This window comes from Pelobates fuscus, chromosome 5 (genome assembly GCF_036172605.1).
Source record: "Pelobates fuscus isolate aPelFus1 chromosome 5, aPelFus1.pri, whole genome shotgun sequence".
In the NCBI taxonomy this organism is placed as follows: Eukaryota; Metazoa; Chordata; class Amphibia; order Anura; family Pelobatidae; genus Pelobates; species Pelobates fuscus.
Window position 1 is genome coordinate 146,102,412 of NC_086321.1, and position 243,793 is coordinate 146,346,204.

At 42.4% G+C, this 243,793-nt stretch overlaps 1 protein-coding gene across 4 annotated transcripts; it reads right to left on the reverse strand.

The window, feature by feature from the left end:
* Positions 1-7,208: 7,208 nt before the first annotated feature.
* TANGO2 (transport and golgi organization 2 homolog) lies at positions 7,209-242,596 on the reverse strand. 4 transcript variants are annotated; one of them, XM_063454422.1, is made up of 9 exons: positions 242,533-242,596; positions 174,737-174,856; positions 136,438-136,526; positions 135,325-135,444; positions 133,352-133,466; positions 32,222-32,292; positions 18,613-18,766; positions 9,595-9,699; positions 7,209-8,868 (listed from the first exon to the last, which is right to left on the reverse strand). In XM_063454422.1, the coding sequence occupies exons 2-9, from the start codon at positions 174,790-174,792 to the stop codon at positions 8,724-8,726; spliced, it is 855 nt and encodes a 284-aa protein (XP_063310492.1). In that variant the 5' UTR covers positions 174,793-174,856; positions 242,533-242,596; the 3' UTR covers positions 7,209-8,723. The 4 variants fall into 4 exon arrangements, with proteins under 4 accessions (XP_063310492.1, XP_063310494.1, XP_063310491.1 ...); XM_063454424.1 differs by lacking the exon at positions 242,533-242,596 and adding an exon at positions 237,672-237,745; XM_063454421.1 differs by lacking the exon at positions 242,533-242,596 and adding an exon at positions 229,045-229,143.
* Positions 242,597-243,793: the final 1,197 nt, after the last annotated feature.

Here is a 243,793-nt window from a genome sequence, read left to right on the forward strand (position 1 = left end):
AAAAAATTCTTAGTGGTTCATTCACTAAACCGTGAGTTGTCAGAAGCCAACTGTAGATTTTTCATTTATTTTTTGGTAAAAAAATTTGCTACATTTTGCAAACTGGATTCAGATATATCGGAATTCACTGTTTAACAAAACATTTAAGACAATGCTTCTATAACAAAAAAATAATAAAGTGAAATAAGCCTCAAAAGCAGGTATATGTTTTGCTGAAGTGGCAAGGAATCGCAGGTGTGTGGCAAGTGATATACCGTATATACACGAGTATAAGCAGAGTTTTTCCAACACATTTTTTGTGCTGAAAAACCCCAACTCGGCTTATACTCGAGTCACTGTCTGTATTATGGCAATTTACATTGCCATAATACAGACTGGGGGCGGTGTGCGGTTACTTACCTCTCCTGCAGCTCCTGTCAGCTCTCTCCTCCTCAGCACCTCTGTTAGCTCCCAGTGTAAGTCTCGCGAGAGCCGCGGGGTCATAGTGCGGCTCTCGCGAGACTTACAGTGTGAGCTGACAGAAGAGCTGCACGGACCGGCGCGGAGGAGGAGGGAGCTGACAGGAGCTGCAGGAGAGGTAAGTGCTCTCTGCCAGCCCCCCGCCCCCCACTGAACTGCCAATGCCACTGGACCACCAGGGAAGGAGAGCACCCCTCCCTGCCATGTATCAAGCAGGGAGGGGGACGAAAAATAAATAAATAATAATAAAAAAATAATAATAAAAATAAATAAATAATAATATAACAACAAAAAAAGTAAAATAATAATAATACAATTTTTTAAAAATGCCCACCCCCCACCAAGGCTCTGCATCACACTCTGCATCACACACACACACACACACACACACACACACACTGCATTCATACACACACACACACTGCACTCATACACACACTGCAGTCATACACACTGCACTCATACACACACTGTACTCATATCCACACACACACTGCATTCATTATATACACACACTGTAAATAAATATTCAATTAATATAATTCTTTTAGGATCTAATTTTATTTAGAAATTTACCAGTAGCTGCTGCATTTCCCACCCTAGTCTTATACTCGAGTCAATAAGTTTTCCCAGTTTTTTTGGGGTAAAATTAGGGGCCTCGGCTTATATTCGGGTCGGCTTATACTCAAGTATATACGGTAAATTAAAAACATTCCCGTAGAGGGAGTCGAGTTTGTTATCCTGCTGGCCAATACCCAGGGCTGGCATACACATAGCACTGTTGTACATGAAGAAAATGTTCGCACCGCACACTGCAATCACAACATACTTACTGGGAATTTGATTTATGCTGTACCCAGAAAATAAAATCAGGGTCGAAAAAAGTTGAGACTGCTGGATAAATGCAGGACAGTTGGAGGCAAGGTAGTATATTATTATTTAGTAAGATCCAACATATTCCACAGTGTTAGATAACGTGTAAAAACAACATAGTAAATTTAATTTCCAAACTGTGTTCCACGGCACCCTGGGGCACCGCGACAGGCACACAGGGGAGCCGCAATATATTTTTCCGGTGCTATGATGATAGTACCGGGAACCGTGCCATCCTCTCCCCGGCCGGCTCTGTAGGACCGGAGGGTAGATAGGAGAACACTGTACTGCTGGCACATGGCAGGGGAGGAGAGGGAGGGAGAGAGGACCCGTCAGAGCTCTAACTTGCAGCTCCGCCGGGTTCTCAACTCGCGAGCTCGGAGTGTTGTCGCGGTCACCATGGTAGTGGTCCGAATCTCGCGAGAGTGAACTCTAGCAGCTCCCGAGGCTGCTAGAGTTCACTCTCACCACTGGAGCCACCATGACTTCCTTACTGGACCACAGGGATTGCAGGAAATGTCCTCCCTCCCAGGCAAAGGTAAGAAGGGAGGGGGGATATGAAAATTACTATCTTTAATTAAAAAATTATATTTATAGATTTATGAATTTTCCCACCCACACCACACAATAACTCCCCCCCCCCCCCCCCATACACACACACTGCCCGATACACATAATTACCTCAATACTCACAATTACCCCTTGTGACAAACTGAACCTCGTCACGGGTGCTTGGAGGAGCCTGCTGGGAGTGCCCCTTTCATAGGGAATTGCATAAAAAGTCAATGTGGCTACCATTGAAATTAGTTCACTTACCCTCAACAAAGAGTCTTGTCTCTTGTTGTAGGGCACTGCTATACAGGCTATAATCCCTGCTCCTGGGATTGTTCTTTGGATTGCTATACAAGCTATAACCACAAGCTCTTGTAAGAGCTTCACCCCTATACTCTCTTGGAGGAGAGGCCTTCCCACTGGGAGCTGGATCCAGGAGTTTGGTCCAGGGTGGGAAGGGACGGTGAGACCCCCAGCCAAGCTGAGGCGGCTAACGGACTACTTTGCTTACGGTGTCCGGTGTGATGCTTATGGTCCTCAGCTTTAGCTAGGAAGCATAGATTGACGGAGGCACCCGGTCGGGGTGCCAGGTGGTCCTTCACATTTGGTGGCAGGGGTGGGATGGCTTCCTAGTGCAAGGAGAAGCATCCTGGAGACACTGGTAACATGTGGATTATATTGAGGGCAATGCTAGTGTAGCGGAGTAGTAGTATTATCCACGGTATCTCCGCTGGCAGACAGAATAAAGCAGGTACAAAGCAGGTAAAATCCAGGTAGCGTAGTTACAATCCCTTTCTCTCAAGAACTAGACAACACATAGCTTGGAGGTCAACTTGGAGGTTTTAATCACAGGTCACAGTATTTATGTGGTTACAAATGTAAGTGGTTTCCCAAGTCACATTACAGGGTTTGTCCAGTAGGGGACTACATGGGGGACTGAGTTTACAGACAGAATACCCAACATACACTGCTGTACCAAGGAGATAATTACCCCAGAATGCATTGCTAATGGGATTATCTCTTGGTACAGAGAAATACAGTTTTTACATTGAAATCCATAACTGCCCTAATATTCCTGCTAGGCAGCTACTAAACCCCTTATTACATAGCTGGGACCTGAGCGCACGATTAAGGGCACTTGCGCTCAGATCCCAGCACAAATAACCGAACGCCGTTCATTTAACCGTATCAGGACCACTTGGGTTAAAACGGTTGCATTAACTGAGGGAACGAGATTCCCGAAAGAAGAAAACTCCCTAACGGCTTGGAAGTCCAGCGGGGCTTGTGTTGCCAAGTAGCCGAATCTATTTCCAGGCACTCGACCAAAAATCCCGCTGGCGCTCCGAGAACAAAGATGGCCGCCGCCACGTGTTCGGTACACGAACGGCGGCCACCCGCAACAGACATTAATTAGCATGGATACATTGTTGCAAAGTACCTAATTGAAGACACACGACCTGCTAGGGTGGTCTCCTATTCGGTACTTTGCTTGTTCCACAAACAGTGCATAACCAAGCTGAACACTAGCGGTATTCGTGTGCTGTAACACACGAATGCTTCATACATTGATCTTTTATTCAGTGAAATAAACAATATGGGCAATAGCATAAAATATACAGTTACACTCAGTAAGTGGCTAGATTTGCCACAGCTTGCATTCGTGCAGCGCCCCTAGAAGCAGAGGTGCCCACAGACTTGGAGCAGGCAAGCATGGCATCCTCTGACTCTTGTTTAGAGTTGCTGTTCGAGGTGCGGCAGCGACTGGCCTGGTATGGCTCTAATATGTCAATGGAGACCTTCCAGGCGATCTGGAACCAGGTGACCGCCGAGAGACAAGCCCAGAGGGACCACGAGTTCCTGATGGCTAAAACAAAGTCTCCAGCGAAAGGAGGTTTGCAGCAGCCCTTCGGTAGAGGTGGTGCAACTGATCTGGGAAGAGGCGCCCACCAATTTATTTGATTTTACATCAGAGGATGTTAGCCTCTCTCCCCAGCGGCAGCCAGAGTTGCCCGAAGTAGGGGACCTCATAGACTGGTCCTGTGAGGAGCTCCAACTGGCAGGTGGAAATGGGACCGAAGTCTTTTCACTGGCCCTACAGGGATGCTGGGCAGCCGGCCCAGATTTGGTCGCATGGACCAAAACCGCAAATAGATTTCAGGAGGACTTAGCCGCAAATGCCCTGGAACTATTTTCGTCATGAAGACTTCACGGTTCCCGGTCTGTCGCCAGCGGCACTTAGCCGCGATTCTATGGAACCGTTTTAGGCATGGGACCATGCGAGCGGTCGGTAAAAATATGACTTCCAGGAAATTTCTGAACCCCTGAACTGATCTGGGTGATTTTTGGATATGTTGGTCACTCAGATCACAGCAATCAGGGGATGTAACTTTTGTGGGGATTTTATGTGTTTAAGGTATTTTTGGGGTTTGTAAGAATGTTTATATTTTTTTGTGTTTGGAGATAATTGAGTTTAGTATAGTGCTTGACTCCATTATCTCCTAAGTAAAGGGGAAAGCTTATTGTAGTGTATATGTGAGTATCATGCATTATTGTAGTGTATATGGGAGTATCATGCATTGTAACACTGGTATTATTGGTCTGTGACTTTGTAACGCAGTTCCCCACAAGGTCCATGTGGGAGTGCCCCTTGCATGGGGATTGTCATAAAAGGGCAATGTGGCACCATTAAAATCAGTTCCTCTTCACCCTCAACATAGAGCCTTGTCTCATGTGTGGAGGGGACAGCTATATTCACTCTGGGGATTGCTATAGTCATTTTACTCCCCTGGGTTCTCATCACTAGCTCTTATAAGAGCTGCTCCTGCTATACTCTCTGGAGTAGGAGAGGTTAACCCACTGGAATCTGGATCCTGGTCTTGGGTCCAGGGTGGGGGGAAGATCGCGAGACCCCCAACCAAGCTGCGGCAGTTTGTATGGTCTATGGTGCGGATGGTGTCTAGTGCAATTATCATGCTTGGAGTCCACGGTGAGCACTAGAGCATCGATTGGCGGAGGCACCCTGTCGGTCCGTTCTGCCCGTGACCTTCTCCTGTCCGCTACTCGCAGCCATATGGCCAACTCATGCTTGCAGGACTTCTCGTGGGCTGCTCCCTTCCTATGGAATAGTCTGCCTACTGCCATCAGACTCTCCCCTAATCTTCAATCGTTTAAGAAGTGCCTTAAAACCCATCTCTTTAGGAAAACTTATGGCCTCCCAGAGTAACCTCTACCTCACATACCTGTCTCTTGCTTTCTCCTATAGGGCAGCACTTTACTCTCTCCTCCAGCTCTGCTTCACTCCCACCTTATTTGATTGATATTTCCTGTCCTAATGTGTTTTATACCCCACCTCCTATAGACTGTAAGCTTGTTTGAGCAGGGTCCTCTTCAACCTATCGTTCCTGTAAGTTTTCATGTAATTATCCTATTAATAGTCAAATCCCCCTCTCATAATATTGTAAAGCGCTACAAAATCTGTTGGCGCTATATAAATGGCAATAATAATAATAACAATAAACCATAAAACAGGGTTTGATCTAAAAGTGCACTATTTTTTTACAAATCAAATCTCATGCAAGGTATGAATACCTGCTTACTGCAAATTAGAATTAATAACATGTTGTACTAATACGGAAACACACTTAACTGCATATCTTTAACAATCTCCAGATCCCATCAGGTATGATTTAGGACAGCTTTATAGAAAGCAAGTAATAAAGACATCAGGGTGGCTGAGGGATTTGATTTCCTGGCAATAATTTTCTTTTCAAGAACACTAGCCTCCAGTAAAAGGAATATGGAACATAGCTATCACTACACATTTCTTTCTTGTTCATGGATATTGCTCTTCTTTTCCAACTTTGCTTCAGAATTTCAGTATAAAAAAAATCAACCATACCTTACCATCATGTCAACAAGGCAGCCACTTTGGACTAATTCCCATTTGCAGAAATACACTATCCTGTAATAAGTATAACATGCTGGCATACCAAAGTTCAGATACATATACCACATAGGGAATGGCAATGTTCAATACTAAAGTACAATGGCCAAATGCTGTATTATGTATCCAGAACATGTAGACTTCTTGTCTCGATTCAAAGTAAAAAATTACTAAAGTCTTAAAATAAATATTCACTTAAAGTCCCTTATTAGTAGAAAATCACCATTATCTGCCGTTTCTAAAGTGGAATTTGCACACAAAAAAAACACCAAAAAACAGGTAATGTAGATCTATCAGATAATCCTAGTACTCCTATCGCTTAGAACCAGGACTTTTATTCACTCACCAGAGTGCTTCTCATTTAAATGCAGACTTGTACATTGGGCGCTGTGACTATGAAAAATTATTGGGTTATTTATATGATATGCATTTCCATGCTACAACCTCAAGGTATAATTGTGCTGTATTTGCCTGTCATGTATATGTATATTAGCATTGCTATGAATATATCAATCACATTTCCTTATTACTGCTATCGGAATAACGCTGAAGGGATGCACAGATTATGGAAATTTTGCTTCACTTTTTTTTTTTTTTTACATTAGTTTCCTGCTTCTTCAGGTGAAGGGAATGAGTTTTCCCCCTTTACCAGATGGAAGACTTGCAATGAGTTCTCTGTTAGCTTAGTCTGAAGGCTTTGCATTACGTATCCTAAATATACCTGTTCTAGCAGTCACACTCATTGCAGATGCCAACACCTGTTATAGTCAATGCTACCAGCAATAAACGCACAGATCCTGCTGGGTACATGTAATCAGAAATGGAATGAAATACATTTTAAAAAAGAACCAATTTCAACACACAGTATGAAAAGACAGGTCTTGCTGAGCAGAGTGATCTGGTCCATAAAATAAATCCATTTATATTTTTCGTAAACTAATGTTTAAAGCATATTTGATATTTGTATCTATGGGCCTTAGTAAGCCAACAGGCAAATATATCCAGGAGGTTTCTAAATAACTGGGATCCTAAGATTCTCTCAGTACATTAAATATTTATCAATCACAACCATGTAGTTCTGAAATCAGTTTGAAAACGGTGTAACTCCTGAAGTTATTCTAAGGATTTACATAAGTAAATCCAGTGCAACTCATACCTTCTTCATACTGCCCTCTGCCGACCCCTGTATCAAGTTTCCATTATTGTTCGAAACCGATTTGCACTGGTTCCATTTGTAATTGAAAAATTGTAGAGGATTGCGTGTGCCTTTTATTTAATTATTTTGAATACACATTACATTTATTAGAGAAACAAATGCAAGAGAACCTATTATATAAGGCTGGTATACAGAATTATGCAGTGAACATAGTTAAAAGAACTAATTAAAAAATATTTTATTTTTATTTTTTATGAATTCAAGTGAAAGTTATTTTCATGAAACCTTTATAATATCATGAAAAATCATTGCTACCCAAACAGCCTGGGCTGCTCAAAGACAGGGACTACAGTCATGCTACTACAGAGGAAATTACTTTTTTGTTGTTGTCTAAATGAGCAGTCATGCAAGTATATGTTGATCAATCTCTTATAAATAATTTTTTGCTTCGATTATCAAAAAGAAAATGAGGGGAAAAAATAAATGAAAAAGGGGGGTCAAATATTGCAAACTGAAAGACTATTTATAGATGCACTGCTTGTAATATGCAAAGCCATTAGGGTAAAACTTCTGAATCAAAGGATATAGATATTTCTAATTAGAAAGCCATTTTTTTTTTTTTTTACATTTAGCAAATTAACCTCATAGTTTACATTGTTAAGTGAATTTGTGTTCTGCGTGATGTAATTTAGCACCTTTTATACTTTGTGTGTAATGATCACGGAATGAAGTGTGAAGCACGTGTATTCGTCAATGTCACATCAATTTTAAACATTACACTTTTGTTATTTTTTTGTGACAGTTTATTCAGATCCAGCCAGGATAGATATTTTGTAGCTGGGTCATACGATTTTAGTTTTGTTTTACATTAAAATGTAGAAACCACACAACAGATATTTGCAAGAATAAAATAATAATTAAATACCAAACAAAGAAATATTGTAAACATAGTATATTTGAGAGAAAATATGCTATGGGCCTTCTTGAGTAGGAGTGAACAGAACAACTTACATCAGTAACTATCATATTTGGAAATACATGTTCTGCACATAAGGACAGATTTTAAGAATGTAAAAAGGAGTGTTGTTTATATGACAAGGGTTGTGTTGATTTCTATTGCTCAACTAGGCAAAACGTTGCTGTGGAAACAAAAGTTACATCCTTGTGTTACGCCATTTCCAGCCCTGAGATTCTATAGAAAGAGAAGCTATTCGATTCAAAATTGAATAGAAATCCACAAAGCTCAAGTTTCATCAACAGCAAAAATAAAAAAATAAATGCTAGAAATTAAAGATTCCGTGCCCAATGTATTTAGTTGATCCTTACATTAACCTAGAGACAAACTTACCTCTGAGCATATATTTTAATAATTGCTATGTAAACTCACAGAGGGACTGAAATGTTCAGATAACCCTTAAATATGGCGCTTGCTGTTTTAGCTACCAAAACAAGATACTGATGCTTTGTGCTACATACTCTATTACATGTTTAAGAAGTTAGAATGAGTTTTAAACTCCATGTTTGTCTGTTACTGTGCTTTCTATTTAGTGCTGAATATATTTAATACAAAAAATTAAAAAGAATTTGATCATGTGCTTTGTTTTCTTTATCCGTTACTAACATTTTTGGTTCTCTATTGTTTGTGCTGGTTGAAAAGCTACATCCAACATTGCAGTCCATCTTAATTTTGCTACTCAGGTGCCAATCGTTCTGTGGAGCTCAATGCATTTGGTATGCCTGCTATAGGCTTGCTGCTGGTGGGTGGTCATCAGGCAGCTTAAACTGGTAAGTACTTGTTTTCCACTGAGTGATGTCGCAGTTTAACATGGTGCGTTCTGTGAATGTTACATGTCCATCACAATCAATCAGAACAATGGTGTTGGTCCTAAGGTAAATAATAAACAGACAAATATCCAGTTGTCAGAAAATAAAATGTAAAAAAACAACTAATCATTATTTGCCTGACAATGATTAACCTAAGAAACAAATGAACCTGTTGTCAGGTATGCTATGAATGCATTGTGCTGGCAAATCAAGAGATACATGGGTTACCGGTAATTGTATTTTAAGTCTGTAAACCTTGTTAAATTTGACACCATCTGGCTCCATGTGCAAATTGTACACTTTAATGATTTAAAGAATGTTCATATGGTAAATGACTTACAGTAAAAAGCACTAAAACATGCACAATTTTTGTTTGTGTGACATAATGTCACCAGTTGTTATAGCCATATTTGTATGTTCCAGGCATTGGCCCATTGGGCACGAATATGGTGATGTCATAAGTGAGGGACAGAGACAACACATTAAAAACCCTCCTTATGTTGATCTATACATGAGATTGATATACTCCTAGCACAATGCAGAGATATAGATTTTTACATTCATCCTATAAACATTGTTTAGACAATTATGTCGAATAACCCAAGGACAAAGAGAGTGGTGTTATGACAAAAACAAATGCATATAGTTTGGGTTTTTCCTCCTTGTAACGTGGAAAGGATGATGATCTGCAGAATTAATGTGGATTGCTTTAATAACTCAATCAGTTCACTTGCATTCTATTTATCTTATCTTTATTACTGGGTACAGCTACATATTTACATCTTACCTTGTTCCATATCCTGGGCAGCGCACACACACAGCAGAGTAGCCATTAAGGATTGGTCGAACAAATTCCTTTCCTTGTTCTTCAATAGCTGGGTCTGGTAACTGCCTGCAACACAGACTCCACATTAGTAAGATCAGACAATCATTAATAGTGCAGACCAGTTCTATCAGGCACCAGATATTTCCTACATATGAAATCTCTTAGAATAGTAGAGCTTTTGAATCTTCGTTATTATCACACAGTTGTTGCAGTATCCCTAGTAAACTAGATAGTAGCCTTTATTATAGAACAATAGTAATAGACCAGAGCATGGGCGTCCACAGTAATTTTTCCAAGGGGGGAGGGAGAGCTTAATTGTAATGACATCCATGCTTGGCCCCTTTTTGACAGTGTCATGAAGGGGAGGAGCATAGTCATTATCACATAAAACCAGGGTGAATAGCGTTTTCACAACTATGGTGTCAGGAATACATGTTTGTATTCCTGACACTAGTGTTCCTTTAAGCAAATTAAAGGAACATTCTGGTCACCATAACAACTTCATCTAAATGAAAATGCTATGATGCCAAGAGGCCCCTGGGTGCTCTCTTTCCTTTAAGGGGTTAAACCACTCTCAAATGGTTTAACCCCAAAGGCTTCCTCTAGCTCCAGATCTCCAGGTCGCTCAGTGGTATTCAGCTTCTGAAACGGAGTGTCAGCAAGTGCAGATTGACGTCAGGCATGGGTGCCGCTGATTGGCTAGAGTGGTCAGCTGACGCTCTAAGCCAATCGCTAGTTCCCGATTCATAAATCTTTTTAAGTTTTTATGAATGGGGAGCTACTGACTGGCTTAGCGTGCCAGCTGACCGTTGTAGCCAATCAGCGGCACCCCCACCTAGCGGCCCTCTGTGTTTTCTGACACTCAGTAAATAAAAGTGAACACATTAACACTGATATGTTTTTTACCTGGGGAGATGAGAAGGTCCAAAGTTTCCCTGCCAGGCCCAGGTACCAAAGCCTTATGATGTGGTGTCCAGAATGAAGTGGAGGGATCACTGCTCCAATCGACATAGTCTTCTTTTTACTCTGACACGGTCTTCTCTCCTCCTTGGCTCCTTCTGCTCCTTTACCTTTCTGCTACTTTCTGCTTATTTTGCGCCCTTCTGCTCTCTCTCTTTCTGACCCTTCCTGCTCCTTGCAGACCCCTCCTCCTGCCCCTTGCAGACCCCTCCCGCCCCTTGCAGACCCCTCCCGCCCCTTGCAGACCCCTCCCGCCCCTTGCAGACCCCTCCCGCCCCTTGCAGACCCCTCCCGCCCCTTGCAGACCCCTCCCGCCCCTTGCTGACCCTTCCTGCTCCTTGCTGACCCTTCCTGCTCCTTGCTGACCCCTCCTGCTCCTTGCTGACCCCTCCTGCACCTTGCTGACCCTTGCAGACGCCTCCTGCCCCTTGCAGACCCCTCCTGCCCCTTGCAGACCCCTCCTGCCCCTTGCTGACCCCTCCTGCCCCATGCTGACCCTTGCAGACGCCTCCTTCCCCTTGCAGACCCCTCCTGCCCCTTGCAGACCCCTCCTGCCCCTTGCAGCCCCCTCCTGCCCCTTGCAGACCCTTTCTGCCCCTTCCTGCTCCTTGCAGACCCTTTCTGCTCCTTGCTGACCCTTTCTGCTCCTTGCTGACCCTTTCTGCCTCTTCCTGCTCCTTGCTGACCCTTCCTGCTCCTTGCAGACCCTTCCTGCTCCTTGCAGACCCTTCCTGCTCCTTGCAGACCCTTCCTGCTCCTTGCTGACCCTTCCTACTCCTCGCTGACCCCTCCTGCTCCTTGGTGACCCTTCCTACTCCTCGCTGACCCCTCCTGCTCCTTGGTGACCCCTCCTGCTCATTGGTGACCCCTCCTGCTCCTTGCTAACCCCTCCTGTCCCTTGCTGACCCCTCCTGCTCCTTTCTGACCCCTCCTGCTCCTTGCTGACCCCTCCTGCTCCTTGCTGACCCCTCCTGCTCCTTGCTGACCCCTCCTGCCCCTTGCTGCTCTTTCCTGCTTCTTGCTGACCCTTCCTGCTCTTTGCAGACCCCTCCTGCCCCTTGCATACTCTTCCTACTCCTTGCTGACCCCTCCTGCTCCTTGCTACCCCTTCTTACTCCTTGCTGACCCCTCCTGCTCCTTGCTACCCCTTCCTGCTCCTTGCTACCCCTTCCTGCTCCTTGCTGACCCCCCCTGCTCCTTGCTGACCCCTCCTGCTCCTTGCTGACCCCTCCTGCTCCTTGCTGACCCCTCCTGCTCCTTGCTGACCCCTCCTGCTCCTTGCTGACCCCTCCTGCTCCTTGCTGACCCCTCCTGCTCCTTGCTGACCCCTCCTACTCATTGCTGCCCCTTCCTGCTCCTTGCTGCCCCTTCCTGCTCATTTCTGCTCCTTCTATTTCACCCTTCTGCTCCTTGCAAACCTTTCCTACCCCTTCCGCTCTTCCTATTCCTAGTTGATCCCTCCTGCCCTTGCAGAACCTTTCTGCTCATTTCTGCTCCTTCTACTTTACCTTCCTGTAGGCTGCCCCCCCATCCCTCACTTACCTGATCTGTAGGTTGCTCCCCCCCCCATCCCTCACTTACCTGCTCTGTAGGTTGCCCCCCCATGCTTGCTGGCTGCACTCTGTGCTGCTCCTCTGCGGATGCAGACAGGAGAAAGAAGCAGGGATAAGCTGTAGCTTACTTTCCCTGCCTTTCTCCATTCACAGCGCCTACTGGCCGGCGGCGATATTGCAGTTTATCACACAAATGAAAAAATAGCAGCACAAGCTGAAAAATCCAGCCTCCCCTGCGGACACCCATGGACCAGAGTAATGACAAACTAAACATTTGCGTTTTTCTAGTACAGCAGCACTTCCACATGAATTACTGGATATGCCATAGTACAACGAAAAAGATGAGTGAACCAAATGGGACTGGTCCACCCATAGAATGGACAGGTCAGACTGACGTCTGCCTTCCAATTAAGCAGGCAGTCCATGCAGGGAACATTAAACAGGCCAGCCCACCAAGGGCGGTCCATGCACTGAGCACTGTTCCTGATACCCTGAGCATAACATGAACAAGTCTAATAATAAACTCACTCTATGCATGTTGGGGACAGTTCCTTGGTGTCCTACTTTTGAAGAAAGTTAGGACAGAACCTGAAAATCTGAATGTCCTGATTCACACAGCCTATTTTCACACTGTGACAAACTCCCCTTGTTAAGGAAGTTTGACATGAGTTTTTTTTGGAGGGGCCTGCTTGCCCGCCTCCTGCCCTGTGACTATGGCCACTGGATGTATTGCCCTTTAAAAACACTATTTGGGCATACTGGATCTGAAAAGGCTGTTTCTGCCCCTTTAAACTCTACTGGAAAGGTTTTGCACTTTCGAAAAGGCACTTCGGAAACAGCCGAAGTGCCAAAGTGGCCGTCATTCGACATACGAACACGTGGCAGCGGCCATTTTGTTTAGTCGAACGCCGTTCAGCGGTGTTTGGTAGTCAAGTTCATGGAACTCAAATCGGACACTCGACGGCACGAACACCACTGAACTTTACCTTCTCTGAACTGCAACTCTTCGACTAGAGTCGAACACCGTTCGACAATTCAAACGGCACTTTAACATTGACATTTGCACGAACGGTTGCCGTTCGTCTATTTGAATTTCATTTAATATGGGAAATAGACCGGCCGCACAGCCCAATTCTCTGGAACTGCTTTGGGCATGAAAATGTGCGTGCGGTCGGTCAAATATGACTTCCATGGAACTTTTGAACCCCTGATCTGATCTGGGTGATTTTTGGATATGTTGTTCACCCACATCAGGGCTATCTAGGGACATTTATGGGGATATGTTGTATTTTGGGGTTTGTATAAATGTATGTTTTTTCTGCCTATGGATAATTAAGTTATTCCATTAGCTAGCTTAATTATATCATAGGCAGAGGGGAGGGCTTACTGACTGTATGTGGGAGTGTTTCGATGTTAATTATTGTTTCTATTGGTTTTTGTAACTTTGTGTCCTGTGCTCCACAAGGTCCACGTGGGCAGTAACCTTGTGGGGAAAAACTGTATAAAAGAAGCAGCTGTATCATTAAACCCTCAGTTCTACTTCACCCTCAATTTAGAGTCCTGTCTTTTATTGGGGGAATCTGCTACAAGGAATTGCTATGCTCTTCATACTCCCTTGCTATAATCATTAAGCTCTTATAAGAGCTTGTTCCTGTTCCTGTCCTGCTTCGCTCTCTGGGGAAAGGGAGGTTCACCCACTGGAACGTGGAGTCTTGTCGTAGATCCAGGGTGGGCAGGAGACGGCGAGAAACCTACCAATCTCAGCCAATCAAATGGTTTACTATAGGAAAGAAATGGATTGGCTGAGATCATCTATTCTGATCAGGGCCAGTGCAAGGATTTTTGGCTACACAGGCGAAGATGCATTTGGTTGCCGACCCCCTTTAACCCCTTAAGGACCAAACTTCTGGAATAAAAGGGAATCATGACATGTCACACATGTCATGTGTCCTTAAGGGGTTAAAAAAAGCATCTTCACCTGTGTGTCTTGTAGCCCTCCCTTTTGAATTTCTTACTCTCTTTAGTGTATTTTATCCCCCCTTTACTATGTCTTCAATGCGCCTTTACCTGTGTATCTCTTACAACCCCCCCTTGTGTATCTCTTACTTTCCTGAGCCACTATGTGTCTCTTTCTCCCACCCCATTCCCTTTGTGTGTCTCTTTCTTTCCCCCAGCCCTTTTGTGTGTCTCTCTCTTTCCCCCAAGCCCCATTCTGTGTCTCTCTCCCCTCAGCCAGTTTTGTGTGTCTTATTCCTCCCTTGTCACATAGACATAGATATATAGCAACACACAACCATACAGGCACACATTTACAGAGATATGCCGGCACACAATCAAACAAACACAGTCATACAGTCTACACAAACAGGTACAATGTCATACAAATACAGACACACACAGAGACATTCTGTAGAGGGGGGCAGGGGCCGTGGTGGGGGCACATGTGCTGTAGAGGGGTGTATGTGGGCAATAGGGGAGCACAAGAGCATTGGTGGGGGGGCACAGGGGCATTGGTGGGGGGGAGGCAGGAACTGTGGTGGGGGCACAGGGGCTGTGGGGGGGGGGCACAGGGGCTGTGGTGGAGGGCAGGGGCTTTGGTGGGAGAAAGAGGCTAAGAGAGGGGGCACATTGACATTGGTGGGGGCGGCACATGTGTTGTGGTGGGGGGCACAGTGGCTGAGAGAAGCGACAGGTGCTGTGGTGGGGGGCACAAGGCCTGAAAGAGGGGGAAAGGGGCTGAAGTAGGGGTTGCATGAACTGTGGTGGGGGAGACGGGGGCTGTGGTGGGGGGGCACAAGCTGTTGAGGGGGCAGTGGTTGTAGTGTGGGCAAAAAAAATGAATAAAACAAAACAAGTGTATTCCTTACCTTGGGCCAGGAGCTGGACGCAGCACACAGCAGCCTGGGAAGTCGGCCAGCCTCTTCTGATGATGTCAGGAGAAGGGGGCGTGACTTCCACTGCTCTTCTCCCAGACTCCTCAGCGGTCTGGGAGGAGAGCAGTGGAAGCCACGCCCCCTCCTCCTCACATCAGGAGAGGCCGGCCGACTTTCCTGGCTGCAGGGAGATAGGTAGGTTGAAAAATTCGAGCCAGAAGCAGGGGATTCGGATTTTTGCCATCCCCCCCCCCGCCTCTTGCGCTCTAAGGCGTCCACCTGTGCCGCCTAATGGATGCGTCGGCCCTGATTCTGATGATGTCAGTCAAGGAAACGGATCAAGGAAGGGGCCAGCGCCGGCACACCAGCACGGTGCTGGAATAAAGGTACGTTTTTATTCTTTTTAAAGTAAATCGTGTTTTTAACGTGTATTCCGGACCCTATAGTCAGTGGCGGATCTACAGGGGTCACAGCTACATCACATCAGGGGGCCCGGCCACCGTGCGGACACCCTGCGACCGCGGTGCCGGCCGGGGCCACGAGTTCAAAGGCCCATCCTGTTACTGCCACCCTATGGCAATGTACTTCCAGGGGGCCTGGTCAGCGCTGCGGCGCTTTAACAGCATGACCGTTCCCGCTGTGATGACATCAGCGCTGGGAGGAACTACCCCGGTCACTTCCTCCCAGCAACCACTGGGAGCCGCGTGGGAGGAGGAAGGAGAGGAGGGAGTCAGAGTGGAAACTCTGACTCCCATCAGCCTGAGCCACCACTGGACCAAAGGAAAGTCACCCTTCTGCATCTAAAAGGTAGGAAACAGGAGGGTGATTGAAACATTTTTTATTTGTGTCTTTATGTAAGTGTGTGTGTGTTTGTATGTATATGTGTCTGTATGAATGTTTTTCTGTATGTGTGTGTGTGTATGTCTGCATGTGTCTGTGTGGGGGGGGGACATATGGGGGGGAGGTGGCGGGGGGTAGATGTATGGGGGGGGCTTCAGGACAATTATTTAGTTACGCCTCTGCCTATAGTGTTGCTTTAACTTAAAAAGTTCTTATCTCATGCTTGTTAATTTCCTAGAAAATCAGTCTACTGTGTAAGATTAAAGTTCTCATAGGAAGTAACAAATGTTGCTCGCACCTTCAGAGAAGCACCACTAGAGTATTTGCGTTGTGAATCATTACAACATCCACATTCACTTACAGCCACCCCTTCCCTCCATAACTTTGCAGTTCCTCTTCTTCCTTCCATTCCACTTTCAGTCACTCATTCCCTCCATATCACTTTCAGCCCCCTTTTCCCTTCACACTACTTACAGAACCATTTCCCTCCATATGACTCATAGCAACAACCCTCGCTGCATATCAAATGCAGTCACCACCACTTTCCCCACTATCACTTTCAGCTACTACCGCTTGAACCCTCCCATACCACTTGTGAGGATGCCTACTCATGTTTTTTTGCCTTCAAAAATGTATAAAAAGCCAACAAATACCGCAGTGCTGTACACCCTTCATGTGACTGATGCTTTAAGCTCGCTACTTAACAACAAACACATTTAATAAATCAAAATTTGAAATAGCTGAGTGGTTATAAAACATTAACGACAGTGAATGCTATTTTCCAGGGGGTATGGATGAGTTCTTTGTACATGGTCACTAGAGGGAGCTCATAGTCCATGAAAAAACAAACAACAGAGCCACACCATCAAGCATTTTCATCTTTACCATAAAAACGCAAATAATATAATGATTTCTTTTAAAATAAAATGCCTACATCCTCTGCAGCTCTATACATAGGTAACAAACGCCAGATCAAATAAAGGACACCTTTCCACAGAGCAAAATGCCACTGTTACAATGTGTTTTGGCATATGTACATGTCATATGAATTAAAGAGTCCCTCTAACCACCATAACAACATTGCGTCACTTAAGTATGGGGTTCAGATACTATGTGCCTCTGTGCAAATTGGGTTATAACTTATGCAATTTGTAAAAGTCACTGCAGCTAGAAGTCAGTCAAGCTGTGTTCACTTATTCATTTACTATGTCAATATGTTCAATGTGTGCATGTGTGTGTTGACGATGGAACGGAATATTGAAGGCCAAAATAGATCAGTTATTTTATCTGAAACATTGCAATCCCTTTTTAGGTTGAGAGAAAACACTAAAGCATTTTACAATGCATGGTGTTAGAAGTATACGGGAAAGGCTTTCCAATTCTGGTAATCATCTTTGCTGTTTTTTCTAAGCAAAAGTTCTCAGAAGTGTCACCTGTGAATTGTTATTCTGTCATTCTATTATGATTTAGTGATCTGTATAGCCTTGTTTATGTTTTTATGTCTACTGACAAGTATGGCTACATCCGCTGCAACTGATGCTTTCTGATTCATGTGCCAAGCTTTTGTGTGATTTGATGACTGCTATGTATTATGGTATTGAAAATGTCCGTAAATAAAAATGTTAAAAAATATCAAATGTGTAATGAATGGCAAATTAAAGGACAGGACCCTAAAATCATAATGTCCTGATTCACACAGCCTATTTTCACACATCCTGAAAATAAGTGGGCACTTGGAACTCATCTTATGTTCAGTGTCAGGCAGTATCAATTAAAGGGACACTATAGTCACCAGAACAACTACAGCTTATTGTAGTTGTTCTGGTGAGTATAATTATTGCCTTCATGCATTTTCATGCAAACACTGTCTTTTCAGAGAAAAGGCAGTGTTTACATTGCCCCTAGGGACACCTCCAAGTGGCCACTCCTCAGATGGCTGCTAGAGGTGCTTCCTGGCTCAGTGCAGCACAGCATGGGGACGCTGAATTTTCCTCATAGAGATGCATTGATTCAATGCATCTCTATGAGCAAATGCGGATTGGCCAAAGGGGAGTTTGGCCCCACCCCCTTGCTGATTTTAGCCAATCCAATGTTTTCCCCATGGGAAAGCATTGGATTGGCTAAAAATCAGCCATTTTGATGATGTCACCAAGGGGGCAAGGCCAACGCGGCAGACCCGCACTGCGCTCTAAATAAGATGAGTTTGAATAATTCATTTTAACGGAGGTAAGGGGAGGCAAGCTACCTAAATGGTGGGTTTAGCACTATAGGGTCAGGAATACATGCTTGTGTTCCTGACCCTATAGTGTTCCTTTAATAGAAATGTAACAATAATTAAATCAAAAGATTCCTTCACATGTACTATGAACATATTCAAGTGTGCCATTTTATATACGAGCTGGAAATGAGGATCAGTCACAAATTAAAATTGATAATAGTAATTAAAGGGGAAGGAGGGTGGTCATCTCCTGCCTGAATTGTCTAAAAAAAAAAAACATCAACTGAATAAGCACTGGAAAAAATCAGTCCTTTCTAAAGGGATAATTTTGACACAATGATTTCTGAAATACAAATAGTGACAATGATTTTTTAACGACAATAGTGATCTATTCATTAAACTTTGTTCATAAACTATTTAGCAGTATGCATTTTTGTCACTTCAACTTTAAGAACAGATTGGATTGCCTTAAACCAAGGAACAGAAATGCTGTATTAGCACTGTGAAAGAAAAATGTAGGTCATTTTGTTCTTACGGATCTTCATTATTCATCACTTTAATGAGTTCTTGCACTAGATCCTCTCTAGCAATGTCCTGGCTCTTTTTGATGATGTCAGCAAATAATGATTTTCCGTGCTGTAGTTTCTTCCATGGTGTATCCAACAGGCTGCAGCTCAGGCCATACACACCTGTGGGGCGGAAGTAAGAATATATTAAATATCAAAGAGGGTAGAAAGAACCTCCCTGGTGTTAGCAAAGTATTAATCACTAATCAATGGTTTGTTTGCTATTGTGTCATATTTAAATGATTTCCTTTTAAAAAAGATTATTTTACAGAAAGAGCTAAAACAAAACAAGAAAAATGGACCAGTGTTACAGCTGCAGTGTATGTGTATTACAAAACCAGGATTGAAAGACTGATTTTCCAGAAAGGGCAACTCTGCGATAAAGCCTTCTGATATTGAAAAAAAAATAAAAAAAATCACAAAACTAATATAATAAAGCTATTTGCCAAGTTAATTGATGTGCCACTGGAAGGTTTACGGGATCTCTTATTGAGGCATAAAAGAAGACTGAAGCTTGTTGGCTGAAATAAAGAGAAGAATGACATCTGGAAGGAAAATTGGTAATAAACAATTTCCTCTATCTTTTGTCAGATACATTGCATTGCAAGCTGATGTCACTGGTAAAATTCAAAAGGGGAAAATGACCCTCAAAACTAAAAAGATACTCTTAAAAAACTTAAACTGAATTTACAGTTTAAATGTACATGCCTATAATTAGTCAGCCTTGACAAAAATATGGTTGTGGTAAAATGTGACTTGGTTAAATAAAGGTTTCTGTGCAAGGAATGGGTATTCAACGATAAAAATGCTGATGCTGTTCCAAGTACTATATTTAATTCAGCAGAGTAGGCAGAACAGCTTTTTAAATAACATTGTCTTACGTCAAATTTTCATAATGTTTCTAAAAATGGTATAACCCTATTTAAAGCGTCTTCGTGCATTGTTCCTGTTGCCATTAGCCCTGCAATGTACAACATTACAATTTTAGACAAAATGCAATGTTTACATTGCAGGACTAAGACAGCCTCTAGTGGCAGTTCGAAGCTTCCAAGATCTTACTGAACTCAAATACATTTGTTTTGTGAATTTTGCAAAAATATTTTACTGTAGATTTATGCCATATTTGTTGTTTTTGCGGGGTTATAGGAATAACACTTTACAAATCCCAACACACACATGCAGTACCATAACCTATATTTAGATCCTTCATACATATAAAAATATATTTATTTATACACACACTGATGAGCCACAACATTAAAACCACTGACCGCTGGGAAGAATAACATTGATTATATAATTACAATATCACCTGTCAAGGAATGAGATAAATTAGGCAGCAAGTTAACAGTAAGTTTGTTGTGTGAATGTAAATGTACTAAACCCAGATCTTGAAAATTGTCTAGATACACACAAATTGAAAGGTGAATACAAATAATGAATACTAACAAATAACTATTTTCTCTTTCTTATACACAAAATTGAGTACAATTTAAAACGTGCAAGGCATTTGTTACACATCCCTGTCATTTGCTCCTGACACTATATGATGCCATACCAATTTCACATGTAAATACAAAAAGCCTCACTTTCAAAACGTTAACAGCAGGGTACAATTCTATCTGCTTGAGTGAGGCATATAACCTGTGCAACTCTATGTAAAGAACAGATTATGACCCGGTACCCTAGAGGTGTCTTTCATATTGTATTATGTATTCAAATTTAAATACAATAGCACAAATGTGTACGATAAATTCCCTTTAGCAATATCTATTTTGTACCGTGCATTATGACATAAGGAAATTATCTTGCTGCATTAAGTCGTAGATGTTTACATGTCAATTTAAAGTGGTTAATAAACACACGCACACACACACAAAATTTGCAATTGGAATAAAATGTTTAGTCATATTAGTGCAAGATGAGAACAACAGTAGAATATGTGGGTAAGAGACAGGTGGAAAGAAACAAGACAAAGACGTTAGAAAGAAAACCCATAAGTGAAGAAAATAATGGATAGGAATTTTGGGTTGAGAGAGGGGGAAAAGGATGCCATTGAAGGGCTAAGAACACAAAGTGGGGAAATGAAAGGTGAGTATAATAGAAAGGGAAGAATACATTGACAGAATTAGTGCGAGGCAGAATGTTGTTAAAGGGAAACTGTAGCATCAGGAAAACAAACTGGTTTTCCTGGATCTATAGCTTACCCCTTTGTCAAGGCACCGCCATCCTCATGGTGCAGAAGGGGTTAAAAGCCCCTTCTGTCACTTACCTGATTCCAGCACCGAGGGACATCCACCTTCTCTCCTCCCCCCGCCTGCTGACGTTAATGTGCATGTGCTGCAATGGCAGCACTCACATTAGGATTACCCCATAGGAAAACATTATTCAATGGGTGACGTCCTCATGCATAGCGTGAGGATTTGCACATGCATAGCGTGAGGATGTCCACATGCATAGCGTGAGGATGTCCACATGCATAGCGTGAGGATGTCCACATGCATAGCGTGAGGATGTCCACATGCATAGCGTGAGGATGTCCACCGTCAGTTAGCCGACCAAAAGTTGCCGAACAGCCCAGAAGTCTCTGTAGTGGCTGTCTGATAGACAGCCACTATAGGTGGAATTCACCCTAGGGCCTAGCAGGTAATTATTGCAGTTTATCAAAAAATGCAATAATTACCTGCTCAGGGTTAAGGGACCTTGGGCAATACACCCAGATCGCTTCAATGAGCTAAAGTGGTCTGGGTGCCTATTGTGTCCCTTTAAGGAAGGTGGTGAATATTAACTGGTGAAGAGACACGGTTAAAAAGCTAATTGAGAAGGAACAATAAAGACAAATACAGAAAAAAAAAATGTTAGCTGTTTTGAGATGGTTAAAAAAAAGTTAACAAAGATGAGTTGAAAAGCTCTACATCTAGAACAGGAGAATTTTCTTTCCCCCATCTTGGGAGTTTTTGTAAGCCTGCCAATTTACCGGAACTCATGATTTAGTGAACTGATCACAGGACCTTTAAGAACCAGCTTGTAGTGATGGCATTGTGTGAAATTTACCATTAACCCCTTAAGGAACAAACTTCTGGAATAAAAGGGAATCATGACATGTCACGCATGTCATTTGTCCTTAAGGGGTTAAGGTGTTAAACACTTACAGTATGGCAGAACTGCAGGAAGCCTAGCGACCTCAATTTGGAAAGATAAACAATCACAATAATATATATATAGAAATCAAAAGTAGGAAAAGCACTCCAAGGACTTCTTTCAATGTTGAAAAATAAATAACTTACCGGTAACTTTATTCGGCAACTGCCATGAAAAATCAATGTTTCAGTCCTGTGTCAGGACTTTCGTCAGGATCCTGACGAAAGTCCTGACACAGGACTGAAACGTTGATTTTTCATGGCAGTTGCCGAATAAAGTTAAGTTATTTATTTTTCAACATTGAAAGAAGTCCTTGGAGTGCTTTTCCTACTTTTGATTTCTATTAATTCTGCTGACAAGCACCGGGCCTTATCCATATAATTTTACAGGAGTGCAAGCATTGGACAGTATTATATATATATATATATATATATATATATATACACACACACACACACACACACATATATATATATATATATATATACACACACATATATATATATACACACACACACGTTAATCTTAACAACACTAGAACGCTATAAACATAGCTGCTAGATTAGATTTTTGTAGCAGCATTGTTTCATAATTGCAGGTATTACGGTAAGTATCACCTCTGCTTTTCATCAAATTGAATATAAAAAAAACATAATTTTACATAAACCAGGCATTAATTAGAGAGAGATAGGGATTTAAGTTCATTATCACTAAGTAATTTGTATTCAATATTCAAATCCCATTTTGATACTCCAAATAAAAACGTGTGTACTCATTACTTCTGAGTCCAAGAGGCCTTAAATGTCTTTAAACAGGAAACTGTTAATGGCCTCTCTAAAGCAAAGAAGGGGATACACCATTACATGATAATTTAATGACAATAACCAGGGAGATCATTACAGTCTAATGAGGATGCCAATTACTGAAGGCATGAAAGTTAAAGGGTTCAGTAGATCAACAGCCTGGCTTTCTATACATGCAGAGCTAAAGAAAGATAACTAGAAAGAATTTCACCAGTTGTCCAAACTAAAAGAAAGACTGAAAAAAAATGGTATTGGTGCCACTGATTTAAAGGAACATGGACTTCACTGCTGTCCTAATAAATTGTGGTATGTTTAGATTTCATAAACAGTTTGTCTTCTTCAGTCTTCTGTCATCTTAAGCTTTAAAGGGCACCAGTCATGCCCCAAATAACTTATGCCCATTAGATTGCTAGCACAATTTACAGATTAGGATAAAACCTGTTTAAAAATAGTTTTTTTTCCCCAGATATCAGTCAATGTCTTGGCATGCTGAAAAGACCTCTCACAGGAGGTCCCTATGTTCTCCATCCACAGCAACTGCAGCGCATGAGCTGCGGTTGCTATGGAAACTCTCTAGCTGGCGCTTCTACGCGGATATGCTGGCAACGAATATATGCTTTGGTGATTTAAATGCATAAGGATGTATGTATAGTGACCGTTAAATAGGCTTATCAGATTCGACAGGTAAAAGCTGCTGGTAAATTTTTTTTTTTTCCATTTGCTCACTGTGAGCACTAGATCCTTACATTAGTACAAGGGAGGCATTAAAACTCCTACACGCTGGTGAGGGCATATCCGTTAAAAAGCAAGTAGCATGTGGCTGAACTCTGTGATAATAAACTAGAGAAGTGAGGCTTTGTCATGGTTCTGATCAGGTCAGACAAGAGACTTATGCCGGGGTTGACTTTAGGTTCTTTATTGGAATACTTAGGCATGGTTTTGACTTGTAATAATAAGTGAAGCAAGACCTAAAGGAAATAAAGACAAAAGGGATCAAGCAGTACCTATAAACAAGATTACAGGTAAGTAGTAAGGAGGGTTATAGAATAAAGGGTTTAGACAATAATCCCCGGACAGGTTAAAGAGAAGTAGATAGAAGCAGAACCTATAAACTGAATTATAGGTAGAAATAAGGGAATTGTGAGAAGGAGAACCTTTAAACTGAATTATAGGTAAGTAACAGGATATAAAGAAATAGATAGAAGAACTTATAAACGGAATTATAGGTTAAGATGAAGAAGGAGAACCTATAAGCAGGGTTATAGGTTAGGAGGAAGAATGAGAAGCTATATCAGAATTATAGGTTAGGAGGAAGAAGGAGAACCTATAAGCGGAATTATAAGTATAAGGAAATAACAGTATTAAGAGTTTAGGCAATATGCCCCAAGTTGGTTATCAAGTAAAAGGTAAATTAAGAGGTTAAAATAGACGTTTAGTTATGCAGATCTTCTCGTTGGAGGCAGTAATTCAGATATCTACTGATGCTGGGAGCCGGAATGACGTCATATTCCAGCTCCCACGGCATCAGTAAACAGTGCGCGAGGGAGCAGAGTAGGGAGATCACTGCTCCCTCGCTGCCTCAGATGGCAAGCCGCCCGCCGGGAGTGTGGGAGGGAGTCTCTATTAGCTGTCCAGCAGGTCCACTCTAGCAGGTCAACTCTTGCGCACCCCCCCCCCTCCCCGCTCCTGGTGGATCTGAAAACCACCCTCCAAGCAGACATAGCCACAATCCACAGATGCCTACAGTGTCAGGATTATTGTTGATCCAGGACGCAGAAATAGTATCACACCTATCACTAAAGAGAACGTCAAACCGGACCTTAAAATGGACGGACTTAATGTGTCCGAGAATAGTCAAAATACTTGCAGAGGTCAGGGACACAGAATGAGACACAATGATTAGGAAAAGCCAAAAGTCAATGATACCAGAAATCAGGGAAGTCAAAACGGAGCCAAAGTCAAAAAACAAAAAAACACGCTCAGGAACACACTCCCAGATAACCATCAAAAGGAAACCAGGACAGGGCACTGATCAAAAGGCAATTTGGGTTTAAATAACCCTCTTGAAGCTGTAATGTGGCCTCTGACCCCAAAACGTGCGTGCAGGCACATAAGCGCCATCATTAATGTGAGCAAAGGCTATATCCTTATAAAATTGGAACTGCAGCATCTCCAGGAAAGCCGCACATGCTGGGGAGCGGGACGGAAGGAGGTCGGGTAGCGGTTTGTATTTAGTATTTATTATTTCTGTAAGCGTGACTGCTGTGTTTCTGTGCAGCCACGCCGACAGAATCTAGTGGAACCGCTACCTGCAGGGCCTGTCAAGCCGCATCGGAGTGCTGGAGGAAGCCTCCCACACAGGCACACAGTGCATGGACACACTGCAACAAGAGGTCCGAGACTTGCAAAGGCAGAACCAAACGTATGAACGCCGCTTTGCGGCACAAGAAGATATCAGACGCCAGAATAATATAAAAATTAGAGGGATCTTGGAGGAATTTCCCTATACCAATTTGAGAACATGTCACTAGCTTTTTATCAGGATTTCTCAAACAGTACCCTGGCCTGTCAGAGGTCCCTCAAACGTTTTACCTCACTCTTGCAGCAAAGAAATATACGCTACTGCTGGCGTCTGTCTCGCATATTCCTGGTTGTGCATGGAGACTCCACACACTTGCTCCAAGACCTTAAAGATGCAACAGCGTTGCTACGTGACCTGGGTCTACCACAGGACAGTCTGAGCGGTAAAGACCCCACCACCGCTCCAAGATCTCCACACGCATCTGGCGGCAATCACCCCATTCAACCCGCATGAAGCCCTCGACGGACTCGTATGCGGCAGCTACGACCTGAGGACAGTCCCACACTCAGCCTCACCTTAAAGGCATATGTTTAGTCTTTTCTCGTATTATTTTATAATTTATGTTTTCTTACCGTACAGCTCTTATTTTGCGATAACCACCCCTGATGATATAGCACAGCAGACAACACACATATTTAATGCCCTTCCCCAGCCCCCACCCTGCGTCAGGGCACAACCGCCTAGTTCAAAACACTTCATAGACAAGGGAGGTGGCACAAGCTCTGTCATTCACCCATAGCTGACACTATGCCTGGAAGTGTTAAGTGTGATATGCTGTTCAAATAATCACTACGTCAGTCCCATAATAGATGCCTGACCACACACGACTCCTGTATGTACACACATAAGTCAGCCTCATCTATTTAGCCTACTAGCTTTGAATCCACTGATCTGACATAACCATCTTAAACTTTTACCATAAAATTGTGCTTGATTTTTTTTAAAAGCATTATTTGCATGCAGTGCTGCCATTCGAGAAGTATCTCAAAGAGATACTATGTGACACTCACTAGAGGCGTGTTTTTTTTAAATGTAAGCATTGCGGTTTCTCTGAGACAGACAAAAAAGGGCAGCTATGGTACCAAAACCAATGCATTAGGATATATTGGTTTTCGGTGCTTTGGACATCACTTTAGAAGAGTCAATCAAGTTAGTTTTTTTGCAGTGATTAATTTGTATTCTCAAAAAATGGTCATATTAGAAATGTGAAAACAATTCTAGCTGAACACATTTTACAGCTTACATTTCAAAGACACAGTTTTTCCATTACAGTTTGGTCCCATTGCAAAGCTTAAAGAAACACTATAGTCACCATAACAACTACAGCTTATTGCATTTGTTCTGGTGAGTAGAATTATTACCTTCAGACTTTTTGCTGTAAACACTGTCTTTCAAAAGAATATGCAGTGCTTATATTACAGCCTAGTGATAACTCCACTGGCCACTTCTTAGATATCTGCTACATTGGGCAGTGCTGCAGAGTAAGCAGCACTGCCATTAAGTGTCTACTCCCTATGCATGCAGACACTGAACTTTCCTCATAGAGATGCATTGTTTTGATTCATCTCTATGAGGAGATGCTGATTGGCCAGGGCCATGTATGACTTGTGCTGGCTCTGCCTCTGATCTGCCTCCCTGACAGTCTCAGCCAATCCTATCGGGAAACATTGTGATTGGCTCAGACCACCACTTCTGATGATGTCAGCAGACAGAGGCAGTTCAGGGGCAGAGCCAGCAGCTTCAGACTTGAATACAAGTTAAGATTATACTATATTTAGGGAGGCAGGGGGGCCAAGGGAGGCTAGATGGAAGTTTTAACACTAGAAAGTCAGGAATACGTGTTTGTGTTCCTGACCCTATAGTGTTCCTTTAAAATTCCAGAATACAAGATTTTGATATAAACCGTTTTAAAGCAATGATGTCCTTTTTTATGACCTGCAACAGTAAAATGGAAGTACATCTTATGAAAAAGAAATACTCCCACATGAAAGACAAACAAGAAATAATTTTCTCAGTACACATTTGTTAGGCATACAATTTAAAGTAAGAGATGCCTTGGCACTTAAAGGATTTTAAAGCCAAATCGCATTAAAGTTTGTGATCAGGGCTCTGCAAAGCCTTCTCTCAAGTCACCAACTGTATATACACACCTTGGGTCCTGCAAAGAAGGGAGGAAGGGACGGGTATGTTGTGTGTTGCTCAGTCTGCACACCTGAGAAAGTAGAAATCACTCCTTTGATGTTACAGCCTTAACAATGTAGTTCTTATGTGGCATGGAGTCCTTGGGTGCTGCCTTTCCGTATTTTAATGGTTTAACACTTAAGTTCTGCCCAGTGGCGTACATACCAGGGTCGCAGGGGTCGCGGCTGCGACCGGGCCCGGCCCACCAGGGGGCCCGGCCGCCCCTGCGACCCGGTATGTACTCACTGGGCCAGCCTCTTCTCCCGGGGGGCCCAGGAGCCGGCCACCTCCGGGGCCCCCGAGGCTGGCCCTGCTTACACCCGGCGGGCAGTCAGGCTGGCCGGTGCGCGAGGGAGCACTCTCCCCTGAGTGCTTTCTCTTCAGCTCCCTCGCGCACCGCAATGATAGGAGGGAGCTGAAGAGGAAGCACTCAGGGGAGAGTGCTCCCTCGCGCACCGGCCGCCTAGGAGCCCAGCAGCACCACTGGACCCCAGGGAATCCCCTCAGCACTCCAAAAGGTAGGGAGGCTGGGGGGATTAAATTTAAAAAAAAACATGTGTAAGTGTGTGTGAGTGTTAGTGTGTGTGAGTGAGTGTGAGTGTTTGTGTGTGTGTGAGTGTTTGTTAGTGTGTGTGAGAGTGTTAGTGTGTGTGTGTGTGTGTTAGTGTGAGTGTTAGTGTGAGTGTAAGTGTGTGAGTGTGTGAGTGTTAGTGTGTGTGAGAGTGTTAGAGTGTGTGTGTGTGTGAGTGTTAGTGTGTGTGAGAGTGTTAGTGTGTGTCTGTTACTGAGTGTGTTTGTGTGTGTGTGTTAGTGAGTCTGTTTGATGTCTGTTAGTGAGTGTGTGTTTGTCAGTGAGAGTGTATTTTTTGTAAGTGAGTGTGTATGTCTGCCGCTGAGTGTGTCTCTGTCAGTAAATGTGTGTCCGTTAGTTAGTGTGTATGCATTTGTTCGTGAGAGTGTGTGTGTGTGTCTTCAGCACTTACCTTTCTCCAGCGCCGGACTCCCATGGCGCTGGGGATCCCTCCGCCTCTCAGCTCCGAATGCGCATGCACGGCAAGAGCCGCGCACGCATTCAAACCGCCCATAGGAAAACATTACTCAATGCTTTCCTATGGACGTTCAGTGTCTTAAAATGGCTGGATTAACCCTCAGTGAAACATAACAGTTTCTCTGAAACTGCTATGCTTTCAGCTGCAGGGTTAAAACTAGAGGGACCTGACACCCAGACCACTTCATTGAGCTGATGTGATCTGGGTGTCTGTAGTGGTCCTTTAAGTGTGTGAGCATCTGCATGCACTGGCGTACATACCGCGGTCGCAGCCCTGCGACCAGGTGCCCGGCGCCATGTGTTGCTGCCCCCACCCGCGCAGAGTAAGCGCGAGGGGGGGGGAGAGGGGGGGCCCACGGATCAATTTTCGCACCGGGGCCCCATGGGTCATGTGTACGCCACTGGTTCTGCCCCTGTATGCCTATCACGTCGCCTCCTCTGTTCTCCTTGACCTCTCACCTAATAAGTTACAATTAGCCGAGTGTTCGAGAAGAACATAGAAGAGGCGGCATTTTATTTATTTATTTATAAAATATTTTACCAGGAAGGATACATTTAGATTTCTCTCGTTTTCAAGTATGTCCTGGGTCCACAAAACATTGCATTGTTACAATAGGATACAATATTAAAAAAATACAATATACAAACTATATATACACACACACATATATAAATGTAATACATAACAGGTAATAAATATATTCAACCATGACATTGAGGTACCGTATATACTCGAGTATAAGCCGACCCGAATATAAGCCGAGGCCCCTAATTTTACCCAAAAAAACTGGGAAAACTTATTGACTCGAGTATAAGACTAGGGTGAGAAATGCAGCAGCTACTGGTAAATTTCTAAATAAAATTAGATCCTAAAAAAATATATTAATTTAATATTTATTTACAGTGTGTGTATAATGAATGCAGTGTGTGTGTATGAATGCAGTGTGAGTGTATGAATACAGTGTGAGTGTATGAATGCAGCGTGAGTGTATGAGTGCAGCGTGAGTGTATGAGTGCAGCGTGAGTGTATGAGTGCAGCGTGAGTGTATGAGTGCAGCGTGAGTGTATGAGTGCAGCGTGTGTGTATGAGTGCAGCGTGTGTATGAGTGCAGCGTGTGTATGAGTGCAGTGTGTGTATATGAATGCAGTATGAGTGCAGTGTGTGTGTATGAGTGCAGTGTATGAGTGCAGTGCAGTGTATGAGTGCTGTGTGTGTGTGTGTGCAGTGTATGAGTGCTGTGTGTGTGTGTGCAGTGTGTGTGTGTGCAGTGTGTGTGTATGAGTGCAGTGTGTGTGTGTGTGTGTGTGTGTATGAATGCAGTGTGTGTGTGTATGAATGCAGTGTGTGTGTATGTGTGTGTGTGTTGCAGAGCCTTGGTGGGGGGTGGGCAATTTTTTATTTTAATTTTTTTTATTATTTTATTTTTTTTTAATTATTATTTATTTAATTTAATTATTATTATTGTATTATTTATTATTTAATTATTATAATTTTTTTATTATCCCTAATTATTATTTTTTTGTCCCCCCTCCCTGCTTGATATATGGCAGGGAGGGGGGCTCCTTCCCTGGTGGTCCAGCATTGGCAGTTCAGTGGGGGGGGAGATGGGGGCTGGAACTTACCTGTCCTGCAGCTCCTGTCAGCTTTCTCCTCCTCCGCGCCGTCCGTGCAGCTCCCTCTGTCAGCTCCTAGTGTAAGTCTCGCGAGAGCCGCGGCTGGGAGCACACTGGGAGCTGACCGAGGTGCTGAACGGACGGCGCGGAGGAGGAGAGAGCTGACAGGAGCTGCAGGAAAGGTAAGTACAGCTCTGCCAGCCCCCACAGCCCCAGTCTGTATTATGGCAATGCAAATTGCCATAATACAGACTATTGACTCGAGTATAAGCCGAGTTGGGGTTTTTTAGCACAAAAAATGTGCTAAAAAACTCGGCTTATACTCGAGTATATACGGTATATTGCCATAGATTGCTTAAAATATTTAGATTGACTGTAGATTTGACTGTGACCCTGAGGTTATTCCATAATTGCGGTGCCCTATAGGAAAATGAGGATCAAGCCACTTTATTTTTGTATTGCGGTTTGCTAAATATCGTGTTAGTACTGGATCGGAGGTTATAGGAGGTGGGAACAGCTGGGAAGAGCATTCTACTCTGGTACGGTGGGAGCTTACCAGAAATGCTCTTATGCACAAGACTGGAAAGATGAAGAGTGCGTCGGGATTCCAACGATAGCCAGTTGAACTCTTTTAACATGTCACAGTGGTGGGTAAAGTAATTACATTCTAGTACAAAGCAGCAGAATGAATTATACAATATATTAAGTTTATTACGGTCCTTCACCCACTCCTGCACTTCGGTGGACTAGCCATTGTAGAACTGCTCCAGCAGGAACAGAACTTTAAAGTTAAACAACTACAAAACTATTTAACAATAATAGGTAAATTGGACCCATGGGGCATTGAGATTAAATTGTTATTGGACTGGAGAAACAAATTAAGACCTTAGATTCCAGGCAGATCTTACTTTGAAATTTCACAAAAACATTTACATGTGTATGTTTGAATATAGATGTTTAGATAGATATAAAGCTTATACACACATACAATTCTGCGTATTGCTGAAAAAACCTAGGGATTTGTAAATCTGGCACGTAGCAGCTGTTCAATGTAATGCTTTCCTTTCTGTCTGCACTTTTCATACCAGTGTCACTGCTGCTAGCATTCCCATGAAACAGTTACCGTACAGGGCCAAAATGCTATCACTAGATCTGCATGCAAGCTGCAAAGTGCAATGACTACTGAGCCATACAACACTCTGTGAGTGACACGGCCATCAGGGAATGTAAACTAAAGACCAGTCGCTTGTATTGGAGAGAACCACCTGCCTCAACATAGATATATCTCACTATTTCACAAAACATATTCCTGGCATCCCAGTACACAGATAAACAATATCTACATACAGTGAACAAACAAGATGGATACAAATATTTGTCAGGCATTTGCACATGCCGACAACCAAAACACTGTATAAATAATTTAACTTATTATCTGGAAAAGCATTCACAGACGAGTCGAGAACAAGATTCACATTGTGAAATGCTTCATGATGTATTGTTTAGAAAAAAAAATTAAAAAACAAAAACAAAAAAAACACCTTTTCACAGTATTGATTATGGAATAACAGGTTTTAAATTCTGTGCATGCTCTTTAGCATCAGTTCGGCGAGATTTCTGGGCCCTTTTGTGACTACTCGTGGTTTTTTTTTTTTTAAGTGTACAACTTTCAAATTGCACACTCTCAATGTGACTTACTAAACTGTGAATTGTCACACATTACAAGCAAATTTCACATTTTAGACCTAAACAAAAAAAAACAACCAAAAAAAACCAACCTGACTTGCTGAATATTAAAGTAATTTTTTTATTTTTTTTATAATAGTCGAAATTGACTCCTCTCCCCAAAAAACTTTTTAAAAAGGTTTTATATACTGTATATAACCTGTAATCTTTTTTCAATCTACCGGTACTTTATGATGTAAATTATGTTAAACATTGTATAGAAGCACATAGACATACAGAGTGTCTTTCTATGGAAGAGTAAGCATATATCTGTCTGTGTGTTGATGTAGATTGTGTATGAGGTTTTTTCTGAGTGCCTGTGTACCTATTTGCCTGAGTGTGCGTTAATAACAGTGTAAGTGTGGGCAGTAGTCTGTGTAATAGTGTATGTAACTTTTTGGGTGTAGTGGTGTATGTGTGTGTGTGTGTGTGTCAGTGTGTTACCTGCAATGCCCTCTATGCTGGAGATTGCTGTGTTAAGTCTCATGATGTGGGATTGTGCAGCGATCAGGCTCCCTAAGACTTATCTTACTTTAAACTACGGTGCTCCTATCAGGCATGCACCTGTAGGAAAGTGCCTACTCTGCCAAATGAGAAATTGAGCCCTGCCTTGGATCAGTAGGATGTTTACAACCAACACAGTCCTTCTGCATACCTTGAAAAAAATAAACATATAAATTATAGTAAAAACAAAATCCACCCACCTGGCTTCAACCGGACAGGTTCTTGTTCTCCTTTTGATCCATAATAGCAAATCACATCACCTCTTGTGTTGCTGAAAATATCAAACGAGAATAGATTTAATTAATCTGACTATGCTACAAAAATAAGAAAACATTCATGTATTAAACTAGGGTTGCCCAAAAGGTAGATTCCCCAGATGTTGTAAAACTACAACTCCCATGGTGCTTTGCATTCCTTTACAATGCTTTAGACCGACAAAGCATCATGGAAGTTGTACTTTTAAAACCTCACCCATGTAGTAAACAGTTCAGTTATAATATATCATGCTTTTTAAATTGACATATAATATTTGCAAGTATATGTCCAACTAGAAAGGATGCTTGTCTGGATCTCATCATAACAAACAATGTTGATCTTTTAACCAACATTCAAGTAGGGGCATTTGGGAAATATGGTACATTTTGAAATAAACTCAAAAAAGCAAAAGCAAATGGGGTATACTAAAACATTTAATTAAAAAAAGCCAATTTCAATAAGATTAGGGCAGCTCTACAACATATTGACTGGCATGAACTCCTTAGTGATAAAAACACTGAGGATAAATGGAAACTATTCAAACAAATATTAGAAAGGTAAATTTCTCAGTATGTACCATTGGGTAATAAATATAAAAGAAACAAATTAAAACCAATGTGGCTTAGTAGAGAAGTAAAACAAGAGATTAAAATTAAGAAAAGGGCAGGGCCAGATCGCCGAGCTGGACGGTCGCAAGTAAGACCAGCTCCTGAAACTTAATACCAAACAAGCCATGAAACTATGATTTTTGACATAAAAACCCGACCGGCAGCGGTGGCCCTCACCGGGTAGAGAGAACTGGACCCAGGGTGAGGCTGGCCCAATGGGCTTCAGTCCCTTGGAGGAAGATTCCTCACTGGCACAATCGAGGCCTATTCCGGCGGTGAGTGGAGCAGACGGCCGCTGCTCTGCTATTCTGCCTATCAGTGCTCAACCAAGAGCCAGACCCGCGAGGAACTGGCTCCGTCACCCCCCTGTCCCCCTTTGGACTGGGGGGTGATCCCGGCCCTCACCATCAAGCCTCGACCACCGCAAAGCACCTAAGGCTACCCGCAACCCAGGCATTACAATCAAGATGGCGGAGGCCATGTGTGCTGGCGCCGAGACCAGAGCCACCACAGGCTACTCACCCGCACCGGCAGTAACAGGGCTGATTGTGGGCACCGGCAGCACAGACCACTACTGCAGCTACCCACACGCATGCACCCTCGACCCCCGTCAAGCTACTCACCTCATAAAACTGAGACTGGGCCGAGGCTGTATGCAGAGAGACAGGACCGCGATAGGCAACGGAGAGGGAGGCACAGCAGGCAAGCATAATCCAAATGGAACAGACCACAAGATCATGAACCACGCCACGCCACTCTCCCGACGCACTGAGATCCAGAGGGACCTGGCCGGGAGCCGCACGCCACTCCGGGTCTGCCGTACAGCGCCTACCAATCGAACCCAGACGAAGTCACACCATACATGGGCAGCAGACCCGCAGCGGGAACACGCTGAGCCAACAGAAGGCAGAGACCACTCAGAGACATATGAGGACACTTTGAAAGCAAGTCTCTCTGTCACACAGAATTAGCTTTAAAAATCTTAAACGAACGTGCTGTGGGGGGATGAGGGGTGAAATTTAGCATCCATCAGCTGAAGCTAATACTCAGATAAATGTATGTGTATGTTGCCTACCCATTTAAACGTAACATAATAGTATGTATGCATATTTAGCCTAGCATGCCCATCATTAATGATAATCTACAGATGCCTCATAGCTTGTTAACTACATGTCAGAGCAAGTTTATTACTTCATATAATCTCCTGAAGTCTTATAGTCTGTTAAACTCATGCTCTAGCATGACCACTACTAACTATGAAAGTCCCATAGCTTGTTAATCTCATATTATATATATAAAATTGTGCGGTCCAATCTGACGCAATTTGAAATGCTATAATTATGCTTGCAACGGCTGTTGTGGCCCTGCATGTTTGCTGTTACTCCGAGCACAAATAAAATAAAGAACAAAAAAAAAAAATTAAGAAAAGGGCATTTAAAGCATTATATCAGACAAATCAGAGGCATCCTATTTAAGATATAAGGAAGCCAATAACACTTGCAAAAAGGCAATTAAAGTGGCTAAACTAGAAAATAAGAAATTGATAGCTAAAGAATGCAAAACCAACCCCAAAATCTTTTTCAAGTACATCAATTCTAAAAAAAACTGAAAATGAACACTGGAAACAGAGTTGGGTTTATTAGCTAATGAAGGAAAAAGCAGAAATTTTAAATAACTATTTTCTTCAGTATATATTAATGAGGATCCTATGGCAAGAGATATGCAAACGATTGCTGCAAAAAACTTGCAAATAACTTGTGATTGGATAACTCGAGACAAGGTGCTACAGCTATTAAAGAAAATTAATGTAAATAAAGCTCTGGGGCCTGACGGTATTCACCCACAAGTACTTAAGGAGCTAAGTGGGGAAACAAGTGAACCGCTGTATTTAATTTTTCAAGATTCTTTTGTTTCAGGTGTTGTCCCGGAGGATTGGAGGAAGGCAGATGTTGTTCCTATATTTAAAAAGGGTTCAAAATCGGGGGCGGGGCCTGACTGTCATGGAGGGAAGACGTGCCTGACTGAAGCTCTCTAAAAATTTCTGAAAACACGATTCTAAAGGCACTCTTAAACTACTAAAAACTACAGATAATGGCCCCACACGACTTACTGGCAATCAGCCCCCACGGTAAACCGGTAATGCGGAACGTGGGTGGACGACAGACGGCAGGCAGAACCTGCGAAGGCATGAGGCCTGGATCGCACTGGATGGGAGCGGCGGCCGAGCTCCCAGCCTGGAGCAGCCCGGGACTGACTGCTGCAAGTGGGTTCCCAGCATCCCCCCCTTTGGGACCTGTGAGGGAGATCACGGTCCACCCCTGGGAGTCCTCCCAGATAGGGCAGCAGAGAAAGGGAAATCGGGCGGAGAGCCGAGAGACCCGCCCAAGATGGCAGAGACCATGCGGCTTGACGGCTGCCACGCAACATGGCAGGGCTCCTTGATCAGCCTGGAGCAAATCCTCACAGACTTCTGGCGCAGAATGGAGCTCAAACTTCGGCAGAGGACACCGATGAGGCCTGCCTCAAGCTGCACACCCTGTCGCCCACCGCCTGACCCACAGCAAAGACCTACAGCCCTGCAACAACCCAGAAAAACGGGAAGGCGAGGGAGAACCAAACCGCCATCTTACCGGCACAGAACGGCAACACTGAAAATGCCGCCGAAACCAAGCGCACCCTCCACCCTGAGAGCAGCCAAAGACCCACCTCAACAACTCCGATCACGTCCAGAGATCCGTCGCACCGAAACGCTACCACCAGCAAGCGGGCCTACCACACCGCATCGAGCACAGCAACTGCCAAAGAGCGCCCCATCCACCCGACCGAAAACACTGTATACCGGCAACATCAGCACAGACCTGCGTAAAGACAGGTGGCCGAGGAAAACGACGGCGCCCACACCACCCCACCCTGCTCGACCCCTGATCGGGGCAATTGCCGACAATCGAAAACATTCCCACACTGGGCATCGGCTGAAATGCCTTTCACCCTGCCCCACAGCTGACTGACCTTGAACCGCTCCGTGTGCGCACACTCCTCGGCTGTCACAGCTGCTACCGGAATACCCTGATACCTTGTCGGATTGGTAACCCATGCACCACTGAACTCGCCTGTATATGGCAAGGGGAAACTCTTACCACTGTTATAATGTATTAGCTGGTACACGATCAATGTGACCTATGTTTTAGTTTAACTCTCATTGATTGACAACTGCACATAGTTTAAAAACTTGACTGACCACCTGCTAGTTAGCCATGCTCCTTTTCTCGCTATTTTTAGCATACCAGTGATACTTATATGCTACACTAGTAAATTGAGCCAATCGGTACAATATAGTGGTTAACCCACGAACCCCACTCACTAAGCACGCACCACTCAGCCTACAGTGAACAGCTAAGTTAAACCTCTGTATGCTAGCTGTCCTATTAGTCCACTCATTCTAGTGCCTGTGAAGCCTTAAGTATTAGCTCGCAAATGTAACCCATACTGCTGAATATGTTAGACAGGGCTGGAGTAGTAAAGCATGGCTAGTCAGTACACTCTGTCTGCCCGTCCTCATGTTAGTCTACTCACTCTAGGGCCTGTTAAGTATTAGCTTGCGACGACAACTCATATCGATGTATATGATAGAGCCTGAGTGGTGAAGCATGACTAAATAATGTTAACCTGTGAAAGCTTATGCCAATCTATTTTTTCTTACCCTACAAAGTATGTCTATAACCGTTATATCTCATAAAAAATGTGCTGTTTATCCATGCCACAAAGTTTGACACTGAAAAGCCTGTACTCGCTATTGTGGCGCTACAGGTCCCTATGTTATGTTACTATATGCACATGAAAAATAAAGAATTAAAAAAAAAAAAAAAAAGGGTTCAAAATCCTTGCCTGGAAATCATAGACCTGTGAGCTTAACTTCTGTAACTGGGAAAATATTTGAAGGGCTATTAAGGGATAATATTCAGGAATTCATTGGGAAGAACTTTGTTATTAGCAATAATCAGCATAGTTTTATGAAACATAGGTCATGTCAAACTAACCTAATTGCATTCTATGAAGAAGTAAGTAGAAGTATAGATCAGGGTGTTGCAGTGGATGTGATCTACTTGGATTTTTCCAAGGCATTTGATACGGTTCCTCACAATAGGTTAGTCTTGAAACTAAAAGAAATTGGTCTAGATGAATATTCTTGTTCTTGGGTAGAACATTGGCTTAAGGATAGAGTACAACGAGTTGTAATTAATGGTAAATTTTCAGGCTGGACAAAAGTGGTAAGTGGTGTTCCTCAGGGTTCTGTTTTGGGATCACTTCTATTTAACATATTTATAAATGATCTTGAAATAGGCATTGAAAGCCATGTATCAGTGTTTGCAGATGACACAAAACTTTGTAAAGTAATAAAATGTGAGCAGGATATTGCTTTGCTGCAGAGAGATTTGGATAGATTGGGGGACTGGGCACTAAAATGGCAGATGAAATTTAATGTAGAGAAATGCAAAGTTATGCACTTTGGGGTTAAGAATGCACAAGCAACTTACACACTAAATGATAGTGAATTAGGGATAACCACACACGAGAAGGATTTGGGAATTGTTATAGACAACAAATTAGGCAGCAATATGCAATGTCAATCTGTAGTTGCTAAGGCCAGTATGGCTTTGTCATGTATAGAGGCATAAATTCTCGGGATGAAAATATAATTTTGCCTCTTTATAAATCGCTGGTAAGACCACACCTTGAATATGCTGTGCAATTTTGGGCGCCTGTTCTAAAGAAAGATATCATGGCATTAGAAAAAGTCCAGAGACGAGCTACAAAATTGATAAAACGTATGGAGCATTTTAGTTATGAAGAAAGGTTTAAAAAAATGTAATCTGTTTAGTTTGGAAAAACGGCGCCTGAGAGGGGATATGATAACTTTATACACATATATTCAGGGCCAGTACAAACCTTTATCTAGAAATCTATTCATAAACAGGGCTATACATAGGACACAAGGTCACACATTTAGGCTGGAATAAAGGAGATTTCATCTGAGGCAAATAAAAGTGTTTTTTTTTTACAGTAAGAGCAATAAGGATATGGAATTCTCTGCCTGAAGAGGTGGTTTTGACAGAGTCACTACAGATGTTTAAACTGCAATTAGATAAATACTTACAAAAACATTACATACAGGGATATAATTTCTAATTAGTGGGGTAATAGCTGCTTGATCCAAGGAGACATCTGACTGCTATTTTGGGGTCAAGAAGGAATTTTTTCCTAGTTTGTGGCAAAATTGGAAGCGCTTCAGACTAGGTTTATTGCCTTCTTTTGGATCAACAGCAACAACATATGTGAGGAAGGCTGAACTTGATGGATGCAAGTCTCTTTTCAGCTATGTAACTATGTCCATATTCATATTCAAGCTTTGCCTGCACAGCCCTTCAACCTTGTGGTGTTATATATGACGGGAGGAGAGCAGAAACTAAAAGGGTGAATGAGCGGTCTGGATTGTCAAGGGTGCATGGCCAACATGTGCAGATTTATATACATTTTTTTTTTTTTTTTTAAACAAAAATAAACAAGCTAACCAATGCTTCATATTTAAAATATATAGAGAAAACAGGCTAGGTATGTGCATTTGGTGAGTAGAGTAGAGAAGAGAGAAAGGGGATATGCATAATACAGGCTAGATAGCGCACATTTTAATTGAAATGGTCAGTCTGGGGAAGCTCTTCTAGACAGATCAGGTTCTATTAGTAAAGGTTGTCTAGACTAGCGATTAACCAAAACAATAGATCTAAATAATAGACAATGCAATAAGTAAAGACCATTGGGTCCTATATGAAGGGTAAGGGAGGTGGTGGTAAGGAACTACCCCCAAGGTAGATGTCTTGCGTTATGGTGAAGTGTTCCTGGCCTCATGATGTGTTCATCCAATTCCAGCTTCAGGTAAGGCACACTGTCCTGTACCACAGGCTGCGGTCTAAATCTTTCCAGCCCTCAATCTAGCACTCTTCCTGGCCGTTCCTCGCGTCGTGGTCCCAGTTGAGCAGGGTAAGCACTATGCCACTATGCCGCTCCTGCGGGCTTGCTTCCGATAGTGAGGATGGTACCGTGTCGCAAGGGGTCTCCTAGTGTATTTGGAGGAAGGAGCAGCATCGGTCAACTGCCCAGGCTTTTTTCTCTGTGTTGTGCCTCTCTCCTGCAGTGAACACACCACTGTAGTAGAAGATGCAGAGATAAGTCAGCAGATGGTTGCTTGGTTGTGAGGCTTTGCATTCTGCTGGAGAGCTTAGCCCAAAAGGCGTCAAAGATTTTGTCCAGCCTCGACATGTCAGAGTTGCGGGCTCGGTGGACACGCGTTAGCCGCCATCTTGAGGCAGTGCCACTCTCACAGCTTACTTTTGAGTCTGTTTCTACAGGACCCAAGGCTAATGAAAGTGCCGGGTATCCCTTACCGGCAAGGAGGATGGGGGAGAGTTTGAAGAGGTAACGTCAGGATTAGGATGCAGCAGCAGACCCAGGGATCGTCCGCTTCCCCGGTGCCCCCTGTGAGTAGGCCACTTGTAGGCCGCACATCTGTCCTCTTCTAACGCTGCCGATCTTGGTAGAATGTTCGGGGAAAATCAGTCACCACGCTGTTCTCCCGTCTCTGGGGTACTTCAGCTGGGTAATATCAAAGCTTAAATCAGTAATTTAGAGCCGTTATAGAGCTTTTAATAGAGGAGCTCTAACAGTAGTAACAGTTAACAGTAGTAATACACTAACGCATTTCACCTATATACAAAGTTTTTTTCAAAGTCTTTGTATACAGGTGAAATGCGTTAGTGTGTTACTATGTTTGTTTTTGTTTTTTCCATTTGTAAAATAATTTTTTTTATATTTAACTTTTGGACCTTGACTTAGCATCTTTTATTGGAGAAGCTGTTTCTCACATTCCCGGGTGGGGGACAAACCACCTATGCTGTTAAGGATTAAGCAATTCCTATCTGCTCATCCATTCTGAGTATATCTCCTTTTTCATTTTATTTGTTTTATTTAAACAGATAGCACTATTTTTGTTCTTTTATATTCTCCACACATCACTGGAGCATCATCCTGGATACATCCTGTGGGTTATTGGCATAAAGACACGATACCTAAGGGGAGCAGAACCAACTATATATCCATAGACGAGGATTATACCGTCCATATGCTGTGATCTGGAGCTGATCTATAGCTCCAGAAAAGTGTTATACTACACTATATTTTTATCTCTGTCCCATTCTGTTTTCTTTTATATCTGCATCTTCATTAGACTCCACACAAGGATAAAAGCGCTGCTTCCATACACTCCCCATCCTAGTGGGACCCCTCTGCCCATTAGAGTAAAGGCCAGGGGACTCCCAGTGCCAGGAATGCCACCACAACCACTTACACATCTATGGGGCTCCCAGTGCCCAGACTGCTACCACAAAAACACACATCACTGTAGGGCTCCCAGTGCCAGGATTGTCAGCACAACCACTTAATCATCTATAGGGCTCCCATTGCCTGGACGGGCACCACAACCACGTACCAGACATGTGCAATTCGGACATGCGGATGCTTATGAAGTTCCGAAGTGCCGAACCGAATGCCATTGGTCAGAATTGTCGAAGCAAACACATTTTGTTACTTACCCGAATTTCAGAATCACATTTTTTGTCCATGCACATCCCTACCAATTATTCAGATTTATATTTTAGCCAATGAGGCTATAACCAATATCACCAGTATCCGGGAATTTGATCCGGATACTGTGTGGGAATGGGCTCAGAGAGCTTTATGTTTATTGGGGAATTCCAATGTGGCTATCTCTACTGAGAGACACAAGGCAGCACTGTATAAATTTAATGCTAAACTAGAAGATTTTAGTTCAAGAGAATTTTGACCTGAAGCCAACGGCTTATTATTTGGAGACCATTTCATGATGGGTCTCTATAAACAGGTCTTGGTATTTACTACCTTAAATAAAGCCTAATCCTCATTATGCAGGGACTTTTGCTCTCAACCATAGTGTTTTTCTGGGCGAGCAAGTCACTACAGAGACCGAACCACCAGCACAGCTGCCTTCACAGGCTACAGGCCTCGTCCCACAGATTTCTGGAATTCGGGAACCACCCAACCTTATCACCGCCAGTTATTTACCGATGGAGGATCCATCCAGGGATGTGGATCTGCTTCCCTAAGCGGATGCACTGCTCTAGGTAATAAACCTTCCTTTTTTCAATGTACCTATTGCAGGCCAATTAACCCATTTTTTTTCCCAACAGTGAGAATTACTTTCATAGGATCAATGGATCCTACACACAGTCAAAGGTTTCAAAATTGACTCTCACCTTCCATTTGCAGGATACACCTCCAACACCGCAGTTTTGCAAAAGATTTTTTTTTTTTTTTGTCGTGCAAATGAGATAACAACACGCATGAGGTACCCCAAAGGCAATCCTCCCGCTTTTATATAAACATTTAAAAACAAAATGGGGTATGGTAATGCATGCACAGATTTTTTTTGAAATTCAGTGTGTATAATGATGTAGCTTGTTACTGCCAGATGCCTGTCTCCAGTAGTCTCAGTAGTAGGGGTAAATATCTAAGGCATGTATGGCCGTGTGTAAGCAAAAATAAGAGAGAGAGAGAGAGAGAGAGAGAGGTAATATGTCTCTAAAGCGGATTAGACGCTATAAGAGCGCAGCTCCACATAGATAAGTGGGTGTTAGTGGATACTAGCATGGAGCTGGGGGGGGGGGGGGTGGGGGGTGGGGGGGGGTGTTCTTTGGTGAGCCTGTGTTCCCAGGTTAATCCCGGTCGTGGCACACATAGGATTGCAAGATGGGACTGAAGGTTACTGTCCTTCCCTGCTAGCGTCGTGTATAATGTGTGGCCTTTGGGTGTTGTCAGAGGAAAGGGAGATTCAGTAAATAACGTATAACATATAACTTGTGTTGTGCTAACTGTGCATCTGTTAGATGCTGGCCCCGTGAAGCCCTTTGGTCTTATTAGGTGAGAAGGTAGGATTTAAATGAAAATAAATACAGGAGATAGTCTCCAGAGTCAAGTATTTGCCCGGCCGGGTAGACTCCTATTCGCCGGGATGAACGGGACAGCGTTAGCTGGATCCCAGGTTGTCGGTGCAGATGATGCGGCATGATTCATTCCCAGTGTGGCCAGTGTTGCCTCTATCTCTGATGCCTCCATCACTCTAATCTCTGTGTTCTGATGCTGGATGAGTAGCGCTCGTGTTGGGCCCCAGCGGTATTTGATTCCCTTTGACGCTAAGATGGATGTGAGGGGACGTAGAGTTTTTCGCCACTGTAGGGTCTGGCGGGAGAGGTCCGAGTAGAAGGTGATGTCCATCTCCTCGAACCGAAATGGGGGTTTGCCTCGCACTGCACCCATAACGGCTGCCTTGTCCTGGCCATTTTGAAATTTGACCAGTACGTCGCTGGTGTTGGAGGCTGTGGCTGAGGGAGGCTTGGGGAGCCGAAACATCCCATCTAATGTAATGCCCTTGGCTTGTTTAGGGGAGAGAAGGGCTGTGAAGAGCCTGCGCAGGCAGTGTGGTAGTTCTGCCTGGGTGATGTTGTCCAGGAGACCCCTGATTTTCAGGTGTTTCCACCTTCTTCTATCCTCCATAGCTGCTAGCTGGTGGCTTAGAGTGTTGTGAGCTGTGGTGAGGGTGCTGACCTGGGTCTGTAGCTCCAGTATGTGGGCTGCATGTGTTACAGTGGTCTGTTCGACTGCATTTAGGCGCCCATTGAATCCCTTAAGGTCCTCTCTAACCTGTGTTATTTCAGACGACAGGCTTTGACGGAGGTCCGCCAGGAGGCCGGTAAGTATTTCTGTAGTGAGCAGTGCTGACCCTTTGGCTGCTGCCTGGGCAGGTTTTGGAGGCTGTATTCCCTGCTCCCCCAGTGTGTGAAGGGAGTAGTCGTCAGAGTCTTCGGAGAAATCATCTAGGTCCGCCGCCATGTCAGCTCGTCCTGCTCCCTGCCGCCCTCTCAGGAGATCGCCGATATCGGCGCAGAATCTGGGCCTCTCCGGCCGGGGTTTCTTAGTCTTCCTCCAAATCGTGTGTGGTACCGTCTGGTGCTTATTGGGGGGTATGCACCCCGTATTTCAGCCTGTTTCAGACGCTTTTTTGCTCCGTTTACTTGGAGCTCCGGGAGATTGCGACCGTTGCTGTTAGGCGCTAGCTCCGCCCCTCAAGATTTTTTTAATTGCTCCCTAGTATTGCGAATGGACAACGTCTCAGCAGTACGTTATGTAAATCGAACAACAAAAGTGAACAAATGAGTGGAAAGAGTGATACAAGAAAATGTGCAGGCAAGCCTCTGTCTAAAGGTCACTCCTAAACTTTTATAAACATAGAGAACAAGCTGTAAAGATAAAATCAATACCAGATAACAGGGCGCCACAATCACTATAATTGCCAGCTTCTATGGAGTATTCTCACAAATAGATGGAGAGAATAAAAAACAATTAGTAAGAATATTGTCCAATTTATTGAAATATACAATTTAAAAATTAAAAACAGTAAAAACAGTACTAATTAAGCAATGGCACAAGGCGTAAATGTGCAACAATTGCAACCATAAGCCTAAATAGGCGGAAAAACCCATATGGATAGCAGCTAACTTCTAACATAGCACAAAAACTCGTTATACAGAGAAAAGTGTAAGTGCTAAAGTGCAAATAGAGTCAAGTAAGGGAAAGTATAAGGTGCTTGATATGCCGCTTGAATGGCAGCTGTCACCCACTATTCCTTTACAGCACGAAGTCCATAGCACAGTTATAAGGTACAAAATGCAAAATAGTTCAGAAGTGATTTTCAAAGCTCTTGTAGTCACGATAGTCATAACTCCTTTGTGGAGGGTCCAGACTTGGTTCCCCACTCTTCTGGAATTATCAGTGAATTATCCACTCCTATTACCTCGATCCCCCAACATCCTCAAGAGCCCAGTCGGGGACTGTCATCCTCTCGCTGTTCAAGAACTACAGCTTGTAGCTTGGACCGTTTCAGGGGATCTTGGAATGTCACAGGACTTTCGGAAAGTTTCCTATGAGATTCATGGGCCCCAGGAACTAGACGTGCCGATCTCTCTTCATGGCAGACATGGGTCAGCTGGTGTCTGGAAATGGATATTGATCCCTTTTTAGCACCTCTTACAGCTATTCTAAACGTCCTATCTACCCTCTTTTACCAGGACAAATCCTATAGATCTATTAATGTGTTTCGATCTGCAATTTCTGCAGCTCACAACATCCCTTAGTTTGTAGACTTCTACGGGGCATTCGCTTGGCCAGACCTCCTAACCCCAGATATGCTAATTTCTTGGAGGTCACCCAGGTTTTTTACTTCTTGGAATCTTGGCCTTCTAATGAGGCTTTGTGTTTGCGCACACTCTCTGCTAAGTTGCCATTACTCCTGTGTCTAGTATCCTTCCGCAGGGTCTCTGACATTCGAGCATTTGATTACCTGACGGAGAGTTAGATTTACTATCACCAGACATACGAAGAAAAATTCTTCTTCAGTTTTCTTACCCATATTTTTCAGGCAGACCGTCCCTCTGCGTTGTTTTTGTGTTCGACATTATATTGGTACCATGGTTGCTTTGCACACTCCCTCAGGCCTTCTTCTCTCTTATGTCCGACCGCACAAACCTTTCTCCTCTCCCACAATTGCCTGTTGGATTAGATGGTTACTTACCAAAGCATGGATTGATCCTTCTTTTGGGGCTCACTCAGTCAGCAGCATCCTCTGCCTTTCGAGCATGCAGTTCTCTTTTAGACATTTTATCCTCTGAGGATTGGTCCAGGGAACCCACTTTTTGTAACTTCGATTTTAAACCTATGCCACATGCTGCTTCTTCTATCGTAGATGAGCGTTAAAACAGCAAATATGAACCCTGTCTTGCTATAAAATTAGGGATTATTCTAGCTTTAGTGAAAGTAATCCAAGCACTTTTTTAAGAACTAAAAAAAAAAAAGGTTACAGAAAGAGACCCAGTTCAGTGACTAGCATAGTGTTCACAGGTGTAACTCCATCTCTACCTCCAGGTCTAAGATAATATGTTACAGGAGTAGATCAAGCTCAGAGGCTGAATATAAAGATAGGGAAAGGGGAGATGTGAAAAATGCCTAATACGGCATGAATAGAATGAAATAAAAACCTGGTCACCTTAGTTTGAGTCCCATGTATGGAACGTGCACCACTACATGTACTATCCATCATTCCTTTATGAGAAATACAAGAGACCAGTGTAGGTAGGGATTGTTTGTTTGTTTATTACAGACATACACACACGTATGCTAAAGTCATATTCAGGGTCATTTGTAGCAGAATGAACAATAGGTTTGGGATGCTCTGCAAATTTGGCCTGATTGAATCAGGTAGCCTAAGTCTCAGCACTTTCACTTCCAGCAAAGATGTATTTCAGTTGACAGGCTGAGTATAAGTAATAAACCACAAATACTACCAACCCTAAGGCTTAAAAGAGACACAAAAGAACAGGATTACACGTCTATATTCAAAGTGAGAGTATCTTTGGATTGCAAGCAGCTGCTATCAGGCTTATTTTAGGATTTACACACTTCATTTTAGCCACATTGCCGAAAGGTAAACAAGTTCGGCAACATTTTCCATGTTGTCAGAATTGCACACAAAAACTACACATTTTTAGACAATAGTTCCTTCTAGCTAAAAATGTGCAACAATGCTTTCTGTGACTTCATTCACTGTATGCTGGAAACAACATTGAATTTTTTAACATTTATTTCAGTATTTGTATTTGTTTTGTCTAGTTTACTCTTTTACTCTCTTGCGTGCAATGAGAGAGCACCACATCATTCTGGTATAAGGATTCTAGTATTAAAAGTTTTGCACAGTACTAACAAATATATGCCTTTACATTTTCATAAACTAACATATCGGAGCTTGGATAATTACTGTAAGGTAGCATTGGCATATGCATTACATTGAATAAAAATGTTTAGTCTCTTGAACAAAACTGATATTTGACACATTTATAAATATACATACAAGATGTTGATATTGCTGGCAGGCACCTTAACCCCTTCAGGACCAGACTGTTTTGGCCATGTTGTACATTAAGCACCAGGGCTGTTTGAACACTTTTGTGTTTAGCTGTAATTTTCCTCTCTCTTATTTACTGTTCCCATACAAATTATATATTGGGGTTTTTTTTCAGGAAAAGAAGGGCTTTCTTTACATACCATTATTTGTATCATGTCATAAAATTTAATTAAAAACAAATAATAAAATACTAGAGCAATTTAAATCAAGTCCAAGAGAAATGGGAGTATTTAATAGTTGCACCCAGAAGATAGTAAGGTAGCGAATGTTGTGCCCATTCACAAGAAAGGTAGTAGGGAGGAGTCGGGCAACTATGGGCCAGTAAGCCTTACTTCAGTAGTGGGGAAAGCAATGGAAACCACGTTAAAGGAAAGGATTGTTGAACATCTAAAAACACATGGATTTCAAGATCAGAGCCAACATGGGTTTACTTACTTCAGGGAGATCATGCCAAACTAATCTTATTGATTTTTTGGTTAGGTAACTAAAATAAAAGATCTGGGTGGTGCAATAGACATTGCTTACCTAAATTTCATTAAGGCTTTTGACACTGTTGCACATAGAAGGCTTATCAATAAACTGCAATCTTTAAGTTTGGATTCCAATATTGTTGAATGGGTAAGGCAGTGGCTGAGTGACAGGCAACAGAGGGTTGTAGTCAATGGAGTATATGCGAAGTATGGTCTTGTCACCAGTGGGGTACCTCAGGGATCTGTACCTGGACCCATTGCTGCTGGGGGGGTGGGTGGTGCTGTGGGGTAGGGGTGGTGCTGGGGGGGGGGGAGGTAGGGGTGGTGCTGGGGGGGTAAGGGTACTTCTGGGGGGGGGGGGGGGTAGGGGTGCTGTGTGTCAGTATCCCCCCCCCTCCCTCCTTCTTACCTTTAATGAAGTGGGGGGGGGGGGACACAGCCATCCCTGGTGGTCCGGTGGTGGAAGGCAGTGCTTCCGTGTCGGGAGGCAGGGGGAGGGATCTGTGATGCTGATCCCCTGTCCTCCCGCGCGATGCTGTGTGGAGCATTGCCATGGTAACGCTCGGCAACGCTCCACACAGCATCGCGCGGGTGGACAGGGGATCAGAATCACAGATCCCTCCCCTGCCTCCCGACACGGAAGCAGAGTAGGCGCCTGCTGTTTCGGGCAGGCAGGTGCCTACTCTGCAGTGATGGCGGACCTGTGGCCGCGTGCCCACAGAGAGGGCACGGCGTGCCACCTGTGGCACGCGTGCCATAGGTTCACAATCACTGTGCTAAGATATGTAAAAGGGTTGATGTTCCAGGAGGGATAAGCCAAATGGCAAATGATTTAGGTAAACTAGAACAATGGTCAGAGTTGTGGCAACTGACATTTAGTGTGGATAAGTGCAAGATAATGCATCTTGGGCGTAAAAACCCAAGGGCAGAGTACAGAATATTTGATAGAGTCCTAACCTCAATATCTGAGGAAAGGGATTTAGGAGTAATTATTTCAGAGGACTTAAAGGTAAGCAGACAATGTAATAGAGCAGCAGGAAATTCTAGCAGAATGCTTGGTTTTATAGGGATAGGTATTAGCAGTAGAAAGAGGGAAGTGCTCATGCCATTGTACAGAACACTGGTGAGACCTCACTTGGAGTACTGTACGCAGTACTGGAGACCGTATCTCCAGAAGTATATTGATACTTTAGAGCAGGGGTCCTCAAACTTTTTAAACAGGGGGCCAGTTCACTGTCCCTCAGACACTGTTCGGGGCCAGACTATAGTTGAAAAAAATGTGAAAAAATTCCTATACATACTGAAACAGACACATAGACATATACAGACACAAACACGCATAAGGACATACATACACACAAACACACATACGTACGTACATAGACAGACACATACTGACATACATACTGAAATACATACAGACAGATATACACATACTGACATACATACATGCTGAAATACATACATACAGATACACACACACATACACATGTACTGACACATACATACTGAAATACATACACATAGACAGACATACATACAAACATACATATGTATTAAGGCAATTTGCCTGGATTTGTGGTAGGGGCTGGTTTGCTACCTCTAGCCTACTTAAGGCACTCCCCTTACCTTGCTCCTTACCATTCGAGGTCAGAGTTGAATGAGGATCCACTTCCGGGTTCTCTCAGAGCCATCTTGGTTTTCTTATCCACAAGTTTTTCTGCAGCAAGCTGTGTCCAGGAATCCTCTTGCAGGCCTTTTCCGTCCATCCAGCTACTTACCCGGGTCTTCGTCGTAGATCGCGTCCCAGGGACTCCTAAACCGTAAGTCAGACCTACCTGTCACGCCAGGATCGGTTCCCACGGCGCACGGTACAGCACGGGTCCTCGCTTTAAGGTTTTCTCTGCACAGTCGCATTTCAAAGCCTTTTTCGCGGCTTAATTTCTTACAAATTGTTTCGGCTAAATTATGCGTACTAGAGAAGCGATCAATTCGCACAAACTGTTTTTTCTTGCTTCATTTAAACGATTGTCATTTCGGTTTGTGTTTTCTGGTCGGCACTTATTCATAGTATATTCTATGCACGATTGCTGTTCGCATTAAAATGCATACGGTTAAGCTATTCATGCTAACTTCTGTTTCCCTTCATACTAAGATTCGGTTATTCTGCTATATATTCACATAGATGTTTTTCGTAAGTTACATTTCATCATTTCATGTATTTACATTTGGTTAAAAAGTTGCTTGGTTAAATAGACAGACCATTTTCATGCTATTTTTAAGGTATCACTTATTACATCAAGGGTATGAAACCAGCTAACATTACTGTATAGACCATTGGACTCCCACGCTTACTGGAGATTTTTTACTTTTTTTTTTATCCATTTCATTACAATTAAAATCAGCCTACGTTACAGGCCTCATTTCTTTGTTGTTAACCATGACACATAAGGATTTAATTCCTTTTCATGCATACTCGGGTTGAATCACACGTACTGATCCAACCAATCATACGTTTCCTGCACAGTAATATACATCTATATATTACTTACATTTTATGTTCCCCTTACTCACCATTATTATATAACACATATGTTGTTGGTACATAGGCCACGGCCTCCCTCAGATATCTTATTAAAGCCATGCCAACATTTCTGAGTAACACATATCTATTGCATAGTATCAACATTTTATTTGCATTCATATGCAAGCAAACCTTAAAACATTGCTGCTACAGGCTATAAGTCTGTTTTCTTTCCAACAATCCACACCCATCATACTACTTCTTTTACCCATTTCAGGCTGTCAAGCTTATATATATTTGCTCCACACGGGTTTTTCCTGTGAATTTGCCATACTACCAGGTACGTACACCTGCTCATATGGTATTTCTACCATACATTTCATTTCATCCCCCTAGGTTAGAGTGCTGGCAATAGGATCACAGGCATCCCAATAGGCATTTACCCCTTCTTGGCAATCGCCATCAGTTAGTGGTCCCGCGAGGCCAACACCCCGCCTCAAACGTTTCAGAGGCAAACACCCATCAGGCCACACGTTAGCTAGCCGCCTCGCATGTTGCATAGAGAGGGCCTCACCTGCCACTCCCTTCCCCTGTTTTCTGTCTTACAGTCACCGAGAGGCCTAAAACTCCTGCCACTACGACGAGTGGCCTCAATAACCCCTCGCGCCAACACATAGATAGAGCCTCTCAAGCGCTTGGCAATTAGCAGGGCCTCATCTGTCACCAAACAAGTATAATGTTTTCGCCATCCGGCCTAGCTAGCCTGCCAGTACAATTTGGTAGTTTCCTATACTAATTAATTGTTTTGTTTATAGTATGTCTCAGGAAGGGGTAGAGGATTTCTCCCTGCCTAGCACCCCGGCTAGAGCTGTCACTCCCACACAAGGAGGAGAGCTAGCCAGTCCAGCATCGATCAGATCCTGGACGATCCCACGTATAACCACGGAATTGAGGAGACGACAAATCCCCTACCCTGCTACAGCAAGGAAAGCAGAACTTTTCAAACTGCTACGCACATCTACAAATAACATGGATGCCGGGGAAGGACCTAGTCAGTCCAACCCAGGAGATATACATGCCACGTTATCCTCACTCATGGCGTCCATGAGCAAGGTCAACTCCAGGCTGGAGAAACTTGAGTCGGTCACCACGGCCCTTACTCTAGCAGGGCTTCACAAGCACCAGCTGACTTGCCATTAGTTGCTCCAGCCATCACTCTGGATGACCAGGAAGTTAGCCCGGCTCATATGATACTTGAGCATATAAAAAGGTATGCTTATGATGATGTATCTGTTGTTGTCAGGTCTAGGGATGCCCGCCTAAACAGGAAACTGACTATCCCTGAATTTGTACTAGCTTTTGGTATTTACAGGGATGTCATCTGTGCGGTCTATCCCAACAGAAGAGAGGAGTTTGATCTCTATATGCACCAGCTGGTAGACCTGGGCAACAAATATGGTGGTTCAGCCTTCTATGACTACCATAGGTCTTTTTCTGCAAAAGTGTCTGGAGCCTTCTCCCAGTACGGAACACGATCCAACTGGGGAAGGATTGATACCGTCATTTTTTGCAGACACTTTGCAGGTCTAAGAACACCGGCTTGTGCATACTGCTCCTCCACAGCCCATACTACAAACTTTTGTCCCAACACGGCGGACGAACATGCCTCCACGCAAGGAGCTAGTTCCTCTGGGGTTCCAGAGAAGTTGTCACGGGGACAAACTGGGACGCCCAATCAAGTTTCTGGGCAAGTCCCAGATATGTAATAATTTTAATGTTGGGTCTTGTAATTACAGTGGATGTAGACTATTGCATGTCTGTTCAAAATGTTTTAGGGCACATGCAAAGATCATGTGTCCAAATAAAATGTATTCCAAGCCTTACCTAACGTTCATTAATATGCCAGTATTCACTGCATTTATGTCTCAGCACCCATCTAGACACCTAATAGGACACACAGTATAGAGAGAGCAAGATAAAGATAATATAGTGAACTTTCTAGGACATTGCCCCAAACTCAGTTGTCCAAAAGATTACATGGAAAAAGCTGCTAAATACAAATAAAAACCTTCCCAAGTTTTAAAACATCCTATAGAACAAAAATTAAAACAAATCATGTATCAGCGCATAGTGAATTTACCCCTATTTTTAACATAGGGTTCAACACAGAAAATATCTATTAATAATGAGTTTTCATTCCAGTCTTATTAGAGGGCACTTTTAAAAGTCCGCAGGGATAAGTTGCTGTAACAGTAGTTTGTCAAATCTGTGTCTTTGTACGTATCCAAACCTTAAAATAGAAAAGATACTGACATAGCGTAAAAATGTAACAACTTTATTTCCCATATAAAAAGACCCCTATAGGAGAAACTCTTACAATAAAATGTTGTGAAGCTTATCTCTAAGTTTCACAGTAAAAGCAAGGTTCAAACAGAGTGTCAATGGAAGGATTTGAATGTTACCGCTCCGTGGAACTGCTTATTCAGAACCAGTCCTGTGCACAAAGATCGGTCCTCTCAGATACTGCTGTAATCGTTGCAAAATTCAAAAGTACCTCCAAAAAACACGATCTACGCGTTTCGCTCGTTAGATTGAGCTTTTTCAAGATCTTGAGCCTACCACTACAAACTCGTTTTCCTCGCACTATAGTGCCCTGAGGGTGCCCCCACCCTCATGCCCCCCCCCTCCCCGCCAGGCTGAAGTTGGAGGAAGGGGTTAAACACTCTCCTCCTCCTTTGGACGTCATCGGCTGAATGCACATGCGCAGCAAGAGCCGCGCACGCGTTCAGTCAGTTCATAGGAAAGCATTCTTAATGCTTTCTTATGGATGTTGGTGTCATCTCACTGTGAAAATCACAGTGAGAAGCGCGGAAGCGCCTATAGCTGCTGTCAATGAGACAGCCACTAGAGGCTGGATTAACCCATATGTAAACATAGCAGTTTCTCTGAAACTGCTATGTTTATAGCAGGCAGGGTTAAACCTAGATGGACCTGGAACCCAGACCACTTCATTGAGCTGAAGTGGTCTGGGTGCCTATAGTGGTCCTTTAAAGGATCTTAACATGTATAGCTTGGAGGAAAGACGAGATAGGGGGATATGATAGAAACATTTAAATACATACCGTATATACTCGAGTATAAGCCGAGTTTTTCAGCACATTTTTTGTGCTGAAAAACCCCAACTCGGCTTATACTCGAGTCACTGTCTGTATTATGGCAATTTGCATTGCCATAATACAGACCGGGGGAGAGGGGGGCTGGCAGAGCTGTACTTACCTGTCCTGCAGCTCCTGTCAGCTCTCTCCTCCTCCGCGCCGTCCGTTCAGCACCTCGGTCAGCTCCCAGTGTAAGTCTTGCGAGAGCCGCGGCTCTCGCGAGACTTACACTGTGAGCTGACAGAGGGAGCTGCACAGACCGCGCAGAGGAGGAGAGAGCTGACAGGAGCTGCAGGACAGGTAAGTACAGCTCTGCCAGCCCCCCTCTCCCCCCCACTGAACTGCCAATGAACCTGGACCACCAGGGAAGGAGCCCCCCTCCCTGCTATGTATCAAGCAGGGAGGGGGGACGAAAAAAAATATAATAAATATAATATAATAATAATAAAAAATAATAATAATCCAATTAAATAATAAATAATAATAATAAAAATATATAATAATATTAAAAAAATAAAAATAACATAATTAATAAAAGAATTAATAATATTAAAAAATGCCCACCCCCACCAACACATACACAAACACACACTGCATCACACACACTCACACTTCATTCATATACACACACTGCACTCACACACACACACTGCACTCACACACACACACACACACACTCACACACACACACACACACACACACACTGCACTCACACACACACACATACACTGCACTCACACACACACACACACACTGCACTCACACACACACACACACTGCACTCACACACACACACTGCACTCACACACACACACTGCACTCATTATATACACACACTGGAAATAAATATTCAATTAATATATACGCACACACACTGCACTCTAACGCACTCACACTGCACTCATACGCACACACTGCATTCATACACTGCACTCATACGCACACACTGCATTCATACGCACACACTGCATTCATACGCACACACTGCATTCATACGCACACACTGCATTCATACGCACACACTGCATTCATACGCACACACTGCATTCATACGCACACACTGCATTCATTATATAAACACACTGTAAATAAATATTCAATTAATATAATTTTTTTAGGATCTAATTTTATTTAGAAATTTACCAGTAGCTGCTGCATTTCCCACCCTAGTCTTATACTCGAGTCAATACGTTTTCCCAGTTTTTTGGGGTAAAATTAGGGGCCTCGGCTTATATTCGGGTCGGCTTATACTCGAGTATATCCGGTAAAAGGAATCAACACAGTAATGGAGAAGACTATATTTAAAAGAAGAAAAACTACCACAACAAGAGGACAGTCTTAAATCAGAGGGACAACGGTTTAAAAATAATATCAGGAAGTATTACTTTACTGAGAGGGTTGTAATTGTATTGAATAGCCATCCAGCTCAAGTGGTAGAGGTTAACACAGTCAAGGAGTTTAAGCATGTGTGGGATAGGCAAAAGGCTGTCCTAGCTATAAGAGAAGGACAGGGGCTAATGAAAGTATTTAGAAAATTGGGCAGACTAGATGGGCAAATGGTTCTTTTCTGCCGTCACATTCTATGTTTCTATGAAAAATTTAAAAATACAAAAACATGTTTTTTTACTTTTACTCATCTACAAAAGCTAATGAAACTGTGAAATAGATTCAAAATGTTGTCCTGAGTTTAAAAACAGCCAGTGTTTACATTCTTTTTTTGCAAGTTATAGAGCTATAAGTACAAGTAGGACATTGCTGTTTCAGATTTATCAATAGTGACATTGTAACATTGTTATCTGTGATAAATCTTTGAATTACACCCCACATGTACATATTTTTTTTTAAAGTAGGCAACCCAAGGTATTCATCTAAGGACACTTTCTATGCAGCCATTTTACCACCAATCTTTGCCAAACTTTGCATAGAAAATTTCTTTGTGTGATTTTTTTCACATACATTGCAAATTCAAAGATCCTGTTATGTGTTGCTGCCAAACACACTAATATGTGTCCAGCAGCATCTCCTGAGTACAGTGATACCACCCATGCATAGACTTGTCGGGTTGTTTGGGGACTAGAAGGCCACATTTGGCAGGTGTATTTCACCCCCATCAAGCCATATATTTTTTTTTTAAAGTAGACAACCCAGGGTATTTCAAATGGTTGTATTTTAACACTTTTCATGCACCAATACTACTACCAGCCTTTATCAAACTTTTGGGTAGTAATTTTTTGTGTGTTTTTTTCCACACACATTGTACTTTAGGCATGAATTAACATATCCTGTTAGGTGTCACTGCCGAAAAACAGCAACATCTCCCGAGTACAGTGATACCACCCATGCACAGGCTTGTCGGTTTGTTTGGGGGCTAAAAGGCCACATTTGGCAGGTGCGCATATCCGTTTTCAAACTTGGAATTTTGTCAACCTGTGCCCATGGTCTATTTGGGACATTTTTGAAGCTGGCCAATGTATTTTATCCCCATCAAACCATATATTTTTGAAAAGTAGACATCCCAGGATATTTCAAATGGTGGTATTTTAACACTTTTCATGAACTAAATTTACCACCAGCTTTTGTCAAGCTTTTGAGTAGTAATAATGTTTGTGTTTTTTTTTTTCCACACACATTGTACTTTAGGCATGCAGTTAATAATACCATCATGAAAGTATATATTTTTTATAAAGTTGACATGCCAGGGTATTGTATATGGAGTGTTTTAACATCCTTCCTCCAACCATTGTGCTAAGAAAAGTTCAGAGAAAGTACATGGTGGTAATTTTTTTATTCTGTTTTTTATGCACACATTGCTTTTAGATTTTGGCAAATCTAAATGTCACTGCCAGAAAACTTTTTACCTTTTTAAAGAACTAATGTGCAGGTATCAAATGCACCTTTAGCAGCAATCTCTAAACTAACTCCTGCAAAAAGAATCTAACTGGAGATTTGGGGGAAGGAAACTGACTATTTTCCGCTTTCAAAAGACACAAAGTAAAAAAAACAAGGAACAAGCATTACAAAAAAAGGTATATTCTGTGTGGTAGAGCTTAAAACACGTTCCAATACACAGTCCAGGTCTTGAAGGGCAATCGGGACAGTAAAGGGAGTGTCTGCCCTTTTCCCTTTTTTCTAATAGACTCAGCAACGTTTCTGGAGAATTACTTTTTTTTCCAGTTGGTGGTATTTTAAAAATAAAATGTGTAGCACCAATTCTGGACTCCTCTAGCAGGGTTGTTGGAACTTGACCATCTTCATAAATGATTGTAGAAATCAGCTTGAGCTGAAATTGGAGAAAGGCGTTTTTTTCTGGATTCGTTTATTTTAAAAAGTAAAAATTAATTGTGCGTTGCGACTTGCATTAGATATATAGTCACCATTTTTTTTTTTTTATATTCTTTATTTTTGCAGTGCTTATAATGGTTACAGGCTTACATATGGTACCCCAACGGCATTCCATACGTTGATTTCTAAACATTAGTTACAGTGGGTAGTAGATAGACAAAGCACTTTTTTTATTTTTTTGATATTACATATTAAACAGGCTTAAGCGTAGATTGAGATTGCGATTAAGAAAGAAACATGCTAGAGCTTCAATAGTTAAGACAGTACGCTTGGTATCAATATGCTAGATTCAGGTAACTTAAAACTAAATAAACATCGACCATAAGGCTCTAGTAATGTGTTTGCAAGTCATAAACATGAGTAAAATAGTGAGCGAGTGTAGTAGCATACGCGATGTGTGTGTCAAGGGGAATACTCATTTTTTCAGAGTGCTAAACAGAAGAATACAGTCGCTTACTCTAAGGCTATTGTAAATAATCTTTAGGTTTGAGAGGCATATGAGTGATATGTTAGAGGCTAGGATACGTTTTAAGGTTGTATACTTTCAACAGCACAAGGGCACACACTGGAGTGTAGGTGTCTTGCAGCCCTTTCGACTGTGTATGTCAAATTCAGCCCACCCCAACACGGCAGGGGAGAGGCGAGAGTCCCATTGTCCCCAGTGAGATTCCTCCCCTGCTCCAGAGCTTGGAACCTGCCTCGTTGGTTCGGTGAAGCCCGATGGAGTGGCTGGCCCAGTCGCTTACTTTGTTATGCGTCTGTATCTGTAGTTTCCTGGCGGCGACTCTTGGTCTAGTGTGTCTCTGATTCTGCCCTAGTGGGATAGACTGATGAGCCCTGTAGGCCCGTCGCGTGAGTCTGGCTTGGCGCTTTGCGTTTCTCCGCTTGTGCTTTGGAGGTCGTCTGTATGATGACTTGGGGGCTTTCGTCGTGGATTGGTGGTGTTTGCTGGGGCCTGTAGCCCTCAACGGCCCTGGAGCTGGGTGCGCTGTGATGCGGGCGGGTTTCCCGTTCTGCGTGCGACTTTTGGAAGGCCCTTTCCCTAGTCGGGGTTGGGCTCTCCCGCTTCCCGCACTAGGCCCACGCCTCGTAGTCATGAGTCATTGGCGTCCGCCATTGTTGGGCGTCGAGCGGGAGGCAGCGTTTCCCAGCAGTGTGGTGAGTGCGGGTATACAGGATAGCCTCTGATGGGACCGGGATAACCCCCACCGGTCCACGGGAGGGGGGTGGGGGGGGGAAGGAATGCCACTGATCCAAACCCCTTCTCAGGGCTCAAGGGGCACGGCCGCTTCCCCTCATCCCCATTCCAGGTAGGCCGCAGCAAGGGTCCCAGGTTCTCAGGAAGATTATCGCTCCGGAGCTGTGTCTGTTAGCTGCCCTGGGTCCCCCTGACCTTAATCACTCATGTGGGTTCTTTTGTTGGCTAGGTTCGCCGGGTTACAACGCTTACATTTGCGATAAAGTCTGGAGCCCCGGCATTACACGCCTGGCTCGCTTGAAGGTCAGACTCCGCCCCCTCTATAGTCACCTTTTTATACCAGGCTTTTGTCTTTCTTAAGATAAGATATGGCTGCATCAGCTGATCAGCTAAATCAACATGTGCCTCTTATAAGCCCTGATGCAAACAGGTTTGGTCTGTACTCTGCCTCGGACAGGGACGTCTGACATTGTTTCGTCGTGGATGGTGGTTAGCATGTTAACATTCTTCCTGTCCTTAAATTTTATTGCAAGCACTTCAGCTTTGCGCAGAACTTTGCATTTACCTTTTTTTAATTTGGCCTTTTTTTAATTTGGCATTTTTCTCATAGTGCCGCAGGTCAGTGTGTGCAAACCATAAAGAGTTTGAAACAAGTGGACACTGCTATAAAAATTGTCCACATAAAGGTGGTAACATTTATTGAACAAGGGGATCAGTAGGTCCCAAACTATTTTCCCACTTGTCCCCAGAAAGTCAGGACAGCCAGGAGGGTCCAATTGACCAACTTTCCCCACATATACATGAAAGGCAAATGTATAGCCACTTTCGCACTCGCAAAGTTTGCAGAATTTTATGCCATATCTAGAGTACTTTGAGGGGATGTACTGTTTGAATTTCGCATCCATCGCGCAGAGCGTCCATAGGAAAGCATTGAGAAATGCTTTCCAGTGGACACTTTGAATGCGCGCGCGGCAAGTGAATCCGCGCATGCGCATTTAGCTCCACTGACGTCGGATGGGGGAGCTGACGTCGGACGGGGAGGAGAGGACACCAGCGCCGAGGGAGCCCGGCGCTGGATTAAGGTAAGCTGCTGTGTCTGATAATTGTAATGGGTGTATTGGCTATGTGTGATATATGTATGCATACATTGGATGCATGTATCAGATGTGTGTGATGAGTATTTAATGCGCATAAAAATATGTATGTAGGCCCATGTGTGAAAGCAGGTGTGTATTTTTGCAAATTCACATGCACACAGTTATACAAATACACTGTCAGATACAGCCACATGCACACAGTCCCAGGCACATAGTCACACAGGTAGTCAGTCACACACAAAGACAGTTACATGCAGACACACATAGACAGTTCAGGTGGAATGGGCGTTCTGCAGTATAATCCCTGCTAGTAGGATATCAGGAAATTCTGATCCACTGGTGCTGTCCAATTCTCAGGAGAAGGGAGAAAAATATATAACAGATAGTGCTCTCTGAAGATAAGATGTGGTATATACAAAACAAAATAAATATACTCACAGTATACAGTGCAGATGACACTGCACTTGAGATATGGCGTGGGTGGTATAATCCCCACCTTAGGATATATAAAATGCCAGGAAAGGATAATATAAAATTGGAGTGATAAAAATATATATTATAAAAATATGAATGGCACAAAGATAAAGCCAAACGTAATTTATTATTAAAAGTATACAATAAAATCCATTAACGCGTTTCACCTCAAGGGTTTTATCAAAATGGAATAACATTTAAAACCTGGCAAGAATAAAATATATATAGGTGCACTGTTACTTTAAAAACGGCGCCAAACATAGCATCAATTAACATTAGCCAATCACAGTTAGGCATAATACATATGAAGGATACAGCTTATAATACTATTAAGAATAGGTATATTCTAAAAGTTTGGTGTGTGCCAGACATAATAGGCAGAAGAAAAATGGAAAACTAAGCTATATAGCTTGTATAATATTAGATTGTATTTACACTCTAGTGTGTGGGGTTGTGGGAGATGTAGTCCGCTGGCCATGTGTCAGTTCAGATCCAATGAGCATCCTGGGCGGGGCTTGCGCGCGTCACATGGTCCGCATCACATAAAGACAGTGTGATGCAGGAGTCATGTGATCGCCGCTGAGGAGCTTGGGAGATGTAGTTAGAGAACCCGAAATGGGTTTTTAAATAGAAATAGCTAGCTTAGGAATATGTAATGTCGGCAAGAGGATGCATGGCAACAGATAGCCAAATTTAAAATTAATACAAGGGTAACATATAAAAATTAACTTGGTATTAACAGGCATAAATGATATATATATAGAAAAAGCTAGCTTAGGTATATATAATATCAGCAGACAAATTAGTATGCATGTAAAAATGCTGGATAGCAATAAATAGCCATATATAAAGTTAGTAAAAGAATAACATATAAGAATTAACTGGGTATTAACAGGCATAAACAGTATATATGGTGATAATCTTATTAGTATTAGATATGTGTACTATAGCAGCATAGGTGGTATTCATCACATTAGTGCAAGGTGAACTAGCAGCATAATGTTCCATTATAGGAAATAAGATAAATATAAAATGTCTTAGAGGGCAACACTTGCTTAAAACCATATGTAGAAGCATATATATATACACAGACAAGTAGAAACTGAATAATAAAATGAAAATAAAAATATCGATAAGAATATCTATTCTGCTTGGTGGTCATATTGGGGGTATCCCAGACCATAATGCCGTAGGTGACAACTATGACTAGGATAGTCCCCAAATGACCACAATAGAAGAATTAAACCACATATTTATTAAAAGATTTTTAAACCATTTTAAAATTATAAAAAGTTAAATAAATCAAAGTCTGCATTTAAACCTTTGGGGGCTAGGGTCTGTAGGTTGAATACCCATTCCATCTCGTTTCTGCCTAAGATATTTTTAAGATTTCCCCCTCTCCAGGGAATTTTACATTTTTTTATACCCATGCAATTAAGAAGTTTGGGGTCCCGATTATGTATTTCAAAATGTTTTGATACGGAATGATTAGCATATCCATTTTTTTATATTGCGACAGTGTTCTGCTAATCTTGTTTTCAGGCATCTGGTTGTCATACCAACGTATTGGAGGCCACATGGGCACTCCAATAGGTAAATAACATTAGTGGTATGACATGTAATAAAGTCTCTAATAGTATAACTCTTATTAGTTGTATTTGATTTAAAACTAGTGATTTTGGACTGGGTAGTGGGATTAGTACTTTTACATACGACACAGTGTTTGCACTTATAAAAACCCGTCATCCCGTTTAAAAAAGTAGATTGTGTTTCTTTTACTTCTCTGGTGTAATTATTGGTTAAAATTGATCTAAAATTTGGTGCACCTCTAAAAACAATTTTGGGCTGTATTGGTAATATTTCTTTAAGGAGGTCATCTTGTTTTAAAAGATGCCAGTGTCTCTTAATCGTTTTTTTGATAAAGCCGCTTTTATTGTTAAAATTAAAAATTATGGGAAGAGTAGGGGCTTTAGAGGAGTCTTTTTCTTTATAGGTTAAGAGATTTTCTCTAGGTTTACTTTTTACTGTTGTTATAATGTTCTCCAGTTTTGTGGGTGAGTAGTTCTTCTCAATGAATTGATTTTTTAAAAGCAGTGATTGTTCGTTAAAATCATTGATAAGAGAGCAATTCCTTCGCATTCTTAAAAATTGGCTTTTAGGGGCGCTCTCAAGCCATGGTTTATAGTGACAGCTCGACTGGTCGATCGCTGTGTTGGTACATACCTTTTTAAAAAATGTTTTTGTATGTACCACCCCTTGTTTAATAAAAATGCTTAGGTCTAAAAAATTGATTAAATCTCTACTATATTCGTGTGTTAAAACAATCCCTCTATTATTTGAGTTGAGGTGTGAAATAAAAGCATTGAGTGAGTCCTCAGAACCTCTCCATATAAAAAACAAGTCATCAATGTATCTAAAATAGGTGACCAGGTTCTGCTCCCACCTATGCTGCCCCCAAATGGCACTGGATTCCCAGTCGGCCATGAAGAGGTTGGCATAGCTGGGAGCGAACCTGGTCCCCATCGCTGTGCCTCTCTTCTGAAGGTAAAATGAGAAAAAACCAGAAATAGTTATTGTTTAAAATAATATCAATGCCTTCTATAATAAAATCAATTTGAGTATCTGGAACTCTTTTTTCGTTAGAGAGCATGGATCTAACGGCATTACAACCTAATTCATGCGGGATTATAGTGTATAGGGAGGTAACGTCACATGTCACAAGTAAAAAGTCTTGTTCCCAGTAAAATCCATTAAAAAAATTAAGTAGTGTCATAGAGTCCTTCAGATAAGACTTCATAAGTTTCACAGTCGGTTGTAGTAGAGTGTCGATGTACTGAGATAAGTTACATAAGGGGGATCTTATCCCTGACACTATGGGTCTACCTGGGGGGTTTGGGGCATCTTTATGTATCTTAGGCAGAAAGTAAATTACGGGAATTCGGGGATTTCTGATGGATATATAGTCAAACTCTTTTTTGTTTAGAATATTTTTATCTAGCCCCTTTTGTAAGAAGGTATTAAGTTTTTGTTGTATACAGGGCGTTGGGTCTTCAGATAATTTCTTATATACATCAGTGTCATTTAGTTGCCTATAGGCTTCTTGTATATACATGGCACTTGATTGAATGACCAGACCCCCACCTTTATCTGCAGGTTTAATAACAATGTCTAAATCTTCTTGTAGTTCTTTCATTGCTGCTATCTCTACTTTATTTAAATTTTGGGTATCGTATTTGCTATATTTGATTTTTTCAAAATCTCTTAATACGGATTTTTCAAACATTATAAGAGGAGCTGACTTAAAATTGTAGGGATAAAAAGTAGATTGTGGTTTAAGATCTGTGCTGATAACTGTAGGTTGGTCTGTAGGCAGTGAGAGGGGAGGAGAAGCGGGATTAGTGGTAATATTTTGTGACTTATAGAATCTTTTTAATGTGGCTTTGCGTGTGAATTTATTTACGTCTAAAAATGCCTGAAATGGCTTAAAAGAATTGGTCGGGGCATATTTTAGCCCTTTGCTTAAAACAGAGATTTGTGCTGCACTTAAAAATTTTTGTGATAGATTAAAAATACCAGTATCTGACTCTTTGGGGATAGTTATTGTCTTTCTACTCTCTCTAGTCTCTCTTTTTTGTTGTCTTCTGCCACTTCGTTTGCCTCTGGACTTAGGGGTCTTTTTTTGGTCCTTGTTGGGTATGGTGTGTTGGTGAAGGTGTGTGGATGTGTTTGAATCTCTAAAAAATGATCGTCATTGTCTATTTCAGAATCAATGGATAACAGTTGGTACCTATTGGTATGTACAATAGGGGTCTCAGAGTGATTTTTGTAGTAGTGGTTAGGTTTGTGGGTTTGATGTGAGTGATTGTGGGCATCTGGGCTACGTGCATGGTAGTAGTTGTGACGAGAGGCATAGTGAGTAGAGGTATTGTTAGTAACTCTACGTGGTTGGTAGGGTGCTGGTTGGTGGTATGAGGGTGCAGGTGCATAGCCAGAGTTATAATTTCTATAGTAAGGTCTTGGCTTATTAGGAGAAAAATGTGTAGGTTTGTGTGACACAGAGTGGTGATTTTTAGGGGCATATGGGGACGTGTGTCGTGTGTTGGATGTAGTTGGTCTTTTGTACTGGTATGGTTCTGTCCTCATATTTGAGGAGGGGTTATCTGACGTATATCTTTTCTTTAGGTGATAAGTCCTAACTTGTCTGTTGGCATAATCTTGTTTGTCCCTTATGTATTTTTTGACTTTGATATGTTTAGTATCAATTTCTATTTTTTCAATTTTACTTTGAATTAAAACTGAATTTTGTTGATATACATTGCTCTCTGTGAAGGGCAAGAGTTTTTCTTTGAGATCATTAATTTCCCTATCTAGGTTGGACAATTTTTTGCTCTTTTTTTTAATTAGGGTGTCCATGAGGCCAAATGTGCACGTTTCCAGTTTGCTATTCCATTCCTCCATAAATTCTAGATCATCTTGATCTGAGGTAGGTAGTTTCATAAGTCTTAGGCCTCGGGGTGTGATATGTTCGTCAATATATTTTTTAAACGTAGCAATCTCCCATTTGAGTTTAATTTCTACTGTAAGAGCTCTTTCTAGTTTGATAAAAAGTTCTTGTCTCCCACAACCCCACACACTAGAGTGTAAATACAATCTAATATTATACAAGCTATATAGCTTCGTTTTCCATTTTTCTTCTGCCTATTATGTCTGGCACACACCAAACTTTTAGAATATACCTATTCTTAATAGTATTATAAGCTGTATCCTTCATATGTATTATGCCTAACTGTGATTGGCTAATGTTAATTGATGCTATGTTTGGCGCCGTTTTTAAAGTAACAGTGCACCTATATATATTTTATTCTTGCCAGGTTTTAAATGTTATTCCATTTTGATAAAACCCTTGAGGTGAAACGCGTTAATGGATTTTATTGTATACTTTTAATAATAAATTACGTTTGGCTTTATCTTTGTGCCATTCATATTTTTATTATATATATTTTTATCACTCCAATTTTATATTATCCTTTCCTGGCATTTTATATATCCTAAGGTGGGGATTATACCACCCACGCCATATCTCAAGTGCAGTGTCATCTGCACTGTATACTGTGAGTATATTTATTTTGTTTTGTATATACCACATCTTATCTTCAGAGAGCACTATCTGTTATATATTTTTCTCCCTTCTCCTGAGAATTGGACAGCACCAGTGGATCAGAATTTCCTGATATCCTACTAGCAGGGATTATACTGCAGAACGCCCATTCCACCTGAGCTGGTTATAGCTCATATAAATGTGAGTTTATTACATCTTTATTCTTCATTTTCCACGTACCCCACAATCTGCACCATTGGTCCTTTTCCCTTTTATATTTTACATATCACGGGAGGATCCAAAGCATCATAAGAAGAGAGAACACCAGCGCAACATAGACATTTATCCTCCTTTTTATATTGACTTTTATATATATTTATATATATCCTATTTATATTTTTATTGGGACTTATTTTATTGTATCTCTTGGCGCAGCCTTTTCTCCCCTTTTTTCCTGTACATCCTTATCCCAGAGGGTTAGAGGGTGACCCTCTGTAAGGTTGCTGCCTCCTTTGTATATTATTAGCGCTAACCTACTCTACACTTTTTCTTACACATAGACAGTTACATGCAGACAGACACACACACAGTTACAGGCAGACAGTTATATACACACACATTTACAGGCAGACAGTTACACACACACAGTAAAAGGCAGAGAGTCACACACAATTATAGGCAGTCTCACTCTCTATCTCACACACACACACACAGTTACAGACAGAAACACACCCAGACAGTAACAGACAGTTACATACACACATACACAGTTACAGTTTCTCACACAGTTACAGACAGTTTATCTTTCTCTCTCTCTCACACAGCGTTAAAGACAGTCACACACAGTTACAGACAGTTTCTCACACACCCCGTTACAGTCACATACAGTTTCACACACACACATACAGAGTTACAGTAACACACACACAGAGAGTTACAGTCTCTGACACACAGAGTTACAGTCTCTCACACACACACACACACACACACACAGTTACCGGATTCCTTCCCACTTCCCCCACAAGTTTTCACAAGTTCCCAGGCAGGGGGTTCTGGCTGCATGTAGCTCCGCCCCCTGGCTTATCCGATAGCCCTAGCTGGAGGATAATTAAATCCCCCCCCCATAGGTGCTGCGTGGGCAGGTACATATAGCACTCCTGCATTATAGGAGCACTTCCTCACACAGGAAGTGTGTGAGCTCTGTCAGCCACATGGTGCCGCCTGCTGTCATGGCGCCCAGTGCGACCGCACAGCTCGCACACCCCTAAGGCCGGCCCTGCTGATAAGAGTATGATTGCCAACAGCAATTACACTCCTATCACTGCAAGGCAGCCAGCCAGCCCAATAAATTACTTTAATTATTCTCTGTATTTCCTCCCCGCCTTCATTTAACCTCACAGAAATGGGAGATATGAGGTCACAACGCTTCATTGGCTGACAGCTACAGTTTCCAAATGCAGAAGACAACGTGTGGTGACTGGGAGAGATTAGTAAGTTATATGTAAATTACAAGTCTAATACCGATTACTGGTCAAATGCTCTAATGATCGGCAGAACTGATAATCGGTCTATCCCTACTTTCATATAAAAAAAGGGGTCTCAAAGTCAACTTGTACAATGGGGCCACAGATTTGTACTCCATGACAAGCAAGCACGTGCATAGACCCATACCCACAGATATACACTATTCCATAAACACACACATCTCTACATACACATGTGAAATACACTGTGCCGTCCCTCCACGTACCTATAGAGTGGTTGAGTTTTTGGTGGAGGCGGTTTCCTTGCACCTGTCAGTGACAACACTTAATTTCAGGGCCTGTGACTGCATAATGGCAGGACATTAGTACTTAGGCTTGCCAGAGCACACAGCCTACCAGCTTCCCCAAATATGACCCCAAGACAAAAGTATTTAGGGGGTTTGAAATGATCTTTGGCAGGCATTTTGAGTCCTGATAGTTAAGTTTCACATTGCTGTTCTATTTCCCTTTATAAGTGTTAAACATTGAGAAAAAAAATAATCCTGTTTACATTTAGGGTCATTGGGATAGTTTGACTATTAGCTAAAGGCATGAAGCCAGCTAGAGCTGTGCTTGGGAAATAGCTAGTTGGAATATTTTTCTGCTGTGACAAGATCTGGCATGAGAGAGAGATTTCAGATGGCTGCTACTGAGCGTAGCCTTCAAAACACTCAAGCCTTTCTTATTATGTGAAAGAAAAAAAGCCAACTGACTTTATGAGATGGATGCAAACCCATTAGCAGAAATATAATGTGCTGAACATTAGCTACTTGGCAGAAAATTTCCCACTCTGAGTGCACCATCATCTGAAACAAGTCCAGGGTCTATTAAAATATCTTTCCCCTTATTTTAGCACAGTGTCCCGCTCTATATTCAGCATCAACATACAGAATTTCTAACTTAACAGCAATACCAATAGCACTATTATTAGAAGCTCAACTCGTGTAATAGAAAGAAAAATGTGACCCTTTACAAAACTATACAGCACATTCACCTGTCAGTTTTAAGAATACTAACGAAGTCATTCAGTGAGAATTCAAAGTGAATTTCAAATTCAAGGTAAAATTAGCCAAAATTGAAACATTCTCTAGCTCAGCAATGCCAGAGTTCGTCCACTTTGGCCCTACATTTGGCACTTTCAATTCTCACTCTAGTGAATAACCCTGACTATGAAGAAAATTAAATGGGTATTTCACCACGCTAACAATTCAATTTTGATATATAGTCTTCCTGGTTTTAAAAACACCACAAAGGAAAAATCTAATGGTTTTTTAAATAATAAAAAAAAAAAAGGTAAAGTATATATATATATATATATATATATATATATATATATATATATATAAAAGCAGACAAAGACACAATCAATATGTAAATAGTTTGGATGCTACAAATGAGAACAGCGGCAGCCATCACTACACTAACAAGGTTTCCACTAGATGTTTGGAAAAATTCTCCAACTCGGCAGTAGTCATATCTTGGCTATTTGAGCTATCTTCCACAATGCCCTTCCTATTGTTTTATTTTATTTTATTTTTTTATACCCCACCTCCTCTAGACTGCAAGTACATTTGAGCAGGGTCGTCATAAACCTGTTGTTTTGTAACATTTTGTAACTGTCATTTTATTGTAAACCGCTATGGAACAAGTTGGCACTATATAAATGCCAAAAATAATAAGATAAAATTACACATCTTGTAGCTAGGTTTTTAGTTCACTATTTAGTGAATAGATAGGTGAAGTCAGAACTATGTTTGTCAATCAAGTTCTTCCACACTGACAGCGACAAACCACTTCTTTATCTTTATCTGTACACGAGGCAAATGTGATTCTGTTCTATCATTCTATTTTGACATAATTTACAAAGGTTTTCACTAAACTAACTAGAATTTAATGTAAATTTCAAATTTTAAGCCTTATTGAGCTAAACTGAAAACAGAATTGATTTAGAAAATGTTTCTGGTTTGGCTGTTTTGGAATTCATTTTAAATGTCCCAGCAATACTCACTTTCGTAAATAACCCTAACAGTGTTTGCCATATATTTGCGAAAATGTTATGTTCAGAAATCCTTAGACGGAGTGGTTATATACTGTAGGCCACATGGATATGCACATTAATATAACATATTATGACTTGTAGGGAAAGTTCTGTTTACTATATTGGAATTTATATTTCACTTCTATGTCATTCAGCAAAGAACAAATGGCTCCATATCAAACGAGGCAAAACCATCGAGTGCAGTACAGGTCCATAGAGATTGCAAAAAAACAACAACATTGTTCACGCTACAGAACAATGCTTAGCTTTTGCACGGCAGGCTCTGCAAGAGCCTGAATTCAGTCTGGATGTCAATCAGATTGAATGCTGCCGGACAGCTGAAATCTGGACACGGGTTGCTAAAATCCAGTACAGAATGCTTCAAAATGATTTTTAAAAATACAAACTATTTGCCCTCTCGCAGCCCTAGCAGTCATTTGCATTCACTTGCAAAAGGCAATAATTTGCTGCAGATTCGCCTGGACCGAATGAATCTGGCTTTAGTATATATGAGCATTGTCATTCCGGCTGACCATTTTCATTGAAAGTTTAGTGAATAACCCTGTCTGTATTTTTCTGCGCAAAACATTTTTTGATCATAAAGTGTTTTTATTAACTTCCATTTGGAAGCTTCTAAAAAAGTCAAAATAAGGCTATTGATAGAGTTTTTTGACAATGCAGAATCACATGTTCGAAGGCTTTAGCCTAGGATATGTCTCCTTTTACTTTCTAGGATTGGCAAATGTGTTTGCATTTGTCTTTGTTACTATTTGTGATAGCTTGTCTTAGGCCATTACATAATATCACTACATTTCTTTATTGTTTAATAAATAGTGTGGTGTCTGTAGAGTTCCTTTTTGTCATGTCAAAGCATGAGTTGGCATTCGATATATGTTATGAGTTGTTTTTGTACATGTTGGGATAACATTTATTGTAGGCTTTATCTAATACCAGGCCTTAGGACAACCTAATTTAAGAAAATATGGAGTGGGCAATAAACTGCCAGACCAAACCCCCCACCCAGGGATTTGGCCACTTAGAAATAACTAGTTTGAGATATATAGTGAGGATGTTGGACTATTCAGGACAGGTTTTTTTTATTTTTTCAACAACTACTTGGAGACCTGTAACATCTGAATCTCCCACACGAATTATGTATAAGGGGTAAATATAAGTAAGGATTTCTTGTTTTCTCATTTTTTATGGACTGTTTTGCAATTTGTTAACTGTATTTCTGTATGTCATTTATTTTGCACACAGCACTGTGAATCTTTTATTGTCAGATTAAATGTTTTCTTAACCCCTTAAAACCAGAGGGCGTACTATTACGCCCTATTCTAAGCGGCTCTAAACGCTGCAGGGCGTAATAGTACGCCTTCCGTTTTTTTTTTTACGCGGTTGGGGAGACTCACCTAGGATCCCAGGGACTCCCCCGCGGCGGATACTGCCTCCTCCGGCCCCCTCCCCGGCCATGTGAGAGTGAGGTCCTTGCGAGGACCTCACAATCACATGGCTGGGTTAGCTGGCTGCTGCATTGCCAGCAGGGGGACTGCCTGTAATGACAGTCCCCCTGCTGGCTGGAAATCAAATAAATGTAAATTAAAATCAGTGTAAAAAAAATAATATACTTAGATCATATATATATATATATGATATATATATGATTTAAGTATATATATATATATATACATACACACACACATACAATGTCTAGGTGTATTTTACCATATATATATAAATACGTTAAAAAAGAAAATTAAAAAAATAATTAAAAATAATTAAAAAATATATAGATGCGTGTTATTTCGTTCTAACTGTAGTGATATTAATATATATATATTTATATCAAAATATACGAACGAAATAATATATATATCTATATACATAAATATATACATATATTGTCAGGATTCTACCCGTGACCTCCAGACTGCCAGACGGGGTCGCCCCTTTATTGCCCGAAGAGGGATTTGAACCTTTGTACTCTGTAATTCTGAACCTGCTCTCTTACCTTTGAGCCATTTCAGGACTTTGCATAACTCCCGTTTATTCTTGAATTGCCTGCAGCACTAGGGGGCTGGACTTCACCTGGCTCAGACCTGTCAGTAACTCTCCAGCTGAATCTGATACCTAATTAACAAGGTATAAGACACTGCCCCTCCCTAAGGGCAGTGTCAGTTCAATGACTCTGGTTAGAGTATTGCTTGTGGCGAAACCAACTTCGCCACTGTGAACTGGAGAAGCCTGGTTGCTAGCCTCCTGCCCTGTGACTATGGCCCCTGGACATATTGTACTGGAAAAACTATATTTGGGCATGTAATAATTTATATTGCTGCTACTGGCCCTTTAAAATCAGCGATGGACATATTGGGACTTTTGGGACTAATGTCCCTTTAAGACTTTGTAACATATCACAGTAATACTGTCTTAAATATTATGTAGGTATTTATGTGTTCAGTTAAACTGGGGATATGTAGAAATGTGTGTTTTATGTGTTAAATGTATCAGTATGTAATTTTATGTCTTTTACTGTCTTTTTGCAACCATGCGGTTAATGGAGTCTGACTCTAGCCCTGGATAATTAGATTCCTTCTCCAATTATCTCCAGGGCAGAAGGGAGGAAGCCGGGATGCATTGTGGGGGATGTTTTACTTCTGTTTGAGCCAGATTGTGCCATGCTGCAAGCCAGGGCCCAAAAGATACTTTTAGTAACTTTTGAACCCCTGGTCTGATTCATGCAATTTTTGAGTATGTTGTTCCCCCGAATGGATTGATTGTGAATATGTATTTTTATGCGAATATGATGTATGGTTTTGAAGTTACAGATATTGTGTAAAAGTTATGTTTTAAACTGTATAATAAGTGGATTATCTCTCAGGCTAAGGGGAGGGGATGTGTGGGTTGTACCATATCTCGGATTGGTTATTTTATGCCTCCCCCTGGGTGTGGCCTGTATGTGGATTATTGTAATAAAAGCCAGGCTGGAGGAGCCAGTCCGGAGTTCCTGCTTAACCCTCAAAATGAAGTGTCGTCTCGTTATTGGGGGGAATTGGATTGTAAGCTGACTGCCAAGAGTGTAAGCGGATTGTATGCTTTTCTTGTTCAGCTGTTCCAGTTCGGAGTGTTATTTCGTATCCAGATCGGGAGTTTGGTGTTCTGCAGTAGCTGTGCCTGTCTCTAGAAAAGGGGATTATCGCCTAAACTGGGTTTTATCCTCTTGTAAGTGAAACGGTCCGTTACAATTGGTGGCAAGCGGCGGGATCGTTCCTACAACCAGAGGGACAGCTACAGACAACACCATTCCTGGATTACAAAGTGAGGGCAACGCCAGTACTCGTACAGCGCCCCTATCTACAAAGGAAACCAACTTCAGCAGAGCAAGCATGGCGCCCAGCTACACTCAGGAGGCATTTGACAAAGAGTATGCCTCACGGATGGCTTTCGTTACATTTGTCCCCTCTGAGAAATTCATGCAGTGGGTAAGGAGCCAGGTCGACGAGTACCTGCGGTTCATGGCAGATCCAGCCAAGGGTATCGGTCGCCCTATCCGGCGACAGAGTGCGTTTCGGGGACTCAAAGGTGTACCCCAGGGAGCTGATGGTGTCGTCCATCCTCCCCAGCGGCCGTGTGTGTCCCAGGGAGCCGAAGGTGCAGTCCTTCCTCCCCAGCGGCAGGCTGAGTTACAGGGGGCAGAGGTAGTTGTTCCTGCCCCCCAGCAGCAAAGTGATATGCCAAGAAGGCAGTGTGAAGTGAAGGGAGAGGAGAGCAGCGTCCTCCCTCCCCAGCGGCAGTGTGTACCCCAGGGAGCTGATGGTGTCGTCCATCCTCCCCAGCGGCCGTGTGTGTCCCAGGGAGTCGAAGGTGCAGTCCTTCCTCCCCAGCGGCAGGCTGAGTTACAGGGGGCAGAGGTTGTTGTTCCTGCCCCCCAGCAGCAAAGTGATATGCCAAGAAGGCAGTGTGAAGTGAAGGGAGAGGAGAGCAGCGTCCTCCCTCCCCAGCGGCAGTGTGTGCCCCAGGGAGCTGATGGTGTCGTCCATCCTCCCCAGCGGCAGTGTCTGTCCCAGGGAGCAGAAGGTGCAGTCCTTCCTCCCCAGCGGCAGTGTGTGTCCCAGGGAGCAGAAGGTGTCGTCCTTCCTCCCCAGCGGCAGTGTGTACCCCAGGGAGCTGAAGGTGCCGTCCTTCCTCCCCAGCGGCAGTGTGTGTCCCAGGGAGCAGAAGGTGCCGTCCTTCCTCCCCAGCGGCAGTGTGTACCCCAGGGAGCGGATGGTGTCGTCCATCCTCCCCAGCGGCAGTGTGTCCTGCAGGGAGCAGAGACAGTCAGTCTCGCACCCCAGCAGCCGGACAAGAGAATGAAAGGGGAGACAGCTGGTCCCCCTTTCCACCAGCAGAGAGAGTGGCAGGGAGAGGAGCCTGCTAACCCCCCTCCCCAGCGGCAGTTTACCGTCCAGAGAGAGGAGCTTGTTACACCCTCTCTCCAGCGGCAGCCTAACCCACCAAGGGGAGATGTTAAGCCCCACATCTGTGCAGATGGGACCGTAGTCTCTGCACTTACAGCACCAGGGGTAGGGACGGTCGGTCCTGTCCCCCAGCCACAGAGCAATATATCTAAAGGGGAGACAGTCGGTCTCCAGCAACCAGGCTCCCACCAGACTACTCCCGTGGTAGTGCTGGCAACAGGACAGAGTACCACTGGTCTCTGCCCCCTCAGCAACCCACCAAGGCAGCCTATCAGTCCCCCACACAGCCGTGGTGAGGCGCCTGAACTTGGACAAAATTCTCCCTCACCCAGGTGTGGTGACTGTTTATTGTGGGTAGGCTGCCCTGCTGTTTCTGTTTTGTGGGTGGGTTGCTGGACTAACCAGGGCACTGACCGGCAGGAGGTCAGGTACCCTGTTAGTCTAATTGGTAAAGGGGAGAATTGTGGCGAAACCAACTTCGCCACTGTGAACTGGAGAAGCCTGGTTGCTAGCCTCCTGCCCTGTGACTATGGCCCCTGGACATATTGTACTGGAAAAACTATATTTGGGCATGTAATAATTTATATTGCTGCTACTGGCCCTTTAAAATCAGCGATGGACATATTGGGACTTTTGGGACTAATGTCCCTTTAAGACTTTGTAACATATCACAGTAATACTGTCTTAAATATTATGTAGGTATTTATGTGTTCAGTTAAACTGGGGATATGTAGAAATGTGTGTTTTATGTGTTAAATGTATCAGTATGTAATTTTATGTCTTTTACTGTCTTTTTGCAACCATGTGGTTAATGGAGTCTGACTCTAGTCCTAGATAATTGGATTACTTCTCCAATTATCTCCAGGGCAGAAGGGAGGAAGCCGGGATGCATTGTGGGGGATGTTTTACTTCTGTTTGAGCCAGATTGTGCCATGCTGCAAGCCAGGGCCCAAAAGATACTTTTAGTAACTTTTGAACCCCTGGTCTGATTCATGCAATTTTTGAGTATGTTGTTCCCCCGAATGGATTGATTGTGAATATGTATTTTTATGCGAATATGATGTATGGTTTTGAAGTTACAGATATTGTGTAAAAGTTATGTTTTAAACTGTATAATAAGTGGATTATCTCTCAGGCTAAGGGGAGGGGATGTGTGGGTTGTACCATATCTCGGATTGGTTATTTTATGCCTCCCCCTGGGTGTGGCCTGTATGTGGATTATTGTAATAAAAGCCAGGCTGGAGGAGCCAGTCCGGAGTTCCTGCTTAACCCTCAAAATGAAGTGTCGTCTCGTTATTGGGGGGAATTGGATTGTAAGCTGACTGCCAAGAGTGTAAGCGGATTGTATGCTTTTCTTGTTCAGCTGTTCCAGTTCGGAGTGTTATTTCGTATCCAGATCGGGAGTTTGGTGTTCTGCAGTAGCTGTGCCTGTCTCTAGAAAAGGGGATTATCGCCTAAACTGGGTTTTATCCTCTTGTAAGTGAAACGGTCCGTTACATTGCTATTCCATGTTCCAGTATTCTCCTGACCTTGGATTGCTACTCGTTTGTACCCTGACCTCTGCTCGCTACTCGTATCTCCTGACTTCTGGCATCCTCTGACCATTGGCTTACCCACGACTATTATCCTGGATATTCCTTTTCTGTACTGCGACTTCAAGCATTAACCTGCACAGCCCCCGTGCACAGATTCACAGGCCAGGTGAGTTCTTCCTTGACCACCTTGGCCTGTGTCTAATTGCAAGGGTGAGCATATCTCTGCATATTGGACTCCCAGCAAGGTAAGACTGACATACACACATATATATATATATATATATATATATATATATACATACACACATATATTAATTCTACATATATATTTATGTAATATTTTGACATAATTAGGTATTTTACTTAATTACAATTAGCGGGACCTGCCTGACAACCCATGCCGAAAGTATAGGGAATTTAATTTGCTAGCACTATATATATATATTTTTTTTATTCTTTATTTTTCTTGTGCATAGATTGACATTAACCCCTTAAGGACCGCTGACGGTTCAGGACCGTCAGCGGTAAAACGTGCGTTTGGACCGCTGACGGTCCTGAACCGTCATAACGGTCTTGGGCAACTTACCTGATCGCCGTCGGTCCCACGGCGGCGATCAGCTCTCCTCCCGGTCCAGGGAGACTGCCTGTCTGCCCGGGCAGTCCCCCCTCGGCAAATCAGGACCCCACGGCCATGTGATCACTCGATCACATGACCGCAATAGGTGTCTGTGTATCTGCCTGCAGGGGGACTGTCTGTGCTGACAGGCAGTCTCCCTGCAAGTGAAAAATCAAAAATAAAGTTAAAAAAAAAAACAATCAGTGTAAAAAAAAATATATAATATGTATATATATATATATATATATGATATATATATATATATACACATGTATTATATCTATATATACACCTATATATAATATATGTACATATATCATATATATAATGTCATACTAAGTGTATTTTTATATTTATATATACGTATAAATATAAAAATACTTATATTTAAATTACACACGAATATATATAATAACTATATATATGGTATATATATTATTATAAAATACAAATAATATGTTAATAAAAATAAATAACAAAAAATAAAAATAATTTTTAATAATTAAAAAAAAATATATATATATGCAATTTTATTCTAACAGTATTTTGATATTGATATATATTTATATCAAAATACACTTAGAATGTAATGATATATATATATATATATATCTATGTATAAATAAAAATAATACGAAATATACATAATTACATAAATAATTTCATAAATATACACGTAGACGTCAAATATATCAATATGTATATATATTAAAATTATAAGTGCATATTTATGTAATATTTTTACCTAATTAAGTAATTTTAATGATTGCAATTCGAGGGACCTGCCTGCCAACCCAGGCCGAAAGTCCAGATAATTTAATTTGCTAGCACTGTGTTTAACCCTGTAACTTTCTATGACACCCTAAATCCTGTACATGGAGGTACTGTTTTACTCGGGAGACTTCGCTGAACACAAATATTAGTGTTTCAAAACAGTAAAACATATCACAGCGATGATATTGTCAGTGAAAGTGAAGTTTTTTGCATTTTTCACACACAAACAGCTCTTTCACTGAGGATATTATTGCTGTGATATATTTTACTGTTCTGATACACTAATATTTGTGTTCAGCGAAGTCTCCTGAGTATAACAGTACCCCACATGTAGATGTTTTATAGTGTTTGTGAAAGTTACAGGGTCAAATATAAGGCTTGATTTTACTTTTTTTTTTTTATTGAAATTTGTCAGATTGGTTAGGTTGCCTTTGAGAGCGTATGGTAGCCAAGGAATGAGAATTAGCCCCATGATGGCATACCATTTGCAAAAGAAGACAACCCAAGGTATTGCAAATGGGGTATGTTCAGCCTATTTTAGTAGCCACCTAGTCACAAACACTGGCCAAAGTTAGCGTTTTTTGCATTTTTAACACACAAACAAATATAAATGCTTACTTTGGCCAGTGTTTGTGACTAGGTGGCTACTAAAAAAGACTGGACATACCCCATTTTGAATACCCTGGGTTGTCTACTTTAAAAAAATATGTACATGTTAGGTGTGTTTCGGGCATTTATGACAGATAACGGTGTTACAATGTCACTATTAAAACATTTAAAATATATATATATTGAAACAGCAATTTCCTACTTGTATTTATAGGCCTATAACTTGCAAAAAAAAGCAATAAAGCATGTAAACACTGGGTGTTTTTAAACTCGGGACAAAATTTTGAATCTATTTAGCAGTTTTTTTCATTAGCTTTTGTAGATTAGTAAAAGATTTTTCAAGTAAAAGTCCAAAAACATGGTTTTTTTTTTTAATTTTTCCCCATATTTTCTTATTTTTTTTAATACAATATATGACATAATACAAATAATGGTATGTAAAGAAAGCCCTTCTCGTCGTGAGAAAAACAATATATAACTTGTATGGGAACCGTAAATGAGAGAGCGGAAAATTACAGCTAAACACAAACACCACAAAAGTGCTCTGGTCCTTAACGTACAAACATCGCAAAAACAGGCCGGTCCTTAAGGGGTTAAGCGTGAAGAGTCACAATAGCATCAACAAGCTTGACCATAACATTACAGATTGTGACAGATTAGCTGGCACTTTTTTTTTTTTTTTTACATGAAAATATCAAACGAGTAGGCATCAAATAAACACACATTGTTTAAGAGTAATAAACAAGCAGAGTCAAGTTATGTCAGATAGTAGGATGACAGTTAACACATTTTAGACATATTGAGTAGGCTGACAATAACGCTGTCAAGGAAGAGGTCTCGTAACATGCTAAACTATAATTATTAATACTGTAGCTTAATATGAGCACAATTTTATAAATGTTTGCAATAGCTTGACTTTCCAGATTAGACTAATAGCAAAACTAAACTAGTGTGACATATATGCGTAAAACAGTTGTACGTTAAACTAAGGAGAGCATATGTTGGTGAACTCACGTGTGACATGTTCACTATTGTAGTATGTAAAAACTTGGTATAGCATTGCTAGCAGGTGCTATCTCAACGAGTGTTGCGTTAATTTAGCGTTTAACCAGGATGAGTAACATTAGTATAATCACGTTTATCTAGGCGTGCTAGATTTTGTCTGTTTCAGAGCGGTAAAGCTTGAATAAATTGCGGAACATAGCTTTCCAAGACTGCATGGACGTGTTGGTGTGGCTGGAGACCAGGCCGCAGTGCAGCAGTGAGAGTCAGCCGACTCCTGTAGGCGGCACTGGCAGTGCTGCCGTGGGCTCCTTTGGCCGCCCATCCCCCGCCAGTCCACCTTAGGTCAAGTCCAGCCTACCTGCGTGGCGTTCTGCGGCACTGTGGGCATTCAGAGTCTGGATCAGTCCATTAGACCCCCCCACACAAGAATCCATGCTCCAACCGTCTCCTGCACCTCCCCAGCAGCGCACACGCTTTCGTGATGCCTTTGGACCCACTTGTCCCACTGAGCACCGGCCACATACTTGGGACTGGGGCACACTCCCCACGGCGACCGGTATACCGGAAGGGTTGGTGCATTCCGTCCCACAGGACTCACGGTGTCGGGGACTGGTTTCCTCTAGGCCACCCCTTAACCCAAAGGCAGGGCCCATGACTTCTCCAGGAGGCCGGATGCCCAGGAGTTCTCCCGCAGGACGCCGCCTTACGGATCCCCAGGGCATTGTAAGGGTGGTTCCTCGCAGTACGGCAGATTCCCCTCCATACAAGTGTCCATGTCTGCTAGCAGGTTGTTCTTCAGGCAGCCTTTGGCAGTTCAGGTGACTGAAAATCTGCTGCCTCCTTAATCATGCTTGCTGGTGTCCCTGGGAGGTAGGCCCGTGGTGAATGCTGGGCCAGTAATGTACGCGGTGGATATCCCCCTGCTCAATAGTAAGCTTCTGACTCCATCTCCATCTGCTCAGGTCTTCTGGCGGGCTGTTCTCCAGACAGAATGTGCCAGTGTAGGCGAACGGGTCTGTTCCAGCACGGGGCTCCCGTCGTCCAGAGGGCCGTCGCCATGCGGCCGGGATAGCCCCCGCAGGCCAAAGGGGGGAGAGCGGGGCCGCACCGCCGGTAAGCACTGTTCGTGCAGTCTCAGTCTCTCGCTGTGGGCTTCCACAATAGAGTAACCCCACTTCATCGGTCCCTCTCTCATGCTGCTTGCATCAAGGCTCCCAGCCGCGTGTAGGCCGGGGATGTCGGCATCCCCCTTCCCAGATTGTCTTTGGTGGCCCGCGGGTATCCCACGGAAGCTGGGGTAATGCTCTCCACCATGACTGTGAGTATGTCGGCTTTGGGGCGCTCTGCACCCGCTTTTTTGGCCACTTTAAAGTGCTCGGGTCTGGAGCTGAATCTCGTGGCTGCCTGTCAGCCCGGCGGCCCAGCCCGGCCCCCGCTAGCACTATATTTAACCCGATTACTTTCAAAGACACCATAAAACCTGTACATGGGACATGGGGGGTACTGTTTTACTCGGGAGACTTTGCTGAACACAAATATTAGTGTTTCAAAACAGTAAAATGTAGCTTTGGGGGGGGGCGTGGCTAAGCGATTGAACTGAATGGACGCACGGTCTCAGAGCTCCGAGACACAGCGAGATATCTTCAAACTTTACCCGCAGAATAGCCGAACCGAGACCACAGGAGAGGCAGGCGGTAGACCCACACTACAATATGGGCCGAAAAACTAAGAAGATAAAGCCCGACAGACCCCGATTAAGCCACGACATTGGCATGCTCCTAAGGCAGGCTCAAAAGGCCGGCGGGCCCAAAATGGCCGACATTCCTACTCAGACCTGTCTGCAGGACTGTCCCTTGAGGATGACGAGGACGAAATGCCGACTAGATCGGCACCGGCAGTTAAACCGGTCAGCCCAGACAAGGAGCCGGTAACGACAGCGGTGCTGAAAAGCCTGCTGACGGAATTACAACACAATATCCTGGCGGACGTGGCAAACCTCCGTGCAGAACTCCAGGGCCTGACAGGCCGGATCAGAGCCGTAGAAGCATCCGCAGAGGAGCATACACAACAAATTGCCTCCATGCAGCAAACGATACGGGGGCTTCTGAAACAGAACACAGCATTCGATAACAGACTGGCGATACTGGAAGATATGCGGCGCAAAAATAATTTAAAAATCAGAGGCATCCCAGAGGCTATACCTACAGAGGAGCTACCACATATGGTGAGGCGTCTTATGGTAGCAATACTATCTCCACGACAGGCCAAAGCCATGACTATAGAGGACTGTTTCCGCATACCAAAAGCACCGAAAGCTCCAGCAGCAGCTCCGAGGGATTTGATAGTCCGCTTCCGCAATGGCAGGGACAAGGAGGCTATGCTGATGGCCCTCAAGGACCGGGACTCTTATAATTTTGAAGGAACGCACCTCGCCTTCTATCCAGACCTCTCGGGAGGGACACTGGCGTGGTGAAGATCCCTCAGACCAGTTACCTCCATCCTCAGGCAGAAGAGCATCCAGTACAAGTGGCGGCTGTCTCGAACACTATTAATAATGCACGGAGAAACCCAGCACACAGTCCACGACCTCACTGAGGCTCAGGCTCTACTGCACACAATGGGACTTACTATGGACTCAATGCCACCAGATGGATCCCTAAGGCCCAACCATGCACCTCAACGCTGGGACCCAGCGAAAGTGAAGGCATTCGTACCACGGAAGACCCCTCCGGCCGGAGCCGCAACGGTCACCACTTGAACCACTGAACTCTTGCCTCTATTGCGGAGTGCTCACCTCTCGAAGCAGCTCTAAGCTACCCTAGGCTATTATAAGTTATGTTTTATGTTTTACAAGTTTTTGAGCTCTTACACACGTTAGGCCTCACCCTGAACACAGAAACATAAACACACCCTAGTAAAGCGACCCTCTGACCGCACACCAACCCCCCTATACCCGACTGACTCGCACTAACGAATGACAAAAAGCAGCCCCTTAACCATGCGCCAACCTCTGGGCCCCTACGACAGCCCAAGCAAGACCAGCAAACTCTAGCAGTTGACACTTAGCAGACTAGTACCTGGAAGGTACCATATCTTTAGTGCACACCCACATCTGTGGCTCTGAGAATTGAGCTTAGTTATCCCGACATCACCCTCACAAACAGAGTTCGCGGGTGGCATAATTCTCCACAACTGCCACATAATATCTACAGCATACCCGACCCATTAGTCACCCAATATGACCGTTACTATATTGCATATACCTTGCTTGACATAACGATGTTTCACTTATCCTTTTAAACTAAAAATTGTGCAGAATTACTGTAAGCCACACTGAAACTGTATATTCATGTTTTGCACTGGACTGCTGTTGTGGCACCAAGGGCTCATTTGTGATTAACCGCACAGCAAAAATAAAGAATTGGAAAAAAACAAACAAACAGTAAAATGTATTACAACGATGATATCGCCAGTCAAAGTGACTTTTTTGCATTTTTCACACACAAACAGCACTTACACGGACGATATTATTGCTGTGATACTTTTTACTGTTTTGAAACACAAATATTTGTGTTCGGTGAAGTCTCCCGAGTACAACAGTACCCCTCATGTACAGGTTTTATGGTGTTTTCAAAAGTTACAGCGTCAAATATAAGGCTTGTGTTTCATTTTTTTCACATTAAACTTCGGCAGATTGGTTACGTTGCCTTTAAGACCCTATGGTAGCCCAAGAATGAAAATTACCCCTATGATTGCATACCATTTGCAATAGTAGACAACCCAAGGTATTGCAAATGGGGTATGTCCAGTCTTTTTTAGTAGCCACTTAGTCACAAACACTGGCCAAAATTGGCGTTTTAGGATTTTTCAAACACAAACAAATACTAACGCTAACTTTGGCCAGTGTTTGTGACCAAATGGCTACTAAAAAAGACTGGACATACCCCCATTTGCAATACCTTGGGTTGCCTACTATTGCAAATGGTATGCCATTATGGGTGTAAATTTCATTCCTGGGCTACTATATAGTCTCAAAGGCAACGTAACCAATCTGGCGTATTTCAATCTCAAATGTAACGTGCTATATTTGACCCCGTAACTTCCCAAAACACCATAAAACCTGTACATAGGGGGTACTGTTTTACACGTGAGACTTTGCTGAATACAAATATGTGTATTGTATTGCAGTAAAAGCAAACCGTATTATGACATTGACAGTTAAAATGTCATGTAGAACTAAAAAAATAACATTTCTTATTTTTTCCCATTTTGTTCATATTAAATTATGTTTCATAGCTAAATATTTGATGTTACATGAAAGCCCCGTTTCCCCTGAATAAAATTATATATAATAAGGGTGGGTGCATTTAATATGAAAGCGGTGAATTACGGTTGGACAGACATGTAGCGCAAATGCCAGGTTTTGTTTATGTTTTGTTTTGTTCACAACGTGTACATTTGGCTCCGTCCATAAGGGGTTAATCAGCTTGTGTCTTTGTTCTCTATGTGCTCACTCTTCTGAGGAAAGCTCAGGTAAACACGTTAGCAAAAGGGTTAATTATGTCTGATCAGTAAAGTAAGGTTGTGATACTATAACTCTACTGTGTGTAGGGTAACCTAAGACGCCTGGATAGAAAATCTTGGTGGTGGCAGTAAATTGTGTACTAGTGTGTTAGCGTAGAAGGGACTAGCAACAGGTAACCAGGGGTCTGGTGTCATTAACCCTTTCACTTCCACACTCTCCCAACTCTTCGTCTGACAATAGCCCACGTTCGTGACACTTTTTTATGTGCAAATACAAGAGATGTACCAATGGTAGTAACAGACCTTTATTAGAGGGAAAACAACCTTGTATTTTTTTAAGTGTCATATAGTTTGATAATGCATTGAAAAATAATACAAACAACTGAAATTTAAAAAGTTACTTGCCTTTATAGTTTCTTTAGATGCAGTGTTTAACCTAGAATAAACGGTTATCCCATACCTATCTAAGCATCATGAGTTTATCCCTCTGGAACAGTTCTACTAATAACTTGGGATACGTTTATGTTTACTGATTGGCAGAACTGCATTCTGCACTTGAACAGTTAGTGGGTTATTTTTATATGAAGTTGCTCCAAAATCAAAGTTCATTATTGTATAAGTTAATGAGCTCAAATTTTTAAGCTATAGGGATAAAGTTATTGTACCATAACTACTTCAGCAAGCTAAGGTAGTTTGGGTGCTTAAATTCACCCATTAAAAATAAGAAAAAAAATATATGTTATATATGTTATGAATAATAAAATAAAAATAAACTAACATGGTGGAACTTTGTAGCTAGTAACATTTTATCTACTTACTATTCCAGCCAAATTGCCAGCAAGGTGTATAAATATAATTTTATTTTTAGACTAGGGCTCCATAGTCATTAAAATTATATTTGCATAAATTTACTTAAGAAACATTCATAGCATGTTATTTTTTAATCTATCTGAATTATAGAATGATATTTAATTGTAGGAGTGTTCCCATAAGAATTGTTCACATATTTTAAACCCTCTGTGATACTCACTGTAAATAAAAAAATTTTGAGCGTATGTGATGACAGACATCAGAATCTGTGATTTACATTTACGCAGTGAAAATTCTACTGTGCAGAAAATAGAATGTTCTTTGAGGTTAATGAGCTAAGTGCCCTTTGTGTCCAAAGGAAGCAAAATTTAGCTAGAAGTCTTTCATTTTTTTTTTTTTTATAAAAAACAAAAAAACAAACAAACTGATTGCTGAACAGATATAAAATCAGTCTGCAAAAGACAGTATTCTTCTATGTCTGTCAGGGTGCAAAAATAATTTCTGGTGAGCATGCAAATTTAAAGAGTGCAGCTTATATATCTCTCATTGTCACCATGGTAACATAAATAATAACTAAAGTATGTAAGCTGGCTGGTTGTATATGGATCTACACTACAAAGCAATGCCTAATGTGGCTCTGTGGAAAAGAGGGAACACATACATTTCAGCATAAGGGAAGATCCAAACATGCAGAACTTGGATCAGACCTAATAATGTAAAGGAAGAACAGACATATTACCAGTCCATAGGGTTGGCCAGACTTAACACAATAAAATTAGACAGGAAGCCAGAAAAAGAGAGGCAACAAGAGGAATCCATTATATTAGCCAAAGTCCGGGAAACCGAGGAACACAGGTTGGTAAGGCAAACCAAGGTAAAGGATTACAAAGGTACACAAAGTCAATAAACTAAAATGTATGTTTCTGGGTGTGCCCCCAATTCTCATTTTTTTTCTGTGTAGATTTGGAATCCAGAGCAGATTCCTATTGGGCTGAGCACCCCACTCATCTCCTATGGGTGCCCCTTTGGAGTTGACCAAAGGAAAGCTTAAAATGAGGAGTCTCTTGCCATATTTACTGCAAGCAAATATGGCAAGTTGGCATGAAAATCGTCCATGTTAAAATTAATGTAGGACCCACCAACATTGAGGTACTGTGATGTAGTGTTGGGCTTAACACAATATGGCATTATGGTGGAACTGAATCCCCATATTTATTTGCTAAGATAGGTGATTTTAAGTAGCCTTGTTAAATGCAAAACTGTATATTTGTTTGTATGTGCGTTGTTCCTTTAACTGTATTTTGTAAATGTTTTGGACAGCATTACTGCTTAGAAATGAATGTTCTGGGTGTTCCCCCCGTTCCTAGTAAGGGGTCTAAATACTAAAGAACACTAACAATAAAGTACATGCTATCGGACTTCAATGAGAAACCACAACAGGACAAAATACTGTTTTGTGGAGAGGTTATAAATAGAACTGAAAACAACCCAGTTTGCCAGCATCGTAATTGTGACGCCATAAGGTGCATGTGCAGCTTTGCAAATATGATGTGTAGGTACGTGTATCAAAACGGACGCAAGTGTCTGAGGCGCAATATGACATGAATGGGCAGTGTTCAGCATTCAAAATAGTATTAGGAAAATTGAGCAGACTAGATGGGCCGAATGGCTCTTATCTGCCGTCACATTCTATGTTTCTATGTTTCTATAAAATTACACAGTCTGGGAAGACGTGGATCATTGACGGAGGGGAGGAACTGGCTAACGTGACAATGATTCAAGCAGTCTTTTCTGATTTTCAGCCAGGAGTATTCTGAATTGTGCTCCTTGTAGCATGTTTTTAAAAAGGTTCAGACTAATTATCATAACGTATATTACTTATATTCTTCTTAATAAAGCATTTCACAAGCAACACTGTCATGAAACAGATTAAATGATTTATATGTCACTTAAAGTAATGGCATTCAAATAACGACTGCTCCATCTTCATTTGACGGGTTTGTCGTTATGAGAATATGGAAATAGTGTTCATTAAAGAGAATACATGTATTTATGTATGTATTTATAAAATATTTTACCAGGAAAGATACATTGAGATTTCTCTTGTTTTCAAGTATGTCCTGGGTCCACAAATCATTGAATTGATACATTAGGGTACAATAAAATACCAAAACAATATTAATACACAATATATACAAAATTTAGCAAAGAACAGGTAGGAAATATATAATCAACCATGACATGTGCATTCTGTTTTGAGGTATGTAGAGAGGGATCTCTTAAAGGACTTTAAGCTTGGGGAAGATTTTAAAGTGTGCGGGAGGTTGTTCCACAATTGCGGTGCTCTGTAGGAGAAGGAGAATCGGACTGCTATCTTTTTGTATTGAGGTAGACTAAATAAAGTACATGATGGAACCAGCGCTTATGAAATATAATAATAAAAAATCAAAATGACAATACCTCTGTTATCAATTAGTATAGCTGCTAAACATTCGAATAATTCCTTTCAATACATGTACAAAGTAACAACAAATTAAGAATGTAGCGCTTATGTGTCAAAAAATTATTCATCTTTTGGAGTTGTTAAGAGCAGAATTTCACTGTCAAATCAACAGGTAGTAGCCTATAAAGAATAATCATACATAGTGTAGGTCACACTTTATACAACAATATGTATTTATATAATAATGTGCGCACTCACAAACAGAGAGCTATAAACCCAGCTCTGGTGTGGATAATTTCTGGGTCCGTACAGGCGACCCACCCCTATTTGTGATGTAATTTGGAGGTCTGTAAAACAGTAAAAATACACCCAATTGCGCAGTATTGTTTGAAAATATTTCTAGACATATAATGCACCTATCCCAAGTGGGTACTCACAAGTGTGGAGTCAGGATATACTGACTCACTTTTGCAGCGTTGTGCAGATTTGGGACTGCACTCCCTGTTGGATATAACGATGCTGGGAACCAGGATCAGTAAAAACAAATTAATTTAATAATACAATATGATACATAAAATAAAATAGCTTCAATGAGCTGAAAAAAGTCGGGACGCGTTTCACCACTACAAGCGTGGCTTCTTCAAACCGGGTATAATTGATTAATCATTTCTTTTGAACATTGTGAACTTTGATAAGACAATGTCAACATCTTTGGCCATTCCTGGTCAGTGAAGGAGAGCTGCAGAGCATCCTACCAAAAGGACAAGATGTGTCCATGGGGAGGTCAATTGGTAAAGGGTGTACTTTGTCTATTATTCACACTGCAGCAGGAATCAACCCACCCACAACCACTCGCTCCAATGCTAGCCCATTAAGAATTGGGGTTATGCCATTCCACTACGCGAGCCAAATACTTTTTAAGCACTGCCTGATACTTTTCGAAAAACAGGAGGTCTAAGCTTTCATATCATCATAGAACTGGGTCAAAATTGAAAGGAAATTAAGCTGGTAGAGGTTCCTCAGATCTTGAGGGGGCCAGAACCCCTAAATACTTGATTTGCTCATGACACTACCAGAATTGGAATTGTGTACAGAGGTGTGACACCTCTTGAGTAGACACAGAAAGATTCAGTGCTTCTGATTTATCAAGATTGAGCTTGATGCGTGCAATTTGAAATTGCCAGTGAGTCAGTGAGTCCCCTGCTAATGCTCTGCCTAGCTGTCAAAACAGTGTATTAAGCCTGTACCCATTTGCCGAAATTCTCACCAAATCCCATCCCTGGAAGGGTCAGGTGTATGAGTAACCAGCCTATTTGTATGAAACACTTTCCAGTTTAACTGCTTTTTTTCATTACAACATAAACATTTTACCATAAGAGCACAAGAAAAATTAAAAAATAAACAATCCTAGGGAAAGGTTTGAACATAAGTTGTACTTCTCTAATATGCCATTTCCTTAATGCAGCAGGAAATTTCTTTCAACTGTGCCTCCTGTACTGCAGAATCTTAAAAGAAAAGCACTTTAAAAATAATATTTGATGGTAGCAAGTTCCTAGCAATCATATGTGCGTGCTCTGACCACTTTCACTCATCAGATTAGTGCAATAAGTAATCTTAAATGACTCCAATTGCAGGGTATGAAACTTAACATGATTTTTCATATTCAATATTTTTTTGTGTTAAAGGTTTAGTATAGTTCTGGTAAAGCAAATGAATAATGCAAAAATGTAACCTTGCAGAAAGGAACTAAATAACATACCTGGCTATAACTTGGATTTATTCAAACATTATACTTTCTATACAGCATTGACCTCCCAGTACATGGAGTTCTCTGTGATTAAAGTTCAATTTTTTTATATTCTGAGATCTTGGGAACATATTATTTTGCAGAGATGTCCGGCCAGGTATAAGGTACATAGCAACTGCTAGGATTCCATATAAGGCTTGTTATACTGGCCGCTACATCTGATTGAAGTCTTAGAGCACTTCACTGAAAACACTAGCATTCTGTAAGATTTTCAACCGACAGCACATTTAAATAGTGGAAATTAGAACCAGTAGGTATTTTAAATAAAGAGGTACAGGGAATACATACTGGTAAACTGTAATAAACGAAATCAACAATATTTAGACACTAAGCTTTTTAGGGAATACGGAACACCCCAAGCCCTCAGTTATATAGAAAATTGAATTAGATAGTCTCTAAATATAATATCACAACTCTCAACAGTTAAATGCTCAACGAGGCACACCTCATTTTTATGGGTGTGAGGAGGTGGTGGTGGTGGGGGGCAGTGTGGCACAGGGTGAGGTTATTCCAAAAATTCTCTTTTTTTTTTCTAAATTCTATATTTTTGAAATGCAGCATTACTAACACAAGTTAAACAATTACATTTGAGGTATAACATAATAAGTAAGAACAGGCTTTAAATCTGAGCCCAGAGTATGATGAGAAGCTGCACATTGTTTTTTATAGTGAAAATAAGAGAACAGCTAGAGCCTTAACTAGAGGGTTAACCCTGCAAGGCGCTCAGGTGAGTAGTGTGATAGGAAAGGATATTGATATGTAAGGTAAGTCTCAGAAGAAAAAAAAAAAAAAGTATACACAGTAGCTTATAATAACTTGCAAAAGGTTACAGATCAGGAATTGATCAGGGCCTCCTCCGAAAGGCTGATACACCCAACACCCTGTATGGGTTGGACACAGTTCTGTAATATATAGGCACTCTTTGTGACCCCGAGCCCTGTTGGGTCCAGTCGCTTGGTACTATCTGGGTTCTCCACCGCACCTCCGACATTTGGTGAGATCCCGGTATGGATGGCAAATACTCCCTCTCCTGTGTCGATCGATGCTGAGGCAAAGGATGGAGCTTGCGTCTCTGCCATTTTGGGGCCTTCAACGCATGGGCTGAGGATGTGAAGGAGGCGATGGTACTCTGGGTGAATAGGTAATCGCTTGAAGTGAGTGCATCCTCTGTTCCAGCTTTCGACAGAAATCTTCGAAGATGAGTCAGTCTGGCTGAAATATCAAGATGGTCTGTGCCTAAACTGTGGGAACACACGGTGTCTGCCATGATGGGTGAGTCACCGCTTGTTTCTACTCCTGCAGCTCTGACCCATGTAGAATTGATTGAATCCCAGAGGTGGACTGCGATAACCCCCATCAGTCTGGGGGGAGGGGTGTAACGGGGCATTTGCTTGTTCTGGAGGGCTGTTGTGCACCTACGGACGTGGAAACTGGCCACCTCTGCTGCCCGATGCGCACTTGGCTGCATGATTGAATGTGGAGTAGGTAAGCTCTGGTCGTGTGGCGGATTACCTCGCGGTGAGTCCCCTAAGGTGAGGGTTCAATATGAGCCAGAAGAGCCTCGAAAATGTCTTCAAAATAGTGGAGCAGCTCGTTCCGGACATGTCTCTCCACCAAGACAGTTGGGCCCCGCCCCCTGAAATTTTAATTTTTAACATGTACGGTAACACATGTACGGTATCTTGTTACGCAGACTGATTTCTAAACTCATTTTTTGTATGGTAAAGATACAATACTGGTAGTATGGTTGCTATGGATATCTGTTATTCACTCAGATACACCAACAATATGGAGCCTTTAAAAAGAGGGACAGAGGGGTTTTGGCCCAAATTATGGACTGTTCCTCCTAAATAGGAACATATGGCAGCTTTGAAGTTATTAATTATATAAGGACAAATTCAGCATATGTTCGACATCTAGGGGCTGGGCAATAGGGGCCTTTGAAAACCATGGTTTTGGTCTAACTGTTCAAAAATGGTTTAATGAAGAATCCATACCTATAATCTAATTACACAATAATCACTACATCACACTACTAATCCGAAGAGAAATCACATTTGTCAATTTGGAGTCACAAAGAAAATGCTTACTTTTTAGTGGTACCAATGAACAGCAGATACAGGGATTTGTGAAAAGTAAAATTTGATGAATCGGATTATTTGCTCAACCTAATACTATATAGGCACTGAGAGCACATTAGATCCTCCCCATAGAAAAGCAGTGACTCAATGCTTTCCTACGGGGATTTAACGGACGCTGGAGGTCCTCATGCATAGTGTGAGGACATCCAGTGTACATTACGCAACCAAAAGTCACCTAGCAAGCAGATAGTGCCACTAGAGGCTATCATAATGCTGCAATTTAAACATTGCAGTTTCTCTAAAACTGCAATGTTTTACATTGCAGAACTAAGTGGGACTGGGACACTGCACCCAGACCACCGCAATGAGACAAAGTGGTCTGGGTTCCTATAGTGTCCCTTTAATGAAAGTTCTGAAGCTAAGAATAGTTAAATGAACTTTAAAATGAGTAAACATTTATTTCTGACTGCATTAATCAAATGCATTTAATAACTGAGATAATCTTGTAAAGGGAGTATTGGATTTTGGAGATTTTGCAAGTAGAAGCTACCTATTGATAGACATGTTTTACATTGCTCTGCCTTCCAAGTGCAAAAATCTATTTTTAGGGCACTGCATTTTCACAATGCTTTAATGTTGTAAGTTGGTGCATGTGCTGTTTATAAATAATTAAATGTATACATCATGCACAGACTTGGAAAGCAGAAATATAAGCAGTAAAGCTATTCACATCGAGGTGCTGCATGCTGAGAAATCTTTATCTTATTAAAGTGTATGTTTGTGGATATGGGATACTACTTGCTTTTGCATATACTGGCTCAGCAAACAATATCAATGATGGCAGTGTTCTTCCCAAAAGGGTTCTCTGTTTTATGCCTCAATGAGCTAATTGGTACTGTAATCATACACCATAAAAAAAGCTTGTCAAGGTCTCTGTGTTGTATGCATTCCACGGGGCTGCTTAATAGATCCCTACGTTTCTAAGAAAAAGGACAAATTATATTGTGAGTAATTTAATAAAGCATCAGTCCATTTATAAATAAAATATGAGTTTTACTACTTCACTGGAAACCTCGGCTTGCTAAACTAGCAACAGATGTAGGTTTCCTCAGTAGCAGATTCTCTATGAGCTGGGAGTTATGCAATTTGTCATCATTTCAAGGTTAATAATACTATGGAGATGGGTAGTGGCAACATGGATTCTTTGCAATCCAGAAGTTTGTGCAATGAGCGTTCAAATTTAAATTAGAGGGGCAGAGGTATAAAAAATAATTTTAGGTTTAGAAAGGAGGTGGAGTTAAGCGGTTGACAGAGCAAGACAGGCTTCGTACTTTGGCCCGTTTCAACCAAGAAATATACTGATTCCTGATCCCGGAAACGGCGGAAACTACTTACCAGACCAAAATGGGTCGAAAGACAAAAAAAAAACAAGAGCGGACAAGCCCGGACCGGGCATGCATATTGGCGACTTCTTCCGACGGGTTTTAGGGTGCCTATGGGCCCAAGATGGCCACCGACCTCGAGGACTTTTCTGACTCCTCTGAGGAACTGGCCCTAGTAGCAGGAGCGTGGAATTGCTAACACTCATGCAGCCAGCTTCAGTCTCTGAGAGGGGAGACTCTGCCCCGGTGAAAGCGGGGATTCTGAAGGATATGTTGGGAAACCTCCAAAAAACCCTCCAGTCGGATGTAGCCCAACTCCGTTCCGACCTGATGGGCAAGGTAGGCCGTCTGGAGGGGGTTGAGACCGCCGCAGAGAAACAAGCTGTCTCGATAGCAGAGCTTCAGCTGGAAGTACAAGCACTAAAGAAACAGCAGGCACTCCGGAAACAGCAGGAAACTCCGGAGGCGAAACTCCCACACCTACCGAGACAGATGATGGGGGCCTTGCTGGCACCCACACAGGCCAAGAACCTCACTTTCGATGGCATCTTCCGAAACCAAAAGCCTGACGGGCACCAACAGCAGCACCTTGGGACATAGTGGTGTGATTCCACAACATGGCCTACAAGATGGCGGTCCAGACTGCACCAAGGGGTAGAGCCCCGTTCACATTCGAAAACATGACACTCACATTCTACCAGGATCTCTCTGGAGAAACTCTAATATGGCACAAATCTATGCAGCCCTTTACTGCACTGCTCCGAGCCAACAGCCTGCAATACCGATGGCGCTTGCCACAGCCCATACAGATTCAGCAAGGAGAGACCACCCACACTGTGTAAGACCTGCAAGAAGCAAAGACCCTCCTGGGACTCTTGGGTCTACCATAGGGCTCTGCGCTACAACCTGAACACTCCAGGATTGCAGAAAAACCCAGATGGGATCCAGCGAACGTCCAGTCATTCATGCCATGGAGGGCCCTCTCGGACACTTATGCCATAGCCACCACCGGAGACTAGCGCCCTTGGGCCTTCTGCCTCCAAGCCACCCTACAACGGGGATTGTATTCACTACTTGGTTCGAAGTTTACCTATGTTTATTTTAATTAGGTCTATTTAATGTGTATAGGTGTGATTTCTTATATTTACAACAATTTTTTTTTAACCCTCTGGGGTTAAATTTATTTTATTAATTAATTTAAATATTTTAAAATTATATATTTAGCTAGCAGGGGTGGGTGGAAGTTAGCGGGGAATTGGGGGATTTGGTGTTAAGCTAGCTAGGGGTTAACATTAAAAAAGTAAAAAAAAAAAAAAAAGCTTTAAAAAGTTTAAAAAAAAGTTTAATAGAAAATGTTTAATAAGGTTTAAGTAAAAAAAAAAAAATACCACCAAGTTTTCTCTCAATGTCCTATAGTTATTTTTTAATGTTCTGCATACACCTGGCACGGGATGGATACCCAATACTAATCTCCGCAGTTAACACCTGGCATTAGGTACCCAACCAGAACACCTACTTCTCCCTAGAGGGACTTCCGCACCCAACAGAGGGCCCACTTTATATACTAGGCAGCCACCAAGACTTGCGGCGACACTATCTCCACCCCCCCGTATCTCCCAAGGTTAGGGGATTTACTTTCGACTCGACACATCACAAATCGTTTTCTAGAACCCCCATGGGGCCCTTGTTACCCGCATCACGGTAGCCCCTTATAGTGGCTTCATTAGATTAAACAGACGACACTCGACAACACCTTCACGCCTTATAGACGAGGGTAGCATACTCACTCTTGTGGCGCACCTTTACTCCTCTATCTTAGACTCCTGTGTGAGACAGGGCCTTAGCTCTTGCACACTGTACACTTGACACCAACTGGTATAGACCACATACACGAATCTAATATAACCCAGTTATAGTGACGAGACGCCGCACAAGACGTAATACAACTGGGCCAAGCGAACTGAGCATACCTCTATAATATAAGGTAATAAGGCACATTAAAACTAACTACCCTGGTGACCGAGTACCAACCGTCATTCCTCGCCAAAGTGAAAAGACCAACTGACCCAATTAGACAAACGACCCATGGGGGGCATACACATACCTTCATTTGGCAACCGTTCATACAATGTCTCAATCACTTACCATAAAAATAAGTGCTACGTTAGTAACATCTCATACTGTACAAATGCATTTGACTGATATTTATATGTTATCTGAGAAAGTAACCGTTTGCCTCTATGTAAAACTCTGCACTTTAAAAAAAAAAAAAATGAAAAAAATGTATAATAAAAATACCACCCCCCTTTACCCAGTTCAAATCAAAATTAACCCCTTCCCTGCCGGTTGATCACTGCCTACAGTGATCAAAATACAGATCACAGTATTATACTGTGATCTAATTTTTTTAACCCCTGAGGATTAACTTTGTTTTATTTTTTAACCCTCAGGGGTTGAATTTATTTAATTCATTTAAATATTTTAAAATTATATATTTTGCAAGCGGGGGTGGGTGGGAGTTATGGGAAAGTAGTGAATTTACTGTTAGTGCTGCTTACTGCTAGCTAGGGGCTAAAAAAAGTTTATAAAATTTTTTAAAAGTGTCAAGAAAGTTAAGAAAGTAAAAAAAAATTAAATAAGCAAAAAGAAAAGTTTAAAAACGAGTTTTAAAAAGTTAAAAAATACATAAAAAAATGCTCATTACCACTACACTTGGAACATACTAGTGAAAAAATTATCCCACGCTAAGGTTCAAAATATGCCTTTTGAATTACGCCGTGGTGTATTCTTTAATAAATATAAGGTATTTGTGGAGAAGTTTGCATAACCAGCCAGCTAATCTACTCCAAAATGGAACAAGGACACAGTGTAAAACATCAAAGTTAGAAAAAAACTGAATGGCTGCGTCTCAAATTTGCCCCTTCAACATCCACATATACCTGGCAAAGGTACATACGGGGGTATTACTGTACTCAGACGACATAGCTGAGCAACATATGAAGTATTATACAGTTGTAACACACATAAGGTTATCAAAATCTACTGTGCAAACTCACCTTGTGTGTCAAAAAGGCAGAAAAAATCCTGCCCCAATCTAGCAGACGCAATACAAATGGGCAGAAAAAGCAAAAAGCCGAAACAAGAAGTACCCCGGCCGGGCTCCAGCATAGGAGACCTATGGCAGCGAGCACATGGCGCCTTGGAGCCCATGGACGCCTACCTCGACGATTTCAACGACTCCGACGAGCAATCCTCAGAGCCCGAAACCGCACACTTACCCACGGCACAAGAGGCAGTGCAACCAAGGGCACAGCTGGACACGGCTCCGGTCACTAAGGCCGAAATGAGGGAGCTGCTGGCGGAGCTCCGCCGAAATATCCAAACAGATGTAGCTGACATGAGGAAGGACTTACAGGGTCTAACAAAACGCATAACGTGGAACAAGAATCCCTCAACCACTCGAGGGCCGTGACCACGCTCCAACACGAGCTGAAAACATTGCAACAGCAGCACCTGAGAGTGGAACAGAAAATGGCGGCATTAGAGGACTCACGCAGGGCCCAAAATATAAAAATCCGCGGCATAGCGGAGTCGATCTCGGACTCGGAACTCCCTCACCTCATGAGACGCCTCGTTAGTAAAAAATTTCAGCCCAAACAAGCTAAAGGGGTAGGGCTGGATGGCATTTTCAGAATCCCCAAACCGCCTACGGCTCCTACTACAGCACCTAGGGACTTCGTTGTAAAATTTCAAAGACGTCAGGACAAAGAAGCGGTTATGGCCGCCATCAGGGGAAGCACACCATACCCCTTTGAGGACATGGCCCTATCACTATTCTCAGACTTGTCCAGAGGAACTATGGCCTGGCGTACAACCATGAGGCCTTTCACCACCCTACTCCGCACCCATAATGTTAAATATCGCTGGCGCTCACCACACAAGTTACAAGTGATCAAGGGAGACAACGTATGCCTCATAGCAGACTTGCAGGAGGCGAAGTCACAACTCGTTGCCTTGGGCCTGCCGCCGGACACTCTGCAGCAACCGAACATCCCCTCCAGGACACGTCTGGAACCCAGCCAACTCTGAGATTTTCGTCCCAAGGGGTTCACAGACAGTGGCCCCGACCTGAGGACCCTCGATGAGCCGGCTGAGCCGCTCCAGCCAATCCCAAATCGGACCCCACTGTTGTGGGAAATATGTACTTTAAGTTTTCTCATATGTACTTTAATTTTTCTCATGTGTACTTTCAGTTTTGCTCACTTCTACTTTATGTCTTCCTATTGCATTTTTTTTAAATTTGAGCAGATATACTAAATCGTACACCTTAGCTCCCTGCCCAGTTGCCCTCCCAACAATACGCTAGTCTGTCTAGGCATAGGTCCCAGCAGGCAAACCGGGTAGTACCTGGAAAGCACCTTCTGTGACCCAGCACCTGCAGGGTAGCCCCAGAACAGCTCCTCCCTACCTACTCCAGCGAGGTTCATATTGCTAAAGATGACGTGCCCACTGTCAATCGATATCTGCCATCTAATAGTACGCTTATCGGTGCCCTTATGGCTTGTATCTCGTATAATACAGGGAGGGCAGGAATGTTTAAACGATAGCACTACTCTCATATATATGTGTAATCCTGACTACCATTGATGTCAGGAAGCTACAGGCTCACCTAATCTTAAATATCTCAAATTAAATGTATAGTCAACGCTCAGGCATATCAATGTAACCTTTATACAAAAAAAATTCAAGTTTCTTGGAGCCACTGTACTACCTACCCATGTTTTTCATGTTATTTTACGCTGTTGTGGCGCTTGAAAATGTTTTGTTCTCAACTGCATAACAAAAATGAAGAATAAAAAAAAAAAAGGCAGAAAAAAAATGCTTATTACACAAGCTAGCAGAAATATTATCCCATGCTAAGGTTCAAAATATACCTTTTGAAATACCCTGGGATGGTTTCTTTAAGAAATGGTATGCCTGGGGGGCGGGGCCTGACCGCCAAGCTGGATGGACGTGGGGCACCTCGGCTCCTCCATGGAACCTAAACATCCAGCTTCAAATTAATCTTCCTCCCCTGAAAAAGCCACACAGCTGCTAATAGACGACAAAGGGGACCTGAGCACAACTCTTGGTGCACATACCGACCCCCGTCCTACCGGCGATGCTGATTACTGGGCGGCTGGGATTGCGGCCCGTCGTGAGGCTCTGGTGGGAGATGTGGCCGGTCTCCCTGCTTAGTCCGGCGGGACCTCTCACATGCCCACTGAGGGCCCCGTTCTCCCCCCCTGTGGGCCGGGGGGGTTATCCCGGACCCCACCGGGGGAAGCAGTGACCACCCATGACGCTTGAGCGGCGAACTGGATCGACTAGGGACCGCATGGCGAAACCCAAGATGGCCGCCGCGTCCCTCACTAGCTGAAGAATGGAGGCGGCAGCAATAGAGCAACTGCTGGGCACTGTTTGGAAACTGATGCGGACATTCAGCATGTAAGCACAGCTTATGCATTATCTGAGGCAACATCTCACAAGCTTACCGGCAGATCTGTGGGGACTCACTTGGGACTATAACCCTGAATGAGCACAGAAGTGCAACGGACATGAGACACAAGCCTCTTTTTCATACCTGAGGCTGAAGCTAGCAGACACAGGAGACCAAACGTACTCCTGGCCAACAAGTGCCTGGGCACTCAAGCAACCAGCGGGAAACACCAGGGACTTGATTACAGCCAGGACGCCAGCCGAACCCGCACAGCTGTATCATCATAATCAAAAGACCAGCAGAGCGCTTTCTGTCCTCTATTTTAGTTTTTATTCATACTGTTATGCCTAGAATTATTGCAGCTGGCCCTATTCAGCAGACTCACATGTAACTCATTTAAAAAATTAAAAATAATTAAACCTACATGTCAGTTTATCCAGCAAACTCAGAGGCTCGCTGCCCCCTGGTGGTTAAATTTGAATCCAAGCAGTGTAGAAAAATCTATACCTGTCGTTAACTTGCATAGCCTGTAATTTAAGAACCATATCAACACTGCTCAACTAAGCATGCATAGACTAGCTATAAAAGTTCTATCCACTTGTGCCAAACCGGTTATATCTCAAAAATATGAATGTGCTGTTTACTCTGCCATGACACTGTATGATTTTGAATAGCTTGTACATGCCGCTGCAAGCATGTTGTAACCACAAGCACAAGATAAATAAAGAATTGAAAAAGGAAATGGTATGCCTTTTTGGAGTAGTCGGAATATGCAGCCTGCTCAAGTGCTCCAAAGTGGGACACGGACACATCAAAACCCTCCATGAAAATTCACACTTAAACACCTGAACTTCACAGGACAAAACTAATTGATGGACCCCTCGGCCTCAAAACCTACCTACCGACAACTGCCCCCTACCCCCTGCCCAACGGACCTCGAACAGACCTACCTAAAAGGGAGCCCAAGCCTGCTTCTCCCTGCTGTCCACAAACCTCCTCCACCCACCTCCGAACGCCGAGTTCGGCTTGCCAAGTCATATAACTTGGCCAACACACCGCCAACAACACAGAAGCCGCTGAAGCCACAGCAAGTGGCTGCCTCTCACTATCTACCCTACCCCGCAAGTTACCTGCACTAAGGAAATGCACTATGTAGCTGAAAATAGCCTACTGTATGACCTTCAATGCATACTATGTACATCCGTAACCTACAACCAAAACTGCATACTTTACTGGCTTGCCCAGCAATGCTATATGACCTGCTATGTATACAATTGTATCGATGTTTCCTGCTTATTATATGCCACCAATAAAAACCTTGAATAAAAAAATAAAATTAAAAAAAAACCCTGAGCTTGTCACATCTCTTTTACAGCACTGTAACTTCACAAAATGGTGTCCAGGTCATACATTGGGCATAGTTTTACTCAGAAGATGTAACTGAGCATCATTTTGGGGGTTTTATGACAGTGGTACATATCAAGTGTAAGAAATACTCAGCAAAATGCAACATATATGTAAAAATTATATATTTTTCCCCCTCACCACAAACATTGACATAAATTGGTAAAAATGGTGACAAGTTAAGGCACAATATACACCATATAAGATACCCTGGGGTGTGTGCTTTATCAAATGAAAGCCCTTTGTGGGGTTATTTGAACAGTCACACTGCTATAATGCCCTAAAATGAGACATAGGCCCACCTACGAAAATTCTAACTATAGAAACTTAAATAGCCTTGTGTCTATTATATAGCATTGTAGCTTCACAGAATAGCGCCAAAGGCATACAATGGGAGTATCGTTATACTCAGCAGATGTAGCTGAACACAATATGGGGTTCTCTGCAGGAATAGAACACACCAGCTTCACAAAATACTCATTACAAAAACCTTGTTATATGTGTATATGCCAAAATAGAGAAAAACACAAATTTTACTCCAATATTTAGCAGAGATTGGCGATGAAATGGTTACGGTAAAAAATATCAAACTAACCTTACGTAAATAGCTTGTGATGTCTACTTTACATAAATATATACTTTTGTGAGGCAATTTTGTTTTCTGTGGTCGTTACTAAACCTACAAGACAAACATACCAATTTCTAAAATTATTTCACATTAAAATTTTATTTTAGCCCTTGTATTTTGTGACCTGTAATTTATTTTGAATTACTTTTCTAATCTGGACATATTATGCACACGCACGCAATTATTGCCAAAACTGTGCCATTTTTTGGCAATATTTTTTTTATCTATGTATATGTGACCAAATTAAAGCCCTGTTTACCCTCTGAAAAAGGGTATATAATATGTGTTGGTGCAATAAATGACATAAATGACAGAGATGCAAATTGCATTTGAACACAAACAGCAACAAATGCAAAAATTTCCTTAAGGGTAAGGCTTAGTGCATATGTTTATCCTATGTTCTCACAGATTCATGTACCACACATGCATTGTTATCTACTTGTCAAAAATAAAATAAAAATGAGCCAGTTTTCCTTGGAGCCTATTTTACTTGATTGCATATTTAAATGTAAAAGGATGCCAGAGGAACTTACGTGTGGTCTCTCTCTCTCGATTATAAATAATGTCAGCCAGCCTGTTATGTATGAAGGCTGTTTTCTGATATACTCCATGGTACTTGAGTTGTGTTAGGGTGGGTAGCTGGTCAGATTTCATCTCTACAGATCTTTAAACTGCAAATGCCCTGCTCTGTTTAACTGCCCTTTGATTGCCTCCAACATCAGCTGTGCAGTCAGTTTTATTAAGCTGCTGCTTTTAATCAACATAGGGAATCCTCACAGTAGGAGGCTCGTGGCACACTTGCCAGGGCTGAATTTCCACTAGCCAAAGTTGCATTTTCTGTAAAAAATGGCTACAGAGTGGAAATTTTCAGCCCAATACTAAAGGGTCTCAGTACCAAAAACATTTCAGCTCTAACTTGGACATCATTGCTTTTAACAAAATCAGTTAAACGCCTCTACATTACATCTAATTTATCCTATGTATCTAAATTTTAGTTAAATATATCAATTCTTTGTGAATTTTATTTTTCATAATGCTCAGTCATCTTTTAGACTTTCCATAAAAAGAAATGCCATATAAAACATTGCTAATTATTTAACATTCACAGGCCTAGCTGCTGATGCTGTGATTATGATTCTGTTTATGAAGTGGTAACTGGTAAATAGGCAGGACGGACATTCTTCAATGCATCTCACACTGATGCCTAGATGCTATATTCGTACACTGATTAACTAGATCTAATGCTTTTGCCACAAGTACCTAATTAGTATTTCATATTGTGAGGTGTAAGCTATCATCATGAAGCACAATTCAATCTACTCTTCTCATAAGAGATTTAATTTCAATATCAAGCCTTGATTCACCAAGACGATGGAAACATGATATGGAGAGCACTTCTCTGTAAAGCTTCCAAACGAGATGTAAGCTTGATGAAGGATATAGCAGGCTAAGGTACAACATGTATTATTTTGTGGGTGAGAAAATAAACTCAACATGAAAGGATTAGTGGGCAATAAAATAATTCAGAAAAAAGAACAACATCAATATGGCATTTATATGCCCCCTTTAACACATTTGATTTTTTTTAAATTAAAGTTACAAGAACACAAATTCATTTTACAAAAAAAATTCTACTTCGAGACAAATAAATTAGAATGTTAGTCAAATATGTCTGCTAATAAACTTGTCAATACAAGCAGGTAAAACTTGACAATCTGTAAACATGCTAAGATTTAATATGCCTGATATAAGAATGCAATAGAATGTGCATGAGCAGCAAATACAGAAGATTTTAAAATGACACTATAGTCACCTGAACAACTACAGCTTAATGTCGTTGTTCTGGTGAGTATAGTCCGTTGTTCTGGTGAGTAGAGTCCAGTGATGGCTAGCCTTGACACCATAAATTGTTTCTGGACTACATTTCCCATGATGCTCAGCTAGCTTTTAGAGTCTGCAAACCCCCACACGACCTGGCACATGCCTTGCCAGCCTCTTGTCCTGGGGGGCCCAGAAGCTGGCCAGCTAGCCATCTGGGGCTCCCCCGAGGCTGGCAAGTGCTGATAATTGAGGCGGGCGGCGAGGCAGCACTCTCCCCTGAGCTCTCTCCTGCTCAGCTCCCTCGCATACACCGCAGTGATGTCGGAGCCGGAATATGACATCCTAAGCAGGAAGATCACTGCTCCCGTTTTTTAGTGTGTCGGTTATTATGGCTTTTTATTTGGCCTTTTTTGGGGCTGAAAAGAGAAGATTTTAGAAGAAAGAAAACATCAAATGGTAAGTTTTATTTTTTTACAGGTACTTAGTTAATGGTCCCCCCCCTCATTATTTTTAGGGTGAGGGGGGTAGGTAGTTGTTAGTTTTTTGGGGGATGGGGGTGACTAGGGGTTTGGGGACCCCTAGTCACCCAGGGGAGGGTGGGTTAATTTTTTTTATTTAGGGCCCCCACCTGCCGCTCAGGAGTGGGGGCCAGGGGAGAGGACATTAGCCTCCTCCCCCCCTTATTAGTATTTAGGGCCCCCACCCACCGCTCAGGGGTGGGGGCCAGGGGGGAGGACATTAGCCTCCTCCCCCCCTTATTAGTATTTAGGGCCCCCACCCACCGCTCAGGGGTGGGGGCCAGGGGGGAGGACATTAGGTCCCCCCCCCTTATTAGTATTTAGGGCCCCCACCCACTGCTCAGGGGTGGGGGCCAGGTGGGAGGACAGTAGGTTCCCCCCCCCCTTAGTATTTAGGGCCCCCACGCACCACTCAGGGGTGGGAGCCAGGGGGGAGGACATTAGGTCCCCCCCATTCTAATTTAGGGCCCCTACCCACCGTTCAGGGGTGAGGACATTAGGGGGGCAATAGGTTTTTTTTTTTTTTTTTTTAAAACAGTGAGCAGTATAGCGAGTAGGGGCATAATTTACTAATTCTAAGTAATCTTTACTTAGTATTAGTAAATTTGGCTGAAAGACCAATTTAGGTCTTTCAGCCTTTTAGTAGATAGCTCCCTAATACCATGGGAATTAGGGAGTTATCTACTTATTCATTCCTGTCATTACATTGACAGGCTAAGAAACTTACATTTTATATGAATGTATGTTACTTGATTGTTGTAAGTGTTGCAAATGCTTACAGCTGAATCCTGGCTATGTTTGTATACTTTTTATGTAAAATTGTATACAGTGTAACATTCTTCATTCTTCCACTGGGTAAGTATATTAGTTCTTAGGCAATACTGTGCTTCGGAACTTCGGTAATTCATCTATTTCGGACATTTGGAAGTACCCGAATGTCCGAATTGCTCGAAATTCGTCCGAATTCACAATCGGACCGAAACTATTTGCACATGACTAATTGTAAGCCAAATAAACACCCCCCAAAAAACAAAAGTCTGATGTATACGGATGTCTGTAGCGAACACAAAGAAGAATTATAATATACCGTAGATGTATGTTAACATCAGGCGAGCCAACCAACAAGAAGAAAGAAGAGACATATATATATACATATATGTCTCTTAACCCCTTAAAGACACGTGACGAAAATATTCCGTCATGATTCACTTTTATTTCTGAATTTGTGTCCTTAAGGTGTTAAGTAGAAAGTGATTTCCCTACATCCACTCATAGGCAGCTTGCTCTGCTGCCTAAATTGCAACTTAATGGAAATTCCTTCTTAAAGTACACTAGGAAAAACCTGCTGAAACAGGACAGAGTTCAAGCCAGCCCCCATATTTTTTACATGCCTAGATGCTCTCAGGAAAGCTTCTCCAAACTTTTACCAATGGGGTAGAGGGGCCCTGCGGAACAAACTAATTACAGGTTTAAAAAAAACACTAATTTCCCCCATCATTTTTATCTTACCACCCTCCAGTCCAAGAAAAAATGGTGAGTCACTGCTCCAACTGCCCCATTTCTTTATTCCATGATTATATTTAACCAAACCAACTCACTTCAAGGCAACATAAGCTCAACTTCACACTTTTATGGTCCAGTGACACAAAACTACAAGGTAACTCTGCAAACTACTCAACATTCAGCAACATGGCAAGTTCCTGAACTTTGGGTAAAAATCAACCCAGAAACTCAACAAATGATTGAGCTGGATTATTACCAAAGTTAGTTTTAAAAAAAAAATCTACATTACCTTCATACAGCCACAATGTTACTTGACCAGAAAAAAAAACCCACCTCTAAATGTTGAAAAACATATTCAATACTACTGGAAGCATCATGCCTCTGTGATCTCAGGACACATACAACCAACAAGGTTATAGTGTAGGCATAGAGATCGGTTTTCGACAACAGTTTATCAAAGCTCTGACTATGGTTCACACTTTATACTCTGTGAACATACTTGAAGCAGTTTGCTATTACTTTACTCCTATCAATCAACTTCTGATTGACGTTGCAAAAACCAATGAGCCAGTATTACATTGTATATCCTTTATTCTGCTACATATGTCTGGTAAGGATATTTGCTTAACAGCTAAATATTTTGACTAGGCAGCCTGGTAAAATATTCCAATCCTGTTTATATAACCCCACATTTTATTTACATAAAAGTGAGCAAATATTTGTAAGAGTCTCGGGATATGTCTTCTAAATTGCTGATAAATCATGGATCTGAAGTTTTAGCCACAAATCATTTTTCGAGCTCAAAATGAGAAACAGTCTTGGCATTTGTGAATATTTTACAGCCTGTGAAAAGCTTTTATGGCTGGCTCGTAACTTGGTTAGTATTGCTGTGAACGAGCAGCAGAATTCATTACAGCCATTTAAAAAAACAACAGCACCCATTTGGCCAAAAACTCGGCATCTTCATCTGTGTTTTTACGAGAACGCGGTCGTCTCCAGCCACAAATCACTTGGTTAGATGGATGAAACCAAATGAGACATCAGAGTGGAATTAATTGTGAAAATATTGGCTGTGTTTTGTAAAACCCTTCTATTTTATATAAGGAACTTCATTTATTATAAAGTCAGGGGAAAAAAAAACAACACACACCTCTCAGATTCTGCCAATATGGCAAATTTATTTAATCTATATTTCAATTCTGGATACGTATAGTGTATTACTGCTACATACAATGATGATTTAAACAGCATGTTAAAACACATTCAATGTACTAAATGACAGCATAGATTTCCTATAGTAATTTGCAATTTTAGGCCAGACTGAAAGAGTTTCCTTGTAAGCCTTTTAGGCCTGCAAAGGTTGTTCCTACGCTTTATGAGCAAACTTAATGTTTTGTGTTCAAAAGACAGGTTATCCAGAATGGTTGAACAATTGTCTCTGTGTTGGTATTATGTATGGCTATGATATTAACTCTAGGGCTAGGCAATACTTAAGATTTTTGGGGACAATAGCATGAAGTCCCCCAGAATATTAAAGTTGTAGGAAATGACAGGGGGAGCGGGGTTTGGCTGACGTGTGTGGCTGGTGCTCATTGGTAGAAACCCGAAACTAAGGCTATTTTAGGGGTATTTAACCCAACTTTCTACGGCAAAACTTCCTTCTATACCTACCTACACCATAACAGTAGTCTGACTAAGTTTCAAAAAAACAGGTTCAGCTATTCTTACCTCAGAGGCCTACATTATCAACTGGGGTGGAGGGGACAGCCGCTCCTTTGTCTCACATTATGCCTTTTATTTTACTACATTTATGTCAGCTTACATAGTTTGCTCAAACTTCTCCTCTTGATTACTCCTTTACTGGCATAATCTGCTTCAGCATGTTTATTATATTATCAATTGTGCAGTTTTCTCATGTGTCATAGTAATGTTCCTTTTGAAATGCTTATGTTTAAAGTTTAAAAAAAAGAAAAAAAAAAAAAAAGGATATGCCCATTCACTTCTCACACTTTAATATCTTCCTCTATTCTTGAGTTTTTCCATAAGACGCAATGTCCTAATCAGTAGTTACCTTTACACCCATACTACTAGAGGGGAAATTTTTCCCCTTCCACTTTTGGAAATTGAGAACCTGTAGAAATATGATGATATATTTAACAGTAGGAATGATAAAGCAGCACTGAGAGCTCCTAGCATTATTGTACTATAATGTGTTTATGGGGTGTATGGTTTTAACCTCTCAGAAAACCACAGTAATATTTAATTTTAAGGAGCTGATGAATCCAGTCTGAACACTCTTGCAGGCATGTCTTTATCATTTACGAATACAAGAGGTCTCAAAAGGTACTGAGAGGGAGACCATTGCATCGTAGTGTCTGCTGCAGCTTTGACATATAGGAATCATACTGCTTGTAACTATTTTTAATTGACAGCAATAAAGATCAAATAATATCATTACAAAATAAATTATCTGACAGTAAAGTTGATCACTTTGACACCTCCTCCCAGCTCCAAACACTCAAGGCAGATCTTGTAGCAGTGCAAATACCATAGCTGTGTGTCTGCAGAATCCGTGATGCAGAATTAAGATTTCCAATTATTTTGGACTGCAGACACAAAATGGAACCTTGTATGAACCCTGTTTTATCTATGTCGTTACATTTATTCTTAATTCTGCTCTTTCAACGTAGAGCTTGAAAACAAATTTAAAAAAAAAAAACAAAAAACCACTATAGTCACCTAAATTACTTTAGCTAAATAAAGCAGTTTTAGTGTATAGATCATTCCCCTGCAATTCACTGTCATTTAGGAGTTAAATCACTTTGTTTCTGTTTATGCAGCCCTAGCCACACCTCCCCTGGCTATGATTGACAGAGCCTGCATGAAAAACAAAAAAACTGGTTTCACTTTCAAACAGATGTAATTTACCTTAAATAATTGTATCTCAATCTCTAAATTGAACTTTAATCACATACAGGAGGCTCTTGCAGGATCTAGCAAGCTATTAACATAGCAGGGGATAAGAAAATCTTAATTAAACAGAACTTGCAATAAAGAAAGCCTAAATAGGGCTCTCTTTACAGGAAGTGTCTATGGAAGGCTGTGCAAGTCACATGCAGTGAGGTGTGACTAGGGTTCATAAACAAAGGGATTTAACTCCTAAATGGCAGAGGATTGAGCAGTGAGGCTGCAGGGGCATGTTCTATACATCAAAACTGCTTAATTAAGCTAAAGTTGTTCAGGTGACTATAGTGTCCCTTTAAGACCCAATGTACTATGTTACAAAGGAAATACTAACAATACATAAAAACATGGATGTTTAGTAAATGTATACTTTTTAAAGCACAGACCCTCCCTCTATGTTGTGGAAAAGTAAACCACCAAACAGAGCATTTAATTTATTATGGTGAATACTTCAGAGATGCAAACATATTTTAAAGGGATCATCCAAACACCATGTGACAATACCTGTCAGAATAGGAGAAAACTTATATGAGTTAGGATAAATTCAAAATAAATTAATAATGAATTAAATACCTTTTCTCCAGCAGGTTTGAATTTGCATCTTAATGTCTGAATTTTTCTTTTTATACATTTTAATTGATTTTGGAGTTTGGATACGAGTTTAGCATTGGGTGCTTGCACTTTTAAATGTTCATCATAAGATGTGTGAGAGAGTGTGTGTGTGTGTGTGTGTGTGTGTGCGTACTTCTTTATTGAATTTCCCTTTTAATATGTCATTATTTGTTTATTCACTCATGAAAAACTGAGAGTGTGCACATAGGATATATGATACTAATAAAATTGCCTGTTACAGTCCTGAAGTGACTGTTTAGGTGTATATCCCCACTTCAATCTTGGTAAAAATCTGTTTTCACTCATCTTTTCTCCCATGCCAGGCTAGCTACGGCTGGTTCTACCTGGCTTCGCCTCCATGGCATGAATGCCGCCCTATGAAGTATGTGCGCATGTGCGGCAAATCCGCGCATGCGCACAAGGGAGCAATGACGCTTCCAAATGGAAGCGTCTGATTGCTCCCTGCTCGTGCCCGCCTATTTCGTCATTTTGACGAAATAGGGGGCGCGGCTTCACGAGGCTCCCAGCGCTGGAACCAGGTGAGTAAAAAGGCTTGGCTGGAGAGTCCCTTTAAGAGACAGGCTATAGAAACCAGAACCACTACATTAAACTGCTGTGGTTCTGGTGACTATAGTGTCCCTTTAAGGTGCCATTTTAATTAAGGGCTAGAGATTCAGTGCTTCCAGTGTTTTGAGGGTGTAGAGCTTACTATTGCTCTTCCTGTTAGCAATCATGTCAATTAAAGGGACACTCCAGGCACCCAGACCACTTCTGCCCATTGGAATTACCTTGCAGGGTTTACTCTCCTCTAGTGGCTGTCTACTAGACAGTCACTAAAGGTCACTTCCGGGATTATAGCTATAGCGTCGCTGTACGTCCTCACACTATGTGAGGACCTCAAGTGTCGCTAAAATCCTCATAGGAAAGCATTAAAAGCATTTTCAATGCTTTCCTATGGGGAGGTCTAATGCGCATACGCATTAGATCTCCCCCGCCAGCGGGTGTAATCAGTCTTCCCGGCCAGCTGACGTGGGCGGACCAAGAAGCAGCGCCGAGGGACAGCGTCGCTGCTTCTGGTAAGTCACTGAAGGGGTTTTGACCCCTTCAGCAACCGGGGATGGGAGGTGGGAGCGAGAGGGGACCTGCAGTGCCAGGAAAACGGATTGTTTTCCTGGCACTGGAGAGTCCCTTTGAAATAACAATAGAAGTGATGAGAGATTACCACGTGAATTAGAATCACGCAGGAGCGGATATGACTTGACAGCAATGGTGTTCACGTGACGAAGAACTATGTACAACTAAGAAGCATTGTGATGGATTACGGACCATATAAATAGTCATTTGGGGACATGAGGACTCCAGAGACACCTGAAGATAAAGCCGTTGGAACGGAGAAACGCGTTTGGAGGGACACAACTCACATCACAGAAAGCCAGTGCCTGAGGAGCATTCACCTTTACTGTTACCACCAAACTAACATCTGAACTGCTGATTTCGGGACGCCGAGAACAGCATAAGGTCTGCACCCAGTACTTTCTGAATTAATTAGTAGGCATATCATAACGAAGCCTTATTATTATTCATTTAAAGATATCTGGAGTTTGTTTTAATTCCAATTTTATTTTATGTGAAGCTTTTTATATTGATACTTCGCTTTTAGCTAAGATTCTAATAAAGTCAGTTTATTTTAAAATACAAAGGATTCCCTTTTTGTAGTGAAATAGTAAATCACTAATTTACCCTTTTTTTTCTTTGCATTTTCATATCTATTTGATCATGGAGTAACACCATAAAAGAAAACACCGGGAACAAAGGGACTTGCACAGACCATTATTGGACTTTATTATTTAGTCTGTTGCATTTATTATATGAGTAATTTTACTGACGTTTTATTTGTGTTTTTTTTCTAGAGGCAAAGGGTATACTTTTCATTTATTTGCACACCTGAAGAAGACTTTGGTCGAAATGTGTTGTGCTTTTATGTGGGGCTGGCCATCATTGAGATTAATATATACCGTATATATATATATTTGGAGGAAAAAAACGGAAAAAATATATATTGATACTAAAGTAACACAATGTTGCAGTGTAATTGGTTACATTAATTACATTTAAAATATGTTCTCAAAAACTTTGTTGAGTAAACAAAATAATACATTGGCCAGCAAGGCGCACATTAACATACAGATAAATGAAATACTAGATAATATCTGATTTTTATTGTAGTCACGAGAGAGCAATCAATTGTCAGAATCATATTTGGTTTATTTGCATAAAAATAATAAATATTTCTATTTTGAAGCCAGTGTCTTTTTCTGCAGCCAACTCCTACGCTCGTAAGACAGACAGGTCATGCACTCACTAGGGATCTCTCTATGCAGTGGGTTGAGGGTGTATGATTGACAGATTGGAGCTGCTGGAATAATTAAATTAACAACTGCAGGCAGAGAGGCACTGTGAATCCAATTGTACATCCAACACATATAATTGGGTAGTTTTACATTCAAAATGCCTAACATATGCTTCTGAAACAGATTACTCACCTGACTACCCAGAAAAGCATCGTAATAATTTTAGATAATACATCCCTTATATGGTAAAAGGCATTCTTCTTATTAGGGATTCATTTAAACGTAAAAGAGACAAAGAGATAATATGCTGGAACTTGTAAAAGCTTCAAACAATTACACAAGCCTTCCTTCAATGGAATCTTCTTTACTAGAGAGTAAAATGGTGAGATAAAGTGATAGCACTATGGAAAAAGGCAGAATACTCTAGATGGGTAAAAATGAAGAATTCTGTTTACACAAAGTACATGGTATTCTCCCCTGCCTAAACATGCACGGTGCAATAAATTATTGAGTCGGGGCTACATGAGAAATCAAAGGAAGAAAGGATTATAGAGCACAGTTTCTTAACTGGTGATATCCTTATTCCTTCGGTATAAGCGAACCCGACGAGGGTGGTGTGAGACTGGATTTCTGAACAGGTTTTATTTTTTTTTTTACATTTTTTTTAAAGGGACACTCCAGTGCCAGGAAAACAAACCGTTTTCCTGGCACTGCAGGTCTCCTCTCCCTCCAAACCCCTTCCAGTGACTTACCGGAGTCCAGCGCCGATGTCCCTCAGCGCTGGTCCAGGGTCCACCCACGCTCCTCTCCCTCCGCCATCCGGTGGAGACTGATTGCGCATGCGCGGCTGCCGGCGGGGTGAGACCTAATGTGCATGCGCGGCATAGGAAATGCTTTTAATGAGGACGTTGCGTGAGGACGTCCAGCGACGCTATAGCAATAATCCCGGAAGTGACCTTTAGTGACTGTCTAGTAGACAGCCACTAGAGGAGGAGTTAACCCTGCAAGGTAAATATTGCAGTTTATGAAAACTGCAATAATTACACTTGCAGGGTTAAGGGTAGTGGGAGTTGGCACCCAGACCACTCCAATGGGCAGAAGTGGTCTGGGTGCCTGGAGTGTCCCTTTAATGTTGCTGTAATAAAATTTAGATTAATTATCAATTATCAGAGTTATGAGTCAGAGAGGCTCCTAATCATTCACTCAAAATGGACAGCTTCCACATCTCAAGCAGATCCAAGAAATAGAAAAGAAAATAATAACGGATTTTGAATTGGCTGAGCTAGATATCAGGCAGTTTTGGTATGAGCAAATCGCAGTTTAACTTAGCTTAGCGATAAGGGCAATGAATGTTTTGTTTCCCTTCACAATTACTTATCTCTGAGAAACAGGTTTCTCTGTACTATTAAACCTAAAATCAAAGGAAAGAAATCAAATGGATGTGTCATATGGCATACGAGTAACATTTAGAGGAATTGAAAGATGTGTTATTCCTGTACGAGTATAATCATTAGTAACTGAACCTCAATTTACTTTCATAAAAATTAGATTATTATATTATAAATATCTCACTAGTTGTAGCTAGCTTGTGTTATTTATGATTTAAATAAATTTGATGAAATCCGTAAGTCTTTTTCTATTTCTAGCTATATACATACATATGATTTAGACAGTTTGACGAAGGGGGGGGGGGGTGTACTTGGGGATATCTACTGGAGTTTTGTAGTCATTAGAATATAAAGAATATCTACTATAGAACACGTAATCCCAATGTGAATAAATTAACCTGAAATAATATGCAGTGCTTTATAAATGAATCCCTTTATACCAAAATAGTGTAAATGTCTTTATTTTCATGTATTTTGCAGTATGAACGCTAGTCCATAAATCCTCCACTACGTTCATTTATACACTGGTTATCATTACCAGCCTGTAGAGCAGGTAGGCAACCTTCGGCACTCCAGATTTTGTGGACTACATCTTCCTTGATGCTTTGCCAGTATTCTCGCTGTAATAGCATTATGGTAGATGTAGTCCACAAAATATAGAGTGCTTAAAGGACCACTCTAGGCACCCAGACCACTTCAGCTTAATGAAGTGGTCTGGGTGCCAGGTCCAGCTAGGGTTAACCCATTTTTTTTTATAAACATAGCAGTTTCAGAGAAACTGCTATGTTTATTAATGGGTTAAGCCTTCCCCCAAATCCTCTAGTGGCTGTCTCATTGACAGCCGCTAGAGGCGCTTGCGTGATTCTCACTGTGATAATCACAGTGAGAGCACGCAAGCGTCCATAGGAAAGCATTGTAAATGCTTTCCTATGCGACCGGCTGAATGCGCGCGCAGCTCTTGCCGCGCATGCGCATTCAGCCGACGGGCGGAGCGGAGGAGGATCGAAGGCAGAGATCTCCCCGCCCAGCGCTGGAAAAAGGTACGTTTTACCCCTTTTCCCCTTTCCAGAGCCGGGCAGGAGGGGGACCCTGAGGGTGGGGGCACCCTCAGGGCACTATAGTGCCAGGAAAACGAGTATGTTTTCCTGGCACTAGAGTGGTCCTTTAAGGATGCCTACTCCTGCTGTAGAAGAGCAAATTCCTCTGCCAGAAGCCAGTAGTTACTGTTATAATGCCTGTAAAGTTCGCCCACTGCTTTCAAACAGTACAGGAAGTTTCAATGAGTGATATCAATCTGGAGTTAATTACATTAGCAGTACAGAGATTGATAACAATTGCTATAGCAGTTTTAAGCACCTTTACTTTATATAAATATAAGAATGTAACTGTATTTACTGTATGTGGGCATTTTACTAAAATGCAGAAATGTTTACCCTCCGTAGAAATATTCAATAAGCTTTACTGCTAGTAAGGCCCTCTGGGTCATTACAAATACCTACAAGCAAAGTATTTGACAATGTTTTATTTAAGAGAACAGGTAGGCACTTTATACAGGCATTAGTCATCTGACTCAATTGGTTACGGTTTATTGGTTACATACGTATGCTCTGTACATAACATGCATTACATCATGAGATGCCAGAATAGCAATTTCATGTAGAACAATAACAGACACTGTAATCAAAGCACTATCATGTCATGCAATTGGGCTGCACATTTTTTTTTTCTCAATAACAGGCGAAACAAAAAATAAAAGCTAAGCAATTGTGGAGCACTCGAAGCAGGTTTAGGACTGCACCTGTTGTCTTGTTGTGACTAGAATGCGATAAAAGCAAACTAAACTATAAGGCCTGAGGCACAGGGGTGTGAGAACTGGAGGGTTCATAAGTAAGCTGTGTTGCCCAGGGCCATAAATAAGACTCATATGCGTGATCATCCTAAATTAACTCCGTATGCACAATCTCAGAGAGTAACCAAGCCTCATTTTTAGGTATAGAAGACATACATTATGATGGTAAAGCATATTTCACATAGGTAGGCATTTGGCTCGTACAAGTAGGTGCAGTGCAGAATGTACCATCGAATCATCTTGCGAATGAGTAACATAAGTACATAGGATCAGCTTGCTATAATAGAAATAGGATAAGAGTTACCCACCCACACTAAATTCCCCGGTTTTAGCTGCAGTGTTACAAATTGAAAGAATCAGTAGGAAACAGAAAAACATATAGCTCCGTGGACAGATACTAACAGGTCGTGGCTGGGGATTTTATAATGTCCAAGTCCAGCGTCAGCCTATCCCTTGGACCGGGAGTTTGTGGAAGCCAGTGTAGTAGGCAGCTAGGCAAGGGCTGTGCCCATCCTCCCTCCAGCCCTGGGCCAATGTGAAGGCCAGCATCGTGGGGCCACAGACTCAGGGGCTCTGGCATGAGGTAGGGTCTTTCCCTGGTGGAGGACGGAAGAGATCCCGATGGTATAGCGCTGCCAGCGGCGATAGGTCTTCAGCCACTGTGGTAGATGCAGGTGGATTGTATCCCCTGAGGCCTTAAGCCCAGCCGGGGCAACTGCAGAGGGGCTTGTTGCTTGTGGAAGGGTTATGCCTGGAGAGGGCCCGCTCACCTCCTCTCGGCCTCGACCTCTGTCTCCCTCCCGGTTCTGAGCTGGCGACACAGTGGTGCTGGCTTTGCAAGGAAGCTTTCTAAGCTTTGCAAGGAAGCTTTCAAAGAGCTTGTCCACATTGGTAAGCAGGCGTTCAAACACGTTGTGTATGGATGTCGTGGGCTGTGTCGAGTTAGGCACATGTAGCGTTTGAGCATCTGCCATCTTGGGAGAGCCTGCATCACGTTGCTGTGCAATTTCAGCAGTTCGTAGTCGGCAAAAATACACAGGGTAGGTCGAAGGGGACCTGGATGACTCCCACTGGTCCAAAGTGGGTGGGGTAGTTCGGTACTTGCTGCACTCTGCCCGGTTAAGGGCTTGGAGAGTGGCTGTCTCTCCACAGTCCCTACTGAGGTAGGCCACAAGTCTCGATGCGGATGTTCCGGCAGTGGAGGGGCCAGAGAGTTTGGTATCCCCCGATGCACCGTGTTCCCCCTGTCATGCTGATCGCCAGTAGCGGTGAGTAGCGGCTATCAGCTCTGGAGTATACTCCGTTTTTCAAGTCCAGGCAGAGGAGCTCAGACAATCCACGTCTGGTGCGCTCGGCTGACAGGCTCCGCCACCCAGGCTTTTTATGTTTTTTTTTTTTTGTGAATTAAATTTTATTAAGGTTTTCAAGAGTAAATTTGCAAACAACAAGAAAAGTAAATGTCTCAAGAGTGGTTCGGTGAAACACGCAGGTTTCCAATAAATGGCATATACAAGTTATGAGGCACAGTATTAGCGAATCATAAGTATCGGTATAATAATGCAGGGAAACGCGCAGGTTTCCAGGTCAAACACATGTGCATTTAAGCCTTTAGTGGCATACCTGTGGTCCGCTGTATCTTGGTCCGGCTGCGTGGTCCGCAAGTTCGCCCGGGCCGGGGAGGGGGGGGGGGGGGGGGGATGAGAAGAGATTGGGGGGGGGATTCCTCAGCGTTTGGGAAAGCGTCCTCCCTGCCCCATGGGTTTATGTGGCCCTTCGTCCCCGTCAGGGCTAAAATTATCGTGTTAATCTCTGTCTGTGGTAGCTTTACGTATGACATGCGCTGTCTTTTCGGTCATTCTACGTCACCCCTACCCATCGTCTCGGTTCATGTTCCCACTGCTGTCTACTCAGTCTGTGATAAGTGTCTGGAAGTCGGGTTTCGTCGTAGCCAGTATCCAGTGTGTCCAGGTCGTCATATACGACTGTTCTCGCCCCTCTGCGTGTGAGGTGAGCTCCTCTAGTGCCCTGAGCTCTTCCATGCGTTTAAACCAGGCCGACACAGGTGGTGGGGTCTTTTGTTTCCAGTATAAGGGAATTAGGCTCTTGGCTGTGTTTAATATCCTGATCGTTAGGGATTTTTTGTAGGATGAGCTACGGGTGGAGGTGTGGTGTAGGAGGAAGGCTGCTGGGTCTAAGTGGGGGGGAGTATCAGAAAATTTGGTGATGATCGTGTGGATCGCTGCCCAGTAGGGTTGTATCAAGGGGCATGTCCACCAGATATGGAGGAGAGTGCCTAGGGCTTTCTCACATCTCCAACAGTTGTTGGTGGCGGTTGGGTCGTAGGAATGGGTGACCAGTGGCGTGCGGTACCAGCGAGATAGTACCTTATAGGCCGTTTCTTGTATGTTACTGGACGTTGAACAGTGAAGGGACAGGGTACAGATCTTTTCCCATTGTGTTGGCGAGAGTGTAGTACCCAGGTCAGTTTCCCATTTATTTATGAAGCTCGGTGGGGGAAGTCTCTTTGCGTCCATGAGGAGGCTATAGAGTATGGACAGTCTCCTGGCCAGTGGGCTTGGGTCATAGCAGAGCCTTTCAAAGTCTGTGAGCGGCCTGTGTGTGTGGACGTCTTTGGTGATTATTAGTAGGTAGGCAGATAGTTGTTTGTATCTGAACTGCATCATGAACGTCGGTCTCTCCACGGGCAACAGGGACTCAAGAGTCCGTATCGTGCCATTGGTGGTAGCGTGGCAGAGTCTAGGCTTTTTATGTTTTATCTCACCTCCCGAACAGGTAGAAAATGAAAAAGGGGTATACTCTCCTTCATGGGAATCATCTGCAGCTCTGTGGTATTTGATACATTTTATTCATCTATGATGTGAGAAAAATTGCATATGTGCTACAGTGCTTTCATTTCAGAACCAAAATGAAATATTGCAAAATAAAAGACAAACTATACTGTCTAAAGCAGTTCCCAAATATTTTTTTACGAAGGATGAATAAATTCAATAAAAATGTGTACATTTACATCAGTTTTTTGTGATATGTTTATGTGCTAGTTATGAATCCCTTGTTTCAAATAAATGTTATGCTTATATTTTTTTTCATCAAACAGTGCTTTGTTGGGCTAGTAACATACCTGGGAGTAAAGATTTCATGTCAATGGGATCCCTTCAACTCACTTAATTACATCCCTCTGTTAAAGATAACTGAACTAAACCTGCAACACTGGACCACTTTATCCATCTTCTGGCTGAGAAGATTAACTATAATCAATTTGATTATAACGATAATCAAAGTGAATGTTTTCCTCCATATCCTACATTCACTACAAATATGGAACTCAACCTCACAAAATGTTTCACTTACATCGGCCCTTTTCACCACATATATAAATTATTTGAGTTTAGAAATAGCTATTTAAACAATAAAACAGGACACAGTGAAATGTTCATTTTCTGACGTACAGAATCTTACATAGTAGGTACATAAGTGGTTTGAAGGATATTACTCATGTCACTTCATTTTCTGACGTACTTATATGCTGCTTTATTCCGATCCCGAATGCAACCACAAGATTTAGAATTTGGACATATCACGTATACCGGATCTGATAATGTAAGCTTGATTAAAAAAAAAACATGCAGAACTTACCAGTCAGGCCACTCTTACCTGTAAAGAATTCTTCTAATACTGACAATTAAAAAGATTTGTTCACCAGCCCTTAATAAAGCACCACCAATAAATAAAACCCACGTGGAATTCAAAATGGTCTTAATTAACAATCACCTAAAGGGTCTAGTTCCCATATTTATCCGGAATGACTGGGATTACTTGTAAAAACACACTTTCCCTACATGGTACAGTGGCATTAAAATATAAAGGAGGAACTCTTTTCCAAATAACGGCAAGATATCTGGAAAACTAATGCCAAACTCTCTATATATCTGTCTCACACAAAAGCCCCCCTTCACATTAACCTTACGCCTGCATGCTTACACCAAATGCAGATCACTATGTCAAAAAGGTTTTGGAGGGTTTGTGACCAGATGAAGACATACTATCACCAATGGTGGAATTGCCCTGCCAAGGACAATACAGGACACAGGTGTCATTGACACTACCACAAGCGCTATATTAACCTATAAACCTCGATCCATGAACCTTTCTACTCTCTAGGCAGGTTGATGGTTTGCAGAGGAACCAAAACCAGCTTATTTCTCCAGTGGCCTTGGCTGGCAGAAGAACATTGGCCCAGCATTGAAACCAATTAATATAGCTTTGTCAGGAAGAATTGCATAACATACTGTCTGAGGTCAGAGACATAGAACACACTCACTGCATCTTACAGGATATAGCATCTACTACTACCTTAGAGTATGGCACGTGGACCCCTCGATTGAACTCCCTTCGCCTGTTTTTTTTTTCTTGCTCTCTAAACAGTTACATTTATCTGTTTGAATATAATATGGATCTGGCTTATAAAGTGACATAAGTAATATCCTTCAAATTGCTAATGTACCTACTATGTAAGATTCTGCACATCAGAAAACAAACATTTCACTGTGTCCTGTTTTATTGTTTAAATAGCTATTTATAAACTCAAATAATTTATATAAAAAATGTTTTAAAAAAAGAAGGGGTTCACAGAAAAAGGATGTTACCAACTGTTAAGGCAAGGCGCATTTTTTTTTAAAGGAATACTCTAAGCACCATAACCACTACACATACAGCTGTTAAAGGGATACTGTACTCTATCAGCATAAGTCCCAGCTGCTTACCATCTCTGTGCTGCTTAGGCTTATAAGGCAGCATTACCCTGAGCTGCAAAGGCTTGTTAGGATAGTCAGCTGACGGTTTTCAGCCTTTTAGTGTGCCCATTGACTGTGTGAACTGGTATGGCTAGAAGGAACAGTGTAATCTGTGCCTTAGCCATACCTCCAGTAGGGGCCGTGGGTGGTCAGGAACTCTCATCCAGTGTTAAACTACTGAAAAATGGTTTAAAGATGACGGAAGGGATAGTGCCATAGGGCTCCTGACAATATAACCAATAAAATGAGATGAACAGTGTCAATTTAAGCACCTTCCTATCATTCACAGTGAAATCTGTAATTTTACATTTATTCCAGTTTCTTTCCCTAAAAATATTTTCCTGGCTAGACTGGCAGTCAACAGCTGACCGCACACATTATACATTTAATGGAGGGCACTTCACCCCGCTACCCACATTTGTCCCTGCTACATATTAATATTTGTTGATAATTCACTTTATCCTCTGCTGAGAATAAAAAGCAGCTCAATCAGTACAGATCTTTTCAAACTCTAATTTTCCTTTTCACATTGTTCAACATATTGTTTTTACTCCAAGTTGGATGAAAACTACAGACTTTAGGCGGTCAAATACACAAACACGAGCAAAAGCCCGGGTCCAGACGGACTTACACTGCGCTATTATAAACAATTTGCGGACGTCCTATACCAACACTTCTTAAAAGCATATAACTCACTCACACACACAGGGATAGAGATTGCCCACCCAAAACTCTGGCTGCCAATATTACTCTTGTTCTTCGTGACCACTCCGGAAATATCACTCCCCAATCTCATGAAGGAATTTGACAGATATGGCGCCCTCTCTAACTTTAAAATAAACTACTCGAAATCAACAATACTAAATATCACGATACCGGACTAGCGAGAACAAGCGTACTGCGCTCAAGCTTCTGGTTCCAGTGGTCCAACAGAACTCTCAAGTACCTAGGGGTATGGCTCACGAGGGATCTCTCTCTCCTATATCAGACAAACTTAACCCACATGCTTACAACTATCCGGAAGAACCTCAAAGATTGGACGCTACCCCACATATCCTGGGTGGGACGCATTGCAGTTATAAATGAATATCTTGCCAAGAATACTCTACCTATTCCAAACACTACCCATCAAGATCCCGCAAGCGTTCTTCGCTTCGTTACGAACATTGGTGATAACCTACATATGGAGCCCTCACAGACCTAGGATAAGTTATCAAACACTTTCCAGACCAAAAACGGCAGGGGGGCTGGCCTTCCCAAACTTCCTCCTCTACTACTGTGCCTCCAACTTACAGAGAATACTAGATTGGGCTAAGGATGGGGTCGATAAACTGTGGAAAGGGATCGAACAGGCACAGACAGGCAGATTTTTAACGGCCCTGACTTGGATGAAACCAGATGAAAGCAGGAAACTAATGAAATCACAACCTTGTGTAAAGACCACTCTGGACACGTGGCATGTTATCGCACCACAATTAGGTCTCTCCACCTTCCCCTCGCCCCTCGATGAATAACCCCGAATTCCCCCCTGCAACAGAGAACAGGGCATTCGCCTTCTTTTTCACCTGCAAACAAGCTCAGATCAGAAATATAGCAGTGGGCGACACACTAAGACGCCTACCTGACCTCTTACAAAGAACCCTGGACACATTCTTACACAGCATGAAATTTGAACAACTGAAACAGTTCATACACCAGATACCCCAACAACCAAACTTGTTTATAGCCCTCACCCCATTTGAACACATGTGCATTGACCCAGACCAACTACCTCATGCGATTTCCCTCCTATATCCCCCTACTACAACAAAGCTTCAATCTCCCAGCACCAGCATACACGGGGAAATGGGAACTGGCAATCGTGGAGACTTTCACACCACAACAGTGGACGAAGATCTGTGACCTAGTCCAGCATTATGCCTTAGCAAGTAAGAACCAGAAAACAGCATTCAAAGTACTATGAGGTACCGAACACCACAGACCCTCCAGAAGATAAACCTGGCCCTGGACGCAAGATGCTGGCGATGCCATGCGACCACATGATCATTTCTCCACATTTGGTAAGAATGCCCACAGGTCCAATCTTTCTTGAAGGCAATAGGCGCCATCATTCGGAAGTTCTCTGACTGCTCCCCCCCAGGGGCGTATTAGCCGCGAGGCAAACAAGGCATTTGCCTTGGGTGGCATTTTCCAGGGGGTGGCAAAAAAAGCCGCCCCCAAATGCCCAAGGCAAATGTCTTGTTAGCCTTGCGGCTAACAGACATGCTGGGCTGCTGGGCGGTCGGGCAGCGCTGGTTGGCGGCTGGCGAGGGAGCACTTTCTCTGAGCTGTCTGCTCAGCTCCCTCGCGCGCCGCAGAGTGAGGCTGGGAGCCGGAATATTACTTCATCTTCCGGCTCCCAGCCTTACTCTGAGGCGCGCGAGGGAGCTGAGCAGACAGCTCAGAGGAAGTGCTCCCTCGCCAGCCGCCCGCCAGCCAGTGCCGCTCGCCCAGCAGCCACTGGACCACCAGGGAGGAAGAGACCCCCCCCCCCCAGCATTCCCAAAGGTAAGGAGGCTGGGGGGGGGGTGTTTAAATACATTTTTAAAAATGTGTTAATGTGTGTGTGTGTGTGTGTGTCTGTTAGTGTGTTTCTGTTAGTGTGTTTCTGTGAGTGTGTTTGCCTGTGAGTGAGTGTGTGTGTGTCTGACTGTGTGTGTCTGTTAGTGAGTGTGTGTGTCTGTTAGTGTGTGTTTGCCTGTGAGTGTGTGTGTATGTTAGTGAGTGTGTGTGTCTGCTAGTGAGTGAGTGTGTGTCTGTTAGTGTGTGTCTGTTACTGAGTGTGAGGGTGTCTGTTAGTGTGTGTGTGGGTGTGTGTTTCTGTTAGCGAGTGTGTGTTTCTGTTAGCTAGTGTATGCGTATCTGTCAGTGAATGTGTGTGTGTATTTAGAATGCGGGGCGGGGGGTAAAGGTTGGGTGGGGGTGGCGTGGGGGGGGGGGTGCCTGAGTTTTGTCCTGCCTAGGGCAGCACAAAACCAGGATACACCACTGCTCCCCCCCCCTTATGACCGGCCCCATTCCCACTACATCATACCCCCGTACCGACCGCCAAATACAAGAAATCCCTGACGATCCGGATCTTAAATACGGCCAAACAAATCATCCCCTTACGGCCTGGTTTGACAAAATGGAAGACTTTCAACAGTATGTAGACATTTGGACCCACTGGCTGACAACCGCATATCACACTGACTTCCAGGAATTACTGACATATGAGACCAGGAGAGAGTAGTAGGCGGGAAGGGTACAGGAGGGAGGAATCACCACACAGTAGGGTCCCGGGCCGCTGAATAGGAATTCAGGGACTACCCTTAAATGACTACAGGTCCGAGGCCCTTCACGCCCTTTGACCTCTAGAGAGCCACTCCTCAGACTTGGACAACTCCCCCGAAAGGGTACTACTAACGACCACAGACAGAAACCCAAAGCCCTCTCAGGTAGGTCCGAGGGGGACATAAGGACATGCCTTTACCAACACAGGAAGGTCTAGCATGGAGAGGAGGGAGATGGTGGGAGGTTCACGCCACTTAAGTACACCACTAACCAGTACAACCTCACATTTGAAACATGCAAAGACGTAATGGAGTACTACATTATAACACATGATACCAGATACCTGTCAATTGTTTTTTTTAAAGATTTGCACGTCCGGAAGAGTTGTTAACGTTGGTCCTACGCGACCTATAATTGATATGCTGAAGCGGACCTGCATATCCACACATGTTATTTCGTATGCTTACCCTTAAAACGAATACAAATCTTTTTTTAAAAACAAACAAACAAAAAAACAAACTACAGGCTTTTTAAATGTGTACATTTATTATGTTTTTTTTTGCTTTTTAAACTAGATATTAACATTATTTGATGACAATCTGAATACATGGAATAATATATTAATTATAAGGCTTTTCAAAAGTAAAATAGGTTATTTACAATTCCAGAACATTAAAACATGCTTTACAAATTCTCATAAAGAATATGAGGTGACAAACTGTCCAATGTCATAAAAAAAAACCCAAAAAACAATAATAAAAAAAAAAAACACATTATTACCCAAGCTGTCTCTACATGTGTTTATGTCCACCAGGTATGAACTCAAACCAGATTTATCAATCTGCCCCTAAGGAGCTATATTCAGCAATGTAATTCAATAGATAATATTGAAAGGGAAATCAATCAGTACAGAGGGGAAATAGCTAGTGTTCCCAACTACCGACTTTCCAGGGGTCTTGGATTCCACTCACCACATCCCATTGCTGGGGCCCAGGGAATCTTGCAAAAGGTTAGTAAAAGATTCACCGTCTCCTGAAGGATTTAGAAATCAATAGAAATTACCTGTATCTCTAGGATATACATTGCATATTCTGAATTATATTATTTGAAAATGGTGATTAGTAGACTGTAAGCTTGTTTGAGCAGGAACCTCTAAATATCCACTTTCAATAACTGTAAAGTGCAGCAGAATATGTTGGTGCTTTGTAAATGCTAGTAATAATAATTTAAATCAATGTGTTTTATATTCTAAAGCCTCCTTCTACATAAAGAACTACACAGTCTTCCGAACACCCCGTACAAGTCTACATGCTGATCGATCTCAAATACTGTGCAGCACTTGAAAACAATTAAATAACCGTTTTTAGATTCTGAGGATACTTTGAGCACACCAATGCTAGACTGAAAGTACTTCATCTACATCACTTCTGGGGGCATATAACCAAGTGAAGGCCAAAGATACTTCAACCACATTAGTCCAATTAGTTCACTCCAAGGCTAAGAGCTCTTCAACCCTTCCCCAAACTTTCAGAGAAACGCATTAAATTTCCACCAGTCATAAAAATAAATATTCGCTGACAAATAGTTATTATATACTTTCCATATTTTAAGGCTCAGTAATTGCATTCCCACCTTTATTTTGCACCAAATGTCCAGACTTTCCCCAAACCAGGTCTCACTGTCAGCTTCAATTAATTATGCCTATACAAGCAACTACATGACATATGCTTGACAGGTTCATTTCTATAATTAGGTTCAACAGTGGGACTATCAGTCACCAGAACAACTACAGCTTAATGTAGTAGTTCTGTGGTCTACAGTCGGTCTCTGCAGGCTTTTTAATGTAAACAGTCTTTTCAGAGTAAAGTCATTGTTTACATTACTGCCTAGTAACATCTCTAGTGGTAGTCACTCAGACAGCCACTAGAAGGGATTCCTGGGTCAGTGCTGCATGCTCTGCATGGAGACACTGAGCGATCCCCATAGAGATGCATTGGTTCAAGGCATCTTTATAAGGAGATGTTAATTGGTGCCATCCATGCGCAGTATCCTCCTATGGGAAAACATTGGATTGGCTGAGATTGTCAAAGTTGATGATCTCAGCCAACAAGGCTGGGTGGATGGGATTTAAGGCACGTAAGTTACCTTTTTAAAGGCAGGCAAGGGATGGCCGATCACCTAAACAGCGCTTTTACAAGTATAGTGTCAGGAATACATGTTTCTGTTCCTTTAACTATAAAAGCTCACAAGGCAGCTAATATATAAAATATCATCAATACAAATTGTATAATTTTATATTTATTTACTCTTGGACCTGATATACAGCTACTTACCTGCTATCCTGCTTCTGAGCCACATTTCTCAGAGAGTACTTGGGTATAGCTATGTTCTAACACCCAGCCCACTGCTGTCACTCCTCTATGTAGCAATTGGACACCTGAGATATGTTTTTGAGAGCACAGAATCACCTGGGGGAGGGCTTTCTGGCTCTTCACTTTCACAAGGTCCTTGGCTTTGACCATCAGTGCCATGGGAATTCAGGTATAATTCTGAGACTGATTAGGGGATGGAGACATTTTTAAACTCCATTGAACTAAAATCTATACATTTTCAAGAATTTCTAGCAGAACAATATACCGACAAAATTTGAAGGGTTACTGCAACTAAAAAAAAGTGTTTTAATAAAATATTGTTTTTGAATGGAGTATCCCTTCCTGTCAGCTTAGGAAAAACTAAGGGTGCCATTAGTTGTTGGTCAACAGAATACTACATGTGATGGACATTTTTTTATGCACAGAATTAACATTAGAGAGTTCAAGGCTGCTAATGATGCTGCCAGAGGCCAAGTTACACCTCAGCCAACATCACTAAATAACTCTGTATGTGCAGTGTTTCAGTATAAATCTACAGACTCCAAGAACCTCAACCACTTCAAATCTCTAAAGTGGTTATGGTCAAGTAACTATTTAATACACTTTAATTTAGGTTGGCATAAAAAAGAAACTTCAAATGTGGACAGGGAAATTACATTCTATTCCGCTGAATAAGACAAAATAATATAGGTTCAGACAAGAAGCAAAAAGAGTCAAAATGTATGTACAGGCTACCATCTATACTAGCACAGGCAAAGGCTGCAAAAAGCTTCCTTGCTGGTTAGGGAGATAAAAATGTCTCTGCAGGCAGACTGACCTACACGGACCAATGGGAGAGGGACCTGGGCGAGACCCTGGAAGGGGTGGAATGGCAGGAGATCTGGGAAGCCACCAAAAATACATCAATATGCGTGACGCTTCAGGAACAGGCGTGGAAAACCATGTTCCGGTGGTATACCACCCCAGTGAAGTTATTAAGGATGCGAAAAATAACCTCGGATGACTGCTGGAGGGGGTGCGGCAATAGAGGAACGTACATCCACATGTGGTGGGAATGCCCGACAGTGCATAGATTTTGGAAATCGGTGGAGAACTTAGTACGACAGATCTTCTCTAGAACACCGGCTATGGACCCGTGGGTATACCTCTTGAATAGATCAGTGGAGGGGTGGACTAGGAGGGAACAAAAATTAAAGCACAAAATCACTCTAAGTGCACACAGAACGATAGCGACAGCGTGGTTGGCGCCTGAGGGACCAAGATTTACAGAAGTATGTTCTAAGGTCAGGGATAGTAGATTAATGGACGATCTTACAGCCAGGGTGAAAGGCACTACAGCAGCGTTCCAAAAAATTTGGGAACCCTGGGATAACAGCCCAATGGGACAGGGAGGTGATTGAGGGGAGGCCTATGGGAAGTTAGATGGCAGGAGCGGCAGTTGCTACAGAGAGTGCCTGTGGAAAGGCAACGAGACTACTAACGATAAGATCCGGGTCGCCCGCATCTCCCGCCGCGCACCGCAGGGACCCCTCTTTTCCTTTTATATGTCTATAATTTCCTTTCTTCTTCTTCTTTTTCTCTCAGCATGCTTTACATGGGAGCAAGCGGGCGTAGCACACAGCATGTTTAGAGATAAGGGGGCAAAAGCTCTGTAAACTTAGAAAATGATTGGAGGCACGATGACGGAATGGCGAATAGATAGTCGGACGTAGCAACCTAGAGTGTATCTCCACTGGTTGACTGTAGAGAAGAGATGAGTGAACATAAATTGGTACTAACCCACCCACCGTATACTGACGTTCCATTGACCGACTTGTATCACAGGCACCTGCTTACACCAGACTGTTATGACGTTAGGCCTATTGTTTACGCAGTCTAGGTCGCACTGGAAAAAACACGAATTTCGTGTACCAAAAATTCTTGGGGCATAGCAGAATAGGCCTAATTCCTGATGCGCCTGGAGTTGCATGTATAGTATGGGTAACTGTATCTCTACATTCATCTAGAATGTAACATAACGGGCTTTTGCGTAAGCCGTAGTTGCGCATTTATTACATGCTACCTTTGTCAAGATGGAAAAAGTCAAAAATTTAAAACTGTATGCATTCTTAATGTGCCGCTTTCTTGTACTAATATGAATATGCGAAACGAGCCTGCTAACGCTGTTGTGGCGACACAGGCACTGTTGTACTCACTTGCATACCAAAAAATAAAGAATAAAAAAAAAAAAAAATGTCTCTGCAGACTGGCTTTCACAGTCTAAAATCTCTCACACTAACATAGCATCCAGATAGAAGAGAGCTGGGAAATCTGTCTCCGTTTCCAGTGACTGCAGAAAGAGACAAAAAGAGATGTATTTTTCCCCCCCTCAACTGCTGTTTGCTTTTTTAACAAGTACACACATACATTTGTTTTCTTCTTTACAATGTAGCAGAGCACAGATTCAGAGGAAACCCATTCTCTATACACACTTGAGAGACCGTATCAGCACAACGCTAAATCCTCCCAATACAATTTATACGCAGACAAAGAAAATCTGTGTAGCATTGGATACATTTAATTTGTGCATTAAGGATGTTATGCAAAAATAGGTTTTAAAAATATATACAATTATATGACAGTAGAGCACATAATCAATTTAACCCCTTTATTACCAGCAACACACACACACACACACACATCATCTTCATTTTTGTTTTGCATTACATAGAATATGATAAACTCCTCTGCTCCAGCAAAGCTCATTACCAGCGCCATTATATTGTGTCAGCATGTATGCATGAATGTTTGTCTGCACGTATGAATATGCTGTGTGCTGAACGCTCCTGGAGGAAGTCTCGCACCCAGTCAGACTTTCTCCATTATTGATTCATATTGTGTTCATACAGCGCAGCCCTTGCCCTGAAAAACAGTCCTACTTTTCCTCTCTAGTTCATGGTCCCATAATCCCAGGCGTCTCTTTGACACCTTTAATTCTCTTGTTCGCCCTGCTGTGGCCACCCCCCAAACTAACCTTACTGCCGATAGCTTTGCATGTTACTTTACCGCCAAGATTGAACAACTAAGGAAAGAATTCTCCCCTCCTTGCCATTCCCTTTCTCAACCACACATAGATCATGCCTTTCCTACCCTTCAGACGTTCTTCACGGCTACTGACCAAGAGGTGGCTGCCTTTCTCTTTTCCTATCGCCCCACCACTTGCCCGCTCGATCCTGTCCCATCTCACCGTATTAGATCTCTCTCCACTTGTCTCGTGCCTTCCTTAACACACATCTTCAACTGCTCTCTCTCTTCTGGCATTGTCCCTGCTGACCTTAAACATGCCACTGTAGTACCTATCCTGAAAAAAACATCTCTTGACCCGTCCTCCCCCTCTAACTATCGTTCTATATCCCTGCTCCCTTTTTCCTCAAAGCTTCTGGAAAGACTTGTCTTTACCCGTTTGTCTCACTTCCTCAATTCCAACTCTCTCCTTGACCTCTTCAATCTGGCTTCCACCCTCTCCACTCTACTGAGACTGCGCTTATCAAAGTTACTAACAACCTAATCGCAGCTAAATCCAAAGGCCACTATTCCATACTAATTCTTCTTGACCTCTCTGCTGCCTTTGACACTGTTGATCATGCTCTCCTTCTTCAAACTCTTCAATCACTCGGTCTCTGTGACTCTGTCCTCTCATGGTTTTCCTCTTATCTTTCCCAACGCTCATTCAGTGTCTCCTTTTCTAATGATACCTCCTCCCCTCGTCCTGTCTCAGTTGGAGTCCCCCAAGGCTCTGTACTTGGTCCCCTTCTATTTTCTCTATATACTGCCTCTCTTGGAAAACATAGAAACATAGAAACATAGAATGTGACGGCAGATAAGAACCATTCGGCCCATCTAGTCTGCCCAGTTTTCTAAATACTTTCATTAGTCCCTGGCCTTATCTTATAGTTAGGATAGCCTTATGCCTATCCCACGCATGCTTAAACTCCTTTACTGTGTTAACCTCTACCACTTCAGCTGGAAGGCTATTCCATGCATCCACTACCCTCTCAGTAAAGTAATACTTCCTGATATTATTTTTAAACCTTTGTCCCTCTAATTTAAGACTATGTCCTCTTGTTGTGGTAGTTTTTCTTCTTTTAAATATAGTCTCCTCCTTTACTGTGTTGATTCCCTTTATGTATTTAAATGTTTCTATCATATCCCCCCTGTCTCGTCTTTCCTCCATGCTATACATGTTAAGATCCTATAGAAACATAGAATGTGACGGCAGACGGCAAAACGTATTACCTCTTTTGGATTCCACTACCACCAGTACGCTGATGACACCCAGATATATCTCTCCTCCCCGGACCTCTCCCCTGCCGTCCTGCAACGTGTCACTGCTTGCCTTTCTTCCATCTCTGACTGGATGTCCTCCCGCTTTCTGAAACTCAATCTCTCTAAAACTGAGCTCCTTGTCTTTCCTCCTCCTAATACTGATCCTCCTCGTTCGCTCTCCCTTCAAGTTTGTAGTACCCACATCAGTCCATCCTTGCAAGCGCGCTGTCTTGGCGTCATACTTGATTCTGGCCTCACCTTTGAGCTTCACATCCAATATGTTGCCAAATCCTGTAGATTCCATCTTAAAAACATAGCCCGCATCCGCCCCTTTCTTACCCAAGATGCTACCAAGAAGCTTGTCCAGTAATTTCCCGCATGGATTATTGTAACCCTCTCCTGATTGGTCTTCCCAAAAGCCGTACTGCACCGCTACAGTCCATAATGAATGCTGCTGCCAGACTGATTTTCCTCTCTAGTCAGTTCTCTCACACCTCACCCCTCTGTCAGGCCTTACATTGTCTTCCTGTATGCTATAGGAGTCAATTCAAGGTACTAATTCACACCTATAAAGCACTGAACAATTCTAGCCCCTCTTATATCTCTTCACAGATCCATAGGTATGTCCCTTCTCGGTCTCTCCGCTCTGCCCGTGACCACCTCCTATCCGTTGTTAGCCTTGCATCCTTTAAGAAGTGCCTTAAAACCCATCTCTTTAGGAAAGCTTATGGTCTCCCAGATTAACCTCTACCTCACATACCTGTCTCTTGCTCTCTCCTAAAGAGCAGCCCACCTTATTTGACTGCAAATTCCTGTCCTATTGTGTTTTACACCCCACCTCCTATAGAATGTAAGCTCGTTTGAGCAGGGTCCTCTCCAACCTATCGTTCCTGTAAGTTTTTTGTAATTGTCCTATTTACAGTTAAATCCCCCACTCATAACATTGTAAAGTGCTACGGAAGCTGTTGGCGCTATATAAATGGCGATAATAATAATAATACGTATAAATCATTCAGTGCTTTAGTGTGCCTGTTTGAATGAATGTGTGAGTGTGCCAGTATGCATCAATGTTAAAGTCTGTCAGTGTGTTTCGAGGTACTGTATATATTTTTGTATAAGTCGAGAAAATTTAGTCATAAACTTCATTTTAAAACACAGAGTCGACTTATCCACAGGTCAGTGCTAGTTTTGATAGAATTTTTTTACATTGAATGCAGGGCTCCCGAATGCCATTCTCCTTGCTGGTTGGGAACTCGAACGGGCAGGGGTACAAGTTTCAGCGTGGTTCGCGGGCTTGCGTAGCCGACTCAGAGATCCATGCCGTCAATGACCATGTACGCTGCCTGCGTTCGGGAGACAAGATGGCCGCCAATTGTTTGAACACGTGTATTTGTTTATACAGGAGCGGAGAGGGGAAGGGGGGACAGGGGCTGAGTGGGGGGGACAGGGGCTAAGTGGGGGGGGACAGGGGCTGAGTGGGGGGACTGGGGCTGAGAGGGGGACGGACTGGGGCTGAGAGGGGGACGGACTGGGGCTGAGAGGGGGACGGACTGGGGCTGAGAGGGGGACGGACTGGGGCTGAGAGGGGGACAGACTGGAGCGGAGAGGGGGACGGACTGGAGCGGAGAGGGGGACGGACTGGAGCGGAGAGGGGGACGGACTGGAGCGGAGAGGGGGACCGACTGGAGCGGAGAGGGGGGCACGGCACTGAGAGGGGGGCACGGCACTGAGAGGGGGGCACGGCACTGAGAGGGGGACGGACTGGAGCAGAGAGGGAGGGCAGGCCCTGAGGGGGACACGTCGCTGAGAGGGGGGCACGGCACTGAGAGGGGGGCGGCGCTGAGAGGGGGGCGGCGCTGAGAGGGGGGGCGGCGCTGAGAGGGGGCGGCGCTGAGAGGCGGCGGCGCTGAGAGGGGGGGCGGCGCTGAGAGGGGGGGGCGGCGCTGAGAGGGGGGGCTGAGAGGAGGGGGGGGGCTGAGAGGGGGACGGGGGGCTGAGAGGGGGACGGGGGGCTGAGAGGGGGACGGGGGGCTGAGAGGGGGACGGGGGGCTGAGAGGGGGACGGGGGGCTGAGAGGGGGACGGGGGGCTGAGAGGGGGACGGGGGGCTGAGAGGGGGACGGGGGGCTGAGAGGGGGACGGGGGGCTGAGAGGGGGACGGGGGGCTGAGAGGGGGACAGGGTCTGAGAGGGGGGATAAGGGCTGAGAGGGGGGATAAGGGCTGAGAGGGGGGATAAGGGCTGAGAGGGGGGATAAGGGCTGAGAGGGGGGATAAGGGCTGAGAGGGGGGATAAGGGCTGAGAGGGGGGATAAGGGCTGAGAGGGGGGATAAGGGCTGAGAGGGGGGATAAGGGCTGAGAGGGGGATAAGGGCTGAGAGGGGGATAAGGGCTGAGAGGGGGATAAGGGCTGAGAGGGGGATAAGGGCTGAGAGGGGGATAAGGGCTGAGAGGGGGATAAGGGCTGAGAGGGGGGATAAGGGCTGAGAGGGGGGATAAGGGCTGAGAGGGGGGATAAGGGCTGAGAGGGGGGATAAGGGCTGAGAGGGGGGATAAGGGCTGAGAGGGGGGATAAGGGCTGAGAGGGGGGATAAGGGCTGAGAGGGGGGATAAGGGCTGAGAGGGGGGGAGATAAGGGCTGAGAGGGGGGACATAAGGGTTGAGGGGGGGGACAAGGGATGAGAGGGGGGGATAAGGGCTGAGAGGGGGGATAAGGGCTGAGAGGGGGATAAGGGCTCAGAGGGGGGGACAAGAGCTCAGAGGGGGGACAGGGGCTGAGGAAGGGGCAGGGGCTAAGTATGGGGACAGGGGGCTGAGGAAAGGAACAGGGAAAGGGCAGGGGCTGAGAAAGGGGACAGGGGAAGGGGGCAGAGGCTGAGCAAAGGGACAGGGGCTGAGGAAGAGGGACAGGGACTGAGGAAGGGGGACAGGGGCTGAGCGAGGGGGACAGGGGCTGAGTGAGGGGGACAGGGGCTGAGCGAGGGGGACAGGGGCTGAGCGAGGGGGACAGGGGCTGAGCGAGGGGGACAGGGGCTGAGCGAGGGGGACAGGGGCTGAGCGAGGGGGACAGGGGCTGAGCGAGGGGGACAGGGGCTGAGCGAGGGGGACAGGGGCTGAGCGAGGGGGACAGGGGCTGAGCGAGGGGGACAGGGGCTGAGCGAGGGGGGCAGGGGCTGAGCGAGGGGGATAAAAAAACAAAAAAAATAACTAAACTGTATTCCCCCCCTCCCTGAGTCTTGGGCAGGAGCAGGAGCCAGCTGCCAGCAGGAGCAGCAACCAGTGGAGTCGGCCAGGCTCTCCTGATGATGTCAGGAGGAGGGGGCGTGACTTCCTTATTTATTTTATTTATTTATTAAAAATTCTTAAGAAACGCAGTCTTATTACCCATAGGGTCTCGATGCGCATACCAGCAATCAAAAACAAGCAAAACAATATCCAGCACACAACAGCATTATAATCACATGCATTTGAACCAGGTTAAAAATTTCATGTCGTCACACTACAAGAGACTTGAACATTCACTAGGACAAAATAGCCGACAACGAACAAAACAGAGCTACTGTCCATATGTATAAACCAACGAAATGCCTATATGTAAACAAACTGTATAGCATGTACTTTTCCCTAACCAATTTCTAACCCCCCCCGTTCCCATTCTGTATCCTTGCAACCCTATCAAAATACACAAAGCTGATAAGAATGTACACCGAAATGATGTATTGATTTGCTCTGTTCGCAAACTGTTAAAAATACTCGTTTGTTATGTGCAATGTGTATTTTAAACCTTGAACCTCCCATTTTCTTTTCTGTACCCCCACCCCATAAAACAAAAAATCTTTCAAAATAAAGAATTTATAAAAAAAATTTCATGTCATCCCGTATGCCTGAGCAAATAAAACTGTTTTTAAGCTCCGGCGGAACTTCAGTAGATCATTCTCAAGTCTTAATGTCAGAGGCAGGGAGTTCCAAAATTGCGCTTCCTCTGCTCTTCTCCCAGATTCCCCAGCGGTCATCATCAGGAGAGGCCGGCCGACTCCACTGGCTGCAGGGAGAGTGAGGTAAGTTGAAAAATCTGAGTCCCCAGCCAGAGACAGGGGATCCAGATTGTTAGTTTTTTTTTGCTGGATGTGGGTGGCCCTGGGTTTAGGGTGGCCTGGGGGGCAATTGCCTCCCTGCCCCCCATCCCAGCCCGCCCTTTATTGATAGCCAGGTGGTAAAATAAGTTTAATTTATAAAAAAATAAATTTCTATTGAAATCTGCACTTTTTGTAAAATGGAAACAAGAGGGCCATTTGATGGAATGGAAAGGATTTGAATGACTGAATAATAGAATGCAGACAAAATGGATATGTTGTGAGAAAAATATTCGGCGACTGAAGGTATGGTACAATTTAGAGCATCGTCTGGTTGGTGCACACGCTTCATGAACCGATATGGGTTGTGTCAGAAGCTGCCTAAAGAGCTTGACGAAAAGGTCATTTCATTCCATAAATTCATAACCAAACAGGGACGAAAGAATGGTTTCGCCCTGAATAACATTGGTAATATGGACGAAACTCCAATGACATTTGATATGCCTGGCAATTGAACTGTAGCACACGTTGGAGAAAAATCTGTAATTATTAAAACAACTGGTCATAAAAAGACACATTTTACTTTCGTCCTGTCTTGCCTGGCAGATGGCACTAAACTGCGCCCATTGATAATATTCAAGAGGAACACAATGCCAAAGAACCTAAAAATTCTGGCAGTAACTGTTCGTGTTCACCCTAAAGGCTGGATGGATGAGGAGGGTACGAAGTTGTGGCTGCGCAATGTGTGGGAAAAAGAAAATGTCTATCATTACTAGTGTGGGATATGTTCCGCGAGCATTTAACCGAGGATGTGAAGGACGAAGCAAAGAAAATGGCGACCTCGTTACTGGTGATTCCAGGTGGCCTAACATCAATGCTCCAGCCATTGGATGTCTGTCTTAACAAGTCTTTCAAGGACCGATTGCGCAATATGTGGCAATAATGGATGTGTTCTGGTCAAGCAAAGTTAACGAAAGGAGGGAACTTGATGAAACCAGACATTGATTTGATAAAGAAATGGGTAAAGGATGCTTGGGATTCAGTATCACTAGAAATGATCAATAAGTCGTTCCTGAAATGCGGAATTAGTAATGCTATGGATGGATCATAGGACGACACCATCTATGAAGAGAAAGACGAATCAGCTTCACATACCGATTCAACAGATGGCGACAGCGAAGACGACACTTACGCTGATGGCACCACCGAAGAACAGTTTCATGATTTATTCGGACATTCTGACGATGACAAGAGTTTGATGTATTTGTATAGGCCGAACAATGTTTGTGCTATTTTGGAGGACATGAAGAGGAATTCCCTGTAATAAATTTAAGGGAATCGTTGCAGTTAATAAATGAAATGTTCCAGTTCATGATTGCTCTTTTTTTTTTTTTTTTTTTTTTAATTCTTTATTTTAATCGTGCAGGTGATTACAAGCATAAACATACGCCACAACAGCGTGCTTGAGTTGTTAAACAAAGGAGTTACAGTGGCATGAGAGGTGTGCACATTTTTTTTTTTGTGACATAAGAACAACTGGCTTTTTTAACAATAGTAGGTAGAATGAAAACGCTAGGCCAGACAAGCTTATGAATGGAGTAGGCTCGGTTAAGCTTATGTTAAATGTTATGTCGTATCTATGGTATTGCGTTTCTGAGGAGGTCAGACGTTCACGTTTATGCCATATTTACGACTGTGAATAATAAGAGTGTCATTCTATTGAATCTCGTTTACATGTTATAACAGGCTAAGCTAGTAATGCATAGAACAATGCTGGTTGCGCTTAAGAATAGGGTCGCTTAGTGTATAAGTGGTGCTCATGGTTTTACTTATGTATTTTGCGCTTAATGTGCCATATTCGCCTCTAGGGCATAGCGGTGAGAGTAATCAGTTGATAGGCTAGTATGGGTAGCTTTGTGCGATGTATGTCAAACTAGTGTATTAAAGTATAGGTCTAACTTGCTCATAAAGCATAAGTTAATGAGTAAACAAAACATAACAAAACATGGTATAAGTAGTAAGGGGTATGCGTTGCTAAGAGGTTGATTGTGGAGAGATAGTCTAAGTAAATCCTCACCCCCTTCAAGTAGCCAGTCCAGAGTACCCATGAATGTCCAGTGAAAAAGGGTCAGTAAGGTATAGATGTACGGTGTGCTGATAATCCATGTTCGTAGGAGAGAGCCTTACAGTGTCTGGTGGAGGTGTCTTGGTCTCTGTCTGCAACGTCTACTGCTGTCAGCCAACGCCTTTTCTGCTGGGCTTTGTGTGAGCCTCCTGGGCCAGCGTTCTCCCGCTCTCGTGCCGCGGGGGGGTTCTCCGCTTGTGCCTCCCGCCGGTATCAAGTCTCGCTGCCCCCTGGTCATCGTTACGGCCGACACCGTAAGTTTGCAGGTGCTTTGTTGCGCCTTGCTGGGTGAGGGTCGTTAGGGCCGCTGAGATGCAGGTGAGTTGGCGTGTTTCCCCCTGAGGCGTGGGGACGCGCCCGTTGGGGCCCCGAGTACCTGGCGCTGTTGTTCCCCTGCATCGTCTTCCTCCGAGAGCCATCCTGGAGGTGCGAGGGGCATTCCCGCTTAGGAGTCGCCGGGTTGCTGGGCGGATCCACGCTTCCACCTTCCTCATCGCCCTCCTGAATGTCCGTACCTCGGTATGGTGCTTGGCCCAGAGGCCGGCGCGCACTTGATCATGGAACGTCCATGTGTGTTCAGGGGGCTTGATCCGCACGCGTGTTAAGGTTGGCTGTGAGTGAGCCGCCATCTTGTTTGGGCCCAGGCTGGCCCTTCTTGCTTTGGGTGCCCTAGCATGGTCACGCTTGGTTGCAGGGGTGTTCACCCCCATCGAGGACCGGGATATCCCCCGCCGGTCCAGAGGGGGGGGCAGCGGGGTTATGCTGCATCTGGGCTGCTGTGTCGGTCCCCTGCCGAGGGATCGGCCGCCTCCCTCGGGCCGTGGGTTCTGTTCCACTACAGGCCGCATGGTCGGCCGCATGGTCTGCCCGGGCCATTCCTTCTCGCTTTGGTGCCGGACTGGTATCATTCTGTTCCACCTGCGTTCGTGAGACGGGTTCTGGTCACCTTGTGCCGCCAGCGTTAACGGTCCGGTCGGTGGTCGCTCGTTTGTGCCCAATATTGCTGGAGCTATTAGATCATGCATCCAGCCATCTTGGCTGTCAGGCCCCGCCCCCCATGATTGCTCATTTTTTAATCCAGTTTTTAGCTGACCTGTTTGATTGTTCCAGGATCTTTACCTAGGTATAATCTGACAAAATTATAAAAATCACAGAATTTCAGAGCCCAAAGTTTTACCCTTGACTTATCCATGAGTGATAGCATATTTCACAATTGTTGGTAAAAAAAAATTGCACTCGACCTATACACGAGTATATAAGCTAAGTATACATTTTTTCATCTGAGTTATATCTAAAAACAGTTTGCAAAAACTGCAGATCTCTTGTCTGCTGCCTTTGCAAGCCTTCCTCTGGTAACCCCGCCCAGACCTTATGTGGCTATCCAATCACAGAATTCCAATGCAGCTCAATGAGAAGTCTTCGTAAGTCAGGTGCTCTGGGTAGTTGCTGCCTCTTGAGACTAAAGGACCCAGGAAGTAACAGGACCAGGGGATAGAACACGTTTAATTTCTGTTGAAATCTGCACTTTTTGCTTTGAAAAGCCATGGAGGTGTAACAAGCATCATTTATAAAAGTGTAAATTTCTTTTAAAATCGGCACTATTGTGGTTATATTTTTCTTTGGGGAGGGGGATTGCATTTTACATGCACATTGCAATCTTGCTAGGCATTTGGAAAACTGATATGTGCTGCTAAAATTAGACTCCTAATTTATGCTACGCTAACTCTTTTGAGTAAAGCAATATCCCCAATCTATGTCTTTGCCGCTACCTTGTGAAATTACAGTGCAATATATGAGAACTGACTACTTCAGTTTTTACAGTAAGATTTTTGATACATGGATTTTTTGGGGCATTGCAGCAATTACTAAAATGATACATACTATGTATAAAAGTAGACACCAAGGGAATGAGTCCTATGATATTTTTTCTGCATGTTTTTTTTTTTGTAAACAATGTGTGCTACTTTAATAAAAATCACAAAATCAAGATTGCTTAGATTTATACACAGGTCTCTAGCAGCGTGATGCTGTCAACTCTGAGCAACTGCTATTTGACTGTTTCACTGAATATAGGTGATCGAAACTATGCATATGATTTGGTAGAGTTTGGTAGAACGCAATACTCCGGTGCTTCAAATTTCTGAAGAGAAACACTGCAGCACTTACTGTGTTGGAGCAATATAAACATCAAAGAAACAGAGTCAAATATAATTTGATAAAGTAATTGCATTACAAGATTTTCAGTCCACAAAAAATAAACCAGTGGCCCCCATCTGCAAGATGCAAACACAAAAGCCTGGTGGGATATTTAAACAGTAAATGTTTACTAGAGCTTAGACCCCAGCTGCGTGCCTCACCAATATCAACAATCCACCATAAATCCTTCCATACCCGCTGCATCTCCAGCTGTTTAGAAAACAGTGTAATGAGGTAGGGCCACAAACATACACTGCTCAGTGCATCTCTCTTATCAGTCTAAATCATTAATTCTTAAAGCTACCTATAACAATCTGCTCAGCTCATTAAGATGCAAAACCCACACAAGTTTTTTGTAATATAGCAAATGGTCTCACCAGCATTAATTCACTTGGAGGTGTTTCAGTTCATTTTCATTCATTCACCATAAAAAAAAAAAAATACATATTTTCGACAACCTCAATGTGTTGCACAAACCACAATGAGGTTTTTATTCAGGGTTGTGTTTGCTTTTTATTGCCTTGCTGAAAAGAATTCGGTGATTATTTCTGACTATTTGTTGCTATGCTGCTAATCAAGAATCACACAATTGTATTAGCCTTTTGGGGGTTATAGAGTTAAAATGGAGATTAGCAAAGCATTTACCATATGTCACAGACTTGAGATTTTCTTTACGTTTTAATTAGTTTGAACTTACTTAAAATCTGCTGCAACCAGGTTGAATGGATTGTAGAGGTGTCCTTCTGCAGATATCTTCTTCAGGTACGAAAAGCTATCCAGGTCTGATGTCAAGAAACTGGACACCAGAGTACCTAGAGAGCAAAACAAACAGATTAGCGTGTAATCAAATGCATGCAGATAGAAGGATGAAATAAAAACTCATACGGGGAAATCATCACTAAAATATGTTAATTTTCTTTTTATAGTGGAACACGCAGTGAGAACCAGGACCATCTGCCATTTGATCCTATTGAAGAGCATTATGAAAGCTGTGAGATGCTGCTACAGGCACTCAGCTGTGTCGCGCCGTCTCGTACTGGGAGAAGTTTGGGAGATGTGAAATAAGTTTTTCAAAGGGAACCTGCTGAACTGCTCAAGAGGAGGGTATTATAGAAAGTTGATCTGTCACCACAAAATAAATCCTATTCAATACATTAAAGCAACCTGTTAATATTGAAAATTATATACATATACCATTCTCTCTTAATACTAATAACTAGTGTTAAACCGTTAACGATTTAGGTTCCCACCCCACCTAAGTTCTCTCTAAAAAAGGTTTTAAGCTTACCTGTTCTACCACACCGTGCTGGTCTTGCATCGGCTAGCCCTGCTTCCATGGCTGAAATCATCAACCTTGATGATCTCAGCCAATTCAATTCTTTTCCACAGGAAAGCTATTGTGCACGCGCTGCAAAACACTGCACCAATCAGCATCTCTCATAGACAGGCCTAAAATCAATACATTCCTATAGGGAAATGTTCAGCGTCTCCATTCTGCACTGTGCAGAACTGGACTAAGAGGCACTTATAGAGGCCGTCTGAGTGACTGCCTAAATAGGTTTTCTATGGCACCAATTTAAAAACTGCCTTTTCTCTGAAAATGCAGTGTTTACATTGAAAAGCCTGCAGGCACCGGCTAAATACACAAGAACCAGTACATAAAGCGGTAGTGGTTCTGGTGACTATAGTGTCCCTAAAATATTTTAAAACATAGACTTGACTTTTTCTGTGATTTGCAGTTTGCGTTCTAGTTTTTCCAATCTCTGAATCAAGTTAGTCAAACAGGCTGACACTTTGATATCAGCTACCTCAATGACTATATACCCAACTCCTGGGTGTAGTGACGTTTTAGAATGTTGCGTCATATCATTCATGTTAATATCCTTCATTTATAACTGGACATTAAACAGTAGTAGAACCTTTCACCCTTAGCTGCAAAAATGACTTTTCTAGACAGTGGACATACCCAGAGGTTAAAACCCTACAGCAGGTGTACCCAATAGGTAGATTGCCAGATGTTTTAAAACGACAGCTTTCATGATGTGTTGTCATGGGAGTTGTAGTTCTACAATATCTTGGGATCTACCTTTTGAGCACCCCTGCTCGACAGTCATTTGTAGAGCAATTTCTTCTTTGAAGATAAACATAGGAATGAATTACCATTAGACTTGGTGACACAATTAAGTCATGTAGTCTGATTGACAGGGTTAAACTCACATCAGAGGCACCAACCCAGGAATGAAATCCAGGAATGAAATCCAGGCTGTGAACCATACTGATCTCACATAATTGAAGAGCTACCACCCCCTTCCTTCAATTTGTTACTCTTTGCATATCATGGATCATGGATATCGTGTAATATGCAACCAACCATTCTTAGTTATCATAAAGTGCCATGTTGTTTTAAAACTCTGTAGTATTTCGTTTTATATTGTCTTTACCCTTTTATGCAGTGTTTACATATTTTTATATATATTTTTTCTATTTTAAACCATTGTTTAATAAATACAATATTGGAAAAATATAGATTTTAAAATAAATAAATATTTACCAAACAATTAATCTTGACAGCTTGAAAGATATACAAGTAATGTGTAGACAAAACAGCACCAGACTTAATGATTTGGACAGCCCCTGTTGATTGAGAAACAGTAAGTCAATGCTCCTTACCTCTACCCTTGGCATGGATATCTATTTTTGTCTGTAAGTAGTTTGTTAGCGCTGCCAATTTTCCTCTTTTACTGATGCCCAGCCATGTCCCTCCTTCTTTTCCTGTCTCCATATCCAAACCTGAAACAAAAAACACACAGTATTCAATGGTTAGAAACCTGTGTGGACCTGTTTAGCATCTTCTAAGAGTAGGTTAGCTGAGAATGTAGGTAACACACCGAGGAGAAAGCTTACATCACAAAACAGTAGTCATGTAAGAGGTCACATTAAAAGGCTGCCTACAGTTTTATAATCTTACTTTTTCTCCCCTCCATGGAGACATCAGCAGATCCTTGAACTAACTCCTTTCAATAATATGTGCTTGTTCTATGTGGCAATATTGATGTCTGCTACTTTTTATTTTTAACATCACACAAGGGGAGGGAGGCACCTAAGGTCATTATTATTATTATTATAACCAAAAACACACAAAAGCAGGAGACATTAACTTATGTCTACTGAGTAAGGAGTACAAAAGGCAGAGAAGACATCAGATGCTTTATTAGACATCACTGTGAAGTAAAGAAAGAGTACATTTAAATAAAAGAATCATAGTTAGAAAAAAAAAGATCTGTTTACATTACTTTTATTTTGCCATGTTAGCTGTACTGTATATTTAATAAGCAAGCAACAATTTAGTCTTCGGTTTTCTTTTACAGCTCTGTTTATTCTGCAAAAGCACTCCAATAACAAAGATCGAAATCACATTTTCTTAAACTGAGGAGCATTAAAGCTCTGGTCAAGCCAGGATACATCTTAGGTGCCTCAGAACTTGTCTTCACTCTAATTAAAAGTGATTTACTGCGTTTTGAGCAATTCTGTCTGCTGATCATGTGTACTGGCTCATCTAAAATATGCTTTAAATAGGTTTCAAGTTGCACATCACAATCTGCTTTATATTGTGAAAGAACAAATTACAACAAGAACACACTCAGTGGGTAGGTAGCACTAGTGACTATGTAACATTTGAACAACAGACTAAAAAGGGTGGCTGTTACAAATGTATTAGAATATTTAACAGTATTAACACATTTATTTAACAAATGTATCAGTCAGCAGTAAGAAGATACAAACCACTAAGGATCTCATTATTGCCTCCCCAGAAATCAGCTGGCTTTGCAGGTCGGTGATAGAATTCATCCCGATTTGCTGCTAGGATGAGTCTGAAAATCATGGAAAAAAACAAACCGTCAAAACACAAATCAAGTAATAAATAAAAAGTTGTTTAGCACATAATGGCATAAGACATTTAACAACAGCAGGAGATACAATAATGCTGATGCATTAGGCCAGGATAGCACGCTCATTAATGTGTTATTTTGGGAGCATTTTCTTTCGTGTTAGAATAGTGACAATTTAATAAACAAAAATGTTGAAGAATACAGCATTATTTCTAGTTCTTCACTAACATAAATGTTTATTTCTGCCAAATAAAGAGGAAAAATAACTTATTCTATATCGATAAACAATTGGCAAGAACAGTGGTCCTATATTATTTTAGAATAAAGTGGAGCAAAGATTGTGGGTGAATATTTTTACATTCACAATGAATCCCTTAATTCGTCTCAGTGCCATAGCAAGGCCCCTCTGGATGTGCAGCTGAACGTCTTACACAACAAGTCCTTTAAATGTGCTTTTCAAAGGGTTACTCAAACCACCATGACCACTTTTATTTTTGAAGTGGTCATGGTGGACGTAGTCTGGATGTTCAGTGTTTCACCTTGAAAGACTGCACATCCAGAATTATTTGCACCTGTGTGCCAGGGGCTAGTTATACACTCGGCACACATGGCTTAGGCCGCCACGTCAATCCTGAGCACAGTTTAGATCTGTAGTCAAGTGCACTGCGCGCTGGTGACAGATGATCATTGCTTTACCCTTGCAAGCGGAGTCTCCAATGCTTTTGTCGTTCCTGCCTCCCTCCTTGTTTACAGCCCTCTCTGCCTCCATAATTTATTTTTCTTCAGCCCTCTCTCGCTCCACACTTAACTTGCCTGGTTGCCGGCTCAGAGTACCCGCATATGCTCTGATCCAGTTAAATGGTCCAATCAAAGGCTTCCCTATGAGAAGTCTTTGATTGGACCTTTGCGCAGCTACCATTACGTCACAAGGGGTTGTGCTGAGCAGTGCTGGTAGCTTTTCCCAGCACTGGATTAAAGTAAGTAAAGATTTATTTGAAATGTTTCTGAGCATCTTTTAGTGGGAGGACTAATATTAGTCAAGTCTTGACAAGGGCACATACGAGTGCCAAAACATTGTTTTCTGTGCTCATTCAATAAGGACTGCCTTATGAGGAAACCACGGGTGTGCCCTGACGTGCATTATGAAGTAATATATTAGATCATACCCCGAACAGCTCAATTGGCCAAAGAGAGACACTTTCATTTTAGGGAAGTTGCTGATGTTGACAGCGGGCAGGGTTTTTCTGGAACATTTTAATTGACTTTATTACATACTAATAAACATTTATTAAACTGCAAATATAAAACAGAATAAAATTAATGTATCTTACTTATAGACTATATTTTTAAAAATGTTGTTACAGTTTGAACAGTGCAATTTTACTCCTCTGAAACACTAGTTGCACTTCTACTCACCAACAATTCTGAGGTCTCAGAAAAGATACATCATTACCATTTATACATTGGTTCTGTATTCCACATTTTATCATCATTATACATGGGTGTAAATATGAAGTACTTCATAGGCAAAAAAAAGCTGGGAGACAGAATCCTTTTTAACGCATCACTGCATAGCTAACTAAACACAAATCTGTTTATATGATTTCTCTCCCATCAGCCAAAAATAAAGAAATGCAAAGACCAATGTATTTACCTTTTTTTATTTAATCACTAAGAATATAATGTAATTTTCTCGCATCAGTATGTTACACAGCTAGAGTTTAAAATCCTTGTCAGATATGACATATGTAGAGTCAAAATGACAAATAGGGAAACTGACAGATTAATGTTTTGGCTGCTATGTATTTATAGGGGTTCTGGACACGAGAGAGGATTACAAGGTATCAGTACCTACAAAGAAGTCAGTTATTCTACAAAATGGATACATACATTCCAACACTGCATTCGGTTGAAAGCAGTAATATTTTGATCCGTGATATAATCTGCTAATTTTCAGCTTTTGAAGCTACAAACTGTGAACCCTTTAGATTGCCAGAATTACATGGAATGTACTTTATCTGTCTCCTGGCGAATTGATAAAGGACTCAGTACTAGCATTTTGTTTGAACACCATCACAAGGATGACCTCCTGTTAGGCAGGAGCTGGGTGCCAACAATGAGCAGAGATAAAAGGATGTTCAAAGGGCCTTAGAAGAGGATGACTGATCTAATTGATGTGACTCTGCCAAGAACTGGATTGACATAATACAGCATTTATAAAATATTATATATGTTATCTAAAAATAAAATATGCAGCTCATACTCTATTATATAAAAATAAAATACGCAGCTCATACTGTCTATTATATTAAATATTATTATATAAAAATAAAATACGCAGCTCATACTCTGCCTATTACCAACAACTGCAGTTGCACCAGTCACGCTTTAGTCTAGCATTTCACTATACCAGTCATAAACACTTGCAATTTGTACAAGATAAACTTAAATTATTCAACCCCCATTGAAAATCAGGGTTATGTTCAAAATTTATAGACTTTTAGCTGTTTGCAATAAATAAATCAAACAAAAGTCAAAATAATGGTCCACTAAAGTTAAAGGGAAGCTATAGTGCCAGGAAAACAAACTGCCGATGTCCCTCTGTGCAGGCTCATGTCCGCCTTTACTCCTTCCCTGCCAGCTGACATCAATGGCCATGCTCGCATTAGAATTTCCCCATAGGAAACCATTATTTAATGCTTTCCTACAGGGATTCCGGTGACGCTGGAAGTCTTCATGCATAGCGTGAGGACGTCCAGTGTCATTCAGGCGACCAAAAGGTGGACAGCCACTAAAGAAGGAGTTAACTTTAGCAGGTAATTGTTACAGTTTATTAAAAACTGCAATAATTACATGCTCAGGGTTAAGGGTGACGGGACACTGCACCAAGGCCCCTTCAAGGAGCTGAATGTTCCTACAGACACTATTGGAAGCGTAGTTCCGAAGTTCAAAGTTGAAGGAACAGTGGTTACACTACATGAACGGGTGAGAAAAAGGAGGCTCTCAATGGCTGAAACCAGATTTCTGAGAAGGCAGATTCTGAAACACCCTCAAGTGACTGCAAAAGACCAGCAGCAAGATTTGGTGGCAACAGACACTGAGGTTTCAGTAAGCACAGTAAGGCACGTCATAAATGCAGAAGTTGTCAATGCCAGAAATCAAATACATACACCACTATTGACCAAAAAGGTTGGCTTCAATATGCTCAAAATCATATATATATAGTTCCGTTCTGTGGAGTGATAAAACAAAAATTGAATTTTTGGCCCAATGGACCAGCAGTATGTCTGGAGGAAGAAGAATGAACCATATGCTGAAAAGAACACTCTGCCTACAGCCAAGCATGGTGGTGGCTCAGTGATGCTCGGGGTCTGCTTAGCATCCTCTGGGACTGGAAAACTGCAGCATATGGAAGGCAAGGTGTATTCATTGAACGACCAAGAAAACCGAATAAACGTCATGTCATCTGTGAGGAAGTTGAATCTAGGGTGTCATTGGACCTTCCAACAAAACAATGATCCCAAGCATACCTCAAGTTCCCCTAAGGCTTTGTTGCAGAAATAGTCCTGGAAAATTCTACAGTGGCCATCACAATCACTTGACTTGAACCACAAGGCGGTTGAATAACGCAAACCCAAGAATATTACTGAACTGGAGGCCTTTGCTCATGATGCCGTTGATACGGTCTCAATGTATGGCATTGTACTCTGTACTCGGGAGATATAGCGGAGCACAAATTAGTTATTTATATAACAGTAGCACATATTAAGTTTATAAAATATACTGCTGCTAAATTGGTATTTGCATGTGAATGAATGTGAAAATAATTTAAATGAAATTTGTTAATATAGCTGTTCAATAAGACTCAAACATTCACCACATGACATACCCAGTGATGTCTACTTTCACAAATAGTATGCATTTGTTGGGGAATTTTAACTGAAAATGCCCAATTAAAGTGTAATGTGTAACACAAACTTGGATATAAACTGATGAAAAAAATGGCCACACCATACACCACATGGGATATCTTTCCTGAGTGTCTACTTTTAGAAATGGCAGGCCTTTGTGGGGTAATTAGAAAAATTAAACTGCTGTAATGCCCCAAAATGAGCCATAAACCTATCAAATCTGTCTCTTAAATTTTAATTGTAAAAACTGAAATAGTCAGGTCTTTTATATGATATGGTAGCTTCACAGGATAATGACAAAGGCATACACTTGGGACATTGTTGTACTCAGAAGATGTAGCTGAACACATTATGGGAATATGTACAGTAGTAGCACACATCAGGGTTATGAAAATACACAAACATTTTCAGAAAATACCTTGTTATATGCAGGGATGTATTTACCACAAGGCAAACAAGGTATTTGCCTTGGGCGACTTTCAGGTGGGGCGCCAAAAAATGCCACCCCAAGCTCCCAGACAAATGCCTTGTTTGCCTCGTGTTCTGGAGCTGTCCACCTTACTGTGAGTGAGTGTAGCTGTCAGTGTGTGTCTGTGAGTGAGAATGGGTGTGCCTGTGAGTGTGCGTCAGTGTGTGTTTATCATTTTATGTGTTTCTGAGAGTGTGTGCCTGTCAGTGAGTGGGTGTGTCAGTGTGTGTCTGTCAGTGACAGTGTGTGTTGGTTAAACAGTGTGTGCCAATGACTGTATCTGTCAGTGAATGTATATCAGTGCATGTATCAATGAGAGCATGTATCTGTCAGTAAAAAAATGTCCTTGACACGAATTGGGGGGTGCCCAAATTTAGTCATGCCTAGGGCAGCACAAATCCAAAATACACCACTGGTTATATATATGTGTGCATGATTTAAAAAAAAAAAATGATGTTTTTCTACAATATTTAGCAGAGATTGGTAGTCAAATGGCTACATAAAAAGTGTCAAAATACTCTAAGGTAAATAGCCTGTGATGTCTAATTTATATTTATACACATACACACACACACACACACACACTTTTGTGTGGCAAATGTGTTTTCTGTGAACACTATCAATACAACAAATATACCAAATTCAAAAATTAGCTCCACATTGAAATTTTATTTAACTTAATTGTATTTTGTGACCTGTAACTACTAAAAATAAAATTAAATGCTAGACTTTTTATGTATTCTGTAAATCAAGACAAATAAATTATTTTTCAATTAATTTTTATAAGCTGCACTCATTATACACACATTATTATTGCCAAAACTGAAACACTTTAGTTCCGGTGGAACAAACTTTTTTTCTCAAATTCGAGGTATTTCTTTGGTTCAAAACATGCACAATTACCGCCATCCTTATGAGGTTAAAGAAACATTTTACATATTGAGGCACACAAAAAGACAATAGCTTTTGCAATATCTCTAGCTACCTGTGACTACACTATTATATCACCATCAAATTAAATGTAAATTTGACTGGTTCATGCTCTAGTTAACCAAGCACTCTTTACACACACAAAGCAATTCTCAGCCAGTCTCTATTCTGCTTATACTCGCTAATAGCGGGGGCGGGGCCTGACTGCCGAGCAGACTGGTCGCACTCAACCAGAGCTCCGTGCGAAAACCGGCTAATAAGCGACTTTTTTCCCCAAAACTACCACACCAAACCTTCCACGACGAAGCAGCAGAGTAGTGGGGTGCCCCCGAGACTCAATTTGCCGGATTGCTGAGCTCGGAGAAGCGACCTGGGGCAGATACAGGATTGCGGCCTACCAACCTATGCAGGCGCGGGAGTGGCGGCCGACCTCCGCGCCAACGGCTCAGCGGGAAAACGCTGCAACCCTCCAGACCCCGTTCACCCCCCCTGGCCGGTGAGAGATATCCCGGTACCACCAAGCGACGGACACAGCACATGCGACCCAAGCATACCTAAGCGGTGAGCGAGATACCCAGACCACATAACTTGCAAACGCACGAGGCACCTGAGGCCCAGCCAAAATGGCCGCCCAGCTAAGACACAGAAAAAAGCCAGCGGTCAGCCATGCCACACTCCACCCTCTGATGGCCCTAGACCAGCTGTGCCTGAAGTTCTGCATAACATTGGTGGACAGGGGGGTGACCTACCAACGGGCTGCACAATTAGTGGCCTCGTGGCTAAGACCAACCACCCGCAGACGACACTACGAACACCCAGCTCTGGCCTTCCAGGCAGCCACCAGGTCGCGCAAAAGCCAAAGGCCGGCATGGCGGGATCACGAACCGGGCGCACGCACCAGCCCCCTCTCACAGAATAGTAACACCACCGAACGGACCCTAAGGCCCAGCACGCTACCAGAACATGACTACAGGACCACGCCAAAGGCACAAGGGAACCGGCAAGCACACAGGCGGACGCACATCAGACCAACCTCCCACCAACATAACAACGAGAACTCACCCACAAGTGGTCGGAACCACCTGATAAGGAGGCAGACAACGGCAACGAAGACGGCCCCGACATGGTGGCACATAAAGCATCATACAACACACAGGGAACTGTCGACCCCGGGGAATGGACTTACTTTGCAACCCACTCCGCAGCCTGAAAGCAGAAATCGCTCTCCCTGGCTATCGGGAAATTACACGTCAGGCATAGGCTGAACTGTCTCTGCAACCGGTCAGCCACACGGACTAGAGCCATATACGCTCTCCAGTTCCTTACCGCCAGTGGTACTTTCTTATATTTTTCCCATATGACTGCCTTTTTTCTTTATGTTTTTTCTTTAAATTTCATACTGCCTATACCACCATAATGTTGTTGCCTGATCTACGCTTACTTACATAGTATAATTTGTCAGCCGGCCCGGGCTAAAGTGAACGACCTCCTTCTCCACAAAGCAATGTTTTATACCTTTATAGCCTAGCATGTTTTATAATAAGGCACCGATGTCAAACATAGCATTTCATATATTTTGCTTTCTTTTATTAGAAATTTCTTTATATAAGCCTGTTTTAGAAACCTGTTTTGGACGCCTGTTTCAATAGGCCTGTTTCCTCTCAGCATGAACCTAATTGCATGGCTTTGCAAAAAACAAGATTGCAGGTGTCTTGTCTGTACCCTCAGTCACGTCTCTGCATACTTTATCCTAACAAGTGCACATAGGCTACCTCAACACTCACCTTAACAATATTTGCAGTTACTGCCTATTTAAACGTTGCCTTTTACCTTAATCGTTTTTGCTCTAAAGCAAGAATCTCAACAAATATAATCCTGGCATATGTACGACTGTTAGTTCCTCTCAGGCGTGTAATACCTTATACTCTACATAATTTTGCCGTAACTAGATCCATCATAAGCCTGTTTATTAAGCTGTTATATATAAAAAAAATTGTGCAAATTCTTCATGCCACTGTATACCATGTAAAACACTTGAAATATGCTGTTGTGGCGCTTGTCGAAATATTGTGACTATCTGCACTACTAAAATAAAGAATAAAAAAAAAAAAAATACTCGCTAATAGCTAGCCATGCCTGACTTGCCTTGTTTATAGTTAACACTTAATAGTACTCAGTTCAGTAAGCTACCTAGCTTGTTTACTGAAACATGTTCTTCAATTCATTACTTTAGGCACGCAGCCTGTTTACACTCAACATGGGCTACAACCGTAGTATAACATTGTGTTTAAATAAAAAAATTTTTAAAAAGTGCTGAAAACTGTATACATTTATTCTGCTCTGATTTGTCTGCTAGATCGCAACTTTTCTCATGTATACTGTCTTACCTTTGTCACCACCAAGCACAACAAAAATAAAGAATTAAAACATTTTTTTTTTTTTTTTTTTTAAAGTACATTAAAAGTTGATTTAGCGTTAGGTGATCAGCATTTATATGGTTATCACCTGACTGCAGTACCCTCAAAAGTACCTTAATTAAAAAACAAAACAAAAAGGTTTTACCATCTTTCATATTAGAGCTACCATGTCTTCATTACAAAACTTTTTTTATTAAATGAACCCCAGTATTTTTTCCCTGTGGTGCCATATTTGGACATATGCAAGTACTGTAAAGCTTGTGGCAATAAATGTAAGTGCCCAGTCAACCTATGCCCAGACTATTTAGTTCCTGAAAATATACATGTTTCCTACATTACCATATTTACCCAGCTTGTTATAGCTATTTGAATACAATTATGTGTGAAAACATTAGAACAAATTGTGATTCAAAATTAACAATGTATGTGATGTTCTAGGAAGCCAGCAGCCACTAACTTATATCTACCAACACAAACGGTACACATCATTAAGATCACAATGTTTAAATATATAACTATTGGTCTGGTTTTAAAACATTCTCTACCTCCAAATTAGTGGAATGATACAATGGTATATATTTTTTTGCCAACAGTTATTAGATTATGTAAGTATTAAAACTTTAATAAACACTAATAAGTGTTACGCCAATTTTGTCCAGGTTGTTTAGTTCCTAAAACAAATGATTTTCCAATCATAATAGTTCAAAGAGCACTATAGGAGTGGGTGTGGTATTTTATTCACTATATTAACCAACCTTTTCTATAACATGGCATACTTGAACACACAAAAAAGCAAAAAAAATGGGGGGCGGGGCCGGACCGCCGAGCTGGACGGTCGCAAGACAGACCAGCTCCAGCAAAACTTGAGCCTTTCAGCAATTAAACTGCAGCTTTTGCCAAATATTCAGGCCAGCAACGGCGGCCCTCGACGGGCATAGTGCACTGGACCCAGGGGAGAGGCTAGCTCGCTGAGTTTTAGTCCCCTGGGAGGGAAATCTTCGATGCTGAAATTGAGGCCTACTCCGGCGGTGAGTGGAGCGGACGGCCGCCGCCCCGCTATCCCGCCGAACAGTACCCAGCCTGGGGCTTAGGCCCTCGAGGAACCGGCTCCGTTCCCCTCTCCCCCCCGGACCGTGGGGGTGATCCCGGTCCTCACCCTGAAACCCTGACCGTCACGATTGGGACTGAGGCCTCACAGTACTGCCAGAGGCAGAATTTAAAATGGCGGAGAACACGCACCTAACTTCAAGATCTCAGCGGGAGATGCCTACCCCACAAACGCCGCATCCAACGTGGCTCAACAGCTCTGCAGGATCAGCCACCCATAAGCTCCAGCCATGTACTCGCACTATGGCGCCCTACTGGGACACTTACCTTGTGGAATTCTCTTTAAGCTTTCAGCTCCGATAAGGAGAGGGATCAGCAACCAGCGGCGGGAAAAAGGGCACAACGCACCAAGCCTGCAACTACCAGACCGGCAGAGCACATCAGCCCTCACTCTGCACCACATCACCCTTTGAAAACTCCGGGGTCCAAGTCCAGAGAATCGGATGTCGCACAGCATCCCATGCAGCACCGGCTAGCCAGCCCACAGCAGCCGCAACACGAGCAGACCACCAGACAACAGTGGGAACAAGCTGACTCCACGGGAGGCAGGACTTTCCAGACACAAAGGGACCTTCTAAGCATGACCTAAATAGTCCTTACTCTCCCCAGTGTAAATATACCGAAATGCTACCTGCCTTACTGTGCTAAATGCATTCATGTATAGCTATAAGCGGCTAGGGGTTGACAGTGTATCTCTCAGGCCTTACCTACTGCATCCATGTGTAGCTAAGGGGCGTAAGGGGTGATATTATATTGTTCATACCTAAGCATGTACTTAACTAAACTAAACAAATTACCTGCATGTAACCGTATACTTCTATTGCAAAGCTATCTTCCTGTATATTATCTTGATGTTAATAGAATCTCAATCTATACAATACCTAAACAGCAAGTTTTAGACCACCCAAGTGCAGTATGTGAAAAATATGCAAAAGGATAATTACTTCCCTTCGTATGGTAAGGTATAGCAAAAGGATTCCTCTTAATCCTCAAAATACACAGAAACAAAGCAAGATATACCTATACCTAAAAAATACAAAAGAAAATACGCTCATAGGGGATTAACGTTGATATAATAAGATGCCCCTTATTTATATATCACACTCACAAGATTGAGGTTGTTTTCAAGCCCATCAAAATTATGTGGATTCTCTTGGATCCCTCGTTGTTAAAGGAATGGATATTACATGCAAGAGATGAAAGATGACATAGTGTAACACTGTTTTGAAAAAGTATAAATTGGCTTTAATGGTTGCACTTACAGCATAAAAGGTGTAAAAAGGCCCATCAATACAAATCTGTCGTCCAGACAATGCAGGGAACGAAATCCTTGTAGAGATCTCAGCCAGATAGACAAATATAAAATCAAATAAAATTAAATAAAAGTTCAAATAACTCTACGCGTTTCGTCTGTCTTAGCAGACTTCCTCAGGAGTGATGAAGTGCTTCAAATCTTCTGGGTACTTTGTCCTCCATTTATAGGTCCTCCCGCCGTTTTTTCGGATCAGAATCAGCTGTAACTCATCTGTTATATTTCGGTCCGTAATGGTTTCCCATATATGGAGTTCCGGAGCGTCTCTGTGGAACGCACGTGCGTTCCACCAACCCGGAAACGTCCACCTTCATGTCAGCTGGGCGGAAGTCATCGGCTATAGGACGCAATGCGTCTCACTGGAACGCACGTGCGTTCCATCTCGCCCCCACGAAGCAGTCATCATGAAATAAAATTAAACAAATACATGGTATTAAAAATTTGTTCAAATCATTGTCATTATTAGCCAATATAAAGGTATGTACTAAAACTACAGTTATACTCTAAAATATATTCTGAAGGAGTAAGGCACTCATAGCGTTTCGTGGTCTTAAAGTGGTATCAGTATTTAGCACACATAGTGGTATCAATATTTATCACATATAATGATTCTGTACTCATTCTTCACATTCCTTGTTCACAATCTATTTGTGGGGAGTATCTTTTAGATGTAAAAAGATATCCAAGATTAAATCAAGTAGAACATCACAATACAGGAATTAGATACAAAAAAAAAAAAATAAAAATAAATAAAGGTAGTAATAAAGTAGAAAAAATAGGATACAACAGCTGGAATAAGTGCACGGTGGAGAAACAGAGAGAGGGATTCTGGACTACAAAATAAGCCTAATGGAAGTGAAAATAAAAGTGAAGATGCAAATACGAATAAAAATAAGAATACATATAAAAATAAAAATAAAAATAAAATTAAAATCAAATACCCGTAAAAAACATTATACTATTATAAAAAACAAACTAAATCAAAATCCACATTCAGCCCTAGGGGCTGAAGTGTTTGCAGCTTATGAATCCAGAATCCCTCCCTCTGTCTGAGTTTCATCATAATATCCCCTCCTCTTATGTCCAAATTCACCCGTTCGATAACAACCCAGGATAAATTATGGGTCTTAAATGCTGGGCATACATTGCAATGTGTGGGGACTGAGTGGTTCCTAACCCCCTTCTTTATGTTGTTTAGATGTTCTAGAAAACGTATTTTAGCCTTGCGTCCTGTTCTCCCCACATATTGCGCTCCACAGCCACAGCTAAGTAGATATACTACGTTGGTGGATAAGCATGTGGTATGACCCTTAATTTTGAATTCCTCTCCCGTTGTTGTACTTTTAAAGCCTGAGATATGACTTGGCATGAATCTACAAGCCTTACATTTTCCGCATGTATAAAAACCCTTTCTACTGTTCTTTTCCTCCTTAGTTTTGTTAGAAGGTTTAAATAGACTAGGTGTCAAGTGGGTTGAAAAATTTCTCCCTTTTCTATAAATAACTTTAGGGATGTCTGGTAGTTGACATCTCAGAAATTCGTCCTGTTGTAAGATGGACCAATGTTTTTTAAAGATCTTATTGATGTGGAATGCTTTCGAGTTATACTGTGTATTAAACGAGAACTCAAAGGGATTCTTTTTATTCGGTAATTTTTTATTCCTATCCACCAGGAGATCTCCCCTGTTGACATTTTTAATCTTTTGCACCTCGGTTTGTAATTGGTCTTTCTTATAACCCTTTTCTACGAATTTTCTAGTGAGGAACTCTGCCTGCTCTGTATATAGTTTTACGTCTGAACAGTTTCGTCTCAATCTGGTGTACTGGCTCTTCGGAACACCTGCAAGCCACTTGGGATGATGTCCACTATCCGATTGGATGAAACTGTTCATATCCGTAGGCTTGAAGTATGTTTTAGTTCTAATCTCCAGGTCTTCGATAAAGATCGTCAAGTCCAGGAAGTCTATAGTAGTATGGTTAAAGATGGGTGTGAATACCAATGAGAATGTGTTATCATTTAGATAAGAAAAGAAATTTATCAATTGTTCATCAGATCCTTTCCAGATTACAAGGATGTCATCGATGTACCGACGCCAGAGCACCAGGTTCGCCCCAAATGGACTATCGGCCCAAATGAAGGCTCTCTCCCAATAGTCCATAAATATGTTAGCGTAACTAGGGGCGAACCTGGTGCCCATGGCCGTACCCTTGATCTGTAGAAAAAATTCGTCATTGAACATAAAAAAATTATGTGTTAGAATAAACCCAATGGCCTCAAGTAAGAATGACCTAAAGTCAGAATCCACCGTGTCGTCCCCCTCTAAGTTCTCTCTCACTGCTTCTAATCCTTGTTTGTGATCTATCACTGAATATAGGGAACTCACATCTAGAGTAATCCAGATGTAGTCCTTCTGCCATTCGATGGATTCCAGTTCTTGTAAAAGATGTTTAGTATCTTTTAGGTAAGATTTGGCAGCTTGCGCATATTTTTGTAGTGAGTGATCTATAAATTGAGATAACTTGGATGTGAGAGAATCGATTCCACTGATTATGGGTCTTCCTGGTGGATTTGTTTTGGACTTATGTACTTTCGGGAGAAAGTAAAATGTGGGGATTTTCACTTCCATTAGGCTTATTTTGTAGTCCAGAATCCCTCTCTCTGTTTCTCCACCGTGCACTTATTCCAGCTGTTGTATCCTATTTTTTCTACTTTATTACTACCTTTATTTTTTTTTTTTTTTGTATCTAATTCCTGTATTGTGATGTTCTACTTGATTTAATCTTGGATATCTTTTTACATCTAAAAGATACTCCCCACAAATAGATTGTGAACAAGGAATGTGAAGAATGAGTACAGAATCATTATATGTGATAAATATTGATACCACTATGTGTGATAAATACTGATACCACTTTAAGACCACGAAACGCTATGAGTGCCTTACTCCTTCAGAATATATTTTAGAGTATAACTGTAGTTTTAGTACATACCTTTATATTGGCTAATAATGACAATGATTTGAACAAATTTTTAATACCATGTATTTGTTTAATTTTATTTCATGATGACTGCTTCGTGGGGGCGAGATGGAACGCACGTGCGTTCCAGTGAGACGCATTGCGTCCTATAGCCGATGACTTCCGCCCAGCTGACATGAAGGTGGACGTTTCCGGGTTGGTGGAACGCACGTGCGTTCCACAGAGACGCTCCGGAACTCCATATATGGGAAACCATTACGGACCGAAATATAACAGATGAGTTACAGCTGATTCTGATCCGAAAAAACGGCGGGAGGACCTATAAATGGAGGACAAAGTACCCAGAAGATTTGAAGCACTTCATCACTCCTGAGGAAGTCTGCTAAGACAGACGAAACGCGTAGAGTTATTTGAACTTTTATTTAATTTTATTTGATTTTATATTTGTCTATCTGGCTGAGATCTCTACAAGGATTTCGTTCCCTGCATTGTCTGGACGACAGATTTGTATTGATGGGCCTTTTTACACCTTTTATGCTGTAAGTGCAACCATTAAAGCCAATTTATACTTTTTCAAAACAGTGTTACACTATGTCATCTTTCATCTCTTGCATGTAATATCCATTCCTTTAACAACGAGGGATCCAAGAGAATCCACATAATTTTGATGGGCTTGAAAACAACCTCAATCTTGTGAGTGTGATATATAAATAAGGGGCATCTTATTATATCAACGTTAATCCCCTATGAGCGTATTTTCTTTTGTATATTTTAGGTATAGGTATATCTTGCTTTGTTTCTGAATACCTAAACAGCGTGATTTAAGCGTGATCATATATATATAAAAATAGTGCACCGTACTACCATACCCTAATGCGCTCTATGCTATGTACTCTTTGTTTTGCAATATGCATGTGGATTGCCTTTAGGGTACCATGTGCCTGTATGTTACCCTCATATGCACTACAAAAATAAAAAAATAAATAAAAAAAAAAGCAAAAAAATTAATAAAGCAAACTATTGTTAAACTCATGTACTGTAGCTCCAACAAAAGTTGGTCCCTACCAAGCGACACAATAATGTAATATATTAACCGTCTGAGTGGCAGGGAGGTGCCTGAAGCATTGCAAAAGGCTAATTGTACTTAAATTTGTAAAATACAGGCTGTAATTCATTAAATTACTCTTCTGATATTGTTCTCTTCCATTCTTCACAGATGAGGCTTTCATTAGTAGCCAGACCTGATGTGAAAACATCACTGCCATTATCTTGGTTAGAAGACCTTTATAGGATTTTATTCATGTTCATCTGTAAATGTGAATTACATTATATAAACTAATTAAAGTCTGCAGATTACATTCTGCTCATGCACAAAATATAATTTCAAAATATTGTAACCTGTCCTTGAATAAAGAAGACACAATTAGATAAGGAAAAGATAAGGTAAGTTAAGGTCAAGGTAAAGTTCTATTACTGTTCTTATTTAAAATTGGCAAAAAATTTTTTAACTATTACAAAAATCCATAGAATGGTGCTTCTGTATTTTGGCAAAGTACATCTGCTTGAAAGGAAAAGCCCAAGAACCAAAATCGCATCATCTTAAAGGGACACTAGAGTCACTAAAACAACTACAATTTATTGTTCTGGTGAGTATAATCAGTCTCTGCAGACTTTTAAATGTAAACACTACCTTTCCAGAGAAAAGGTAGTGTTTACATTACAGCCTAGAAATACCTCTAGTGACCACTAGGGGTGCTTCCTTGGTCAGTGCTGCACAGTGTAAATCACCTAACAAGAGGTAAGGAGGGCAACCACTTAAAGAGTGGTTTTAGAACTATAGTGTCAGGAATACACGTTTGTGTTCCTGACACCTTAATGCCCCTTTAAATTAGTGATTTTGAGGTATAGATGCTGCCCCTGCAGCGTTGCAAATGGAAACAGTGCCAGAGACAGCATGGTTTACAATTTCAATTTCCACAAAAAAAGTAGCTGTCAAACAGACAACCCTAGTGACTACAGACTGAAAAAACATAAATTTTACTTACCGAAAATTTCTTTTTCCTGAAGATTAGAGGCAGTGCTTACACCATAGGGGATATCCAATCTGGAGGGAAAAAACAGGCAGGCAAATCTCCAAACATTTTAACCCCTCCCCTAATTACCTCCTTTCCAATAAGTAGCAGCTCCTCCTGATCATCCCCAGACAATACATAAGCCAAATAGCTGCAAAATTACTGAGTTTATTAGAAAAAGGGGCGGGAATTGTAGCACTGCCTCTAATCTTCAGGAAAAAGAAATTTTCGGTAAGTAAAATTTATGTTTTTCCTATCAGATTAGAGGCAGTGCTTACACCATAGGGATATAATAAAGCAGATCCTGAGGGCGGGTTTCAGTTCACTACTGCTTGAAGCACCCTGCGCCCAAAAGCTGCATACTCCGAGGCCAGTATGTCCCACTTGTAGTGTCTTGAGAACGAATGGAGAGAGGACCGAATAGCAGCTGAACAAATTCGAGACGGAGAAGCAGCTGCACGCAGAGCCCCTGACGGCGAAACAGCTCTAGTAGAATGTGCCTTTATAGGGCCTGCAAATTCCGTGCTACTCTTAGAATAAGATAACAGAATACAATCCTTCAGCCATCTAGCCAGAGAACTCTTCGAAACCAACATACCTTTTCTTTGTGCCTATGAACAAGACAAACATACTGATATCCTACCGGAAGGATTCCGTAGCTTTTAGATATTGCCAAAGACATATCTTTACGTCTAAGCAGTGAAAATTACTTACCAAGGCATTAGACGGATTCCGACAAACGGTCGGCAAAACCACTTCTCGGTTGACATTGGCAACAGAAAAAACTTTAGTGATACCTGAAGGATCGAGCTTCAGAACCTCCTTGTCCTGATGAAAATCAAAAAGGGAAAATACTCCCGAAGCGCTCGGATCTCACATACTCTTTTAGCTGACGAATAGCCACCAAAAAAAAAACGGTATCCAACGAAAACATCTTCAGGGAAACTTCTTCCAATGGTTCAACAGGCGGTACTCAAAGCGCGGAAAGGACCAAATTCAGATCCCAGGGAGGACAGGCTTCCCTAACAAAGGGCACCAAACGTGTCAGAGCTCTGAAGAACCTTGAAATCAGAAAATTCGAGGTGAAACATCTGAGGGAGAAGAAACTGATAGCAGAAACATGTAATCTAAATGAAGCAGGTTTAAGACCTTTGCAAATCCCATCTGACGGAAGCATAGAATCTTCTGGATGGACGCGGAAACAGGGTTGACTTCAAACCTACAACACCGCTGAAAAAACTTCCAAATCCTAACGTAGAACCTTGAAGTAGATTCCTTGTAAGATGCCAAAAAAATTTTTTTATAACTTCAGGATCCAGACCTTTACTCTCTAAAATCTGGAGTTCAGAAACCAGGCCGTCAAACGGAATCTCCGAAGGGCCGGAAGAGGCACCATGGCGTCCTCTAGAATTACTCCTGAAAGAGGAAGCTTCCAAAAGGTGGCCCCTGGAAAGTTCAGGAGAACCGAGAACCAACTTCTTCTCGGCCACCATGGAAGGATTAGGATAATTCTTACATTCTCCAGCCTTACTTTTTGAAGTATTCTGGGAATAAGCACTACTGGCGGAAAGATATAAGCCAGGTTGAACTTCCATGGAACTGACAGGGCATCTATGAAATCCGGCCTGTCTGCTGGATTTAGGGATGCAAACCGTCTTGTCTTCCTGTTCATTCTGGATGCCATCAGGTCTATCTCTGGAACACCGAAGCGGTCTGTGATGAAATTGAAAGTTCTGCATGACAGGGACCAATCTGCTTGTTTCAAATGATGCCTGCTCAGGGCATCTGCCACCACATTGAACTTTCCTAAAATGTGAACTGCAGAGATGGACATAAGGTGCACTTCTGCCCACAGCATGATCATTGAACACAGGCTTTCTAATCTTGTCGATCTCGTACCTCCCTGTTTGTTCAAATATGCCACTGTCGTACGATTGTCTGAACGAATTTGAATATGTCGATTTTTGATGAGAAACTGAAACGCCAAGAGAGCCATCCATACGGCCTTTAATTCCCTGAAGTTCGAGGAACTTCTCATATCCTTCTCTTGCCAGGACCCCTGCTTCTTTATGTCTCCCAGATGGGCCCCCCAGCCCAGCGCAGAGGCGTCTGTTGTTATGATAGTGAAGGACTTCATCCGGAATGACAGACCCTCGTGGAGGAATCGAGAAAATGTCCACCACTGCAGACTTTTCAAAGTTAGATCGTTAAACCTCATCAGCCCATCTAGGCCGAGATCCTGTCGATACCAGACTTGCAGAATGTTTCTTTGTAGAGGTCTCATTCTGGCTTTTGCCCAACCGACTGCCGGGATTGAGGCTGTAAACAGACCCAGCAAGCACCTGGCTTCTCTGATTGAAAACACACTTTTTTCTCTGAGATTCCGGATTAACCGCTTGATCTTTAGTATCTTCTCTTCTGGCAGGAATAACTTCATCGCGATAGAATCCAAAATTAGACCCAAGAACTGGATCCTTTGAACTGGCACTAGTTCCGATTTGTTGAAATTTATTAGCCAGCCATGCTTTTCCAGCGATTTGATGGCTGTCCCCAGGTCTAACTGTAGTTGAACTTGGGACTCTGCAATGAACAGCCAGTCGTCCAAATATGGAATGACAGCGATGCCCATACCTCTTAGAAAAGCTGAAACTACTACTAGAAGCTTTGTGAATACTCTGGGCGCTGATGACAGGCCGAAAGGCAGTGCTCTGAATTGGTAATGTTTGGTTACCGATTGGCAGCACACCGCAACCGTAGAAAACTTTTGCTGGATTCTGCTATGGGTACATGAAGATAGGCATCTTTCAAATCCAGGGACGCAAACCAACTTTATGGGTGAATAAGCAGAGCAGCTGACTTTACTGTTTCCATGAGGAATTTCTTTTTGATAATCCGCTTGTTTACGGCCTTTAGGTCTAGGATAGGTCTGAACGAACCATCTGGTTTTGGCACCAAGAAAAGTCTTGAATAGGTGCCTTGATGTCTTTCCTTTAGAGGAACTTCTTCCACCACTCTTTTTAGTAACAGAGTCGATACTTCCCGCATCAGAGGGAGTTCCATATCTAGAGAATGAATCTCGGAACATAGAAACATGTTCTTGGGGCTTGTGATAATTCTAGAGCGTATCCGTGCTCCATCACTGTAAGGACCCAGCGATCCGATGTTGTCTCTTTCCAGTGCTCTAGGAAGTGACTCAACCTTCCACCTACAGGCCTGGCGTCATCATTTTTTATTTCTCTTGGCAGTAAACCTTTCCTTCTTCCTATAATCAAAGGCTCTTTTCTGTTGACCCTTGAAATAGTTTCTACGAAAGGAACTTCTAAATGAGGGAAGTGTCTCTGCGTTACGGCTTCTAAACTGCTTCCTATATGATACTGGTAAAGCTTTCCTTCCTTCCTTCATCTGTTTCAACAACTCATCCAGTTTTGAACCGAAAAGTCTACCTGGTTCAAAAGACAGTTCACACAGTGAATTATTAGATGCCGCATCTGCTGACCAATTTCTAAGCCAAAGCGCTCTTCTGGCGACTGTTGAAATACCTATATTCTTGGCCGATAATTTCAGGCTTTCTGCAGAGGCATCCACTTTTCTAGTTCTTCCAACCAAGTTTATGGGCCTTGGTAACGGATGACCCCGTAATCAAAGCTTTAGCTTGGGCTGCAGAAGAGATGAACAACATCTTTAAGGAGGAGTCCATGCGTTTATCCATGACCTCCTTGAGCCCGCTTGAATCTCCAATTGGTAATGTAGTCTTCTTACCTATTTGAGCAATAGGAACGCCCACTACAGGGATAGTATCCAGCTTACAGTCTTGTTCCGCTTCTATGGAAAAGAGAGATTTAAAAACTGTCTAGCCAATAAACAGCATGTGACTTGGGAATTTTCCCATCTTTTAAATCAACTCCCCAATCTGTGGGTGAAAAAGAAACCTATTGGACTTCTACCCTGTTTCCTCAAGTTCAAATGCCACTGCACTTCTTTAATCAATACCCCAAATGGTTTCTACTGGGAATGCAGATTCCTCATTTGATGAGACACTGCTGAATTATCGCCATACTCAGAACCACTAGTTCCAAACTAGAATCGGAACTTCCCAAGATCTTAGGCTTTTGTTAGCATGTATAACAATCTGAGAATCCTGGGCAACCGAAGCCTGGATTGTCTGAAATGCTGCTGACCACATATCCACAACTGTTTGCTGCATACTTTGTTGCAACCAGCTGATAAAGTGGACATTTCTGTTCTTTGTGCTTCCTCTGAAGCTTATTTGAACACACAGAGCAAAGTTTCCTTTTTACAACCATCTGGCATAAGATGGCCACACACAGAGCACATTAAATGCTTGGCTAGATGTACATTTCCCCTTCTCAGCAACTTTATCCAAAATTTTCAGGATTATATACTGGGAACAGAAAACAAACAAGGGAAAATAAACAAAATTTTTCCCTAAAGATTCAGGCTAGAACCATTTAAATAAAAACTTAATCAGTCTTACCTTAAATGGCCTGAGAGTATGTTGGAGGGCAGGTGAGAAACACACTTTGCAACCGTTCTGAGAGCTCCTGGCAAACAGAGGTTGCTGCTGGTAATGCTCCTTTTAAGTCCTGTAACCAAACAAAAACGCCAAGTTCAAATTTGGCGCCTGAATCCAGGTTCGCATTGCGCATGTGCATAGCGCTCTGCGACTCCCTGGTGGAACGCAACGCAACCTGTGTGTGCGTTCCACCGACAGGACCTCCCAGCCGACGCACGCCTGCGTCCTTCGTCAGACCGGCACCTGGCACGGCAAGAGACGGAATAAATTCTGAGGGACCACGCCGTCCGGCGTGTTAAACGCTACTTACCCGAACATCAAGGAAGCAGAGCCTCCCGAGCCTCAGCCATTCTCACCTGCTTCCTGGAGAACCTTCCTGCATAACCTCCCCTGCCGAAGGCAGGCAAAGAACTGGGGATGATCAGGAGGAGCTGCTACTTATTGGAAAGGAGGTAATTAGGGGAGGGGTTAAAATGTTTGGAGATTTGCCTGCCTGTTTTTTCCCTCCAGATTGGATATCCCCTATGGTGTAAGCACTGCCTCTAATCTGATAGGAAAAAATGAGTTTATTAAATCTAATAGACGTCAGTGTAATAACTGGTCTGTGTTTTCTCAGCTGAATAAGTCTTTCATATATAGATACATCTTCTTTGGTTAAAGGCCCACCAGGTTAATATAAGTCTATATTAACCAGAAAGTACTAATACGCAATCTGACGTTCTTTATAAAAAATATGCATTTATGCTACTTGAAAAGCAAACAATAATATACTTAACAGATGGTATTTCTTAATGATGTTACAGAGAGTGAGAGATCTTAAGTAGTCATCTTAATATCAGCAAGTCAGGGACACACCAGGAGAGGAGAGTGGATCGTAGCAGAAAGAGAATGTGGTCCTTTGTCCTTAGTTCTTTATAGGCAAAATTACGTCATAACTGTTAATTTAAACAATGCCCATATAAGGAGACTCCCCATATAAGGACCTTACCCCCAATCTCCCTATACAGCACATTCCAGAGTCCTCATGGTACAGAGTAGCAAACACCATCTTTTCTATTTAACCCATTAGACAGCCACACCTTAATATGTATTTGAATAGGAACATATATAATATGTATCATTCTACAGTCAGCATGAAGGCACTGTGTATATCCAATGCTTCCCTACAAAAAACTTTGTTTTTGCTTTTCAGTGAGATACTGTACCGGCAATTCATGGCGATTGGTGTGCATGCGCAGTGAGTCCTTAATGCTTCTCTATGAGACATATGATTGATCAAAAGTCACGAGTACTGATGACTTCACAGGAAGAGAATTGGGCTGGAGTGGGGAGACAATCAAGGTATTTCATAAAAGGTAAATGTTAGGTTAGGTTAATGCAGTGTCAAATTGATCATTTTCTCAGCCTTGGGGCAGGACCTCTCCTTTTGTATGTAGAGGACAAAACGTGCTGCAAAGAATTCTCAGGGCAGTCAAGAATCAAGTACAAATTATAGAAAGGATTCAATTGGAGAAGTACTGCTCTTTAGAGACACGTAAATACCCATGGTCTTTAACCCCTTAAGGACACATGACATGTGTGACATGTCATGATTCCCTTTTATTCCAGAAGTTTGGTCCTTAAGGGGTTAAAGACTCTGCACTCAAACATACAATGATACCAAATTTCTAATATTTTTTTGAAAGATAATATAACAAATATTGTAGTCTAACACTAATTGAAAAACAATTTACCTAAATACAAAAAATCTAATACTGTACAACATTTTGAACCCAGTTTACAGAAACACAAGAAATTCCAACACTTGTTACTCTCAAAAAAGCTGAAAATGGATATGTGAAACGGGCAATATATTAGCATTTATATTGCGCCAACATATATATATGTAGTGCTGCACAATTATAAAAAGGGGGTGTTTGACAAGCAATTGACATAACAAATATAGCAGAAACAATAGGTGAAGAAGGCCTTGCTCAAACAAGCTTACAATTTATGATTAAAGACGTTTGCAGAATATGCAGGTTACTAAAGGGAAATTAAGCGATTTTATGTGACTCTACATGTTCCTGAGCATTTTCTTCTATTTTTTTTTTAAATTACTGAAAGTATTCACTTTTTATCAGATCATTTCCCTCATCAGCAATTCCCCATTATTTCAAAAGTAATTATAAGAAAACCATTTTGTGCAAAGCTCCATGTAGCTGTAAATAATGAACTACAAAAAGCATTGACCTGACTTTTTTATCTTTAAAGCTTTATGGACTTAATCTCAATTAATGTTTATTTTCTTTTCAGCAAAATTATCTCTAACTTTATTCTTTTCAGGATGTTGAAAATGAAATGCGACTTATTCTGTTGAAAAGAATGCTGAATTTGATTTGTGCAGAGATTTGAGAAGGTGTTTATAGAGTTCAATTGCCGATTTAACAGGTTTAAACCTCCCCATAAACCACACTACTTTAGGGGTATATATCCACACTACTTCAAGAGTAGTTCTTCCATTCATAACCTCCTAGCATAAGCTTAACGGCTTATAAAAAAATGTTCTGGTATAGTGTCAAACTTGCAGACTACGATGGTGGACATATATCTTTAGAAGGATTGTTTTGACGATCAAAGACTCAAGAAGCCCGCAGCCTGCAATTTCTCTGTCCATTGATGCGGATGCCCATCTGTCTGTAAATATTCACTGGCTCCCTACTAGCCTCAAATTTGGAAGGTTGGTCATGTAAAGTCCAAATGCTTTAGTTTGGAAATGACATCTCACATTAAGCCACACCTGCCTACAATTAGTTGCTCTAATAAGTACGAAGCAGTGGGCATGCACGCAGAGATATAAACTGCCATTTTGTGCCAGGAAGACATGATGTGCTAAAAAGAAATGCCATGTAATACAGCAAATGAACTGCAAACAATCAAGCATATCAACTGGAATGATTCAGAAATAGAACACAGACTGTCAATGGAGTGACTTCCTCCAGGCTTTTGTCCAGTTCAACGTGATTAATTTACATATTAGCTCTTTAAGTGCAATATGTTTATAGCAGTAGTCTTTATTTTGTTTGTTTTATAATAAAAATCTGTTTCCATACATGTTGTACATTTTTGTAAGAGGGATTTATTAGCTTGGTTTTTTCACATTGTAAAATTCATAGTAATAAGCTCTAAAGAAACACGAGCCTATGTGGCTTGTAGAGGAGCTATGACCCTAACAGGGCAAGTGGCCATACAAGGGTTAATACTGTGGGAATGTTATGGACTAAAATCTGTTTGTATGTTAGGTTTGTGGGGTAGTAGTTTGTATTCCTGACACTATGAACGCAGAGCTGAGGCCTAGTATGGAAAGCGGCCTGGTTGCCGGGGGAGGCGGACGATCTCCCGACACAGGGTCCACACTGCACAGCAGCTCTTCTGTTGTCTCGGTACCCCCCCTTTGGACCGGTGGGGGATATCCTCCATGGCCATCCCAGGGGGACTACCCAGCTCAAACAGAAGCACGATGGGCGACAGGAGAAAGCGGCACCTTACCTAACATGGCGGACACCGCATGGTCTCCACATACCAGCGGTGACCGAGATGACATCCTCTCCAGGCTGGACCAGCTCTTCTCCAACTTTTGGCAGCAACTGGAACGGCGGAAGCACTTCCCTGCCCCTCCACCAATGAGTACCTCCCGCTTACCGCAGAGTTCCCCTCCCAAGCTTTCAGCTCCACCAGCGGGGGGGGAAGTCTCAACATGGCAATGGATCAAGCACCGCTCTTCACCTAGACGCAAGGTGGCTCCACGGAAACCACTCACAAGATTCCAAACAAGGTCGAAGAATGGGACCCCAAAAATGACCAAAGAGCTGACCTACCTGCCCGCCATTATGGGCTATGCCATGTAGTGTGACTGCTCGAAGTGGGACTGTGCTGTACCCCTGGGTGGCATAGGCTGACCAGGGCTCCAGGACTGAGCTGTGAATAAGGCCTTTGGCTGCTCGCCATTACTACCTGCCCATGTGGCGGTGGTGGTGCCTATCACCTGTATTGATTGCTGGAAACTCCAGTATTATTTAACATGTTCACCTACCACATGCACACTTAATGGGGGGGCCTCATGGGGGAATAAGCTACAACGCATCTTACTGTTTATACCTATCTATACCTATATATCACTCAGGCAGTAAATACATCTTTCACAAAAATATACTCTTCCCTCACTACTACACTGCTTGTGAATATGTAGACCAATATATTGCTACTAGTTTATTAATTCTGACCCTGCCAGTCAATATAGCCTGCTTACTATACCGTCATGTTTGACTTGCCAACTGACATCTATTAAAACAAGCAACTGTTCGCAACCTGTAATCCCACTATAAAAAAATGTCCAGTTTCTACGTATGCCATGATCCTGACCCATGTTGCCTGTTTACCCTCGGCTTGTTACAGCTGTTGTGGCATACCAAGCGTGTATGTTAACACTTGCACTACAAAAATAAAGAATTCAAATTTTAAAAAAAACGTGCAATGTTCTTGTGTGCCGCACAAATGTCTTACTATGCCTATGATTCTGTTTGCTCTGGTTGTTGTGGCGTTGCAAAAGTATTTGTACAATCTATGAACAACTAAAAATAAAGAATGACCTATTTAGGTCTCCAAACTCTCTTGCTTCACTTTGTAAAGATGTTATTACTCACCTTTTCTAGCACGCTGCGCTAGTTTCACCACGGCTGGCTCTGCCTGGTCCCGTCTGCATGGCGGAGATCATCAATTGGAAGGTGAAAGCCACGCTGTGCCAATCATCTCCTCCTCATAGAGATGCATTTTATCAATGCATCTGTGTAGGGAACGTTCAGCACCTCCATGCAGAGCACACTGTGCAGCAATGACAAAGGAAGCACCTCCTCTAGTTGAAGTCTGAATGACTGCCACTAGAAGTGTTCCTGGGTAGCAATGTAAACACAGCTTTTTCTCTGAAAAGTATACAGGGACAGGCTATAGGCACCAGAACCACTACATTAAGCTGTAGAGGTTCAGGTGACTGTAGCGTCCCTTTAAATGAGTACAGCCAGCCACTTTGATTGCATTAGTGCTGCTCAGACACAAAAGCACAAGGGGTGAGTGTAACTTTGTTATTGCTATTGGTTGCTATCCCAAGTCCTGTTACTGGTTAGGTTTTGCCTTCCGCTTGTTATTTTCTAAAAACATGCATTGCTCTTCCCTTCACAGTGTCTTGTATGGTGTTTATGGAGAGATCGAAAAACCTATTCAAGACTCTCTCAAAAGACTGGCTAAGGAGAAAGCAGCAAGCAGCATAACTCCTGTTTGTTGCTTCACATGGAGAAGCGTTGAACATGGTACAGGTTCAGCACTGGTCTTCTACCCTATGACCATTCCCCATGTTCCTGCAACATACACTAAATGAAATATAACAAGTGTTGAAAGTGTTTGTAAGTGCACTGAAATTTACTATTTTAACCAATGCAAAAGCTGTCAGCAGGGTTTGGTGAACCCAAGTACCAGAATGTTAGATGCTGGATACTTACACATATTTTCAAACTAAAGAAAAACAGGGCATATGAGTGGGATATTCAATGCTGATACACATAGATAATGGCTGACAAAGGGTGTTATGTCAACCAAAGAAGCATCTTTTAAAATAAACATAATATTAAAAAGCATCTTTTGCCAGTTAACCCAAACCCAGGATGAAACATGATATAACAGAATATAAAGTGTTGCTTCCCCAAAATAAATAAATATATGAGAGAAAACTTTGAAAAGGTTACTAAAGTTTTTTCAGAAAAAAAACAAACCAAATTTTACCACACTCCTGAAGGCTTCAGATATACTGGAGGGCTCTTGTCTAAGAATACTTGTTTATTATCCAAAATAGTGAAACCAGGCGGGGCACAAAAAGTATACAAGAATTATAAATTCTTTAACATTGACAGTCCAAACAGATACACCAAAAAAAAGTTCAGTAAAAAAAGAACACTTTTCGCCTCTTTAACAAGACGCTTCCACAGCCAGGGCTTTTTTTGTGTGTCCCTTTGCTGTTTGGACTGTCAGTGGTGAAGAATTTATATTTCTTGTTAACATATATTTTGTATGTCCTGCCTGGCGTTTCAATCATTTGGAAAAAAAAAAAAACAAGCATTCCCAGACAAGAGCCATCCAGTGTATGGGAAGCCTTCAGGAGTGCGGTAAAAATTATTTTTGCAAGATAAAACATACCCTTGCAAATCACTACTCCATGAAAAGGCTCTGTGGAAATTACCGGTAGTTCCCACAGAGTGTGTGACAGCATGACAAGTAACAATCAGGAGAACACAGAACAAAACAAAAAAGTCTAGGGGATCTCGTCAAAGAGCTGGAGACTCTCAACCCAATTTAAATTAATCTGACCAAATGTGGTAATGCAGGTAAGCTAATGAAGAATGATTGTCAATGAAGCAAGCTATGGATCAGATGATATCCCAAGATCAGATCCAGGATTAGAAATCCCAGATGCTGCTCACGGCCCCTTATGGCCATACAGGCGACTCAACGCTAACCGTTTACTTTAAGTTACCCCGGTCAACTTTTAAACTCCCACCCACAGAGACAGCTAGCAAGAGGGACCGGCACCGACTCTTGGGGGTTAACTCTATTGGCATCCAATAGGATGACATACCGGCCCTACACCTGAGGGCCCGACACACCCAAACAACCTGTTACTCAGGCTTAAGGCCCTGCACCCTACTGAAACGCCAGACAGCCCACCCAGCCTAACGGAACCACCTAATGTACAATGGAATAGAACCATCACAAACATATACATGACATTGGGCAATGGGTCCCACCGACTCTGGGCGTGCAGTACAGCTCACCCACACACAGCATAGGGCTCGACTAACCTCTCTTACGTCCATCCTAATGTCCTTGCTGGCTGCACAAAAAAAAAAGGCAGACCACTACATGGAATGTCTTTTACTTCACCGACTTAACATTTAACATTTACACGTATGCTCGCAAAGGCGACGAACCTAACGCCACGACAGGACACCTGTCAGTTTTACATTATACTAAGGTTGCTTAACTTGTGCTCACAGGAGGCTTATGTCATGAATAATACCATGTTACTATGGCTCCTGGACAACGTTTAACATATCTCAGACAGCCGCAGCAAGGTTATGCTAAATTAATATGTTTCACTTATGTTTATTACCACTCATGTATTCCAACTACTTGTCTTCATTTAAATATAAAAACGTGCGAATGTCTTTAACCACCCCACTGTTACATTTGCTACGGATGTAAGCAAGTGGAATGCCTTTGGGCAAATTTGTTAACCTTATATGCACGGAAAAATAAAACGTTTATAAAAAAAGAAATCCCAGATATTGGAAACAAAAGGAGGAAAGGTCAGAATTAGAGGCAGATAGCAGTCTGGGCTTTGAGTATCAGCACCAGATAGACTAAACCTTTTTTAGAGTTTATAATTCAAAGGCGCATATGCAATGCAGTAAACCAGCTCTGCTGGTGAGGAGATGGGAAGTGATCGCTTCCCCTTCCTGTTCAGCCTCACAACAAAGACCCTAAAGGAACTGAGATCCTGGAAGAGTTGGGACTGAGTTTTATACCCTATATAAATGTTCCTGCTGCTCTGCTAACACGCATAGAAGGCTGACTGGATTGGACAGAGGCACTGGCCTAGGATTACTCATATATCATATATCCCCATCAGCCCGCTTGAAAAGAACACTCTGGGCAACAATAAAGGTTCTGCACCATAACCCTGCCTCCTTAGTACGGTCTGTACGAGTGTGTGTGTATAGTAGTTTGTTGTTGTCTAAATGTGTATAACAGTGTGATCTTACTGTTGTCTGAGCATGTGTCATTGTCTGTATACTTTGAGTGTGTGTCTACAAAGTCTGTGTCTATCATTGTGCGTGTATAGTATATAACAATGTGTGTACATACCATTAATAACTGATTGATATTCTTTTTTTTTTTTTTTTGAATTCTTTATTTTTGTTGTGCACTTTATACATCATAGCGACAAAACGCCACAACAGCGTGTTTGAGAATGTACTTAAAATAAACAGTGGCATGAAATCTTGCACATTTTATATAATGATAACAGTCATCCGATAAGGTAAACAGTAATGATCTTGAATTTAAATGAAAAGAAAGAGGTTAACGCTTAACAGTGCTAAGGGAGGCATGTTATCACAGTTGTTCACGTTCTTGCTAGGCCAGTGTATGCATTAAATAGGCATCATAGGTAGGCTCTCTGAGTTTTGTAGGGAAGTGACAGCATACATTAGCGAGTCAAGTAATATACGTAAAATAAAAAAAATAAAAAATAAAAAAAACAGTGGCATGAGATCTTGCATTTTTGCATAAGTAAAACAAAACCGCTTGTGCTGCCACAACGACAGGTGCCAGCAGAGAGAGGAAAACAGTATTAAACATTCGTGGCACGTATTATCAGTACAATTTTTGTTATAAAAATTCCGCTTGGTAGTCGTTATATACCTAATCTGTACATTTGCTTCTCTGTGTGGTAACTAGGTAGAGTGCCTATTGTGTTGTGAGCTAGCATATCTATAACGTGGAACAAAATATTTACTCTGATAGCATTTAAACAGCAGTGATTCTCTTATTACCAGTAGAGTGGGTTATAGCTACAAGTCCCTGCTCGAGGGTATGTGGTGCTGTCAACCAATACCTCGGCTTGGTACGTTCATATCGTCTCTTGGAGCTCTCGTGGGCGCCCGGGTGCGTCTTTGTGGCAATGCAAGGTCTCGCTGGTTCTTGGGCCCTCTGTAGGGTGGACACACTGTTCCCCAGATGTCTGGTGTCTGTTGTAGAGCTCCGTCCTCTCTTCGTTTCGGAGGGGCGCTCCGCGGTTGTCTGTCGCTGGTATGAGGTTGGGGCTCACGGGTCTTCGTTCGTGGGGTTGCTTTTCTGCGGTAGACGGTTCCTGGCGTAGCTGTGTGGTGAGTTGGCCCGGCGGTCTCACCGCGGTGTGTGCGAGGCTGAGTGATAGTGTTTGAGGGCTCTTCCTCCCTTTCCCGCCACTTTACTTCCCGGCACCGTCTCCGGCTGGATGTCGACCCGGAGGCCCGTGGTATGTTACCACATAGGCGTCGCCGTGTAGACGGCCGAATCCACGCCGCTGCTGCTTTCATGGCGAGGTAGAGAGACCGGCTCTTAGAGTGGAGCTTTGACCATAGGCTGCGGTGTAGCCGGGCAAGAAACTCCTGGGTGTGCTTGGGTGGCTGGATGAGAGTGGTTTTTGGCGTCGGGTGTGCCAGTGCCGCCATCTTGACTGCGTGTCCGCCATCTCGTTTGAGTGCAGTATTAGTCGCCAGTTTAGTCCGCTTTGCGGGGGTGACCGTCCCCAGCGAGGCAGTGGTGCCTGGGGTTGGATCTGGTCGTCGCTGACCTCGCTTATCTGGTTCTAGCTGAGCCGCCATCTTGGGGGCCCTCACTACCGCGTTGCTTGGCAGGCTGGCGGGAACCGTTGTTCGGTGCGGCGTGTGGGGTCTCCCTTCAGGCAGGGACCGGGATGACCCCCACCGGTCCATAGGGGGGGGGAAGCGATTTTCGAACGCTTGGGGGCCTTTGAGTAGGGCGGGAAGGCGACCGTCCTTCCCCCTCACCTCCTCCAGTAGGCCCAAGCCAGCTGTAGCGGTTCCCGGGCATGCCGGGGTTCGATATGGGTATCGTTGTGTGCACAAGCTCAGTGTGAGTCCAATTGTCGTGGTTGCTCGCTTCTCTTGTCGCTGTGTCTCGATTTGGCAATGTTATGGAGCCCAGAAAGCTGGAGCCCATGCGATGTGCGACCAGCCAGCTTGCTTGCTCGGCTCCCAACTGATTGATATTCTGGTTCTATTTTTTTCACCATTCTCCCATCTGACTGCTAAAAACATACACATGCTACTAAATACAAACACACACACAGAGACACAGTCTACTAAATACACACACAGACTGCTGAAAACATACAAAGACTGTTGAATGCACACCAGTGGTGTATTTTGGATTTGTGCTGCCCTAGCCACGACTAAATTCGGGTACCCCCAAAATCTAAATTTGACCCCCCAATTCGTGTCAAGGCCACTTTTTTGACTGACAGACACATGCCCTCATTGATACATGCACTGATATACACTCACTGATAGATACACAGTCATTGGCACACACATACAGTCATAAGGACACACTGTTTAACCCCTTAAGGACCAAACTTCTGGAATAAAATGAAATCATGACATGTCACACGTCATGTGTCCTTAAGGGGTTAACCAACACACACTTTCACTGACACACCAACTGACAGGCACACACTCTCAGATACACATAAAATAACACACACACACTGACACACACTCACAGGCATACCCATTCTCCCCCCCCCCCCACCCCCGAAAGTGTCGCCCTAGGCAAATGCCTTGTTTGCCTTTTGGTAAATACATCCCTGATGCACACACACACAAAGACTAATGAATACATGCGGAGACTGCTGAATACGGGGGGCATGGATTGGCAGCCAGAGAAAATGGCAGTGTGAACTTTACCTCCTCCAGGGTTCCTACACGTAAGCGAGAAATTGGCCCCTGTCTTGACGAAATGGGGAGATCAAACAAAGCCCCACAAGCTGGTAAAACCCCAGACCCTAAGAAAGGACCACTCACTTCATCCTTACGCCAGTTCCTTGTGTCTCCCGCAGACCTCTCGACCACATGGCGCAGACGGATCAATGGCGTTGGAGGACTCGGCGCCCTCATCTCCGGCATCCGACCAGCACACAGGGGGCACAGATAGACCCCCATGGCTGGATCTATTAAAGGCCTTACCTACTAAAGAGGATCTCCGCTTCACCACCTCGGAGCTGGGAGCCGCAATCAGGCAGGACATCCAGGTGCTGAGGGCCAATGTTCAGGGCCTGACTGAATGAGTGAGCAACATGGAAGCAGTCTGCGACACCTTGAGGGCGGCCCAGAACACGCTAGCGGATACAGTGGACACCTGCTCAGAACAGATCCGTGGTATGGCCCTACATATTGAGGATCTAGACAACAGGGGGCGCCGCAATAACATAAGGCTACGCGGCACAAATTGCGGGAAAGCCTCATGGAAATCTTCAACGGCTGTTAGGCCGAGACCACCAGGCCCCAATCGAATTTGTTAAAGCGCGTAGAGCCCTCCACCCTAAGGGCCCCCAGAAATCCCACCCAGAGACGTAATCTGTTGCTTGGTTAACTTTGCATTAAAGGAGGCCATCCTTAAACACGCACAGGATCAGCATACAATTACCTACCTAAATCAGGAGCTGCAACTCTTCCCAGACCTGTCACCGGCTACCCTGAACTACAGAAGGGCCCTGAAACTGCTAACAAGAGTGCGGATAGCACAGGAGATCTGGTGCAGGTGACAGATGCCCACGGGACTGCTGGTACACACTCCCAGAGGCCTGTTCCTGGTCCACACACATAGCGACTACATAGAGCTGGGAACAGAACTCCAACTGCCCGCTATAAACATGAGATGGGCGGATCCATTGGACCTATACAATTTTGCCAAAAACCCATACCCGAGACCGGCACTGCCGCAACGCACCCGCTAGGGACGCCACCAGGCCCACAGGTACTACCAGCTAACGGGCCTACATTCCCCCCCCTTCACGCATGGCCTAGACCACTCCGCACACTCCTGACTTTTCCTTTTTAATGCTGGACACTAGGTCGCAAAATGATCTGGATACTACCCCCTTCCTCATGTACAAACTTTGCCTGCCGGCATATTGGATTTATCTCCCCTATACATAGATTTCCTCCCCTCCCCCCCTTTTTTTTGTTAGCGAGTTATAATACTGTCTGAGGCTGGGAAGACAATACTTGTCTAGGCGACCCCTCACACCAGGCTGTATCTGCAGCTGCTGTGCCCAATGTTGCCTAATGTCTAACTTCATGGATGTAACAGCTTGGACTAAATAGCATTCTTTGCCCTGGTAGGAAATGGAGGGAATTGCATGCTGGAGGTGGGAGGGTGGGGGTGGGGGGTTCGAAACATTTCGGAAGGCAAGGCTTAAAGGGACATGGTACAAATGATATATCTGAGATATCCCCACATTTTATCTATGTGTAAGAGAGGGGCTGGGCAGGGTTATACGGATGGTCGGCAGAGCAATGGGGACAAAGGGGTGGTTATTAACTACACACAAATGGGAAAGGAGGGAATCAGACCAGTGCAAAAACGACAGGCGGGGAGGGGGGCACAAGGACATGCCTTAGACAGGGGGCCAATTACTAGTTCTGATAAGACGTACTTTGAATTGATAGTGTCGGGACTCGGGGGTGTGTTCGAAAAGGTTCACAGCAGTATCACAGTGAGGCTATAGTACCTACTGGGACTCTACCACACTCCCGGGGACTCACCTTAGGGTGGTGACCTGCTTGCCCGTCACTGGGGCGGCAAGTGGAGGCCACAGTTCTGAGTTAAAACTATTACTGTCAACTGTGACCTATAGTCACCTCAGCCGGTTAATAGACAAGGCACCTTCCACTCCCCCAGAGGTCAGTGTCCGCTGTATAGGGGTGGGGGCATCTTCCGCACCGGAGTCCCTGGGCGAGGGATCCCTGCCTTCCTGGCGCCAGTGCCTCCGCTCCCCTTCAGGAGCGTTTCTCCCATACCCTGGGCCCCAGGGTGGCACTCACACTACCGTGCTACACGTGGGAGGGGTATATGCCACCGCCCAGAGCTACTCACTATCTCACTCTGCTCTCTATATTCCTGGTTGGGTTTTACTCATCGGGGTCTATTCTTCCCCTCAATAGGTCGGGGCAGTGCGAGGAATTAGCAAAGGTCCTGCGAAAATCATACTCTAGAGCTCTTCAACACACAATCATTTTTCCACGCGGAAGGAGACAAAAGCGGTAAGCTCCTTGCAAGAATGATAAACAAAAAACGCTCAACAACGTATATTGCGCGAATGCGTAATGCCTCGGGTCAACTTTGCCACATGCCAGATCAAATAGCCGCAGCAGTGAAACTATTTTATACAGACCTATATGCGCTTCCCTCACACACCTCCCGGATGGAACCGCAGACAACGCACATAAGCTCCTATCTCACTAGATACGCGAGAACCAAGATTCCCACGGACGCAATGGAGGCATTAAAGGCACCTCTGACGGAGGGGGAACTTGCCTTCGTCATCAAAAACTCAAAGACAGGCAAAAGCCCAGGTCCGGACGGCCGTCCCCTCAAATACTAGAAAACCTTCATGGCCACCCTATCCACCTTTAAACTCCATAACGGAGGGGAATGTGATCCCTCAGCAGACGTTGGCAACCAACAATATTCTATTGCCGAAAGAGAGGGGGTTCTCGAACGGTGTATGGGTTATCGTCCAATCTCATTGCTTAACTGCGACCTACGACTGTTTGCCAAGATACTGGCGACGAGGCTGGGACTATACCTACCAGGCTTGATCTCATTTGATCAAGTAGGATTTGTTCCCCATAGGGAAGCCAGGGATAATACGGTAAGAGCCCTGTCACTGATCCATCAAGTGCAACGCACCTCGGAGAGCCTTCTCCTCTTCTCTACGGATGCGGAAAAGGCCTTCGACAAGGTAACATGGGATTATCTCTTCGCGGTTGGAACACATAGGCCTGGAGAATCATATGCATCAATGGAGAGAATCCCTTTACTCATCCCCCACGGCAGAGTGTGCGTAAATGGGGTCTACACTGACGCGTTCCCGCTCAGAAATGGAACCAGGCATGGTTGCCCCCTGTCGCCACTGCTTTTCATCCTAGCCCTTGAACCTTTCTTACAGGCAGTTAGGGACAACCTGGATGTTACGGGGTTAGTGGTGGGGGCAGACCATCACAAGGTCACAGGGTATGCGGACGATATGCTCTTCATTGTCCCCAAACCAATGATCTCTCTTCCAAACATCATCGCGGAGTTTAAGACATATGGCCAAATCGCAAACCTAAAGATCAATTACGCCAAATCCTCTATCCTCAAGATTGGCACCCCCCGGGTGAGGGCAGATCAGAACCAACAAAACTTCCCCTTTCAATGGCAGGACACCACTATTAAATACCTGGGAGTGAGGCTTACGGACGATCTGACCAAACTATATCAAACAAACTTTGTCCAATTGTTAGGAGTTATATGGAAGGACCTAGCAGAATGGGCAAAAACCCCAGTGTTCTTGGCTCGGTAGGGTGGCCATCACCAAAATGAACATCCTCCAATGGGTATTATATCTGTTCCAGACATTGCCAATCCCACTCCCCACTGCCTTCTTTACATCAATCCGAACCCTCCTCATTAAATTCATCTGGAAGGACACTAAACCGAGACTCAAATACACTCAACTTACACTCCCCAAAACAGCAGAGGGTCTGGCCATCTCAGATCTCAAACTATACTACTTAGCATGCCATATGCAACGGGCCTTGGAATGAGCTACAGAGGGGGTACATAAATCCTGGAAGGCCATCGAAGCTCATCACGCAGGCAGGCCACTCTCTGCCCTACTGTGGCTTAATCCCACTGTCAGCAGGCGACTGGTCTCCCAACAACCGTTTATTATAGCCACTGTGTCTATATGGCACTCACAAGTGGGGAAAGTATGTCTGTCCTCCTCCCTGTCCCCACTATTGCCCATGGTGTACAACCCTGACTTTGAGCTGGGGATAAGACCAGGCAACCTTCGCTGCATCCTTCCACAAGAAATACCCAGAATCCGAGACATTACTGCTAATGGGAACATCCTGTCCCTGCAGACACTCACAGGCACACCCACCCACACCTTGATGACGGACTTTAGATACACCCAAATTAAGAACTACGTCACCGCAATACCACAACATTTGAACAACTATGTCAGGAACCGGACCCCATGCCCCATAGAGTCTCCTACTTATATTCGGTGATACAATAACAGCAGAGAGTCCCTCCCACCCCCTTTCATGTCCAAATGGGAAACAGCCATCGGGGAAACAGTCACAGAACCAATGGCACAAGATCTGAAACCTGGTGCACCACTGCGCAATTGCTAGTAAAACTCAGGAAACGACCTATAGGGTTCTCACGCAACGGTACCTGAAACTGGAACACCTGCAGAGAATGCACACTGACACCGATGGCCTCTGCTGGAGGTGCGGGAGGGAGGTGGGATCCTTCTTACACATATGGTGGGAATGCCCAATCATAGTACCGTTCTGGGAAAAAATAGCCTCCATAGTAACCCTGTTCACAGATAACACGCCACCCTTCCGGCCAGCCCTCTATCTTCTACACCACACGACATCCCCCACCTCACGCTACAAACGCTCCCTGACCCTTTGGTATGCAGCCCATGACCAAACACAGATGCACACGGACATATGGGCACCCCGGCTGGTGTGTGCGGAGGAGTTCCAGACCAGTTATCTGGGGGAGGGGAGGGCGGCTTGACGATGACCTGACGATCCCCAATAGGAGACACCGGGAGGCGGGTGAGATGATCCGCACCCGCTTTCATACCACATTCTCCCCTTACACTGTCTCTCATTCCCGCTTCACCTTATTCTCTCCCATCCTCTTCTTCGCGGAGCCTGTGCCCTGGGGCTTGGGGTGTGGCCCAGAGAGTGACCACACTAAGGCGCACCTGCCTGCACTACACTTAAGGCATACGCCCAACCGAGCTGAGCTGCTGAGGTCACACCGTTTTACTTTACAGGTTGCAGTTGCTTGCAATACCTGAAATTGAAACATGGTTGAACGCACTTAAAATATCTGTTCTGGGACCTGCGTGTCCCTTTCTGAAATTTGAAGGGTCCTGCGAATCTTCAGTTTTTTTCCTTAATTGAGATTAAAAGCAAACACCTGTAAGTAAACTTAAAACTTCAGAAAACATGACTGTGACCCATAAGTTTAGTGTGTTACAATGTTTATTTTATACTGCAACAGTTGGAAGTTCTCCATATTACCTCTATTAGAATCTTATGTAACAGAACATTGAGCCCAACTGAGTTATTATCCTATTACAATGTGATGCAAGCTTCAAAAGATTACAATGTTAGGGACCCGAAGTGACGCCGATTATTTAGAGACCTGTGAGTCTCACCAATGCTGATCAGGTATAAGTTTAATTTTGAAAAATAAAAAGAAATTTACACACAAAAAAAACACACAGACTGCTGAGTACGCACACACAGACTGCTGAATACACAAATACAGACTGCTGAATACTTACACACACGCTGCTGAGTACACACACAGACTGCTAAATACATACACACAGACTGATGAACACACACACACAAGAATTCAATAATTGATACTGCACTCAAAAAACCCAATTATGGTTTGAATATAAAGTAGTATTTAATGTTTAATTGATATAAAGTTGTATATAATAGATAGTTAGTAAATTTCATAAATATGCATACAAATATATACAAACATTATAAACAATAATCTAAAGTGATTGAATCCCATAGTAGCCAATGTGATTTCATGTGCAAAAAAAGATCATGACAAGAGCTGACTCATAAATATGCATTAGGTATCTAGTTCTGTAGTATCATGAGAAAATTCCATATATAGAGCATTTGACAGAATGTTAGCAGGGAATATATGCCATAATGCAACAATGTGTACACATGAGAAAATTTGAAAAAAATTAAAAATATGAGAAAAATAAGAAAAATAGAAAAAACGCAAAAAATGAAAAAAGAAGAAAAAATGAATGATGAAAAAATGTATATACAGTCCAGTGTGTACACTTTGTATACTGGGTAGATCTCACCAGTGTATCCTGTAGAGGAGATATTCAATTCCCAATGAAGCATCCATGTTGTAGCCGTCAAAATATGATATAAATAGTTCCTTTCTAAATTGAGGGAAACTCCACGTCCTTGCCCAGTGTATGGAAAGAGTGCTGGTTCTTGAAATGTCAGGCGGGCTGCGCGCTCGGAACCTTCCTGTTCCTTCGATGGCCCTGTGCTAACATTCTGTCAAATGCTCTATATATGGAATTTTCTCATGATACTACAGAACTAGATACCTAATGCATATTTATGAGTCAGCTCTTGTCATGATCTTTTTTTGCACATGAAATCACATTGGCTACTATGGGATTCAATCACTTTAGATTATTGTTTATAATTTTTGTATAAATTTACTAACTATCTATTATATACAACTTTATATCAATTAGACATTAAATACTACTTTATATTCTTACCATAATTGTTTTTTTTGAGTGCAGTATCAATTATTGAATTCTTGATTATTAGGAGGCTTTTGGGCCACCTAGATACTTTGCACCATATACGGATAAAAGAGTGCCTGTATATATGAATTTTTTGAACACACACACATATATACTGCTGAATGCATACACAGACCGCTGAATACAGACACACATTGCTGAATACAGACACACACATTGCTGAATACAGACACACACATTGCTGAATACAGACACACACATTGCTGAATACAGACACACACAAGTACCTGATCTGAAAACTCAGCTCCTGCTGTCATGCTTCCACCTCCTTGACCTGCTCCTCCAACTCCTCCCATGCGGACTCAGTTTAGAGGGCAGATAAAAACTGCAACATCCCATCTCAGCCCTCTCCACACAGCCAAGAACCAACAAGTTTTCCTAGCACAGCCTTAGAGTACTGCACACCGTGGTGGCCAGTGCCGATATTGCAGAACATTCTCTTCAGAGAAGAATACAGGTAATTGTATTGTCGGTATTTTTGCAATACCGGCACCAGCCACACAGCATCAAATACTGGCTGTGCCGGTAAAATACCAGCCAGGTGGCAACCCTAAGCATTCTGCAACGCATTTATTAGTGCCCATTATAAGTGCTGTAAATAGGCCCAAAGAGAAAATCCTGCCCTGAAAAGAGGAAAGGAAACTGGGGTCACAATGCCAGTAAGCGCATTAAATAAAAATTAAAGTATAATTTTTACAACAATAATTTCCCTTTAAAGTTATTCAAACTTATTGCAAAGTGGATCTCACCTGTACTCCAAATGCCATATTCCCTAAATCACCCTGAAATTCTAATTGCTAGATACAAAAAATATTTACACACAATTGTAATATGCAGCTATATAAATTAATCCTCTCCACTGCAAATCACATTTACCACCTGCAACACTGGATTGACTTCACAAAATCAAGGAGACCTAATTAAATGGATGAATTGATTCACTGTACAAGGGAAGAGGTCATGTCCACACGATTAATTTATTTTTATAATACACGCGGGTCACGCAAGTCCCCACATCTGTAAGTGGTTTCTTCACAGCGTTTGGCTGTTCTCACCTTTCTGAGAATTCACAGCAAACACATGAGCTTCAAGGTATTTTTCTTTTATATTCTTGTTTTCTTCTTCTTAATGACGTATTCCTTTTGTCAAACTAATATTGGTCTTATATTAAACATGGTCATTACCTGTATGCATTTTTAGAAACAGGGCGTGGATCAAACTTGAAGAAAATGATGCACATGAGGAGGGTCTGGTGGTGTCCTGGTGTTTAGAATGTGTTACTGCATGGATAGCTAGTTAGATTCCTGTTGGTTAAAATAAAAAACAAACAATGCATTAGTAAAGGATTTAACAAAAAACAAAAAAGACAAAAAAAAATGATATACCTTCACTTTCCACTGGCGCAACAGTTTAAATTCCTCACTGTTTCCATTAGCAACACTCGATTATAAAACCCAACAGGACACCAAAGACACATTTGTCTTAATGAGCTGTATTTATCTGCATCACGCCAACACATCCTTACAACTTCAAGTGTCACTTAAATGGAAATTTAATATGGTGCTTTTCTAAGCGAAAACAGGTAGGTGGCTATTAACATACCCTTGGAGATAATGGTGCATTGTAATTTCGCCATCACAGATGAGACAGGGCTTTGCTTATAGAGGCTCTCGGGCTTTTACATTCACTTTTCTCTGTATATTCTCCTGGACTCAACAGATTCATCCCAGATAGCAGGTATTTAAAGTACAGCACAAATAAAAAAAAAAAAACCCAAACACTAGAGGCATATTATCACAGCTAGAATGTAGTCCATTAACAATGTGCACCAATTTAATAAAAAAAAAAAAAGGTAAATATGAAATAATTATAAATATGTAAATATACACATACAATTTCATAGAAATACTGAATAGTAGTTTGGGCCAATTTTAAATTCATAAAAAAAAATAAAAAAATTAAAAGTACATATTTTTTCCATGATTAAAAACTAATTTACCAAGGACCGTGAGTTCCTCTAGATGTCACAGAAACCCTCTCATGGGATAACCAAACCCTGTACTTTTCTCATGCCATATTGAATTAAATTACTGTCAAAAAAGACCAAGTAAAAAGATTCAAAATTCTCCATATGAAATAGCCAAAATGATCACAAAAATATAACTGGGAGAATTGATGGAGGTTGGTGAAAAAAACGGTTAAATTGCACCTAGTTAAATACCCAAGGGGTAAGAAGAAATTGAATAATTTTCAATTAAATCTGACAGCACAGTCTGTTTACTTTATAAGTTTTTAACTCCCGCTCTGTTAAAGGGAAACTATAGTGCCATAAAACCATGGTTGTTTTCCTGGCACTGTAGCTCCTATAGTACCCCCCAGCCCCTTCCCCGTAGTGCAGAAGGGGTACTATTTCCCCATAGTAAGCATTAATCATGCTTTCCTTTGTGGATTCATGATGTATACACCAAAATCACCCCGTTAAGCTGAAGTTGTTTTGGTACTTACAGTGTCCCTTTTAAAGTGTAATTCATTCCATGCAATATGGTCCTATACGTTTAAACAATTAATGACAATCCTAGATATATGAGGATTTAATATTAGGTCTAATTATTTAACTACTATAAACAAAACAGTGAAAATGTGTTGTTTTTTTTCTTTTTTCCCCTCATCAAACTCATTTTTTTCCCTTCCACTTATCTTATCTTCTCTATCCATATTCACATTCTGAATTTAAAAATTATTCTAAAGAATGAAGCAACCATCATCACTGTAAACTGTACAGTTATGGCAAAGTGCTTCCTGTCCAATACAGAAAACATTCCATTGCTCCAGGTTCCTGTCGAGTATATTTACATAAAACAATAAACATGGAAATTATCCCATTTAAGCTATGTAAATCTTGTAATCAATCCACTATTGGAAGCCTTCCCAATACAGAATCAACAACATAGCAGTGAGCTGACATTCAGATACTGTGCACTGAAGCAAATGGGGGGGGAAAGACTGAAACCTAACTATTTGAAGCCAATATTTTACTTCATTAAATATCTAGACTTAGTAATTTCATGTACATGGTGATCAGAGGTATACACTATGTAAGATGCTCAATTCATGGCTTTAGTTTAAAATTTCCATAAAGTATTCAATATTAGTATTACAATCTAACAATTTTATTCAAGAAATTCAGTGTTTTCCCCTTTATTTCAGAACTTTACAATCTCTGAAAAAATCTTGGAGAAGGGGAAGCTGAAACATGGGAATAGACTCAGGACAAGCCCAGCTTTTGTACTCATTTGCAAATGACATCCTGCCACCTGCAGTAACTGCTGTCACATAACACTGTGAATTTATAACTTGTATGCTTCTGAACACAAGCTTTTAATGCTACAGAGAACACATCAGATCAAACTGCCAAGTAGAAGAAAATAAATAAATAAATAAAGGTCTTTGCTAACTTAGAGAGACTTTTCTTACAGCCAGGATAAAATACTGACATCGCATTAATATGCTGACAGTTACATACAATCACATCCTGCAAGGTCCAGAGTGCATTTCAGAGTGCTATATTTTCACTATTTCTTCATCGCTATTGTCTAAAGTACAGTATGTTTAGAAAACATCTCTTTACCGATAAATTAACAAATATTGGTATGTTTTAGGAGTCACACTGGCCTACTTAGGAGCCTGAATACAAAACTAACAAGAAAGGTGCCGGTTTTTGGTGCAAAGATGGATGTTGTTCCCACTTTTTGTGAAATTGAGTTTGCACATTTTGAAGTAAACAAAACAAACACTGTGCACTCCTATCAGTTAATGTGAACCTGTTTATGCTTGAGAGCAGAAGAACCTGCTCTGGGAGGTGTTTTCTGCTCTCCCTGAACAGTCAATGCATCACCATTGAGTGTCTGCCAAGCGATTGACTAAGAAAAAGGACAAAAAACCATTTTAAAATAGTTTTTTCTCCCAATTTATACATTTGCTAACAAAACTGCTAACACAATGTAGAGATAAAATTTCAAGTGTAAGAAAAAAAAAAAGTGACTACAGGTATCCTTTAAAGTAGGACTCAACAAACCCTAGGTGCCAGATCGCCATAGCAACTAAGAATTTCAGCCCATTCAGCGGAGGTGACCAGCGCGGAGCGAGAATGGAGGCCGCCGGTGCAGAGGAGAATGCAGACGGCAAGAGAGCTGTAATCTTCTTGCTTTGCCTTGATGACAAGACGTCACTTTGGCCCCAGCCTCACTAAACGGCACGCGATGGAGTAGAGCAAGAAAAGATTGACGATTTCAGCAGCTAAACTAGGAAAGGAACCATTCTAGCTCTCCCAAAGGTAGAGCTTAAAATAATAAAAATTATTTCTGTATGAGAAACTGTGTGTCATTGTGTGACAAATCATTGAGTGTGTATCAGTGAGCGTGAAAGGCCCCCCTATGATCGCATGGAAAGGTTTTTTTACCCACCTTTTTTCACACGGCGTACAATTGTCACTGTGGCTAACCCGGCCATGGCAGAGATATTCAAAACGCAGAGCTAGAAGACGCTGAACATTGGTGCTGCACACAGTGAAGCACTGGACTAGGAATCACCTTTTAGATGCTTCTAGATTCCAAGCAAAATTGTCAAGCCTTGCTTTAAAGGGACACTCCAGGCTCCCATTTATGTGTGAAGAGTGTGTCCTCTTTTAATTTTACAAAACTGTAGATATCAACAGAAATTGACACTTCTATAAATTAACTTTGTTACACCCCCTGGTTGTCAGTTGGTCCTGTTATTTCCTGGTGATTTATCTCAGTGGAGCCAAACTCAAGAGGCTCATAGCACCTGCCTTGCATTGGCAAGCCAATGTTTCAACAACCACAGAATGTCTGGGCTGGGTTAAAGAGATGGCTTGCAAAGGTAGCAGATAAGAGATCTGCAGCTTTTGCAAGCTGTTTTTAGATATACCCGCAATTAAAAAAAATAAAAAATAAAAAAAAGGCATATTTACATGTATGTGTGTTTTTATTGGGAGAATATCTAGTAAATTGCGATTCAGTAAACGTTATACAGTAATTGACACTACACTCTTTAACCCCTTAAGGACACATGACATGTGTGACATGTCATGATTCCATTTTATTCCAGAAGTTTGGTCCTTAAGGGGTTAAAGGACCACTATAGGCACCGAGACCACTTCTACTTAATGAAGTGGTCTGGATGCCAGGTCCATCTAGGATTAACCCTTTCTGCTGTAAACAGAGCAGTTTCAGAGAATCTGCTATGTTTACATTAGGGTTAATCCAGCCTCTAGTGGCTGATTTTCACAGTGAGAAGACGCCAGCGTCCATAGGAAAGCATTGAGAATGCTTTCCTATGAGTCTGGCTGAATGCGCGCGCGGCTCATGCGCATATCAAAACAAGTATGTTTTCCTGGCACTATAGTGGTCCTTTAACCCCTTAAGGACCAAACTCCTGGAATAAAAGGGAATCATGACATGTCACACGTCATGTGTCCTTAAGGGGTTAAATTAATTATCTCTCCACAAATATAATACAATGAGCACTTCTCAAGGGGAGTTATCGCCAACTCTACTGACACGGTCTGTGTATTCACATTTGAAGCTCCTCTTAATGTTTATCCCTTTAATGTTGGCTTTTGTTTTTCTAATAAAATTATAGCATGTGCTTCTTGTCTATGCAGGTCTTGACTATAGTCACCTCCTCCTAACAAGACACACAGAATTACAACCTACAATCTACTTAGAATGCAGCTGTGAGGATAGAATGCATCTTCATGATTTGACACACTCTTTCTCCAGACAAGAAAATTGTTGTTTTCTTTTCTTAATACACTGCAAAAAAAAATAAACCTTGATTTCCCCTATATAAACTAGTGGTTTCTTATGATTATGTCTTTCTACTTGCTAGCAATCTCACTCTGCAGGTATATCTGGGGAACTCACATTTACCTGGTGGCTAAGAGTGACAGAAGTAAGATTACTAGCAATCTCTCTATCACTCTCAGCCACCAGTAACACGTTGGGATCGGGCTGGGATGCACATGTAGCTGGTGGATGAATGTGACAGGAAAGAGATTGGTAGCAACTTAACATAGCAACTCAACTTAATGTAGAAAGAGCAACATTTTAGCTTACTAATAATACAATTTAAAGGACACTTCAGGCACCAGGAAAACTCTTGTATAAGAAGGCCCTGGGTGCCAGTTTCAGTGGTTGAACAGTTAAATTGTTTGACGCCAAAGACTTTAGTCCAGCGCTCATCAGCTCTTCCACTCCACTTCTATTTGGGTACAAGTCTTTAATCAGGAAGCCTCGGATTGGCACTACTGATACACTCTCAAGCACTCCGTTTTGGGAATGGAGATCTATTAATAGGTGACATAACTGACTTGGGGAATTTCTCCAGTTTGGCTATTTTAACCTTGAATTTGAAATCCTCTTTGAATTCTTGCTTTAGAAAATATACTTAGGGAAGAGAAAATAAAAAAAATAGGATGGATACAGGGCAGGAAAAATGTACACAGTTAATGAGATACATCATGGAAAAGAGCATGGGTGCACACATCAAAAGGGTCACACGATGGTCCGAGTATGGATGGTAGTAGATGTGAAACTCAGGAGAAAGCATGACAATGCAGCATAGGGCAAATGAGGTAAGCAACACAGTCTAAGTCCTTCTTGATTTAAAATGAATTTAAAAAGCTGTGCAGTAACCTAAATACTAATTACCGTATATACTCGAGTATAAGCCGACCCGAATATAAGCCGAGGCCCCTAATTTTACCCCAAAAAACTGGGAAAACCTATTGACTCGAGTATAAGACTAGGGTGGGAAATGCAGCAGCTACTGGTAAATTTCTAAATAAAATGAGATCCTAAAAAAATATATGAATTGAATATTTATTTACAGTGTGTGTATATGAGTGCAGCGTGTGTATATGAGTGCAGCGTGTGTATATGAGTGCAGCGTGTGTGTATGAGTGCAGCGTGTGTGTATGAGTGCAGCGTGTGTGTAGTAGTGCAGTGTGTGTAGTAGTGCAGTGTGTGTATGAGTGCAGTGTGTGTATGAATGCAGTGTGTGTATGAATGCAGTGTGTGTATGAATGCAGTGTGTGTATGAATGCAGTGTGTGTATGAGTGCAGTGTGTGTATGAGTGCAGTGTGTATGAGTGCAGTGTGTATGAGTGCAGTGTGTATGAGTGCAGTGTGTATGAGTGCAGTGTGTGTATGAATGCAGTGTGTGTATGAGTGCAGTGTGTGTATGAGTGCAGTGTGTATGAGTGCAGTGTGTGTATGAGTGCAGTGTGTGTATGAGTGCAGTGTGTGTATGAGTGCAGTGTGTATGAATGCAGTGTGTATGAATGCAGTGTGTATGAGTGCAGTGTGTATGAGTGCAGTGTGTATGAGTGCAGTGTGTATGAGTGCAGTGTGTATGAGTGCAGTGTGTATGAGTGCAGTGTGTATGAGTGCAGTGTGTATGAATGCAGTGTGTGTATGAATGCAGTGTGTGTATGAATGCAGTGTGTGTATGAATGCAGTGTGTGTATGAATGCAGTGTGTATGAATGCAGTGTGTGTATGAATGCAGTGTGTGTGTGTGTGTGTTGAAGAGCCTTGGTGGGGGGTGGGCAATTTTATTATTTTTTAAAAAAATATATTTTAATTTTTTTTATTTATTATTTCTTATTATTTAATTTAATTAACTTTTTTATTTTATTATTATTCGTTTTTTTTTTCGTCACCCCTCCCTGCTTGATTCATGGCAGGGAGGGGGCTCCTTCCCTGGTGGTCCAGCATTGGCAGTTCAGTGGGGGGAGAAGGGGGCTGTCAGAGCTGTACTTACCTTTCCTGCAGCTCTTATCAGCTCTCTTCTCCTCCTCTGCGCCGTCCGTGCAGCTCTTCTGTCAGCTCCCAGTGTAAATCTCGCGAGAGCCGCGGCTCTCGCGAGATTTACACTGGGAGCTGACCGAGGTGCTGAACGGACGGCACAGAGGAGAAGGGAGCTGACAGGAGCTGCAGGAAAGGTAAGTACAGCTCTGCCAGCCCCAGTCTGTATTATGGCAATGCAAATTGCCATAATACAGACTATTGACTCGAGTATAAGCCGAGTTGGGGTTTTTCAGCACAAAAAATGTGCTGAAAAACTCGGCTTATACTCGAGTATATACGGTATATACAATCACATTCATGTATGTATGGAAAGAGCTTGCCAAATGTAGTTCAAAATTTGCCACACTAACCAGAACATTTTTCATCTTTTAGATCCTAGGTAGTACCAAGGCAATTGTCGAGGGAGGAGAGGGTATATTGCTATTTCGATTAGACACAGGGTTATACACTAAACTAAACATTTTCGATAATTCAAAAGACAATTCATAGTGAATTTCAAATTTAAGGCCAAAATGCCAGATGTGGAAAAATCCAAAATAAAGACTACTTGGCCAGTATTTCTTAGGATCCGCCCTGGTCAACACCTCTAATTTTTCAGAGAAACTATTGTTAGTGCCCAATACACTACAGGGAGTACCCAGCTCTGCAAAACAGCTCTTTAAATAGGCGTATAAATGCCTACTAAAAGATCGTTAAATTCCTGCTCACACCACTAACTCTGTGTATTTATGGCCACACCTTTGGGGATACCCTCTGACAAGGTCTCAGTTTGTCCCCAGCCGATGGGGACCAATGTTAGGCTTTGACAGCTTCCCAGCACCGTTCTCTGTATAATTGTCTGGATACTAGGCTTACTCAGAAATAGACATTACAAGTGTAATTCTGACAACAGCCAGAAGATGATGGCAACATGCCATCAACGGTGTTAAAGGACCACTATAGGCACCCAGACCACTTCAGCTTAATGAAGTGGTCTGGGTGCCAGGTCCATCTAGGTTTAACCCTTTCTGCTGTAAACATAGCAGTTTCAGAGAAACTGCTATGTTTAAATATGGGTTAATCCAACCTCTAGTGGCTGTCTCATTGATTTTCACAGTGAGAAGATGCTAGTGTCCATACAAAAGCATTGAGAATGCTTTCCTATGAGTCTGGCTGAATGCACGCCAGGGACGTCAGAAGAGGGAGGAGAGTCCCAGCGCCGAGGGATTAACCCCTTCCTCCCCCTTCAGCGCCACGGGAGTGAGACCCTGAGGGTGGGGGCACCCTCAGGGCACTATAGTGCCAGGATAACGAGTATGTTTTCCTGGCACTATAGTGGTCCTTTAAATACAGTAAAACACATTTCTAATATCAGAATTAATATTAGCAGTTGGTTACGATAGGGTTAGATTTAAAAGTCAGAGTAGGGTATTGGTTACATTTAGTGTTAGGATAGGGTTAGGGCAACGTAAGGGTTAATGCTATTTTAGAATAAAAGATAGTTTAGGGTTGGCATTAAGGGTAAGATCAGGCTAGGCAAACAGAGTTAGTGTAAGCTTTCGGTAGGGGTTGTGGTTGGTATAGCGTTAGTGTGGGGGGTTGGTATAGGGTTAGCATTAACTATAAAAAAAATGTATTTACATCCTAAACATATCAGCCATTTAACAATCAGGACAGATATATGAATCCATTTTAAGTTCTTATCAATTAATTTCACTAGATAAATTGTTAAAAGCAAAAAATGTTAACATTTTATTCACACATAATATTGTGTTAGGTATACACACAGGATGTCAAATGAAAGTCCTTTCTGTCCTTTAAAAATATATATATATATATATATATATATATATATATATATATATATATATATATATATATATATATATATAATATGTACAGGGGGCACTTTAAGAGACACATTTAAATTACTGTGGAACAAACCTATAGCTCAATTTCAAGATTTTGTATTGGTTCAATATGTGAAGAATTGCCTCCGTCCTTAAGCGGTTAATATCCTTATTATGTGCGCAGATTCTAAATGGTAGTAGAATAGCTTTCATCGGATAAAGATGGCACATTTGATCTAATTGTAATGTCTGAAATTATTCTTTACATGTTCCTTGTTGGTTGTTATATTTAGCATTTTTCAGTCGACATGTGTTATTCATTTTGGGAAAAGCACAAATTAATACTGAGATACAGAATGATTATGCATTAACAAGGATTATATATCAATCATGTAACAGATGGTTCGAAAGTATTTTTGCATGGTACAAGGCACAAACGAGCATAATGGTGTACAATTCATCTTAACCGGAGCGTTGCAGATATGTGTTCACCATTTAGCTAGTTCTTCAATACCAGCCTACAAAAGAAATGACTGTGCAAGAACAGCAACATTACTGGGCAAACATTAAGATCCATTATTGATAAAACACCATGGAAATCTCTAGAGAGGCAAGTGAGTTTTAGAAAGGAGGAGCCAGACACTATTTATAGAATATCTCAGAAACCCTAAATACTAAACTAAAATGTACATTAAATCAAAATTATAATTATTTGAATTCATGTACCCATATAAATTATTACACCTGATTGTCCCTGTCCCTATAAGGAAGGGAATAAATTTATTTACACAAATGTATTGCACACTGGTTACAATTCCTTACCTGATTCCAGCACCAATGTCCCTTGGTGTTGGGTGGCACTCTTCCTAGACGGACGTCAGCCGATATGTGGGGACGCTTAATTCTGCACACATTACCACTTCCTCCTAGGAAAGCATTAGATCAATGCTTTCCTAAGGGGTTTTGCTGGATGCTGATGTCCTCATGCAATGCAGTGAAGCTACAGGAAGTGCCTCTAGAGGTAGTCTTAGCACCGAAATGTAATTGCTTAGGGGGACAGGGAAACTGCACTCAGACAACTTCAATGAGGTGAAGTGGTCTGGGTGCCTATTGTGTGCCTTTAATGGCTTTTTAAATTAATTTTTAACTATTTGTTTTTTAATCTAAAAGGTACATGCATCACTTTGAAGAACCGTTTTATTTAACTTTAGCTTTGATTGAGATAGTTGCCTCACTCCGTCATCTTATTTCTTATACTTTCTACACCCACTCTAGAGAGAACATTGATCTAGCCAATCAGTGTCCTATCCCTATGCTTAAAAAGTGCATAGGGCATGCCAGCTAGATTACACATGTGCATTTGGAAGATCTATTCACCTTGCAACATATTGACAGGGGGAGAAGAGAGGGAGTCTCATCAGTGTGATTTATGCAGAGAAGGCTTCCGGTGTAGACTCTCTCTCTCCTGCTGCTGCACAATGATGCTCTGTTTCTGTCATTAGTGGAATATTAAGTGGACCTGTCATTTCAACCCCGCTATGTAAAGCATTGCAGCTCATAGGAAATCACTAAATTCAATGCTTTCCTATTCTAAACACGCACGGTAAGGGTTCCCTCTATGAGGGGCATTAGATTGGCCACCAGCTTAATAGAAGAGTGACATTGTGGGAAGAGGAGTGGGCTAAAATTAAACATGCACTAGGACACTATAGTGTTAGAAATACAAATGTTTATTCCTAATGCTACAGTGTTTTAACTGTATAAAAATCCTAGAAAATAGGAACTTTATGACAGAAACGTGGGATAATGAGATTCTAAGGGCCATTTGAGAGACACTTGGGAGGTATTTATAGCATATGCCAACTATTTCCATACATGCAACAGCTGAACAACTTAAAAGGACACTATAGTGCCAGGAAAACATACTCGTTTTCCTGGCTCTATAGGGTCCTTGGGTCCCCCTCACCCTCTGGGTTCCCCTCCCGCCGGGCTCTAGGGGGAGGAAGGGGTTAATCCCTTACCTTTTTTCCAGCGCCGGGCTCACAAGCCGCACGCGCATTCAGCCAGTCTCATAGGAAAAGCACATAGGACGCTGGCGTCTTCCCACTGAAAATCACACTGAGAAGCGCGGAAGCGCCTCTACCGGCTGTCAATGAGACAGCCACTAGAGGCTGGATTAACCCATTTGTAAACATAGCAGTTTACAGCAGAAAGGGTTAATCCTAGAGGGACCTGGCACCCAGACCACTTCATTAAGCTATAGTGCCTATACCTTTAAGTTTTTATTTTTTACATTTTTTTTTATCAGCGTTCTCTTTATGATATAAACCATCTGTTTATTCAACCTACAAAATTGCCTTTCATAATTACTTTGGTAACCTTGGATCTCTCGTAGGGACATTTCTCTGCAGCATTTATTTTTCTTTCTTTTCTCTCTTGAATAATCATGATGCATATATTGTAACAGAGATGCAAGATGGAGGGAGAGGCATCAGACAACAAATAGAAAGAACACAATTCTAAACCTGCTACACATTTAAGTGCATACTATAAGGATAGCCATCAAGAGACCAACTCAATAAATATTCTATATTCAGCTTTGCACAATTAGGAATGCAATTGGAATTACTACTGCATGCACATGAAAAGTGAATCAAAGCTGCTACAAACATTTATAGTAGCCAACAGAAATAGCCATTAGGTGTTATATTTACAGAAGAAATTTTTTCTCTCCAATTTTTGCATTGTGGGAATATCACACACACTGTGTGGTCACAGTATAAAGTATAATATGGGCATTCCTGAAAGAAAAAAAATGGTTTCTAGTGTTATATCAGCTACATAATGCCACCTCCCATCATTGACCCGATAACATACTATTTTCCGCTTTGTCTGAGCACACACACCATTAAACACACACTGCTGAATACACAGAAAAGACTTAACACAGGCTTTCCAGAAACTGTTCATGATTTTCAATGACAGGCCTGACTCCAAGCTATATTGTACGGATATAAAAAGAAAAGAAAAAAACAAAACATTAAAACCAAACTGTTGTGTTAAGACATGTATGTTCACTTGTCCTTATATGTAATAAAACTAAATTGACACCTCCCAAATACTGGCAACGCTCGCGGAGGTTAAAACTTACCTAGCGGGCGAGAGAGAGGTCCACAACAGTACTGCGGACTGAAATCCACGCGCTGGGCGCGAGAACAGGACGCTTAGAGGAGCGAATGGAGGAGGCTGCAAAGGCACATAATGAGGTAGTGGCCCAGGTTAACATACTCACCACACGCCTCCTGGAAGCAGACCTGGCGCTGGAAGATGTCGCAAACCGGTCTCGGCGCAATAACCTCCGGATTAGAGGATTACCCGAGAAGGAGGGTGAGGGACCCTTGGCAGAGCTTATTCTTGCCATATTCAAACCGCTACTACCAGATATTCCAGAGGACATGTGGCAGATAGAGAGGGCACATAGGGCCCTGCGGACACGCTGGCTGGAGGTGAACGCACCAAGAGACATAATTGTCAAGTTCCTACACTTCCCAACCAAATAAGCAATACTTTGGAGGGGCAGAGAGGGCCCTATCACCCATGGAGGAGCAACTATAGCTCTCTACCAGGACCTGGCACCTAGCACGCTCCAGCGCAGAAGGGATTGGAAGCCGATCACGGAAGCATTGAGATGGGCTGGAGTCCGCTACGCATGGGGCTTTCCCTTCCGCCTCATGGCTTTCAAAAATGGCAGAGTGCATGTTCTGTCACCCGGAGGAGACCCTAGGAGGTTCTTTAGAGACATGGGGTTGGCACCCCCACTGAACCTACCGGCCGTACCGGTGCCTACAGAGGAGCTGAGACCCCTGCCTGAGTGGCAGGCCGCCGGAACCGGAGGACACTGAGGTCTGAGAGGGGTATCGTATACCGCACAGCCTGAGCCCAGCAGAGACAATAGCATGGACGATGCAAACAGAGAGAGGTTTTATGTTATTTACTTTTGTTAGATTTTTTGATGGTGGAGGAGGGAAGGAGTCCCCCCTGGGGAAGGACCTACCATTAGAGGACAGGGTGAGGTAGATAGCAGCTAGGTGGGGTGGGTAGGGCTCGGAATGGGGGGGGGTGAATTGTCTCCACCGTTCTTGTTTAAGTCAGGGTTTACTTGTGAGTATATTTTATCTCATTTTATTTACCACCTTAAAATATCATCAGAGAGAACTATCTGCTGTTTTTATCTCCTTCTCCTGAGAGTTGGACAAACCCCCTGGAGGACAAGCACCAATACATCCTATAAGCGGGGATTATTCCGCTATATGCTTACAAATCCTGAGCTGGCTATAGCTCATCCAAAGTGTGACACTCTTTTTGTGTTTTCCATATCACGAGACGGTGTGAACCACTACAACAAGAGAAGATACCCCCACAGCGGAATTAGTGACTATATTCATTTTATTATTGCAACTTACCCATTTTTTATTCATAATATTTTTTTACGATATTTTACTATTTTTATATTTTATTTTATTTTTTACTTATTTTCTTCTTTCTTTCTTTTTACTGCATAATTCTTATTGACTCCATAGCATTTTATTGTATTTTTTTTTTTATAAGTTTTCCCAAGTGGTGGCTGACTAGCAAGGGCACTTAACCCTTTAAGGACCAAACTTGTCATGTGTCCTTAAGGGGTTAAAGAGAAATCCTTAAATCGTGGTGCAACAAAGATACAGCACAAATTCTAGGTTTTTCTATGTCTGCCACTTCCCCTTGTACTGTCAGTTTAATGCAATATCTGAAAATATTCCTTTTAAAAATATGTGGCAAAACCATCCCTAGAGTGTCTCTTTAATTGTGAAAAATAAAGCTGAACGTATTATATCAAACCAATAGTTCTGAGTTGCCAGGGGCTCTACATTTTACCTCGGACTGCTTTTACACTGTTATAATATGAAAAGAAACAAACATGCTTCACCAGCACACCGTTTACTGTATAATTTAATAGTTCCATAATTGCATCTCCCTGAAAAGAGTGAAAATTGCGAGCCATCCAATATCAGTCACTGCACATTTCATAGTAGTAATCTTTTAAGTGCCACTTGGAAAACAGGTAAGGCAAAATTATTTCCCTACTTGTAATGCAATCAGCCCATGGTAGTCAGCCCTCCAAACATTAGTTCTTGTTGGACAGACGGCTTTATTGGCTCATGTACCCAAGAAGGAACATCCTAGAAAGAAACCTGCAATAATTTTCACAGGAATTAATGTTTGTTTCTCCAATGGCAAAGAATTTCATTCAGAGGAGTGTTAAGCCCCTACTAAAAATAAATGAAATTCAAGATGGTAATAAAGTCACCATGGTGTTACCAATATATTGCTTTTTTTTAGATTTCATTCGCCAGGCAGACATAAGTTATGTTTAGAGGTTATGGCGACATTATACTTGAATTATTAAAAAAAAATAATAATATATAAACATAAAATCCATTACATGTTTATGTGTGCAGGGTTTTTTTGTTTCCTATTTGTTTTGGTTTTTTTTACAAAATGTGCTTTTCCACTACTGCTCAAATGTTTAACATAATCAATATAATCTACAGCATGTAATCTAAGTTTTATTTGGAAAGCATCCTCTATTACAACGCATATAAAACAAGGGCACAGGTAGTAATACTATATTAAAAATATAAACACACGCAAATATAAATATATGGATGGCAAAATAGAAAGATCGAAACAAAAATTATTTATATTTCAAGTATTACTCACTCTGGGTAATCATAGCCTATCACTCCTGTTTAAGCTTTTATATTCTTAAAGGGACACTCCAGGTACCCAGACCACTCCTGCCCATTGGAGTGTTCTGGATGCCAACTCCCACCATCCTTAACCCTGCAAGTGTAATTATTGCAGTTTTTATATTCTATCAGACAGCCACTAAAGGACTCCCCATAGGAAAGCATTGAATAATGCTTTCCTATAGGGAGGTCTAATGCGCGCGTGCGGCCATTGCAGCGCATGCGCATTAGGTCTCCCCCGGGGGGAGGAGCGTGGGTGGATCCTGACCCAGCACCGAGGGACATTGGCGTTGGATTCAGGTAAGTCACTGAAGGGGTTTTAACCGATTCAGCAACATGGGATGGGGGGTGGGAGGGAGAGGGGCACTTCAGGGTCCTGCAGTGCCAGGAAAACGGATATGTTTTCCTGGCACTGGAGAGTCCCTTTAAGCAGCCCTAAGAGAATCACCTGGACCGGAACCTGGGGAAATCCCCATTGGTCTTAAAACTTTAAAATAAATATATATATATATATATATATACATACATACACACACACACACACACACGGTTTAACAGTTGGAGGTAAGAATGAGCTGGTGGACTTCAGGCACTATGACCACTTCAATGACTTTGAAGGCATATTGGTGCCTGGAATCTATAAGGACTAGAGCTATATTTTAAACACAGCAAAAATATTTGAGGGGGGCGGAGCTTGACCGCCAACGAAGATGGCCAAGATCAAGAGAGGCTCATTGGCAGCCATCTCTAGCGGCAAATAAGCCCACAATTGAGCCACAGACCATCCAGCACAAGCCTGATCCCTACCGGACCTAAACGGAATGGGTGGAGGACGGAAATCTAAGTCTGGCTCTGCCGTGGCCCTGATCTTCAGGAACAGGCCAGAAGGAGAACCGCCAGGTGCGGCCAGCCAGCAGGCCTTATATTCGGATTCCGAAGCTAGCACAGCCAGCCACAGGACGAAAACCTCACCCCTCACTAAAAGGGACCTGAAGGACCTCCTGGCAGATATGAAATCCCTACTGGCATCTGAACTCACCAAACACTTAGCCCCGATCAAGGAAGGCCTAGCAGACCTCACCAAGCGCACACACGCACTAAAGGACAGACTAGAAGAGGTAACTGCCACCACCACCACCCATGATACCACCCTTAAAGAACTAAAAGAGCACATGCGAAGCAATCATATGAGCAGTGAGGGAAACTCCCCTACAAATTGAAGGCCACATGGTCCAATTATACCACAACCTGGGCGCCTACCACTCTACGCAAGCAACGGGAACCAAGACCCCCTGACCTAAGCCTTAGAAGCAAGAAGGATACGATACTGCTGGGGCCCACCCATTTAAACTGAAGCACATGACCTTGCCACGCAATTAGGCCTCCAAGACCTGCGCCTGGATCTATCCCCTGCCTCTTTTAGCAGCCCGCTGCCCTGCGCAGCATGTGGGACCCACTACCCCCAAGAGACCGCGGACACCTCAGGGGACAACGCTCTGCTCAACCCCCACTCAACTAAGAGAACAAACCACATTGTGAACACACTCCTAGCCTCACCACAACACAACCGCGACGCACGCCAGACACTAACAGCCTCCCTGCCCCGGTGAACAGGAATACAGGACACTCATATATCCCAACGGATCCCAAATATATATACATACATACACACACGCACACACATATACATACATATATATATACACCCTGTACCAAATTATTATGCAAATTCTATTTGTGTCACAAAGATTAAATATTTAGCTTTTCAGTTTAACTCATGGATGGCATTGTGTCTCAGGGCTCTTTTGATCACTGAAAACAATCTCGGACACCTGTGATAATTAGATTGCCAGGTGAGCCCAATTTAAGGAAAAACTACTTAAGGAGGGTGTTCCACATTAAGCAGAGCACCATTTTCATGCAATATGGGGAAGAAAAAGGATCTCTCTGAAAAGAATGAAATAGTTCAATGCCTTGGACGAGGTATGAAAACATTAGATATTTCATGACAACTTAAGCGTGATCATCGCACTATTAAGAGATTTGTGGCTGAGTTAGAGCACAGACAGGTTCGTGCAGATAAAGGCACATTGAGGAAGATTTCTGCCAGATCCATGCATCAGATCTAGAGAGCAGTTGCTAAAATACCATTACATTGCAGCAAACCGATATTTGAAGCTGCTGGTGCCTCTGGAGTCCCATGGACATCAAGGTGTAGAGTCCTCCAGAGTCTTGCAACTGTGCATAAACCTTCTATTCGGCCACCACTAACCAATGCTCACAAGCAGAAACAACTGCACTGTGCAGAAAAATACATGAAGACTAATTTTCAAACAGTCCTGTTCACTGATAAGTGCCGTGCAACCCTGGATGGTCTAGATGGATGGAGTAGTGGATGGTTGGTGGACGGCCACCCTGTTCCAACAAGGCTGCGACGTCAGCAAGGCGTTGGTGGAGTCATGTTTTGGGCCAGAATCATGGGAAGAGAGCTGGTCGGCCCCTTTAGGGTCCCCGAAGGTGTAAAGATGACCTCTGCAAAGTATGTGGAGTTTCTGACTGACCACTTTCTTCCCTGGTACAGACGGAAGAAGTATTCTCTCCGTAATAAAATCAAATTTATGCATGACAATGCACCATCTCATGCTGCAAAGAATACCTCTGCATCAATGGCTGCTATGGGGATAAAAGGAGAGAAAGTCATGGTGTGGCCTCCATTCTCCCCTGGCCTTAATCCAATTGAGAACCTTTGGAGCATCCTAAAGCAAAATATCTATGAGGGTGGGAGGCAGTTTACATCCAAACAGCTTCAAGTTCAATGGATGCAAGACTTGTGAAGCTGCTATCAAATAAGGGGTCCTAGGTGAAAATGTAACGTGACCAGTTAAAATGTTTAAAAAGTTAAAATTTGTTAGAAGTTTGATTGAAATAGATTTTGACCTAATTAACGCAGACCGTAGCCTGATCCCAACATTCTAGAAAAAGACTGCAACCCCATCCATGAAGGACTGGATAACGAGGGTTGAAGACATGAGAACCATGGAATAACTAATCCTAATAGCCAGAGGACAAACCCAGAAATACCAAAAGATATGGTTCCACTGGCTTCGATGGTTGACGACCAGACAACCATAAACTACCCATTCCTGAAGAACAGAAAACTGAGGTAGCACCTAGGGTATCAAAGACGAATCCCAGGGACATGACCGGACACGGATGCAAGGACCCCATCGAACACCGACGGGGAACAAGGGGGGTCTTCGTGGAGCTACAGAACGGGGGAGGGGGCTACGGGCGGGGTGTGGGGATGGGGACCCTCAGACCCCTCCCCCCACCTCCATATAGCCTTGGCCCCAAAACTACTAGCCAGGAGCGCTCACACACCCTAGCGCGACTAACCTATGCGCTTCCCCCACAGCGGGGACCCCCCGCAACATCGCAACAATGCACTGACACGCACCACTCCCACACATACCCGCAGCCAAAGCTCGGGGACTCACATGCCACGCACCCAGGGAGTAACGGGACCTGACCCCGAACAACCCTGATACCCACCATAGTGCCCCACCAACCCATCACGCACCCAAACAAGGGATGGCCCTCCCTAACGCAACGAGACATACGATAGGAACCCCCAAGACACTTCCACATAGCCGCATCAGACGCCCTGCCAACTCACCACAAGCACACATATCCCTAGCACAGGGGACACCCTCACACAGGGACACGAAAGAATAACGAAAAGGGAGACAAAGAGACCTAAGTTAGCAGACACACGACTAGTGACGACTAACGGAAATAAATAGCGAGATAGGCAATACAACAGCCCTTGACAAGCTAAACAGGACACTAGAAGAAATACAAGAAATGGAAGTTTAGGACACCCGAGACACCAACACTCCAGACACTAGGAGAGACAATAAGGGGGACCAAACCAGAAAACAGGAAACAATACCCAGACAAAAAAAAAAAAACACACCAGAGTACACCACAATAAACATAGCCCAAAAACCCCACCACTCCGTCTAGCATGTAAGGAACCGAGACACGGACGAACACCAGAGGTCCCCACACAAGCAACTGATACTCTCCCTACATAACCCCTAGTAACCGAGACCACAGAGAAACTACACTTAACATTTTTGGGAATGTGCAACTTCTCCAAAGACACGCTACTACAAAACATATTGACACAATAATGATATGTTCCTCTAACCGACCACTATTGTTGGATGACTATGTTTTATAAATGTCATGAACATTATGTAACCACGGAAGACATGCTTAAACTTGCTTGTAAACTGTCCATGTACGTTTAATAAAAAAACCTTTGTAATGAAAAAAGACAGGAATAACAGGGAATAGTAGCCAACCACTACACACACAGATATATATTAATAACGACCAACACGCTAAGTAGATACAATAATTATAGTAAAGAGCCCAAAATAAGAAAGGTATCAAACTACACTCCCCAACAACTAGACGAGATAGAAGTGAATTCCACTGAGAAATAACTGCATTAATAGATATAACTCTGTTCTCAGTAACCATGTCGACTAAAATACTGTACTTATTAAACTACATGCGAAGCTATGTACAAAACGTGATCCTCTGCATTTTTGTTATGTTAACACCGTGATAATTGCACTTGTTGAAATATGAAAAATAATTGTCAAAATATCTGGTAAACTATACTATATACAACAGTTATGTAAACAAATGTGCTATTTTGCAACTTTGTATGGTTAAAACCGTATATGTTTCACTGGTTGAAAAACTAAAAATAAAAAAAAAACTTTAAATAAAAAAAAAAAAAAAAAAAAGAAATAGATTTTGATTTCAGTAAATATGCTGCAAACACAACAAATGACAATTTTCAGTTCTTTACAACCTATAAAGTGTTTTGAAACTTACTGTGTGTAATAATTTGCAACAGTGCATTGTAAGGTTATGTTTAAAAAAAAATACTATTATCATTACGAGGTTTGTTCAATAAAATTTAAATTGTACTTTTACTAGTTGATAACATGAGAATTCTGCTGACTGTTATTTACATCAATTATTTAGGTAAATGAGAAAAATATAATTTGCATAATAATTTGGAACAGGGTGTATATATACACAGCCCCGTAGCCTTGCCACAGATTGCGTGATGCCTCCCCCTTCCCCCGGCCTGGTGTGGTCCCAACCCCCCTCCTCCCCGCCCGTGCTGTCGGGGCCCCCTGAATGACTCCAGCACAGGTTCACCGGCAGGTTGAAAAGCCGTGCCCAGTACTCACTCATGTGGGTTCCTTGAATATTGCAGGGTTGTCCTGAGATGTGGAGTGGGCCGCGGAGGGTCCGTGAGGGGCGCAATGGCCCCGGCAATGCCCACTTGGGGCCCTGATGTCTGGCACAGTTCTCTGCTGCCGGAGGGGCTAACTGCAAGGCCTTCTGTGTTGGGATGTGGGGTGGTCCCCCGGGGGAAATTGCAGCTTTCCCCTCCCTCCTCCCCATGGCGCGGATGCAGGGAATGTGCACTAAGAAACCAATTGTTTGATATAGCATTGCAATGCAGAGAATACTGATTATACTGCCCTTAATGATCCATCAGTGTGGCACGGCCCCCCTGTGCATCTAACCTTAACAGTAATGGCACATAACACCAAAATTATAACAGCCCAAGTCGTACGACCGCTCTATTGCTATTCCGAACCCACTGCCCTCTATGACAGAGTGTGGTGTGGAAATGTGTAAAATATGTATATAATTTTGACATGTTCACTAGGTTTACCCTTCCCTAGCCTACTTCGCGGTGCCCCCCTCCCCCTGACCGACTCTCTGTGTGGGGAACGGGGAGCTGCAGGGACATGCTCCAAGCTCTCACCTCCCGAGGTCCAGCTAACCTGGTACTGTACCCAGCAAAATACCTGACCCATCTCCATAGCCAGCCTGCCTGCCTGCCTCTCTCTGGAGGTTGACCACTTCCCTCTGGTCCCTGCCAAGGGCAACACACACCACCCCTGCTGGCACCTGTAATAAGCCCAGCATCTACAAACAAACACTTTTCTTCTTTCTACTTACCCCCGCTGCCCTTCGGGACCCACCCGGGCGCCTGGCCCCCCCTCCCATAGTAGGCAGCGATATCCCAGCCGCCCTCGCATAGAGATGCCACCCAAGATACATTGTATTTCCATTAATGCCAAGGGCCTCAACAGTCCCAAAAAACGCCACTCACTGCTGCGCTGGGCCCACAGCCAGAAGGCAGATATCCTTCTGATCCAGGAAACCCACTTTACCTCCACCACACCTCAGCAGCTTCCGTTGCATGCCAAAACATGCCTTTCACTGCCAAAGCAGCATTTAACAGAGACAAAAAGGTCACCAAACGAGAAGTGACATCGAGATGCACAAGATGACACCACCCAAGTGACACTCCGAGCACCACTTACCCGGCAGGAGGGTGAGGCCTAGCAGCACCGCAGACACATAGAAATACAGAATGTGATGGCAGATAAGAACCATTCGGCCCATCTAGTCTGCCCAATTTTTCTTAGCTTATAGTTAGGATAGCCTTATGCCTATCCCACGCATGCTTAAACTCCTTTACTGTGTTAACCTCTACCACTTCAGCTGGAAGGCTATTCCATGCATCCACTACCCTCTCAGTAAAGTAATGCTTCCTGATATTTTTAAACCTTTGCCCCTCTAATTTAAGACTATGTCCTCTTGTTGTGGTAGTTTTTCCTTCTTTAAAATATAGTATCCTCCTTTACTGTGTTGATTCCCTTTATGTATTTAAATGTTTCTATCATATCCCCCCTGTCTTGTCTTTCCTCCAAGCTTTACATGTTAAGATCCTTTAACCTTTCCTTGTAAGTTTTATCCATGATCCAGTTTAGTAGCCATTCTCTGAACTCTCTCTAAAGTATCAATATCCTTCTGGAGATACGGTCTCCAGTACTGCGTACAATACTCCAAGTGAGGTCTCACCAGTGTTTTGGACAATGGCATGAGTACTTCCCTCTTTCGACTGCTAATACCTCTCCCTATACAACCAAGCATTCTGCTAGCATTTCCTGCTGCTCTATTACATTGTCTGCCTACCTTTAAGTCATCAGAAATAATCACCCCTAAATCCCTTTCCGCAGATGTAAGGTTAGGACTCTATCAAACACTGGAGAGACGGACACTTTCCTGCTGCCGCGACAAGCAGAGTATCAGCTTAACATAATTTGTTCTCCTTTTAGAATACAACAGGATTCTTCAGCCATATACATGCACCTTGAAACCGACAGTTAGTCTCTATTGTCTTCCCTGCTTCAGTCCCTGTAGAGAAGCAGGGAAAGCCATAGAGACAGTCAGTTTTCAAACACTGTCCAACCAAAGATGCATGCATATTATAGCAGAAGTAAATAGCCATAGTAAAATGGTACGGTTGAGTTTTTCGCATTTATTTTTTTACATATACTTAATTTGAGGTGACAGTTGTCCTTTAAGAAGAACCATCTGGCTGCCAAAATGTAAAAGAAAATTGCGCATGTACATAACTAGTATATCGTTCGCTACAATTAAAAGGGCGGTTTTAAATTGTTCATGATTCTGAAGTTTGATATTTGGAGCTCTCATACAACTTGTTACTCATTTAAAAACTTGCTGAACGTAAGCTACAAAACAGTAGCACCAAGTGTAATTCAATGCCAAATAATATATAAAAAAATAAACACATTGTGCAACAGCTTTTTCAGTATGCTCTGACAACTTCATTTTACAGTATTAAGCTTCCCTACAGGTTTTCGGTTTCATAAAACTGTCTGAAACGAACTTTGTGGCCTAGTTTTCTAGCAGTCCCATTCTATTGAAATATATTACAGTCGTAAAAATTGCAACTGAAACACAATTTATGGGGTGCAAGTAACAACAGATGTTTCAGAAGGACTCTTACTGCTTGTATTACGTGTCTGGCAAACCAAGTCCTGTGCGGAGGCTGAAGCGCCCAGCTGGTATTATGGAGCAAAATGGCTTGAATACCTGGCACATACATTTACTATCTCTGCAAGATGTCTGCCTATAAGCAATATTCTTATTACTCAACTCAAATAGTTTGTCCTACCTCCTTTTATTTATTTTTTTTATAATTTGTATTTTATTGAAGTTTCAAGGGTAAGACAGAGTTTGCATTATTGCATGGGTAACATAAACATTAGTAAAACACATCTGTGCCATTATATGTAAGATATAAGTGGTTGATTTGAGAGTCTCTGAACATCGCTATCATGGGGTCTTCAGGTAGGTTATACCGTAACGTAGCTGTAGCTGTAACTGCTGCCGCTGCTGTAACTCAGCACCAGGATGCAGCCCCCTCTGATGGTTTTGCCAGTTTCTGAGCCTGTCTCTCTACTGCCTGCTTTCTATTGTGTGGCGGGCGTCTCTGTCCTTGTCCTTGTTGCGGGCTTGCTTCAAGGAGTTTGTACCGCTCTTCGGGGTCATCTGCCGAGGTCATTGTATAGGTCGTGTCGCCGGCTGTCACCTCTAGGGCTCCTTCCATTCCCCATCGGTATTTTATAGAGCGGTCTCTTAGGTTTCTCGCCACAGGTGCCAATTTGCGTCGTTCTGCCAGCACTGTGAACGGGATGTCGCTATAGATTGCCACTGGGTTCCCTTCATGGGTTACGTTCCCCTGCGTTCTGGAAGCAGTCATTATCGCGTTCTTGACTGTGATATCACGTGTCACCGCTAGGACGTCCCTGGAGGTTCCCTCTGGTGCCGCCGGGGATTTCCTGACTCTGAATACCGAGGAGATCATTGGTGGATTGGACTCCCCCTTGATTCCCAGTGAGTCTATGAGGGTCTGTGTGTATCGTAATAGGTGCTCTGTGCCTATGGTTTTCTGGTATCCCCCTTAGGCGTATATTTCGGCGCCTGTGGCGCGTTTCTAGTGCTGTCACTGTGCGGTGTAACTGCTGCACCTGTGATGCTAAGCCCTCCATCTGTACCTTGGTCTCCTGCATCTGGCTGCTTCTGGCTACCTCTTTTGCCTCTATAGCCCGGATTTTGTTTTGGACCTCTCCCACCTCTTTCTGGACTTTCTGTAAGTCCTCCCTCCATACCTTTCTGAGGTCTAGCAGAAGCCTCTTGATGTCTCCCTTTGTTGCAGGGGCTGAGTCTTCGTCCGACTCTGGTGTGTCGGATTCTCCGCCTGACTGTGGCGTGGAGATTATATCCTCCTCGTTGGAGTCCTCCGACGTCCCCTGTTCTTTGTCTGCTTCCGGCGCCATTTTGTATTGCAGCCGCTGCACAGGCCTTTCAAAGGAGATCCTTATATCTTGAGATCGGGGTGCCTCCGGACGCTGAGCTTTCTTATTTTTTCGCCCCATTATGTCTGCTGTTGGGGGGTGAAGTGTGGATGCTGGGAAGTCTTATGTTTCGGCCAAATGGTTTCGTTATTCTTTCTGTAGCACGGAGCCCCGCTAGGAGACGTCCGTTCAGTCTCGTAGTTGGCCACGCCCCCCCGTCCTACCTCCTTTTAAAGTGACAAACTTAAAAAAAAAAATTTAAATGCTTTATTTTTGCATTGACAGAAATTGCGAAAGTTTTGTGTTTATGGAGGCTTGTGCAAAAGCCACATCATTTTACATACAACATTTTCGTGGTGTCACAGAAAGTAAGATGGTATTGGGTTAAGGCCTGCATGATATTGTACAGTAATGCTTTGGTATGATGAACTGCATTTTTTTAAAATAATATTTACTTTTGAAGTAACCGAAAGTTACAATATATTTACTATCGGTCAGGTTTGTACTAATGCCAGATCTTATTCCGTGCATCGCGACCCGTATATTACATAAGGGAAAGGTCCACATGTGTGAAGGCATGCATTATGACCTGTAGTGGTAGCTCGGCCTGGTCGCATTGTGTCAAAATGTTTTCGTTTTTTGTTAATAAGAGGAGTAAAATACAAAAAACAGAAAAGATAAGTAAACAACTTAGAACATCTGTTTGACGAGTTGGCAGCCTGCGACAGGACTTCGCATGACTGGCAAGGCTCTCGTCTCACTTGGCAGTACGTCCTTTAACTCGCCTACACCTATTATAACGTACTTTGTTTGTTGTTGGCGGCAATGTCCAGATAGGTGACCGGTTGCGAGTATGTGCCCAGATTTCAGGACCTTACATCTACATGTGACATACAAATTTATTATTTGTTATTTGTCCTGCCACCACCTTATCGCCAACTCATTTTGTGTAGTGATTATCTGGTCTGAGAAAGGGAAGGATTAGTTAGGAAAAGTAAGATAGGACAGTTATTCAACTGTGCCGGTATTCTTGTGTGTCCTTAAAAGTAGTAAGGTTGTCAACCTTTTTCAGGACAGTTATTGTTGTCTTGATTTCCTCTCTTTTAAGAAGGTGGAAAAGGAAGATAGGAGTAAGAAAGAACTGCAATACTAAGTGGTCTACGTTACACATGAGGGGCCCCCTTCGTTCCCGCATTAGGTCTACTTGTATTTCCGTGTGTTTCCCTAGGCTAGTCCAGGATCCTGTGCTCCCGTCTAAACTGTGTCCCTCCACAGGCCGGGGAGTAGAGAGTGGTTCTCTTGATATGAAAGAAGTTGTTTGTATGGGCTCTCTGGTGATAGTCTCTCACTTGTCACCTAATGTAATCAGTAAGGTCGCTATTGACCCATGGTTCCCACACCATTTAAATTTTTTTGTGGGTACCTCTAACCTGTGCAGGGAGTTTGTCCATCAGATGCTTGTCTTTTACTTTTGTCAGGACCATGTTTAGAGTGGGGACTTCTGTGTGTAGCCCACCCTGAGCTCCTAGGGTTATTTTGTGTAGTAGTTGCTGTTCGGCTCTAAGCCAGTCATCGACTGGCCTCAACAATAGGTATACCCATAGATCAAGTTCCTGTCCCTTTGGAATATTTGGGCGATTAGACCCTTCACTGCCTGCCAAAATTGTTGTATTTTAGGACACTCCCACCACGTGTATGTATGTTCCCTTCATACTGCAGCCCCTCCAGCAGAGATCTGTAGGTGATCTCCTCATGTGGTAGAACTTGACTGGTGTGGTGTACCACCAGAACATCACCTTGTACAATTGTTCCAGCAAGGAGACACATATGGATGTTGTGTTATTTGCTTCCCATATGTCTTGCCACTCTTCGCCCTCCAGCACCTCCCCCAAGTTCCTCTCCCATTGGTCTATATATGTGAGATTGCCCCACTCTTTGGTTTATTTGCAAAGCTGCGCAATATAGAGGTTATTAAGCCTTTTGGGGGGGGTTCATCTAGACATATCTTTTCGAAGAAGGTTAAGAATTTGTGTGCTGCGTCTTTTGTGTTTTTGTTGTACGTAATCTATTAATTGTATAAATCTAAAGAAGTTGGATGGTTTCACTGTCATTCTAAGTTTAAGTTCGTCAAATGTGATCAGTCGTCCCTGCTTTGTATAAGTGACATATCCTTTGTGGTCCAGCTTTTTCTGAATTCTTAAAGTTGTGATCTTTCATACCGGGCGCAAAGGCTCTGTTTCACAAATATGGCATTAGTGGTGATGGAGAGGACGCCAAGCCATATTCATGGGTTGTCTTGTCCTAGATCCAGAGGGAGTTGAGTATTGCTGGACACTCTGTGCGTAACAGTGCTCTATTCTCTCTGGGTACCCACATGTACCGTGTTTCTCCGAAAATAAGACCGGGTCTTATATTAATTTTAGTCACACAAAACACACTAGGGCTTATTTTCAGGGTAGGGCTTATTTATTTACGGTACCGGTATGTACATTGAACCCCCCCCTTTAATTAATCCACCCCCCTTTAATTAATCCACCCCCTCTAATTAATCCACCCCCTTAATTAATCCACCCCCTTAATTAATCCACCCCCCTTAATAAATCCACCCCCCTTAATAAATCCACCCCCCTCTAATTAATCCACCCCCTTAATTAATCCACCCCCCTTAATAAATCCACCCCCCTTAATAAATCCACCCCCCTCTAATTAATCCACCCCCCTTTAATTAATCCACCCCCCTCTTTAATAAATCCACCCCCTTTAATTAATCCACACCCCCCTCTAATTGATCCACCACCCCTTTAATTAATCCACCCCCCTTTAATTAATTCACCCTCCCTCTAATTAATCCACCCCCTCTAATTAATCCACCACCCCTTTAATTAATCCACCCCCCTTTAATTAATCCACCCCCTCTAATTAATCCACCCCCTCTAATTAATCCACCCCCTCTAATTAATCCACCCCCTCTAATTAATCCACACCCCCCTCTAATTAATCCACACCCCCCTCTAATTAATCCACACCCCCCCTCTAATCCACACACCCCATCTAATTAATCCACACACCCCCTCTAATCCACACCCCCTCTAATTAATCCACACCCCCCTCTAATTAATCCACCCCCTCTAATTAATCCACACCCCCTCTAATTAATCCACCCCCTCTAATTAATCCACACCCCCCTCTAATTAATCCACCCCCTCTAATTAATCCACACCCCCCTCTAATTAATCCACACACCCCTCTAATTAATCCACACACCCCTCCAATTAATCCACCCCCCCTTTAATTAATCCACCCCCCCTTTAATTAATTCACCACCCCTTTAATTAATTCACCCCCCTTTAATTAATTCACCCCCCCCTTTAATTAATTCACACCCCCCCTTAATTAATTAAGTCCCGGACATAAAATACCGGTATCTACTCACAGTTCCACTGGGTGCCTCACCGCCCGGAATGGATCCTTCCGCTGAAGATCCGTGAAGGCAGACTGACGGCGCTGCGCACGTCGTCATCACGCTGCGCACGTCGTCATCACGCTGCGCGATGCCGCGGCCCGCAACGCTCCTCCCCCTCCTCATAGAAGAAGGAAGTCCCGCCGGGCCGCAAAGGTAAAATGCCTAGGTCTTATTTTCGGGGTAGGGCTTATATTGAACCCCCCCCCGAAAATTCGGCTAGGGCTTATTTTCGGGGTAGGTCCTATTTTCGGGGAAACACGGTAGTATTGTGGAAGGTCAATTTTCTCATTTCAAGTGGGATGTGCCACATTGCTATTTGAGCCAGTAGGGCCAATAAATAGTAGTAATACAGATGCAGTAGCCCTAGACCCCTTCTAGTCTTTGACCTCTATAAAATGTTTTGCAATATCCGTTGTCTCTTATTTTGCCAAATTAATGCGCCTATGGCTTTTTGCAGTCGGGTACAGCCTGTTTTAGCTATCAGGATTGGTAGCGACTGAAACAGGAACAGAATCCTCGGGAGGACATTCATTTTAATGTTATGAATAGTTGAGTTGAGCGAAACCGGACTGTAAAGTTTGGGTTCGTACCGAACATTAGGTTTTTTGGACCACGGACCCGAACACTGACATATCACTGTATGTTCGGGTTGGAGTTCGGTGATTTAATGGCGCGTTTTGAAAGGCTGCAAGGCAGCCAATCAACAAGCGTTTGACTCGTGTGCCCTTAGAAGCCATCACAGCCATGCCTACTAATGCCATGGCTGTGATTGGCCAGTGCAGCATGTGACCCAGCCTCTATATATAAGCTGGAGTCGCGTAGCGCCGCACGCACATGCGGTCTTAGTGTAGGGAGAGGATGCTGCCGCTGATAGGAACAGCTTAGGAAAGAGGAACAGTTTAGGAACTAGTACATTAGTGGGGTGGGGTGCACTTCATATCTGAGAGTCAAATAGAAGCTTCAAATACCGCGGTTACATCAGAGTTTTAAAACGTCAATTTTTTTGGGTGCTAAATAGTACATTAGTGGGATAGTACATTAGTGGGGTGCGCGTCATACATGAGAGTCAAATAGAATCGTCAAATACTGTTGTCACATTGCAGTTTTAAAACTTAAACATTTTTGGGTGCTAAACAGTATTTTAGTGGGGTGCACCTCATATCTGAGAGTCAAATCAAAGCATAACTTTGATTCGAATTTACTACATCGGTCACTTGTAATATTGTTTCACACCTAAAACACTTGTTACACAGATCTAAGTGATAGAAAACAGATTGATATTTTCTACACTAGAAACTACCAGATAACAGGCCGCTATATTTAAACCAGTTATCAATAGCTAAGAGGTACTTAAACAATATTGTAATTCTGGGGCAATAACCTCACAAGTCAAACTGAGAGGACAGTTTATAAGGAAAACTGTTGCCTGGATACAATTCTAAAAAACAATTTCCATATGTCCTTTGCAGACTTTACATGCTGGAAAAACACAGGTGCCAACTGCTGTGGCTTTCTGCAGTGTGCATACCGGCAAGGAGGGCAGGGTTGAGGAGTGGGTGGAAGATGATGTGGAGGATGATGAGTTCCTAGACCCCACGTGGAATCAAGGTCATGCGAGTGACGTGTGCAGTTTGGAGGAAGAGGCGCTCGTCGCACAGAGGCATCAGCACAGCATAAGAGGGAGCAGGGTGCAAAAGCGGAGCGGCTGTCCCCTAGCGCTCGTCGGCATGTATTAGCGCGAGAATGACCAGTTATCCAAGTACATGTAGTGATCAAAGGATCCATAATAGAATTGAGCGAACCCGAACTGCAAAGTTTGGGTTCGTACCAGATATAACGATCCATTCGTAGTTTCACAGTCAGGTGGGCAGCTGGTGACCAGGACCAGTGTCTGGGCGGCGGTCTGACGGCTGGGGGCCAATATGCCTGATGTTGAAGTTAGGAGTCACAGTGTGGAATGGATTAGCAGGATCTGGTGCAGGGTAACCACACGCCCCCTGGCGTTGAGCACCAGCATTTGTGCGGCCACATACCAGGACCCTGATGCAGCTTCAGTAAAAAGAGTACTGGATACCAGAAGCCATCACCAGATTGATCCGCAACTTGTAACAGGATGTGACATTCACTGTAGCGGCTGTGCGTGCTTTTGGCGTTGTCAACCTGCTGCTGCTCGCCTGTCTGCGCTGCAGCGTAACTTCAGCCTTCCTGCTCACCGCCTCATGAGACTGTGCGAGCAGCAGCAGGCGATAGGGGAGTTTCAGCTGCAGCACGCACGGGGCAGTGGCTCTGCACCAGACTTCCCTCCAATTGATCAGAGTTAAAGGATTTCAAGTGGACTCATTACAATTACAGGGACTCTAAAAAGTCCTGTATTGTTATTTGTCGTCACTACCTTCTCGCGTCGGGAGTGGGTCATTTGCGCGCATGCTGCCTTCCCTGCATGTGGTAGCCGTTTCTCAGGGTCCCTGTAAGGAATGAAACCCTGATTCCCTGTTACCCGTGGTCACCATGGTAGGCGCAGAAACTGGCATCGAAAGTTGATATGGATGACATCCGCATGCAAAGTCACAGGGATGTGCGATTGGCACGAGGTTCTCTAGAGAGTCAACAAAGTGCCTGCGCAACTATAATGTCAACAGCTACTCTGCGGAACAGAGTGGTCTTTTTTTTTTTATATGTCCCAATATTTTTGGGGCTACCCCAATTAAAAAAAAATATATATATATATAAACAGTGTTGGCTACCTCATCCTCCTCCACTGCCACGGTCACCGCCTCCTCAACCTATGGGTCACTTAGTATAAACTATGTACACATTAGCAGAGACTTGTGAAGGTCTTTTCTCCATGCATCAGGAGTTGAGCATTTCTCCATGCATCAGGACTGCAAGAAATGCACCGCAGGCCACAAATGTTTCTTTTTTTTTTGTATGTCCCAATATTTTGTGGGCTACTACAATTAAAATATAAAAAAAATAAAAATAAAAAACAAACAGTGTTGGCTACCTCCTCCTCCTCCACCACCGCTTCCACCTGCACCGCCATGGTCACCGCCTACTCAACCTATGGGTCATGTAGTATAAACTATGTACACAATAGCAGAGGCTTGAATGCCTTTTCTCCATGCATCAGGAGTTGAGCTCAGTTTGAACAATGAAAGAGAATACCCTGCACTCCAACCCTCTCTCAAATTCTGGTGATCCTCCTGACAGCCATGCTTTAGATTTTGATTTATGTTCTTCCAAAGCTAAAACCAAAGATTCCATCTAGTGCTATTTTATGGCTCAGCTGTATTTTAAATTTTTATATTATTTTAAGTGATTTCCCTATCCATATATGTTTGCAGGGTACCTGTCCTACTCTTACCCCCATTTTACTTGCTTTTGCAGCTCTCTAGCTCTTTACAGGAGTTTTTTTAGAGGCATTTTTGTGCCCAAAAGTTCAGGTACCCAGTGACTTCAATGGGGTTCGGGGTCAAGTTCGTGCCCGAACCCGGACTTTTCTTCAAAGTTCGTCTGAACCCGCCGGACCCGAACATTCAGGTGTCCGCGCAACTCTAGTTATGAATCCTTCCGATTCACAAGATCGGCCTATCTAACCACTTGTCTATTTCTTTTAGTATATTGTTAAATAGAGGAGTGTAGTTCAGTTAATGTAGCTTTGCCGGATCAGCTGAAAGTCGGACCCTTAAGTACTTTATTGAGTGTTGTTTGATTGGTACCTGGTGTAGTTGTTGGATTTCGTATATGTCTGTTTTAGGGAGGACTTTGGGTAGTGCGCTAGATTTTTCGATATTGACTTTATATCCAGAGATTGAACTGTATGCTGTGAGGATGTCTCTCAGAGCTTTAATGGATTCTTTTAGCTGGGTAAGAGATAATAAATCGTCTGCGTATGCAGACACTGGGAATTGCTGTCCTCTCACTTCCACACCGTGGATCTGTGGGTGCTGTCTAATCGCTTGTAATAGTGGTTCCAGGGAGATAACAAAAAGCAGGGGCGATAAGGGGCATCCCTGACGTGTTCCGTTACTTAACTGGAAGGTCGTACCCAGAGTACCTGGTAATTTTATCTGGGCTCTAACATTTGTATACATTGCCTTTATCATGGTAATGTACATATCCAGGAAACCCATATGTTGAAGGAGGAAGAACCGACTTGACCTTATCAAAAGCCTTTTCGGCGTATAGTGATAGCATATTTTGGGGGGTTTTGCGGTTCTCTGTCTCCAGATCAAGTTGATGTTCCTGTGGGTGTTTTCGAATAATTGTCTCTCGGGGATAAACCCGACTTGATCTGCCTTAATTAGCTTAGATAGCAGTGAATTGAGTCTGGTTGCTAGTATTTTTGCAAATATCTTGCAATATCTGGTGAACACTTCTATGTCCTTAGGCTTTGTTTTGAGTGTGTTTTTGCTATCCCTAATTGCTGTGATAGGTAGGTGTCTCTGTCTCGGGTGTAGAGTTCTGGCCATTAATGTGTCCTTTTTTTTTTTTTTTTAATTCTTTATTTTTGTTGTGCATGGTTTGACAAAATGATATACGTTGCCACAATAGCAAACATAATCAAGTTAATATCACAGATTCATACATATGCGGCATTGAGGTTAAAGCACATTTTTAAACATTTTGAAGCATTTTTAAGCGTGGTAAGACTATCTAGCGATAAATGACATGCAATTATCAGCATTAGTAGGTGTACGAATAGAGAAATTATAATTTTTATAAATGCCAGAACAAAAGATATAATATCATGCTAGGTAGGTCTCGATTTTGTAGTTTGCATGTGTGTACATGCTAAATGCAGTCGCTAGTTGTATAGTAACTGACAAACAGGTATAACAGGCATAGTATTGCATAAGAATAAACAATACATTTTTGTAAGTTAGTTAAGAGGACGTTATAACTGTGGGTTTGACACCACATAGGATACTAGAGTTTAGTAGCATCACAGGCTAAGCCAACGTGTCTATACAATATTCATAAGCTTTGCGTTTTAGCCGAGCAGGAAAGCCAGACATGGATGTATATAATATATAGCATGGTATAAAGATTGAATGAAAAATGTTATTTGCTAGGTTATATAGCTATACATGCTTTTCTATGTGGTAGACAGAGTAAACTTGAACCTTGCAAAATCTTGCTTATATTGTAAAGTGACATCGCTGTACTAATTAGACATAAGCTCGTGGGTTAACTTTGCTAGGGTGTCCTGTTCTGCTTTAGCTACAGCTAAGCGCTTATATTAACATTGGCTTAGAGTCCTGGGAGCAGTCGCTTGTGATGTGTGATCACCCCACTTCCCAGCAGCGTGCAGTCAAATATTCCTTCTCCCTGGAGGGATATTGGGCAGGTTTTGCTCCCTTAATGAGATCCAAGCTGGTTCTTCAAGTCGTGTCCATCTGGGTTCTGTCGTGTGGCTGCTGAAGGCTGGTAAGTCCCCCTGCGTTGAAGAGTCCATTTTAGCCGCTTTCCTCCAGCCGTTTGGCTGAGTCTGTGCTGCTTATGGTAGTGTGCCTTCGCTCCCGTCTTTCCATCATGCGTGGATTTCTGGCCTCGGTAGTAGTGGTCAGGTATATGTTAAGGCCATGTGTCAACTGCGTCTTGGGTTGCCTCTTTCAAACGCACCAGGCTTGTGTAGGTTGTATGGGGGTTGCCTACCCCCGGGAGCCGGAGGTTTCCGTGCGTACCAGCAGAGTCACCGCGCCGCCATTTTAGTAGTAGGCCTCATCCAGAAGGAGCGGTGCGTGTCTCTCCGAGGGACTAAAACGTTAGTCGCAAGCCTCTCCCCGGGTCCAGAGTCTCCCATTGTGCCGGCCCACCTTCATAGGTCTTCGGGTAGGACAAAAGGTTCCTTGTTGTAAGTGAAAGTTGCCGGAGCTCTTGTGCCGTGCGACCGGCCAGCATGGTGGTCAGGCCCCGCCCCCTTAATGTGTCCATTTTGTTAGCTCTTTTGTAGTAGGTTCTTTTGGACCATATGATATCCCTGGCTACGTCCTCTAACAGCAGCTCTTTTATGGACTCCCTCACTGCCATCAGTTGCGTGCTATTCGTTGGATCAGGATTTTCCTTATGTTGCTGCTCCTTTTTCCTAAGGGCTGCTAAAAGCTCTGTGAGTTTTTGTGTCTTTTGTTTATTTTTTGCTTTAGCTAGGTGTATTAGTGTTCCCCTGATTACCGCTTTATGTGCCGCCCAAATGGTCCCTGGGGTTACGTCGTCTTGACCGTTCTGAGAGCGGGAAAGAGCGTCAGCAGCTGTGTTACGGATACCAGGAATGTGAATGCAGACTAGGTGAAACTGAGCGGTTGCTGCCAGCCAAGTCAGCTTGCATACCAGCCTCATGATGGTAAGAGAGGAGAACCGCCCCTTGTTGATAATTTCACAGGCTGCCGAATTGTCTGAGCAACATTTAAACTGCTTTGCCGGTCCAGAGATGACCACATGTATGGGCGGCCGCCACGATGGGTAAAATCTCAAACAATGAGGATGTTTCTCTAAAGGCTGGCAAGGCATCCGTCTCAGTGGGCCAGTAATCCCTAAACCAGTGGTTGCCGAAAATGGCAGCAAACCCGGTGTGTGCTGCTGCGTCTGTGTAAATAGTAGGTGAAAGCTCGGATAGTGGAGGTGTGAACAGAGAGACTCCATTCCATTCGGCCAAGAAGTTATACCACATGTGCTAATCAGCCCTGGCGGGATCATCCAAAGTAATTGGGCAGGAGTCGGGCACCCCATGGAGTAAACACAGTGGCCTAGAGACTAATTATCTGCCCTGCGGAATGATCCACATCGCAAAGTTAAGGGACCCCAATAAGGACTGGAGTCCCCTCCTGGTGCATGTATCACTCCACAGGAACAGACCGATTTCATCCCTAATGCGGGTCAATTTCTCGGGTGGTAGGCTTGCTTGGAAAGATACTGTGTCCAAAACGATGCCCAAGAAAACTAACTTGGTAGAGGGTCCAAACGTTTTACTTGGTGACAGGGGTACCCCTAATTGAAGTGAAAAGGGCTGTGGTGTTGTGAATGTTTCTTGGTGTGTGTGACCCCGGTTCTACCAACAAGAAAAAAAATAAAAATCGCCAACAGAGCGTTTCAGCGAAAATGTCAAACCGCTTAGGGCTGCTCCTTGACCCAAAAGTGAACCGGGTAGAAAAATAATACCTGTCCTGCCGTTTAACACCGTGTAAGTGCCATAGTGAGGGGTGAATGAGTAAGAGCTTGAAGGCGTTGGTAATGTCGGTCTTGCTCAACCATGCCTTGTTGCCTGCTGTGATGACGGCTTGCATAGTGTCATAGATTTTAGCGTAGTGAAGTGAAAACTCCTCAGCGGGTATGAGAGAGTTTATGCGTGGGACGGAAGAAGAATGAGGTGCTGAGAGGTCATTAATCAATCTTTTATTATTAGAGTATTTGTACACGGCTACACCAATGGGGTTGGTACGCCAGGATGAAAAATGTGATACTGTGAAAGGGCCAATCATGGCCTGCTTTAGTTTCTGTGGACAGTAGGTGGTCCCCCGTAAGAGGGTCGTTAGAAGCGGACAGCAGGTTAGGGCATTCGAGCGTGCCTGTGGGGATGGTGATGAGGCCAGTGTGAAAACCCTGTGAGAAACCAGTCACCAAATAATCTACCAAATGCCTGGGTGGGTGGGATCATAGGTAGTAAGCCACAATATCTATGTTGACCTCAGTTAGTCATTTTTTAGGTGACAGTCGGGCCGGGCATATAGTCTTGGTATGCGCTCTGACGCAAATGGAGCAGACTTGCAACAACCTGCGCCTTGTCAAGAAACGCAATGGGTTTGTCCAGCTTGCCCCTCTGCCCACCTTCTTGTCTAGTGTGTGGGGGTGAAGGAGTGGTGAGAAGTCGAAAGGTCTGCCTCGCAAGGGCACAAGTCAGTGGAGTGGGATGTTGAGCTACAGACGGCACAGGACAAGGGCCTCAATCCGGCAAAGTGTCGGCAGAATAGTTCTGTGTTCTTCTGGCATCAGCCAATTCTGATATTAAATTGGGCCAGATGAGTTGCTGCCTTGGCTGACACGGACTTGTGATAGTCATAGAAAGAGGACCCCCCTGTACTTAATGCCCAAGTCAACCACTTTATGCATATAGAGATCAAGCTCTTTCCTCCTGTGTGGATACACTGAGCAAATTACTTCTCTATATATCCCAAAAGCTACCATGAACTGCGGAATAGATAGCTTCTAGAGAGGCGTGGGTTTCTAATTTTTAATACCACTGAAATGTCCCGGTAATTATATGTTCGGTTTTCAAGGACATCTTGTAAGGCTATGAACAGGGAAACTAGGTTCACGTCCTTCCCATCCAGTATATCCTTTTTTATGGATGCTGGGACGAAGTGAGCAGGTGAGACATATGGGGTTGTGGTTGGTGGGGGAGGAGGAGGAAGGGGGGTGCCAGTCGGCAAAATCGGTATTACCAGAGGAGGACCTGAAGTACCTGGTAGGTCACCTGGGGTGGCTATGGCTGATTCCACTTTTGGCAGTCTACTATTCATGGTTTGGAGGTTGGCCAGAATAGCGGTCATGGTTTCCTGCGTAGAATCGGAGGTGCCAGTAGACAGCCCTTGTAAACGCTAGTGCCAGGCCTAGGTTCACTGGCCTTAGCCTTCAAATGTCTGTACAGCTCTGCCTTTCTAGCAGTGGCTGAAAAGGGGATACCCCTGAGTCTAAGTTCAGCTGCAATTTTCAGGATAGTCCAAGATCTCAGGGACCTGGGGGTAGAGGGGGTGAGGGATTCTTCTGGAGACCCAGGCCTGGCTGGCATGATGGGTACTTCATCCAATGGTAAATCATCAATGGAAATTGATTCTTGTGACATTCTGTAAAAGGAATAATTATTTAAATTAGGTAGGGGAGTGTGAAGGAAGAACGAGTCATTCAGAGAACTGGCCTGCTGACTAGTGCCGAGGTGAAGAACTTAACTATAGTCAAGTGACAGGTGAGGCCCTGCTAATGCCAAGGGGCGCTGAGAGGCTCTACCTATGATTTGGGCCGAGGGAAGTCGTGGCCACTAACATGGTGACGGGATGGTGGCCTCTCGATCACCATAAGAGATTCAAATACGTGTGGCCGTGACTTGGGAAGCCCTAGCTGTAGCCCTAAAGAAGGGCGAGCAAGGCGGCTAACTATGATTTTGGCCGTGGGACTGAACCTCCGTGTTGAGGTGGGGAGTAGGCCTTACGGGACCGGTGAATTTACTTAGGGTAGCTAAGGCCAGCACTTATCCCTGTATGCCAGTTCTCTAAACCTGATGGGGCTTGTCTCCTTAATGGTGTGACCGAACACATGTAGATACTAACCTTGAGTATTACTCTTATCACTTAGTGCGTGATACAGTGGGTCTTGGATACAAATTTCCTTGGAAGAATTACAGGTATCCTAGGGGTAAGATAGATGCTAGTGGGCCCAAAGCATGCCACTGGTATACACGATGTATGTAAAGATGTCAAAAGTATAGAGAGGTGTGTATCAATGATACTGTAACGTAAGAAAGAGACAAGCCCACATTACCATAATTTTGGGGAATGTAATGAAGGAAGGCTGAGTGAGGCCTTGAGGAGAAATCGTAATCGTAGTGAGTAAGATTAACAATACCTGGTACTGAAATACAGGATACCAGGTTGGCTGTCGATGGTTGAAAGCGTAGAAAGCTTCCTGAAGTCTACTTGAAGGAAATGCTGAGGAGCCTAAATTCATAACATAGAGCTAAGTACCGTAACAAGTATAAAGCTGAGAGAAACAGTGAGTGAGCGAACGTGCCTTTGGTCAGTACAGTGCCTGACGTAAAATGAACCGTGGTGGTTGAATAGACGCGAAAAGTTGTGCATGGGCATGGTACCGAAAGTAATAAACGTATGACCTTTGTATGAGTCAAACTGTCATTAATGAAAGGCTAATCATGCAGCCATAAAAAGTAAGAGTGGATTAATGATAACCTGTGTGACAAAATCTAACTTGAAAAAGTGAAATGAAAATGAAGGACACCTAAACCTGTATAAAATTTAAAACAGGCAGTAATTTAAGTGAATGATTATAAGATGTAGTGCTCTGTTTGTTCGTATGAACGAACGGTATAACAGGAACAATGTATTACAAGATAAGGGGATTTTTAAGCAGGGAAACAGATTGCTGTTCGCCTAAATTACGTAAATGAAATTTAAGAATTGCATGCATACATTATGACTGCGGTCGGCTGTTTGACCGCACAAAAGAATGAACGAACGTAAGTATACCCTGCGGTCGGCACGAACCGCTGAAGTGCACAAACGGGTAAGTATGCACAAAAGGTATAAGTAAAGGGAGCTTACGCCCACGTTTTTAGGCCAGAACATGGGCGTGCCGGTCTCGTTGGACGAGCCGGTCTCGTAACCGGAAGCCAGGTACCGTGACCGGGAGAAGCCGGGTGGCAGAGTATACTGCTGGCTACAGGACTCCTGCTGGAAACTGGAACTGTTTGGTAGGAACTTGGACCAGAAGTGCTGGTTGCTAAAGAATCAATTAGCTTGAACAGCAGAGGTGAGTAGGGGCTAGGAGCTTAAGTAGGGGCCGTAACTCCTCCCATAAATTCAGGCCTAATTGCATTTTAAAACATGCAAAATGTATAAAATTAAGAGACCACTTCAATGTTTACTTAAATCAGCATCTTTACTTGTATGGCAGCCATTCCAGTATGTGTTGAATTCAACCAGCGGCATGCCTCTTCTACTTAATAAGATACTGATTTGGTTAACTCCTGCATCATATTTTGGTTGTGGTTTGCAATAGACTATAAGGAATGGACTGCAGAAGACTGGTATAAGGTCAACTTTTCTGAAGAGTCCAGTTTTCAGCTTTGGCCAACACCTGGTAATCTGAAGGTTATACAGAGACCTAAAGAAGCTTACAAGGCACCGTGTCTCACATAACTTAAATTTGGTGAAGGATCGACGATAATCTAAGTATGCTTCAACAAGGCAGGAATTGGGCAGATGCATCCTTTTTAAGGATGTGTGATCAAAACTTGCTTCCTTCTGCTCTGACGATGTTCTCTGATAATCATTTTTTCCAAGCAGGACAATGATTAATGCCACACAGCCAGGTCAATCAAGGTGTGAATGAAGGACCACCAGACCCTGTCATGGTCTGTCCAATCTCCATACCTGAACCCTGTTATAAAAAATAAAAAACACTCTAGATTAGAATGTGATCAAGAGGACAATTGATAGATATGAAGCAAAGCAGAGTTCCTTGGATTTTTTCACCAGGAGTGGCATGAAGTCACCCAACGGCAATGTGAAAGACTAGTGGATAGCATGCAAACATCAAAAAAAAGCTAAAAATCTGGGTTACTCCACCAAATAATGATATCAGAACCAATTTTAAACATCAGTATTGTTTAAAAAGAGAGATACATACATACACAGGACCTGAGATCATATATACATATAAACAATGGTCACGAAGGAGAGCTCTCACTGGACTTTTCAACCATATCAAATATATTGTGAATACAGTCACATTACATTGTTTCAGTCTATGAAAGACTTTCATCCGGATATACACACACAAATGTGTATATATATATATATATATATATATATTTGTGTAAGGGGCAAATAGCCGTATATGGAGTAAGGATCCAGCATAAGCGTAGGATAGTATAAAGGGAGCAAGTCGGTTGTGGTGTGCCGAGACCGACGATGCGGTAGGCCTGTAAATAAAGAGAGCCCACCAAGGAGTAAGAAAGTAAAGTAAATGGAAAGAAAAGAGAAAGTGTTGAAATGAGGAGTGGGTGGGAGGGTCATTCTGATGCTGACCTCAAGCGATATGAGTCAGGTAAGGGGTGTCCCTTATATAGGGGAGTGAATTAATTTAAGCCCCTCCCACAAATACAGGCCAAACGGCCTTAATACTTGTGTAAGGGGCAAATAGCCGTATATGGAGTAAGGATCCAGCATAAGCGTAGGATAGTATAAATGGAGGAAGTCGGTTGTGGTGTGCCGAGACCGACGATACGGTAGGCCTGTAAATAAAGAGGGCAAAATGAATAATCAAAGATTTAATACAGTCAACAAATATATACAAATTAACCAGACATTTCCTTAAATGCATTACAGTATTTAATTCCTGGAAGAATTTTGAAGGTAGGAATCTAGGACCGAAAGTGAACACCATTTGTTGTGGGTAGGATAGTATGTTATCTCTACTGTTAGTCCGTGTTGACTCGTTTCGGAATGTGGTAGAGCCAATAGGTAATGAAATATGTGTTTACGTACGTGGGATCGTTGAAGACAATGATCTGTCTGAGTGGTGGTGATGGTAGTGAATTCTCTGGCCTGAGAAAGGCATAAAAGGCAATGTGCACCCTTTCCAAATATAATGGTTTGAATGCCTAGGTGCTATCCCATGTTGAGAAATATATATGAAGAGATAAGAGATGCACTCACAGGTCTTGATAAGAAATAATAAATCAGTACTTTATTTTCCAGACAAGGTTTACATTATCCGATCAGATATCGATCAGATCGGATAATGTAAACCTTGTCTGGAAAATAAAGTACTGATTTATTACTTCTTATCAAGACCTGTGAGTGCATCTCTTATCTCTTCATATATATATATATATATATATATTTGTGTACGGCACATTCCGAGGACGTAAGGAAAACAGGGTTTAAAAATAAGTAGTTCCTTAATAGCAAGTCAGTTGAGGTGTGCCGAAACTGACGTAAGGTTAGGCCTGTAAAAGAGGGCCCACCTAGGAAAATGATAAAATTGAGGGTGCGGTGGGAGGGGCACTTCCGAGATCGTCGAAGACAGGTAAGCAGGGGCTCACTGGGTTTAAATAGGGAATTTAAGTGCCTCCCACAATTACAGGCCAAGCCTTCTATTTGTGTACGGCACATTCCGAGGACGTAAGGAAAACAGGGTTTAAAAATAAGTAGTTCCTTAATAGCAAGTCAGTTGAGGTGTGCCGAAACTGACGTAAGGTTAGGCCTGTAAAAGAGGGCAAAAATAATAACCATTAAAACAAAATGCGTTTATTAAGCGGTACATCATTTAGTCATATCACAGAAAGCCAGCCTTATCTCTTTCTCTGGATTGGGAATGTATCTGTTGTATGCGGATGATTTCCACCTCCCCATGTTTTTAATTATGTGTGTCGGTACATGATTACCTGAGGCAGCTGTGGCTGCTCCAATGCGAAAAGAATGGCCCGAGAATGAACGTGGGTTTTGTCCCAAGCGGAGTAAAAGGGTGCGTATGTAAAGCATGAAGATTTTTGTGGTCAGGGGTTTCCCTAGTATAGCTAGAAGTGGGCTATCAGGAGCGGAATTAGCTTGGGCTGCTACTAGCTTATCCAATACACGGACGGGACACCATTTGGTTGACGTGGGATAAAAGTTAATTACCACTGGTGGGCCTGTTTGGCTTGTTTTGGTACGGGTAACGGACAAAGTGTAGTGATCTAGATTTTTAATTAAGTGTTTCTTTTGGAGGCACGAGCTGAAATCAGAAGCTCTCTCTACAGTGAACTCTTTGGGTCTCAAGAAACCATAAAAGGCTAGATAAGCCGCTGATTTGATAACGAGGTTTGTGATATGTTCGAAAGGGGACGTGTCGAGTACATCGGACAAATTCTTAAACAGCTTACTATCTATGGGAAGGCGTTTAGTGGGTATGTGTACTGACAAGTTATGAATGCCTTTGAGGACACTTTTAAGAGGGTAGGAAGATAGGAAAGGAGACTTGTTGGGAAAGGAGGTTAACATGTAGTGTTGGATTCCCGTTAAGTAGAGTTTGATTGTGTTGTAAGCTAGATTAAGAGAAAAGTGGCAAAAAGTTGTGAAAGCAACCATGGTTTCAACAGAAAAAACATTTATTACACAGTAATTACGAACGAAACACATAAACAGTTCATATGCTCTGTAATAGGCTTTCCTCGTGTTAAGGGATAGACCCGCCTGAGCAAGCGTGCCGCTTAGTTGTAAGAGAGAGCTTAACGCATTACCAGGTCTTCGAATTTTGGAGGTACCCTGGGTTGCTGGGAAGCTGTAGGATGTAGTCTGAAGAACTCCTGCAAATTGAAGCGTGACAGAGCATCAGCGGCAGTATTCTGTATACCTGGGACGTGAACACAGGATATGCAGAACTGGAGATTAGCTGCTAGCCAAGTGAGTCTCCTGACTAGGTTCATGATCGTGAGGGACTGAGAGCGGCCCTTGTTGATGATGTTACAGGTAGCTAAGTTGTCACAAAAACACCTGACTGACTGCCCCCTCCACTCTACCCCCCAAGTGTAAGCTGCTGCTACGATAGGGTAGATCTCAAAAAGAGAGGAGGTGGTACTGAAACTCTCGAGTGACGTGGTTTCGACCGGCCAGGAGCCGTACAGCCACTCGTCTCCAAATATGGTTGCATAGCCTAAGGTACCTGAAGCGTCAGTCCAGAGTACTGGGGAATCGTCGGAAACGGGGGGAACAAACAGTGACCTGCCATTCCACGAGGAAAGGAACAGCTGCCACATTCTCAGGTCAGCTGTAGCTGACTCGTCTAAGGGTGTAGTGGAGTCATCGTCAGGGAGACCGTGCAAAAGTGAAAGGATTCTGGAAATGAAACACCTACCCTGTGGAATTATTCTCATGGCGAAATTAAGTGAGCCTAAAAGTGACTGTAGCTGTTTCCTGGTGCAGGCTGGCGTGCATGGTGACAGAATTGAGTGTAATCCCCAGAAAAGTAATTTCGGTTTTGGGACCTTCAGTTTTGTCCTGGGCTACGGGGACACCTAAATCTTTGAAGAGCGTGAGCAAGTGATTAAGGCTGCGTGGAGTGCAGTGGTGAGGTTCAATGGTGAGGAAGTCATCTAAATAATGAATGACAACTGGGCATCTGCAGAAGTTCAGGAGAAGCCATGTTAAGGTTTCGGCGAACAGGTCGAATAACTTGGGGCTACTTTTGGAGCCGAAAGTAAGCCTGGTAGCGAAATAGTAGTTGTCTTGCCACTTCACTCCATGCAGATGCAAGAGTGATTGATGAATGGGAAGTAACTTAAAGGCGTTAGTAATATCTGACTTACTTAACCAGGCTGCCTTCCCGGAGTTAATAATCGCTTGAATGGCATCATCGATTCTAGCGTACTGAAGAGAAAAATCTTCTGACGGGATTAGTGCATTCAGGCTAGGTGTGGGAGAGGCGTGTGGTGCAGAAAAGTCAATAATAAGTCTCTTTTTGTTGTTAAACTTCCCAGTGGCGATACCTAGAGGGTTAGTTCTCCATGAGGAGAAAGGAGGAGTAGTGAAAGGGCCTATCATGAAGCCGTTATCTACTTCTTTCTGTAAGAGTACTTGTAGGGTGTCGGGGTCTGTGAGAGCTGACTGAAGGTTGGGGCACTCCAAGATGCCTGAGGGGAGAGAGACAAAGCCTGTGTGAAACCCGTGAGTGAACCCTGACGTGAGAAATTCCACCAGATGTAAAGAAGGATGATTAGCCAGGTAACGTTGCAAACTCGGTATGTTTATTGGAGTGGATGCCTTTTTAGGGTACAATTTGTTAGGGCACATTGTCTTGGCATGTGCCCTGAAACAAAGCGAGCACACATGCAGCAGTCTACAAGCACTGTAACTACAACCCCCAGCATTAAAATTATTGCAGACCTGAGCTTTTCCCAAGAACACTATTGGCCTGCCTAATTTGTCTCTCATCTCCTTCTGGTTGGAAGTTGACTGAAAATCGGAGTTGGCGTTACTGGTAGAGGGGATAGCTACATTTTCAGGACAGAAATTAATGGAGTGAGCCGCAGACGAGCATATGGCACAGGAAGGGGTTTTGAGACCTGCAAAATGCATAAGAAACAATTCTGTGTCTAGCTGACCCCAGTCCGTGACTGCATTATATTGAGACAATGAAGCGGCTGACCTAGAGGAGAATGACTTGTGATAGTCGTAAAAGGCAAAGCCCCCGTACTTATAAGCTAGCTCTATCACCTTGTGTAGGTACAAATCTAGCTCCTCTCTGCGGAGGGGAAAAGCAGTACAGATAACGTCTCTGTATAGGCCAAATGCCAAGACAAACTCAGGAATGTTAAGTTTCCTATTCAACCTAGGGTCTCTGGCCCTCATTACTACTGATAGATCCTCAAACGTGTACGCCCTGTTTTCTACCACGTCTTGAGCCGCTATCAGTAGCGAGGCCAAGTTAACATCCTTACCCTCTATGATGTCACGTCTGAGAGACTGCGGTATTAGGTGAATAGGATTAATAACGTTAGTAACTTTCCTAGCCGGTGGAGGGTTACTGTTACCTCCTAGGGCGGGCGTGGGTTGGACAACCGGCCCGGGAATCTCGGGGACTGTAGGAACATTATTAGCTTCCAGGTTATCCAATCTGTTATTGATAGTGGCAACTGAGGACACTAGGGAGGCCATCATGGCATGTAATTCAGCCAGGCTATTAAGTACATTAACCTGCGAACTAGGGCCAGGCCTTTCGTTATCCTCAGTAGAGTTTAATAAACGAAAAAGTTCATTCTTCCTAACTGAAGCCGGATAAGGGATATTCCTCTTTTTAAGTTCAGCGGTAATCTTAGGGATAGTCCAGGAGCGATAGCTGGAAGCTGGACTTGGAGGGGTTGGTTGCCTTCTCTGCGTGCCCGACCTGAGAGGGGTGCTGGTAACCGACAGATTGTCTTCTAACACCGAAGCGTTGGACATTCTAAGGGGGGCAGAGAGGGTGAGTTTAGTACTGAAAAATAAATAGCTGGAGGGACCCCACTTACTAGGCTAGTGCCCATAGGCGAAATTGTATTAGCTTAGCTTTCGTTGGTGGCAGATGAGGCCCTAACTACTTGCCAAGTGGCTATGAGAGGCACTAACTATGATTTGGCTCGTGGGGCCTTGGTGCCACTGAGGTGGGTGGCGGGGTGTTGGCCTCTCGGTGACATGAAAAAGAAGTAAAACGTTTGGCCGTGACTGGTGAGGCCCTAACTAAGTTTTGAAGCAAGGCTATAGCTATGCGTTGGGACGATTGGCCTGAACCTCCGAACGTAAGGGCTGACCTATGCCTTGCGGGACCTCTAAACTTATAGGCAAAGAGGCCTATGGGAACATACCCAAGTTGGCGGGAGAATTACAACTAGTCCTCGAACCCCCCCCCCCCCCCCAGGACACACCAATAACATACCTGCAGAGGAAGGAAAACTTTAACTTGACCTAATAAAGGAGTATTATCCTGAAGGGAACCAACGGAACTAAAGGAAAAGAAACGTGACCTATTTATGAAACGTACTATTTAACTACAATATACACACAAATGAACTGGGTGACACAGAGGCCTACCTCTTTAACAAAGCTGCGAACACGTATACCCGCGAAGGGCCACTTGCGAGAAGTGTCAGTACTAGTAAGGACTACAACAAAAATAGGACATGAACAGCCATTTAAAACAATGGAACAACATACCCCCTATTATTCTACTTAGCTATTTATGACTTTAAGGGGACCATATAAACCACTTTAAATACAGAAGTTTAGAATACTGGGCAATACAACAAACCGCCTAAACCCCTTTTATAAGACGTAACTACTAAATTATTGCTTAAAATGTGAACAATATCCAGAAAACGGAACAGAATGAAGGTATTGCACCAACTGAACGAAAAACGTATGGCAACCCGGTGCGGCTAAACGAGACTACGAGGTGTAAGTGTAACTGAACGTGTTACACTGACCGAGAAAATGCAGGAGCGGAGTGAATCCGAGCCCGTGAGCGACAGGGCTAAACTTACGATTTCGATGCCGTCCGTGTAAGGCAAAAGCGTTATACTCACGAATACAGCCGCAGGGCGTTTGAACCGGGCTGCCGGCGGGCGGGAAACTGACGTCACGGATCGGTAAACCGGAAGTACACTGAAGCACTTCCGAGATCGTCGAAGACAGGTAAGCAGGGGCTCACTGGGTTTAAATAGGGAATTTAAGTGCCTCCCACAATTACAGGCCAAGCCTTCTATATATATATATATATATATATATATATATATATATATATATATATATATATATATATATATATATATATATATATATATACACATACATACATATACACACACACACACACACACACACACACACACATACATTCCTGACCCTATAGTGCTAAACCCAGCCCCCCCCTTGCCCTCCTATAAAAGTTTTAAAAACTCACCTTATTTCCAGCGCCACGCGGGTCTGCCGGCACTGGCTCCGCCCCCTTTGTGACATCAAAATGGCCAAATGCCATTTTGAATCAATGCATCTCTATGAGGAAAATTCAGCGTCTCCATGCAGAGTGTGGGGACTCTGAACGGCAGGGCTGCTTTGATACCGGAGAAACTGACGGAAGCCAAGCACAGAGAGATGGACACAGGTTTCTTCAGGAAGGAAGAGATTCTTTATTGGATCACCGATCGGGACTCAGAGGGACTAACGTCACCAAAATACAGCAAGTTCTGAGCCCCGGACAATAGTGCAGGCTCCTTATTTAGGCACATAACTCCTCCCATATTAAGCTCCACCCGCACATTCTCTTGACCAATCAATACAAATAAGAATTAACTTCCTGCTTGACCGCATGGCCTGTCAAGCACAATGGAGGAGGGGAATACTACATCCTGTATTCTTGCACATGCTCCGTACACTACTGATCGTATCTTGCCTCGTGCAACCAACTGATCGATACGTCAGCATATGCACGTACACATGCCACGTGGTAATCTCGGCCTACTAAATTTATTTTTACCGAGATTCCACCACAGCTTACTGTGCAGCCTTGAGCCAGTAAGCCCCTCCAGTGGCCATCTGAGGAGTGGCCACTTGGAGCTGTCCCTAGGGGACATGTAAACACTGCCTTTTCCATGAAAAGGCAGTGTTTACATGAAAATGCCTGAAGGTAACTATTATACTCACCAGAACAACTACATTAAGCTGTAGCAGTTCTGGTGACTATAGTGTCCCTTTAAATAAAAATAACAAAAATCCCTTCTCCCTATGCACCCCCTCACACACAGCACCCCTCACATACACATGTTGCACTGTAACATATATATGGAGCACCCATTACATACACACATTACACTCCTCATGCACACATACAGAGCACTCCTCATACACACACACACTAAACCCCTCACATTCAGACATAGCACCCCTCTCACACACACATGCACACAAAGACTGCACCCCACACTGCTGTCTGTGTGTATTCAGCAGTCTGTGGGTTTGTTTTCTGCAGTCTGTGTGTGTGTGTATTCAGCAGTATGTGGGTTTGTTTTCTGCAGTCTGTGTGTGTGTGTATTCAGCAGTATGTGGGTTTGTTTTCTGCAGTCTGTGTGTGTGTGTGTATTCAGCAGTATGTGGGTTTGTTTTCTGCAGTCTGTGTGTGTGTGTGTATTCAGCAGTATGTGGGTTTGTTTTCTGCAGTCTGTGTGTGTGTGTGTATTCAGCAGTATGTGGGTTTGTTTTCTGCAGTCTGTGTGTGTGTGTGTATTCAGCAGTATGTGGGTTTGTTTTCTGCAGTCTGTGTGTGTGTGTGTATTCAGCAGTATGTGGGTTTGTTTTCTGCAGTCTGTGTGTGTGTGTGTGTGTGTATTCAGCAGTATGTCTGTATTCAGCAGTCCCTGTGTGTGTATTCAGCAGTCCCTGTGTGTGTATTCAGCAGTCCCTGTGTGTGTATTCAGCAGTCCCTGTGAGTGCTTGTGTAGGCAGGGCCCAACTGCACTGCTTTGCCCGGGGGCCCATAATGTTGTTAAGATGGCACTGGTTGGACAAATTCTCATCATAGAATATACAAATGCAACATTGATGTGGATATTTTCTTCCTTTGACGCCCCAGGCACGGACGGTCGTCAAATAATTTGTATGCTACCGATTATTGCACATTATATCAAAATGGATTGATCATTATGTGAATTTACCCCTTTGATACTATTTCACTATTATACATTTTAGAGGAAACCATAGCAACCCAGTTTGCCGCATACTTTGAACTAAAGGCAGATAAATCCCTCCATTTTGCTGCAACTACCTAGATCCATAGTCCATGCCATGAACACGTATAAGGTGCATTCATGTCCAGCGTGCAACCTAGCACACCACAACAGGGATTAGGGATCGACTTATACGTTCCAGAGCTGAAGCCAAAACAGATTAACGGTTGCCTTTCTGGCCGATTACCGATGGCAATATTTTGTACATTTAAAGTTTTTTTTAAAGCAACATGATTTCTACACAAATCTGGCATTAACTGAACATACAGACAGCCATCACACTCCTATCACTCCCAGGTAGCCAGTCCAATACATTACAGTAGATTATTCACTCTCTCACCTCCCTGCCCTTAGCTGAGCACAGCATGTAGGCTTGAGGTCACCATGTGGTGCCTCATTGGTTGTCACATGATGATTCTGGATGCAGAACAGATGAGGGAGAAAAGGTGAGTAAAACTGCCTTTTCACTGCAATCTGAAGTAGGCCTGACATCTAAACAGCCACTACAGAAATATAGTGTTAGGAATACATGTTTGGATTCCTAACACTATAATTTTTCTTTAATACTTATTCATGTATGTATATTTTTCTTTCTTCTGATAATATATGACACAATATAACATAAAAACACAATCATGCTTTCCTTATAAAAACAGATTTATTCTTCCTGCTTCGCAAACACAAAAAGTCATTTCTTATAACGTCATTGATGTTAATATGGTCAACAGCTGTTGATATATGCTGGATTTTCAGAGCGTGGAAACACTGCCTTGGATGTGCTTTATCTCAGTGTCTGCCTATCGCACATATAATACATTATATATCGACACTAAAGTGGGTGTACAAGCATTACAAAGTCAGTGCTATTGATACAATATGCTTGCTGGCAATGCCAATAACCCTATTAGGTCATCCCATGTTTCAAGGACACTCAAATACTAAAGAGCTTGCAACAGTTATTGTTAACTGTTCATCTCACTCAAAATCAACCATGCCTCAGTGTAAAATGCATGTAAGAAAAATAGAAATTAAATAAATGACAAAGCCGATACCAATCATTAGAAATATGCCGAATATCGGCTCTAATACTCAGCAGAACCAATAACTGATCTATCCCAGTGTAACCGTATATGCTATACAGGATACAGACAGAATACTCAGGTCAGGATATAGCCGGGTCAGTACACAGGAATCGGGACAGAAAATAAAAAAGGTCAGAAAAATAGCCGGGTCAAAACACAGAAAATCTAAATCAGGAACAAAAAGGTGTGAAACTATAAAATGGCAGTGGAACATAGGAAAACAAGTGTTTATCAGCCAAGGCCTTTGCGTCACTAATGCATACACAGAGCATCCATATGGATGCCAATCCATTAAAATAACACATAAGCAGCAAAGTTGTGGCTCACATTTTATAGGCTTAGATAGATTTGGGACAACCCGGGTACGATTTGATTCATATCATGCTGCATCGAGACTAGCAAGATGAGCATTGGAAATTGACGCAGCAAAGACATTTTGTGATCTGAGGGGATTACTTTGAATAGACGTGGCAGTACTACAGTTTGTACCAGAGGTTGTTAGAATTTACGTGGCTTCATTATTTGTCAGAAGGGATTTCTGTTTGATGCACAGGCTCCTAAGGTAGGGTAATTTGGGCCGAACTGATGAAGGAGCATTAATCAAGTTAGATTTCCTTAAAGTTTCTCAGAAAATAAAAAGCAAAGCTAATTTTTCTAAACCCCAACATACTTATTATTAACCCTTAACTGGGTTATTAAGTATGTACTTACGTGTACTATGGTAATTGTGCCGCCCCAGAGTAGTGGGAGTCTGAGTGCAGAACCTTTTTTTGTGTATTTATATTTGCTTTTTTATCACACAGCTTAAGTGCTAAGGAAGAACCAAATTATTCCACCCTGCACAAGTCTAATACCGAGTCCCTTTAATATACACTGTGCTATCAGAATCATAGGCAAACAGGTTGATTAATATGGTTCAAAATTTTCAGTGATGTGTACACAAAACAGTGAAGAAAAAACAAAACAAAAACAAAAAAAAAACGTTAACTGATCATGGTTTAATCCCACAAAATGCTTTATGTACAGGTAAGCAATAAACTTTATACATTTCAGCAATAGGAGCAAAAATGAATATGACCTGACAAGTCATCCGATTTTCTACCTCAAGGAGGCTTTACATTTGAAGCAGGTTAAAGAACTATGATCTGTAACACATGGTGTGGGATCAATAATGATAATGGCTGGCATCTTTGTTAGCTAATAAGTATAATGATTGCTTTTTAACATTCAAAGGAAAATAAGGCCATTGCATAATATTGTAAAATACAATAAAAAAAAATGTAATCTCATCCAAACAACTAGACCCTATGGGAAGTTCTGGACTATATAGTGTAAAACAGATTCTAGCCAACATCATTCCATAACACATGGAGCAATATACCACTACACACAGCTCAGCACCCATATTGTGTTTGGTATATTTAAACATAAAACAAGATAAAAAAAAATAAGCTGAACTTTGGTCATCCATTAGCAATGGCCTGTGTGTAGGAGAATTTACCTGCATTTTGAAATGGATTCTTCAACTCGACAAAATTGCCCTATAAAAACCCAACACCTTACGAGTTTAAATTTCTACAGCATTAAAATTACTCAGAGGCTAACATAAACAAATGAAAAATGTTACAAACTACCTTTACCAAATTATTGCCACATATACTGGTTTGTACGTTCTGTTTTATTGTGGGACTATTGTGGGACTATTCCATTGTAAAAAATATGCTGAATCTTTATAAATAATAACTAGGAAATACTCTTTGCGACTATTTAAAGGAGCATTCTAAGCAGTCTGGTAACAGCATGAGTATTGGCTATATATTTTATAAAGACTTTCAAATGATCCATACATTTATTTTAGCTTTCATAATGTCAACAGGAAATCATGATGTACAGTCTTTCGTGATAAATATGAAAAAGTGTGTACCATGAATCCAAAGCACTTTCCCCACGGTTATCTCAATAATTAAGTGGTCTTGCATAGCAAGACCACTTAATGTTATCTCACATATATATTATTAAGTGTTCTTGCATAGCAAGACCACTTAATGTTATCTCACATATTTTATTGTTATTCTTATTATAGCCAAATTTGCCACCCTAACTCCTCCCATAGTTTTTACACTACATAGACAGTAATATACCAAAACGTGCGGATTGTTCCCGATTGGTGTGCTATTACTTTGTGGAATGTTTCGCCGAATGGTTCACGGAATACGTTGTTTTTGTGGCGAAACTGGTCCCATAGGAATGAATGGCAAAATGTTCAAAACTAGAGTGGGAGCTGGCAAAAGCTGAAAAATCAGGACATGATTTCTAAACTGCCACCACTCCCTCATTTTCAAGTCCACCTACACAAATCTTATATCAAAACGTTCAGCTATCCCTGCTTCCACTAAACATGTCCAAGGCTAAGCCGTAGTCCTGATAGTTTTCACAATATGACCATTTGTTTGCAACTCACGCTGTCCATTGACATTCATTGAAACTCCACTCTGCAAAGCTCACATTTGAAGGGCAATTTCTAAACTGCGACTGTGCCTTCATTTTTGATACTTTAGAGACATTCTATGCATCAAAACGTAGGTCTGGGTCTTGTGATTCTCACAATATAAAGCTCTGCTCTGTAGGATGTATTGTTAAGATACGACCGTTTGAAGATGGCAACCGACAAAATACTCTGACCTGTGCCAGGCTGCAGCAGCAAGTGATTTCATAGACGGGGCCTTTTGTACACCTGCTAATGTTTTTATAAATGTATGTTTTAATGTAACTGTGAAGCACTTTGGGCAGCAACGTTGCAATTAAATGTGCTATATAAATAAATAATAACAGTTACTCCGCCCACTCCAGTTGTAGACTACTGGTGGAGGCAAGAACACTTCATACAATTTCCCCAGAAATTGTAGCTTTCTAGTTGTAGTTAGTACACTAGCAGTAGTTATACAGTATATTGTAGTTATTATACACTAGTTATACAGTATACTGTAGTTGATACACTAGCAGTAATACAGTATATTGTAGTTATTATACACTAGTTATACAGTATATTGTAGTTATTATACACTAGTTATACAATATATTGTAGTTATTATACAGTATATTGTAGTTGTTATACAGTATATTGTAGTTATTATACAGTATATTGTAGTTATTATACACTAGCAGTAATTATACCGTATATTGTAGTTATGCTTACCTCGATTTCAGTAAGGCTTTTGACACTGTTGCACATAGAAGGCTTATCAACAAACTACAATCTTTGAGTTTGGATTCCAATATTGTTGAATGGGTAAGGCAGTGGCTGAGTGACAGGCAACAGAGGGTTGTAGTCAATGGAGTATATTCGAAGCTTGGGCTTGTCACCAGTGGGATACCTCAGGGATCTGTACTTGGACCCATTCTCTTTAATATTTTTATTAGTGATATTGCAGAAGGTCTTGATGGTAAGGTGTGTCTTTTTGCGGATGATACTAAGATATGTAACAGGGTTGATGTTCCAGGAGGGATAAGCCAAATGGAAAATGATTTAGGTAGACTAGAAAAATGGTCAGAGTTGTGGCAACTGACATTTAATGTGGATAAGTGCAAGATAATGCATCTTGGACGTAAAAACCCAAGGGCAGAGTACAGAATATTTGATAGAGTCCTAACCTCAACATCTGAGGAAAGGGATTTAGGGGTGATTATTTCTGAGGACTTAAAGGTAGGCAGACAATGTAATAGAGCAGCAGGAAATGCTAGCAGAATGCTTGGTTGTATAGGGAGAGGTATTAGCAGTAGAAAGAGGGAAGTGCTCATGCCATTGTACAGAACACTGGTGAGACCTCACTTGGAGTACTGTACACAGTACTGGAGACCCTATCTTCAGAAGGATATTGATACCTTAGAGAGAGTTCAAAGAAGGGCTACTAAACTGGTTCATGGATTGCAGGATAAAACTTACCAGGAAAGGTTAAAGGATCTTAACATGTATAGCATGGAGGAAAGACGAGACAGGGGGGATATGATAGAAACATTTAAATACATAAAGGGAATCAACACAGTAAAGGAGGAGACTATATTTAAAAGAAGAAAAACTACCACAACAAGAGGACATAGTCTTAAATTAGAGGGACAAAGGTTTAAAAATAATATCAGGAAGTATTACTTTACTGAGAGGGTAGTGGATGCATGGAATAGCCTTCCAGCTGAAGTGGTAGAGGTTAACACAGTAAAGGAGTTTAAGCATGCGTGGGATAGGCATAAGGCTATCCTAACTATAAGATAAGGCCAGGGACTAATGAAAGTATTTAGAAAACTGGGCAGACTAGATGGGCCGAATGGTTCTTATCTGCCGTCACATTCTATGTTTCTATTACACGGTATATTGTAGTTATACACTACAATATAATTACTGCTAGTTATTACACAGTATATTGTAGTTATTATACACTAGCAGTAGTTATACAGTATATTGTAGTTATTATACACGCAGTTATTATACAGTATATTGTAGTTATTACACAGTATATTGTTATTATACACTAGCAGTAATTATACCGTATATTGTAGTTATTACACAGTATATTGTAGTTATTATACACTACAATATAAGGTATAATTACTGCTAGTTATTACACAGTATATTGTAGTTATTATACACTAGCAGTAGTTATACAGTATATTGTAGTTATTATACACTAGTTATACAGTATATTGTAGTTATTATACACTAGCAGTAGTTACAGTATATTGTAGTTATTATACACTAGTTATACAGTATATTGTAGTTATTATACACTAGTTATACAGTATATTGTAGTTATTATACACTAGCAGTAGTTACAGTATATTGTAGTTATTATACACTAGTTATACAGTATATTGTAGTTATTATACACTAGCAGTAGTTACAGTATATTGTAGTTATTATACACTAGTTATACAGTATATTGTAGTTATTATACACTAGTTATACAGTATATTGTAGTTATTATACACTAGCAGTAGTTACAGTATATTGTAGTTATTATACAGTATAATGTAGTTGTTATACAGTATATTGTAGTTATTATACACTAGCAGTAATTATACCGTATATTGTAGTTATTACACGGTATATTGTAGTTATACACACTACAATATACGGTATAATTACTGCTAGTTATTACACAGTATATTGTAGTTATTATACACTAGCAGTAGTTATACAGTATATTGTAGTTATTATACACGCAGTTATTATACAGTATATTGTAATTATACACTAGCAGTAATTATACCGTATATTGTAGTTATTACACAGTATAGTGTAGTTATTATACACTACAATATAAGGTATAATTACTGCTAGTTATTACACAGTATATTGTAGTTATTATACACTAGCAGTAGTTATACAGTATATTGTAGTTATTATACACTAGTTATACAGTATATTGTAGTTATTATACACTAGCAATTATTATACAGTATAGTGGTTATTATACACTAGCAGTTATTATACCGTATATTGTAGTTATTATACACTAGTTATACAGTATATTGTGGTTATTATACACTAGCAGTTATTATACCGTATATTGTAGTTATTATACACTAGTTATACAGTATATTGTGGTTATTATACACTAGCAGTTATTATACCGTATATTGTAGTTATTATACACTAGTTATACCGTATATTGTAGTTATTATACACTAGTTATACAGTATATTGTGGTTATTATACACTAGCAATTATTATACAGTATAGTGGTTATTATACACTAGCAGTTATTATACCGTATATTGTAGTTATTATACACTAGTTATACAGTATATTGTGGTTATTATACACTAGCAGTTATTATACCGTATATTGTAGTTATTATACACTAGTTATACAGTATATTGTGGTTATTATACACTAGCAGTTATTATACCGTATATTGTAGTTATTATACACTAGTTATACCGTATATTGTAGTTATTATACACTAGTTATACAGTATATTGTGGTTATTATACACTAGCAGCACAGTTAGCTGTCTGCTGTCTGTAATCCGACTCTGACTCTGACTCTGCCCTCAGTAGGCTGTGACTAGGGAGGAAGGAGAGAGCTGAATGGCTCCCAGATATAGCCTGTGCATACCGACAGCGCATTACACGAGTAAATAACTTACCGTCCACTAAGAACATCCAGGTGACAGTAGCACAGAGCACACTTCCTGGTCTGCGCTCAACAAACACTCTTCCTATTGGTTCGTGCGGCGCTTAGCAATGGCATCCTTATCGTGGCTACACACTAGTTCTGCAGCTAGGAAGCCTGGTCACGCCCACTTGTAGGTCTGGCCCCGCCCACCTGCTGTATAATGCATGCCTGGCGCTGTGTGTCATGGCTGCCCAGAGCTGCTTTGGGGTGTGGGTTATTTTGTGTATACAGTATATTACAATGTTATCAAACCTATATTTAGACAATAACGTGATCTGACTCCAAATCATTTACATTTTTTTATTAATCACAAATGTAAAAAAAAAATAGTCAGCTTGAAAGGAACAGTATACATTGTGAAAAGTGTATTATAATAAAATGGTAAAATTAAAAGATATGTTTTAAATGATTTTATTTAGATGTACTCACCACAGAAGCTGTGTCTTATTTTGTGGGTTATTCACTTAATGGCGAATTGAAAATCAGATTGCAAATTTAAACAATGTAGGGTCAGTAAGACCCCAGCATCTATCAAGAGAGGTAGTAGATTCACTGCTTCATTAGGCTAAAGTTGTTCAGGTGACTATAGTGTCCCTTTAAATACCTTAGGTTGTCTTCTTTTAAAAAATATATACATGTGAAGGGTTATTCAGGGATTCCTGACAGATATCAGTGTTACAATGTAACTTGCGTCAATTTTGAAACAAAATGGTTTGGAAATAGCAAAGTGCTACTTGTACTTATAGCCCTATAACTTTCCACACAAAAAAAAGCTAAGAACATGTTAACATTGGGCATTTCTAAACTCAGGGCAAAATTTAGAAACTATTTAGCACGGGTGTTTTTTGGTGGTTGTAGATGCGTAACAGATTTTGGGGGTCAACGTTCGAAAAAGTGTGGGGTTTTTACATTTATTTCATCATATTTCATAACATTTTTAATAGTAAATTATATGATATGATGAAAATAATGGTATCTTTAGAAAAACCATTTAATGGCGATAAAAACCGTATAGAATATGCGTGGGTACATACATGTAAGCTCATTGTGCAGGGCCCTCAACCATTCTGTTCCTGTGTGTCAAACTTGTCTGGTAACAATGACCTGTTTATTAGTCCGCCCATTGTAAAATACTACAGAATTTGTTGGCACTATTTAAATATAAGAATAATATTTGCGTGACACAAGAGTATGATACATACCATACATTTGTGTGAATAACTCTAGAAAGCCTGTATGTGAAGAATTGTGTTACAGGATTGTGGAATGGGACTTTTTATTGTTGTCTCACATAGTGATGAAAACAGCAACTCATCATTCAAACGTGAAAATAATATAATATTACATTTATTTGTATGGGTACTGGGTCAAGTTTTAAAATGTATCAAGAAGGGCCCTTTTGATGCTTAGATATTCCTGTAACTTTAGAGAGAAAAAAACCCATAATGACGTATGTATAGTATAAAGGTTCACCCTTAATATCCAGGAACGTAGATAGAAAGTGTTCCAGAGGGTATGGCTCACTAAGCCATAAGACAAGAGGATGGGGAGAAAAAGGTTTTCATAAACATCAGCCCAATTCAATAACAGGAAACATGTAAGTGAAACATTCAACAAGGTACACCATAATATCCGTTTATTTTGCAGGTTCTTCCAGTACCAAGTTTATTCTGGGCCCACTGGTACTTGAACCATAATACCATAATAGGTCATGGATCAATATTATTCAGGTTGTGGCTGTTGCTACTGTAGAGCACTCGCAGTAGAAATTATGCCGAGAGCCTGCAAAGAAGTCATAGCTGCTCCAACATTTGAGAATCTTAATAGGACTACATCTGTTCTTACTAGGAGGCAGTGGCAAGTTCCCCACTTGTAGAAAATGTGCAATTCTTGTAACTGCACGGTCATTTGGGGAAACAAATGCTTCCCTATGAGTTCTTGGGAAAAAAATCACTCAGAAAACATGAAAGAGGTATGGTTTCTTAGAGAGAAACAGGGGAAGAGTGGACTTTAAATTTGATACAGTCCCAGGCAGGTTTGATAAAGCATACAACAAGGTTCTTGGTAATCTAAACATTGCATTGTATACTTCAATAAACCTGCCTGGGTTTTATACAGTTTTATTCCTGATCTATTTTTGTTTATATATTTAGTAAAATCACGACTTAACACATTTTATGACCAGACTTTTACATCGTCATTTAGGGGGAAAAAAGACCTAAGTCCATCAAGTTCAACCTTTAAAACCAATTCCTTTATGCTGTTGATGTAAAAGAAGACAAAAACCCAACTGTAGAGATTTCCAAATGTGCCACCAAAAGGGAAACCATGCATTGGGATTGCACTAGAGCCAGAACTGTCACCAGCGCTCCGTGAATTAGGCAGTCACCTAGGGCACAACGGCACCAGGGGTGCAATCTCTCCTGCTGAGTGATCAGCAGGAGGGGAGCACCTGTCAGTTACTGCATGTAGCATGGCTTAGTGGACCATAGTAAGGGATCTTCTGTATACCCTACCTGCTCTGACAGGAAGTTCCTCTACCCTGATCCACCTGGACATGCTACATAAAGATAAACAGGTGGGGGGAAGAGACCACAAAGGGACGGGTGAGGTGGGAGCTAGGGGGACAAAAATGCACAGTGGGCTGAGGGGGGACAAAGAGACACAAAGAAGGACTGGGGGACGAAGAGATACACAGAAGGGCTGATGAAAAAATACACACAGAGGGGCTGGTGAAAAAATACACACAGAGAGGCTGGTGAAAAAATACACACAGAGAGGCTGGTGAAAAAATACACACAGAGAGGCTGGTGAAAAAATACACACAGAGGGGCTGGTGAAAAAATACACAGAGAGGGGCTGGGGGCAAAGAGACATACAGAGAGGTTGGGGAGGGACAAAGATGCATAAAGAGGGTCTGAGGAAGGGGAGACAGAGACACACAGAGGTGCTTGGGAAGAGAACTATGACACACACACACACATAGGGGCTGGGGAAGCGGAAAGAGAGGCATGCAAAGAGCTGGGGATAGAGACACACAAATGGCTTGGGGGAGAAAGACAGACACAAAGGAGCTGTAAGGAAAAACTCAAAAAGGGGCTGTTAAATAAAGAGACACACAAAGGGGCTGGGGGAAAGACACACACATAGGGGAAGGTAGGAGAAAGAGACCCACAAAGGTGCTGGGGGAGCATAGACACACAGATGGACTTGGGAATGGGGAAAAGGGGACAGACAAAGGGGTTAGGGGGAGAAAGAGACCCACAAAATTGGCAATTTTTATTTTGAGGGGTGCAAGTAGCTAATCTTGCCTAGTGGTTAAAATAGTCTAGCACCTGCCCTGACTACAGCTCTTGTGACCTGGTGCATACCCTTACAGGCTGCATGTTTTGCACACAATGTTAAGATGTAAATGCCAACAGAAAAAAAAGATAAGAAGAAAAGATGAGTCATAATGATATTGTAATGTTAATATGGAGAATTATTTACACCTGCCGTAAGTATTTTCCTGAATATCTCTTCCATGTATGCAATTACAAAAGATTCACTGTCAATCCCAGATGACAGAATATAATAATTTCAAATGATTATATGTACAAGAAACATGTGATTGTTATCTAGTTAACTGTAAAGCCTCAAACAACGAAGAGCTTCCAAAATATAAATGTTTCCATGGAAGCTATCTGTGAATATATTTCATTTAAGGATAATGCAATTTTCCAGTTCACTGACCTTCTACAGCACCATTTTCAAGTTGGGTAGCATCCAAAACATATGCTATTTTTGGGATCTGATTTATAATGTAAGTCTAATGGTTTCAAACCCCCTCTTTATTGTTGGCGATTGGAAACAGGGCACACAACTATTGTGCATCTATCAATAATACAATAACGATTGCCTTTTTGTGTGTGTGTGTGTGTGTTAAATAAACACGTTTGGATTAATAGTGTATGAATAAATGAAGAAAAAAAAATAGTTGCATGCTTAAAGGGATACTATAGTGCCTTGAATAAAAGGCTATATTTCTGGCACTATCACTCCCCCTTCCCTCATGCTCCTTGTAACGGATCGCCTGGCACCCCGACTTGGTGCCTCCGTTAATGGATGCTCCTAGCGCTTCCTGAGGACTCCAAGCACTCTGGCAGACACCACAATCACCGAATCAGAGAAGCATATAAATCCTCTCAAGCCTCTGAATGCTGTAGACCGTTGAATAGGAACCATACAAATAGGCTTAAACTCCTAGCAGTCAACTGGAACAGCATGCAATAAATCCTTCCCCCAATAATGAGACGACACTTCACTTTGAGGGTAAAACAGCAACTCTGGACTGGCTCATCCAGCCTGGCTTTTATTTCCATCTCACACATACAGGCCACACCCAGGGGGAGGCATAAAATAACCAATCCGAGATATGGTACAACCCACACATCCCCTCCCCTTAGCCTGAGAGATAATCCACTTATTATACAGTTTAAAACATAACTTTTACACAATATCTGTAACTTCAAAACCATACATCACATTCACATAGAAATACATATCCACAATCAATCCATTCAGGGGAGCAACATATTAAAAAATGGCATGAATCAGACCAGGGGTTCAAAAGTTAGTAATAGTATCTTTTAAAACCCCTGTCAGCATGACTTTCCAGCTCAGACCGGTTACCTCCCACAATGCCTCACAATCCCTCCCCTCTGGCCTGGAGATAATTGGGGAAGGAATCTAATTATCTCCAAGGACTGAGGCAAAACTCCATTACCCACATGGCAGACAAAAAGACAGTAAAAGACATAAAATTACATACTGATACATTTAACACATAAAACACACATTTCTACATATCCCCAGTTTAACTGAACACATAAATACCTACATAATATTTAAGACAGTATTACTGTGATATGTTACAAAGTCTTAAAGGGACATTATTCCCAAACGTCCCAATATGTCCACGGATGATTCTAAAAGGGCCAGCAGCAGCAATATAAACTAAAACATGCCCAAATATAGTTCAAAAGGGTCAGTACATTATGGTAGCAGTCCATAAGCCCCAAATTCAGTCCCTTAAAGGGCAATACCTCCCAGGGACCATAATCACTGGGCAGGAGGCTAGCAACCAGGCTTCTCCAGTTCTCAGTGGCGAGGTTGGTTCCGCCACATTTCTCCCCTTTACCAAATAGACTAACAGGGTATCTGACCTCCTGCCGGTCAGTGCCCTGGTTAGTCCAGCAACCCACCCACAAAACAGAAACAGCAGTACAGCCCACCCACAATAACTGGTTACTACACCTGGGTAGAGGAGAAATTGGTCCATGTCCAGGTGCCTCACCATGGCTGTGTGGGGGACTGGTAGGCTGCCTTGGTGGGTTGCTAAGTGGGCAGAGACCAGCGGTACTCTGCCCGGATGCCAGCACTACCACGGGAGTAGTCGGGTTGAAGCCTGGTTGCTGGAGACCGACTGTCTCCCCTTTAGATACACCGCTCTGCTGCTGGAGACCTACTGTCTCCCCTTTGGCTAAACAGCCCTGTCGTGGGGGGGCAGGACCGGCCGTCCCTACCCCCTGTGCTGGAAGTGCAGAGACCACGGTCCCATCTGCACAGGTGTGGGGCTTACAGTCTCCCCCTGGTACATTGAGCTGCCGCTGGGGAGAGGTGGTAACCAGCTCCTCTCCCATTAGAACACTCTGCCGCTGGGGAATGGAGACTGGGCTCTCTATTCCCTGTACATTAATAATCTGCCGCTGGGGAGAGGTGGTAGCAATCTCCTCTCCCATACATACTTCCAGTTTCTGCGGAGGGAGACCGACTGTCTCTCCTCCCAACACAGAGTCCTGCTGTTGGGGAACGGAGGCTAGGCTCTCCATTCCCTGCTGGATACTCTGCCGCTGGGGAATGGAGACTGGGCTCCCAATTCCCAACAAATCACACTGCCGCTGGGGAGGGAGGGCGGCTCCTTCAGCTCCCTGTAACTTGGGCGCAGAGACCACGGTCCCATCTGCGCTGGTGTGGGGCTTACTGTCTCCCCTTGGTGTGCTAAGCTGCTGCTGGGGAGAGGGGATAACAGGCTCCTCTCCCTGAACCGTAGACTGCCGCTGGGGAGCAAGGATGGCCCCTTCAGCTCCCTGTAGCTTGGCTGCAGAGACCACGGTCCCATCTGCGCTGGTGAGGGGCTTACTATCTCCCCTTGGTGTGCTAAGCTGCCGCTGGGGAGAGGGGGTAACAAACTCCTCTCCCTTACACACTTTCAGCCGCTGGGGAGAGGGGATAACTGGCTCCTCTCCCTGAACCGTAGACTGCCGCTGTGGAGGAAGGACGACACCTTCAGCTGCCTTTTTGTCTGCTCGACCCTGCAGATACGCTGCCGCTGTTTTCCTTGTGCTCTGTATGTATTTCTCCTCCAGGGGTTCTGGTCCAAAGAAAGCCAGCAGCATTTTCATCATAGCGTCAAACTCCTGTTGACTGTAACTGGGCGCCATGCTTGCCCTGCCGACGTTGCTTCTTTTGTAGATAGGGGCGCTGTACGGGTACTAGCGTTGCCCTCCCTTTGTAATCCAAACGAACTGTGTCTCCGAGCTGCTTTACCTCACACTAGGACGCCATCCCACCGCTTGCCACCAATGTAACGGATCGCCTGGCACCCCGACTTGGTACCTCCGTTAATGGATGCTCCTAGCGCTTCCTGAGGACTCCAAGCACTCTGGCAGACACCACAATCACCGAATCAGAGAAGCATATAAATCCTCTCAAGCCTCTGAATGCTGTAGACCGTTGAATAGGAACCATACAAATAGGCTTACACTCCTAGCAGTCAACTGGAACAGCATGCAATAAATCCTTCCCCCAATAATGAGATGACACTTCACTTTGAGGGTAAAACAGCAACTCTGGACTAGCTCATCCAGCCTGGCTTTTATTTCCATCTCACACATACAGGCCACACCCAGGGGGAGGCATAAAATAACCAATCCGAGATATGGTACAACCCACACATCCCCTCCCCTTAGCCTGAGAGATAATCCACTTATTATACAGTTTAAAACATAACTTTTACACAATATCTGTAACTTCAAAACCATACATCACATTCACATAAAAATACATATCCACAATCAATCCATTCAGGGGAACAACATATTAAAAAATGGCATGAATCAGGCCAGGGGTTCAAAAGTTAGTAATAGTATCTTTTAAAACCCCTGTCAGCATGACTTTCCAGCTCAGACCGGTTACCTCCCACAATGCCTCACAATCCCTCCCCTCTGGCCTGGAGATAATTGGGGAAGGAATCTAATTATCTCCAAGGACTGAGGCAAAACTCCATTACCCACATGGCAGACAAAAAGACAGTAAAAGACATAAAATTACATACTGATACATTTAACACATAAAACACACATTTCTACATATCCCCAGTTTAACTGAACACATAAATACCTACATAATATTTAAGACAGTATTACTGTGATATGTTACAAAGTCTTAAAGGGACATTATTCCCAAACGTCCCAATATGTCCACGGATGATTCTAAAAGGGCCAGCAGCAGCAATATAAACTAAAACATGCCCAAATATAGTTCAAAAGGGTCAGTACATTATGGTAGCAGTCCATAAGTCCCAAATTCAGTCCCTTAAAGGGCAATACCTCCCAGGGACCATAATCACTGGGCAGGAGGCTAGCAACCAGGCTTCTCCAGTTCTCAGTGGCGAGGTTGGTTCCGCCACACTCCTCCACCCGGTAAATAAAGGGTTAAAAAACATTTATTTGCTTACCTTAACCCAGCACCGATGTCCCTCAGTGCTGGGCCAATGCTCTGCCCCCTCCGACAGCCCGTGGACGAGCGGTTGCTAATGCACATGCGCGGCAAATGCCACATGCACATTAGATCTCAGCATTGAATCAATGCTTTCATATGGGGAAAAATCTGACGCTGGGTTTTCTCATGCAGAGCGTAAGGACATCCAGCATCAGATATCGGACCAAATGTCCGCTTCCTAGCCCACTAGAGGCTGACTTAGTGCCTGCAATGTAAACATTGCAGTTTCTCTGTAACTGCAATGTTTAACATTGTAGCACAAAGGTGCAAAAGGCACACTGCACCCAGACAACTTCAATAAACTGCCTACAGTGTGCCTTTAATTGTTTGGTTATGGTTTTTGTATTTTTCTATGTGTATGTGTCTGTGTGATTGCTAACAAACCAACCAAGCTATTAACAGTAATTTAAATGCCTCGTAAAATCTCCAAAATCAACTTGTTTCCCCTTCAACCTTCTGCCTCCATTTCCTTTGCAATCTTTGGACTGTTAGCAAACAACATATCTTGCTACGAATGTAAAAGAAAGTGTTGTAAATAGCCTGGTTCGCTTACCCTTTTGTGCTGATATTTTTTAAGTACATACTGTAATGCATGTAACCACATACCTGTAGAACACTGCAGAAAATGTCTTAATTTTACATAGTATTTTATACTAGTAACATGTCAATAATTTATTGCTTCACAAATGTGTTTAGTGGTCTTGGTGCTGGTTTTATACATTCAATGTCTGTTTCTATTCTCTCTATTACACGAGAAATATTACAAATGTCTTTGACCTGTGATTTTTCTGGGCAGAGTTTGCCTTCTCAATTCAAGATGTTATCCATCAGGCAATTGTTGAGATTGCAGTCATCAGACCTTTTAAAGACATGATGGTAGAATAAATATCCTGTCTGAATTTCTATAGCCATATGTTGTCTTTCTGTGAAATCTCAGACACTTTACAAAGTATATATATATATATATATATACACACATGTATGATACTGGAGTCAAAATGTATATTTCTCTGCTATGGGGCCTAAGCCAGTGTAAATAGAATGATACCAAGCAGTGGCGTACATATAGGGGTCACTCCAGGGAGCCCGGCCGCCCAGCAGACCCCTGTGACCGGGTACCACCCGCCATGTTTTGTGGCCCCGGCCTGTGCAGCAAACCACCAGGGCCACCTGATGTTAAGGCCACCTGATGAGTATGGATTTCCAGGGGGCCCGGTCAGCGCTGCCCGGTCACTCCTCCAAGCCATCAGAGAGCCGTGCGGGAGGAAGTCAGAGTGGGAACTCTGACTTCCATCAACCTGAGCCACCACTGGACCCCAGGGAAAGTCACCCTCCTGCACCTAAAAGGTAGGAAACAGGAGGGTGACAAACATTTTGTATATGTGTATGTCTGTGTGTATGTATGTGTGCCTGTCTGTATGTATGTATGTGTATTTGTATGTGTGTGTGTGTCTGTCTGTCTGTCTGTATGTGTCTGTCTGTATCTCTATGTATGTACGTGTGTGTGTGTGTGTGTGTGTGTCTCTGTCTGTCTGGAGGGGAGTGAGGGGGGGAATATTGTGGATTACATTTCCCATAAAGCACTTACAGACATAATGCTGGCAAAGCATCAATGGAGATGTATTCCAAAATATCTTGAGTTCTGAGGTTTGCTTACCAGTGGCCTGATGAGTGTAGAATAAGGAGGGGGTTTCTTGCTGAGTTCTAGCAACAACTCTGGTCATTCCTGCACACTGTTATTGTTTAAATTGAACATATGTTTGCAGGAAGAGGGCCTGCACACTTACTAAGGCCTTGTGGTGTCTAAATACAACTCTTGGGAAATGGCCCATAACACCACTCTGTGAATAATGAAAGAGGCCCCATGAAACCTAAATTACTAGCTTCATTTAAAATAGCTACATAAACAAAAGCAAAAATGTTCATAGTTGCGAGAGTCTGGTCTCTCTCAGATAACTTAACGGCAGGCCTACCAACTATTTAGGAGAGAGAGACCCCATTTTAGGGTCTTGTCCCAGCATCTACAATTTTGTTCCCTGGTGACCCACATTTGGGAAGAGCAGGAAAATGTCCCCAACCAGAACAGAGTGAGTGTATAATTAAGTACTGTAACAAACCACCTCTTTTACAGGTAGGATTTTGTCACAGACCTTACGGTAACCACGGCCTTCTAGGGTAATCAAAGTCCAGGACACATCCAGCTCAGTTTTTCTGATTTATTTGGTGCAAAATATACAGGTGCTTCAAAATAAAATAAACAAAACAAAATTCCTTGCTCTTGTTTGAGCACTTACTAAACATAGTAATCACTATCTTGAATTGGGTGGCTTTCCCACTTACCAATTTACAATAACAAAATATACATGCAAGACACACCATTCCTCTGGCTCTTTCTCTCTCACTCTGCAGCAGGCTGATCCCTTCTTTTAAAAGCCTGCCTGCTAATTGACCAGCTACAGGTGAGTATCAATTAGTTCACATCTCTGGAACTCCTAAGGTATATACACAAGATCTGGTCTGGCTGTTATATAGCAACTAGTGCTATTGGAGCACTGGCCCACCCTGCTCTCCAAATGCTCCGCCCCATAGACCCTTACCAGGGTTTGCAGAGTACCAGCAATGTATCTTGCAAACCGAACATCTCTCCCTGGGATATTTAATTGAAGTACCTCAGGCTGCTGTTTAGTAAAGCAGGCCTAATATATCTTCCCTCAACAATCATTCCACATTTTCTCTCACAGTACACACACACATTGTGGGCCAGAGGATCGTGCAAAGAGTGCTGCACACTGAGTGACATAAACCTTCTGTGTGTGGGCCCAGGCGGGCCTGCCTCCACTCCACCCCCACCCAGCCTGCTTTTTGGTCAGACCGGCCCATTTTGCATTGCCAATGATGTTGAGTCACTGAACGCATCCCAAGGTCCAACCACCCAAACACGATTGGAAACCTACAAACGTTGGGTAATATGGGATGACCATGCAGCACATCGCTCATTGAGCATTTCATCCATGTACACCATTATTTTGTTTGATGCCAGATCCTCTGAACTCATATAATTTTTTTTAACATTTATTTTGGTCCACGATGTTATTGACATTAGCCAGTTCTGTTTATTTTCAGTTTGCAGCTCGGTTTCATGACCTTTAAGGGGGCGTCTGGTTTTCCTTAAGCCCCACGAACCTTCGGTCTAGTTAGAACTAAACCTCTATATATTTTTTTTTTTCTATTTCAACATTTAGTTATTGGACACAGTCTGCCCTGACATTCTCAGCCTAGAAAGCAAGCCAATGCAAAGGTCTGAGAACATAATGTTAAAGCAATATTTTATTTAAAGTTATTCGGTAGTGAGTTATTCATTAAGGTCAAATTTAATGCCAAAATAGTTAAAATGAAGACAGAATATGGATTTTTTTTTCTAATTCATATTTCATTCATATTTTGACCTAAATTTTTTATTTCACTTTGAATTCCCCGCAATTTACATTTTAGTGAATAACCCTGAGACTTCTGTAGCATGAGTAGCACATTGATAAAGACACTCTATCCTTCATTCGTTTTTGGAAGGAGCAGCTGGTAGTACCACAGTTCAACTTACCACAGCGCAACTTAAAGGAGTAATACATTGGAGAAATCAAGTAACCCTGTAACCCACAGAGCTATTCCCTCATTGGTGGAAGCACATTACGAGGTTTAATCACCAAACGGGTAATTGTAGCAATTTGGAATATGAATAGCAATATTTAATCTAAAACAGCCAAGCTATTACTATACTTGAACTAAAGAATATTCAGAAATCAACTATTTTTGTCTAGTGTTTTTCGATTCGGTTTTTAATTTAGTACAACTTGTTGTTCAGTGAATAAACCCTTAGGTCTCCTTTTCTCATTATTTGCAGTAGCAGAATTACCCTGAACCATTATTGCTCATTGTGGTTTGTTCTACCTTTGCTTTCTCCATTAATTGCGGATATATGTCATGTTTGAAAAGGCCTACTCTTTATCATGTCATACGAGTGGATATTCACCTTTTAATTTTAATTTAATATGGACTGGCATAATACATTTTATAATTTGAAATATGTGTAGTTTAGATAATTTGACCTTTGTCTAAAAATCTAAATTACAAAAAAAAATCTAGACTTCTAACAAGCTGTAGATGTTGTATAAAACACATGAAATATTGAATAAATCCTTCACAAAATATGTTTTATGTTTGAAATATCAGTGGCAATTTGTGGCACTACAAACAACCCCACAAATTCTTTAAATTAAAGCTAACAGAGTTATTGACTTTATGCGTATTGTCACCATGTGCCACTCATAATTTTTGATGTGGACATTCCCAAATGTGCTGACGTCGAGCGTTATTCTGGCATTGATATTAACACGGAATGCTCTGTTTCATGCTTTATATGCTTCAACCCAATCTGCATCGATCAAACGAGGCAGGTTCTGATGTGTCCATGCAGATACAAATAGTATTAATAGTGAATTTGTAACATGTAAAGCTGGGGGGGTGGGGGTGGGGGAAAAGGAAGATCCCAGATCTTGTAGAACTACAACTCCCATGATGCTTTGCATGACTTTAGTATAGAAAAGCTTAATGGTAGCTGTAGTTTTAAAACATCTGGGGATCTACCTTTTGGACATCCCTGATGTAATGGGTCTCTCTAAGAACCATAACCACTTCAGCACCCTGTAGGATTTTGGTGCCAGGAGGTCCCACAGTAAGCAATTAAATCATTTTTGTTTTATTGTTCTATAAAGTTTTAAATGCAGATATAGATGTTGAAGTCCAGCAGAGAGTTAAATAATATCAGATCAGAAACACGAAACAAAACATGTCACAATAAAGCATATTGAAGTCCATTCACGAGAGATAATAATAATGGGAGAATGTCACATATCTAATACATAACCTTTACAATAAAAAGGTATACCTACAGGTATAATTATCAAGAAAGAATAAAGGTAAAGAGATGCAACACAACTTGACTACAACATCCCAGCAGGTGTGGATCAAGTACAGTTAGCTACAGAGTAGTAGATTAAATATATTATACATATTTCTACCCCTCTCCTCTTCCATGAAGGGAAAAAATACACAAATAAACATATGAATTAATATACAACCGGCCTGACTCTGTAGTATCAATTATCTTAAAGGATAGGCAATAAGGATGTGTGACGGTTTAGAAATATTAAACTAGGATCAAATATTTGAGTATTATGATTTTTGTCTAGTTTCAATTTGATTTCCTTAAGACCACTCATTTTTTTTCAAGTGCATTGTATCAGTCATTGAATAATGGGGATTCAGCCCTACTATCAATGTAAAGTACGATATTCAATATATCATAAAAATAAGCTTTTATATCTTGTAAGAGTGCTTAGATATGCAAATCAATATACACGGGTTAATAGATAAGATCTAAATATTTATTTGCCTCTCAAATACACAATCCGTTTTAAATACTCAGTGAGTTTATAAAAAAAACAAAACAATTAGCATCTCTAAAATGGTTTACACAGCATTTCTAGAACTCCTACATTTGTGGAGAACAAAATGACATGGTCATTAATGTTACACTTTATTCCTGCAAAATGCACAAAAAAGAAACTTAAATTGTGATTACCTTATGGCTCTGTGACACCCTGTATCTTCCTTAGCCTTCCTTCAACGATTAGCAACTAAGTAGAAAACCGTTTCCAGCATTTCACAATGCACCAGCTGGACTGGCTGAGTTGAGCAATGAGTTTGGAGTTCAGGAAATTACTATAGTTACAAAATGTTCTTATCTTTCTAATTCAAATCATCTCAAAGGGCATTTGGAAAGGAAATCATAATGCCTTCTAAACTGTTTCCCAGTGGCTTTTACTTTTGAAACCCCATTATGTCTAGATAATTGCTTATAACTAGGTAAAAAACTAAGCTGGACAGCTCAAAACGCACAGACTGAACCTTAAATGGTACCTACTTAAAGCGGCAAATGTTTAGGTTGAGAACCTATGCTGTAGGCCAGGGGTAGGCAACCTTTTAGCAGCACTGTGCCGAAATAGGATTGTGATGTCCCGTAGCGTGCCAGTCCTATTTTTTTAAATTGAGGTGTGTATGTTGACGTATTCTGCTTGTGTTATTTATACTGCAGTTGCTTTGTATCGTTGTATTTGTACGTATATGAGATATTATATTGTATATGTTCAGGAGTAGTTTGTGGTATCATGTATAATACCTATGAATGTGGGCTGTGTATGGGGGCTGCTTTGGAATTGTGTGTGTGGATGGATATTTCACATTGTGTATTTGGTAGTGTGTGTATGTGTGGGGCTGTTTGGGGTATTGCATGTGAGAGGCTGCATGTGGGGTTGTGTGCATGTATGTGGATTGTCAGTGGTGTTACGTTTGTGTGGATTGTGTGTATGTGTCACGACTACTAGTGTGGTCCAGCACACAGAAACTATGTAAACATACACATATACAAGGAAATGAAAAATAAAAGGACAGAGCGTAAACCGGACCTTAGAATGGCCGGACTAATACGCTAGAGACAGAGAATGGTCAAAGGGAAAGCCGAGGTCAAGGAAGCCAGAAAATACTCAATACCGTAAACACAAGCCAAGTCAGGGAAACCAGAATTCAGAATAACCAGGGAAAAGCCAAGATCAGGATACCAGGAAATCAGATACACGAATATAGAGCACTCTCAGGAAACCAGGAAACGGAAACCACGACAGGGCAAGGTACTGGGGTGAGTTAGGGATTTAAATATCCCTCTCTATGCTCTGATTGGTCAGAGGGCCGACCTCTGACCCCAAAACGTGCGTGTGCGTTGATGTCGTGACGTCACGCACACGTTAGTATAATTTTCGGGGGTGGAGCTAGAGATGGACGCGACC

What these genes read in the sequence shown, in the direction of transcription:
- TANGO2 (XM_063454422.1), bottom strand. Translation starts at nt 174,792, where the DNA reads ATGTGCATCATTTTCTTCAAGTTTGATCCACGCCCTGTTTCTAAAAAT. An exon ending in TATCCATGCCAAGGGTAGAG is followed by an intron (nt 133,467 to 135,324) that starts GTAAGGAGCATT and finishes TTTGCTCTCTAG; the next exon opens with GTACTCTGGTGTCCAGTTTC. An exon ending in GTGATGAATAATGAAGATCC is followed by an intron (nt 9,700 to 18,612) that starts GTAAGAACAAAA and finishes TCTGTGTTGCAG; the next exon opens with GCAGTTACCAGACCCAGCTA.